The 226,628-nt window shown below is 38.1% G+C and overlaps 1 protein-coding gene across 5 annotated transcripts; it reads left to right on the forward strand.

The window, feature by feature from the left end:
• Positions 1-66,301: 66,301 nt before the first annotated feature.
• cadm2b (cell adhesion molecule 2b) lies at positions 66,302-220,232 on the forward strand. 5 transcript variants are annotated; one of them, XM_055195986.2, is made up of 12 exons: positions 66,303-66,428; positions 110,863-110,889; positions 133,532-133,681; positions 160,843-160,995; positions 161,627-161,764; positions 172,944-173,105; positions 189,567-189,657; positions 190,469-190,647; positions 200,135-200,161; positions 216,144-216,266; positions 216,392-216,497; positions 216,952-220,232. In XM_055195986.2, exons 1-12 carry the CDS (start codon positions 66,416-66,418, stop codon positions 217,055-217,057), a joined length of 1,275 nt encoding a protein of 424 aa, XP_055051961.2. In that variant the 5' UTR covers positions 66,303-66,415; the 3' UTR covers positions 217,058-220,232. The 5 variants fall into 5 exon arrangements, with proteins under 5 accessions (XP_073718757.1, XP_055051961.2, XP_073718755.1 ...); XM_073862656.1 differs by lacking the exon at positions 216,392-216,497 and having other exon boundaries at positions 66,302-66,428; XM_073862654.1 differs by lacking the exon at positions 200,135-200,161 and having other exon boundaries at positions 66,305-66,428.
• Positions 220,233-226,628: the final 6,396 nt, after the last annotated feature.

Here is a 226,628-nt window from a genome sequence, read left to right on the forward strand (position 1 = left end):
ATTTATACTAACTATGATAAAATATTAAAAAATATTTTATATATGTTATATTTTTATGATACTATGATAGTTTCATAATTGTATTATTATATTAACAATTTTGCTATTTATTTTATTTAAATTAACTCAACTTGACTCCCTTAGCGATGTTTGGGAATCCTACAGTATCTTGAGGTCATATTTCTTTGCCAACACTTTGCATTCATGGCTGATTCAAAACAACAGCACTTAGCTTGACCGATCTGCGAGCAGGATATACTTTATTTCAAAATGATCACAGAATTAAAGAACCAGGCACGCTACAGCACTTATAATAACAAAGAGCCAACAACCACAGTGACAAAAATCGAACAGTTTTGCTATTAAAACCAACGTCTAGGGTCAAATAGAAGCTCCACACTGCATCGTTCTTGATAGGATGGCGTGTGCTGCGCAGCTGAAATTTGTGTCGGCACACATTAGAAGTTCCCCTTTGTACCCTCGGCATGTTCTGGAGCCAGCCGGCATGGAGCGGTAGGGTGCGGAGGGAAGGGCAGGGGAGTGTGGCTTGCCTGAACCCTGTCAGTTTGATAGAGTGAATACATTGTGAGAGATAATGGAAACTTTCTATTCAATGAGGAGCAGAATAAAGAAAGCCTTCCCTCTCATTCATCACCATTGATTACCGTAGGCACCGAGCGCCGACGTTTGAGAGGGTGAGATGGGCGGCGCGGTACGCAGAGCTTCGGCTGCATCACGTTAAACAAAATAAAAGTGGGTGAGCAGATGACTCAAGGATAGCGCACATGCAGAAGAAAAGCCACTTCAACGCTGGTGTCTTTATGAATTGTTTTTATGGAGGATGTGAATAGGACGTGAAGGTCACAGGATTTTAATAAAGCACTCAGGGCTCTGTTACACGCCCCGGGTGTTAGAGGAGACATAATTAAATCCAGCATATGGCCTATTGGCCTATTAATGATATCACTTAGGGCCACAGGAATAGTTTTGAGTCCTGTGCAGGTGTTGATGGGTTTAAAGGGCACCTATTATGCCCATATTTACAACATGTAATATAAGTCTCAGATGTGCCCAAAATGTGTCTGTGAGGTTTTAGCTTAAAATACCCCACAGATCATTTGCAATAGCATGTCCAAAATGCTCCTTACAGACTTGGGTAAGAGCAAAAAAAAAACGCAGTTTTTATGTGTGTGCCTTTAAATGCAAATGAGCTACAGCTCCTCATTCCCTTACAAGCAGACAGTGCGTGTTTTTGGTTAAAAATAGATATGGTTACTGAGAAAATAGTATTTCACTGCATTAGTGCTACAACATGCTAACATACAAATTTAGAAAAGCTTTTGGGTCAAATTAAGCTTAGTCAGTGGCCATGGGCGGGGCTTTATCAGTGTGACATCACATTAACAAGAGATATGTGATAACTTGATATAATGTTTGTTCCTTTACTTATTTACCCTTAACGCCATTCCAGCATCTATGGCTATATTCATGGGGAGAACCCATCCACAAGTTGATACACACACACACACACACACACATTGCGGGAGAGGCAATTTGGCATCTCCAGTTCACCTAACCTGCATGTTTTTGGCCTGTGGAGGGAAACCGGATTACCCGGAGTAAACCCACACTGACAAAGGGAGAACATGCAAGCTCCACATATGGCGCTTTTTCATTGCATAGTACCCCACGGTTTGGGTAGGGTCAGCTAACTTTTAGGGGCTTTTCCACTGGGTGGAGTACGTAGTACCCGATACTTTTTTTAGTACCACCTCGGTTGGGGTTCCAAGGGAGCCGAGCTGATACCAAAACGTGATGCGAAAACATTGTAGATCAATGATTGGTCTGAGAGAATCGTATCTGAAGTTACCCTGTACATTATTACAACACAAACGTCCTAAGCATGTACATAGTTATTTACTGAAAGTTGTACATTTTAGTTTTTAACCAGTTATTATACATTCATCTTTATTACAGTATCAGATCAGCAGACAGACCGCAGCATATTTGGTATTAATGACAAACATGCTCATTGTGAAATCTAAATAAATAATCATGCTTTGTACCATATGTGCATGCAATAATTTGCTGGTTTTATGTTATCTAAACTTACAAGTTACCTCAACTTATTTAGAGAAATAACACTGACCGTGTAGCTGAATGTCAAAAAAAAACTTTATTTATACCCGTGTCATTAAAAGAACGCAGCAGACACACTCACCTTAACGTTTTTTTTATAAATCCATTTTCCTGCCCAATTAAAACATGAACATTGCAAATAACACCAGAAATAACAGTTAATTTACGTACACATATCCTAAAAATAATCTTGCGTGACTGATACGCTGTAAAGCGGGTGAATTTAAAACATGGTTTTGAATGGAAGTCAATAGTCCCTTTCACACATACAGTCTTTACTGGTAATTTACTGGTAAATTGCAGTTAACATGTCATGTGTGAACAGAACCTTTCCGGTAAATCAGTGCTCCCAATTTACCAGTAAGACAGGTTGTAAGATTAACGGTAATTTGCCGGTAAGCGCTGTGTGTGAACGAAAAATATAGCATTACCGGCATTTAGATGACGTCAGACCGCGCTGACAGATCGGGCGGGCCAATCAGAAAGTTTTTTATACAGGTGACGCGGTTCCCCCAGACTGTTTACGGACGTTTCCACACACATGTTGCTTAAAAGTCAAGCACACCTGAAGTTAACATCCACATTTCTTCACCAAAGTTGTTTAAAACAGCTTACCATCTAATTGCCAAATTGCCGACGTCCTTAGCACACCATCTGTGAAGCCTAATGTGCAAACGCGCAGGTTCCGTTAAACGCCGCCTAACGCAATGTTGTTTGGTCACGAGCAACTTCGCGACCGTTTGCCACAGATGTGAAAACAACAAAATACGGACCGTGGATATTAAGTCATAACCCACCGTTTACAAATACGACACGGACGGAGCTCGCCGGCCGCGCCCCACAGGTAACTTCCGCTTTCTCTCCGAGTTTACCGGTATTTTGATACTGATGTGTGAATGATGTCTTACTGGTAAAAAGACGGAACGTCACTGCATGTGTGAACAGCACATTTTTGTATTTACTGGTAAATTCATTCTGGTAAATTCATGGTAATTTACCAGAATTACTGTGTGAAAGAGGCTAATGACGCCATCTGCCGGTTGGGTATACCAAGATGGCCGCTCGAATTCTGCGCTGGCTTCACCTCACGCTGTTACGTTAAGCGTTCTATGCGCAATCCAGTCATTTATATAGATCAGTGACTGTAACCTTTCGAAGTTTCAGTTATTGCAAACTACTGCAATATGCACATTTGTGATATTTCTATCATTTCGATATATTGTGCTGTCCTAGTTAATATCTTAACATAAATAGTTTTGATTGTGAAGTCTCTGCAAACCCTCAAACGAAAATAGCTAGGAGTTGAAGGAGAAATAAAAAGGAAATATATGTTTAATTATTATAATTTTTGTAAAACTTAATCCTTTTTTTTTTAACCTAGCAAATGAGTCTTTGGCCTTTATTCCACATATAGCACAGAATTATTTAATATTCACAGTATACTTTTTTTAAGGCCTAAAAGAGCAAGAAAAGTCCTATGTGGGTCTTTCTACGTTTTTTTTATTCATTTCCTGGTCATGCAGTTTAAAACACACAGACAAATTATCGAAAAGTTTCAGGGGTGCTGCCGCAGTTCACACAATATTTCAGTGAAGGTCACTGTAGAGAGCAGGAGCAAATTGTTCTCCATGGAAACCTGTGGTCCAATTAGATCTGCTCTCTGCCTGCCTAGCTTAGCAACTCTAGATTATGTGTCGGCTATGTCCTTTTAGCTCCACACATTAGCTCCAGCAGTCATCTTGGGGTAAGCGGTCACAAGACTTGGCCTAACGTCATCCATGTGGGTTAGCTTTGTACTACACAATACATGTGTGTGAAACATGTACAGACTCGGACTGACCTGTGGCCTCGGTTTGGCCAGAATCTAAGGTAGCTTCACATGTGTGCATCATGGATTAAACAATCCCAGAATGCTTGCGAGATTCTTATCAGTGAGAAGAAAATGCAAGGTGGTGAATAAAGGAAGAAATGTAAATATACTTATTTATTTCAATACTGAAAAGTATTGATTTTAAATTATCTGAAATACTTCCATAGCCTACTTCCATGCTAAATAGTATGTGAAAATAAGTAGTATACCTAAAAACAAAAAGAAAGTACCCAATTGAATTCAGTACTTAGTGGACTTTGGACGCAGTGATGATTTCATGTTTGTAGGAAAACCGTGTTGTTAGCTTAGCAACATGCGCTAATCAGCAAAGTCAGTGAAACTATTGAATTCAATTGTAATAAAGTATAGCGCCTATTTAGAAAGCAAGGCAGCTCTTTGGATTTGAAAGACGTGATGCAGTTAGACACCCCGTGTCCTTTATGTTCTCTCCGTCGGCCTGGTCTTTCTTCCTATGGAGCGCAGAAATAAATGGCTGTCAGATGCAAACTGCTATCACAAGAAGCAGCGATGCATATTTGTTTACTGCTGACTTTGTTTTCTCTCTTTTATGCTCTCGTTTAACAAATGAAGGCAAATTGCATGCTCAATTTAAAGAGAACTTGTGTAGGCTGCAGTTTCTAACAAAACCTGCTTTTAAGACGTAGTCCCTTTAAGATGCCACGAGACGCCTCAGCAGGCTGGTGTTGCCATCCGGACAGCAGTTATCTCAACATGTGCGCCTTAAAGCATGTTTTTAAAGCTGGCAGACAGACTCAGTAGTGAAGACACTGGCCATAATCATTATAACGTAAAGAGTTAAACCCAGCTTTGGGTCAAAAAGTGACGAACCCAGGGATGGACCCAACCCATTAGGTTGTAATTTATTTTCATATTTCAATCTAATATATGTAACATAGTCATCACATATATTTCTAAGGACAAATTAAAATTGCTTTATTCCTAATGTATCAGTTAGATCAGAGGTCTTCAACCCTTTCAGGCTAAGAAATCTTGATCAATAGATAGAAACCGGGACCCTTGGTGCATATTGTTTAAAATTAAATATTTTAAGTTTTGAATTTGCGTGTTGCACATGAAGAAGTTTGCATACTTTGTTAGGATACTTCAACTATACTTCAACTATACTTCAATTGGTAACAGTTTTGGGGAAAGTTACTTTTAAAAGTAATGCATTACAATATTAATCAAAAATTGTTGTTGTCCTCAAAAAAGTAACTAATTGCGTTACTTAGTTACTTTTCGTGGAAAGTAATGCTTACGTTGTTTTTAAGTTACTCTTGCATTACTTTTTCTTACTTGGCTGAGGCTTGATCTCTTTCAGGCCTTGCAGCTATTTTTTATGATCGCAAAAATGTCAAGTTCTGGCCTGCCATCTCCGTTTCTGACTCAAACTGTTCAGGCGCACAGAGTGCGTAATTCTACATTAATATGTTCAGTTTAATTCAGTACATTATTTTATTTAAAATTGAATTAATTAAACTGAAATTAAAGGTAGGGTAACAGATTTGATCCTGAAAATTTTTTGTTATGCTGGTTAAAAGTCTCCTCACATCCTGATAGCAATCACTGTGTTAAGTTGTTTAAATGTATTTGTAGAAATTTATGTCATCTGTGAAAGTCGTAGGACCAAAAAATGTTCAACAAATCATAGATTTGGGTCCGAACGGACGTTTCCATTTTTGTCCCTCATACGTAAGCGTAATTTGAATGCCCACCGCACAGCGAGTCCACGCAGACACCATACGTCATCGGCGCATTCACATGCGCTCACCTCCTGTCTGTAAACAGCGAGAACAGCAAACTTTTCTGCTGAATTGACAACCTACACAGGAGGCACACAACGAAAGACATCTTTTATAACAACAACAGCAAAAACTGCCTGGATCAGCAAGAGCAAAAACCCAAATTAACATCGGTAACTTTACTGCTTTACCACGAGATGCAAACATCTGCAGGAGGCAAAGGGTCTGATGGGTCGTTGCACTGTTTAGGTAGGTAAGATAGGTACGCGATATGCTTGTATTGAGATGGATTCAGATATTTTACTTTGATGAAACATGTTGCTTATGAAATTTGTGTTCGTTTACGGATTAGGGTAACGAAGTTAGTTACTACGTCTACACAACCGAACGTGTGCTTAAACTAATTCTGATGTAAACCAGTTGTTTGGTTATTTTGGAAGAGTTATTCAACTTTGTACTGCAAAGTTTTCTCACTGCTGAATGAGACATGAGATGTGACAGTCTGATCTGTGCGTGTTCATGTGTTTTGAAAGAGGCGTGACTTTGGATGGCGATTTGACTTGAGGGTGGGATCGGGATTTCATTGCTAGGCGGCTACCGTTAGCATTTTTCAAAATGTGTTTCCCTACCTTTAACTTGCATTACTTTTTTAAAAAGTAACTCAAATGTTAATGTGTACATTTATAAAGTAATGCGTTACTTTACTCGTTACTTCAGAAAACTAATATTATTACGTAATGTGCGTTACTTGTAATGCGTTACCCCCAACACTGATTGGTAACACCTAAAAAATTTTAGAATTTTTTAATATAGATTTTTCACTTAAAGTACTTAATTCACTTAATTTTTTTACTTAAATTTTTAAGGTGTTACCAATTTAAGTCATTTTTAAATTAATACAACTTTCACTTTCCACATAGCTATTGATGAATAGATTTTAATGTGACAACTTCAGGCTCTTCATTTTAAATCTGTTTTCATATTTAAGCTTTTTTTCAATGCTTAAAAATGTATCATAAAATATTTTGATATCAAATTAGAAGACCAAGAAAGACACTTTCTTCAGCAAGCCACTCAATTCCTGGGACTTAATGCTGGTAGAGAATGGAGAGAAGATTACATTTTTACATAAAGGTATGGAGAAAGCAGCACCTGAAAATAGTCCCCTTGGAACTTTCAATAGCACGGGACTATTTTCAGGCGCTGCGTAATATCATTGCGCATCCTGCAGTCATGTTACTGCAGCAAAGTCCTTGATTATTACGCCAGAATGAGAGTATAGTCCTAGCCATATCGGCCTAGAAAATCACAATTGTTAATTTTTCATTAGTCTTACTACACGATGTAACTACAGAAGAGTCAAGTTATAAATAGGAAAAATATCGAAACTCTAATTTTTTTGCGTGATGCTAATGGTCTAATCAGATTCAATGGATTATGCTAGACTATGCTAAAAGTGCTAGTGCCAGATCCGAAGATCAGCTGAATGGATTCCAAAACGGTAAAAGTCAAATGTTTAACTACAGCGGAGCTGGAAAGTTAACATATGAAAAAAAGTGGAGTATCCCTTTAAAAATGGCCATATATGAGTCTTGTATAGGCATACACGCTTTTGTGTTATTATTTGTATGTGTATGTTTTTATAATTGCACTGTATTTTGCCTGAGCGATTTCTTTTATCCAACGATGTTGTTGGTAAACACCACCTGCCTAATGCCCGACCTCATAATCATGTTAGATGCAATTGAGTCATCATGTTTATTGGATCAACGTCCTTGCTTGTGCACAAAGTCACGTTTGCGAAATGCATCACTAATTCACGACATAGTTATGTGGAAAAGTGAGACGAAACGCGCCTTCAGTTTGCACGCACACGCTCAGTCTCTCATCATAGAGTTAGTCTGTGACAAACCCATTTAAAGAGCTCACCAGAGATCCTTATGCTTGCCATGAGAGTAATAACAAAACAAAAATAAGTATTTATTCTGTAAAAACAGCTTTGATGGGTCCCGAATGATCAATTAATACCAATATCAACAAAACCCTAAAAGAGGATAATCATAATGAATTGTCCATGGAGCACTTTGGAAGTGATTATTGGATGTAGCGCTCTTGTTTTTGAATTTATATCTGGAGTGTGTGTTATATCTAACCCTGCTGATGTTTACTAGTTGCCAGTGTGTCGCAGAGATACATTTTTGCTTGTATTTTATAAATGTAATATTTTCTTTGATATATTGCTTAGTGCTGGTTTTTCAGACCTTGTGCAACCCTGCGCTAGGGGAGAGGGTATTGACTTGAAAGTACCGTTGGAATGTTATGGATTCTGCCAAATGTTCCCACGACATGAATTGACAGCTGTCAGCTCCTGACATTATGAATGACTCTCGAAGGGATTTTCGATATAGGTCCAATAAACGCTCCCTGTCATGTTTACAGGCCCTTCATTCACGATATCTATTACAATATAGCACTCCTTTATTGATAGCTACTCCTACACATCTGATACTGAGATGTCATCACATGCTAATCTTATTAACCGGAGACTAAAGGAGGTTATAAAATTGTGTAACTGTAAATAACTTATTTTTAATCTTCAGGCAATGATATATGTTACTGTTCTATAAGTTCTTCTAAAGCTGCAATATATAACTTTTGCCTCTATATCGCCATCTCTGTTTGAAACATAAAAGTGCAGGTGACTTTACGTACAGTATCTTTATGTATGTGGGTAAACTGACAATGCTAGCAATGGTAACAATTCTAAATTGGCTAAATTGGCTAGTTACAGCCCCCCCCCCCCCAAAAAAAGGCGGTTATGTACAGTATACTTATACAACATTACTCTTGCTTTTTGTAAAAAGCATTGGTACAACTAACAGTCTTATTGTCCAATTGTCCCTAGTGTCCTGATGCATCAATATATGCTTGCATGAAGAGGTGATGGTTGAGTCGAATCAATGAATAAGAAAGCTGCATTTTAGTCAATGAAATTAATTTCTAATTAATCACTAATTTCAGTGTCTTGTTTGCGTGCCATCTCAGTGGTCTGGTGCCAAACACTTACTTGCATTTTATCGCATTTTATTTTTTATTAAAATTTTTGTCATTACCGGTATTGACGTTTGATTGATCTGGACACATGCCGATAATTTTTACAGCAAGTGTTTACCCACCTCGAGTCATCAGTGGATGTGTTAAACGTATCTGTCAGCGATGTGTTTGGATCGAAGCTCCATTACCAATGCACTGAATTTTCTTTCTGGTTTGTGAACAAATCGTCTGCGCCTCCATCTGTTGTTTCATCACACTGTATTGGTGAACTGCACAGACACATTCATCTGGAATTGTAATGCTACATTTCAGAATTACATGGAGTTGCCCATTGCCACTTGAAAGAATGTAACTGCACACATCTCAGATTTTAATACTATACTCGTATTGTATTATGACGATAATGCTATTTAAAGCATTATGTTTAAAATGTTCTGTAGTTTACCGGTGAAACAGTGAGGGAAAATGTATTGTCTGTGACGTTAACAGATGTTATAAAGAGATTCCTGATTTATTCGGCGTATGCGTTGTCACCTGTAAGATGCTAATTTGCATTTAACAGATGTTATTCAGATGTTTGTGTTCCTGTAGCTCAATAGATAATACATTGCGTACAAGTTTATGGATCCATTTTGCAAGATCACACAAACTGATTAAACAAAAAAATTATAGATTAGAACCTGAAGAAACGTCATTTTGCAAGAACAAAGAATTTGCATGTTTCGGCCTCCATCAGTGCAATTTAAGTACATTTCACATATTTACAGGAAGATAACCAACATAAAAACACTACCCTACTGAAAAATCCAGCTAAGGTCAGCATAAGCTGGTGAGCTGGTTTTAGCTGGTCCCCAGCTTGGTTCTAGCTGGTTTTGCTGGTATAGGAAGCTGGTTTTGCTGGTGTTGCAAGCTGGTCTAACTGTGTTTTGGTCACATTTTAAGCTGGTCTAGCTGGACTTAGCTGGTCATGCTGGAATACCAGCTGGCCCACAAGCATGACCAGCTTTGTCAGGCTGGGAGGACCAGCGTAAACCACCTTAAACCAGCTAAAACCAGCTACCAGCTTATACTGGTTTTAGCTGGATTTTTTAGTAGGGTATATACGCGTAGAGAATATTAACAGTGTTATGTAGAATTATATAGAAGTAAACCATGTAATGTATGAAATTGCAAGGTGCAAATGTGCAGGTACAGGTAGACTAGAATATAATTGTGTAATATTAAGTAATATAATAGATAAAGTTGCCAGATTGAATGCATTTTCGCTTTGGATTAAAGTGTCAGTCAAATGCATACAATTTTAGCTCTACAGTTGTCATCAGATGTTTGTACAGAAATATGCCAACTTAACATGTGTCAGTTGGCTAATCCTTGAAAAAGATGGCAAAAATGCATTTTTGAGCAGGAGGTCTCTGCAGAACAAAAAGGGGCATTTCCCAATTTTGGGGCGTTTTCAAACTGAAAGTATGATGTATGGCTTTTCACTTTTTTGATTAGATGGTCAAAAACGCCTAATCCCAGTTTGAAAACGCCCCAAAATTGGGAAACGCCCTTTTTTTGTTCCGCAGAGACCTATACTTAAATTAATGCGCATGTTCCCTCTTACGTCACTCCTCCCAGGGATTCCCCAGGGTCTTAAAGTTTGTATATCTGCGCACATGCATAGTTTTCAAATGCAGTGCTTTAATTCTGTTTACAAACTAAAAAACGTAAAATAAAATTTGTATTTATTTACAATGATGGATATAGAATACACTACATGCTTTTTGCTTATTTTGTTCAAAAGCATGATCAACGTCAGTCTACATATTATAATAACAAGAAACTATGCTTCTAACAACAGGTGAAGAGCTGTCGTTCAAACCACACACGTTTGCGATGCAGCTTGTGAATGTTCATTTGAACTATGACTTCGGAAAACACCAAATCAATTAACTTTGTCAGTAACGACGAAACTTACGACAGTAGTTGACTAGCGATGCTTTTGGGAAACGCACTCCTGAGCAATATTCGAACCGCTTCGGTCTAGCATGAGAGTCGGACGTGCTAACAAGGGGCATAAAGGCCATGAGCTTTAACGCTTATCGTGAGGTTAATTTTTAGTATACAGCCCTCACTGACTAGCAGGCCTTTGTTACAGAAACTTAATAAAACAATCATAGAACCTGATAATATTATCATATTATCAATATTATATTATTTTTTGCTTTCCTGTGTCATCCTGCAAGTTCCCCTTGATTCTTACAATATTAGATTCTGTTGTATCATTCTCAATAGTACTATTTCTTGGATTTGTTTTGTGATGTTCCTGTAAAATATGATGATATGCTGCTTGGAATTCTTTTCATTTATTATTTGTTTGTTTTCGCTGTGATTGGCGACATTTGGAAAATCCGGACATGAATTTAAAGGATCATGACATAACCTAGATGCGCTGTCACCTAATGTTATTGTCACAGGAGCGGAATCGCTGACAGTAATACTCCATTCCTGTTTTTACTGTTGTTTGCAGTATTGCGTGGCAGCGTTTTTACTTATATGACCATTTATATGGTTATTTGATGACCATTAGTCATGGTATGAGTATAAAGCCAGGATAATTCCCCCATTCCCACCCAACAAATCGCACCCTGAGTATATGTACAGTGTATTGTCAGGTTTTTTTAGTCAGGCCAATAAGAAAAAGTGACATCTCTCTCTGTAGTGCTTTAAACCGGGAATCATTTAACTGAATGTGCAGTGCACAGCAATGGTTGCATTTAGTGTAGACAGCATCATTGATTGTAGTCAGATTGATTGACTCTTGACGTGTTTGTGTCTGGTGTTGAGACGATGTAAAATGGATAGTTCAGACACCGAATTCTGGTTTGGCACACTGCAAAAAATTGATTTCTTACTTAGTATTTTTGTCTTGATTTCCAGTATAAATGTCTTAAAATCTTAACTCATTCCCCGCCAGCCATTTTTGGAAAAGTTGCCCGCCAGCATTTTTTTGTAATTTTCACAAAAGTTTCACAAAATGCCTTTCAGGAAAATTTCCTTCTAAAAATATATAACCATACAAATATATCAAAAAACCAATAAACAAACAAACAAAACAGGAAAAATGCTCAATCATATCTATATTTTTTTTCTGCTTATGAACTCTTAAATATGGATATTTTTCTTAAAAAAAAAAAAAAAAGAAAATATATATATATATATATATAAATAACCATACAAATATATCAAAAAAACCAATAAACAAACAAACAAAACAGGAAAAATGCTATATAATATATATATTTTTTAAAGAGTTCATAAGCAGAGAAAAAAAATATATATATATACCAATAAATACCAATACCAATATATATATTTGCAAAAATCTGAAATAATTGCATTTTTGTAAAGGAATTTGGTTAGAGATCAGATTCTGAATGATTATCAATACACAAGGTTAGTAAAGATTCAGAAAATAACGTTTTTTGCTTCAGTTTTTTCATAAATTGGGTAAGTGCGGATAATCGCAGGATTGCAGATAAACATAAAAATTAATTAGGAACACGTTTGTTTATGCAAATGTTTTGTCTTAATTTATGAGAAAACTCGTTAATGGCGGGGAAAGAGTTAAAGGAGCTGTATGTATAGTGGTTGTACTTGGTAACGCAGTCTAAATTCAAAATATTGGAGACTTTTTTCCCTACCTCCCTCTCGGGTTGCCAGAACCGTAAGAAGTGCAACTGATAGCACACGTTTATCTGCTCATTAAGTTAAAGTATCCTGATTTATTGTTTTTTTTATATTTGTACTAGAAAACAAAGGTAAATACTAAAAAAATTTTTGCAGTGCATGAGCCGTATTCAAGACACAAATAAACACACACCTGAAATTGCACACAATGAATTATTCAAATTGCACTATATCTTAATCCACAAACAACAGTAAACAGTCTTTAGTTAAAACTGTGTCCTTTACAATATTGCTGTGACCGCTTTGTGTCGTGCTGCATCCCTTACCCGCCATAAAATCGCTTTAAATCATGTTTCCCTATAGCTTTCATAAATTTTTAACTCAAAAACTCTAAGGGGCCGTTTCCAGGACAGGGATTAGCTTAAGCCAGGCCTAGGCCTTAGTTACATTAGGATATTTAAGCCTTTTTTAAAAGCATAATTTATAAATAAACATTACTGTGTGCATCTTTAGACGACAACACTCGCACTGATATATTTTAAGATATGACAGAGCAAGTTGTTTTCAGTCAAGAAAACAATGACATTTAAGTTAGGCTTAGGCCCTGTCTCGGAAACCGCACAATTTGCAAGATGTTCTAACTGCATAGGCAAAAGCTGTTTATTAAAGTAAAACCCTTAAAAGAAAAGATCGAACCGTACCTCAAAAAGCTCATTAACCATAATGTTTTTAACAGCCTCTGGAACAACAGTCACTACTCAGCACTCAAAGCTCCTGTAATAGATGGATTTACCCTAACCCCATTTCCCATGCACAATGCATCTCCTTTCTCATACATGCACTGATTGGCATCCTCTAAATGCCAGCGATGTTTCAGTAGGCGAACATGAGCTTGTGATGGAGGGATGCGGAGAAAAGACAAATGTGTCTTTCACAGAAGACTAGATTCTGATTATCTGGCTCCCCGCAAAGCGGGCCATCGGAGCTGCGGTAACCGGCGGGGGACTCGGAGGGAACCGGGCAAACAATGAGGCGCGGAGCGGGGCAGGGACACGGCTTGGCAGGCGATGGATAGTCGGGGAAGGCGGGTGGACAGATAAGAAGAGCCAGAGTGAGATGGCAGTCTTTTTGCCCTGCTCAAGCTGCTTGGTTTGATTAATCCCTCTCTCTCCGACTACAACCTCACACACTCTTGATCTGTGCGCCGTGTGTGTGTGTGAGTTGGGAATGAGAGGGAATGTGGAAACAGATATTGCATGCCTTTGTATGTCGGTGTATGTGTGCGACTGTGTCAGCAAAAGAGATAAAATGTGTGTCTTATGTGCCTGCATACAAATGAAGGTTGTAGTTATCGCCAGTGTGTGGGTGAGAAGCTGAAGACGGCCCAGAAAATTAATGTGTTAAGACAGAATAAGAGACACGATGAGTGAAGCTGTGGCATTACTGGGATATGATCCTGAGGAGGGCATTTGGAGGTGTGAGGTGGGCAATAATGATAATGTAAGAATTAAAACGTTTGATTTAAATGTTGCTATCTTAAATGAACAACATGCCGCCACAAGTCTATTTGACTTCTGGATGGACATGTCCCACTGGGTTTAGCTTTAACCCTAATAAAATGCATGAATAAGGTGATCTTCACAAACTTGAACAATTAAAATCTTTGCCCTGCATTGCCAAATACTGTAGATCCCACGTTGGTTTACATGGGCATCCCATTGGCATCACACATGCTTACAAATAACATTTAAAAATTGAGGCTACAGTCACACTATAGTGTGTTTTATTATCAACAGAGTTTTTAAAGGAAAATTATCCTTGTCTATACTGCCGTTCCCAATGTGTTTCTGACTTGGACATCTCTGTCCACACTACACACTATTTAAACCGCATCATGCCCATTCATTCAAATGGGATGCACATAGCTGTGTAAAAGAGCCAATTGCTTGCCTTGGTGCATTTAGGTAGCTGCACTTTTACTTTACACTGACTGATAAAATGCACAACAAAATCAGCAAAGCCTGCAGGTCCATCTCTATGTTGTTGTTTAGATGGTGGACCATTGTCTTTCAGCTTAATGGTCAGATGATAGACCCTTTTACTGTTTGTACACAATGATGACGTGGCAGCGTATGGGCGTGCATTTTGGCAATGGAAGTATAGCAAGAATCAGCAGTGAAGCAACACAGACAGATAAAGTTATTTTAAAAAGTTGACTTTTTCAACTTTTTCAACACAGTTACCAGATCCGTGAACTATAGTGGAGTGGATAGAAGACGTTAGCAGATGGCCAAATATAAAGTGGCCAGATACATATACACGTATATTAGTATATTATATTAGTTCAGCCAAACGTAACAACCAGACATTTTGATTTGACTTTCTGAGTTGCTAACGTTAGAACCACTGGGGAATAACACTACTTACGTTGCCAAAATGCGCGCAGGCTACTTGATCACATGGGCTGTAAGAGGGTCTATAGGGTCTTGACGAATCAGGTTAGGATACCCAATGATCCAGTAAGGGAGCGAATGTGGGCAGCCCCGCATTTGTTTTTCATAAGTTTCCGTTTTGGTCCATTCACACTGAAACCCAACCCCAGAGTTTTTAAACTAAAACACGGTCTGCAGCGTTTCCAAAAGTCTCTGTTTCAAGGGTCGAAAACTCTGGAGTAGCCAGGTACAATCATACACTGTAAAAAAATCTTGTTGCACTTAAATTTTTAAGTCCTCTTGATTAACAAAGCAATAAGCCCCACGAAGCAGTGGGTTACCAGTGCATTTTATAACAGCTAAGGAGCGTTGTTAGGCACGACGCGAATGCACTGTAACACCACTGCTTCGCGGGGCTTATTGCGTTTATAAAACGGTTACTTCATATGCATAGCAAAATTTCATAAAATGAAACACAAATAAGTTGTAATTATATTAGTACAAATATTACTCTTCCGCCACTTCTACTCTTTAAGTTGCCACCCAGTTTTAGTTTAATGCTTTAAGAAAAATGATCTTCTTTAAATAAACATAAAATATCAAATGAAAGAACAGACAAACGCCAAAGTAAACGATGACGCAAGTAATCGTCTCCAGCGTAAATCTCTTTTCTTGGACTACAACAAACACACAGATTGTAGGCAACAGTTTACTTTTTGGGATTGGTGATGTAGGAAAGACCGACATTATCATAATTCCTCTCACTTGGACTGATTCAGGACAGTCACAACTTACAGATTAGCTGGCCAATCAGGGACAAAGAGCTTTTCAAATCCATGCATTTCAGGAAGAGAGTGAAATCTGGAACTACAAAAATGTACAGTATGTGGAAAATGTGTTTTTTTACCATAAACCATGCGAACACATTGTATTATACCAAAAACACGATTCGAGTATCTCATGCTAACAATTTCAGAGAATTTAACACTTTATCTGGTTATTTGCGAATAACAAATAATGCAAACTAAAGCTTGACGACTTTATTTTTTGGTTGTAAAAATAAATAACATCTCTATAAATGTTATTTTAGTGTTTAATTACAGTACATTTAAAAAATATGTATCTCCATTGACAGCTTGAATACTCAGGTACATGTATGGAAACCATTGGTCTTGGGTATGTGTGTTTGTTTGTTTGTTTGTTTGTTTGTTTGTAAAGCGCTAAACCTAGTATGTGGAAGTAATTTGAGTTTATGTTTTCAATACTTGTGATTATCGTCCCATGCCACTGTTCATCTACATTAGACCATCTGGCATGAGAAATGTTCTTCATTCAAACATAAGTTGTCCTTATTGATTAGTCTCTGTCTCTCCTCACCGCAGAACGGTTTATGTATTCTGAACACTTTGCATCTTCATTGTCTTTCCACTCTCACACTACGCCAGTCGCAGTAAACCGTACAGTTTGTAGCACTATAAAATGGATAGAAATTGTTTTAGAGGAAATTGCAAAACACAGCCAGTTTACATTTCGGGTCGAATTGGTACAAGTTTACTTCTGTGATGTATAAATACTTCATGATTAAAGGGGACATATCATGAAAATCTGACTTTTTTAAATGCTATAATTTGGTATGCATTGTTGGTATCAACCTAGAAAATGTGAGAAAGATCAACCCAGTAACTGAGTTTTGGTAAACCATTCTCTGCAAGTATGTGAAAAAATTGGTCATTGGAATTTGGCTCCCCTTGTGATGTCAGAAGCGGATAATAATACCGCCCCTTAATCTGCACTATCCAACCACAGCACTGCCATTTAATGCAGAGATCAGCTCATTTGCATTTAAAAGGACAGCACATTTTTGCTCACACCTACACAGTGACAATATTAACATGTTATAATAAATTATCTATATGCTATTTTGAGCTAGAACTTCGCATGCGTACTCTGGGGACACCAAAGATTGATTTGACATCTTAAAAAAGTCTTGTCCCCTTTAAATAATATAATTTTTTATTGATTCATAAGTCATTTAATTTCTCATAAAAACATTACTTATTCTTTCTTTGTGACATACGGTCCTTACGTTATTGAAAAGTTTCACAAGATTAACCTGAACGTGAATCTTCAAACCAGAAGCAGTGTTTTTGCAAGACAAAAAATCGATAAAAAGACAGAAAGCAATGAAAGTTATTACTTGTTAAGCGATAAATCTATTAAGCACATTTTTAACAGATTGGTTTTCATTTCAATCAGCATGATTCGAGTGTTCATGCCTGGATACGGTCCACGGGCTTTGTAGCTTTGAGTGGTGTTGAATTTGATTGGTTGTGATTGCTCTGATGGATGTTGAAATATCTGACTGCCAGTAGTGACTTTGACTTCGTGTTTGGCATCATCGATGTCCACGTCCCTCAGGCGGACCCTCTCCTAGCTCATATAACATGCAGGGGCCATGGCTCTTTGAGTCACAACAAGGTAAACCTGAGCTAAATGGATAGATACGTCAATTGTTTCAAGGTTTGCATTTGGTCGCCTCAATTAAAGCAATTGAAATGCAAGACTCGAATCTGTAATGTCCTTTTCTTTGGCAGGCATTAATAGAGGTCACAAATAGAGCAGTATTTATTTGATTTTAAGTTTAAAGGCTCAGTTTTTCCTTTTTAAACATATATTTTGTCCAATAAAATAATGAGAAGATCAGGTAGTTTAGGCTATGTTTACGTTAATGCGTTTACCTTTTAAAACGCATTATTTTTGCCACGTTTACGCCTTTCATTTACACTACGCCACCGTTTTCGACCCTCATAAACAGAGTCGTTCGTAAACGCTAAAGACCCTGTTTAAGTTTGAGAACTCAGACGTTGTAAGAGTGAGTGTAAATGAACGTAGAAGGAGTCTTATGTAAATGAACAGCTGATGTTAACGTGACAGCGCATCATTTTCAAAGTAAAAATTATTTTTATTCAGGTAAATGGAGATTTGCAACGGAGGTTTTACCAAAAATAGTAAACATCTACCAACCACCTATTATAAACGCTATATCAGATTGTTTTATCCTTATAGATAATGTCTGTTTTATATTTATGTTTGAGTATTGTTGGGTTTAATGTGTTTATGTTTTGTTTAAATTTAGTTAGCTTATTACGAAAGATAGACTGTAATTTTAAACGCCATATAGGGCGTTGTAAAGGCCAATATGAAGGGAAAATTGTAATGAGTCAGACATTATTTTCGAGTTTAATTTAAGTTTGGTTTGCTACTTTAAAATTAATTTCTTTTCATATAATTTGTCTCTTAATTTTAATCGATGTTTTGTTGATAAGTTTTGTGAATATAAATTAATAAAAACAATAAACAATATTTCTGTGTTGCTAGCGGAGGACGTGCATGGACCTCGCACACTTTTAAAAATTAACGTCATATTCATTTTTAATACTTTAGCCGGCCACGCTTTTTTTGTCGAAGAACGCGTGTGAGGGAACACACACACGCACTGAACAGCGACAGGTAAAGGAAGATAAGTTATTTGGTGTTTTTCTGAAGAATACAGTCAGTTCGTACGAAAATCTTCAAAGATCATAAATATGAACTGCGAACAATGAACAATGAATTGTTGCCAGAAATTGACTCGCCTAAAAAACAACTTGCCCCTTTTCTATACCCAAATGGTTATGAACTCCCACCTGGTCCGTAGGTCCCTCGCTCCCCACCTCCTTTCCTTCTCCTCCATTTGTGCCGTGCCGGTGAGGAGGAACAAATTCAGTGATTAGAGAGGCGGGCTGGTTTATCCTGGTGGCAACCTGCACTCCCCAGATAGGCGCATTAGCGTTGCGCACAATGGCTAATGGTGTTTATCATTAGAGACAGAGCCGAGCAGAAGCGAAGCGGAGCTAGAGAGATGCTTTCGTGCCAGCCCGTGCAGCTGATGAGCCTCTCTCGTATACAGTCTCAGGTAATGACAAAGCTCATTCGGCACCCCCCTCCCCCCACCCATTTGTAGATCACTCTGCAGGTAGCTGCGAAATCTCCTCTCCGAGCCACTTTAGCACGGATTTAGCCGGAGGACGTGTTAGTTAATGGTGACACTGGTGGCGGAGAATCAGGCCTCATAATTGGAGGTTGTTTGCAGGTGGCAAGCGATGGGTTTGTTTCCTTTCCTCACAGTGTGAAGTTTGGTTACAGATGGATAGGGAGCGTGCTCAGGTTGTCTGAATTTATTAGGTTAAATGTGCTGTATTAGAGAAATTAAAAAGCTTTTTCAATTACACTGTTTTAATAACACCATTAGAAACATAATATAAATATATAAATACACTTATGACAATGCAAATGCAAAAAAATATAAAATAAATTAAAGCTTGCTCGTTGTGCTTATTGACTGAAAACAGAAGGTCATGTTTACTAAAATTGAAACCTTTAGATTTTCAAAAAAAAAAAAAACTACAGGTATGTGCATTTGGCTACTAATTTTTATAAAGTCACCAGCCAGAACAATTTTTTTTAAGAAATCAGATTAAAAAAGTGACATATTTATTATTCAATTTTATTATAAATCATTAAATGGCTTTTCACTTTACAACCATCTATCAATGTTTGCAAATACAAAAAAATGAAAGCAGCTTTTTCCCTGCTAAGAACAGTATTTTGTGTATTTGGTATAATACAATGTGTTTGCGTGGTTTATGGTTAAAAAACACATTATTTTCCACATACCTTAAATTTTTGTTGCTCCAGATATCCCTGTCTTTCTCAAACGCTCTGATTTTGTACAAAGCATCAAACTAAAAAAACGTTGTGTCCCGGATTGGCCAGCTAACCAGAACGTTGTGACAGCCTGAATGCGTCATGACGTCAGCCGGAAATGGGATGCTTATTACCATGTTTTGAAGATTAGCTCACAATGTTGACTTAATATCATCTTTAAAATAAAATAAAATAAAATAAAATAAAATAAAATAAAATAAAATAAAATAAAATAAAATAAAATAAAATAAAATAAAATAAAATAAAATAAAATAAAAATTAAAACAATTATTGTTATTATTGTATTATATTTTCTACAGTACATTTATATTTTTGTAGAATTGTTATTATCTTCTTACTATCTAAATTAGGTTTTTTGTTTTGACATCCAAATATAAAACTGAAGTAAACTGTACTGAAGTATTCATTGAAATCCTTTCAAGAAAGCCAACCCCTTTTCGGTCCAGTATTGAAAATCCTATCCCAAAATGTCATGTCATCATGACAAATATACTGGCATATCATTGCTGATGATATAATTCCCATGCTCTTTGTCTCAGTACAGGTGTAACGCTTAATTATGTGAAAACTTTTTAGGTGTTACCAATTGAAGTAATTTTTATGATAAGCTTTTGCCCCTGCGACGTTGGGGTTAGGGGTTTCATTATTGTTTTTGTTTTTTATGATAATCATATGTTTTTGTACAATTCACTTGTTATGAATTCATATTAATTATCCAAATACATATGAATTTTCGTGAGATCAACCTGCTAATGCTGCGTTAACACCAGCCGCGGTAAAGGCGTCAAGCGCGAGTGATTTCAATGTTAAGTCAAAGTAAAGATGCGTTGACGCGCGTCTGGAGGTCTCGCGGCGCGATTGAGGCGTTTCGAGGGGTAGACGGGATTTGGCCTCATTCGCGCGTCTAGTTCGTCTAGAGTTAAAAAATCTGAACTTTGGCGGAAAACGTGACACGTTCACCAATCAGAAGCTTGCTCTAGTAGTGATGTGATTACAGGAAGCGACCAGAGTCGCAGAAGCCCCTCCCATGGCATGAATTTTTGCGTGAATGTCTTGATGACTAGAATTTCACCCGCGAATGAAGCTAGTACATTTAAAATGTTCAAGCGTCCAACTATGAACGGTAGACACATATTTGACGCCTCAAATGCGTCTGGTGTGAACCCACAGTACAATATAATGCATAGTTTAAACGCTTAAAAGTGCCAAAAAATGCATTAAAATAACATGTTCAATTGTTTTCTGATATCTAGAAGGTATGTGGCTTCATTAAATGCAAAAATTATTCAGAGACGGGTTTTACATGTCCATTTACAACTCTATGATTTGCAGTAAGAATGAAATGGTCTATTATGACCTTATTTGAAAGGGTCATGAATAATAATGTGGAGCTCTGCTCTGATTGGCTGTTTCTCAGAGCAGCTCCTTTCAGTAGCTCTGTGTGTGTGTGTAAACAGACCTTATGTCGGAGTCTGTTTCAGACAAAGATACGAAATTTGAGGAATAATCAATTGTTTGAGATTGTTAATGGAGTGGTAAGTTTGTGTTTTTTTTCAGTATGGACCTGCAATACGTAACTGTAACGTCAATAGTAGAACTTCAGCTTAAACATTAGCATATAGCATTAACTAGCATATAGCGGTAACTCAGCAGACACAACTTTGTTTTTAGCATTGTAGCAACATTAATTTAATGTGTAATTTAATATTGAGGGCGTACATCATGACTGTAACATCACAGTTGGTGTTATGTTGAGATTGGCCTGATTTCCAGCGGTTTTACTTTCTATGGCACCTTTAATGTCATATCGTATTCATATCACATTCTTATACATTCTGGGAGTTCTTGCCCCTGTGACATTAATCTGAAGCACCTCCGGAAATAGCGCTGTTAGACTTTTGGTTGGGAGAGAAAGACAGATTTTGATCTGGAGAGGAACTGTAGTTGTGATTAACCCAGGAGTCATGGGTAATGTGTAATCTGTAAGAGGGAGAGTTGAGTCCCACTGGGCGCTTAATGAGCAGTTCACACAGATCTGTCTCAATAAATCCAACCACTTCACAGCATATTTAATCTCCACCAGCAAGCAGCAGTTTTAATGTTCCTCACATGCGGATGGTCTAAAGAAACGGCTGACCTCAGCCGGGGCGGATATCCAGTTTTCTCAATTCTGTTCGTTTTTGCCAGATATTGTATCCCCATAGGAAAATGATATTGCTGAAGGTTACTCTTTCATAGCTAAGGAGATCTGATAGTGTTTCGGTTGTGTTTTATTTAAACATCAAATTAGTCTCAGATGTTTCTTCCAGTGGCGGCTCATGACTGCTCATCCCAGGGGGGAGAATTCAAAATGAGTGTCATGTGTGTTGCTTGTGTTTTCAAAATATGTGTTTGTTGCGTCATGTGAACCATGTGCATCATGTGTTTTGTCAAAATAAGTGCCTGCTGCACACGAGTCAAAACCGTTTATGATAAAAGAGATGCTGAATGTACGCAAGACACTCCCTTAACAGTAAACTCTGATTACGCATGAGATTATGCGAGCATCTCTTTTATCATAAACCCTTTAGACGCGTCTGCAGCAGCCACTTATTTTGACAAGACATGTGATACACACAGGTTCACTCGAAGCGCAGAACACATATTTTAAAAAGACGAACCACACACATGACGGGCTACATGCATGTTGTGACGAACTTCGCATTGTGCGCCCTCAAAAAAGAAGTCACCAGCCGCCACTGGTTTCTTCTGAAATTGCTTAGGAGAAATAAAAAGAAATTTTCTGAAACTCTAATAGAGACATTTGTGAGATTTTTGGGTCTTTTTCTTATGAGAAATATTTGAAACACAGGAGACTAGCAACAATTCAAGACTCCTCTGAAACAAGTGCCATAAAAAATATGTTGACTGCATCCAAAGTTATAGGCGTGTAAAATATGCGTCCAACCACCAGGTGGCGCTGCGGCGAAACTGTGCAGGCATCATCTAGTCCTGACTGCCATCACAATTAACAAGTACCGTGTCATTACGCATAGGGTTTGGCGAAGATACAACTTAAATACATTAACAATGTAAGTAAATTTTGGTTTTTCGCAATTTTCTGCCATTTCTGATGGAAATTTTAATGTAACGTCAATAGAGTTTTTTGTTCAGAAGTTATTGCATTGTTCTTCCTATGTTGTTTTCGAATCGATAGTAGTTACGGTTATGAAGATATTAGTGATATCGTAACTCGAAACCTGACATGCTTGGTATCGTAGGATTCGAAAACAATTTAGGATCATATAAAAGCAACTCCCATGAAAATTTGTTGATCACAGATAAAGTTATAGGCTTCTAAAAGTGTAACCGTTGCATATTCGCAGTATTTATTGCCATCTTCCTCGTTATAGTGCCACCTATGTTCCGATCGGCAAGCTTTTTATATCACGTCCTCAGACCGATGGCCTTCACATATTATTCAAGCCCCGTGATGATATCTCAATCCCCTCTCGAGTTATGGCTGTTTAAATGTTGTAAGCTCCGCCCATTTACGTTTTTGGCCACTCCTTTCGTGTATAAATACAAATTAGATTTTTTTTTATAATTATTTATCGTCAAACTCCACAGACCCCAAGGACTTATAGTGGACAGCAAAAACAGCTGCAAAGATTATGCTACACATATTTAATGTCCTCCTGAATTGTGTTTTGGTAACCCCAGGACATAAGGCAAAACCTGCCATGTTTGCTATCGTTGGAGCAATTGTTTGCATTTGATGTCCATTTCATGTCATTGATATATATAAAGAGATTTCATCTGTGAATTCCCAAACCACCAACAAGACCAATGAGTAAATTTGCTGGGTTTTTTTGATAATGCAGTTTATACAAAGACAGCGCTAGCTTCATTTTCAAGTACTGTATTGAAATAAATTCAGGAGCTCAGAAACAATGCATCGAGACATTAAATAATATGACAGGAACAAGTTTATTTGTGGTTTTCAAGCTTGTAATTCATAAGGAAACTTTTCAAACAAACTATGACTGACATCAGCTAGAATAATGATCACATGTTTTTTGTTTTAAAGAAACTAGACTAGTCCTTCATTTTGAGCATGTCTTAAGATATGCGAGCTACACGAGTGATTTGATTCATATTTCAAAAGATTCAGACTAGTGCCTGAATTGAAAGCGGGCTGGTGGCAGAAAACTTATAGAACAAACATCACAAAATAATGGAAAGTTCAGGAACATACAGTGCTATGGGGATGTGTGCTTCATTTCCAGGATGAAGGATTGCTTGTACCTTTACAAATGAAATAGTATGTTTTTGGCCACAGTTTAACCCTTTCAAAACATTATGGAGTTTGTTTTGTTACACATCTAAATCTCTATCAGTTTAAAATATTATTAGACTCTTGGCAAAATCTTACTAGTATCTGCATAATGTCCACTTAGCATCTGGCCAATGACAGTCAGCTTGGACGGTTAGAGGACAGCATGACTTGTAAACATATCAGTAAAACATTGATATCACTACAGCAGACTGGCATTGGAAAATAAAGTCTTGATCCACACGTAATGAAAAATGTATGTACACGGTGTTGATCAGAATATATTTGTCATTTTAGGAATAGAAAACAAAGGAAAATGTTGCTGGAGGATATCTAGTTAATATGCAAATACTAAACACTTAATCTTTCACATTTTCATACCACAGACATAAAAGTAATACATTTGCGTATACCTTAAAAGTCACATTTAGCAATTTAGTACCTACAGGACTTTGTTTTTAAGCAAAATAAGAAAACCCACTGCAAAGTCTTGCTATTTAGCACTTATTTTTGTTTGACATACATACGCGTGTGGTCTGATGAAATCTTTTCCAGTTGCAAACACTCATATTGCATCTTTATTGTTTCATCGGGCACATGATTCAGTCATCCATCGTGTTGTTTTCTATTGTTTGTCCTGCAACAATTTGCAATGTAAAGGCCAATTAGCCTGTGATTCAGTGAGGATTGACTGTCAGAGGTCAATACACCTCTATCAGCTCTGATGGCTTCATTTAACCAGACCGTGAGGATTTGTGTATGTCATAGGTTGATGGAACAGATGGCTTAATATGAAGCCAATTAAAACGATTGGCCATAATACGATTTTGACTTTGCTGTTTTAGTGTTTGACAACATGACACCGGATTTGCAATACATGTAACTTGTGTTGACTGGCATATTTCGCAGTGACAAGGAACATTTAGGGTCAGATTACCGCCAGCGCAAACCCTCACTGGCTATGTTTACATGCTCAAAATTTTGTCAATCCGATTGAATTTAATACGATTGAAGATTATGACGATACAGTTTACATGCACCCTAACGATTGCAATCTGATTAAAACGTTCGTTTATATGTACATTATATAGAATCCGAACCGAACGTCTGCCGTAAGTGTACAGCCAGGGTTGCCAGATTCGTGTATCAGAACCATCCCAAATGGACAATCAAAACTAGCCAAAAAGCATCCCAATGACTATTCACAGTCCAAATACCAATAACTAATGAACGAAATATTTTTATCTTTATCCCGCAGAAAAAAAACAACAACTGGTGGAAACAGTTTAAACAGTAGCTCAAATCTAAACTCGAAGGACTTGGCAACGCCTCGCTACGGACAGCATCTCTCGTCAAGTTCAGGCTTTATCTCTGGATTCAAGTCAAAACGGAGTTGGAGAAAGTTGTTCTTAAGAAGTTTTCAGATATAGGTGATAAAAACACACTTTTCAAGAGTCACAACGTAATTTATTGCTTTAAGTAGCCTAATGTTTTAAAAGTACACATAAACGCGGCAGAATGTACATTGCGTGACCCCAGTAAACTTACCTTAATAATGCGTGATGCAATAGCCTTGCCGAGAATCATGTGATTTAAGAGTTTAATATATAACGTGAGCTTGGAGCACAAATGTTCTGCGCATGTGCACAATGTATTTTTGCATCCGATACTACGATTCATGCGCTTACATGCATACTGTTCTACTGTGGATCGGATCACAGATCGGAGTACACCACCCCCTTCAAAATGATCCAAATTTGCATCTGATCGTCTTCAATCGTATCTGCAAAATGCAATAAATAAATATATTTTTTTTCTTTCAAAATGCTATAAATCTATTGAATCAATATATAAATGTGCATTCATCTTTGCCTTGTTATATTCATTTAGTTGACTAGTGGTATACACTGATAATAAACCTTAACGGCATTAATCAAAACACTTACTTATTAAGAAAACTGTCATTGCTGCTGTCATCCTTGGGATGTCGTCGCTGAACTTTTTTGTCAGTGATCAGCTGTAAAATGCTTTGGTTCTGCTCGATTTTCGTTGACTTCAAGTAAAATAATGGAAAGTTTTTCAATGTGTTAGCATGACAGAAGCTTGATGCTGTCGTGTGAAAACAAGCAACAGCTGACATTTTTTCCATCTCCCGAGTGCCTCTCGTGTAAATTATTCCTCATCTAAGTATTATTTTGCTTTTGATTGTTTGTTGATCACGTAGTACAAAGTAGATGAGGAAAACTAGGATTCTGTGTGTATTCAAAGTGCCGCCATTGTTGTTTACAATGCGAGGAATGGTGCGCTGTGATTGGTTAAGAGGATTTATTGCATTCTGCAGAGAAGGAGGCCTGCCGTTTATCGCGTTTTGGGGAAAAGGGAGAAAAGATGACAGAATAACACGGCAGATATCAGATTTTGCGTAAAATTAAGAATTTACATTTTTATACAGACCTGATACAATACTGATTTTGACTATTTTTCTTTTAAATGGTTTTTATCGAGTTTTGGAACCAAACTCTTCATATATTAAGGTGAATAAGGCCATTTCTTTAAAGTTTGTAGGTATATCATTTTTGTTGCAGAAATATGCTTTGTTTTAATTTTATAAAAAAGAATTGTATATTTTAGTTTGTTTTTATTTAAGGTTAACTATATATTTTTATGAATATTTTTAACATAAGAGCATGAAAATACATATACAGTATATCACTTCATATACAGCTTTTTTATTCTGCACTGTCAAAAAATGGCCACAAAATTGTCCCAAGCAGTTACTGGGGGGTCCTAATACAGTATGTACCATATAGGTACATAAATGTGTTCATTTGGTACCAATATGTACTTTTGAGGTAAAATTATGCATTTTTTGGTACAGTACCAAAATGCACCTCTGAGGTACTAATATAAACTCTCCAGGTGCAAGTCCAAGTGTCCTAAACCGTTTTTTTTTGCTGCATAAAGGGAAAGTTCACCCAAAAATGAAAATTCTGTCATCATTTACTTACTCTGATGTTGTTACAAACCTGCATACATTTATTTGTTTTCTTTCTTTCTTTGTAAAATAATATATTTTGAGAAATGTTTGTAACCAAGCTGTTTGTGGATCATATTCACTTCCAAAGTAGGAAAAAGGAATCCTATGAAAGTGTCCACAAATGGTTTTGTTACAAAATATCTTCTTTTATGTTCATCAGAACAAAGAAATTTATACAGTCTTGTAACAACATGAGAGTGAATGATGACAGAATTTTCGTTTTTGGGTCAACTATCCCTTTAAGCTGGTATAGCAGGGTGGTTTAAGAAGGGTTTTGGCCACTTTGTAGCTGATCTAAGCTGATCAGGCTGGGAAACCAGCTGACCCACCAGCTTTGACCAGGCTGAAAGACCAGCTTGTCCAGCTTAGACCAGCTAAAACAGCCTGCTACACCATCTTAAGCAGCCAAAACAAGGCTGGGAGACTAGCTAAAACCAGCCAATGGGTTTAGGCTGGTTTTAGTTGGTCTTTTCAGTAGGAAAGGTGTGCTGCCCTAGTGATTGCTATGGAAAAAAAATTCTGACATATGTGTATAACCTATTAAAATATTGAAAAAAGGTGGCATGCAAATTGGCTAATAATCTGATGCAAAATTAACATAAAAGACACTTTTATTTTAAAATTTCTTCTGCACTACACAAACATTCCTGAGAATCACACAGCCCTTGAGCTCAATACATATTGCTAACATATTAAAACCTAGTACAGTTTGTTGCTTAAAAAAGCAAACCAGACATGAAAAAAGCTTGGAGTCTGAAAGCTCTTCATTTAAAGTAGACATCTGTGCTCCTTAGCCTTTGCTACCCTGTAGATCATTCTGAATGTTTCTAATAAGCAAAGTTGACAAGGCAAACCACCCACCTGCATTGATGAAAGATCATGTAAACATGTAACCGGTTCTTTATTAAGCTTTCACTTAAACCTTCATTGACCTTAATGTACTGAGGGTATGTGAAAACTCTCTGAAGTCAATTTAGTACAGACAGCAGAACCATTAAAAAGATCTTCATAAATCAGTCAGAGGAAAAAATAAAATATACACACCTAAAAGTACAAGTTACCACTAATTTTGTACAAACTTTAGCCTTTAGTCAGACAAACTGCATGTTCACTTTACGAAAGCTTCCTTTATATGTTTGTCATAGAGATATATATTCTGGATAGCAAAAGGTTATGATTATTAATTATTATTTGACTCATTATTATTATTACTATTATTATTTTGCTAATTTACCAACACATAACACTGCTAAAGGGATAGATACATTCCAAATCTATGAAACATTTTCTTAATAAAAGCATATTTTACCAAAATGACCAAATTTTTTATCCCTATTGTCCAATACAATAATTGTTGTCGTAATGTCATATTCTGTTTGTCATAATGTAATATCAAGTGTTTCTTACATTAGAAATGGTCAGGATATTTCAAGTAATTCTGACTAAATGATTAAGTCTGACAATAATAGATTTTCATATGCCATTCTGCTTGTCTCAGTGGTAGATGTTTTAATAGAAGCTGAGACCTTATCAACTCATTAGCCAGATGGGCCCGAGCAACTCAATCTCCAAACAAGACTCCTAATGGAGACTGTGGCCTAATTACATCCATTCAGGACAGTGAAAGATCAGAAATGAAGAAATTACCATTGTGATACTCCTCGTAGATATCACTTCCCAAAAAAGGGCAGTTTTCTTTTCTGGTAATGCTGTCAAAATGAGGTACCAAAAGGTAACCCCTTTAATGGTCATGAAAATCCAGTTGCAATGAAGAAAACTCTTAATAGTCCTGGAAACATTGTCATTTTGTCATTTGTATTGTAAAAAGTTTTTATATTGGGGTGCAGAGTGACCTTGACATGTTTTTGTAACATCCATCTGTGTCCCATGCACACCTACAGCTAAAGAATTATTAGGAACACCACACTAATACTGTGTTTGACCCCCTTTCGCCTTCAGAACTGCCTTAATTCTATGTGGCATTGATTTAACAAGGTGCTGAAAGCATTCTTTAGAAATGTTAGCCCATATTAATAGGATAGCATCTTGCAGTTGATGGAGATTTGTGGGATGCACATCCAGGGCACGAAGCTCCCGTTCCACCACATCCCAAAGATGCTCTATTGGGTTGAGATCTGGTGACTGTGGGGGCCATTTTAGGACAGTGAACTCATTGTCATGTTCAGAAACCAATTTGAAATGATTCGAGCTTTGTGACATGGTGCATTATCCTGCTGGAAGTAGCCATCAGAGGATGAGTATATGGTGATCATAAAGGGATGGACATGGTCAGAAACAATGCTCAGGTAGGCCGTGGCATTTAAACGATGCCCAATTGACACTAAGGGGCCTAAATTGTGTCAAAAAAAAACCATCCCCCACACCATTACACCACCAGCAGCAGCCTGCACAGTGGTAACAAGGCATGATGGATCCATGTTCTCATTCTGTTTACGCCAAATTCTGATTCTACCATCTGAATGTCTCAACAGAAATCGAGACTCATCAGACCAGGCAACATTTTTCTAGTCTTCAACTGTCCAATTTTGGTGATCTCGTGCAAATTGTAGCCTCTTTTTTTCTATTTGTAGTGGAGATGAGTGGTACCCGGTGGGGTTTTCTGCTGTTGTACCCCATCCGCATCAAGGTTGTGCGTGTTGTGGCTTCACAAATGCTTTGCTGCATACCTCGGTTGTAACGAGTGGTTATTTCAGTCAAAGTTGCTCTTCTTTTAGCTTCAATTAATTAGAAAAAGGCATTTCTGTATTTCTAATATAATATAATAGTCCACAGTTCATAAATTAGTATTGGACATTAATGCTGTGGTTTCTTTAAGCATTCACTTTCATTAAAAAATATAGTGTCTGTTGCAAAACAGTTTCCTTTTTGGTTTCTCAAAGGGCCTTGGCAACAGAGAAATGAATTGCTTAGCAGTTTGACAGAAGCACACTGTTATCTGTGCTTCCTAATTCCACTTTTCACCAATAAAGTAAACCATACAAGCAGCAGACATTAGTTGAGAGATTAATTTGGTGATAAACTCTGTCCTGCCATCACAGCCTGTCTGCTTCTGGTAATATATCTGCACTCTTTGTTATGGATTTGATTTTCCGTGCATTTGCAAAGTTTGTTGATTTATTTATTTCCCAATGAGAGCCATTTGTTTTGACAGATGCTTGTTCTGGGGCACCAGCCAAGGTTTGTCTGATTTTCTGGATATTCGTATTAGACGACGGGTTTATACTTTGTTGTTTCGACACACAATACTGTACAGTTGCCAGTTTCAGGATAATTATGTCGGTACAGACATATTCAAGGTGAGCTGAATTCAAAGTATGGAAGGAGGAAGATTCTGATATTGGAGCAAGTTAATTGCGAGGGAATTTCGGTCACAAATAAACAGATCCCTGCTTCTAAACACACTCATGGGAAATTTGTGTTGTAAGTTTGTATTCTCCGGATTCTTCCGTCTCTCATCATGACCTCTCTAAAGGTCATAAATTAATGAGAAACATTCATTGTTAGCAAAGAAAAACAGTCAGCCTATCAAAATTGTTGAGAAGGTTTTTTCCCCAAGCCTGAACGTACCACAAAAATATTCTTGAAATGAAATCCGATTTTTGTTGACACCAAAATTGTGTCACATCTCTTTAATGAAAAGAAGCTCTGAGCTTTAAGGGACAATTCATGTTTGTAAAAGCGTGTAAGGCCTTTTTAGTTTGTAAGTGCGAGGGAATAATATAAAAACTTTAGCTGTGCTTGACATATTGGGCATCACTAACGATCATGTTTCTGCATGATTCTGGACAAAAGTGCTTGTCATGTCAATGTCTAGAGCCATTTTACGGTCCAAGCAAGTTTGTTTACAACGAACAGAGCCAAATATGTGGTAGAAGTGTCAGGCAGCAACATTCGCAATATAATGATGATCACAGCAAATCAAAGAGAGACAAAATTTTAATTTGTCTCTCACTGAATGGATAACAACATTTGTAAAGAGTACCCCATGTGGCGAGGGACAAAGCCATTACTATATTGGGAATAGATTAGAAATACACAGTGCAAATTAATTCTGTAACTGTTAATTAAATCCAAACATACTTTGAGATTCAATCTTTGCTGTGTCAAATTAAATTCTCATTCTGATAATGAAACTTCTTAAAGGGATAGTTCACCTAAAAATGAAAGGTTTGTCATTATTTAAGTGATTTTTATAATTTATAATTTAATTTGCAAATGCCTTTTTTTTGAGGCATGAATAGGAAGCCCATATAATGCCGTGTTCCAGGCATTGCTTGTAACCTGTTTTTTAAAACCTTCTACACGTGAAAGTGCAGTGTAACAGCACTCAAACCCGTGATTTCCCACCCGTGAACTCGTATTTGATCGATGTTCTGCCAGTTCCAAGCTTTGACGTCACAAAACCAAACAAAACAACAATGGCAGCCCCTACGGATGCTGTGTTTTTGCAAGTGGCACACGATGAGAATACACTTTAGGACAATATAATGTTGCAGTCAAATTAATAATAATATTATAATAATAATAAATAATACACACAGGATTATGTATTACAATGTTAAGTGTCTGAAACAATAAGAATGCCGTAAAAGTATATCGCCGCATGGAAATGTTAAGGTGACATAAATTCCTTGCGCTCAGAGGCGTCATGCCCATTCAAACTGAGGGGGCACCTGCCCCCTTGGTTTTTTTGAGCCAATGGATTTTGCATCCAACCTCAAAATCAAATAAGCGTCCATTAATCTGTTATTTGACTTTTAATCTGTTTAATATGCACAATATTATACATTTTGTGCTGCATCCTTGTCACTTTTCGGAGATTTTCGCCGTTTTGATAGTGTTTTGATCATGTTACATTACTTTTATTCTGGCGGCAGCTGGAGCTGCAGTCAGTGCAGTCGCAGACGTCATCAGTGTCTGTGCGCGCTCACGAGCTCTCTGCTGTTGCTGGCTTGCTGCTGCATTTGGCTATCTGAGGAATTAAAACGTGTTAGAAATGCTCACAACATTTCCAAACCCCAGTACGGTAATGTGCAGTTAACCTCCTCTGTGTAGAAAATGTATGGTTTTAAATGTGACCGTCTCAACGTTATATAGTAGAGATTCATCTTCTTGGCACAACGCCAAAGTTCGCCAAAGTTCACGCGGGCGCGGAATCTCACATGCTCACATGAGGTAAAATTTTATGCAAAAATCCGTTCCTCTAATAATTTTATCTAAACATATTTTTAAAAATCATTATTGGACATTAAAATCAATCACGTGGCTATAGCTTATGCATTTTCGTTGTTTATATATTTTATGGATTTAAAATTACATTAATTTTATATGATAATGTAGTTGTTGTGCAAAATGCATTAATGACACAATTAAACAAGCCATTAAGACTTAAATAAAACATGCCGTTTCAGATGTAAATATGATGCAAATGTGTCATTATTCCGATTAAATAGTATTTGATATTAAAGTTAGTCAACACTTTTAATTTTGGAGGTTTTTGCATGAAAGCAGGGGTTTTCAGATTGTTCGAAATGTAAGTGCCATGGAAAAGACTGAAAGCTCTATAATATCGTTTGATGTCTGTGTATGCACAAATTTCTGTGAGCTGTTGACACTGTGCCCCCTTAAAAAAAATGGTGCATGACGCCCCTGCTTGCGCTCATGTAGTTCGGCGTGACTTGCCTGGAATGCTACAAAGTCGTGAGTCGTGATTTACGGGCTCAAAAACCTGCCTGCAACGCAGCATTAGTTTTTACTGTATATAAAAAACAGAAAGGATTTTAAGTTGACTCGTTATTTACTAAAAATCATTACCTACCAAGTTGACACGATGCAGCATGTTATATACGAAGCAAATTCTTAATTTGTTATCATTGACCAAATCGCAAAGTGTTTTCTTGCACCATACCTAAAACTATGGTTGACAGGAACATTATTAGTTTATACAAAATATACAGAAGTTAAAGCAAGTTAGAGCAAGAACCAGGTTTGCTAAGTTTTGTTGGTCTGATTATTCGGACTTGTTGTTTCCGGACGGTTTCAGCGCATGATATATGTCACGACCACACGTTAGCGATCGCCTATGGCAGATCCTGAGTGACTTTGGGCAGATCCAATAGTTTTAAACTTCAACAGAGGACCCTCCTATTGGAAGTAACGCTTTGCAATGGAGCGTGGCCAGACTCTCTGTACAAATTAAATGAACGTACGAGAGTCTGGTTGGACCAGGCTACCAAGACCTACCATACGTCCGAAATCCCAAGACATAGTGAATTAGATGAAGTACCTACTCATCGATCATTAAAACAGAATATGGGTAGTGTGAATGAAATTTGGATGTACTACATCTGCCATGTCGATACATCAAGTGATGTCATCATAACAACAAGTGAGTCGTCAACTTGGATGCTGTTAAACAAGCGCAATTTATCCACAAGGAACCAATGTATTTACATTTGAACATGACAAGCCTCTCTTACTTTTTCTTCGTTGGATAAGTCCTCTCCCGGGGGCTCATGGATAGTAAAGTGTACATCGAATGTACACTTCAAAATCTTGATGGAAGTAGTAAGTCATCTGAGAAGTTTTCACCTGTTTTTTTTTAGCTATGAATTCGGACATACTCTGAAAAACGTTCCTTGTGGCGATTCTTCTTTAATGAGATCAGCAAACAATAAAATTATTAACTCTTTCCCCGTCAGCGTTTTTAAAAAAGGTTGCCAGCCAGCGGTAGCATTTTTATGATTTTTACAAAAGTGTAACGGCTTCCAGAACATGTTCTTTTTTTTAAATATGTAAACATAAAATATCAAATGAAAGAACAGACCCTCTGCTTTCAAAAAAAAAAAAAACGTTTCATCCTACCTTCATTAGTTCTCTTGTAATCACCTCTCAAACATGGGTAGTTTTCTTCAAAAACACCCAGTTTTGAGCAAAAAGCTGAGATAATTCCATTTTTGCGAAGGACTTTCATAGAGATCAGATGCAGAGCGATCTTTAAAACATACACGGAGTTCTTTTCATGTGAGGCGCTACTTCCGGGTTGTATAAATAGCGGTATTGCGGAAAGACGGAAAATCTTGTCATTGGCGGGGGAAGCGTTTTCTCTTAATTGACGAGATATCTCGTCAATTAATATAACCCTTAATATAATATAATCTTAATATAACCCTCCAATGCATAGTTAAGGCCCTTTTGGTAACACTCAAGATAATATATAGTCTTTCTGTCTCCAAAAATGAACTGCCATAGCGACTATCACCGAATGTTGATTGTTTGTCCGAGTGAGTGGAGGGGGCGTGGCTTAGCCATAGCTCAATTACAAAGATTATCGCAGAAATATAAAACTGTAAGGGGTGACATGGTATAACTCTTATCTAACCATAGTATAGGTTTCAGGTTGAATTTTGATGAGAGTTGGTGCAGTATTTGAGCCAGCAAAAAGATGACCTCGCATTTTTATCATTTCTGACTATTTGGATGCTCCCCCCCCCCCCAGCCTGGATTATATGAAGGCAGGTATAGTGAGGAGACAAGTGGGTAATTAGCGGCTGAAAATGTCGTACCTCCGGCGAAAATTTGCATATATTGATAACAGCCCTTCAAATTTGAGCCGCGCTGGGATTTTCACGCCGGGATGTTTTGAGGGGTGCTTGAAATGCCTCTTCCCAACTCTGACCTTGAAGTGCACTTGAATAGGTATTCATTTTTAGAGCAAGATTACCAGTAACAAAGACACTTCTGTGCGCCTGCTGTGTGATCGTGGGTGATCCGCGGAAGAAAGACGACGAGAGCAAAGAATGCTGAGCTTTATTTGGCAGATCTGCGGCGTGGGTGTTAATTAATGATGTTCCCTTTGAGATTCTTTGCGTAGCTTGGAGACGAACGCTTCGGCGGCGTTCCTACCCACATTCATATACCAAAATTGCTCCATTACATAGAAACAAGAAAAACAGCTTACTTCGTCAATCAAAGCAGTGGTGGATTTGAATGCGTAATGTGCACAGAAACGTATAGTGCTCATTAGATGTTTCAGACTAAACAGGCTATCTTTGGGGCAAAAAGTTTACAAGCAAACTAAAACAAAACCTAAACCTTCACTACTCAACTTCAAAACCAGCATTTCTTTTTTCTTGATTTTTAACAGCATCCATTACATTAAACAGGATGCTTTATTCTTACGAATAAATGCAAGGCTGATAGTTTGACTCTGTATTCATCATCATGCGTTTTAAGCCCCACACCTCATTTCCTTCAGATACCCTTGAACTATAGCGTCTGGACTCGAGCGTCTATACGTGAGACACGGGTTTCTAGAAATGTCCTCACAGAACCTGCCACTTAAACCGCACCAGAGCGATAAAAGGTCTCGGATGTAATCCAACCATCTCAGGGGTTGGTTGCGCTCGTGGTGTTCTTATGATAATATCCTATTTGTCATTTAGTCTTAGGGGATGGAATAAATTAAGATGTTCGGATCAAGCAATCTGGCAGGATTAAAGCTAATCCGCTCTTTCTGCCCCTGACTGAGCAAAGTACCGGGCCGATAGGGACCACAGATCTCATTAGGACTCCATGATAATTGTTCATGATAATTCAGTTGAGCCGAGATCTTTTCTTTTCTGAGTCACAGCAGTTTAAGTCGATGAGACTCTTTTGGGAGGTTTTACTTTGGTGAAAGCCAATTCAGGCACATAGAAGAGAACAGGAACTCAAGTACTACTTATAGGTCCTTTCTAATGTGATTTGTTTGTTATTGTTTATGGTACATTTTATATGTGAGTGACAATGATCTGCAATGTGAGGTTACGAATACCATGTTTTACATCGTCACCGTGTGTATATTTCAAAAACATAGTGTATCAAATATGCAAAGTCAACTGTAGGTGAGCCATTTATAGTTTGATTCCTGCTGTGGTGTCTTTAAAAAAAGTGCACATAGGTTGTGTTAAACATATAGGCTGTGTAATAGGAATATCCTATAGGAATAGCATGCGGTATGCAACAATAAATGTTTGTGCATGCTTCAATAACTTTACTACTGTATGTGATATGTATAATTCATCAATTGGCCTCAGGTTATACTCTTGTAAATTGATGTGGTACATTTTCATTATAGTTTTGTGTGTAAATGCCTTTTGGCAGTCAAATTCAATTGCGACTCAAGAATGAGAATATTACTTTGCTGTGTTTTATACAGCACACTCTGGTTGTATACAATGTGATATACATCCTACCAAATGTAGTGGGTCAGTAGTAGGACACTAGGGTATGTATGATATCAGACTTTCACTACATGATTATCAGGACTTGTTTATTTTGTTTCTGTTTTTTGTCTGATAATTAAATAATATGTAAAAGTCAAGAGTAAGGAGTGTGTTGCTAACTTTACCCAATACCCTGTCCTGGCATAACATCCCCTAAATTTAATGTGTTAGCATTTAGCCTAGCCCCATTAATTCCTTAGGATCCAAACAGGGATGAATTTAGAAGCCACCAAACACTTCCATGTTTTCACTATTTAAAGACTGTTACATGAGTAGTTACACGAGTAAGTATAGTGGCACAAAATAAAACGTGGCAATTTTGAACTATATTGTATGGCGGAAGAGCACTTAGTTTGCAGCACTTCGACCTCGGCACGCAGTAACATCATCACTCCTGGTTACTCCCCCTCTCTCTTAGGGGCCAGTCACACCAAAAGTGCTTTAAACGCTTGCAAACGCAAGGCGCGACGCACTGCCTATTTTTAAAAAAGAGCAGTGCGACGCGGCTTTTCATATTGCTAAGCAACCACAGAGTCAGCTGTCTTGTCAATCAAATATTGAAGCGTGAGCGCTCTTTTGCTGTTAACTGTCATATTAGCAGAAACTTTAAAAAGAGGGCGCTTCCTCTGACCTTGTTTGAAGACGAGAGGTGCACAAACACGCAGGAGAGAGTGAGCGAGTGGAGTCCGGTTCTCCAAAGCAACTGTAAACTTCCCTCACCACAACGTAAGGCCCGCCTCTCCCCTCATTCGATTGGACAATGGAAAGACGCGAATGACGTCGGGCGCTTCTCCGCTCTCTGTGCTCCTTCAAAAACGCGTGCGCGGCAGGCGGCAAAAAACCCCAAGGCGCTCTGCGCGCATAAACAGCGCACGAACGCGCCCTGCCCATAGAATATCATTCAAAAAAGGCGCCTGCAACTGCCATAAACGCTTTTGGTGTGACTGGCCCCTTAAACTTCTGTCAATATAACTGCGCCCGAGGTCGAAGTGCTGCAAACTAAGTGCTCTTCCGCCATACAATATAGTTCTCATTTTTATCCACTTAAAAAAAATGTTTTGCCACCATACTTACTCATGTAACAGTCTCTAAATATGGAAGTGTTTGGTGGCTTCTAAATTCATCCCTGTTTGGATCCTAAGGAATGAATGGGGCTAGGCTAAATGCTAACACATTCATGACATGCCGTACAAAGATTAAGTGCACGCAATGAATAAAGATAGGTATTAGTGATGCGCGGGTTGGTGCGGGCAAAGAAATTGTAACTTTAATGCGGGCCCGGTTGGGGCGGGTCATTAAAAACAAAATTAAAAAACTGCATGTTGCATCTAATTCCCTGTAGCATATATATTAAATATTTGGGAATATATTTTTACATTTTATTACGTTCTTTGATAAGGTTAAATTACGTAGGCCTATGTGGCAACGTAACTTCCGCAACGTAACTTGCGCAACGTAACTTGATATCCCCAAACCTTTGGTGTCATGTCACGGAAGCGCCAAGTAGCTCCCGCTGCCAGCCACAACAACACAACAAACGGAGAATTAAAAGATAAAAGACGATCTGCAGGAGAAATTAAGGTAGGGAATTTGTAAATAGATAATACAAATGCTGCTTTTTTGTGTGGTGATCTACTTTTAAAATGATAAAGCCGACAAGTTCTACATGCTAAAAACACTTTAAATGCGTGCATATACCTCTACATTGGATTTAGGGCTGTCACCATTACTCTATTTTCTTGAGGAGTTAAAAAAAATCCTGGAGCACATGTCTGTTTAAAATAGCGGAGATTTAGTGAAACAAACTAGAAAGAAAATTACAATAGTAGCATATATCAGCACAACGCTGCCTCTCTCTCTCCCTCGTTCGCTCGCTCTCGCGTGCTTTAGCTCGGGCATGAAAGCAAGAATGCGATGCGATTGCATGCGTGTAAATTTCGGAAGTTTACACGACTGAGCTGCAGCGGGCAGGCATAAGATTTATAAAAACACATATGAGAAGAAAGGCACAGCAACTCAAAAAGACTTACAGTGTAAGTGTTTCACAATTACTCATGCCAATTTTCCCATGGAGGCATGGAGCAGCATAAGAATACACTGTGCGATCTACCGGCATTGCCTTTGCGATCGATGTATTGGACACCCCTGGTTTATCATTATCCTATCCCTATATTAATATGACCATGCTGGTTTCTATGGCTCATTGGTGTATGTTGTTGCCAGTTTACAGGGCGATGTAATCTAATGGCTGTTTGTTTCCAAGCACTCTTTTAGGGTGAAATAAAGCATCTTTTTATTAACATTACAAATGCCTAGTATGTCTATTTTAATGGTCGCGGGGCGGGTTGTAAAAATAAATACAGTGTTGCAGGGGCGGGTGGGGGCGGGCCAAATATTTCATAAAAGCGGGACCCGCGCTTCACTAATAGGTATGTATTACTTCTTCTAAGATTAGGTAAAAACATAGTAAAAAATTTAAAAAACTGTGTTGTTTTCCTTTAACACTCTATCGATAATAAATTGTTTTTTAATATCAGTTATTGTCAATACCAGCATATTGACACCCCTAGTACATATATGTACTAATAAAATCAACCGTGTAGTACAACTGTGTAGTATAACAGTACTGTACTGTAATTCCTTTAGCTCAACTACATCACCTCAACTGCCTTTCTGCCTTTGCTTAACTAACAGAATGTGGCACTTTCAACACCAAGGTTACTGGTATGTTTCTTAGAGGAAAGCTTGTATAGCTTTTATACATTGAAATGCACTGTAAGTCGCTTTGAATAAAAGCGTATGCCAAACGGATAAAATATTGTAGATGTGTCCACAAAAATAATAGCAGCAGTCCTTGATTTTATTGGAACTCGGCATACTCTTTTGCAATGGATATGCAGATTTTGCCATTTCATAGGTGATTAAAGGGGATTGTGAGATTGATTTTTGCCCGTCATTGATGGGATTTTATTTCAGGTGCTTAGAGTGGGTTTTAAGCGATAAGAACATTGCACATACTCTTATTTGTAATTGAGAATATGTCCTTGCACTTTACTCTTGTAAATCTGAGGCAAAAAATTATAACTAAAGAACAGCTTTTCGAAAAAGAATAAGTTTTGAAGGTTCCTGTCCTTCTTCTCTCCTTTACTAGTATAAAACTCCCCAATCCGCACCCACCTCAACAAACGTGTTTCTTTACAATCTTACAATATTCATTCAGTGGACTGTAACCTTTACAGGGAGACGCTCATTCATCTGCGCTCTGGTTTTGACATTTTGTTATTGTTTATGCATCCCAATTAAGTTGGCACATATCGTCTCTCCTTCCAAAGACATTGTGAGACAAACACAGCGCAGGTCACAGATATATGACAGCAGAGATCTCTTCTGTCTCTTGATGGAGGTAGGCTAGCTAAGGGATCGGCACAATTTGCTCTTTCAGCACAAATTGTCCCCGAACCCCTGAATACATTTTGTGATCTACGACCCCAAAAGGAGCCATAATAGGATGTCCTGTCGAGAGAACTATGCAGCATAGCCAGTTTATAGATTGGTGCAGTTAATTTTGTGTAGCCTGCATGATGGGAAAAATATCTATATATGGTATTTTAAACGGGAGTGTTTTTTTCTTCTGCTCAGCAAGATTTTATCACTTGCAATAAGATTACTCTTAGGATTGTTGGATGAATGATTTTTCATCATGACCAGCAAATGTTGTATTGGGTGGGTGTTTGGATTAGAAATGCTTATAGGTGGCATAGGCATTTGTCCGCTAAACTTGATTGATATTTGTTTTAATAATTTATTTTGCGACTAGCTTGTAGGCCACTAACCAGCAACAAGCAGTCCTAGATCGCAGAGCCTCCTAATCACACAGTGTGCGTGCAACTGAGACACGACTTGACAAGTTGCAGAAGCTATTTGACAGATTTCAAACCAGCTTGATATCTAGACATCATGTCATCAGGCAAGCAACACGTCATGCTGTTTTTAATTCTCAACAACTTTCATGTTGCTATGAGCGCGTGAGCAAAAAATGCCCTTAGAACGATTGATTCTGACTGAAATCAGACTGCAATGGAAATATGCATTTAATGCATGTAAATAGACATATTCACACACATTTGATAAGACATCTGATAATGTAGGGTAAGACTTGATTTTACAATTGGCAGACACTTTTATACAAAATATGTTTTTATTAGTAAATGTGTTTAGGAATCGAATCCACCCAAACGGGAAAAAAAACAATAAATTTCTCTGGCAAAAAATATGTTTTAATTATATACTAAATACATTTTCTAGAAAGTGAAGCTTAATTAAATGTATTTTTGAACTATATTTAGTTGTAACATTCATATATCAACATATAGACGGTTTTAGCAGTAACAACATAAAGAAGCGGCTGTCGCGGTCCGCACGTAACTTCCGGTAAACTCCGCTAAGAATAAATAACAACAAAGTTCTTTAAACTTAGTTTATTTATACAACAAGCAACACATAGATTATCTAGGAAACCAACACATTTGTTATTTTCGACGAGGCATTTATTCAAGAGATCAGTTTAGGAACTAGTCAGACCATTAAAAAAAACGAAACCGGAAGTAAAGTTCGGATCCAGACGTGTATCGCATCAGCGCACGTGCGTCCGATGAAACCGTCTAAATTTCAAAATGTATTTCAGAGGCAACAAATACATTTACACTTTTACAACCCATATGGCAAAAAATATATTTTCCTGGCCAAAATATAAAACTTTATAAAGTATATTTTTGCAGTTGAAAACTATTTAACTTTAACCATTTTAAACCTGTTATGTTTACAGGTTATGACATAAATAAAGATTTTCTTTCAATGCGACGTGAATATAAATGCATTAAAATATATTTATTTTTAAAATATATTTCCAAATATATAAAAAATGGCCAAAAAATAAGGTGACATTGGAGTAAAAAAAATCGGAACTTTAGTTTCATGTGCTCACGTGAAACTTTCATGTGCTCACGTGAAACCTTCATGTGTAGAATTGTTTAAAAAAAGTTTAGTTTCAAGTGCGCACGTAAAACTTTCTAGTGCACACGTGAAACTTTCGCTTTGACGTGCACATGCGATAGTTTCACGTGCGCACGCGAAACTAAACGCAATAGTTTCACGTGTGCACGCGATGGTTTCACGTGTGCACGCGATAGTTTCACTAAACTTTATTTATATTTTGCTCCATGTTCCCTTAGGGGCTCCTTAAAAATATATTGGTGAAAACATTTTTTTGTAAACATATTTCAAAATATTTTTCAGCAAATATATTTTTGAGCCATTTTTTGTATATTTTGAAATATATTTAAAATGTTTTTTTTTTGCCATATGGGCATGACTAGCTGTGTTTCCATTACCCTTCACATTGCGCAAACTGAAATAGTGACATGCGAAAAAATTTGTACACTCGGCTGAGGTGGTTTATCCGGCAATTAAAAAATATATATATATTGCAAAACTGCAATTACATTATTGCAAAACTACAATTCGCATTTACAGGTCACCTGACGTGTGTAAAAGTCACATGATTATTCTTTAAATATGGCACGTTATATTTGGTTGGTGGACAAGACAGAAGAGGTGTGGCATTCCAAGAAATGCATGACATCAAAATACAGCGAGAGCGATTTGGGAGTTAACTCCTTTGTACGCTTGGAGTATTTTAAATGTCATTCGCATGTCAGTGTGTACGGTGGCGTATGAAGTCGAACACACCTATCGCCATAGTTTTTGGAATGACTTATCGCGAGACAACAAAATTATGTTTAGTTGCATTCGCATAACATTGGTTAATGGAAATGCCATCATTTCCAGTGTTGGGGAAAGTTACTTGTAAAAGTAATGCATTACAATATTAAGTTACTCCGCAAAAAAGTAACTAATTGTGTTACTTAGTTACTTTTCATGGAAAGTAATGCTTACGTTACTTTATAGTTACTTTTGCGTTACTTTTTCTTGGCCGAAGCTTGATCTCTTTCAGGGCTTGCAGGTGTTTTTATGACTAACAAGTTCTGCATTCAGAAATTGCATATTTCATTACAAAAATGTCGAGCTCTGGTCAATTTCTAACTCAAACTGTTGCCACACAGGCGCGTACGCATAGAGTGCATAATGTGACTACGTTTAGTTTAATTCAGTACATATTTTTTTTATCGAATTAATAAATTAAAAAAGTAACTTGCATTACTTTTTTTAAAAAGTAACTCAAATATTAATGTGTAAATTTAAAAAGTAATGTGTTACTTTACTCACTACTTCAGAAAATTAATAATATTACGTAATGCACGTTACTTGTAATGCGTTACCCCCTACACATAATAGAGGGTATGCACGTGACGTCACCTTCGGCGAAAGTGACTGCGTTTACACCCATTGAGTGGCAAAAGACAGAGCGGCAGAATTTGTGAAAAACACGGGGCAAAAAACACGGGAAAAAAATCCGTCTAAATGGGAAAAAGCTGTTGTGCGATAGACTGTACTACCAGATTAACAAGAATTCTGAGCTGTCGTTTTACAGACTGTCAAGAAACACCGAAAAGAGAAGTAAATTGATCGTTCATGCCAATGTCCACTGAATACAAGTGGGTTGACAAGTTGCTAAGGTCACTATCAAATGCAACTAAATTAAATTTTTGCTGATAAATTTTCAGTTATACTGACATTTTTGCGGCCGCCGCTAAAACAGCCAGCCATTTTGTTGAATGTTTTGCCACTCAACAGTGCAAGCTCCGGCGTGGTCACGTAGAAAAGTGAGGTCAATGCATACCCTGTATAGTTTTTCGATGACGTTACGCCAAAGTTTGCGCAAATTTTTCTTTGGAAACGCAGCTACTTTTGCACTGCTAGGACATAAGACGGTTTGATGATATCATCTGAATATAGAAGTCATTTAAGAAACTGAGCTAATTTTATTGCGAAAAGATTATTTGAGAGGGGGTTGTTAAAAATAATCTGCACTGATTACTCCGAAAAACAGGAATATTTACCGACAAAGTTAATCATGTCAATTTTAACTTTGTTTCAAGAAAATGACATTTACTGTATCAGGTATACGATGTTTTATCAGGAGGCAGCTACAGAAGCTCATTTGTGTTGTGTCGAGTGCTGTGTCTATTTAACACAGGGAGTGTAATTAACTCTTCTACATTCACAACCGTCAAATCAGACTCACAGTCTCGGCTGGGGATAAATAGGGAGGATTGGAGTTTGTGCCAACAATCGTTCTTTATAATTAGCGCTGTCTGGAAACTCTGCGCCTGCTTTCTTCTTTCTTAACTTCTCTAACACCGGAGAGACGAGCAGAAAGTCGTGTCAATTGTAACTCAACTGCACAGATCGCTTTCTTTATATAAGGCGCTATGTGTGTACAGAGTGTGCCGTGCAGTCTAGCAGACTTTAAAAGCACTGCTCATCAAAATATTAAGTGTGTGCGGCGTATGTGTGATCGGCAGAAGTGTGTTCGCTTAGAAATGACAACTCAATTTTCAGCGAACAATTAGCTCAGCAAACACATTCTTCTCCTTGTAGTGAGAAAAGGCTCAAGAGGGCCAGTTCTCGCTCTTCAGCCGTCGATCTGTTTGTCCAATTCGTTCACTTCAGAATAACACCTGTCTATATTCCCCCATTAATCACAAGGCGAGCAAATTTGCATTGGATTTCATCAATATTTGAAGTCACAGAGATTTGAATTTTTTCCTTATTTTTCTAGACTGTGATCTGAAGTTTAATGAGTTATCTACATTGTATTGCTTTAAAAGTTATTTTGAAAGGACTACAGCTTTGTACACATACACAATAGGATATTATCTGTTACGTCGTTCATGTTGTATGTTATGTTTGTGCTAAAACATGGCTGACTATTACTATTGCTCATTCTTGTGGTTGGTTAAATAAGTATAAAGTCTATGTAAGGGTGCAGACACAGATGTGCATGCTCGGCCAGCATATTGCATGGATGTGGGTCACCTAATTTGCATTGTTGTGGCAATATCAAACTTCTGTTCTCAAGGGGGCGATAAAGCTACCTCATGAAGGTACGTCTAATTAAACCCTCAGTTTTATTCAGGTCACTCCGTATAAACGTGTTCGTAAGATCTGCGGGCTCAGCAAGAACTTCGCATTTGCATTATGAATTGCACTGACACGTTTTGGTGATAAGTTGTAAGGTCACCATAACAGCCACAAAGAAATGTCCCGGCATCCACCAGGGACACCCTGATAACCGCATAGCAACATGCTGAAACCACACAAAATAGCAAGTACATGCCCTCCGAGAGAGTGTTAATTTTGTCAGCTAATTTTAATATTGGGGGGCGTTTACCTAACACAGTTTTTAAAAAAGGGAAAACTTTTATTTTGTTTTGGCTGATCATTCGCATGACATCTGCGTCTTAGGGGCTGAGAATGCAAACTTTTAAAAAAAATAGTGATTTGCTGATTTTTACTTGCATTTGGTGCTAACATAGTCGTCGTTAGTGTAGTTAAAGTAGATGATGTGGGCATCATCTCATCTTAGTCGTAGAAATAAAGTCATCTATATACTGTATATATTTATTCATATTTTTATCATAGTTTTTGAACACTAGAATGGAGAAGGAGAGAGAAAGAGAGTCAAGTACCCAACCCAGAGTTTAACATCATGGCTAGTTCTGACTCAGAACGGGCAGATAGTCTATCAATGGCATAGATGAAACATGCATGCAGCCTGGCCACAGCAGCCATCTCCTGGGCTCTCACATACACTTAACCCCTGGCAGCTCTGGCAGCGTGACATACATGCTGACAGTGGCACGACAGCCTTCCGGAAATTATTTGAGTTCAGCTGTGTCCTGTTGCCTTTTGTGTTTAACCTGCCTCTGGTGTCTCATGCACAGGTGTGAGCATTAAATAAATTGTGGGATTCATTAAACGGTTAAAAGATGGTAGATGGTTTATCCGGTCCTACGATGCTGTGAATGGTTGCTATGCAAATGTTAAGATGTTCCTAAAGGCTAATTCACACTTATCCGACAAATGCCAACAAACTTGCCTATTCTAAATATAACAGCAACTTAGAATGTTTCTTAGTGTGTTGCTAGGCAGTTGCTATGGTGTTCTGAATGTTTCTAGTGTGTTGCTATGCAGTTGTTACGGTGTTCTGAATGTTTCTAGTGTGTTGCTATGCAGTTGTTACAGTGTTCTGAATGTTTCTTAGTGTGTTGCAATGCAGTTGTTACAGTGTTCTGAATGTTTCTAGTGTGTTGCTATGCAGTTGTTACGGTGTTCTGAATGTTTCTAGTGTGTTGCTATGCAGTTGTTACAGTGTTCTGAATGTTTCTTAGTGTGTTGCTATGCAGTTGTTATGGTGTTCTGAATGTTTCCTAGTGTGTTGCTATGCAGTTGTTACAGTGTTCTGAATGTTTCTAGTGTGTTGCTATGCAGTTGTTATGGTGTTCTGAATGTTTCTTAGTGTGTTGCTATGCAGTTGTTATGGTGTTCTGAATGTTTCTTAGTGTGTTGCTATGCAGTTGCTAAAATGCTCTGAATGTTGCTTAGTGTGTTGCTATGCAGTTGCTAAGATGCTTTGAATGTTTCTAGGCAGTTGTTATGGTGTTCTGAATGTGTCTTAGTGTGTTGCTAGGCAGTTGCTGATATGTTCTGAATGTTTCTAGGCAGTTGCTATGCAGTTGTTACGGTGTTCTGAATGTTTCTAGTGTGTTGCTATGCAGTTGTTACGGTGTTCTGAATGTTTCTAGTGTGTTGCTATGCAGTTGTTACGGTGTTCTGAATGTTTCTAGTGTGCTGCTATGCAGTTGTTATGGTGTTCTGAATGTTTCTAGTGTGTTGCTATGCAGTTGTTACAGTGTTCTGAATGTTTCTTTTGTGTTGCTATGCAGTTGTTATGGTGTTCTGAATGCTTCTTAGTGTGTTGCTATGCAATTGCTGAGATGTTCTGAATGTTTTTTAGTGTGTTGCTAGGCAGTTGCTAAGATGCTCTGAATGTTTCTAGGCAGTTGTTATGGTGTTCTGAATGCTTCTTAGTGTGTTGCTATGCAGTTGCTGAGATGTTCTGAATGTTTCTAGTGTGTTGCTATGCAGATGTTATGGTGTTTTGAATGTTTCTTAGTGTGTTGCCATGCAGTTGTTACAGTGTTCTGAATGTTTGTAGTGTGTTGCTATGCAGTTGTTATGGTGTTTTGAATGTTTCTTAGTGTGTTGCCACGCAGTTGTTACAGTGTTCTGAATGTTTGTAGTGTGTTGCTATGCAGTTGTTATGGTGTTTTGAATGTTTCTTAGTGTGTTGCCACGCAGTTGTTACAGTGTTCTGAATGTTTCTAGTGTGTCGCTATGCAGTTGTTATGGTGTTCTGAATTTTTCGGACAAAAACGCACTATTCGCGCGTAGTTGGACACTTGAACATTTGAGATTACTCGCTTCATTCACGTGTGCAAGCCGCACCTGAAATTCTAGTCATTCGAGACATTCACACGGAAATTCGAGTCATGGGAGGGGCTACTGCGACTCTGCTGAGACTCCACTCACTTCCTGTAATCACGTTACTACTACAGGAAGGTCCTGATAGGTTAACGTGCTGTGGAAATCCGCCGAAGTTCAGATTTTTCAACTTGTGCGTTTCACGCGGCAACGCCCAATTTGTGCGGAATGCACCACAGGATGCCTAATCGCGTCTTTGCATTGACTTAACATGTAAATCACCCGTGCTTGCCGCCTCTACCGCGGCCGTTGTAAACGCAGCATTAGTGTGTTGCTATGCAGTTGTTACAGTGTTCTGAATGTTTTTAGTGTGTTGCTATGCAGTTGTTATGGTGTTCTGAATGTTTCTTAGTGTGTTGCTATGCAGTTGTTATGGCTTTCTGAATGTTTCATAGTGTGTTGCTATGCAGTTACTACAGTGTCTCAATCTGCTCCCTAGCTCCCAAAGTAGTGAATCAGTATATCGTGTATGCAGGTTCGGGCACTGGTAAGGACCCTTGATCACTTCACATTGGGACACTGTTCACTTATTGTCCTGTGACGTGGCTGCTTAAGCGGGTTGTGATAATTCACAGTTGTTATTCATCAACAACCAGCAAAACAACATCTTTCTGTCTTAATTTTTAAACACGTGTTAAAGTATATTGTGAAAAACTTTCATTATTCTCTTACTTTCCCATGCATCTATTTGGACGAATATTACATTTAAATATTACGCACAGCTGATTAAGACAAAGCCAATGTTTCTTAGTGTGTTGTAATGCAGTTGCTATGGTTTTCTGAATGTTACATAGTGTGTTGCTATGCAGTTACTACAGTGTTCTGAACGTTTGTTCGTTTCTATGCCGTTGCTACAATGTTCTAAATGTTTCTTAGTGTGTTTCTACACGGTTGTTAAGGTGCTCTGAATGTTACTTGGTGTGTTGCTATGCGGTTGGTAAGGTGCTTTGAATGTTTCTTGTTGTGTTGCTATGCGGTTGGTAAGGTGCTTTGAATGTTTCTTGGTGTGTTGCTATAGAGTTGCTAAGGTCCATAGATCTGAGTCAAAGAGAAATTTCACGTCAAAAACGGCACACTTTTATAAGTATACACAACAATGTAGCATACATTAAGTAAGAGAATACCTAATCTTAAATATGTGAGCAATAGTAATTGTAATGCCTGCCTTATTAGAATTTTGTAATGTTGTTTTTGAAATGTTTCATTGTATTATGCAACATTAAAAACATAGTTCCCATGTCATGTACTTTACCTATTTTTATTGAGGTGACTCACTAGGTAATAAAAAAATTCAATTCTTAAGTTTGACGGCATCACATATATATCCTTAAACAGTTCCGAGATTGAAATTACATAAAAGAGACTGAGATGGTTCTTCCCGCCGTCAGACTCACCACCGTTTCACCTCTATTCATCTCCATTCATATGCTAGACATGCAGAGATAGGGAAAAGTGAAAAGTTTTAGCAGACAGGTCTGCGCTCTTATACCGATATTAAATCCATTTGATTCTCTTCCGCCCTCTTTGAACTCGACGCTCGTTCAATACACCCTTCTGAGCAGAAGTTTAAATGTGCCTACCAGGCAGGAGTGTGTATGCAAAGCTACGGAGAGAGAGAGGTCGTCTGCGTTCGGCAAGCAGAGAAATTAGGAGTCAGAGGGCAGTGGGAAATATTGAGCACCTTATTCTCCTTGTAATTGTTCTGTGTCGTAAGATAATGGTGCTTGATATGAAGGCAGAAATTAGGAGATGTCTCGGACTGGGTTGACAGAGTGCCACCCTTGGGGTCTGATATTCTGTACTGGCGTAGCCCAGATTCAGAGGTAGAGAAACCGAAGCAAAAATAGCCCACGGTTTGTCTACCGGGACGTATCCGTATACCCTACAAAATTAGACCTACAAATGAGAGAAATATTGCAGAAACTGATACACCTACAGCGTGACGCTTGGGACTGGCTTTTTTATTAATTAGACATGAAAGAACAGCAGGCTTGGCCGGTAGCGAATAACCTTGTTTGGTTTTGTTGCAATTACGCGTATTTAAATTTGAAGAAGACATTTGTTGTTTGCTTCATACGCTGGAGGCTTTACCAGTCATCCACTTTGTCTGTTTGGAGAGTTTAGCTTGTGGTATTTAGATGGTCTGTTATGGTTGAGATGAAAAGGTAGCCATTAAGCTTTAATGGAGAATGGCTTTTGATTCTTTTGCTTCACAAAGTGTAATGGTCCATTTATAATAACAGATCACAGTCTTCCCAAGTAATGATTGGGGCCATCTGTGAATCTCATAGTCGTTTTGTATTAGCAGACAGGGAGGAAAAACAATTCAGTGATCTGTGTTAAAGTGTGTTATATACGTGTAGTATATTTTAAGCCCTATTTTAATGATGTAAGCGCATGGTGCAGGAACACAGGGAGTGTCCGAATCAATCCACTTTTTCTATTTGAGCCACAGACAAACGATCGGCGTGCCAGCCGCATGGTCCGAAAGGAAGGCAACCTACTGTATTCCCTTAACGGGTCATGGGTGTTTTTTGGGCGGAACGTGCAATAAACCAATCAGAGTCTCATCTCCCATTCCCTTTAAAAGTCAGTTGCACTTGCACCATGGTGCATTTGTGAAGTACATGGAGCAAAGACTGAACGCTTTTCCAGAGAGGAAACTTCTGCATTCGCCATTACTGAAAATAGCTAACATGAAAATGATTATCTAACATTTTTATCTGTATGTACAAAAAAATTATCTTTTTAATTGTAATATATAATATTTGGCATGTTTGTGAGCGGCTGTGCATGCCTGTGTGTGTAAGAAGCAGAGTGTACGTGCGTTTTGCACCTGCCTATAGGCTCATATTAGTAACGCATAAATAAATACTGCATATATACCTAATAAATACCGACTTTAGACCAGGTTTTAGTTGGTTAATGGTGCCATAATTTTTAGTTGCCTCAAAATAGCAACGTGCCAATAATGCACCTGAACACACCTCAGTTTCAGACAAGCACGCCTATGGACGGACAGATGGGCGCAAGTGCATTTGCTATTTAAACAACTGAAGCGTTGGACATAAAAATGATAACCAAAAAAAAAAAAAAAAAAAAAAAAACACTTAACAAAAACGTTGCGCCTGCAGTCGCATTGCGTCGGTTTTATGATAGGCCACTGTCTGTCTGCCTATCTATCACATGGGTCATCAACAGGGGGTCCAGTGCCCCTTGGGAATCTATGATGGTATCACCTGGGGTCCGCCAAGTATTGTTTGAATTAATTAATTTTTTTTGAAAAATGAAATTAGACATCAAACAAAAATGCAATTATAGGCTAATAATAGGTTAATAATAAACATTGGGCATCAACAGGGGGTCCGGAGCCCCTTGGGGATCCATGGTGGTTTCACCTGGGGTCCTCCAAGTATTGTATGAATTAATTTTTTTGTTTTAGAAAAATTAAATTAGACATCAAACAATAATGCAATAATAGGCCAATAATAAACATGGGGCATCGACAAGGGGTACGGAGCCCCTTAGGGATCCATGATGGTTTCACCTGGTGTCCCCCAAGTATTGTTAAAATTATTATTATTTTAGAAAAAATTAAATTAGACAACAAACAATAATGCAATAACAGGCTAATAAAAAGAATAATAAAATGATATGAATTTGATACATGTACTGGGGGTTTTACTTGTCCTCTCTATCCTTTAATGGGTCCTTGGCCTGAAAAAGGTTGAAGACCTCTGATTTCGGGCTGGCCGGTACAGTATATATTGTGCAATGGTGAATATGGTATATTAAATTGTGTTACATTCCTAATGCAAATATATAATTGCACTTATATATAATTCTGTATTAAAACAGAGGTGTGGCTACAACTTTGCCTATATCAGGAATTTTACAACAGTGACTAGGCCTGGTGACAGCTAGGGACCAGTTATTACCTATTCTTATTGACAGGGTACAGCGGTTAATAATCATATTTTTTTCCAATCAAGTTCCAAAAAAAAACAAAAATTATTTAGTTTACTAGATTGTCCAAAACAGGTGATACCATATGGTTATTGAATACAGTATTAATATTTTTTCTTTGATTTTCCAGCCAAACTATACTGTGTGATGTATATTTCTAGGATATAAATTTACTTATATGTTGATAAATGTCATAGAGCCCACATCATTTCAAGGGCACAAATATATATATATACATGTGCCCTTGTAATGATATATATATATACACACTATAAATAAGTTTCAAGCATACATGCATATAAGCATGTAGACATAGACAGAGATGAAACATTCAGCTGCTTTTGAAAGCCAATGGGACAGAGATCTTGTAGTTGTGCATTTCAATTAAAACCCAAAACACAATAAAAAGCCGGCCCCATTAACCCAATAATTGAATCCACTGACCTTATTTTAAAAGCGATGAACTATAGTAGAAAACGTCTCGGTTACGGATGTAACCCTCGTTCCCTGAAGGAGGGAACGGAGACGTCACGTCGTGACCGACGAATTGGGAGCTCGCTTAGAGAGACCAATCTGCTTCGAATACTACTAAAACGCCAATGAACTTGGCATTGAGATATTTGCATAATGCTGGCGCCGCCCCGCCAGGTGCGTATATAAGGCGCACGTGCAAATAGGGAAATCAGCTTCTGTTCGCTGAGAAAGCCGGAAGGTGACCGGCCTAAACAGCAGGTGGCAGCACCTGTGGCGACGGGACGTGACGTCTCCGTTCCCTCCTTCAGGGAACGAGGGTTACATCCGTAACCGAGACGTTCCCTTTCAGTCGGTCACTACGACGTCACGTCGTGACCGACGAATTGGGAAACCCTACTAAAACGCCACTAGGGGCTGACCTCTTCCAGTGTCTGCATAAAGCCCTCCGGTTCCACTTAAGGATAGGAGAATTAGGTTTTAAGGCAGAAGGCCGGGCACTAGATGTTCCTTTAACCCACAGTAGTGCCAGCGACTGGGAAGCGCCCTATCTGAGCGGTATAGGGACGCTGCGGAAGCCACCGCCCCGTTAAGGGCTATTGGTGGGCGAAAGTCAACCGTAGTTGAGGTAAATGACAGCCGTGGCTGTGTAAGCAAAGCAGTGCTCTGCGAAGGGAAACGTGGGCTGGTAGGATTAACCCCACGGAATAATACTCACAAAGGAACCCGTTGGGACACAATGTGGGGCCCTGGCCAAACACGTAGGTTCGTAAGAATACAGCTAGTGAAAGGCTGACAGCCAATGCTCCGCAACAAAGGCTGTCAAGGCAGTGGAGAGAGAGCAAATCAAACCATTACGCATTTTTGCTCTGTTAGCCTTCCATACTGAAACTCAATTTGGAGCCTCAGTCGGAGGCTGCAAGCCGACTTGCGAGTCTGCTCTCCGTGTCCTCCCTGGTGAGGACAGAACACGAGAGGATACAGGCTCGATACGAACATTGTAGAATCTAATGAACGTATTAGGTGTCGCCCAACCAGCAGCTCTACAGATGTCTGTTAGCGAGGAACCACGAGCTAATGCCCAAGATGAGGCAACACTCCGAGTGGAGTGCGCTCTCAAATTAAAGGGGCAAGGAATGCCCTGCAATTTGTAAGCCAGGGCGATAGTATCAACTATCCAATGAGACATCCTCTGCTTAGTGACAGCTTTCCCTTTCTGCTGGCCACCATAACAAACAAAGAGCTGGTCTGAGGTCCTGAAGCTTTGCGTGCGGACCACGTAGAATCGCAGTGCGCGTACGGGGCACAACAAAGCCTCGGTTGGGTTTGCCTGCTCCAAAGGCAACGCTTGCAAGCTCACCACCTTATCTCTGAAGGGAGTGGTGGGAACTTTGGGCACGTAGCCTGGTCTGGGTCTTCAGTGAGACAGCAGGACCAAACTAAAGCACGAATCGTCAACAGAGAATGCATGTAAATCTCCTACTCTCTTCATGGAGGCCAATGCTAGCAGGGTCAGAGCTTTCATTGATAAAAACTTCAGACTCGCAAACTGCAAAGGCTAAATCGGAGACCTAAAGGCTTCAGCACCATGGACAGGTCTCAGGAAAAAAGAGGGAGGGCGCGAGGGTTTTAGCCTGCGAGCGCCTCTTTAAAATGTAATAATTAAATCATACTGGCCAACTGATCTGCCGTAGATAAGTGAGTGATGAGCAGAAATAGCGGCGATATCAATTTAATGGCGGAGGGACAGCCTACCATCTAACCCATGTTAAAGATATAAAGCATAATGTTAAAGGGCATTCTCTGGGGTCCTCGCGTTGCGAAGAACACCGGGTGACGAAAAGGTTTCATTAAGCGCGTAAGCCCGTCCTGTGGACGGTGCTCGAACCGCGTCGATGGTGTTAGATACCGCTTGCGATAAATCACCTAAACCTTGCGCGCGCTCAACGACCGTACATGGATATCCACAGGTCGGGGCGCGAGTGCCAAATGTGCCCCTTCCTAAGAAAGAAAGTCCTTCCTCAGGGGAATCGGCCAGGGAGGGCTGTCGCGAGGAGCATTAACTATGAAACCAATTCTTGGTCGTCCAGTACGGACGATTAATAAAAGGCTCTCCTCGTCCTGCCTGACTTTGCACAGTGTCTGCGCAATAAAGCTCACTGGAAGGAATGCGTATTTACGCACCCCCCGCGGTCAGCTGTGTGCCAACGCATCCACGCCGAGGCTGCCCTCGGTTAGTGAATAAAAAAGGCGACAGTGGGTATCGTCCGGCGACGCAAACAGATCTATCTACGCACAACCGAACTTCTTCCAAATTAGCTGGACCGTCTGGGGGTGGAGTCGCTATTCGCCGGGGGCGCAGCTCGGAAGCGCGTACCGCTGTATTGAGCGATCCCGGGATGTAAATGGCACGAAGGGACCTCAGATGCTTCTGACTCCAAATGAGGAGATGACGAGCGAGATGCGACAGGTGACGAAAGCGCAAAACCGCCTTAACGGTAAATAACGCAACAGTCGCAAAGTTATCGGTGTCGACAAATACATCCTTCCCTCGCATCTCCATAGCGGTGCGTACAAGTCCCAGATATACAGCGCACCGCTCGCGGCAGTTGGGGTGCTATGCACACCCCAGACTGCAGGCCCGTCATACGTGGCTGAACATCCCGTGCTTAGGGCATCGCATGCTACAGAATGCCAGGAGACCCCTCAGAGGCATATCTTGTTCTATCAGAAATGCTGGGTCTACTACGGGGAAATTTAAATGACACGCAGGTGTAGTGTTTACACAATGTATGCCGGTGCGCCACGCTCTCCTCGAGACTCGATCGTAAAGCCAAACTGAAGCGGTCTCATATGACGCAGCTCGAACAGTGTCACGGCTGCAGCATGCTGTCATATGTCCAGGAGCTTCTGAAATTGTATCAGAGGGACCGCGTACTTCCCTCGAATTAAACCGAGGCAAGTCAGAACTGACTAGTTGCGCGCTCTTGTAAAACACGCCAATTAGTTGATCGAGTCTAATTCCATACTGAGAAAAAGGATCCTCTGCACGGGGCAAAGTTGCTCTTTCCCAGTCGACCTGATGACTTAAACGAGCGAGATGCCGAAGCATTAACTCTCTGTGTTCGCGCACGTCTGCCAAGAACGGGCTATTATAAGTCAACGTAAATAAAGCAGAATGCGAACAACGCTCTCTCTCTCTGATATTTTAATGCCGTGACTACCACTTTCATGGAGACACGGAGAGAGAGAGACAGCTCGAATGGTGTACTTAATATTAATATGCCCACCCCACGACGCAGAGCGAAAAAACGGTCTAAGGCGAGGGGAGATGGACACAAAAGTACACGTCTTACAGGTCTAAAGCTGCAACCGATCTGAATATTGAAATACGAGCCTCGGCGTTATCATCCAAAAAAGACCACCTCCGTAGAGCCGGGCGTAAATCAAATCGATCGTAACCCACCGCGTTTTTTCGGGTACTATGAGATAAAGGCTGGAAAAACCTATCATCATATCATCATCTCGGTAAGAGGGACCGGCTCGATAATCCTTCGCCAGCAGGACATCGACTTATGCACGCAGTACATGTGCATCGGATACTTTCACTATAGTGAAACGAAAGCCCGAGAATTTCGGGGTTGTGCCGGTAATTGTATTTCGTAACCGAGGCGGATCGTGCGTAAAACCCAACGAAACGGCTGGGTACTGAAGCCAAGCACCCAGGCACCGTACGAGGAGAATTAACGACACTACCAAAGTACCCGCGGTGGGGCAGCGAAGCGAGACAGGTGAGACTGCCGGTGCGTCTGCCGTGACAGCATAAGCATCACAGTATGTGTGTGTGTGACACTGACCTGAGCCCGCTGAGGGAAACGGTCGTCCGGTCTCCTCAGCTGAGGACGCAGACACCGAAGGGGTTGCTGGTGGTCCGGTCTCCTGAGTGGAGGGCTCGGACTCCTCAGAACACCCGCTGGCGATAGAGGAGAGGTAGGGTGAGCTGGTGTGTGCCCGCTCACGGCTCTCTCGATCCTCTGGAGACCTGGAGAGGGAAGAGGAATGCACTCTGTGTGTGGTTAGTGGGCACCGGCTAAACAGCCGGTGGAACATATGCAAACCAAGAATTTTCCACCCGACCCTCTATCGGGGGAAGGAGCGAATCACCGTCTCCTGAAGAGTGATCCTCTGCCAATCCAGGTCGCCCGCTTACTGGCCACTTAAACTCCCGATCTCACGGGAAGCGGCTAAGCGGGCGGGGCGAGCTGCTGACGACCGGTTCCCCCGCGCTGCCGAGATGGGGTCCGAAGAGGGGAACGGAGGTGGTCGCCGCAGGACGCCGACGGCGAGAGGCAGACTGAGGAACCGGCGTGGTGGTTTTTACCAAGGGCAGCTCTCCTTCGCCGGGGCATGACCACAGAGATCGCCTCAGTCTGCGCAGCGGAGCTGTACGACTCCACGGCCTCGCCGAAGAGGCCGGTCTGTGAGACAGGAGCATTCAAGAAGTTGTTCTCGCCTGCGTCCGTCACCCAGACACAGCCAAAGGTGGCGATCTTGAACCACTGTCGTGAACATCGCACGACTGCAGGTCGCGGCTTCCCTCGTAAATCCTTGGTGAACCCGTAGCAACGTTAATGCGTGCAGGGCTGAAGCCGCCTCTCCGCATGCCTGACGGACAGCGCCCGTAACCGGACGACTATCTACAAACACGGGAGGGAAGGGTTGGGTGGTCCCTCCAGGAACGCAGCTGCATCGCAACCCCCCGCTCCACTGGAGGGTCCCTGCCCTTAGCGGCTCCATTGGTGAGGGATGTGAGGGGTGAAAGCTGAAGCTGAACGGCCGGATGGCCGCAAACCACGTAGCTCTTCGTGCCGTCGGAAAGAAAGGCACAGGAGCAGAGGACCGAGAGGCCCGAGCAGCTCCGAAATACCAATCACGTGGGCGGTACGGTTCGGGCGGAGAGGGGTTAACCCCTCCAACTCTACCGTTACCGCCGCTCGAGCGGGCACGGCCGCCATCTCCGGAACGACTCCACTTCGGAGGAAAAAATGGACACCCCTCTGATGCTGCAGAAGTGAACGGGACCAGAAGGAGGTCCAATGGATTCGGCAGACATCGTAGAACACGACTCTGCCGTCTCCACCGGAACCTCAACCGGCTGAGGATGAAAGGCCGGTAGGTGGAGGACGCATCCTCCGTCCTCCTCAGCGTAGTGATGCGAAGAGCGTCATGCGAGCGCTTGACAGCCGCACCATGGCGGTGTCAGCACTGCAAAGACGCGGACAGCATTCCCGTAGAAACGTCAGTCGTCTCCGCAATCCAAGAGGGTTATGCTCTCACAGAGAGAACAAAAACTCTCCACGAGCGCAGCCTCAGAGTGCTTGATGCCCAAGCATGAAGACAGCGCTCGTGACCGTAACTGGAACCCTTATACCTCTCACATCCAAGATCGCACGGACGAAAAGCAATCCTGAAAAGGACGCTGATCTCCGAATATACGAGAGAGTGGCTGTCTTTAAAAAGACACAGAGCTCTCACGTATCACTCTTTTAGGGAAATCACTCTTTAGGTGCTCAGCTGATGATGCGCACAGGGAAAGGCAACGCACACACTAAACTCAAAACAAAAAATATGCAGAGCAGTGGAATACTGCGAGCGTCCGCTGTGTTAGTACTGCTTGTCAATCAACTTCAGCAACCGTTCCCAGAAGAGCAGATAGTAGCTTCTCAGTCAGATAAAGCCGGCTTTCGAAGCGAAAAAAGCTGATTTCCCTATTTGCACGTGCGCCTTATATACGCACCTGGCGGGGCGGCGCCAGCATTATGCAAATATCTCAATGCCAAGTTCATTGGCGTTTTAGTAGTATTCGAAGCAGATTGGTCTCTCTAAGCGAGCTCCCAATTCGTCGGTCACGACGTGACGTCGTAGTGACCGACTGAAAGGGAACTCCTTCCATTTCCTGTTCATTGGATCTATGCTTCCTTCTATTCATCCATATTCTCAAGGTAAGACTGATGCCATTAGCGGATGAAAAGCAGGCCTATTCTCTCATTTCAGTATATAGAGCGCTCCATTAAAGGAATTTAATTCCCGACACGGCTGTCAAAAGAACCATTCCCATGCACCGGTGCCTCGGTATCAGGCCTGTTCCCAACACGATAAAGATGGATGAGAGGCTTGTCAACCACTGGACCGCCCACTTTTTAATATTCGTGCCCGGGGCAACTTGAGGTCCCACGTCCTAACTCTCGGTGCACATGAGTCAATGGGCAGCATCAGGTAGAGCTGATGAGAGTTTCTGGGGTGTAATGGCCGCGTTCTCCTTCACCGGGGCTCAGGAGGAGAGCCGCAGGCCATTGGTGAGGGAAAAACAGATTGGCACTTGTCACAGTCTCTGATTAAAAATCACTCTGGGAGCCAAAGCCACAAGCCAGGGACCCCGCAGACGAGAGGGAGATGCAAAGTCATCTATTTCAATCCGCTCTTACCAGCGTTAAATCTTAGGAGCACTTCTGCTCTTACACTCCTGACTGTATCTTTCCACAGCAGGTGGCTGCAGAGGTCAAATAGACAAGGTCATGTGATCGCTTTCATCCTGGTGCATGTTTATGCAAGTGGAAAGTTTGTTAAAGTCATGGACAATGCTTGTGCTTTCATATAAACACATCTTGACATGTAAGCAAGGCTGCTGAAATCACAACCAAAGGATGGCAATGTTAGAAAATAGTCCCCTAGCTGTACTTGGGGCAGTACCCTTTAAAAAGTACATCTTTGTACCTAAAGAGTTGATATTAGTACTTCTAAGGAACATGTTGGTACCAAGGAGTGCATATTAATATCTAATATCTGTAACTAAATGGTATGTATGAACATCCCAATGACATCTTGGGACCATTTTTTGATCATTTTCTCACAACCTTTTCTTCTGTCACCCATCGAATTCTCTATATTTGTATCAGTTAAAGGGATATTCCACTTTTTTTGAAATATGACTGTTTTCCAGCTCCCCTAGAGTTAAACTTTTGATTTTTACGATTTTGGAGTCCATTCAGCTGATCTCCTTTTAGCATAGCTTAGCATAATCCATTGAATCTGATTAGACCATTAGCATTGCGCTAAAAAATAACCAAAGAGTTTGGATATTTTTCCTATTTAAAACTTGACTCTTCTGTAGTTACTAAGACAGACGGAAAATAGCTGCGTAATAGCTATTTTACGGACTATTTTCGGGCACTGCGTAATATTATTGCACCTCCTGCAGCCAAGTTACAGCAGCAAAGTCTTTGATTATTACGCCAGAATGAGAGTATAGTTCTGTAACGTGGTTGCTTTAAACAAAGCAAAAAAGAGTTGAATCCATGTGCAAAAGAGGTTTATTAAGTAAATCCCAAAAGGGCAAGCAAACACATCCAAAAGGGGCAATCCAAAACATAATCCAATAACAGGCAATAGGTCAGGGCAGGCACCAAAACAAACAATATCCAAATGAACAGGCACGGGTCAAAAAACTGCCAGACAAGGAAAAAAATGCAGGATAAGAGATAACGGGTAGCCTATAATACAGACAGGCTATGTAACAGGCAATGTAATAATTAGCAGTGACATGAATAAAAGGAAGTGGCTTTATACTCAACAAACAGCAAGTGGGAAGTGAAACATGGCATGATGATATTTCAAAATTAAAGCCGGAACAGAACGGGGTGTCAAAATAAAAGTACAAAACACAAGACAAAACCCTTACAAGTTCCTAGTCATATCTGCCTAGAAAAATGCAACTTTTAATTTTCTGTCGGTCTTAGTACACAATGTAACTACAGAAGAGTCAAGTTTTAAATAGGAAAAATATCCAAACTCTTTGGTTATTTTTTGTGTGATGCCAATGGTCCAAACAGATTCAATGGACTGTGCCAAGCCACGCCAAAAGTGCTAGCGCCAGACACAGAGACCACCCGAATGGATTCCAAAACTGCAAAAATCAAACGCTTAACTCCAGGGGAGCTGGAAAATGAGCATATTTACAAAAAAAAGTGGAGTGTCCCTTTAAACAAACCACAGTAAATAAATGTTTCACCCAAGGCCTGGCTAAATTGAACAAGGCCAGAGGTTCAAGGCAGCAGTGCCTCTAAAACACATTGTCTTGCTTATAATGGATTGGAAAGGCCAGGGACATAAGCCATGCACAAATTTCATAGTAGTCATAAAAGATTTTTATGTACAGTCAAAATGATGTAATCAATATTTAATTGGACATTCAAAGAAGAGTTATTTGTCTATAAATTTTATGTAGGCACAAAACAGAAATGTGGCAATTGATCTTTTTTTAAATGCCACAGAGCAAAGTTGACTCTTTTTGCTTTACAAACCAAAGTTTTCAAGAATGAAATACGCCTGAAGTGTCATATTTAAGAGCTACGTCTTCCCTAACGCTGTAAATTTATATGAGAAAAATAGGTTTGGGTGGAGTGATGCAGAACCACATGAAATAACACCTCCGGCTCTCCTCAGTTGGCTTCTCAGTTAAAACCCCATGGTGCTGTAGACCAGATCTGAAATTATTGCTCCGGCAGGGGCAGGAGCTCCAATGTGATATTGAAAAATGCCCTCTGCATGGTAAGATATCACAATATCTGGCTGTCTTTTTTGGAAATGAGACTTTCACCGGCCAAAATATGGGCCAAACATTCTGCATTTGACAGCAAATCTGCATTTATGCATTTGGTAGCTACGTCATTTTGGAATCACTTCATGACCTTGGTATTGCCAGCACCACACACCTTCATTTGGGGGTACAGAAAAGCTATAGCATCATTCTTTGGTTTCTCGGCCCACGACTAGGTCCAGCAAATGTTTTTATGTATTATATACATTTCTTCTGAGAATACCATATAAAGGAAGAGTTGCAACCAGATATGAACTTGTGTGTTTGTAAAGGTACAAACTTCATTATTCGGAGATTAATGTTTGACTTTGCTGTTAGCTTTAGTATGAAGTGAAACTTTAGGGGTTTGCCTTGCTAGTGTGCCTTTGTCAGACTAAGAGGAAAAGCTAAGACAAAGAGTTGCAATTGTGTGGATGAAGGATTGCAGAGGGCTCTGGAGGTTTGACCCCGGGCTTCATAAAGGCACAGGATATGAGAAATGTTGGAGGGTCAAGAGAAAGAGCAGAATGTGTAAGAGACTAGAATACTCCATTTTATTTCACGACTTCAATTTTCTTCCCAAATGGAAGTGGGATTGTGTGAACATTCCTGCAGCATACGGGATACAAATGGCAGCATGTTTGGAGGTTAATTATTGGCCGTCGAGTATCATCTGTGAAAGTGTGATTTTACTGCACAACATATACAGTATACCTGAATGTGTATAAGCCTGAAAACTGTGGGGGCCATTTTAGTACAGTGAACTTATTGTTATGTTCAAGAAACCAGCTTTATGACATGGTGCATTATCCTGCTAGAAGTAGCCATCAGAGGATGAGTACATGGTGGTCATAAAGGGATGGACATGATCAGAAACAATGCTCAGGTAGGCCGTGGCATTTAAACGATGCCCAATTGGCACTAAGGGGCCTAAAATGTGCCAAGAAAACATCCCCCACATCATTACACCACCAGCCTGCACAGTGGTAACAAGGCATGATGGATCCATGTTCTCATTTTGTTAACGCCAAATTCTGGCTCTACCATCTGAATGACTCAACAGAAATTGAGACTTATCAGACCAGGCAACATTTTTCCAGTCTTCAACTGTCCAATTTTGCTGACCTCGTGCAAATTGTATTTGTAGTGGAGATGAGTGGTACCCGGTGGGGTCTTCTGCTGTTGTAGCCCATCTGCCGGTTGGGCTACAATCTCAAGGTTGTGTGTGTTGTGGCTTCACAAATGCTTTGCTGCATACCTCGGTTGTAACGAGTGGTTATTTCAGTCAAAGTCGCTCTTCTATCAGCTTGAATCAGTCGGCTCATTCTCCTCTGACCTCTAGCATCAACAAGGCATTTTCGCCCACAGGACTGCCGCATACTGGATGTTTTTTCGTTTACACACCATTCTTTGTAAACATTAGAAATGGTTGTGCGTGAAAATCCCAGAAACTGAGCAGATTGTGAAATACTCAGAACGGCCCGTCTGGCACCAATAACCATGTCACACTTAAAATTGCTTAAATCACCTTTCTTTCCCATTCTGACATTCAGTATGGAGTTCAGGAGATTGTCTTGACCAGGACCACACCCCTAAATGCATTGAAGGGTTAGGTTAGCATAATCATTATTGTTTGTACTACAGTACATATTCATGAAAATTATATATTTATATGTAATACATTGTCAAAGAAACCAAATGGGCCTGTTTTTTTATTTGGTTTGATATTTGACCCAGCATTGTTCTAGGACTGATAAAAGTTTGATCAAATACTATGCTTTGAAATAGAGAGCATGTATAATTTAGATGATAGGTTATGGCATATCAGTATAGTACTCACCAGGCTCAAGAACACAAATAGTATGAATCAAGGGGGGAAAGTTTTTCTCTTGTAGTCCTCCCTTAGCCCAGAACTCTGACAAGCTGTGATGAATTACCTCATTATTCTAGCTCAGTTGTTCATTTCTCCGCTTTTGTAATTTCCCAGATTGATCCCCACACGCCTGTGCCTACAGTACTTCTGTTCTATTCATACCAAAGCTGCTCTCCCGTGCACACAATACCTCTGTCTTCTAGCTTTACGAATGACGGCGGTGGGTGCGGATCTGAAGAGGCAGCGTATGCATCGCTTACTCCAAAATTAACCAGGTTAAAGTGGCAGAGGCCAAATTGACTTCTACACTCTGTCAAAACTGGAGTAAGCTCTCATCACCGCTATCACAGCCAATAGAAATATACTATACGGTTCAAGGTTGCGCAATGCACCTAGCGCTCCAGTAGGCCAGTTAATTTACCATTCTGATTTGTTAAGCCCTGTGATTTGAGGCGGCATGCGTTGTCAGATCATCTTTGGGGTTTTTTGGGGCAAAAAGTTAAAGTTCAGTCCAATAAAACCAAATTAGGTTCCATCACACAGTTTTGCCCATTCCAATTGATCTTTACAATTGAACTGTGGTCAATGGGAAGAGATATAAATGATGTCGCAGCGTTCTCTTCTCTTCTGCAGGCTGCACTAAATAAATAAATGGAAGCTACATACTGTGTAAGCACTGAATACTTCAGCAGTGTAACCCTGAAAATAATGTGGAGCGTACAGGTGTGCTTGAAATTTGCACATTAAGCAAATTTAATGCAAACTTACAGACACAATCCTGGGTAATTTTAGTATTGCTAAACTTTAAAAAAATAAAATGACATGAGAGTTTTCTAACTATAGTAAAAACTTTATTATATAAAAAAAACCTTTTGTAACAGCCTGGAATCTTCTAAACACCCAAACACCTGGTGAATTAAAAATATGCGTGTGCATTAAATTTCAGAAAATCGAAATGGTCAAAATCATTTTGAATAATTTTTTATATGTATTTTTTAATTCTCATTACTATTATTATTAGTATAGTATAATTTTATAAATGAAATACTGTATATTAGTAATAATTCTTATAGAAGACATTTTTATTTAGGGTTAGGATAATAATTATTGTTTTTACTACAGTACATTATGATAATGAAAACTATTACAATTTGAAACTAACATATTCATGAAAATTCATTAAAATGATATAAAATATAATATGCCTGTGCATTGAATTTCAAAAAATCTAATGGGTCAAAATTCATGATTTTTTTTACCCTTACTACACTCTAAAAATGTTGACCTATTTCCAGCGTTAGGTGTTACTCATTGTGTTGTAATTTAACACATGCTGGGTTGTTTTAATCCCAAATGCTGTGTTGTTTTAACCCATGATTGGGTCAGATATAAACATTTTCTGGGTTAATTTAATCCAATGGCTGGGTTTGTCCCTTTCGAAAAGCATTTTTTAAATAACATTTACACCACTTTTACGGTGTTTCATTTACATAATATTTCAATATTTCATCAATAGATTATCACATTTGCCACAGTAGGATGTTGCAATCCTGTTTGCAATCTTTTACCAGGTGCTAAATAGGAACTGAGCATTTAAATTTAAATAATTATCTTTTTTTCAACATAATCATTCCTACTTTTAATGTAAATTGGGCTAGTTCAATAAAAAAAGATTTGTTGTTTCAACTTAAAAAAGTAAGTGTTCGTGCTGCCTTAAAATTTTAAGTTATTCAATCTAAAAATATTAGTTTAATTAGATTAGCTAAGTATCATTTCTTAGAAAAATGTAATTAAAAGACATTAAATAAAAGACAGAGATATATTTTTGCTGTGGTCAATAACTCACACGTGCGGTCTATCAATACCAGTAGGAATTTTATACAAATGTAAAACCACTTCAGTATAATTTCACTTTGAACATAGGTAGCGCATTGCAGGGAAGTCATGCACCATCTTTTTTAAGGGGGCACAGTGTGCACAGCTCACATAAATTTGTGTATACACAGACATCAAACGAAATATTATAGAGCTTTCAGGCTTTTCCATGGCACCAACATTTCTAACAATCTGAGCGCCTTCATGCAAAAACCTCCAAAATAAAAGTGTTGACAAACTTTCATATCAAATACTATTCAATTAGAATAATGACATATTTGCATCAAATTTACATCTGAAACGGCATGTTTTGTTTATTTACGTTTTGTTTAATGGTGTCATTAATGCATTTTGCACAACAACTGCATTATCCTATGAAATTAATGTAATTTTAAATCCAAAGTATATAAACAACAAAAAGGACATACGCTATAGCCACGTGATTGAGTTTAATGTTCAATAATGATTTAAAAAATATGTTTAGATAAAATTACTAGAGGAATGGATTTTTGCATTACATTTTGCGTCATATGTGAGTATGTGTGATTCCGCACCCCGTGAACTGGCGAACTTTGGCGTTGTACCAAGAAGATGAATCTAGAAATCTCTACTAATTTAACGTCTAGATGGTCACATTTTAAACCATACATTTTCTACACAGAGGAGGTTAACTGCACATTACCGTACTGGGGTTTGAAAATGTTGTGAGCATTTCTTACATGTTTTAATTCCTCAGATAGCAAAATGCAGCAGCAAGAGTAAAGAGCTTGTGAGGGCGCTCAGACACTGATGACATCACGTCTGCGCCTGCCGCCAGAATAAAGTAATGTTACACGATCAAAATGGCAAAAATCTCTAAAAAGTGACAAGGATGCAGCACAGAATTGATAATATTGTGCATATTAAACAGATTAAAAGAAAGTAACAGAATAATGGACGCTTCTTTGATTTTGAGGTTGCATGCAAAATCCATTTGGCTCAAAAAACCCTCAGTTTGAATAGGCATGACGCTTCTGGCGCATTGTTACTTTTTGTAATTGTTGTAACACAACAGAACAAGTTTTTTCGAATTTTGTGTTACACTTGTTTTTAGTAAATATACATGACTTTGACCTTGTTAATATGTAACTGCAAACATATTTTGTCATTTATCTTTGCAAAAAAAATTACATTTTCATTTTAAATTTCAGTTTAAATTTAAGTTTCATTAAATGTTTTGAAAGCAACCCGACAGAACAAACTTGAATTGTTGAGAATAAAACATTTTTCAACAGTATAAACAGTATTATGAAAATAAAATCAGAATGATATCAATTTGTAACACAATGCAACAGTATTAGCAGCGGGATAAAAGTAACAAGTGTTACTTTCATCCCGACAGGAACTCCTGATATTTAAACACGACTTACTTTTATTTTGAAAAACTCTGTGAAGTGAAACTTTAGGATGTGTTAGAGCACAAAATAAACGGTAGATTGATCCGTACCGTAACACAAGAAACAAGAAACACAATGCGTTATAAGAAAAAAATGACTGCTTGCGGGATTTACTTTTCGAGGTTGATAAAAGCTTTCTGGATCAAAACGCGCAAAACGGTGACAAAATAACGCAATATTTGTCAGCTTGGTCAAGGGTTGCGTGCTAAAGATGCTATCATAGTTTAGAATGCAGATGTAATCAGGGCTCAGAGAAAATCGCTTTGTTACTTTCATCCGTGTTACTTTCGCCCCGGTTCTCCCCTACTTTTTTAAGTTAAAACAACACATTTTAGCAGTGTAGTAGCATTTTCCCCACACTATTATATTTCCCTGCAGAATGCATGTTTATTTACTTTTTTTCACCATGGCAGTGGTAATTCTTCAAATGACGAACCATAAGCATAAGGGGAATTATCACCACATATATAACCAAAACATACAATTAATTTAGGCTAATTCTAATCTAGGCTAATGGTTACAGTTATAAGAAATATAACAGACTTACAGCACATAAAGTAATGTAATGCTTATGTACAATATACAGGCTCTGAAGATTTGTAAGTGTGCTACCATATGCATCTTATGATTGTTGGTGATAATGGATTTGTCTTGAAACAAGCATGACAACTTGCATCGTATTTAAACCGAGACACAGATTTGATATAATTTTACGCTTTGTCATTGTAATTATGCTCTGATCTATAATACTTTCATTTCCTCTCTGCTGTTGATGAGCATGATAAGCGTGCATACCGCTTATTTATGTACAGCTTTCAGGCCGCATGTTTGTAATTGATCATTATGCAAAGATGCCATATGGTGAGTGTGTGTCCAAATGCGATGTGTGAAGTAATGCTGGCGCCACGTAGCGTCACATTCCAACACAGACACAGTCGATCCCTTTTGTAAATCTACGGTAATTATTAAATGCTCTCCCTGTCTTTATCGGTGTCCGCCGGCTATCGTTCATCTTTAATCGTAGAAGTTTTTATTTTAAAGAAATGCGGTTCTAGCCAAAAATGTTGATGTTAAAAGCTTTGCTCAGTTGGCTGTATAGAAACGCTGCTGTTTTATCAACCATTAGTTACTAACAAACTGTGTGTGCGTGCGTGTGTTCTGTATTCTCAAAATATGCATCACAACCTGGATTGTGTCTCATATTCATTTCTTTTGTCTCCACAGGTAAGCCAGTTTCCTGTATCTAGTGGACTTCATGTTGAGAGTAGGTCTGTGTCTCTGCTGGGAAAGATGCATCCTTGTTCTGTGCTCTGAATAATGAAAGCAGAAGGTAACGCAGTTTCACTGAAAAATGCAAAGTGCTTCTGGAGGTTCCCAGTTAGGATAACACTTCAGCACTTCAATCTATTTCCATGGCTAATGCAAGGAATGTGTACATGTTACTCTATTAACATTTGTTTTTGGCATTTTGGCGTGCCACAGTGGGGGATATTCCTCATAAATAAACGGACAGGGGAAATGTCATCCGTATTGTTAAAAAGCACATTCCACAAATATGGTACACTTTGGGATCCTATTTGTTTTAAAAGGATTAAAGGCGCAAATGCCATACAGTATATGAATGTTTTGTTTTGCCTCAAGAACTTTTTGTATTGCCCATATATATTACCATATATGCCAAGAGATACAAAGCTACATATAGCTCATATTGGTACTAAATGTATGCATATCTGTACCATATAAGGGTCCTTTTTAAAAGGTAATATGGGACACTGTTTTGACCATAGGGCATAAAACAAGTTTGGGAGGGGATTTTTGGTGGTAATGAAAAAAGTTTGGGAGGGCAGTAAGCACAAAAAAAAAACTTTACTATTTTATAACTCTTGATCATTTTTGTCAGCATTAATATCATTTAGGGGCAGTTTCCCAGACAGTGTCTGGATTAAGCCAGGACTACACTCTTAGAAAGGATTTTTACACATCTTTGTGCGTTAAGCTTTTAACACATTATGTGTAATTTTAACACATTATGTGTCATTTTGTGTTGATTTTATGTTAAAATATAACACAAGTTGTGTTAAAAGTAACACAAAATGTGTTGTTTCAATAATAACACAGAGATAGGTCGATTCTGGGACAATGCATTTAGTGTGTTGTCCCAGAATCAACACTAATGTGTTGTTTTTAACACATTCATTCTAAGAGTGTTGTGTGTAACATAACTTACACAAACAACACAAAAAATTGATTCTTCGCTGATGTAATCTTTCAACATTTGTTTTTAATTGTCAGACATCACAATATATTATTAAATTATTGCCCACAGGTGTGTGGACACATTTACAGATATAGTGTGAAGTTTTTTGTCATGAATGAAAGTGTTTTGACAACTAATTTAACATTTTTTTCATGCACTAAACAAATCATTACAGTTTTTCTCAGTCGCTTTGGAGCATTTCTCAGATCAAAACACTTTGTTTTACCTTCACATCATCAAGTCAGTTGTGCACAACAAATTCTCATTGTTTTGGACAAATTGCAAAGCTTTTTTAAATATAATATACTTGTTTCTGTTGAATAGTTTACACCTCAAGACATTTAGAAATGAGATCATCGCATAAAGGGCCGTTCACATTATAACATTAACAATAACGATAACTATATTAACGTCCAGACCACCGGACGGTAACGCCAATTTTATGCTAACTCGTTCACGCGTCGCATACACGCGCAAATCACTTAAAGGCAGGGTATCTCATTTGATCCAAAAAAAAAAATTTTTATGCTGATTAAAAGTCTCCTCACATCCTGATTGCAATCACTATGTTAAGTTGTTTAAATGTATTTGTAGGAATTAATGTCATCTGTGAAAGGCGTAGGACCAAAAAATGTTTAAAGCGTAACTAATCCCCTGGTCAGAGTCTGACTCCACCCACTGGCAATATTTGAAAAATGCAAGAAAAGTGGGCAGATCCCAAGGAGATAGAGGGGACGTCACGAGTCATTTTTTGGACCCAACATCCAATAGTAATTCAACTGCAGTAGCCACCGTTCAACCTGAAGAGGTTAGACGTTTTTACACCATGTAGTATTGAAACACTTTATATCCAAATGTCAAAAAAACTTACTAAAATCAATGAACAGCACTAATAAAGCCCCATTCTTACAGATCATTAACTAAAAAAAGTTAGTTTAGGGTTTAGTTACGCTTTAACCAATCATAGATCTCGGTCCGAACGGACATTGACTTTTTTGTCCCTCATCCGTAAGCGTAATTTGAATGCCACTGTGCAGCTTGTTCACACAGACACTATACGTCATATGTCATGCGGGTATAACCAGTAGATGTCCTCAACATGCTGCTTTTCGCGTAACTCTAAACAGTGAATCTAACGTTAGTAGTTTGTGTAATCTAATATCTTACCTTTTGGTGTCGTCAATGTAGTAGAATATAAAGCATTACGTAGTGAATTTCACAGAAACTGTATCAGCGCTTGTATACCTGAGGTAATTTTATGTTATGGACCTCATAAGCTTCTCAACAATGCCAGCTGTTATTTCAAATGCGCGTGCACTTGAAGTTGAAATAGATTTGATTGGCTGTCAATGGTTTATCGTTCATCAGTTGGGAAAAAAATCACTATCCGAATAATATTGTTCATTGTATCTTTATTGTTATAGTTGTGGTGTGAACTCCGCTATTCTCTTTAATATAAAACAATTTTTAAAACTTTATATTTTTTATAGTTAATAGTTATCGTTGATTCGTTATAATGTGAACAACCCTTAAGTCATGACATACAGAATGGTTGACCTTTTTGACATAATCTGTTTTTCCATTTTGTTTTTTAACTCTTTCCCCGCCATTGACGAGTTATCTCGTCAATTAAGAGAAAACATTTGATGAATTTTTATGTTAATTTGCAATGCCGCGATTATTCACTTACCCAATTTATGAAAAAAATCTGAAGCCACAACGTTATTTATTAATTTTAAACTCCGTGTATGTTTTGATAATCGTTCTGAATCTGATCTCTAACAAAATTCCTTCACAAAAATGCTATTATTTCAGCTTTTTGCTAAAAATTATTAAAAAATAATAATAATAATTTTAGAAAAAATATAGATAGGATGAAAGTTTTTTCCCTTTTTGTTTGTTTGTTTTTGTTTGTTTTAAAGCAGAGGGTCTGTTCTTTCATTTGATATATTTGTATGTTTATATATTTGTAGAAGAAAATTTTCCTGAAAGGCATTTTGTGAAAATCACAAAACATGCTGGCAGGCAACTTTTCAAAAAATGGCTGGCGGGGAATGATTTAATGTTGTAGACTTTTGTAAATGTGAACTGAATTGATAAATGGCTGAAATAAATATGTGAAGTGTTAGATCACTGTATAACTGTACGCTCATACCACCACCGACGAAAGCGTCAAAAACGCTATGGCTGCTCTGCCAACGACGCTTATAAAAAAAGTGGATGCTCTGATGCTCGAATGCATTCTCTGGAATCCTTTTCCCCCTTCTGATTGATTGCCGCCGAATCGTGTCATAGCTCATTATCATAAAGTTGACCTGGGCTGCGTTCAGCCCCGACAAAATGTTGCACAACATTTTTTTAAACATAGACGGTGGTGCGTCGAACACCCTGTTCTGATGACGCAAGAGTTGCAACTACGGTAGCTGAGAAAGCCATTCTTTTTAAAATGTTTCCGGAGCCTGATAAAATCGTTATAAATATTATAGGTGTTTAATACTGTAAAATACGTTCGATGTTACAGTCACTGCCCTTGCCATCCAGAATGAAAGAGAACATTTTAACTTGGACCCAATGTGCGAGCTCTCTCTTTAGTATGGTTTGGTTTATTTACATGTTGCTGCTGATTGGACTGCAGTTCTGACACACCCACCAAACAAGAGAAAATGTATCTCAAACCCTGTTGCACACCGTGTACACCTTTTCCAGGAAAAATGTTGTTCAACCCAGAAACCATAGCAAAATGTTGTGCACCGGTTTGAACTTGAACAAACTGATGTTGTTAAGTGTATGTGATGTTGTTAAGCTGATGTTATGTCGCGTTGACGCGTGTCTGGAGGTCTTGCGGCGCGAATGAGGCGTTTAGTGCGGCGAACACGCGAGTTAAAAAAATGTGACCTTTGGTGGAAAAACACGGCACGTTAACCAATCAGAAGCTTGCTCTAGTAGTGACGTGATTACAGGAAGCGAGCGGAGTCGCAGAAGCCCCTCCCATGACGCAAATTTCCATGTGAATGTCTCGATGACTAGAATTTCATGCGCAGCTTTCACGTGCGAATAAAGCGAGTGAACTCAAAATGTTCAAGCGGCAAACTAGACGCAGTAGACGACTGATCGAGTTTATCAAGACTTGAGAAAAGGTTAGCATAATTGTTTCCCCCACACACGCGCGCATTCTCTCCCTCTCTATCATTCATGCTGTATATGCCCGCGCCGCACACGTGTTTTGTAGTAACTCTGTGTAACAGTAACAGTGTATGCTGTCATATTTTTGAATTTGCACCGAATTGTCTGTGCTAGTAGGCTACGCAATATGCGATATACAATAAAACTCACACTTGAAATACAAAAGCTTATAACACCACAAGACATGATGAGAAAAGCAACAGCAGTAAGGCTTCAATGTAAATGTATGGTGATTTTGTCAGACAATTATAAATCGCGTTAATATATTTTAGGAGTTAAAGGGACAGCTAGTTGGATTAAACACGAGGTGTGACGGGGCCATCCAATCTACAGCGTGTGTGTGCATTTGTCCTCAGGGTTTTCCCCACACAACAGGATATCTGCTCGTAAATGTTAAATATTTAGGATTCGCGATCGGAGCGGCCCCTACGTGCTTCCAAGTAGATTCAGACGCTCTTAACGCACTGCACACCACAGGAAAATCTGTTAAGATAATCGGTGTAGATGGTCAGAACTTTACCTAGGATTGTTGTAAGGGGGAAAATTGGCACAAATTCAGCCTGAATATCTTGTGGCGTGTACAATGTGAGTGATTATTTGCTATGTTGCAAGAAAATATATCTGTTGTGATGTGGATGCGAATCTGCCTGACAGCCTGGGACACCAGGATGTCCATCGTAGGAAAATTCGTATTTCCACTGTAAAATATGATTTATTTAGTACCACATTGTGTGTAAATGCGAATTCTGTCCAATCTCTGCAATCAATTTTGTCACACACACCATTGAGTAACTTCACATCAAAAAATACTGACACCTATAATTGTGTACTCTTTATATTGACAACATGGCTAAACATTTTGACTGTCTTGTTCATGAACAATCACACAAGGATTTGCCATTTTGATGGGACTGAAATGCTCACTGACGTAAAAATTTACGTATTTTAAAAGTATGTTAAACAAGTTACAGGCCAAGATGCAGGACATTCATGATGTTGTGCAGTTTATACAAATTGTTTTGAGAAATACACGCATTATTTTGCAAATTTTAAGAATGATTTGAGAAATGCTCCAAAGTGACTGTCTTCCATAACAATAAGATCGAAAAATTCAAGATGAATCAAATTCACCACCACTTGATCAGAATATACGATCACAAGCAGGTCAGACAGCTTTAGATTAGCTTGTTTGTAGTTGTTTAGTTGTTTGGTTCAAGTTGTATTTTTCATTAAAGCAGCTTTCTAATTCCTGAAAAGAAATGTGCCTTCAAGTCTATAACCAAAATTTCATCCTTATTGAGTCATAAACTTTCCTATTTCCCTTCACCAGCCTTCATGCAACATTCAGACAGAGAGTTTTGTCCTTGCGTTTGTTTTCTTGTGTTTCTTTATTAATGCTAGTGTGACAGGACTCTTTAGAGCCAAAGTTTTTTACAACCCAGAGGTAACCTTACCCGTGTCTCAGTGTAAATTATTAAAGACGAATATGAAAAAAGGCAGCAATGACTTTACAGGTCTGTTGGCACGGTTCTGAAATGTTGTTAGGTATGTGAAAAAAAACATCTCTTCGATGGCACTGCTCATCATTAGAATAATTTAGGATAATTACTCAGTCTTTATAATTGTATAAACAGGCACAGCGTCCCAATACTTCCTCTGTTTACCCAGCTGAAAAGACACTGTGTATTTACTGCAACATCGCAAACTCGGTTGTGTATCTGACTTTGCATTGCTCTGAAAGATTTCTAACAAGAGCCTTGGACCGTTTCCAGACAGTCGATCTGCCATGTTTGCATATATACAAGGTCATGCACTGTAAATAGTCTATTATAAAAAGCTTACCAAGACCAAACCCACAGTCCTACGGCAACAGCTGAATATTTACATATTCATTATTGAATTAGAGAGGTAATTAGGAGGAAGTCGTATCTTAGGCCCTTGTGAGGAAAGATTTATGTGGATTCAAGTGCTGTTGCGTGTATTTCATGTTTATTTATTCTGAATAAGAAAACTAGTCATTCTTAATCCATATGGCCGGATTCATCTTATACAAACATTTGAATGACATGCATTGAATTCCTGATATACATCCCTCATGTATGATTCATTGTGTATTTTCCAGAGATTCCTAGATTTTGTAGATCTTTTCCAATTATAACTTCCATCGAACAAGCAGAAAGCAGTGTATTCATCTAATCGTATAGGGTGGCTTTTTTGTCATAAAAAGCTGTTTATTACACAGCTTGTTGAAACGTTTGCTTCTGATTGTTATTCCCAGATAAAAAGCAGTGTAATAAGCAGGATAATGTACAGGCAGCCGGTTGTTGTTGCGAAATAAGACCCTTACATTAATGTAGCTGCATTATCCCTTACATAAAATATCAAAGTTGAACCCTCTGGGGTCCGACCATTTTGAGACACTGGCAGAGGTTGTGACATGTTCTTACATTTGGTCTTTTTTCAGTTGCTTTAAACATATTAATGTTATTAATTAACTGGGCTACAATATTATATGAGCTACATGTATGTACATGTATTTTTGATTTTGTATTTGTATGTTTATGCGTGGTTTTTAAAAAAGCAAAATCTTTAAGTTATGGATAAGCTGTCCATTCTTATGCTGCATTCAGACCAGCCGTGGTAGTGGCGTCAAACGCGAGTGATTTGAATGTTAAGTCAATTGACGCACGTCTGGAGGTCTTGCAGCGCAAATGAGGTGTTTAGCGCGGCGCGGTAGACGTGATTCCGCCTTATTCGCGCGTGTAGTTTGCGCGAATTGAACGTTTCCGTGGGAAACATGGAGTTGAAAAATTTGAATTTTGCCGGAAAAACACACCGCGTTAACCAATCAGGAGCTTGCTCTAGTAGTGACGTGATTACAGGAAGCGAGCAGAATCGCAGAAGCCCCTCCCATGACGCAAATTTCCGTGTGAATGTATCGAATGACTAGAATTTTACGTGCAGCTTTCACACGCAAATGACGTGAGTAAACTCAAAATGTTCAAGCGGCAAACTACACGCGGTAGACGCGAATTTGACGCCACACACGCGTCTAGTGTGAACCAGAGCATGTGAGCGAAGCAGAGTGGTGTGATGCTCCGCTAAATATTCCGCTCTGCTGTTCAAGCGCTCCACTCAGTCGCTCACCGCCCAAGCAAGCACTCCGTTAACTTTCCGCTCACGCTTGCAAATAAACCAATTCCCACTCAGATCCCGCTCTGACATTAAAAAAAATGTAGTAAGCCTAATTGTTTTTTTGTACTGATGTTCTTGGATAATTGCATTTAATTAAAGTATTAGCTGATAAATCGCAGTTATGTACAGTTGTGTGTTGGCTATTAGACCTAGTTTAACTAATAAGGAGCTCCAGATATAATTCAAATTAACAATTTGTTTCCACAACATCCACATGTTTTACTAATTCACAATTTTAAGTAATAATAAATGTAATAAGTAATTACGAAATATTATAATAATTCATTCCACGTTGGAGTAAAAATATAAGGAACGAACTGTTGAATCGTGGAAACGAATTCTTAATTTATGGCCATACTTTAGACTAAATAAGAAAATTATAATGTAAAGATAACTTCTAAATTTGTGGCCATGATTTTGCATCATCATGATCGGATTTGGGGCTCCATTCACCACGAGAATCTTATCTTACCTATTCATGTATTCATTTATCATCGAATGTAACTAACTAGCTCACCTTTTGATGCACTACCATGTGCATAGCACATCCTCGTGCTTTCTGGCTATTTGCCGCTTCAGATTCCAGTTTGAATCTTTGCTAACCCTCACAGTCTCTCCATACTCCCTTTCAATTTCTTCTCCCTGATCATTCTTAACTTTTATTTTAACTTTACATTTATATATAAGGCTGGCGACTCATTAAAACAATATTTGAACTCCATAACTTATTGCTAGCCGTTTTTACAGATTCTCGAACTAGCAAATTACCAAAGGGCATTCTGGGATGAGCGAGCGGTGCTGAGCGTATTGAGCGAGCGAAGCGGAATTTTCGGAAATGCGCTCTGCGCTCTGATGGAAATATTACCACACCGCTCAATAAGTAAGTGCTTCATGAAGGGTTTTGCTTATATAGAGGCTTTTATAACTTATGGCATATTGCCTCGAACACATAAGAATGTGATAAAGACACTTAAAAACTTGCAAGAAGTCTGTCTACGCCGGAAACCCTGCAGTGCAGACTTGTGTGATGGACCCTAACTGTCCCTGCCTATGTAAAGCGAAGCAGAAACGGTTGCCTTGAGGAATTCAAGCCCTTAAGTACCGTGACCTGCGAGTCAGATAAACACGGACCTCCATTCCTCTCTCATTCTATCATAACTGAAGTTACAGCCTTGCAAATGTCAAAGTTAAGTGCTTTTGTCTGGCTCTGATCTGTCACCAGCCACTGCCCTCTACGTGGTCAGACAGATTTGAACTTTTTTATACCTCTTTATAACGTAGGACATTAAAGGAGACTATCAAGCTTAAATTGCACATATGGCCGTACTTCACGAGTTATAACCCATCATGTAAGAATTTTTTGAGAATTTCACCGGTCAGTAGGTATTACTCCGGGCCCTATCTCCAACAGTGAGAGTTTATTTGTTTTGGGTTGGATAGGAAGGGTTTTGGTTTAGGCAGGCTGATGCTTCACAAAGATCATTTCAGGCGTTTTGGGGAAGCCACAAAGCTTAATCTCTCCCGACAGCCAACTCCAGGCAATCAATCTCTGAGGAGAATCAGTCGACATACTGTCCATCTCTCCTGCTGTCTGATGGAGGGCTGAAGATGAGGCTTTTCTGGACACCTCTGCATCTCTGTCTCCCATCTTTTCACTCCACTGTGGGTCTTTAATATTGTAGGTCTATAGTTATGTAATATTATCTTGCTGGTAGTGGTAGTGTTTTAGAATATAAAAATTCTTGTTTTATTATTTAAATTACTGGGTGAATTGCATGAAACTATGTCCTGGTTACATTTTTCATTAAAAAGCAATATGTATTTTTAAAACTATCAGGATACACTGTCTTGCATTTTTTCTATCACAAGTGTGTGTGTATGCATTGCACATGTTGTGGGCCCTATTTTAACGATCTAAGCGCATGGTCTAAAGTGCTAATGCACTTAGGGCGTGTCCAAATCCACTTTAACGACTGGAAAATGGTTTGTGCGCCTGGCGCACAGTCTAAAAGGGTTGGTCCTATTCTTGTAATGAGTAATGGGTGTGTTTTGGGCATAACGTGCAATAAACCAATGAGAGTCTCAGCTCTCATTCCCTTTAAAAGTCAGTTATGCTCGTGCCATGCCAATTTTTCTATTTATATTTATGCATTTGGCAAATGCTTTTATCCAAAGCAACTTAAAGCGCATGCGCATTACAAGCTATATATTTTTTGATGTATAGATGGTGGAATTTGTAATTGAAAACTAAGCAGAGGAAGAAGAAAATTGCGTTGTTTAAAAAGTTACGTTGTTTTTATTTATTTATATTGAAATTTTTGTTTTTTGTATGCAACCCTTTGGTTCTCTTTAAAAGTTGTTTTCTTTCAGTCATGGAAGTAAAATCAGCAGGCTTTTAATTGCTGTAAATAGGGATGCACTGAATATTCGGCCACCGAAAAGTTTAGGTCGAAAATGGCCCAAAAATGGCATTTCCGGTTTTCGGGCGAAAGACTTTTATCACCGAAACAACACGGCCGAAATGTTGTGATGACATGCTTGTCTGAAGCAACATGTCTGCGGTGTGGATGTATTTAACCGCAAAAAGGCGCTAAAGTGAGCAGCTTTCTATGCCCTTCAAAGATCAGAACTCTTGCTGTGTAAACTATAGAGAGAGTTGCGCTATTGTGTCTCATACTGTAGTCCATTAACATACATTTGGCGAATAGAGAAACAAAAAACAACGTAACATTTGTATGTGGAGCGACTGTTTATGCTGTTTGGGATTCGCCCTCGGTCTCTTGTTTAAGGGCACTTAGTAGTGCATAAATGGAGACACGAACATTAAAACTTTCTGTTCTTAACAGGGCACATATAAACAAAATGATCTCCACAGTATTCTTTTTTTAATAAAAACATTTGATTATGTCTTAAGTGTATGTATAGATTACAGTCAGAAACCACTCTCTGCTTATTTAAAGAGACAGTAACCTCAATTAACCTACTTAAGTCTGTGTCATTAATGTTAATCAAACAACCCAAGACAAAGATAAAATCACTTCTGTAGCTCTAAAAAATAATAATATATTTAATTTATACAATAAAGACAGTGTTATGATTCATTTAATTTGATTTCTGTACCTAATGTTAATCTCATAAATGTATTAATGTAACTTTGTTCTTTTTTATAAATGTTTGCAATTTTTTATTTGTTATCTGATTTTTCCCACCCCTTTTGCTTTTCCGAAAAATTATCCGACGCGTGACTCATAAACTGTAATGTGATCCAAACGGTGAGTTTTGTGATCCGTCACACCCCTAGTAAAGTCAGTACACAGTGATAGCCATAAATGCAATGCTACTAATAATTGGCATAATAATTTATTTCGGTGTTTCGGTTTTCCTCTTTTTCGGTTTCGGCCAAGAATTTGCAATTTAATCCTTTCATTTTTCATATTTAAAAATTTGTATGTACTGCTGTGTGTGTGTTATATGCAAAGTGCACGCACGTTATCGTCCCGCATATTTCTAACGCGCTCTTTTAATAACAAAAACAATATTGCGCCATAGTCTATTTTAGTTGCCTCAAAATAGCAACGCACCAACAATGCACCTGAACACTCGTTTTCAGACGTGCACACCCATGGGTGCACATGCATTTGTTATTTAAATAACATGGCGCTGAATGTGAAAATGATAACTGCGCCAGGCTGAAACTAGCAAAAACACCTGGCGCAACATTGCGCTGGAGTTGAAGCCCTCAACTGATGTTTATGTTGTAATTTTGTGTATTGGCCACCAGTTGTGTTATTGCAGTACCAGTTTTAGCCACAAGTTTTGTGATTGCAATACCAGTTTTGGCCACAATCCTACATACTGTTCCTTTAATGCTAAATCGTAAATGGTATATTAGACAAGGATTTTTACTGCATGTTTGTTTTTACATCTTTTAAATATTAATTGGGGTAGTTTCCCGGACAGGGTTTAGATTAATCCAGAACTAGGCCTAAGTTATATTAGCACATTTAAGTCGTTTTTACAAACATACCTTACGATACTGGTGTGTATCTTCACACAAAACAATGGCACTATATGTTCTTCTTCTTTATACCATTCCAGTATCTATGGCTATATTCATGGCAAGAATCAGTTAATCCATACACATGGTATCTCGCAGTTCACCTAACTATCATGTTTTTTGCCCTGTGGGAGGAAACCAGAGAAACTCACACTGACACAGAGAGAACATCCAAACACCACACAGAAAGGCCACCTGACCTAGCCGGGGCTCGAACCGGGGACCTTCTTGCTGTGAAGCAACCCACTGAGCCACTGTTTTAGAATGTAATCTTAACGTTTGGAACTGTAGCATGATTTCAGATATACATTTAGGGCTGTTTAGTGGAGTCTGAGGGTCTTAATGAAACACGACTGGGCCCGTAGCACGCATGCACCCGTTTTCCCCCAGCATGGATCATGAACAAATCTGATGATTGTTGGTCTTGAGAGGCGAAGAGGCTGCCACAGGCATCAGTCCGGACAGCTAGAAATTACACGTTTTAAAGCGTGTGAGAGACGAGTGAAAGAGACACTAGTTTAGAGAGAAAATACGCTGGGCTGAAACGCCAAGGAATGGGGTAGAGTCGCTAATGTGAGTTCGCTGGTGGAATCAAGCGCAGTTAAGAGCCATATTTCCTTTTGACAGGAGCGAGAAAAGCAGTAAATACACGATCGAACTGGGAGAAATAAGTCTATTGTAAACAACATGCCCAAGGAGACCTATTAGTTTGATTGATCATAAACAAATGCAGACAGGTCCTCCTCTCGCACGGGCTCTCTCTGAAACACTCAACCTGGCAGTACTGATAGATGTGGCTGGTGGATACATGAATGCATGAGTAAACCTTGAACTTCACTGACAGATTACAGCTCTTCAAATGTGGTGTATGGCGGTCAAATACAGTAGACAAAAGAAGAGCATCACACAAATGCGTTACAGTTAACCAATTTTTTACACCTGCCACACATAAATGACTGACATACATCTAAACAGCCTGGTTTGTTTCAATACATGGTTAAGTAAAATATGGTCAACAGTTTGATTTGTGTGCCAAGATCAGATCTTTGGATTAGCTGTCTCAATAATTCAAGCTTAATGGCTACTTGTTTGTCTCTGTCAATAAGTAGTTTCTGTCTTTTCAATTGCTGTGTCATCCCTAAAAATGCTTTGACTTATGCTACCAAAAGAGCATGCACGGTCTCAAGCTCTTCACTAGACAGAATTTCATTTTGTGCTTTCCAAAAAGCCTTCAAAATAATTGGCCACTGCCGAAACATCTACATTTGTGAAATACAGTATTAATTTTGTAAGAACATGAGACTACTTTTCAATGTCCATCAATGGAGAAAAGGGCTTTTTGATATCAGAATGGGACCATGATAACCAGAAAAACACTGAAACTCTGATCTAAAACTTTAAGTGGAGATTGAAATGCATTAGAGGTTAATGCATTTTCTTTTTAGTGCCAGCACAGTAGTCCAGTTTCAATTTCTTTTTTTTTTTTGGAAATGCAAATGACCAAATAACTCAAGTGCCATGGTGTTCTCTACTAAGAAGGTGTCATTTTAATATCTAGATGTGCTTATATATGTGTGTGTGCGTGCGTGTGTTTCAAAGTCCACCCAAATTCATTTCCTGTGGTTTATATCAGGTGGTTGATGTTGATATTGTACTGATATTTTCTGAGTCCTGCGGTCATATCATGAGGTCGAGAGAGTGAGAGGCTGTTTGCTGAGGCAAAGCCTTTGTGACAGATGGGATGTTTGTTCTTGGCACCGGATATCGCCTAAAATCTGAGCGAAAGCGACAGGTTACCTGTGATGAATGAAGATGGTTTGCACGACTGCCACGGCCATTGCATCACGCGGCCCGGTGATAACTGGAAAAAAGTCTTTGTTTTAGCAGCGTTGTACTTATTTTCTCAGTAGCGTCTCAATGCAGTACATCTCCAAAATGCATTGTGTGTCCCGGGTATATTTGCAAGTGGCGTGTGTTAAGTATCTAATTAAGTAACGGGACTTGTAACCCTAGAGGGGTTGGGTGCGAAATTGCAACATTCGTCTTAATTTGTATGCGTTTTGTTTTCGTTTATTGGATAAATGTGCAATGTATTTTTCCATTGTGTGCTTCACTAGGTCTCGGATGTATAGTGGTTAATCTTTGGAGACAAGGAAAAACAATATTTTCCTGCAATGTTCTCGTAACTACAATTCTGTCTATGTCTTGACATCAGCAAATTTTAGCTTGGCACATGCAGTCTCAGATTTTTTCAGATCTAGAGTATATGAATGATGGTGTTTTTATTCTTAAACTGTGCTTTTGTTAATTTATGCACAACAATGCACACTACAAGCCATAATTTTCTCGTGCTTAGAAAACCTTTTAAAGCCATATAGCAACTCGATTATATGTGTACATATGAAAAGCTCAGAAGCAAAACCATCTAAGTGCGTTTTCTTGTAAATAAGTGTATTTATCAGGTGCATAATGGATTCTGCCAACAAACCAGTATTTATGAATGACGTGAGGCTGGGATTAAGCGTATTTAAAGCAAAGGTATTTGATGAATCTATTATGGGGTGGTTTCCCGGACAGGGATTAGCTTAAACCAGGACTAGCCCTTAGTTTAATTAGGAAATATGGCTAGTTTGAAGAAACATACCTTACTAAAAACATTACTTGGGTGCATTTTGAGGCAAAACAAACTGATGTATTTTAAGATGTCAGTGCAAGTGGTTTTCAGTTTGGACAGCTCTTACATTTATTTTAGTCTGGGACTAGCCTAATCCCTCTCCGGGAAACCGCCCCAATATGTGCCGAGAGCATTCGGTTAATATCATTATCTCACTTTTAATGGAGGTGGCATTTAGATCTGAGCTCAATAATATTTTTATCTCTGATTGAAACATAAAATTGTAGGTTACTTACATATTTCACCCATTACACGTCATCGATCCAGAATGCACCTAGCCTCTATAGGTTAAAATGAGTATAAGTAGTCCAGGTTATCCCTATTGCTTGTACACTTTTTTCTACCACATCTTTTCCTTCCCTTCGTCTCTCTATTAGTGTACTTGGACACAGAGCTCTGTGAACATCCAGCCTCTTTTGCAATAACTTTTTGTGTCTTGCCCTCCTTGTGCAAGGTGGCAATGGTCGTCTTCGGACAACTGTCAAGTCAGCATTTTTTCCCCATGATTGTGCAGCCTACAGAACTAGACTGAGAGACCATTTAAAGGCCTTTGCAGGTGTTTTGACTAAATTAGCTGATTAGAGTGTGGCACCAGGTGTCTTCAGTATTAAACCTTTTCACAATATTCAAAGTTTCTGAGATACTGAATTTGGGATTTTCCTAGGGCGACCAGAAGTCCCGAAAAATTCGTGACAGTCTCAAAATCGAAGCTGCTGTCCTGAATCCCGAATCCTGCTTTAATTGTCCCGAAAATTATGCTGAAGCTGGTGCTGGACACACCAAAGCTTTTACGCCTGCGGCCAGCGCATGTTTTCAATTGATTCCAATGGCGCTCGGGGTTCAAAAATATTAAACTTTGAGTAAAAAGCTCCGCTCGTCAATGTCAGTTCTCACAGGGCCGTCCAATTACAGTGGAGGGGGGCGGGTCATTACCACAGAAACCAGCCGGCTCACAGCTGAAGTATCACAGCTACCAAAGCGCTCGGCTGAAAAACAGCTGGCATTCGGCGTCCTCAAGTCTTTTTCAGCCACGTTTAAAAGCGTTGATGTCTCCAGCCCCTTAATCTTAATCCCACTCAGTTAAAGCCTCCGCGAAATATGCTGACATTGTATTGTTTCTATTAATTTATCTAATTCATCTATATGCATCTAAAGACAATAGGACCTTTTTGTTTTATAGAGTAGATTAAGAGAGCGAAAGTTGCAGCAGCCGCGAGGACAGAAAGTGCTGGCAATGACAGTCAGTCGCGTGAAGGAGTCAGATTGGTGGCAAGGCACTGTGTTAAAAAATACTTCTATACGTATTATATTAATATGATTGGTTCTGTGTGAAATTCATTATCTTTTATTATTAAATAAAATAAATAAATAAATAAAACTATTATTGGATGAACCCCCCATCCCAGAGTAGGTCATTGAAATTTGGCTCCCTTTGTGATGTCATAAGTGGATCTTATTATAATAATACCGCCCCTTAATCTGCACTAACCACAACACTGCCATTTAGTGCAGAGATCAGCTCATTTGCATTTAAAAGGACACACCCAAAGCGGCACATTTAACAGTGGCAAATTTAACATGTTATAATAAATTATCTATGGGGTGTTTTGTGCTACACACTTCATATATGTACGCCAACCCAGTCTCACCCCATGGCGTCAATGTTTGACGACACTTGACCATGCGTCGGTGTGTTGACGCGGAGGGTGTGCCTTTCGCGTCATTTTTTGACGAACTGGGGACTTCAATACTATTAAGTCCGTTGCATTCTCTTTCCTATTTTCTTACCATTTTCTACCATTTTCGCGTCGGTTTAGGGTTAGATTTACATAATGACATCCCTACCCAAACCTTACCCTAACCCCAATGCCAGGCGACAACTGTTTAATTTCGCGTACCTAATAGTATTGAAGTCCCCAGCCAGTCAAAAAATGACGCGAAAGGTACACCCTCCGCGTCAACATATTGACGCATGGTCAAGTGTCGTCAAATATTGACGCCATGGGTGTGAGACTGTGTTATGTACGCTGGGGACCCAAAAGATTTATTTTACATCTTAAAAAAGTCTTGTGAAATGTCCCCTTCTAAGCAAATAAGTCTTCCTTAACTCATTTGCTGTTTAAATGCCATTTAGAATTTTTATTTGTAAATAAATGAATAGAGCAGACTCTAAAAAACGTCTCTTTTGGCAACCAAAGACACCACAAAATGACGAAACAGTTGAATGCATTTGTACGTACGTGGGAAGTATATTTGAGAAGATGGAGACTGGCTCTTTTCCAAGACTGTTTATGGATCTAAATTAGGCGGTAATTATGGGATGGTGCATTGGCATTGTCAGCATTTTAGATGCGTCTCATTTCAGAGTCTGGCTGTTTGGAACATACTGCTGGAATCAGCTCTTCCCAAAGCCAATGAGCTCTCATGAGTGATCAGACTCAACTGTCAGTCTATACAATGTGCAGTCACAGCGCATCAGATCACTGTCAGCCTCCACAACTCATGATATCTGTCTGCGGTCTGATGTTTAGAGACACGTTACGAGAGATCCTAGTCTGAGCGGTCCAATTTTATCCCAATCTTCATATTAGACATATTTGGGTCTTTGAGGATTTGCGGTTGATAGCGTAAGCCAGAAATGAAAATGATGCAATATGCAAAAACTTCCTGCTATAGGAAAGTATCACTGCAAAACACATCAGTTTTTGGAAAAGGTGACTGCATTTGCTGCCATTAGTCTCTTCTTCTCTTCACTGATCAGACAAATGAAGCAAGAAGTCTCGATGCCGCCCATCCTGCACCCTGATCATAACATGTAATGGTTTGGCCAGGTGCTGGGGTGGCATTAGACCTGCCGGACAGGTGGCTAAAGGAAGGAGGATGGCTTCAAGCTCCAATAATGAGAGCTGTGCCAACTGGACTCCCATCTGCTGCCATGCTAAGCGCTCTGAGCCATTAAAATCAGCCTCTTCTTATTCAGATGGAGAAGAAGGGCTTTGGTGAGTGGGTTTCTCCCTCAGGGCACTCACACAGTGAAGAAGAGTTTGTGAACGACTTCACTGGCGATGAGTGTGATGGGTCCCTGGTTAAGGGATGATATGGAGGTGAGATACACACATAAGTATTCAAAATGCATAGAAAATTGAAAAAGCAAAAAAGTAGTTTTGTATCTCCAATACTGTGTTGAATCTTTTATATAACTGATTTAACGGTTTTATTTGGACAGCATCAAATCTGCATTCATGTAATAATTTTTTAAATCATTTTTAAAGTGACACTCTGTAGTTTTTCAACCTTCATAATATATTTTCTAGACCCTTGTGATGGTACATCGACTTAAAATAGGTTGAATGACATGTCTACCATAGCCTGACGGGGTCTGTATCGCTTTTACTCGTACTTTTAAACTTTGCGTTGCGGGTAGTAACGCGAGCACAAAAACAACTACAAAAATCTGCTTTAGGGCATACGTCACTTCCTCAAATTCGGACGTGAGAGCGCAACTATTTATTTTCCTGATGTTTTTGTCGTGGCCGAAGCAGCAACTAAAAAAAAGAAACCCATGGTTTTGTCGGAGGAGACCAGAAAGAGAAAACGGGAGAGTGACAGAATAAAAGGAAGGACAAGGATCAATATTGGGCCAGAGTTCGCTCGCTGGCGTGAATTAAAGGAGGAGAAGGGGTTCTTGACCGATGCTGACATGGCCGTCATGCTTTTGGACTAGTAAGTAATGTTATATTGCTTGCATATATAAGTCCTGTCTGGCGCCCGAACACTTTTATTTATTGTTTAAACGTGAATTTTACTGGAGGCTACTTGGGGAGTGTAGAGAGAGGCTTATAATCACTTGACACTGTAACGCCGTGGTAGCTTTATGGACCTATAACACGGGCAACCCTGGGTTCAATATAATAATATAAACTTTAACCAAGCGACCACAGTTACAACTGGCTTGTAAACGTGAGCTACGCAATCTTTTGGCGTTTGAAAAAAATAAAACCCATGAAATTATATTCATATGACATGCTGGAAGGCACACTTTTTGACCTAAAGAGTTGTCTTCTTTTCCTTTGTGACAGTGCTGCAATTTTACCGTGGGTTCACCCCAGCCGTGTTTGAGGCATCAAAATTGCGTCTACCGTGTCTAGTTTGCCACGTGAACATTTTGAATGCATTCGCGTGTCTAGAGCGAAGTACACGCGTGGAAAAAGCAAGCATTTTACGCGCGTCAGAGGCGAAATCCACTTGTTGTGGGAGGGGCAATATTTTGACCATCGTATCTGGTACCTATCCACGTGCTCATTTGTGCAGTCAGTGATTTACACAAACTTGTGTACAAATCCGATCAACAAAAGGTAAAACAGTACAAAATAAAAAGCAGCAAAACAATCACATAACACTGTGGATTCAAACCTCCTGTGTGTTTAAAACAAAAACTTAGGAAAGAGATCATTATTTGAAATGGTGTTATGCTGGTGAATTTGCATAGCGTTTCTGTAGCTCAACTGGCTGTGGGCTTGAATCCCAGGGAACACACCAGTGGATAAAATGTATAGCAGGAATGCATTGTAAGTCGCTCTGGATTAAAGCATCTGCCAAATGCATAAATGAACTGTAAATGAAATGTAAACAAATTTGGTATGCTGGTGTGCCTAACAGGCCTTCTTAACAAGACAGCTTTGATGTGTAATGTGATCATTTTTCGGAGGATCTTAGGACAGAAATGCAATATAATATACATAACTATATTATATTGTTATACAGTAGCCCGAAATAGACAAACTTCTTTATTGAGTGCATTTTGACACTATGGGCCCTATTTTAACGATCTGAAACGCAAGTGCAAAGCGCAAGTGACTTTGTGGGCGGATCTTGGGCGCTGTTGCTATATTTCAGGCGGGAGAAATAACTCTTGCGCCAGGTGCAAATCAATAAGGGGTTGGTCTGAAGTAGGTTTATTATTCATAGGTGTGGTTTGGGCGTAACATCAAATAAACCAATCAGAACGCTATCCAACATTCCCTTTAAACGCAAGGGCGCAAGTTCCATGGCAGGTTACTATTATTATGACGGATTTACCAGGCACACCAGGAGCGGTTCACAGCCGAGGAGACCCACGTTCTTGTAAGAGCAGTCAAAGACAGAGAAGTTGTTTTGTATGGGGATAGGAGAAACCTGCCCAAATCAGCATCGGTTAAACAGACGTGAGACGAAATAGCCACAATTGTCTCATCAGCTGGCATCCCCATCGTTGCGGCAAGCGCTACAATGATGTCAGGAAACGGGGGAATCCCAAGCTTGCCAGCATAAATCGGGAACGCCGTGTAACGGGAGGTGGATCTGCCTCTACACATGACCTGACGGCAGCAGAGGACATCACTGCGTCCACCCTCACCGCTGAAAGGGTTGAAGGGTTTGGGGGCTTTGAAATCGGACCCAAAAAATGCAAGCAGTCCAACCCCAAAATACACTTACAAATCAAGTTCACATACATTTAGGTTTCTTATGAAAACATTTTAATTATTATTTACATAAAATAAACGTAATACAGCCACACAACAAACTTACGAAAATATTTTAATCGTTATTTGCATGAGAATTTTTTAACGCAGTCACACAATAAATAAAAACTATCACCACAATGCTCACTACAATGATTTCCCTTATCTCATGTGTTAATATTTTTTATTGTAACAATTTATGATTTGCAAAAATAATTGTTGCATCTGTGTAGAATAGATAAGCAAAGTGTGTGCGCGTTGTGCACGCTATACATTATGGTCAAGCATGCGCCCTTAAAATAGCATAATGAACCACGCGCAACGCGCCACTGCCTTTAGACTAGTTTTTTTTGGGTCAGGGACGCAATTGTTTTTTGAAACTGCAAAATAGCATCAGGGATGGTTTGCGCCGGAACACGCCTACTTTTTTGCGCTGAACTGCCCAGGGAGCGCAAGTTCATTCCCTAGTTTGCCGACTTGAGTCTGTGGAGGGAAAAACCAGCTGTGCGACGCTGAAAAATACTAATGATACATGCGTCAATGACAAGGTCAATTGCGCTGGTTGCCAGATAGGGCCCTATATTGTTTTGGACGATCATAGCTTTCCTATGCGTTTCAAAAGGGAGGGATGAACGGTGGACTGAGCCATTGGTTGCAATTCACAACCTCGGCGCTAAATTCTACACAGTGCACCTTTAACCAAATTGATTTCCTTGGTCAATAAGCGAGCAATGTAAACCAGTTACATTTCTTATCTCGACCAGCATTGCAGTCAGAAACAAGCATGGAAATTAAAACATTTATTTTAAAATGTAGCAGAAGAAATATGGTAGACATTCAGAAATTTGATTTTATATTTTCATGCAAAGAATTCATCAGTCTTATTTGTGATGAACTCAATGAAGTGAATGTGTTACAAATGCCCTGTTACAATTCCACTCCATAACCTTTCCCTTCCCACACAGACAAATATAATGTGACAATCCACTTTTCCTTTATTTTATGGAGAGCAAGCCAATTTTGGTTTGCGTTTGTCACGCTGACTGACGTGGCTTGACGCGTCGCAGTATTAGTTGCATGTGGGATGTAATTGTTAGCTGTCAGCATGCGTCCCTTGTGTGCCACTATGAGGGTAACTGCACAGCACGGGTTTTTATTGACCTTGAATCTATAGCCTCGCAGTCTTACATTCATTCTGCAATTTATCCTGAGATTGTTATTGATGACCGCAACTGCTTGGTTATAAGAGTCTACTGAAATCTGTAATAACCCATGCCGTTAAGAACGTGTGCGGGACGTCCAAATGACAAATGCTTTCGTTTGGGAGGGGCGCTTGAGTTTAGCTCTCTCTGCGGATTCGGATCGAGTTTGCACATGTACAAAACAAGCGCTCGAGATCCTTGCTTTTAAGAACCTTGTGTAATTTAGCGGCACCGATCCCGAAGGACATTCATAAATATTCACACTAACAAATAAAGCAGCCTATGTAAACAAAAAGTTGTCAGTCCTTGTTTGCCCGATATATCTGCTGTTTTGAGCACAGGAGGCACAGGGGACCGCGAGTAAATTACTGGGCCGGAAATTGAGTTATTGGGAATCGTCCTGTCAACAAGGGTGTTAGCGAGGCGTGCAGTTGCCTTGGATTCCCAGGGCCCAGTTAAGTGGTTGCTATGCGTCGGAGCCCATTGGCCGCTGAGACCCAGTCTCCACACGCAGGGCCAAATAATAACGCTTGTTATCAGATGGTATGTTTGTTGGCTCACTCACAGACGGATCCGCTGGTACTCTACGGGGTCTGGCCATTAAACGTGAGACCTTGAGACTCACCTAACTGTCCTCTCGGTTTTTGCCGCCCGCAAGACAATTGAGACCACAAGCTGATGTCATTTTTGGAGTAAAGCATCACATTGACCTTGTTTGAGTTAAACGTGATGAGTTTCTTGAACTTGTGCTCTTTCAATTTCAGAATCAACTTGATGAGTTTCTTTTTCTGGAAGTTTCTTTTTGTCTTTGCTAGTGTTTGATGCTTTGCTCTTCTATACCCATTGGCTCTCTGGAGACCTGGAGAACAAATCTTGGTAACACATTACAATAAGGTTGTGTTTGCTAACATTAGTAGTTAATGCAGTAGCTAAAATGATCTATCAATAAACAATACTTCTACAGCATTTATTATTACTAATAGATTTTTTAAATCAAAAGTTGTATCTGTAACATTAGTTAGTGCCCTATGAACTAACATAAATGGGTGATTCTCACGAAACCATTGAAACACCACGGCACTAATGATTTTAGCTTTAAAATGTGTAATATAGTAACATTAAAAAGCATCAGAATTAACACAATACTGTGTTCTACCTTGCACAATGTGTGATTTCAACATAAGAATTTATAATTGTAAAATTTATCTCATTTTCTGCTGAAATTCTCATTACCGCAATGTGTCCGGCTGTGTTTGAACATGTGTTATGTTGTGATTTAATCAAATTAACACAAAAATATTAAGAAAAAAAATTGATGTTTTGCTAGACTACTTTAGATGACAGAAAAAAAATATTTACTGAATATTCATGTATAATAATAATGAAGAAAAATGAGGAAAATGATGTGTCCATGCCTGATGTTCTCATCCTTCGCAACACTTTTTGAGAACAGTTTAAGCACACATACAGAATTTAATAAAGTTTGATTTTGAGTGACCAAGCACATGAACCAGTTACTTCAAGATGGCTACCAGGTAAGATCATTTTTTTTTACAGTTAATTTGAAATATTGTCTTGTCAGAATGCTTACACGACATTTTGATTATCATTACCGCAACAGATGCTTATTAAATGTTAATTTAATTAATAGAAGCATAATACTTTGATTTTAAATGCATGTGCAGAATCTCCAAATTATGTTCTTTCAGGTTTGTCATGTCATTTTGAAAATATGTCAGTGTTCATGTTTTCTGACTGTTGCGGTAATGAGATTTTTTAGGACTAATTTCTTAAATTATGTTACAAAAAGTGTTAAATGATAAGTAAAAGTTTTTAAATTAATGTTCCCATTTACTCCAGACTTTGTTTTTCAATGTATGGTGGGAAAAAAAGTAAATTTAAGCAATTTTTACATTTTCATGCTTGACATTTTTAAAACCAAGTTTTCGTGAGAATCACCCAAATCATTGTATTGGCATTAAGAAACATTTACGAATGCAGAAAATCTGTATTTCTTATTGTTGCTTCATGTTAACTAATGCATTTATTAATGTTAACAAATACAACTTTGTTGTTAAGAGTTAACGAAATAATAAATGACTGGCATATATACAACTGGTCATGATTTTCCCCAGTGAAACAATAAACAATATACAAATCTTGAATTACATCAAAGATATGGGATATAACAAGATTGAGCACTCCAGTGCTATGAACTGGGGCTAATACAAGGCTCAATATGGCTGCTCTGGTGACGGAAGCCCCACCTTTCAGTTAAAACAACCAATCATCAATCAATACAGGTTGATGATTCTCTCGGGGAGGAAACATGTGAGGCGCTTGCCAATTTGTGTGCATGTTAAAAAAGTTTTTTTTTTTATTTGCCTGCCAGCATTCTTTGTGATTTTCACAAAAGTGTCACAAATGCATTCCAGGAAAATGTTCTATAAATATATAAAAATACAATATACTGTATCAAATGAAAGAATAGATCATCTGCTTTCAAACAAACAAACAAACAAACAAAATGGGGGAAAATACTTTTTTCACATCTTCATTTGTTCTCTTTTATAATCTTTTAAATATGAGTAGGTGTCTTCAAAAATACAAAATTTTGAGCATAAAGCTGAAATGACTGCATTTTTGTAAAGGAATTTTTTAGAGATCAGATTCAAAACGATTATCAAAACATACACAGAGTTTAAAATGTGGTTAAATTAGTTTTTGCTTCAGTTTTTTTATAAATTGGGTAAGAGCGACATCTAGTGGATAGTAGCGGAATTACAGATTACCATAAAAACCTGTCAGGAAAGCGTCATTGGCAGGGAAATGTTTTCTCGTAACTCTTTACCCACCATTAAAAAAAAGTTGCCAGCCAGCGCCAGCATTTTTATAATTTTCACAAAAGTTTAATGCCTTCCAGAAAATGTTCTTCTTTAAATATATAAACATACAATATATCAAATGAAAGAACAGATCATCTGCTTTCAAACAAAGAAAAATAATAAGTTGGGGAGCCACCCGGTGGATAATAGCAGTGTTACGGATTGCCGGAAAAACTCGTCGTTGGCAGGGAAGCGTTTCACTTAATAGATGAGTTAATTCATCAACTGCGGGGAAATCGTTAAAAAAATTACCTGGTTGTCAGTCATAGGGTGTTTCTCAATTTCAAGGATACTTCTTTGGCAGGACTGGTCCTTCCAAGTCACTTTCCTTCAGAGGCTAGGTGAGGCTCCTGTTAAGCATTCAGAGAACTCGTAAATGGAACAGGCTAGACAGTGCATGTCATTGCGTCATTACGTCAGTGAAAAGGTCTGCTTTAGGATTGTGGGTGATTTGAGAGGGTGAAGGCTACACATATGCATCATTTTCTGTATATGGGATATATGCGATCTGTATATGGGATATTTTTCATTTTCTGTAGTTTTCGAAGATGCTTTCCAAAAGGTTTTATCGTAGTTTTTGTCCAACTCCATTGACTTGGCAAAGGTGGATTATCGCCACCAACTGGGCTGGAGTGTTTATTCAAGCTCTCAACGGAAGTATATACGGCTGTGAGGCATTTGGAAAAATAGGTCCACAAGTTAACAACGAATGGTAAAACACCTGTTGGAAAGCATCTTTTGCAGCGATTTTTGTGTGAGCATATCAGTAAACACCCCGTTTGTAAACGAAAGATTAATGCATTTTAGGAAGGATTGTTCCAGTGCACCTATGCAGCCATTGTAGAGGTGGGGGCTGATACAACAAACACTCAAAAATTCTCGGGCCAGCATCATATGTTCAAATTTCAGTCAAAACCGTTCAATTTCATCATAAACAATCTGAAAACAGGGCTTTAAGTGTAAAACACCGAACTTGTCCTGTAAAGGCTTTATCTAATGCATGTCTGTATTGTTAAAGTCGCAATGAAATTTAAATGAAAAAAAATTTATTTGTTTTGGAATATTGTGGTATTTATTACAAATGACTTATCTGTGAGCTTATTTCATTTTTAAAAATTCATGTGCCCTTTTTAATCAAAATCGCAAATCTCCTCTCCTCTGTCTCTCTTTACTTCCGGTCATATGGTATTGCAGGTGGGCAGAGTCTGGGAAAAGATTGCAGCGAATAGAGGGTATGCACGTGACGAAAGTGACTGCGGTTACGCCCACTGAGTGGCAAAAGACAGAGCGGTAGCATTTGAGTACAGCGAAAACACGGTGAAAATGCGTCTAAATAGAAAAAAGCTGTACTAGGTCACGTGGAAAGGTGACGTCAATGCATACCGTCTATAGCAAATACCAACATTACCCAACTTCAAACAATCCAATAATTTCTCAATGGACGAGTTCAAGACCAACAATTACTTTTTTTCATTTCAGAAGCCGTTTCACTCACCATGGGAAAAAAAGACTTTTTACTACTGTAAATAATTTTTGTAGTGTATAGTGGGTGATCAGGTAAAAAAAAAGAATATACTGTGTTTCATAGATATGAATGTATCACAAACACGTGATTTTACCTACAAACCTCATAAAATTGTTTATTTTTATTTGAGCTTTTATTCTCAGCATCAAAAGGAGCAGAAGTTTAGCCAAGTACTTTCATCCCTATAGGGCATTTATGTAAGCTTTTGAAAGTTTCTATACATAGCTTCCATTTTCTTCTGTACCTAAAATAAATCACCTCCACAATGAAAAAGAAAACATCAGAAAACGACTTGGAAAAAATGCTTACACCTGAATTTGGACGTAGCCCAACTCACTTCGCCCGAACGCCCAACACCTCTGTCTCAGTGGAATCAACACCGGTTGCCTTTCAGCGTGTTTGCCGCCTGCAGCGCATGCCAAAAGTACATAGTAGATGTGTGCTCACAGAAGCATGACATAAGAAATTGTTTGTCTGGAAACCCCACAGGGAACAGAGCCGGTCCGCTCCACACGTCCACGTCAGTGCATGAACTTCAGAGTGGTGCTTTCTCAGACATAGATTAATCTTAGTCCTGGATTAAATTACGCTGTCAATAGTCTTTCTACAATGAATCTGCTGCTTACACGAGTACTTGGTTTAATCTGTTTCGAGAAAACTGACCTATGTGTGTTTTGACCGGTTTTCTGATTTTGTCTCTTGGAGGAAAATTAAACGAGAGATTTATGGTCGACTCCGTATCAAAGCATAAGCGCCGAATGTGAGTGATGGACTGCTGAGGCACATCTGGAATCTGATATACTGTAGGAACTCCGAGTCGTATTATGAGGTTTTGGCATGAAACAACATTTTTGTTGATCTAAACGCCACCACAACAAGGAAACAGAATACTAAGCAGATGTTGTAGTAACTATCATTGTGTATTGTGTACCTGTAGATTTATTGTAAATGTAACTTTGATCAGCACTATAGCTAAAGGTGCCCACGGGTGCGTATAATTATGGGTGTTGTAAAGGACCAGGGGCCTCATTTATAAAGCTTGCGTACGCACAAAACGGGGCTCGAAACATGCGTACGCCAGTTTCCACGCAAAGTTTGTGATCTATAAAAAACAATCTTAATGAAAGAGTGGGTTGCAGGGTGGGATCTGAGGATGATTCATGTACGCACACTTGCATGTGATCTGTGATTTTTATAAAGGGAACATTGCTTTGTTTTATAAGTCTTATTATTTTTTGGGGTATGCCATTTTCGGCATTTGTGCGTACGTAGACTTTTAGTAAAAATGAGACCCCAGGGCATTATATTCAATTCAATTCAATTTTATTTATATAGCGCTGTTCACAATTGTTAATTGTTTCAAAGCAGCTTTACATTAATAGATGTATGAAACCAAGAAAAACGAGCATAGTAATAATGTAACGTATACAGTAAAGTAGTAAGTTAAGCCAAAGGTGGCAGACTCTCCAGGGGATGAAAAAAACCCCTAGGAGAAAAACCCTCCTGGCTAGTCCAGGGGGAAAACTCCTAGGAGGGAAAAAACCCTTGAGATACATATATATTTATATATATAAATACTATCAGGGTATGTGAACAGTGGCGGAACTAGAATTTTTTTAATGGGGTGGCCAGGGATTGGCCAAAGGTACTTTAGGGGGTCCATATAGTCCATAAAAGAAAATGACGTGTAATCATGTATCAAGAAAGCATAAATTAATATTTTTATTGCATTATATGTAAACATAATAAGGGTGAATTTGAAATCTTTCTACTGTATTTTTTACATCTGATTTACTGTCTGTTAAAGGGATTCGCCCAAAAATTTAAATTCTGTCATCATTTACTCACCCTTGGTCGTAACCTGTATTTTATTTTAATAAACACAAAAGAAGATATTTTGATATATGATGGTAAGCACAAAATCCACTGAATCCCATCATGTTGTTTTTATTCCTACTATAGAAAGTCAATGGTTAACAGCTGTGTGCATACCATCAAAATATCTTCTTTTGTGTTCATAAGAAAAAAGAAATTCGTACAGGTCCAGAACAACACAAGGATGTAAAAATGATGACACAATTCCCATTTTGTGAAGTATCCCTTTAATGAAACCAAAGTTTAGGAAATCTAAACTCCATGATAAACCTTAAACTTACTTCAAATAGAAGTGCTCAACACAAACGATGTTTCGATTAATCTTTATTTACGAAGATACAGAAGATGCAAAAGTTTTCTTTTTTCTTTTGATATTTAATTAACTTTAATGCAGATTTCGACACGTTAGGATAAGACCGAATGCAATAACATGTTTATTCGTTTAAGACGTACAGTAACCAAATGTTTAGTATGAAAATCACCAAAATAGCTATTTTGACATATGAGCATTTGTCCGTTTAAGCAAAAAAGACGCGAACATGAAGTCGTTTAAGCTCTGGCTGTGCACGCGCATTATCGGATGCGGATATGCGCGTCGCGCTTTCAAGTTCAATGTGGCAATCCAGTCGAATTAACAATCATACAGTAGCCTATAAAGATCAGGTCAAGAATGAAATCATGGTGCTGGGATTTGTTGTAAAAAGAATTGGCAATCTTAGAGTTTATTCAGTCCACAAGAAAATTACCACACTTCCAGCATATACGGTGAAATCATGTAGTATTAGCAATGTACAACTTCACTTACATAATGTTAAAGAGATTCCAAGCATTATGTAGACATGACATTTATCTTCTGATGGTATGAAAAGTATTCGTTACAGTAATCGTTTCGTGAAGTTTTATTTATTGTTTTCTCATTTGTTTTCTGTTTTTTTTTTTACCATTTTCGCTTGGGTTTAGGGTTAGAACAACTTTTTATTATATAAAAATGACATCCTAACCCAAACCCCAACTCTAACTCCAAGCGACCATGGTTTACATATAGATAAAAACATAGAGAAACCTGTATATTGAATAACCTGCTTAAACAAATGTGAAATCTAACCCTAAACCCGAGAGAAAATGGTTTAAAAAACAGAAAACAAATGAGAAAACAATAAATAAAACGTCACGAAACGATTCGCCATATAAGTGAATGGGAAGGACCTGCGCATCACATGCACGCAAAATCGGAATTTGGCGCATCCACCGCACGACAAACACACTGCGTGTCATTCGCACGCATCCTGGTGAGAACTGGTAGCATGGAGAGATAACAGAACGCGCATTATGTATATTTTCTTAATTTTGTGAAAAGCACAACATTCAGTTTTTTATAGACACACAAAAAATGACACTTTAACGTTTTAAATGATGTATAAATCATATCTGCATGTCCAAAATCAGCAAAGTAATCCAAGTCTCTTTGCGCCGCGACCGCAGGGAATTAATATTCATAGTGTTTGTTTTTAACAATGTGCTGCGCTGCTGCACGTCGAAAATAAACATAGCGATTAAGTGAAGTAGCGCATTAAATTTGGGGTGGCACACGGGGTGGCCACCCTGGACACCCCTCTGGCTCCGCCACTGTATGTGAACGGCTAAGCGAATTAAACTGGTTCCGCCGTTGGTCGCTGGTCAGGCATCGGCTTGGCGTCTCGTAGAAGGACGGTCTTATACAAGATTTTTTTACGAATCAAATAGACCCCTTCAAGGTTTGTAAACATTGAATGACTATCGGGTGCGCGCACAGCATGGGGTCAAACTGTTCATACCATCCAGGCATCTAACAGGGCTAAAAAATGACGAATTACCTCAAATGAAGTGAGCACTACAAACACAAGCCTCTTTGATATTTGCATTGTTCCAGTCTGCACGTTAATTGCTTGCAGCCGCAGATGTTGTATTTTTTGTTTTTGAGATTCTGCATGAATTGCGATTTTCAAAGCCCACGACGCAAGTAGGCATTTTTGACGATACCGAATAATACGCAACTCAATCTGCTGTAATGGCTTTTCTGACTCCGACATGCGCAGTGGGAACCCCCTGTGACGTGAACCGTGAAGGGGTCTATAAGTTATTTAAAAAAACACAATTTAATGCAGTTTATGCAGACAGTGGCTTAAATACAACTCTTTAATCCTTTAATTATCAGTTTGTTTAGACATCATGCTAATTTAATTTATTATTATTTTACAAATTTTTTTAGCCAAATGAATTTTGCATGCAACCTCCAAATCAAAGAAACATCACTTAATCTGTTACTTGTCTTTTTATCTGTTTAGTATGCATGATATTATCAGTTCTGTGCAGCAACCTTGTCACTTTTCAGAAATTTGCGCCATTGTGATAGGGTTTTGATTGTATTACATGTCACTTTATTCATAAGGAAGGCACTGTAGGCGCAACAGCGCAGTCGCAGACGTCATCAGCATCTGAGCGCGCTCGTGGGTTTTTTGCTGCTGCATTTTGCAATCTGAAGAATTAGGACGTTGTCAAAAATGCTCACAACATTTTCAAACCCCTATACGGTAATGTGCAATTAACCTCCACTGTGTAGAAAATGTATATGGTTCAAAATGTGACGTCTCGATGTTATAACGCCAGAGTTCGATAGAGTTCACGGGGGCGCAGAATCACATGCTCAGATTCACATATGAGGTCAAATTTTGTGCAAAAATGTGTTCCTCTAATAATTTTATATGAACAGTTTTTTTTAAGTTTTTAATATTTGCAAATCAAATAAAAAGTTGAAAATGAACAAAAAGTGTTACAGCATTATTGCTTTTTCAGCATTGAGCATTAAAATCAATCACGTGACTGTTGTCTTTTTCATTGTTTATATACTTTATGAATGTAAAATTACATTAATTTTATAACATAATGCAGTTGTTGTGCAAATGCATTAATGGCACACTTAAACAAGTCATTCAGATGTTAATGCAAATATGGCAAATGAATTGATATAAGCATTTGACGTAAACGTTAGTCAACACATTTATTTGGTGGTTTCCCAATGAAGGCAGGCTCAGATTGTTAGAAATGTAAGTCGGAGTGCCAAGGAAAAGACTGAACGCTCTATAATATTTCTTTTAATGTCTATTTATGCACAAATTTCTGTGAGCTGTGTACACTGTGTCCCCTTAAAAGAAATTGGTGCATGACGCCCCTGTCTATCAGTTAAATGTGTATTTGTGTATTAAATATTTGTGTATTTAAGGTGTATCCTCTATCAAAGCCGCAGTGGGACTCATTTTCAGCCCTTGAGTTTGAAGCCTTAGACCGGCCCACTTTAGTTCACGACTGACTATATTAAAATAATATCATTAAATCCTCAGTAGTATAAGTCTGCAATAGTGCACTATTCTCTGTAGCCTTGCAATTCATTTAATTGGAAATGATATATTTGAAAAATACAATGCAAATACAGTAGCCTGAACACTTATGATTTTTGCCAAAATCATGCAGCCCTACCATAAGACATTTTAATATTATTCAAATAAACTTATTCAAAAACTATTAAAAGGGAACAAATGTGTTTGTCTGTCCCCCTATATTTCTATTTTGTGGGTCTTGAGATTACCTGTTGGCAGTGATGGGCAGTAACGCGTTAGAAGTAAGTTAACGCGTTACTGTAATCCGATTACTTTTTTCAAGTAACGAGTAAAGTAAGGGATTACAATTGCAAAACCAGTAATTAGATTACTGTTACTTCCCCGTTAGCAGGCTGCGTTACTGCGTTATTTTTTTTTAATCTTGATTTTGTTTCGTGAGACTCTCTCGTGTCGTGACGCGAGTCGAGTGACAATGACGTATGAGCGCCGCGCCCTCAGTCAGTGTGTATTGTTGAACGTGAGAAGACAACATGGAGCGCGGAAGAGAACAAGACTATGCAGCGTTTAATGCTTGGAAGTACCGACATTACTTTGAGTTTAACCCAGTTAACGGTGACAAAAACATCAGCGTCCGCTGTACACTCTGCGTGGGAATACAACTTTTATCTACAGCGAAAGATTCCACCTCAAATCTAAGCAAACACCTAGCAAGCCGGCTCAGTAATGTGAAACTTACTGAAAATATCCCTGAACCCCCAGCTGACATGACCGCTGCGGCTCCATCTCATACACGTTCACGCGAAATCTGATGTAAAACAACGGACTATATATCTGTATTTCATGGATTATACGCATTTGTGGACAAGCTGACGTGACCGCTGCGGCTCCATCTCATACATGTTCACGCGAAATCTGATGTAAACAACAGACTATATTTCATGGATTATACGCATTTGTGGACAAAAGTTGTCATTTGATGAATTTTATGGGTTATTCACACATCTGAAACAGACCGGATTCAACTCGCGATCGTTATAAGGTAAGAAGTCCAGTTTATATTTTGCATGTTGTCATCTGGACTTCTGTAACAAAATAACTTACTACATGATATGATATGTATCTCAAAACAGAGACCATACACTGATGCTAAACCCGTAGACATTTTAAACGATGTATATTAATGTTGATATTAATATTATTAATGTTAGCAGGCTTAAAAAAACGAATAAGTGCGTGTCGAGAGGTTAAAACAGAGAATGTTTAATTTGATTCAATTTTAGATGATGGATGCAGAAAGAATAGAATTATGCAGAAAGGTCTTGGCCCGGTTGCATAAAGCACCTTAAGTATGACACTTAAGGGGTAAATTCCCTTTACCTACAGTAAGATAATAATTTAAAGGTGTTGCATACAGTATAATCCCTGAAATGGTTCTCTTAGGAAAGGGTAATCGTTAAATGTTTCACGACAGCGACCCAGGTTTATAAAATACTATTGTTGCCATGGAGATGCAACAGAAAAAGCTTAAGGTTTTTTTTTGCAACCTTAAGTTTAAATGAAATATAAGGGTGAATTTAAGGGAACATTACACTTAAGGTGCTTTATGCAACCGGGCCCTATTGCTTTATACTGTGTAGCATATTCAGGTCGTGCATCATGTTTTTGAAAAGTAATTAGTAAAGTAACTAGTAAAGTAACTAATTACTTTTGAAAATAAGTAATCAGTAAAGTAACGGGATTACTTTCTTAGGGAAGTAATCAGTAATCAGTAACTAATTACTTTTTCCAAGTAACTTGACCAACACTGCCTGTTGGCTTGAAAAAGATATACAAAACACAAGCAAGATTTATCAAGTATCAGGGGAAACAGATGGAAAAAGAAAAATCCTTATCTTCATTTTTTAGTACTTATCGTGTTGCAAAAAATTTTTACTTGAGAAAACATCATATTCATCTGAAACTTACTTTTGTCCCAATAAACTAATGAGTTTTGCATCAAATAGATTTTTGTTACTCTTGCAATAGATGATGAATAATGACTAGATATTCATAGACAATTCATTGTTACATCTACAATGATTCTTTTCTCTGTTAAGGCCGTTCGTATCAAGTCACGCTCAGTTTATTTTAAATGTAGATGCACGGCAAGCATGCTCAAAAATAGAAACAAATCTGAAACAAAACTCGTGTTCACAGGCAAGCGCTTTGAAAAGCAGAAGAAAACAGTGTGTTCTGCGTTTTCCATGCGTTTCAGATGTTAATGGACCCTAATGCAAGAATTCTTCCAATAAGTGGTCGGGACCTGGGAGTTAACTTGGTCATAAAGTGGTGGGGACATCTTCCACCCGCAAGTTACGCGAGTGGGGCTGGATAATATTGTGAGTGCTGGCAGTCTAGGGTTAGCAATCTTCAACTGTGTGGCATGACAACACCGGCCCTCGTGGCCAAAAAAAGAGACCAGCCCACCGGGAATTCTCCCGGTCCTCCCAAATGGCCAACTCGGGCCTGCCATTATAACATTGTTGTTTTTGAGTTATTGAATCAAAACCAAAATGAACAGAAGGTCTGCTGGTCTGCACATTTTGTGTGTACCTCTCACCTGACCCACTGGGTGCTTTTCAATGTGCTTCCTCGCTACATCCCACGACCTGGAAACCGATCGAGCTCTGCCATCTAGAAGATCTCCTCCCCATCTTAACTTTTTTCTAAGCATATATTTAAACATGAATAAGTGTTAGTATTAATCATTAAATTATTGTAAATGTAGACTCATTTTAGACAAGTTGGCGCATGAACATAAAGAAATGAAGTCCCTTTTGTTTTATTCTTCGTAATATGACATCACAGTTGTTATTTTATGTTCTGCAGAGATGCCATTAGCATCAATCTAATCCGTTATCCTATAATTGTTCTCTGTGCTTTGCTAATTGCGATATTTATGGATTTGTTTAAAAAAAAAACCATCCACTTCCTTCCTTAATGATTACACTGATTGACTGTTTTCCCGGTGTGCTGTATTAAACAAATCAATCTGTTTATTTGGTTCAGACATCTGAACGGTGTCATATTGTATCATAATCTGTTCAGTGCATAAACTGCAGGGATTTGTGTTTTTTAATATAGATTTGTCTATATACAACATATAATATAATATACTGTATTCCTTCGCTATCGATCTTATCTGTCTATCTGTGCCTTAAAAAAAATCCATCATGTATAGATTTTAATTTGATTTCTTTTTGTGAAATATCCATCCTAATTTAGTTTTTTTATCAGTTTATTTTTCATTCCCACTGTCCTTTAAACAAAGAGAGCAAAACTAATAGCTTCTAAAATGAGACCAGCGGTTCACTCAGGCACTTGTGCCATCATATCATCGCATCATGGCATGAGGTGTCATAACACCCTTCTCCGTTTATTGAGCTGAATTTCAGAAGGTTGAATAAACAAATGCCATGGAGCGCCTTCGAGGGTGCGAATGAGTTTGGCTGATCTCTGAAGCATTAGCTCTCCGTCAGACTGTGGTTTTGAGACAGGTGGTGGAGCTGTATGGTGCTGTAGGTAAGGCTAAAAGCCTCCAAGCTGGAAAGGTCACAGCGTACATGGATGAAAACCGATTTAGGGCACTGACTTTGAGAAGGTCACTATGACATGAGATGACTCGAAACAGGAAAACAGATGGATTGGATTTGCCATTCCTGCGACCAAAAGACCACATGTCTGCTACATGTGGGTCATTTTATGTTCTGTGGGTTCTTGAAAATACAATTTCACAAATAATCTTAGTGTGATTACTTTGACTTTAATGCGCATGAAGGAAATGACTCCGCAAGTAACCTGCAATTTCAGGTTTCTAACAGAGATGGCGATAAAGTTACATATCGCAGCTTTAAAGCAGCACGGCTCCAGCCTCAGCCGATCAGCAGTTCTGAACACGGTTTACTTGTGTATGTACACACGACAGCAAATGTCATCAGTGTTGTAGACACAAGTCGGAGGTGAACGGTAGATGCAGTGCTGACAGGCCGTCAGTCCTCTAGGGAGGTGTCAGATAAGGACTGCAGAAGGTTGAATACTCCATTACCTGCAGGCTCTCTTTTATCTGCATGCTGTGTGCTTCAGGGATGCATGCAAAGGGAGCTTAATGTCAAAGCTGCTGATGCTCCAACCATGTGTCGAATAAAAGCCAGGGTCTTCAAAACTTGTGTTGTGTTTGGAGGTGGAGCCAGATATGGGGCCATAGCTACTGGAGTGAAAAGTGGGAGTAGTTTTAATATTTTATTCGGTGATTCTCAAACTCTTAATTAAATAACCTTTAAAACGTTTTCTCTTTTAACACTGTCGCAATATACAGTATGACACTGATGATGTGCGATATATTACACTAATGATAAAACACAAAAGATTGAAAGTTAGAAATGACAAGGTTTAAGGACAGTGTTTCCCAACACTGGCCGCCGCGAATAGATTTTCCGTGATTCCTATTTACATTTATATTTTACTGTTTAAGACGGCTTAACAGTCCACACGCGACTCCCTTCTCTCCGCCCATTTATCTAATCTGAGGTACTGAGCACAATGTTTTACGTCTTTTCTGACTTCTGGCGCAAACACACGGTCAACAGCGCTATTTGTAGCCTTTCATTGATAAAACTAAAGCGGCTGATCTCCGCAGTTTCATTTTGCAAGCGTGTGAAAGTTGCGCGATCTTATTTCATCAATTGCGCTGAAAATTCTTAGAAAGCTCAAACATATACATGTACAAAAACGCTGTGCGGCATGTTAACTTACAACACAAGCAGTGGAATCTGACATAATATTAGTTCGCGTCCATATAAACTCATCATTACTCCCGCTCGCATTTAAATGACAGGAGAGGGACTCACCCACCGTCTCACAGACCACCCCCTCACAGTATTCAGGACAGAATCTGTCAAAAGTGGACAAAAGAGACGGATTTAAATACCAGGTGTAAACGTAATGTGTCTCTCTCGTCCACTTGTGATCCGATTGATGAAAACACATCTTAATACCAAGTGTAAACAGCCCCTTATTTCAGGTGCCAAAACTCGATGAAACGCAAACACGTGATGACGTCACATATATATATATTCTAAATAGGAAACTTAAGCTGTGGATACAACGGCAAATAAACTAAATTACATTATATAGTTAGGACTAGTGAACAAGATGTAGACACACTAAGGACGTTTTTACAATGGGCTCGTTTGCTGCCGTCTGAGCCAGGGTGCGAATGTTGTTGGACCCATACAATAGGATGTAATTCACAACGCGACTTAACATATTTTTCACTTTTTTTTACTTTTTCCCCGCCATTGATAAATCTATTAAGAGAAAAAAATGCATAAAAAACATGTTCCTGATGAATTTTTATGGTAATCTGCAATACCACACTTACCCAATTTATGAAAAAACTAAAGCCAAAACGTTAATTACTAATTTTAAACTCTGTGTATGTTTTGATAATTGTTCTGAATCTGATCTCTAACAAAATTCCTTCCCAAAAATGAACTTATTTCAGCTTTTTGCTAAAAATATATATTTGATATATTTGTATGTTTATATATTTTTAGAAGAAAATTGTCCTGGAAGGCATTTTGTGAAACTTTTGTGAAAATCACAAAAAATGCTGACGGGCAACTTTTCAAAAAATGGCTGGCGGGGAATGAGATAATATGTTGTTGTTATCATACACGGCAGAGAAACCTGTGCATATGTGTTTTGGAATGCAGAATTCTTCATGGTCATGGTAATCGTGCATTGTGGAAACAAATGATCAATATCATTGGCTAAAACTCATGCGCAGATGTGCACTCAAGTGCGATTCACGCGAACCGTGCCACAGCTCCATTACCACCGAGCTCAGACCACCTCCTTCAAGGGATAGTTTGGCCAAAAATTAAACCCATGATTTACTCACCCCAAGCTGTCCGAGATGCATATGTCCATCGAATTTGTCATTCGTCACTAAGAAAAGTGCGTACACTACGCTGATATTCTCTCCTGAATACAGAGGAGTGTAAGATGGTGGCATTACCGGAAGCTAGTTATTTTTGTTTATAAAGTTTTAAATGTGCATATTTCTACAACAAAACGTGCAGATTACCCTCAGAAGACCTTTGCTTATCATCGTGGAGCCGTTTGGATTTCTTTTGTGAAGGATGGATGCACATTTTTTGGACATGAAGGAGTGGACCCTGTAACTTTACATTTGATTAACTGAAAGATCTAAGACATTTTCTAAAACAACTGAAAATATGTTAGTCTTGGGGGTGAGTAAATCATGGGTTTAATATCATTTTTGGCCGAACTATCCCTTTCGGGTAGTCCTGGGTTCGGTACCACGGTACACTCCCAGCTTTGCACGACAGCTTTCACATTACAAGTTTTTCATGCAAGCTGTGCCTGGTATCGCAGTAATCTGCCAGTGTGAAAATAGCCTTAATGTTATCTGAATGAACCAGAGAAGCGATTTAATCCACACAAATCAGGCAATCATTAATGCTAACAGAGGTGTCCAAACAGATTTAATGGTCACATTTGTTTACCCTGCTGAAAAAACAGCATAGACCATCATAATTCCCATGCTGGTCCATGCTGGTTTGGTGCTGGTTTAGCTGGTGGTTATCAGCATACCAGCACCAAAACACAACATATGCTGGTCTTGCTGGTATGACCAGCATGGGATGCTGGTATGCTGATGACCACCAGCTAAACCAGCACCAAACCAGCATAGACCAGCATAATTCCCATGGTGGTCACCAGCAAACCAGCACCCAAACACAACATATGCTGGTCTCGTTGGTATGCTGTTTTTTCCAGCAGGGTACGCTGAACTGAGAACAGTGAATGGGCAACCATTACAAACTGACCACAACTATCACCCTTGCATGACTAATTTTGAGGCAAACCAGTTTCTATGCTATAATTCAGTAATTCTCAAAGTGTGGTCCGCGGACCACTAGTGGTCCGCCAAACCCCCCCCCCCAGTGGTCCGCCAAAAGAAGACCTAAACTAGGCAAGTGTTTATACAATCATCACTTATTTAAGTAGATTTTTAATGCACTTGGAAAACTGTGATATCAGTTCTTGCCATTCTGTTTTAATAACGTAAAAATGGATCGGTGGCTAAACCAAAGAGGAGTCAAAAGAAGGATCAAGCGTCAACTGAAAGCAGCTAAAATCCACAGATCTATTAGTTTTGTAATGTACTCGTTTTTGTTTCATCTGTAAAATCCCTGTAATTTCAGTGATTTTGGATATTAAGGGGAACATTTTTTTAGCATTTTACTGTTACCATTGTTACAACCATAAACTTCATATACCCACCACCTCAGTTTTAAACTAATGGCTCTTTGGAATGACATTAAGTGGAACCTCGGCTGTTATAGTATGTTTAATTGCAGTTTTTTTCACATGTGCAGTTTGTTGTTTATATTAAGCTGCAACTCATTTCACATTTACTTTTTCAAATGAAATAAAATTCATATAATAATTTCTGAACATAGCATTGCATTTGTGTTTAAAACATTAGTTTTTGACTTGAAAGTTGCATATTAAACTTAAATTTAGCTAATCCTTCCTTGTTGTTTTTGGGGGATGTGTTAGAGTGGGATTCTGTTAGGTGGTCCTCAGAAAAAAATTGGAAGATAAAGTGGTCCTTGGGCTGAAAAAGTTTGAGAAACACTGCTATAATTGACACTGTGAACTAGCATAGCAATTAGCAATTGTTTACATTGTCAACTAACATAGCCCTATGGAAAAATATCCTTTCGAATGCTATAGGTACCAACGTTTGACATTTTTTGCCAGTTTGATATTTCGCAGATTTCATCAGGAACAATTGTATTTTCAAATAATGCTTTCTATCGCACTGTTTTTCCCACATTCGTCATTGGCTTTTGCTTCAGTTTTAAATATTACTTTTACTTACTGAAAAAGACTTCCTGGAAATGTTCTACTAGTATGTGACTGTCCTTTCATTGTGACTCGCAGGCACATAATTTAGCTGTAACCTTTACCAATTCATTCATTTCAATCTGGCCTTTAAGCGCAACTCTAGCAATGATAATGCGGGAAATAAAAAGCGGCAAACGTGCGGGGCGTTAAGCGTTCCCGTGGGAGCCGGCGAGGTATTTGTATGAGGTTTCTCCGGCTCTTGGAATTGTGTTCGCCGTTGTCACTGTAAATGGCCTTGGGCATCGGCCATTACTTACAGCTCATTCTTCATTAATAATACAGAGATGTTGAATTATTCACATGCCGTTGGCCACAGGTGAGGAGGACAGCATGGGGTGACATTGAGCAGACTGTCACATCACGTAGTCGAGGATGTTGTGGGTTGAAAACTGCTGCTCTGCTTGACATCGGTTCTGGGCAAGCTTATAATATCAGCTGACTTTTCCCCTGGGGTAACAATAAGGACAGAAATAGCATGTTGTTAGTGTCGCTTGCTATGAATCGCTATTAATATTGCTTATATTTATGGATTCGATAAGCTTTTTAACCCTTAGTGTTAAACATGAGTACTATAGTAGTGACACTTAGCATACTTGCAGCCAGAAAATGGAAAAATCTTTGTTACTGTTTGAATACTAGTCATTAAAATGTGTTTGGAACAAGATATGATGTGAGTTTTATGAGGTGGTTTTGCTGCCGGAAAATGTACTGATACATAAACATCACACTCATATTCAGGGATCTGTAATGTCCTAATATGAAACACATTGAGATTTTCTATCTTCTCTGCTCCAGACTCTCTATGTTATCAAGGCTGAGAGGATCTCCTAAAGTGGACACCGGCCGACTGCTGATTTCTGTTACTCTAGCAGGTCGTGTCTCCAGGGAAAGCTCCAAAATCCTGCAACATTGCAAAAAGTTTGAGGAACAGCAACCTATGTTTAGTTTTTTTTACATGCGGTCTCTAGCCAGCTTTATTTGCGAATACTGCACCAGGGATCCGCATTGTTTTTTACGCCAGCATCATCGACATCTTGTAGGAATTAAATACCAAAACCTGTTAAGCAATTTCTGCACAAAAAGCTTTTCTGCGCTTCCCTGATAGATTCTTGTTTTACCCCTTTGGCTCGGGAATGATGGGTTACTTTTTGACGTGGGGTCAGTTGCAGCCAAAGAGCCCAGGGGACTCTGAGTGTTTCGCAATGTGAGGTATGAATCCACAGCTCGCCCGGTGAGCTCACTGGAGGGCGAGTCTATAGAGTGCCTCTTTCTCTTTGCTTTGGAGGACAAACCCTTTCTCATGGTTGGTTAGACTAATCACCGTGGGGACCGACTCCCTCCCCCCCTTCTCCTCGCGTCGCCCGCAGGCAGGTATCAGAAATAGGCCCTGCCAGGAGAAGCACTGGAGAGAAACAGAGAGATGAATGCACGAGAAGGGATTTCAGTCTCCAAGAACATGGGATGGAGAGATGGTGAAAGAGATACTGTGGTTAACAGAGCCCACCGCAGCGCACCAGAGGAACATCCAGAAGTGGAGTCCTGCTAATTGCCATTGTACACTCATTTGAATACTTTTCTGTTGTGTGGTAGAGTCTCACGATCACATTACACATCTATACAAAAAGACAAAAAGAAATCTCCAATTATTTTTTTGCATTTAGGGAAATAAAGCGTATTTTTAGGACTATTAACATTTTGTGCATTGTGAATTTTATTAGTGACAATTAAGCGTATGTTTCTTCACAGTTCTTGTAATTGGCGCAGTATGCATTTGGATACCAATGAGTTACTTTCGTTTATTAAAAAACAAAAATACATTGTTACAGTTATTTTAATTAAAAGCAACTTTAATTAAAATACAGCAATACTACCCTAAAGTAAACTACTTTTAGGTTTTAAATAATAATTCAGGTTTTTATTTGAACTAAAGTCAAGACATTGGGTCTCATTCATTAAGCATGCGTACGCACAAATTTGTGCGTGAGATGTACGTATGTTTTCAAACAAATCATGATTTAACAAAAACGTTCGTATTAAAATTTCTTCGAAATGTACGCAAAAATTCAAGAAAACCTAAAACCATTCTTACGCAATAATCACGTATGCTATAATAAAATCAAAAAGGTTATAATTATAATGTTTATAATAATCTTGATATATAAAATTTACATGATTATATTTTATATTATAATATTTTCTGTATTATATATTATTATACATAATCTACATTGTTATTATATACGTTATATTATACATTATTATAGCCTACTTATTTTTTCTACACATATGCACGTAATGACAAATCTTCACGCTTTCCTTCCTCACTTTTTAAATCTCTATGAAAGCGTCTGCTCAATTTCTAATGTAAACGTCATTTAAATGTAATGATCACTTGATCTCCTGTCTGTTTTATTTTAGATACAAATGTGCATCTCTGTCATATTAATTAAATGTCATATTTGTTAACGCATCCAATACTTATTTGATATTCCACTGGTCGGTGGACAGCACTGGCTTCCTCCAGCGACAGCAAAACCTACCAAATAAAAAATGCTAAGCAAATTGAGACTTTACCGATAATAAATACGATCATGGATTTCTTTTTTCGAGCTCTTCAAACTGCTCTAAAATTTTTCGTGGACTAGCGCTGCGGAAAACCCTTATATGGGGCTGGTTTGGGTGTGTTTTATGCAAATTACCAACCTTGTGCACGTGGCCGCTCATGTTGAACACTCGTACGTAAGAACAAGTATAACTGTGGGTTCACACCAGACGCGAGTTCAACGATTTTCGCGAGTAGATTACAAACAAAGTCAATGCAAAGACGCAATCAGACGCGTCCTCGCGAGGGGTGACGCGAATGATGCAATATGGGCGGCGCGTTTGCCGTGAAAACACACGCTATTCGCCTCAAACCCGTCTTTGACCAAGTTGAAAATATTGAACTTGAGCGAAAAATTCGAATGACACGAAGTTAAATCCCACAAGTAATCTAGAGCGAGGAGCGCTATGCCCCATATTTGGTGTGTATGCAGAATAAGAACAAACTCATGTGTTTTGTGAATTAGGCGAAAGTTTTCGCGAGAAGTTCAAGTGTGCCTATAAATACAAAAACATACGCAATTATTAATGAATTTCCAATATATTTCCAAATCATGTTGCAATTCCAAAAATCTCCTGATTTACAGTATAAAGGGTCAAATATGAATATTGAAACCTTCCTCATGAGATATAGTACAAAAAAGGTTTGGTTATGGGGCATATTGTGCAATAAATCTTTAAAAGAAATAAAAGGGTTTTTATTGGCTGCTGTCACTTTAAGACCTATTGCATGACTCCAATAAATCCGATTTCTTTCCTGGTTTTCATCGACTGTGTTTACAAGAATACTTGTTGAGACTGTGGTATATCAGTAAATATTAAAATGGAAGAAAGGGCTCACTAGGTACAGAGATCGACAGTTTAAGGAAAATATCATTTTATTCCTTTTGTCTTTGTGATAAAATATGACCTAGATATTTCTTGAAGGATGAGCTTTATCCAGACAGCGTGTGACACGGAGGAATTTCCCAAAGCAAATCTAACGTAAACCGTGAAAAAGCAATTGCTATTTCACATGGAAAAAATCCAATAAAGCGTAATTAGCTAATTCATGTTTCTTTGATTAAGGTGATGTGTCAAGCACGACTATTAATAATTCACAGACAGCCTTGGGAATCTGTCTTTGTACCACGCAGCATTGATCCTCTTTATGGCTTTGTCATTTATCGAGTTCTCTTTCTTCGTCGCTCACACTAATTCCCATACTCGAAATTCCAAAATCGGATCAAGTAGTATTCGATCAGGGACATTCATTGGTATTCCTCACTGGACGTGGCAAACGTTATCCACGTACAGCGAGGAGAATCTTATCATGAAGTCTGACTTCGTCAACACTATTAGATTTCGACACTGTGTGGAGACTCACAGATTAATAACTTCCATGTCCGCAGGGGGGTTTGGGGGGCTGGCTAAAGCGAAAGAATGAGAGAGATTAATGAGTTTGAAAATCAGTGACTCCTTCGTTAAACTCTAGACCAATGTGCCAATTCACAGTGGGTTGAGCAATGCGGGGGGGTTCGGGAACGAGAGCCGTGATTTGTGCTGGGTCAAGAGTATTTAACTGCCAGTGTGGGTGTAACTCTTTAACAGATATACAAGCTTTTTTAACCGATAGGACATCCAAGTACATAAAAAATTGGTTGCAGTGTTCTCCAAATAACTGTTTGGAGAATTAAATGACAATACACAGTGTAATACATAGCAACATATTTCTGGCTTTCCCAGCGGTGCTGCTTCGGTTTTGCTTTGGCACGTAAGGGGCTTCAAGGTTATTTAAAAAAAGTCATTTAAGATGTATTGCTTTTGTATAGTAGTTTTGTGGGAAGCTATTCACAACTTTTTGAGATCACTTTGAGATCAAGTTCATTTGCTGAGATAGCAATGAGATTCGTTGGACAACAAATAGATTTGCTTAGGTAGGTGCCAGGCCGTTACCATATCTTAAACATTGGGGGACCAAAAGATTTAGGGCTATATGTATGTATATTTTAAAAAAATCAAATATTGGGGGGTCAATTGGGCTGTTTCTGATTTTTAGAGGGGTGGCAGGGCCCCCTATATTTACTTAAATATATTAAGTTAATGCCCTGCTTTTAAACAAAAGGACAGAGGAGTCGGTTTCTTGAGCTACTGTATGCAAAAGCAAATTTTAAGCAATAAAACTTTCTTCTGGAAGGTACATTGTGTATATTTTTATTTGAGGTAGCTAAACTAAACTCTTCTCACTGTTTGCCAACTAACTTTTAAAAAACTTCATTCAATTTGTGCAGAGTCCTTCTTTTACTTTAGCGTCGTTGTGTCACATGCAAATAAACTGCACTTTTTACCCTACATTTGACTGTATGTTGTCAAAGTTGGGAAAAGTTGTCAAGAAGCGTTCCCGGTAAATTATTCATGAACTGGAATATATTGCCTGGAAGTAGAAAAATGCAGAAGCATTTATGGGGGATTTTTCTGTCATTTTCCATCGCGTAACTAAAATTGTTTCAGTGTCATTTCAGTTCTTAGTCTCACCTCACGACGCTTATGTTCCATATTCATGCTGACAATGAAGGGTTGTATACGATTATTATTCAGCTGGGTCTGTAAAGAAGTCTATACAGATGGTGCATGCTATAAAATTGTCTTTTACGCTCCTCATCAAGGCGATGTTTATGGCAGGCTGCTTGCAAAGCAGAAGGTCAGGCATAATGAAAGTATTAAGCTTATGCATTCAAACATGAGCAAACTTTAAAAGAGAGGACAACATATTACATTTGGAAAAAGCACTACGCTTTAACCGCGGCTGGCAGTCAATTAAATAGTTTCAGTTAAATGCATAATGAATGATTGCTTATTCATTCAATTAATGCAATTAATCACAATCTAATTAAAGTTAATATGCTGTATATATATATATATATATATATATATATATATATATATATATATATATATATATATATATATATACAGTACACACTCACCTAAAGGATTATTAGGAACACCATACTAATACTGTGTTTGACCTTTTTTTCTAAATGTTGGTCCATATTGATAGGATAGCATCTTGCAGTTGATGGAGATTTGTGGGATGCACATCCAGGGCACGAAGCTAAATTATATGAGAAAAATATGAGATTTTCAGGAAAAAAAATGTACAACTTGCAACTTCTTATTCTCAACACAGCATTGGGTCAAAAAAGGACAAACCCAGCCGTTGGGTCAAATTAACCCAGAAAATGTTTATATTTGACCCGACAGTGGGTTTAGACAACCCAGCATGGGTTAAATTGCAACCCAGCAGGTCGGCTTCCTCCCTTTTTGACCCAACCCAGCATTTTTTTAACTTTGCTGCTTCATGTTGTAATGCCTTAAGACCCGTTTAATCACTTTATTAATCTCTCTTTTTCTTTCTCTCCCTCTTTCCTCATCCTTGTTTCTCATCTTCACACTTCTCCATTTTATGCTCTCAGATGCCGCAACGAAAAACAAAGTGAAAGGTGAGTTATCTTCTCTGTCTTTGTGGCCGGATGATTTATGTTGAACACAACTCCCAATAAACAATGTGCCGTCCGGCCCCCTCTTATCTCCCAAAGGAGCTTGGGATGCATTTACATAGCCTCTGCCTGTGAGAAAGCAAACTTGGATCTTTTGATAAATTGGTCCAAGGAATATCCATTATGAGCTGAATCCGCTTTACATGCATCCTGAGTTTATAACAAACCTGGACAAAACGGTGAGGAGGCAGATGCCGATGTTGGATTTTGTGCAGGGTTTGGTCACTATTGTTGATGCATTATAACACTTTCAGTTGGAAATGTTGTTTCCCTGTAGCGAACAACAAACAGACCACCCATAAGAAATAAAAATAAGATCTCTTTAATATCTCAGTTGTTTCTCTTGGACAACAATGAGATGAAGTAGAAAGAAAATGAAGGCTTTTGCTTACAGTAAGTCTCCTTCATCTCAAATGTTTCTGCTGATAAAAAGGATCACATTAATGGGGTATGAAATTATATATGCAAGGAATAATTGATGACGGGCCGTTGAATTATACGAAAATAATGCACATCCAAGGTGGTAATGTATTGGGATCTGTGTACAGTGTCACAACCAGATTTTTATTACCGTGCAAACATTGGTGTACACAGACGACTCAAATGAACTGTGCTTTGCAAGGCTGTGCGTTCGACTGTGCATGTCCACTTGCGTACACTTTCTCAGGTTTGTATAACTCACTATACTCCAGGCTTTAACAAATACATTTAGCAAATAATTCATAGTTATATGCTATCATATAATGGATAACTAATGAAAGTTTGTTAGCATTAAATATCCCAGAACTGCTGGCAGGCAAACACAGAAAGAGTTGCAGAAGTCAAGCGGTGAAATGACTTTGCCCTAAATGAGCAGCTAAGCAGAAAGGTGGTAGAGAAAGGGTTTTATTTTTCCTGAAATGGAATGGCATGAAGCCCGGGACAGCTGGTGATCTGGGATGACAGCAAACTGCTTCACCTTCAGCTGAGATTTGAGACCGTGAGGGATTTGGTGAGAAAAGTCAGGAAAGTATTAACTTGGAGGAAGGAAAAAGAGGAATTTGGGGTTGTGTGGGTGGACGTGGTTTGATGTGTCAAGTGGCACACAAAGATTCGTAGATTGTTGGCAGATGAAAAACAGACTGCACCCGTGTAACTGGGGAGGTAAACGGGTGTCCACATTGACAGCAACTTACAGCGACAAAATAACCGGAAGTTTCATTTTCGACGGGAGTTGGTGATTTAAGATGAAATGAGCAACACAGACTACTGGTGATTTGACAAAGTTGAGAGTTCAACTTTTTATGGAAGAGAAAGGCATTTGGTTACTATTGTACCAACGGGAGTGCAGACAATGAAGCTCACATCATCTGCCACCCGATAAAATTGGATACGGGAGTCGAGTAACAACACCTACTACAAGGATCAAACTGTACAGCGACGTGTTTATGCCCTTTATAGAGATTGTTCAACTACCTCATTCCAAACCCGTATGACATACTTTCCCCTGTGGAACACAAAAGGTGAATATTATTATGGAAATACCTGGCTGCACATTTAATGATGCTTTTTGCTTGGAGCTTGACAGCCACAGCCCTCATTTACTTTCATTATATAGAAGAGAGCGCAGGATTTTCTTCAGGAAAAGTCTCTTTTTGTGTTCCATGGGAGAAAGTCATTCGGTTTAGCAGTGACATGAAGGTCAGTAAATGATGACTGAAGTTTCATTTTTGGATGAATTGTCCCTTTAAATGGATACTTCTGAAAATATCAAAATTACCCCATGGTTTTCTCCCCCAAGCAATCCAAGATACATATATCCACCATCTTTCAGACAAACACATTTGGAGTTATTTTAGTAAATGTCCTTGCTCTTCCAAGCTTAATGGTAGAAAACAGGAATCAGGGAACAACTTCTGACTTTAAACCCCAAAAAGGTCCACTTATAAAGGTCTTTTGGGGGTAATCGGTGTGATATTGTAAGAAAAATTTTCATATTTTGTTCATATAACTGTAATAACTAGCTTGCGGTAATGTTGCCAACCGCATTCTACAACCGAATGAACAACCGCAAAATCCAGGTAGTGACAACCGCATTTACAGAAACTCTGTGTGTAACCAAACTGAGCAACTAGTAGTTAATAAAGTGTTTAAACGTGTATCATGGACATTACAGTTCTTTCTTCTGAAAAAATAGAAGGGGAAAAGTCTTCTGTATGTGAAGTGTTGAAAATGACAGAGGCACAAGCGTTTGCTAGTGTTGCCAGATCTTGAACAAGAAAAATCCAATAATAAACCGAAATATATCCAAATGCTTTTCCTCAAAGATCAAAATATTCGTGCGGGCATGTTCACACTTTAATAACACCAAAAACTTGAGCGCTTCATTAGCCAAAAGCCATAAGCGGTTAAGTGCCAAAATGGTAGTTGAGTACAAAAAAGACGAGGACCTGGCAACACTGCAAGACAGCACCAGCCGCGGTAGAGGCATCAAGCACGAGTGATTTCAATGTTAAGTCAATCTTAAGACGCGTTGACGCGCATCTGGAGGTCTTGCGCGCGAATGAGGCGTTTAGCGCGGCATAGTAGATGTGATTCCATCTCATTTGTGCGTCTAGTTCGTGCGAATTGAGGGTTTCCGCGGCAATCGCGCGTGTTGAAAAATTTGAACTTTGGTGGAAAAACGTGCCGCGTTAACCAATCAGGAGCTTGCGAGCGGAGTCGCAGAAGCCCCTCCCATGACGCGAATTTCCATGTGAATGTCTCGATGACTAGAATTTCATGTGTTGCTTTTACACGCAAATGAAGCGAGTAAACTCAAAATGTTCAAGTGGCAAACTAGACGCGGTAGACGCGAATTTGACGCCTAAAACGCAGCTGGTGTGAACCCATGGTTACAAATGCGTGCAATTCACAATGCCAAGATGGAGGTTTATTGCAAAACATAACGCTGTTAAATTATTTTGGTCAAAGCTGTGAGTGATAAGCACACGAGACGGCAGAATGTTGCTATTGTTATCTCTTTGTACGAGGCCTTAAGCTACATACACACCAAATGCGTAGCATCCCGTTGCTCGCTCTAGATTACTCTCGTGATTTAACTTTGTGTCATCCAAATTTTTCGCTTGAGTTGAATATTTTCAACTTGCACAAAGTCGCGTTTGAGGCGAATAGTGTGTGTGTTCGCGGCAATCGCCCCGCCCCAATTCGCGTCATTCGCATCGCCCTGGGAGAAGATGCGTCTGATCACGTCTTTGCATTGATTTTGTATGTAATCTACTTGCGCAAATCTGTGAATTTGCTTTGGTGTGCATGCCCCATTATGCTCTGAACACACCAAACGCGGGGAATCGCGTTACTCGCTCTAAATTACTTGCAGGATTTAGCTTCGTGTCATGCGAATTTTTTGCTCAAGTTAAATATTTTCAACTTGGGCAAAGGCGCATTTGAGGCGAATAGTGCGCATCGCCCCACGCGAAGACGCGTCTGATCGTGTCTTTGCATTGACATTGTATGTAATCTATTCACACAAATCGTTGAACTTGCATCTGTGTGAACACACAGTTAGTGTACCGACCGTTGGTTACCATTGGTACGTCGCGCAGTGACTTTTGTGAATCACGTCCAAGATGCCGTCATTAATGGGAGCTAGTTATTATAGTTTATAAAGTGTAAAATATGGAAATTTTTTCTTACAATATTGCATCGATTACCCCCCAAAAGACCTTTATTAACCCACTGGAGCTGTGTGGATTACTTCTGTGAAGGATGGATGCACTTTTTTGGGCTTCAAGGTCAGAATTTGTTCCCGGATCCCTGTTTTCTACCACTATAAAGCTTGGAAGAGCAAGGACATTTACTAAAATAACTCCAAATGTGTTCGTCTGAAAGATGGTGGACATATGTATCTCAGAGTTCTTGAAGGTGAGTACATCATAGGGGGGTTATGAAATTTCGCTGTATCGATTTAAAGATATAGTTCACCCAAAAATAAAAAGTTTTGTCCTTATTTACTCACTCTCATGTATTAAATTTTTTTTTTATACATTTCTGATGAACACAAAGGAAGATATTTTGAGGAAAGTTTGTAACCAAACCGATCAGAGGCCCCATTGACTTCCATAGTATTCTTTTATCCTACTATATAAATCAATGGGCCCTCTGACCATTTAATCCATACCATTTCTTCAGAATGTCTGTCTGGAAATCAAACATATGCCTTTGATGTGTTAACTCAATGTTTTAAAATGTTGACATTTGGTTGAATATAGCATGAGCCTTAGTCAAAACCTGTGTTTGTAATGCAAGCAGAGGATCTAAAAAGCGTGATTCTGCAATAACAGGCCTACCAGAACTGCAGGTGAATCCAAAAGAACAACTGTGGGTTTAACCCAAAAAGTCTGGCATATTCACTCATTTCACACTGCTGTGAGATGTTATAAGCAAACCTATTAGCATTCTGAGCTGCTTTCTGATCTTGATGTATTTTGGGCTCACGTCTATGCTGTCTCTTTAAGAAAGAGAAAGGCACTTTAAAGCTTTTAAACCTAGAGAGGGAAAATCCATTTTCTCTTCTGCTGCATGCTGCATACCTCGCACCCCATGGCGATAATTCACTAGCAGGGATGGTACACAACCCTAACATTAAAAGTGGTCGTGTGTGTGTGTGTGTGTGTGTGTGTGTGCGTGCGTGCGTGTGCGTGTGTGAGTGCGTGTGTGAGTGTGTGTGTGAGCGCACACACGAACCGGCTGCATCACATTTCTTTTGTTGCTCAGCAGTAATTGCAGCAGGGTTTACCCACCCATCCAGTTTCAAACTATTAATGCACAAGCAAACAATGTTCTCAGAAGCTCCTGGTTATTTTTTATCCCCCGACTTCTGGTGAGATCAAAACCAACACACCCCGCACTTACCCTGTCTGTCTGCCGCACTTCGCTATGAATAAAAATAGCAGTACGGTATTCGAAATGGTGACGGTATTTAACATTTATTTGTAATGTTTCTTAGCACACGTTTCCCAGATGATGGCAATGATGTCACGCATAACACATTGCGAAAAATCTATTTGTAATACATCGTATTTTTGTCAGACTAAAGCGTAATCCACAAGTAAACTTTACTCGCATAGCGTCTGATAGCCTCCGCAAATGTAAAAAGCACTTTTTGGCTGTTGTTACACATGTTGTGACTGTAAATATAATGTTAACCAATAGCTAAACAGACAATGCAGTCTTTCTTATCCTTTACCAATATTTATAGCATTTGTTTTACTGTTCACCTGAAATGTATATGACTTTGATTCAATCACAATCCCTCAGTTTTTGTGGCTCGCTATACCTTTTTGTTTATCAAGATTGAAACTGCAGTAACATTTCTGAATGTGTTTGTCTTACAAAATCTATTATGCCTTATAAATATATTTCTACGCCTCAGTGTTTTATGAACAGAAGTGGCACACTATTTGTAGACACACAGTAAATGTGACGTCTTTGTCATTCTGTACATGTAGACTCTATTTCGAAACCTGCAATGAATCAGGTCTATATCTGACAAATCATGAACCAGGATTGATTCACTCGCAGTAATCATAGGCAACAGTAATCCAGTCTCCGCTCTTATGATAATTACCTATGGATTTTCTAATATCTGCTCAAATTGAATTTCAGAAGGCTATCAAAATAAGAAATATAGCAAACAAGGGACACAATGAGATTATGTGTGAAGTGTTTTTTAATGCAAACCGAGTTTCAGTATACAGCGCTTTATATGAAGAATTCATCATGTGTAACTAAGTAATGAATTGTAAATAAGCGATAACACTTTACTATACAGTATAAGGCTGCATTTGTTTACATTAGTTAATGCATTAGCTAGTTAGTAAACTAACAATGCACAATACTTCTATCGCATTTATTGATCTTAGTTTGTGTCATTTCAGCATTTACTAAACAAAAGTAACTCTTAACCAAAATATTGGACAGAACACATATGTTGGTTTATAAATAAACATATGCTGGGTTGTTTCAATGCAATGCTGGGTTGTTTTAACTCATGTTTGGGTTAACAACAACCCAGCATATGATTATTTATAACCAAACATGTATATTTATATATGTATATTATATTTACCCAAATAACACAACAGAATTTTGAGTGTTGGTTGGTGTGGTATTTGTCCCGGCCTTTGATTGATAGGACTAAATAAACCTCTTATTCTCATCGTATTTTAAACATTTCCAGATTTGGCAAGGTGTATGTACACAACCATGATATTATGCTAAAGACTAAAACTATACTAAAACTAAATAAAAACTAAAAGTAATGATTTTTGAAAAATAGAAACGAAATCAAAACTATTTATGCACCACTAAAAAGAACTAAAACTAAACTGAAATAAAATAACACATTACAAAACAAAATAAAAATAAAAACTAATATTTTTTTAAACTATACTAAACCTGTTCTTGAGTAGTGGGGGTGGTTATAAATGGTTGCTACAGGTATAAGTTGAAATTAATTGTAAATTCAAATTGATTAAACTAAAACCTTTTAGTGCAAGTGTAGAATGTATATGTGTGTTCAAGTTCATGCAGTGCTGCGCAGACTGATGGTCGAGAATTGCCGCTTGCATTCGAGGGAGGAGTTGAAGACGGGGCTGTCAAGTCGGACACCTGCTGCTTGCCGAAGTGACGTGTGTTTACTTTTTTTATCACAAATAAAGTAAAAATAGATTTCGAATAAACTTTTTAATAAAAAGTTGCAACCAAAAACACTTTATATCTTATATTTTATTTGCTGCTTATACTGTATGGACGAAAAAAACAGGAAACATAAGCCTACATTATTAAAATACCAATAGAGTTTGGTATTTTGCTTATTTTTATTTTATTACATGACACAATACATATTCAGGTATATTAACGAGTTTTACCTGTTATAAAAACATGAATTTATAATGTTTATTAGTGCAACTGAAGGCTGGATTAAACATGAAACGCACATGAACGTTACCATAAGTGAGGCGACCAATCACAAAAAGGTGTGTCGTCATCAGAACTCTGTGCACCTGCTCTGGAGAGGCGGCGCCGGCTGAGCTAGCCGGCTACTCTCGAAATGTTTTTGCAGTACTTTTTAACCATACGTCACAGTCATATGCTTTAAGCGCCAACTCGAGTTGTAAAAAATTTCTAACCGGCATGCACTGATTCAAGTCAGCCGCCGATCGGTCTGCGCAGTCGAACACACCTTATATCTAGATGCCATCTTGCCATTTTATTTTGCACTGTGAAAAATTATTTGGTCAAGATAAATAAATAAAGTTGAAATGACAAAAAAGCAGCAAAGTTTTTTTACAATGTGTGTTACTAGGTGTTGTGTTTTAATTCCAATAAAATTGTAAAAAATCTATATCCTCTATAGAATCAGCTATGTCTGGCTCTCTCCCAAGGGTTTTTTCCCTCCTAGGACTTTTCCCACAGGGTTTTTCTCCTAGGGTTTTTTTTCAACCCCTGGGAAGTCAGCTGACATTTGCTTAACTTAGCCCCCTTCTTATAAACGTTACATCATTACTACGCTTGCTAGTACGGTTCATCTTGGCCGCTTTATTCTGCTGCTTATGTTTATGATTTATCTGTGTTTTCTTCTACATATATTAATGTAATGCTGCTTTGAAACATTTGAACAATTGTGAAAGTGCTATATAAATAAAATTTAATTGAATTTATCTAGAAACTCAGCAATGTTTATGGTACTCCAATTTATTTACTTCAGGATTTTACTGTGATGACTTAGCATGATATCAAAATTGCTAATGTTATTAAAGAAACATTTCTTGAAAATTAAATGTTGAAATTTGCTAATATTACAGTTAACTTTGCAACAATATGCTAAATTAATTAATATGAGATGATCTTGTAAGATGAGCATTTTAATCAAAAACTAAAATTGATTAAAAAAAATTGGAAGCCATATCGATCATTGGATTTTGGCCTTTATGGAGCTTGCCACCCTTTAGTCTGTTGTTGTATTGTATGGCAAGAGCTGCAGATCCTTTCAAAAATCGTATGGGTTACAAAATAAAACTGCTTACAGGTTTGGAGCGACACAAGGGTGGATAATGATCGAATGTTTATTTTTAGGTAAACAATTAAACCTCTTCCTGAGTTGTGAACTCAAGGCTCTTTTGTAGCAAGCAACAGTGAATTTTAATGAGGCCATAATACATCCATTGAAAAGTTATAGACTGAAAACTAGAGCTTCCCCAGAGAAACAGCCAGCTCAGCGTTAACATGTTCTTTCCAATTTAACTAAAAATTCACCGTTGTTCGTGAAAGATTGGCCTGAAAAATTACACCAGCTCTTCTTCTCCTGGGATTCGACTAGACCCTTCGATCCCATTGTAGACCGGCACAACAAAAGCCTCCAGTCCTAATTAAATATATTCATCTTCAGCCTACACTATAAGCCTTACTCCCCAAACATCTTGGCAAATAGGCCACGGTTACTTTCATGGTCAGGCAATTAATTAAAATATGTGATGTTGCTGTATTTTCAGTGATTAATAATTAGGTTGTCAACTTGGTCATCTGTATCCCTGTAGATTCGATGTCCTTTTCGTCTTTATCTCTTCTTGCTGGACGTGATCTAGACCAGGAATGTCAGAAGTTTTAAAACTTGGTGCTGAGTTGGTATTAAAGTAATGTAACGAAATCTTCGGTAGTAGCAAAGTACTGTCTCAATTCGGTTGGATTTTGTAACACTCGCTACATGTACACTGTTTTTGCAGGTGCTCTGTTTGTTGGAGACTGTCCTCCAAAAAATAACGACCTCATAGGTTGTTTGTGCAAGCACCTTATTATGACGTAAAGTGACGTATTTAGGCATTAATGTCCTCTAGTGGCAGTAGCTTATAAATACAACCTGTTGTTACGTTTTTCCTCAATTTTTTGACCTCGGTACACTTGGAATATTTTAAGTACATTTTTAAAAAGTTGTGACTCTTTTGTATGCTGTGTTTATATCATATAATAAATAAATGGGTATGCTATTTGACCTAAATGCCTGAGTAGCGTAATGTGTAATAAAATACAATTAATCCTGTTGATTTAAATTGAAAATTGTATCCCAGTACATGTCACCAGAGCAAAATTATACCCCAAAATATCATTTTATACCCTAATATATTAAGTTTCACCTGCTGCCGGTAGAGGCGCTAATTTAGTAAATGCATCTATTGGTCGTTTTGGTGAAATGGACAAACGACCAAAGCAATTGTATGGGTTGGAGGATATGTTGCAATGCTCCACCACTGAGCTATACAGGAGCAAGAAGTACTAAGGGCGCACTCACATTATCCAAACCAAACCATGCCCCAGCGCGATTGTCACCCCTCCCTACTCCCCTGGGTGCACGCACTCACACTGTACTTTTTATCGATCCGAGTCCGGGCACGCTTTCGTCATTAAGATGCGATTGTTTTGAAAAAAGCAGGAAGTAAAGCTCTCTCTTAACACTGGAACCCACCGTAATGTTAAGTCTGTGTTTTTTATTCGAAGTCGTTTGGTGCGCGATTACAGACAGCCCTCTCACATGCCATCATATTGTTTAGTTGATCTGTCACGTGCGCAGCGCGGACATTCACGTAACCCCGCTGCGCGCATCAAAAGGTTTGTACGAAGGCAGATGAAGGTGAGTGGTCGCGCAACTGACGTCTTCACCTTTTGAATCGCACTCAGGCGCGATTGCGCTCACACCACAGCCTTCCGCGCCTGAGCCCAAGTGAACTGCGCTCCGGCCCACCTCTGCAACCCGGCCGCGGCGCGATTAACCAATCCGCACTCGGGCGCGGAACAGAGCGATCACACTAGTCAAACAAACCAGGCTTTGGGGGTCAAACGCGCCCGAGCGCGGTTTGGTTTGGATAGTGTGAGTGCGCCCTAAAAGAAAGTGTACTTTTTGAAAAGGTCCCCACCCAGTTACAGCTTTTGTACTGTACTTCTTTCTGAGAATGTGTGGCAAGGTTTTGAAATGGTAATATTCATTTAATTTATTTATTATTTAAACAGGGACAGTGTAAAATCTCACGAATCTCAGCCCAGTCTCACGAAATTTCTTTACACTGCAAAAAATGACTTTCAAGAAAAAAATTTACTTAGTATTTTTGTCTTGCTTTCAGTAAAAATATCTAAAAAAAAATTAAATTAAGATGTATTTTCTTGATGAGCAAAATGACCCAAGAAAATAAATCTAGTTTATAGACCAAAAATGTCAAGTTTAAGTGATTTTGTGCATAAAACTAGCAAAAAAAAAAAAAAATCTGCCAATGGGGTAAGCAAATTTTTCTTGAATTTAGGGTTTAATAAAAATGGCAGATATTTTTGCTTGTTTTATGCACAAAATCACTTAAATTTCATATTTTTGGTCTTAAAACTAGACTTATTTTCTTAGGTCATTTTGCTCATCAAGAAAAGGCTTCTTAATCTAAGAATTTTAAGATATTTTTACTAAAAAACAAGACATTTTTTGCAGTGTATATAGTCATGTAAATTTTTTATGATTTTTTCGTGATATTATCACGAATTTCTGCATTTTCCGTGATCGTATAATGAATTCCTGTTTTCGTGTGATTATTATATATTGGTTACTCAACTGTTTTGTCCTACCCAGTCTCCTGAGGATGCGTATAATAGCACGAAGTGTAAAACTCGTGCAATACATACGCCAAATTCCACTTTGGCATGCATATGATACGCAAGTCCTTCCCATTCACTTGAACGGGGCATCTTTTTTTGTCGTTTTGTTTATTGGTTTCTCAGTTTTTTTCTGTTTTTTAAGCCATTTTCGCTTGGGTTTAGGGTTAGATTTTAGATTTGCTTAATGAGGTTATTTAATATACAGGTTTCTCAATGTTTTTGTCCATATTTAAGCCATGGTCGCTTGGAGTTGGGGTTAGAGATAGGGTTTGGGTTAGGATGTCATTTTTATATAACAAGAAGTTGTTCTAACCCTAAACCCAAGCGAAAATGGTAAAAAAATAGCAAAAAAATTGAGAAACCAATAAATAAAACGACAAAAAAAGATGCCCCGTTTAAGTGAATGGGAAGGACTTGCGTATCATATGCACGGCAAAGTGGAATTTGGCGTATGTATTGCACGAGTTTTACACTTCGTGCTATTTATACGCATTTTCAGGAGACTGGGCTCGTTTTGTCCTATTTTCTTACCATTGTCGCTTCGATTTAGGGTTAGATTTACATAAAATGACATCCCTACCCAAACCCAACTCTAACCCTAACGCCAGGCAACATATAAAAAATAAATCAGAATAAATGTATTTAAATATAAACCAATATATAACCAATATATTAGTATAAACCAATATATAAAGTGACATTCTAATGCAAGCACCAAATCTAACCCTAAACCGAAGCGACAATGGTTTAAAAATAGGAAAAAACAGTTGAGTACACTGTAAAAAACAAATCTATAGAAATTACAATGTTATTGCAGCTGGGTTGCCGGCTACTTACTGTAGATTTAAATGTATGTTATTTACTGGCAAGAGTTTGTTCCAAGTTAAATAAATTTTAAAGTCTTTATCTTTACAGAATAAAACTATACAATAACAGCCTCATGCAAAGCATTCTGGGAACCAGAAATCATCATCAACCTTTTTCTGTTTTTAGCTTCAGATTTTGTTTCCCAGAATGTTTTGTTTGATGCTGTTTTTTTAGTTTTACTCTGTAAAGACAAAGACTTGAAAATGTTTAATGTTTATTTAACTTTGAACAAAATGTTGCCAGTAAATAACATAAATTAAAATCTACGTTAAGTTACCGGCAACCCAGCTGCAATAACACTGTAATTTTTACTGATTTTTTTTACAGTGTAACCAATACGTGATAATCACACGAAAACAGGAATTCGTTATACGATCACGGAAAAAACACGGAAATTTGTGATAATATCACGAAAAAAGAATCAAAAAATTACGTGACTATATCACAAAACCCTGTGAGACTGCGTAGAAAATATACATTAATAGGTATTGTATTACAATATTTATTAAAGTTGCAATTAAAAATGCGACTATAATTACATTCTCATCATGTTTCACGTTCTTAACCAGTGAATTGGGATGTTTTTGGTACATTTAGACCATTTGATCAACTTCTGTGGATGTGTGTGTGCAGGCAGGCGCACGTGAATTAATACCAAAATGAAGCCTTGCATGAAAGCTAATTCATCCTCACACTCATTACCTCAGCATGGGGGCTCTTTCACAAGTAATGAATTTTAATTTTCCCATGCCTAGCAAAGGCTGACAGACATACCAATCACATAGCATTCAAAATGATATTACCTCTCGCATTAGCTCTCATTTAATCTTCTGCCAGCTTAAAGCCACAGACTCACTGTGAAAGGGAAATTGATCAGATAAGCATGTCTTTCATGCCTCAGGCTCTAATCATAAGTGTACACTGAAAAAAACTGAATAAATGAAAGTAACAGTCGCAGAAGCTACTGTAGATAGATCTATAGCTCCATTAGATAATAATTCACATACTGTAGTAATGACTTATGAACAACATTCTCCATATTACATTTATTGACCACAGAAAATAAAAGAGGTTCTTGGTACTCAGATGTTTCTACCAAGCAAAAGATTTCAGTAATTTCAATAATATTTTCCTCTGGGTCACTGAGAAGCGAAACGCAGCAGCCGGAAAGAGATTCAGCCGGCGGTTTGGACAGATTCCTGTTCTGGAACATTTCTGCAAATGCTTCTGCTGGCTTTAACGGGAGAAGATTAAGGCGGACATATGAGTCTATATTTATAATGGGAGGATGTTATTGCTGTGTAATGAATTGAGATGGTCGTTCCTCTGGTTGATTTGGGGGTTATTTGTTAGCTCTTTGCTGGTTGTAATGGCGTACGGTGTATTCTGCATTGGCGTGCTCCTCTGCTTTCTGGTCATTTATCAAGGACTGATTTCCATTATGTGGTGCAGTCAGCTGAAACAGAAAAAAGCTTTTTTGGATGTGCCGTACATTCATTTATTGCCCCGTCCTGCTCCGCTTAAGCGCAGGTGTTTATGAGATGTCGCCACTTACTTTCCTCCTACAGAATTGACTCCGTGTTTATTTAATAAGAAATACACCTCACATGGTTATTTAAGGATATCATGTGCCATAAAAACTTACAGGTGCGAATACACTGTGCATTTACTGAATACTGAATTTCCAATGTTGAAAAAAGTAACCAGCATGGGATGCAAGTGTGCTGGCTTCTTAACTCTTTCACCACCAGCATTTTTTTAAAAAGTTGCCAGCCAGCGCCAGCGTTTTTCATGATTTTCACAAAAGTTTAATGCCTTCCAGAAAATGTTCTTCTTCAAATATATAAACCTACAATAGACCAAATGAAAGAACAGCCCCTCTGCTTTCAAACAAAAAAAAAACGTTTCATCCTACCTTCTAGTAGTTCTTTTGTAATCAGCTTTTGAATATGGGTAGGTTTCTGCAAAAACACCACATTTTGAGCAAAAATCAGAGATAATTACATTTTTGTGACGGACTTTTCATAGAGATCCCATTCAGAGCAATCTTTAAAACAGACACAGACATGCAGCAGCTTGCCATAGGGCAATACTTAAATTTTGTTATAATTTTTTTCACCCTCAGGTTATTACAAACCTGTAAAAATGTATTAGTTCTGCGGAAAACAAATGAAGATATTTTAAAAGGTAATAACCAATTAAAAACTAAACAAATATGGGGCACCATTCACTTCCATAGTATTAAAGGGACACTCCACTTTTTTTTGAAAATATGCTCATTTTCCAGCTCCCCTAGAGTTAAACATTTGATTTTTACAGTTTTTAAATCCATTCAGCTGATCTCCAGGTCTGGCGCTAGCACTTTTAGCATAGCTTAGCACAATTCATTGAATCTAATTAGACCATTAGCATTGCGCTAAAAACATAACCAAAGAGTTTTGATATTTTTAAAACGTAACTCTTCATCTTAGTACACGATGTAACTACAGAAGAGTCGAGTTTTAAATAGAAAAAATATGGAAACTCTTTGGTTATTTTTGAGCGTGATGCTAATGGTCTAATTAGATTCAATGAATTGTGCTAAGCTATGCTAAAAGTGGTACTGTCAGACCCAGAGATCAGCTGAATGGATTCCAAAACACTAAAAATTAACTATGTACTCAAGGGAAGCTGGAAAATGAGAATATTTTCAAAAAAGTGGAGGTTCCCTTTAAGTTTTCCTACTATGGAAGTCTATGGTGCCCCAGATCTGTTTGATTACAAACATTCATCAAAATCCTTATTTGTATTCAGCAGAACGACTCGAGGGTGAGTAAATGATGACTGAATTTAAATTTTTCAGTGAACATCCCTTTAACTACTCTAAGTTAACCAGCATTTTTCGGTCTCCTTTAAACAGAATGAACACACTGTTTGACCAGTGTTTTTTGCAGGTTCACCGGACAGGCAATATACCTACAAAAGATTTAACTAATGATCAAGCGTTGCCCTGTTGTAATAAGGGACAAAGCTGATCAGGGATCTGCAGGGTAAAACTTGTAAACTGCAAACCCATCATGCACCGATATCATACTCTACAAGTAGCTTTTTTTGCATTTTGAGCATTAGAGGAGCATTAAAACAGTTCTGGAGTGTTTATATGAAAGTTGCCAGGGACATAGTGACACATACAACTTGCAAATGTTTTATACACTTTACATATTCTTCTGTTGATGCAAGAATTGCTTTTTTATAAAACTGGGAAGTTCACATTTCACTGAGGGATATTTATTGCATTGTCACAGCACTTCAAGCTAGTCGCGGGTCTCATTTGGGAAGAAAAATAATAAATCATTATTCTGCTTTCAGTTGTACTTTACTGATGCAATTTTTCCAGACGATGAAGAACTGTAGGCATATTGTACTCACAGGCTGAGACAACACACCTACAGAGTCTACCCACGGTCTGTTTACTCCATCACTATTCGCTGATGCATACTGAACACAAGCCACTGATTGGCTGAATTTTCTAAACTTCCAAGAGTTATGGTACTGTATGCAGTTTGGGATAATCACTGAATTTGAGTTACTGGCTTAAATCATATTCATTCATTATGGAGAGTTTTGTTTAAGCAGGTAGTACTGTAGCAAGAAAACAAGATGTTTTTAAATGTTATAATCAAATCAATGCTACGTAAAAATACAATTTATTGGCCAACTGTGGTTGGTGACTTTACATGTCAGTCAAAAAATCCTGTTTAAGTGCACCAGAAATTTTTGCTTAGTTAAATTAAAATAAATCAAAATGTTACAGTTTAGTTTGGTTAACAACTAATATTTGTCTTCTTTCTTACCTTAACTCTTTCACCGCAAGCGTTTTTAAAAAAAAAGTTGCCAGCCAGCGCCAGCGTTTTTCATGATTTTCACAAAAGTTGAATGCCTTCCAGAAAATGTTCTTCTTCAAATATATAAACATACAATATACCAAATGAAAGAACATACCCTCTGCTTTCAAACAAAAAAAAAAACGTTTCATCCTACCTTCAGCAGTTCTTTTGTAATCAGCTTTTGAATATGGGTAGGTTTCTGCAAAAACACATTTTGAGCAAAAAGCAGAGATAATTCCATTTTGGTGACGGACTTTTCATAGAGATCCCATTCAGAGCGATCTTTAAAACAGACACGGACATGCAGCAGCTTGTCATAGGGCAATACTTCCGGGTTTAAAAAGTTGCGGACCTAGTGGATAATAGCGGTATTGCGGAAACACGGAAATACTCGTCATTGGCGGGGAAGTGTTTTCTCTTGATTGACGAGATATCTCGTCAATGGCGGGGAAAGAGTTAAATTTATTCTTAAGTACTTGTTTCCTAAACATTCCCCAAAGTGCACTTGGTCAGTTAAGCAGATTGCCCCACCCCATACTGACACCAGTGCTTCATGCATTGTTGGTACGGTATGTCAGACTAGTTGTAAGCTCACTTAGTCTACGAGTCCGTAAGGTGTCCCATCTGTCATCTTTATGCCCTGAAGTGTGCTCATCAGCGCCCCCTTTTCACCGTTGAAGCGGTCTTTGGCGAAGCCCGCACTTCTGCAGGCCTCACGCACTTTCCCAACCTAGTTGTCATTGCAAAAGAGCAATCAGATGACGGATGGGAGGAGTTCACACTGATGGGAAACTTCTCTTCCGATTTCCGGCGTGACACTCGAGTCTGTCCCAAAATACGACTTTGGTGCGCCCTCGTGGACTCGCCCTTGTGGTCAAGGGCCCCTAAGGTCTGCCAATACATGATGTCATCAAAGTGTGGACTCTGAGAAAGTCCACAAGTCCAGAGTGTGCCATTTGGGACAGGGCCCAAGTCGGACGAAATTTATAACCATCATGCATTGCTTCAAGCCAGCCGCCGATCTGTCTGCACAGCGCCGTATGAAGCCGAACACACCTAATAAAAGGACGCAGCCTTCGAAATGAGACACAGCTAGAGTGCTGCAGGGATATCGTACTTTTGTAGGCCAACCCCAGAAGTTAGCGGGACATGGGTTCGCTCATTAAAAAGCCCTTTTTTTTCCCATAGACTTTTGGATTTTCAAAAAAATAATAATAAGATCTGTGTTTAGTTAATCTGAACACACTTGTATGAATTTTGAAGTCAAAATCCGGCTTTTCTATTTCTAGTAAACACATTTACACTTTTTAGCAAGGTAACCCATGTCCCGCTAACTTCTGGCACTCAATGGCGATGTCTCATTTCGAAAGATGCATCCTTCAGAGAACATATTTGTTGGCCACATACTCCATCAAGGTTTATTATTTCAGAAAAGCGAACATTACATTTCAAAGTAAGAATGAAACTACAACAGTTATGACTTACTTGGAAAACATGTTAATTTTATAATTTTTTTATCTGAAATTAGAGAATCACAATGGCAGACCACCCAAAAAAGCAACCTTGGAAGGACACAGCCTTGAAAATGAGATGGAGCTAATGTTTTGATGCTGCCACAAAGTCAGATTTAATTCAAAGTGACTTGCAATGCACTCGAACCCACGACCTTTGCGTTGCTAGCAAAATTCTTTTCTAATTGATCCGCATGAATTTTTACCATTGAAGCCAGTGACCCATGTCCTTTATTCCCTCTAATCACTTCATTTATCAGTCAGCATCACTGTTTAACATTAACTCACCATGTCTGTTTCAACTACACCTCGTGCGCTCACGTTGTTCTGGAATAATGAAGAAGGCGGTCAACACGGCGGTAGGTACAACACACTCATAGCATGCGGGCCTAGAATGAGACAGATCCCAATGTCACCTTCATGAGAACTCAGCAGTGCCCGGCGCTTTTAGGAAGCACACACAGTGATCTCCTACCGCCACGAGACAGAGTATTAGCTCGTGAATAATTTCATGCAGGCTAACACGTTGATTTACGAGCCTCTGAAATCCTAAAATTGCATAAAATGGGTTTTAGGTTAGAGATTAGATATATTTGGTTATATTTATTGTACATGTACAATTGTTTTGTTTAATGTGATTATATAGTAATATACACTCACCTAAAGGATTATTAGGAACACCATACTAATACTGTGTTTGACCCCCTTTCGCCTTCAGAACTGCCTTAATTCTACATGGCATTGATTCAACAAGGTGCTGAAAGCATTTTTTAGAAATGTTGGCCCATTTTGATAGGATAGCATTTTGCAGTGGATGGAGATTTGTGGGATGCACTTTCAGGGCACAAAGCTCCCGTTCCACCACATCCCAAAGATGCTCTATTGGGTTGAGTTCTGGTGACTGCGGGGGGCATTTTAGTACAGTGAACTCATTGTCATGTTCAAGAAACCAATTTGAAATGATTCAAGCTTTGTGACATGGTGCATTATCCTGCTGGAAGTAGCCATCAGAGGATGGGTACATGGTGGTCATAAAAGGATAGACATGGTCAGAAACAAGGCTCAGGTAGGCCGTGGCATTTAAACGATCCCCAAGGGGCCTAAAGTGTGCCAAGAAAACATCCCCACACCATTACTCCATTGCATTAATGAGAAATTGAACAGGCGTTCCTAATAATCCTTTAGGTGTGTGTAGATTAATATTATACTAATTGATTGTTATATAGTAAAATTATTTTTATTTAATTATTTTTTAAATTATATAAAATAAATCCACATTGATCCACAAGAAATCTAAACAGAAATTAAGTTGTATAATATTATGGTCTTAAAGGGACAGTTCACCCAAAAATGAAAATTACCCCATGATTTACTCAACCTCAAGCCATCCAGGATATATGTGACAATTATCTTTCAGACGAACACAATCGAAGTTATATTAGAAAATGGTCTGTCTCTTCCAAGGTTTATGATGGTAGTGAATGGTGCTTCTGATTTGAAGCCAAAAAAAGTCCATCCATTCCTCACAAAAGTTAAGTTTGGGGTGAACTATCTTTTTAAAACTGTAGTTCAAAATTATGATCTTCTGAAGCTTCTTAAACAAATCTGATATAATTTTCTTGTAAAATAAGTATATAAATTTACATTTAGTAAATTATCATTTACGCTTCTCAATATTCAATAAAAATTATAGTTATTATGTGCACTTTGAGACAAAAAATAATTATCTTTAAAGGGATAGTTTACCATTTTATCCAGCTTTGTGTTGTGCCAAACCCATAACTTTCTTTTATTTCCTGGAAAACAGTGTTAACCAAGTTACAGCCTCATTCAGCATTCGCTTTCATTTCGAAAGCAAAAAAATAATGGCACGATTTCGCAAAGGCACGATAACAAAATTAAGATATCTGGGTGAAGCGCAGCTTCAGGGGGAAGCTTTAGCCTCGCGGTACCTGCATTATTCGATTATCACGTTTTAATAAGCAGAGAATTGCACAACTCAATTTTTCCTCTACCGGGCCACCTGCGATATTGGCAAGAAAGATTTCCTCTGAAGTCACATGAGTCTAAAAAGAGCGAAATATGAGTTGAGATGCAGACTGAATGCAATTAGAAGTCAAAAACAAATTCGGTATAAGACTGAGCTGAATCCACAGAGGTCAGGTGATTAGTCTTGGTTTGGATGTCCCCTATGCCTTACAAGAACACAGACGCTCCGCCCCCTTTCTCAGACTAGACACGAGACGGTCGCTAACTCGGATCGAAGCACCGCTGTAGTCAGGATTATGTGTCAATTTGCCACCCAGCTGCCGGAGCAGTATGTCCCTTGCCGAGCATGACTAGCTCTAATTAGGCCATGCTACCAATTACTGCTGATCCCAAGTCAGAACGAGAAGAGAGGAAGAGAGAGAAAGAGGAGGACGTCGTGCAAAGAATTACATCTTTGCGTTTCTCTGTTTTGTGCACCCAAATGTTAAATGTGTGTCAAATCCATTTTATTTCTTTCTTGTTTTCTTCTTCACGCCATCTATAGCTATATTCATGGCGAGAACTGGTTAATCCATACACAAGTTGAACCACACAAGTTAATCCATACACAGGTTGGGGGAGGGGCAGTTTGGTATCTTCAATCCAACTTAAGCTGAGATACACTGTAGGAATTTTTGCCGTCCTATAAGATCATGACCTTATCACACTGTGCGACATGGATTGTTTAAACTTGGGTACGACAAGCATGTAGACTGTATGATGATGACATAGAGGCTTCAACGGCTACTTCACACGTTAGCGCAACGTCACCAGCATGTGCTAGTGGTAACCAAATACCGGTACGCAGGTCGTAGCAGCAAGCACACAAAACATCGATCATGCTGAATTTCAGAAAACTATCGTAGGCTATCTTTGGACGCAAGACCGGGAAAACGGCCGTCTTTGAACCTCTCCCATTGTACGACATAGGACTACAGATGAAGAGCCACAATTACAATGATTGTTTCACCATGACAATCTTTCACCTGGGACAGCCAAAAATCGTGGCTTTACTTGCATGTTTTTGGCTTGTGTATAAACCGTTTCATCGGGCGCATGTGTGGTGATGCGAAGCGGAGTGCCTAAGACCCCCTTAGCTGTTATAAAATGCACTGTAACACCACTGCTTCGCGGGGCTTATTGCGTTTATAAAACGGTTACTTCATATGCATAGCAGAATTTCATAAAATGAAACACAAATAAGTTGTAATTATATTAGTACAAATATTACTCTTCCACATAACAAAGTAGTTCCTCAGAATCAAGTGTGGCTGAAACAGAGCGCAGTTCCCAACCAACATAGACGCAGCAAAGACACAATGAAAATATGATTAAAGACTGTGGTGTTTATTTTTATAAATCAGTACGCAGCAACAGTGGGACAGTGATACTTATGTAATGCGGTCTGAACCGTGAGTTTACCGGGGTATTGTATCACGGCTTAGAACGCTTTTCAACCAATCAGAATGGAGAACCAGAACTGCCCGTTTTATAATATTATTTTGAATACAAAGATATTGAAGAAGACACTGTGCAAACCTCACATAGCTATTTCCATACAGAATTTTGAGTCATAGTTTATTGGACTCGTACGTGTACACAGACGTTCGACGCATACGCATTAAGACAAATTGCAAAACCTTTCGTGGCCTACATAGTATATACTCTTGTACGTGAATGGGCGTCCTACGCGTACATTGTTCACAAGGTTTCAAAATTTATCGGTACGCGCACTGTACGTGGACGCTCACATACGGGTAAAAACGGGACTATACTTTTAGCCTTAGCCATGACTTAAAGGCAGGGTCCATGATCTTTGAAAGCCAATGTTGACAATAGTGGCAGCCGGTGACTTCTTTTTTCGAGGGCGCTCAATGCGACGTTTGTCACAACATGTATGTAGCTTGTCGCGTGTGGTTCGTCATTTCAAAATATGTGTTCTGCGCATCGAGTGATCCTATGTGCATCAGGTGTTTTGTCAAAATAAGTACCTGCTGCAGACACGTCTAAAGGGTTTATGATAAAAGAGACGCTCACGTTTGCCAGATACTCGCATAATCTCATGCGAAATCAGAGTTTATTGTTAAGGAAGTGTCTTGCATGTATTTTGTGAACGTGAGCATCTCTTTTATCATAAACCCTTTAGACGCGTCTGCAGCAGGCACTTATTTTGAATTTACACCCCTCGGATGAGCAGTCACAAGCCGCCACTGGTTGACATTTGAAATCACCTAAACATACACGCCCCTACCCCAATAGAATCTGGACCACCTTTTCATAGACCCGCCCCACACATACGCAACCCAGGCAACAATGTTGTTTAGTAGACACGCACCTTACTGCTGATTGGCTATAAGTGTGTTTTGGTAGTCGGCCTGACTCCATTTCCCAAAGTGTTTTTCAGAAACCATGCACTCCGCCTTTAAGGCCAAATTATGGTCAAATTGTACGCATACGCAAGGCTCTGGGTACAGCGCGCATGACACAGTTTTTGTCATCAAAAGAGTGCATGCATACTGTATGTGCACCAACAGATTTTTGAAACCTCGCATGCATTGTACACGAGTATGAGTAAAACTTATTGCTTTAATAAAACAGTTAACACACCATGCAAATTTTTAAGCATAAAAATGTAGCAGCACAACTTTCATGAAGTTAAATCACTAAAAGCTTCCCTTCCGCTGGAAAAAATAGTCCCTGACCCACTATGACCAGCAACAGAAAGTTTCATCCGTTAATATTGCTAAGGGTGCTGTGATACACAGAATTGTTGGGTGCAGCAGTCCCGGCTGTGTTTATCATATATAAAAGATGCACAGCTATTGACCAATCAGAACCAAGGACTGGAACAAACCGTTTTATAAGCCAGTATAAACCCACTCAGGGTGAACAACAATCTGGGGGAGTTCACTGTACCGCATGTATTACATGACTACTTGAAACATAAGTAGGCAGCTGACCACAAAATATTGATTTAGGACTATTTTATTAGTTATTTTATTACTAGAAACACTTTAGTAGCGCTGGTAAGTGATCTGATATCATTTAATCCTTGGATACATGCCAGTAAAACAATGTCAGGCCATAGGGTGGTATGACCAATTAGAATCGAGTATTCGAAAGAGCAGCCCAATAATCTTTCTCTTTGTCAAAGCTCTACAATAATACGTTTTAAAAGATTGCACTCTTGTAAAAATACATAAAGCACAACTCACTTAGTTTGTTTTGTTTTTGTAGATGCATAACGATGAATCGCGATCAATCTATAGCAGAATAAAAGTTTTTGTTTACATCATATATGTGTGTGAACTGTGTATAATAACTTTTTATAGATAAATGCACACACATGCATGTACATATTTAAGAAATGTTTACATGTGTATACATTTGTATATTTATGTATCATTTATAATATATATAAATACTTAATATAAAAATATATATATTTTTCTTAAAATTATACATGGATGTGTGCATATTTATATATACATAATTATTATACACAGTTCACACCCATATATGATGTAAACAAAAACTTTTATTCTGCTATAAATTAATCGCGATTAATCGTTATGCATCCCACACACATAACTGTGAATTGTTTATAAGCCTGTCTCTCTTTCCCTATGTGTCTCTCTGCAGGCAGCCAAGCTCAGTTTCCCATAACCCAGAATGTCACGGTGGTGGAGGGCAGCACGGCCAACATGACCTGCCGAGTGGATTATAATGATAACACCTCCCTCCAGTGGTCAAACCCAGCACAACAGACCCTCTTCTTCGGGAACAAGAAAGGTGGGTGGGTGCCAGGACGTGCAGTAAATCTGTCTGGGATACTAGGTCGGGTCGAGAGCAAATGTGCTGTGTAAGGACGACCGCGGGTGCAGGGTGGACGTTGACTAATGAGACTAAATCTGTCCCGCTCTCTCTCTCAGACGGGCATACAAACACACCAATCAATTCTCCGATCCATAGCATTCACATAAACGCTGCAGTTACAAAAGCAATTTACCATTATTAATCGTGCATCGATGGAAAATTATGAAGTGTTGCATTTAAAGTCATCCAAGATAAGCACTCGTTTAGTCTCGAAGCTGCTGTAAAGTTACACCTGTGGGAATGTTCTGTATATAAGTTACAATGTGACTAATCATGTCAAAAAAAAGTTCTCATACAGAAGCAAAATCGAGTTAGACTTGATGTAATCCATTTGGCATTGATGGAAAAGTGATTACAGTGCATTTCGAAGAAAGATCACAAAGACAATAATTTTGTCCTTCGCAATAACGAGTGCAGACGAATCATTCGCAGCAGAACCGGGCCACGCAATGAAGAAAGTAAATATGGTCAATTTTGATTTCCCATTGACTCTTATCAGAACATAGGCAGGAGATGAAAGTAGATTTGCTTTGTTATTTGAGGTTGGTAACAGCAGGGCTTTTGTCTGAGGTGCAGACAGAACGTTTGTCTGATAATAAGTCGCTTCATTAGTCTGCAGTAGCGAGTGGTACCTTCAATGACATTTAAGACTTACAGCAGGTGTGCGTTTGTGTGTGTGTGTTCATGTGCGAGACAGAATCTATTAAAGCTCTATACATTCAGGAATATTCTCTGTTTTTCCTTGAAGGAAATAATCTTGTTGCGTATATTTTTGTTACTCTCTTTATTCTGTTCTTACGGGTCTGAGAAGTGTCCTTGTGTTTTGTAGTGTTATTGACGGCATAATGATCTTGTATAAGAAGTATAAATTATGTTTGATTATATTACAGGAGCTCCAGCAAATAAGCAGACCAAATAAGCAGTTCAGCTATTTCTTTTTTTTTTACTACCTGTTATGTAGCATTAGCCTCTTGTAAAGAGCTCGTGCCTGGTGTGATGTCATCAATTTTATTGATGTAAGGGCTTTTGTCTTTTATTTTGACATTGTTTTGTCATTTTGAAGTTCATGTCCATGGTCTATGCGTCCAAAAAGTCTACTTCCATACTATATGGTAGGCAAAAAGCTGTAGGCGAGGCAAGTATGTTCGAATTCATAGGTTGTATCCGAAAGCTCTAAAAGGCTCTAAAAGGACGGCACGTCCGAATCCATAGATCCATAGATTTACTTCCTGCCTCCTGAGATCTCTTCATTGTCTTGTCCCACAACATGAACGGGGAATGTGATTGATATAATTTGTCATACCACTGTATGTTGGTGACCACCAGCTAAACCAGCATGGACCAGCGTAGGAATTATGCTGGTCTATGCTGTTTTGTTCAGCAGGGTCATCAAAGTAATCCTAAAACAAGAACGGGTATTGTTCAAAAAACAAGGAGATACATTTTATGAAAGGTTTTGCTCTACTTCAAAAGTTGACTAGTATATGAAGGTTAAAACTAAATATATTTACAAATTTAAAAATATATTAAATTTAGCATAACATTCTATTTAGCATGTATTCATTTAAAATCTAATTTAATTAATACGGATTGATACAGGGCCCTATTTTAACGATCTACAGTAAGCACATTGTCTAAATGGGCGTCCGATGCCACTTTTGCTAATTTAAGGCCGAGCGCACTGTCGAAAAGGGTTGTTCCTATTCTCCTAATGAGTAATGGATGTTTTTGGGCGTAACGTGCAATAAACCAATGAGAGTCTTATCTCTCATCCCAGCCAGTTGCACTGGCGCTGTCTAATCCCTATTTAGATGACAGACTTTGTAAACTGAAAAACTAAGCGGAGGAAGAAGACCACCACTTTAAGATTGATGTTAAAAAAAATGTGTTGTTTTCATTTTTATTGAAATTTTAATTTTTTGGATTAAAACCTTTAAAAGCCACTTTCTTTCAGTCATATAATACCAAATAGCAGGCTTATAATTGCTGTAAATGTATTGATATCCTACATAATCAATGTAATCTCATAAAATAATTTGCAAATATGCAAGATAAGCTTTGTACTCTAAAAATACGAATAAGAGATAATTAATTTACAAATGTGCGGGGATCCGAAGCGTTTCAGCACTCGGACAGCACCATGGGATTTTTAAAAAGCATTACTTAAAATGTTTCTCATCTCAGCATATCCACAGGTACAGAGTCATTATATACAATAAATCTGTAGGGTAGCATTTAAAAAAACATTTAAAAACAGATGCTTAAATGTTTAAAGCAAAGCATTTATTTACTTACCAGGCTACAGGTGAAGCAGCTCTTTACGCCTTCAAACGTCTCATAATCGGTCCTCATTTATGTCCAAGAGACTCAATAATAATCTTTTACATTTTAATCCTTTAATTTTTCATTTTTAAGAGCGTTTTTGTGCTGCGCATTCATGTATGTGATAAGCAAACCCGCGTGTCGTCCTGTTTATAGGCGCGTAATTTACTGCGCTCTTTAAACAACAAAAAACATATTGCGTATAGTTTATTTTAGTTGCCTGAACACACCTCGTTTTCAGACCAGAACGCCGGTAAACAACGTGGCGCTAAACGTGAAAATGATAATTGCGCCAGGTTGAAACTAGCAAAAGACACTTGCGTCACGCATTGCGCTGCATTGTGCCAGGTGTATGAAAGAGCCCCCAATGTTTACATGGCCCAATGTTGAAACCTAAAGGGTGAAGCTGATTGGTTGGTTCTTATCACATGACCTGCGGCATTCTGAAAAGTTGCAATAATTTCGCCTCGATGCGACGCACCTAGTAAAAACTGCGTGTCACCCAGCTTGTGCTTCATGACTGTGTCACTTTCTATTTGAGTGTGCTTGCCGCACAGCTACATTAAAAACTTACACTTACTCGAATTGCCCTTTGATTTAAAAAATACCAGAATAATAAACCAGATTCGGAGAGAAAACAAGACTCCATCAGCAAAGTTATGCGCTGATTGTCTTGGCAGCAAGAAGCTTTTTCTTGCACAAGCCGCACCAAAACCATCCGTTTTTATAGTTCATGTTTTCGTTTTGCATCTCCCAAGCGAACTGCATTTGTTTTTTGGCAAGCCGCACTAACTGCACGGAATAGGAGTATAAGGCCTGTTTCTCTCCGTGTTTGCAAACACTCCAGTTCCGAAGTCTGGCACGGTCACGGCAATAGCCATGAGGGACAGACAAGCCGGTCTAGGGGGTTTAACGTGACGCTGACACAGATTGGACGAAGTGAGCAAGCTCCGAAGATCTGCCAACATTCTGCCAGCGCCAGCCAACATAATGCCCCTTTGGAAACGCTCTTTCACTATCCCTTTCTCTTCGAGTGGACAGATGTGCTGCTGTTGAGGGCGAAGTAACAGTGGTTATTTTGTAGTGGGAACTGGCTTGGTTAAAACTGTACATGAACTACGCCAGATGTTAATTAAGATAATTGTTTGGAGTGTTATGGTAATGGAATGGGAGGCTTGTGAGTTTAGTGACCTGTAGGAGAAGTAATTGTATTTTCTGGAAGAGGAATCGTATATGGTGTGCTGGCAACCATCGATTGCCTTTAGGGAACAGACATGGGATATTTTGTGGTTGTCGTAGCTAAGGAGCATGAATACACACAGGGAAACAGAGAAACCGCTAAGCGCAGTGTTTTGTCACTGTAAGATAAGCTAAAATTATTTCTGTTTTGTTATTGATATCTAACTACAGCTCCTTTTACACATACAGCCTTTACTGGTAAATAACTGAAAGGTGATTGTGTGAGCAAGATATTTTCAAAAATATAACCTATATAATCGAAAAAGGTCATGTCAAAGAATGAAATCAATGACTGAAATTAAAAATTGGCCATCAGACTTTAGCCTGGATTTTACAGACAGGGTCACATATAGGTTTGTCTGCTTTGGGACAATCATAAAGCTCTGATGGCGATGATGCAATTTTTAGTACAAATAATAAAACCTGCTCTAGATGACCTTTGATCATTGACCATTGTGTCTTACCTTGGAGTTTTATCATCTGATGATCGAGACCCTGGTTGTGCCCGAAGTAGCCCCCTATATCCTCATTCCCTACATTAGTCCACTTGAATGAGTGACTGAAAATAAGTGAGGGAATTTGGACCCTAAAGATTAAAGCATGGTCCATTTTTTAAATGTACACGAGGGTACAATACGCATGATACAATTTTTGTTATCAGAAGAGTGCACGAATACTGTATGTGCACTGCCAAATTTTTTACACCTTGCATACATTGTACGTGTAGGTTACGCATACCCGAACAGGAGTACGGTATTTTCCTGACTAAAGAAAAGTTTCCCCGGTAAAATAGGCGGGCCGCCATTAGCCTTTCAGTCTGCCAAGCACTTCCGGTTAGCGAGTTTGTTTTCACCACGAGTTGTTGCAACCGCGAACAGCACAATATGTCCCGGAGCCGTGTCGGCATGTAACACCATCCATAGTTTACTTTTTCTGCACGCTAACCAAAGACAGTAAAAGACGCTAACCGAAAGTGCTTGGCAGACACAACCGTAAGTCGTTGGCAGACCCGGGAAACTTGTCTATAAGTCACTCCGGAGTATAAGTCGCATCAATTAAAAAATGTGGCATGAAGACGAAAAAACGTATATAAGTCGCAATGAAATAAACGTCGCATTTATTTAGAAAATTATTTCACAAAATCCAAGCCGAAGAACAGACATTTAATCTGGAAAGGCAAGTTATTCAACTTAACTATAGCACACAGAACAGCAGGCTGAATAGATGTCCGTACGTTAACGTAACAAGCATCAAAGTCGAAGGCACGTCTTCCACATCACTGAATTCATTGAATTACATAAATACAGGAGGAGCATAAAGCAGACTCTCACAGCTGTAGACGGAAATGTTGTCTCTTGCCCCATAAATGTAAAAATTCTTCATACTGACTTACAATTCACACCTGACTAGAAGTCGCAGGATCAGCCAAACTTTGAAAAAAGTGTGATTTATAGTCCAGATATATATACAGTATGTACTGTAGTATGTAGGCCATGAGAGGAATTGCAATTTGTCCCAATGCGCATGTGTCAAGCGCACATGTATGAGTCAAATGAACTATGAACCCTCGCAGATGTGTAAAAAAATCAGACAATACCTAGGACTTAAGCAGCAGAAGCGTTTTGGGCAACATCTTGTGTCAAAATGTGGGAGTTCATTTGGCACGCGCCTCATAGTAAAGGGGTAACGGCTAGCAGTTGAGTGTACATCAGTTGTACACATACTGTATTATTGCGGTGAATTATGCTATTGAATAAGCGCACTCGATAATGTTCACTATTATTTCGGACACCACTACAAAATGGTTGTCCGCTTAAATACTGCACTATTTAAGGTATAGGGAGCTATTTTTGTGTTTTAGAGCAGCCGTGTTCAGTGTGATCATGCCCTTAGACCTGTCACTCAGAAATCAAAAACATACTGCGATTGGGACAATAAAACCACTTCTTTTTGATGACTAACAGCACATAATTTCACAGATACTTTGGTGCTGTTGGGTGAAAGGGATAGCTCAACCAAAATGAAAATTCTGTCAAATTCAGCATTTTTTGGAGTGTAGGGGTGCGCGGGGCAAAAACTAACGCAGGGTTAGTTGTAACACGGAACATTGTTGCACAAGGTTGAGCGTTTTGTTTTACAGTATTTTTTCACACTGCAAATTATTGGAAATGTATAATGTTTTTTCCAGAGAGTTATTGATGAACGAGTTTGTAAGATACCAATCCAATGTTAATCAGTGTCTTTTTGAATAAAACACAGCATCGTTTGCTAGCAACTTTTTTGGTGGGCTTGAAAATATTTTGACCCAGCGGGGTTAATTGTAACGCTGTGTTACAACTAACCCCTCAGTACTAACGATATGAAAATCGCTAACGTTAGCATAATTCTTGCCGTTGTTTTAAATAGGTTACACACGAATGATTGCTTGCTGCCAACAAAATAAATGCGCCTGTTTTATCAAAAATCATGTCAAATTTATTTTTGTTCATATCTTTAATATTGATTGAATAAGGTCACGTCAAAGGTTGAAATTATAATGAAATTAATGGCTGAAATCAGATTTTAATGCTCACTATCATTTGATTTTGAAACTGTAGTATGGTTATTACAGACTGGGTCACATATAAAAAAAATTGTCATAATTGTGCTGCTTTTTGTCACATTTAGACATTTGTATCCATTTATAATTGAACTATTGTTAGAAAAGGGCTGGCTGAATGAATACAGTGTGGATACCTGTCTATTAAAGACAGATATATAAACAATATCCACTTCAAGTATATAGACAAAATAGTATTGAAACAATTGCCTGCAACCTTAATTTTTAGTAAGTGTTACAACTAACCCCCTGCCTGTTAAAATTAACCCCACCTATGGGGTAAGTTGTAACGTTTGTACTTCTGTCATGTTTGGTGTAATTGTCCAAGAATGGTAGAAACAAACTTTAAATGTTCATTTGTAGCAGAGATGTGTGTGTTGCTTGTGTAAAAATATAATTAATTAAACTCAAATATTTAATGCAGGCAATCTGTATCAAGTGATTTACTATACATGTCATTTGAAAGTAAACAAAAAATTAGAAAGCAGTGAGAAATGAAACTTTGATGTTTGTAATCTTGCATTTCAACATAAAAATGAAAGCATAAAAAACCCTAAGCTTTTTTATGCCTGAAGTTAGAGACAGGTGTGATTTCTCAAGACGTCTGTTTCAGTCATAGCTGCCAGGTTGTAGAAACATGTTTCAAATTACTTGTAACACCTTTAAGTGAAGCAACAATCGACTCTTGAAAGCATCAGACAGTATTTCCCCCGTGTGTGATTCCTTTGAGCTGCCTTTTATGCCTCATTAAAAAGTGTGTAAACTTTTTTTGCGATGATAAACTGGCACCTATGGTACGGTAGTCGTCTCGGAGATCTTTCTGTGTATCGTCACCGTCTGTCACAGTAATAACCGTATGAGGTGTGGTGGTGTGTATCTGTTATTGACACTTCATTTGACAGGTATGTAGTGAAAAGTGGACAGGAGGAGATTGGGTAGAGAGATTTTCAGCTTGATTTAAACCCACACAAACACCAAGGCTCAATGTGGAGATGCTGTGCCACAGCTCTGGCCAATATAGTTGATTTTTTACGTTTTCATATTACAGACAAAAATGCAAAGACAGTACTTGTTAGAGACCCATACAGCATATCATTTTAATTATATTTCAAAATACAAAAAAGGCCCAAAAATGTATTTGCTGAAACATATTTTAAAATATGTTTACAAAAAAATACAAAGATATTTTTTGGGGAATTCTTTGTGTATTTTAAAGCTCACGTAACACACGCTGTTTCTGCATTTCTGATGTTAATCTGGAGTACCTATAGAGTAGTATGACATCCTTTATATCTCTGAAGAGTCTTTAGTTTAATCAGATTTATAAAAGAAAGATTAGCTTTACCGAATCTTTCTGATAACGTACAAAAAAATGAAGAAGGAGGAGTTACTACCGCAGGAGGAGCGAGTACGAGTCATGCAACACTGTACAACACTGTTTTAACTTATGATTCACTACATGTTCGTGTCATTTATATAATATACACGCGCCTATTTCCAACATCAGACAGAAGTCTTACTTACCACGTGTAACTCGTCATGACCCGGTTCTGAAAATCCACAGCATCAAACACACACGCAAAACTTTAAAATATATTTTAAAGGGGACATTTCACAAGACTTTTTAAGATGTTAAATAAATCTTTGGTGTATTAATAAATGTTAAATATTATATTTGGTTAAATAAATATAATTTATTATAGCATGCTAAAATTGCCACTTTGTAGGTGTGAGAAAAATGTGCCGTTTCTGTGTGTGTCCTTTTATATGCAAATGAGCTGACCTCTCCCTTCTGACATCACAAGGGGAGCCAACTTTTAAAGACCGATTTTTTCACATGCTTGCAGAGAATGGTTTACCAAAACTAAAGTACTGGGTTGCTCTTTATCACATTTACTAGGTTGACAGAAGCACTAGAGACCCAATTATAGCACTTAAACATGGAAAAGTATGATTTTCATGATATGTCCCCTTTAAAATAAATATAAATAATACATAAATAAGCATTTATATTTGCGTCACATTAGAAGAAAAACTTTATATGTTAAAATTAAATATATTTTTTACTTATATATTATATATTATTTTTATATTTCTACATACTTACAAACTTTAATATTTTGGGCCAGGACTGCTGTATGATTTGTAAAATAAAGCAATGAGCCCCAAGAAGCAGTGGGTTACCAGTGCATTTTATAACAGCTAATGGGCGTTGTTAGGCACGACGCGAAGCGGGATGCCTAAAACCCTCTTAGCTGTTATAAAATTCACTGTAACACCACTGCTTCACGGAGCTTATTGCATATATAAAACGGTTACTTCATATGCACTGTGTTTTTAGTGTTTAATGAATGCGTCAGTGTTTAAGTTGGGTAAGATCACCACCCAGTGGTTAATAGAAGAGAAGCGTTTTCTCTTTATTGAGGAGATGACAATATTTATTGACATTTATTGTTATCTGGATATCGCCATTAATTGTACAATTGTAGAAAAATATTATATCATAAATCAGTACGTAGGTACATTGGCACAGTGATACATTTGTAATGCGGTCTGATCCGTGGGGTTACCGTGGTATTTTATCATGGCTTAGAACGCGTTTCAACCAATCAGAATGAAGGACGAGAATGGGCCGTTTTATAATAAGAAATATAATATATTTTGAAATACGTTAATATATGGTTTAAACTAAATATATTTCATTTAAATTCAAAAATATATTTAATTAAGCTTTACTTTCTACAAAATGTATCAAGCATATATTTAAAACATATTTTTTTTGCCACAGAAATGTATTTTTGCCATATGGGGAGAATGAAGTTTGTGTGAACATGAATACCCACAGAAGCGTTTATTTTCCAGTGTTTACTTTCTGAAAAACAAACTTCTTTCTTTTTTTAAAAAAAAAACACATTTAAATTAATATTACTTGTGTTGATATTACAGAATAAATATGTACTCTTCTTACTGTACGTTCACACTGCTACCAACAAGAGCATAAAAAACGTTCTGGCTGCCCTGCCAATGACGCTATAAAAAAATTGTTGGACACTTTGACGATTTAATGCATCTTCTGGAATCCTCTTAAGAGGAAGACTTTTGTTTGTTTCCGCCTTCCGACTGGTTGCCGCCGAACCACGTTATAGCTCATTACCATAAAGTTGACCAGATTTCAACTCTCCTCAATGCTCACACTGACCATCGGTGCTCGCCGCCGACTCTCATTGAAAGCAGTAATGGTGTGAATCCAAGCCTTCAAATGATGTTGCATATACTATTTCCTAACTTACATATGTTTTTAAAAAGTTTTTTAAAGGTTTCTGTACCTCATTTTGGGGGAAAAATATTGCAGAGCAAGACTTGTAAAGTAAACGTTTGATGTAAATCATTTTAACAAAAAGGCCTCCCGATGGACTCCCGATGAAAGTGTTATTGTGGTTGGTGGCGTGAGAGGTCAGGTGTGGCATCACAAGATTTCAAGGCAGTAGTGTGAATAATGTAAGAGAGTTTACAACGGAAAGGTTGAAGAGAGGGGAAATTGGCTGCGGTCACAATTAGGTCTGTGAACCGAGACTGAAGGATTGTCAATCTCAAGAGGAAATGAATGGGCACTTCTCAGGTGACCGGAGACTCTTTTTGCGCTTTCAGTATTAAAGGACTAGGGCAGGACTTAATGACAAACTCAGCACCTCTAGCTCTTTTTGGGTGGATCTCTCACCTTGTATTCATCCAGTGTATTTTATGCTGTGACTGGTGTTTAAAGAAAACCCAGGTGTGTTTATAATAATTTGGTACGTCCTATTTTAAGGTGTTAGGGATATAAAGGGATGTAAAAACTCTTATGGTGAAATTGTGTGCTGTAATGAATCAGACAGAGTTGGTCAGTTAACTTGCACTATATTTGTGTAAAGGTAATATTTAAATAGTCAACCACCACCAAACAGTCACTCAAATGAATATTTACATTATAAATATAAAGGAAAAAACACACGCTGTTTCTGCATTTCTGATGTTAATCTGGAGTACCTATAAAGTAGTTATATCTTTGAAGAGTCTTTAGTTTAATCAGATTTATAAAAGAAAGATTAGCTTTACTGAATCTTTCCGATAACGTACAAAAAATGAAAAAGGAGGAGTTACTACCGCGGGAGGAGCGAGTACGAGTCATGCAACACTATACAACACTGTTTTAACTTATGACTCACTACATGTTCGTGTCATTTATATAATATACACGCGCCTATTTCCAACATAACACAGAAGTCTTACTTACCGCGTGCAACTCGCCATGACCCGGTTGGGAAAATCCAGCGCCTCAAACACACACGCAAAACTCCGCTGCTACCCCGGATAATAAACTATATCCATTGTTTTCATGAGGCTGTCTTTCTTCTCCTTACATCCAAAAACACACTTCATCTTTCGTGCCATTGTTGAGTTTTGAAATTAAACAAAGCTGTGTGGCGTGATAAGATGTTTGCAAGTTAGCGTCTCCGGCTGATTGACGGGTGGGCGGGGATTTCCGGGGGAAGTGCCCATATAAAGAAGTGATACGTATAGAAACCCCTGAAACGTCAGTTGGACCTGTAATCGAAAAAAACTTTCCGAAACTTGTACGAACCCTGGCGAAGTGCATTTGGCACAGAAATACTCTGTAACACGTCCAACTGCTTTTTTGACACTTTGCTTACGTTTAGCACAAGGAAACAACTCTATAACTGTGTTAATAAGTCAGAATGCTTGAAATACCATTGAACCCCCCCTTTAACACAACGTGTGTTATATTTTAACACAAAATCAACACAAAATGACATATAATGTGTTAAAATTACACATAATGTGTTAAAAGCTTAACTCACAAAGATGTGTAAAAAGTAAAACATCCTTTCTAAGAGTGTATGTTGCAGTGTAATATTTTGACATTTTTATTCACAGACAGCATGCTTGACAGCAAAATGATCTTATTTACACATGCAAGCAGAGTTGTCAGGTCTGCAAAACAAAATCAGTCCACTGGCCAATCAAAACTAGCCCATTGAACTTAGGCCAAATGGCAAGAATCAAAACAGGCCACTCCCATACCTAAAATTCATAACAATCACTGTAAGTAATTATAAAAACAGTCTGATTTAATAAATTAGATCATCATGCCTAAAGATGGACAACAGATGAACAAAATCCTTTTACCTTCAACCAGTGGACAAAAACAACCCATGGCAAAAGTTTAAAAGTAGCCCAACTTTGCAGGAAAATCGCAGACCTGGCAACACCGCATGCAAGTTATTAATAAACTTGACATCACTGTAAAAACTCTGTAGCAGTTGGTGCACCTGTTGTACATAATCTACACTGTAAGCAAGTGTCATATCACAACAAAAGCAGACCACTTCATTAATACTCACCAAGCAATTTTGCAATTTTGCATTTAAAAAACATCTAACAGCTGACCTAATACAGTCCAGAAATCTAGGCTAAAACAATGCTGTCATTGAAAATTTAATAGAGGTCTAACCATAGCCCAAAAATCAATTAAATAAATTAATTTAACCGAACACCATATTGCTGTTGACTTTGCTTACATGATGGAATATCAGAAATATTTTAAGTTATTTTGGCAAAAAAGACATATATGCTTGTTGCTTGTTGGGCTTGTTGCTTGCAAATAAGGATCCATGCCCACCCTGGATCCATCATCAAATCTGGAACACCAGATATAAAAAAATAAACTTTGGATGTTCGTGTTAATGTTTATCATTCACTGCACTATGGCAAGTGATTTACATGGCACAGACTGTCAATTTCTTAGTTAAACATTTCATTTGATCTGATACTGTATTATAATTGCATTAGGTTGCATTGTTATGTATTAGAGAATGCATTTACCCCGACCTGCCCGTTATCCAAATATTTATAGACCCCTTTATTGTAACGCAACCTGGCAGCTCTGTATTTACTTTAATATTTGGGCTGAATAGAGAAAGGACAGTCACCGAACCATCGTTTGGAAAATGGCTTTAATCCTCAATCGAGCACAATGACAGCTAGATGCGAATTTAGATTATGAGGTGCATGAGGTATATATTTTCACTGATGTGCCTAGGTATAGTTCATTATATTTGAATTCTGGACCACTGGAATGAAGAAATGGAAAATAAGATTGCCTGTGGGTGCTCGCGCTGAATTTTAAAGAGATTGAAGAGAATTATGGGAAGCATGCTGTTGGACTCGTGCACATTCTCTTAGAAAAGATGATAAAAAGTGGGAATATGCGAGGATCTGCGTGTTGTGAAAAATACAATATCTATTGTAAAACTTCCTCAATTTAGTGAACTGGCAGCAACATAAATGTTTTATTTTTGTAAAACAAAGCTGGGTCATTTCAACCCATTTTTAAATTTTAAACCCAACAGTTAAATTTAAATGAATGTAAATATGTCCATATTTGACCCCACCATAAAAATCCTTATTGCACTTAAATTTATAAGTTTAATCAACTTGAATATACAATTAATTGTTTGTATAGTGCTAAATAAATAAATAAACATTTATATTTGCGTCACATTGGAAGAAAATCTTTGTATGTTACAAACCTGTAAACATAACATAACATAACTTTTTTGACTAAAGTAAGGAGTTGCTATTAATTATATAAATAAAGTTGAATTAGCTTAAGTTATTCCAACTTTATTTTTTATAATTTATAGCAACACTCCATTAATGTGAAAGGTAATCATTTTATTTAATAAATCTCACTTTAAATGAAACATTTAAGGTAAAAATTATACTTTTAATTTTTTTTTAAATTACTTTAACTCATTCCCTGCCAGCCTTTTTTTTTAAGTTGCCCACCAGCATTTTTGTGATTTTCACAAAAGTTTCACAAAATGCCTTCCAGGAAAATTTTGTGAAGGAATTTGGTTAAATATCAGATTTAGAATGATTATCAAAAACATACACAATGTAAAATTAATTAAAACAATTTTTTTATAGTTTTTTTATAAATTGGGTAATCTAGTGCCACTGTGGATAATCACGGGATTACACATTACCATAAAAACTCATCAGGAACACGTGTTTTTCATGCAAATGTTTTCTCTTAATTGACGAGATAACTTGTCAATGGCGGGAAAAGAGTTAAGTGAAAAAATGTAGTATAAAAAATATTTAAATATTTTAAGTCTTACCAATTAAAGATTTTTTTATTAATGTTTTCACCTTAAATTTAACAAAGTGAGATTTTTTTAATCTAACTTTACATTTTTATAATGTTGTCAAGAAAGTTGGGAATTAAATTGAATTAAACTTAAAAATTTAAGTGCAACAAGAAATGTTTACAGTGTACCAGGTTGAAACAACTCACCATTTTGGGTTGAAACATCCCAACATATAAGATCATTTAAAGGAACAGTATGTAGGATTGTGGCCAAAACTGGTATTGCAATCACAAAACTTGTGGCTAAAACTGGTACTGCAATCATACAACTGGTGGCCAATACACAAAATGACAACATAAACATCAGTTGAGGGCTGCAACTCCACTTTTTAAATGACAATATCCTGCCCAGACCACTGTTGTCAAGTATTTGAAATGAAAATGATTTCTTAATGTCTAGTGACATATCAGGTCATTTTATGATTAATTAATATAAATTTCTTACATACTGTTCCTTTAAACCCAGTGGTTGGGTTTGTCCATATTTTACCCAACCATGAGTTTAAAAATCATGAGTACCAACTTTAAAGGAGCATTTCACCCGTAGAAACATTAATCTTTATTGAAAGTGCGTCATATTTGTAGTCCAAATGTAACATACATTTGTAATTTGGTGCCTATTTGACCGAGAAAAGGGGTGTTTATAGTATCACCCCCTCAACAAAGATTGGACTTCCTGCTTTCAATGATGCAAAATGATGATTTTTGCATTATTGAAAGAAGGAAGTGCAACACTGAAATCTGTATTTCTCCTGCGGGAGGAAATGATGCACGAACATTCAATAACATGACTGGGGTTCTAACTATACAAAGCTTAATGCAAATGGGTGAAGTGTCCCTTTAACCACCTTTGCACCTGCTTATAAAAACGTTATAAACCACACAAAATATATTTGCAAAAACCTTATAGTTTTCCAGCATCGTGACAATGAATTTTTCGTAGGCAATCAAAGCTCAATAATTCGTTTGCGAAAACTCTTGTGATTATTTGCATAAACTTTTAGCACAGGAGCACGATGACAGTCACCATGCCTGGAACGACGCTAATTATATTGTTGTTTCTTACACAGTATCAGCATTCACACCAAGAGATAAATGGCAGGGTCGAGAGAGTTCACTCCCCTCCTCTGCATCGCACCCTTAACAAGTGAGGAGTCTTTAGCTCCCAGCATGCAACAAGCCAGTGGGCGGCCAATAGGCTCACAGATGGAGTGACAATCTAGTTCTTCAGTGTGCAAATGACTACAGAAACAACCTGTAAATCTTACTCTTTACTATATCTGAAGAGAGAGATGCTCTCATTCATGGCCATTTGCCCTCATCAACACTGTTTAGTAACACAGCCCACATTACAGAGGGGCAGTAGTGGCCTGGATCGCAGGGAGGGGTGCGCATACAGAATTCACTGTGAGTGATTTTGGGAAAACGTGTGTGTATGGATTAACCAGTTCTTGCCATAATTATACATTCTGTAGATGCTGGAATGAATAAAGAAAGAAATGGAAAGTGAAATGGCTGATAATAATATATACTGTAGTTGAAAGGTTGATAATATATAATGGAAAAAAAACATATAGTGTTGATAAAGTTTAAATCGGGTAAGCATCTGATGCGGTCCGCCAGGCGTACATTGTTGCCGCAAGAACTTGCGTATCCATTTTAGCTCAAGACCATTAGCAGGGAAGCGCCACAATGATGAGTCGCCACCACTGGAAAATCGATAAGCACCATATGTCTCCCTTATCTGCGCACTATTAATGCAATCCCGGCGTATGATTCATCATTGTACAGCAGGATAAATTAAAGCGTATACATGCTTCACTGTAGCATGATGTTAAGACCCAGCCTATGGGAAAACAACACCTGCAGAAGGTATTTATTTTGCACTCCGTAATGAGAGATCTAACTACTGCTAGATCTATTTTCTGTGAAGTGAAAACTCACAGATCATGAACAATTAATAGCGGCTCTATTGATGATGTGTTTGGGATTGCAGATGAATTGTGTCCTCGGTCGCATTCTGCAGCTGTCGGCATGCAAAGTAGAGCCGTAACAACAACGGTCATTTATGATGTCTAAGGTTATTGATGTTGGTTCTTGTCGTTTCTGAGCTATGAAAATACACACAGTTTTTTGCTGCAGGTCCATCAATTCTGACCTTTACTGGGGATGTTTAGCTTCAATTGTATATCAGTCCCTCCAGAAAAACGCGATTATGAGATGATCGCATAATTTAATGCATAATCAGCCAAAGTCTGCATATTTATGCAGGGGCCGCATTTTTTCAAATACGCCGCACTTACGTCGCATAAATTGCAGATTTCCACACGCAAAATATGCGGGGCTTGCATGGTTTCATAATCCCCGCATTTCCGTAGCAAAAAGTCATATATATCCATGCACGTAATTTGTACGGGGGTCAGGACCCACCAAAAATCAAATCCAGATTAAAAACATCATTCAGATTAAAATAAATATGAAATATTCTGAATCTTTATTAATTTTATTTGCCAGCAAGAAAGATAGTATTATATTTTAAATAATCTGTAATGTACCGCCCACCGACTACTTGGTATTACCCAACCCCCTTTCTCTACCAAGTTTGTTCACTATTTTGCGCATGCGCAGTCGCTGGGATAAATGGTTGGAGAAAGCTGACGGATGGTGCATGATGAAAAGGACACTGAAAGGCAGCCAATCGAGCCAGACAACGATTATTCATTATAGTTAGTGTGGGGCGCGGCCCACTGTTGGGGAATAGAGACATAACAAGTGGGGCGCGACAAACAGGTTTTGTGCCCATCTTTTTAATTCCTTTATTTATTGACCATACACTCAAAACAAAACAAAGACACATTTAAATGTAAGCCGTACTTAACTTTTTCACACTTAAGATTAAACATTTTTTTTAAGTTTTTAAAAAGTTTTTCAAGGCGACCGTTATTGATCGTAGTATCACTTTATGGTTATGGTTCATTCACACCGCGCTGAATGACTGATGATCTGCTTTTATTTCCTTTTTTTTATTCAAAATTTCACAAATTTGTTAGCTATTAGGATATATCTGATATTCCGATTGTCAAATATGTGCAACTTGTGCAAGTGGATGTGTTTTGTTGTTCAAACAACTTATAACGATCGCGTTAGTTGAGCTGTATGTGCAACGTATTTTGTGCAAAATGTCTTCTTTGACGTAAACAGGTGTTTGGTGCTTTTATCTGAATGATATGTGTGTTAAGTTGCAGCCAAATATGTTGTAACATGTTGTGATTTACAGATAGGCCTTCTTTTGTATTTACATGCTTTTGTTTAGATTTTGTTAGTGGATGGTGAGTGTTGGTGATGCCCACCAATATGTGAAATCTGTTCTAAATAAGGTGCAAGCTGCACTCCAGTGTGCCATCCTGTATTGTGTATTTGTTGCATGTAGGTGCCAATACAGTGATTCAATGGATTCATCTTTAAGTTCTTGTTTCTTTTTTCATAAAATATTGAACACACACAAAAAATCAATTAAGTGGAAGCTGCCACTGCTGGCTAGTGCTTAAACACTTAAGTTAACTACTGTGTCATTATGGCATAAATAGTCAAGTGAACAGCTGCATTTACGTTAAGTGGTCTAAATCAGTAAAAGTATCACAATGTATTTCAAACACAGGAACGGCAAATTAACATTTTACCTTTTACACAAGAAAATGATTCAATAAAGAAATAAATATGCCGCGAGTTTAACCCCCCCAATGGTAGACCCAAAGTTACGCCTTGCATATATCTTATCTGAAAGTTGAAAAATGTTGCATTTACTTCACACAAGCGCAGCCATGTCCGCTGTTGCTATGGGAACATTATGAACTGGTGTAATTACACGACGTAAACATCATTTAAAACCCCAACCGCAGTTTTTGCAAGTTCTCACAATTTTTGCAAGTTCCTGCAATTTCATCACATAAAATTGCATAAATATCCCACATATTCTAACGCATTTTTTACGAAAACATGCCGCAAGATCAAGAATTTTTGCCCGCATCAATCACCAAAAACTCAGCATTTTTAATGGAAGGACTGTGTATTACTGCATAGATGGACTTCTTAAATCTGTCATTAGATAAAAGATATAAAAGCAGAGCAGAAGTTGAGAAAACCTCAAGTTTTATTTGCACACGCTGTAAAAAATGATATCTTATCAACATATATTTTATGTTACTTTAACTCAACAAATTAAGTTAAACAAGGTCAACTTGTTTTTCTACGTTATATCAACTTATCGCAAGTCAAAACTTTAAAAAGTAGGTTGAATTTACTAATTTTGTAACATAATAGTGCTGCAGGGATGACGTACTTTTGTAAGCTAACCCGGAAGTTACACTGTAAAAAAAATGCAGCATGAACACTGAAAAAAAATTATTCATTGAATTTAATCAATTTTTTTAAGGTAAGTGGTTGCAATCAATTTATTTAAGCTACATTTAAACAAAAGTTTTATATTTTATTTTACTTTACTAATCTTTTTTGTTTAAATGTAGCTTAAATAGATTGATTGCAACCACTTACCTTAAAGGATTGATTGAATTCAATGAATCATTTTTTTCAGTGAAGTTAAAACTAATTTGTTTTGTCAATTCAATCTACTATTTTAAGTTTTGGCTTAAAAAAGTTGACATAACTTATAAATTCAAGTTGAAATGGTTTAACTTAATTTTTTAAGCTAAAGTACCATAAAAATAGATGTTGATTTGACAAAACTGTTGCATTTCGCCGATGACATTATTTTCACAATAAAAGTCTGAATACTGTACTATATTGTGAAATGTCACAATTAAAGCCTGTGACATGCTTATAATGTAATTTACTGTGAAATATCGCAGTTACATCTTGTGAAATCCAAGAAATTTTTTACAGTGTAGCGGGATGAATAAAAGCCTATTAATTTTTTCCTATAGACTTAAGCTCCGTGTTTAACAAGAGCTATGACACTTACACGTTTCGTCCAAAAAGAGAATCTTCACAAATGAACACAACTTTTATGAATTCAGAAACTAAAATTTGGCTTTTAATATATCTAATTAAAGACAAAACGTGTCATAAACTTTTGTTGAACACAGATCTTTTTTTTTGCGATAATCCAAAAGTCCATTAATGATAAGTTGTGTTAACTTCATGCAGCACATTTCTTTCAGTGCAGATGTGCATTGTGACATGGAATACTCATCCTGTTATGTTTCAATATGGTATCACTATGTTTCTTTGAGTTTTTTAAGGGTTAATCTAATATTTCTGTCTGATGTGCATTTTTAGGTCGTATTGTATCAGCACTTTTCCTCTGTCGATTCGAGCTCTTCCCTAATGTACACTGGAAGCCATCATGATTAATATTAGTATTCACTGCTGCAGGCCAATAAATGTAAGAAATCACGCTGTGATAATTCCATAGAGCAAATTCCTATTCAGTAGTAAGAAAAAGTGGAAAAGTCCTTAACACATTATATACAAAACAGTTGACTAAGCTACTATTAGTTTGTCAACTTTTATAAAAATGAAATCCATCATCTACTTCAGTGGTTCCCAACTTTTTTTACTTCAAGGCCCCCTAGTTGCCCACAACATTTGAAGGCCCCTCACAATTTTTTGCTTGGAATGACTAGACAGATGTATATGTATTACTAAAATGGCCAAAAAATAAGAAACATCTTAATTTTTGCTTGTTTTAGCTTATTTCAATGCTTGTTTTGTCCAATTGTAAGTCATCATAAGCCCCCCTTGGAAATCTGCTGAGGCCCACTGGTTGGGAAACACTGATCTACAGTAGCCTATAGTAAATTATACTGTACGCCTTTGAACCTCTAAATAAAAATTAAAACGTTTTTTGCACATGAGCTTATAATGATGTGTGAAATCAGTTTAACAGCTATAGCGATGGCATAGTGATTAACCATGCAGGGGTGTAGCCAGAATTTTGCAACTGTTCAGCCAGCGTTGCAGGTTGTTTGCATCATAGATTCAAAAACTTTATTCAAAGTCAGACACAAACTGCTTTGCACAACAGGAATGGCCAACCTGGCCACCATGTAGCTCCGCCCCTAAACATATGTAACCCTACAGATAAAGAGCTGTAGTGGGGAATGTAGATTAAAATCCACATTGCAACATCTCCCTGACACGTGAATTGTTAAATAAATAAAAAACTAGTAAAAAAAGGCTGAAATGTACCTCACGTCACTTAAGTGTTCCTCAAAACTTCGCACTACCATTTTTTTTGCCTTTACCAAGCTTTTGACACCAACTGGAAGCCAAGTAAAACAACTCATTCCAATCTAACATTTCCACACTTAGTTAAATGTCACTTTTTAACACTCAACACCTCACATAGAACCAAATGGGCATCTAATGGGCTCCTATCATTATAGCATTATCAGTCGATAAATGAAATGTTAAGTGCTGTGTGACATTTTAGAAAGTCTTTATTTGTAGCATAGCATTAAAGGTACTGTTAGGCAAAGACAAGGGGTGGTCTCTACTATGACTGCATTACAGTAAGTTTAATAGGGTCTTACATCTATGTTGTTGATGAAAATGGTCAAAGGTTGATTGCGTTTGTTAGTATGGTTGGTTGTTAACTAATGACTTTTGGGTTTTTTACAGACTGGATGATCATTGGTTAAACACTTTGGGCACACAGGGCTTATCCTAGTCTCAGACTAAAATGCATGATTGAGCTGCATTTAGATATTGACATATCTTAAAGGGATAGTTTACCCAAAAATGAAAATAATATCATTAATGACTCGTTCATCTTCGGAACACAGTTTAAGATGTTTTATAGACGGTTATAAACAAGCAGCTGTCGTGGTCCGCACGTAACTTCTGGTAAACTCCGCTAAGAATAAATAACAACAAAGTTCTTTAAACATAGTTTATTTATATAACAAGCAAAAAAACAACACATAGATTATCTAGGAAACCAATCATTTGTTATTTTCTACGAGGCATTTGTTCAAAAGATCAGTTTAGCAACTAGTCAGACCATTAAAAAAACAAAACCGGAAGTAAAGTTTGACGTGACTGCAGTGACGCGGATGAGTATGACGCAGCTGACGTAGGGTTGCCGCGGTGACGTAATTTTCCCACCGGTTAATCGGCGCGTCACAAACTTGGTGATCCCGGTATCACCGGGTGGGAGGGGCTTATAAATGCGCATGCAGACGTGCACATTTTACTTTCATTTTTGAATTACGCAACTGTTTAAATGCAGCGCTTGCGTAAGCTGCGTTAAATCGCGTATGAATTTGCGTGTAATGCCAGTGCAACAGCTGGTTTAATTAAGTGCTTGAGTCAATGTGCGCAGGTAATTCTCACATAACCCGCAAGTCCCAAGCAGAGCAACCGGCTACTTCTCCATAAAAGCGCTGCTTGAATGATGGGTTTATTATTTTTCTTGATGAAAAACACAACAACAAAACGATCTCGCTTATATTAAACATCATATATGTATATTATAACAAAAACGAGTAAGCACGCGGATTCTGTCATCATCAGTCAGCTCGCCTCGCAAACTCTGACAGAAATAAATGAAATCTGACACCTGCTGCTGTGACGTGACGCGAGTTCAGCTCCGCTAAATTCAGTCAGCAGACACATTCAGTTCTTAGTGTTTGCTCTCTCTAACGAAACTAAATGAATTAATTACACAAAAATATCAAAATGACGGTGAACGGTGTCGCGGTGGGCAAGTGATCTAACCGGTGAGAGGCTGAAGCACCGGTTATCACCGTTTCACCGACTATCGCGGCAAGCCTAAGCTGACGTGTTATCTGGTGCGCCCCAGCTGTTTTTTTTTGTGCGCCCGGGCTTCGTTTACAGTCTGAGGGAGACGCATGCTGTAAGTTTGAAAAAAAAAAACTCTGCAAACATGTCTGAAGATAAAACGTCATCTGCGTCACTCCAGTCACGTGACTTTAGTCTCGCAAATGCGCTTCACAACAGACGCGGAAGAGAAGACGATGCTGAATAAAGTCGTAATTTTTTATATTTTTGGACCAAAATGTATTTTGGATGCTTCAACACATTCTAACTGAACCACTGATGTCACATGGACTACTTTGATGATGTTTTAATTACCTTTCTGGACATGGACAGTATACCGTGCGTAGATTTTCAATGAAGGCTCAACAAGCTCTCAGACTAAATATAAAACATCTTAAACTGTGCTGTGAAGATGAACGAGTTTGGAACAACATGAGGGTGAGTCATTAATGACATTATTTTCATTTTTGGGTGAACTATCCCTTTAACATAGACCAGTGCTGTTGTTTTGTCTCAAGAGGCACACCTGTTTTTGTAAGATTTGCTTGTAAACTACTTAAATGTCCTAATATAACTAAGGCCTAGTCTTGGATTAATCTAAACTAGGGGTGTGACGGTTATTATATAACCGTGAGACCGACGGTTATAGTTGAACACCGTCATTAGAACTCTATAACCGACAAAACCGTGTTATTAAATTATTAAATATATATATCATAAAGAATGTTTAAATACTAATTAAAAACAATTGTCAACAGTCTGTGTTACACGCCCCACCATGTTATCACGTCACGCAATGAAAAATATAGAGCGGAGCAGACACTGACAACGCGCTGACATACAGGAGAGACCAGGGCACTTTTTGGTTACTTTTGAGATTATATAGCAAAAAAATTGACTGCACGCTCACTTGCAAAATAATTTTATTTAAACCATACTTTTGAGATTAAACATATTAAACAAAGTCTCACCTTTCAAATCATCTCTTCCTTCTAGTTAATTTATAGAATCAAATAAACATGAATGACCATAAGATGTTTTAACCGCGGAAAGGCTCCGCCCCGCTTTTCAAGTTCAAATCCTATCTACTAACTCTCCTGAAAGCACATTCACTGCCAGTTGTCTTGCTGTTAATTTTAAATTAACGTAGAGCAAGTAGCTAATCAGTGTCTAGTTTATTCAAACGCTGGTTTCACATCGCAAGCATGAGCACTGAGCAGCGCGTATGCGGAGAGCGTTTGCTGCGCGTGGCCATTGTGCTTTTACATGGCGCAGTTTAATAACAGTATAACAATCTCAAGTTCACATTACTTTATTTTACATGCATTTATGAGCAAAACCTCTTCAAGACGCTTTTTAATCCACATTGTTTTCGTGCTGTTCTGGTCCGTGTAATGACAGATATAGACAAACAGTCAATCTTATTGGATTAAACGAAACCCTAAACATGTGTTTGCATACTCCATGCACAATAGCTGTAATCTAATCTGTAGGTATTCTACGTCTGCATCTCAAATTCATGTGCACCCTGTGAAATACAGCTCACATGAAAGCGCTGTGTTTTTTGGCTGACCCCAAAATATCTTGTCTTGTGTTTTGATATAGCAACAAGCTCGATGAACAAAGGCGAACGTTGTGTGATGCAGCATGAGAAACGAAACCTTAGAGATTCGACAAAGAGAATTACATTTAGCTTAGCTGTTTTCTATGCAGTAGTTGTTTTCTCGGAATGCCTGATGTAAAATTTGACCTTATTCGACTCCAAATGTAGCGTCGACTGCCTCTAATCATCCCACAACATCCACCCGAGTCTCTAAGTGTCACCACAAAGTTGTTGCCCGGTTTATCCTCCTGCACCTGGTCTCTAAGATCTGTTTTAACCTCTGATCATTGACCACCTGCAGCAGAGTGTTTTCTTGGATCGTGTAAGCCGCTAGGAATTAACTTCCTGTCTGCAGTGGTGTAACAGCCTCACATCCCTGCAATAATCACAGCTTGTCCAGATAGTGACCAATCACAGCTGCCCGTTCAAGTGGTCTAATTGTAGAGTGTGGGACTTTTGGCTTCTCTGAACGTGTCAATGCCAAAATCGGTGTACCAGCTGCAGGATGGGCACAGCCGCGGGGCCTGTCACTTTCTCTCCTATTCGTCAGATTTAGTGTTCCGATTATGTCAGAGTAAAAGCTCGGCTCCAGAGTTGGATGTTCACTGTGGTATTGAGTGTCTCTCGAAGCGTACCGCCAAATGATTGTTCACAAGTAAGGTGCGAAGGCATTTTGTCAGCTGTGCTTTTCATTCCAAGAACAACAACACCAAATATATCCAAACACGCTGAGCGCCCGAACAATATTTTCCAACCACGCCCGCACTTACGACCTTGAAAATAACAGTCGTAATCTGCTCCATTATCCCCCGCTGGTGCCTTCTTCGATTTGGCTGCGGATCCACTCGCCAAGTTTTTATTTGTGACTCATAAAGAGCCTTGGCTAAAATCGATGCGACTGTAAAATGCAGTTAAATGTAAAATCAGCAGCCGTTGCAGAGGAGCATCGGCTAAACGTGTTAAACAGCGCCCCGGGGTCATCAGATTGCTCCATCCCAAGGGAATGCTGGGATGTCAGTCAAACCAGCCACAAGTCTTGCGGGGTTGTCCATGCAGAGATAACTTACATCTTTTTTCTTTTCCTAAAGAGTTGGAATAAACCCATGTCGAGGGTTTTTTGGAAACCAACCATTTCATCATGTTGACTTCTTTAAGCTGTAGAAAAAAGAGCTTTGTCAGGCGCTGGCATTTCACGGAGGTTGTGACAGATTGAAGCTAACTCTGGGCATCTGGCAGGATTTCGTAGCTTTTTTGGGAAGTGTGGGTGCAGAGTGTTTGCCAGCCCCTGTTGGCCTGCGTTGAATTGATAATAGTCGTCTGAAGGGTTATTCAAACCTTTGTGCACTTGTTTATGTCAATGGATTTGGGATAACGGCGTAAGCTTGACACCATTGTGTCAGAATAAGACGTACCATAAAGTCCCGGTGTAAGTTAAAAGAAATAACACATCTCGGGTTGTATTGAGCTCTCTCTGAGAATGCTTTCACCTCTTCATTTGACCCCGACAAATTCGACCACTGTGGTAAATCTATTTTATCCTCTGTGTGGGTGAATCTTTTTAACACTCAATGTCTTTCTTCTCTTTTTGGCGTTCTTTTTAACACCCACATCACTATACGTTATCATTGTACGACTTGAATGGCGTTTCAGAGTCTGTGCACTGTACCATCGGCTGCGGTACAAAAAGCGACTGGCAGCTAATCCTCACCTTTGTGATGTTCGTTTTACGAGTGTTTATGCGTTTGCCTTTTCTGCTAGCAACAAGGCATGCACTTTTTACTTCCATTCTTCCCCTCTGTGTGTGAGGAAGATATGGGCTTGTGGAAATGTGTCGTCTTCCCCTAAGCTTTGATGGCTTTTTGTTTTTTAAAAAGGGGGGTCTCTCAGCAGGCCCATGTGTAGAGTGATTCCATACCTGATTACCTTTCCCTCAATCCACTCCCCACAGGCATTTGCATCTGCATAAAGCCTCTGTTTATTCTCTATTCATCACTCGGATTCTGAAACAATATCTAAACACGGTTGAGTCATCCTATAAAACGATGCTGTCTTGGAAATCTTATTGTACGAAGATGCATAGATGTTTTTACGTTAATGCGCATTTGAAAGGAACGAAAGACGGTGCTATTGTCTCTGTTGACATGTCAGTAAATCCATTTTCCGATTTGACATGTCATTGTTTGCATGTAACAAAGTTCCCAAAAAGACGCAAGCGTTTCCGAGCATATTCGCTGAGACTGAAGTGTGAATGGTTTTGTGTCGGGACACCCAGTACAATTTCATAACACAATGTCCTAACGGGGCGTTTGTTAATATCTAAAGACCTGCTGGGAATGTCTGTATGTCTGTATCTCAAAAGGTGTACAAGGTGTTAAATGAAGAGCTCAGTCTCTCTTGCTTTTACTGAGCGATGGACTACGAGGTGATTGTGCGTTTCGATTGGAGTGAGGTGATGTGTTTAAGAAAACCTTTCTGTTGATCATTCTCTCAGCTGAAGAAAGCCCTTCTTGGAAATTGCAAACATAATGGATGAATGGCTGCCTGTGGCAGCTAGAAAATGCCTACAACTCTAAAGAAAAATAAAGTTTGTTTTCTGTAACAAATGGATAGCGCTTTCTGGAAATGGCGATTGTCAATATCAACCTAAATTTTGTATGAGCTGTGATCTATGAAGTTTGCGATTTTAGCAGCAACCCCCCCCCAAAAAAAAAAAAACCTGTTGCAGGTAACAGTTTTGAAGAATTATGAAATATTATTGAGGCACAACCTTCCGATCTCTCTGATGAAGGCAATACGGAAGTGAAACTGCATTTCATCGACTGGCCACTAGAGGCTGGCCCCAAAAGAGAGTCAATTCCCATAGACCCCCATGTTTAAATGCCCAACTTTACAGTAGAAGGTAATGTGTTTACAGCCTGGTACAAAAAGTGAGGGGGTGAATTTAAAATTTTAATTGGTTTAAATTATATTAATCTATAAAGTTCTGCATAATTAAGGGCGTGGCCACTTGAGTGACGGGTGAACTGCCACTGCTGTCACTACCGTAAAGCTAGGCGGGCGTAGTTTACCAACCAGCCACCTCAGCTTCACCCAGGTCCCGCCTCTTTACCCATTTTTGGTTATCATCGGCGAGTGATGCATGGTGACGCGTGGCCAAGATGGCAACGGCAGGCTCCGCCATCTATTGGCTTAAAAAAACTCTTCACATATCCATATTTTTACCGGCTATTAGATATTTATTTACTAGTTATTACATTAAACTATATAAATGTCAGTCTGTCACTCAGTATGGGCAAACGTTATTTGTATTTAATAAAAAAACATAAAATAAATAATATGGTAAAAAACTTAATTAGAAAAAAATATTTAAATTATTTAACACTTTCCTCGCCATTGACGAGTTATCTCGTCAATTAAGCGAAAACATTTGCATTGAAAAACGTGTTCCTGATTAGTTTTTATGTTATCTGTAATACCGCAATTATCCTGTATATGGTGCACTTACCCATTTAAAAAAACTCAAGCAAAAAATTATTTACTAATTTTACAATTAACTTGTAATTGTTTTGATAATTGTTCTGAATCTGATCTCTAACAAAATTCCTTCACAAAAATGTATTTATTTCAGCTTTTTGCTATTATTTTTTTTTAAGAAAAATACCCATATTTCTACCGAGCCCCTAAGGTGACATTGGAGTAAAAAAATTTAAAGTTAAGTTTCATGTGCTCACGTGAAACTTTCGCATGCTCACGTGAAACTTGCATGCTCACATGAAACCTTCATGTGCTCATGCGAAATCTTCATGTGCAGAATTTTTTAAAAAAGTTTAGTTTCACGTGCGCACGTGAAAGCAAAAGTTTCATGTGCGCAAGCGAAAGTTTCACGTGCGCACGCGATAGTATGTTCTTTCATTTGGCATATTTGTTTGTTTATATATTTTTAGAAACGTTTTTCCTGGATGGCATTTTATGAAACTTTTCAAAAAAAGACCATAATTTTAAGGATATTTTGTAGAAGGAATCAAGATAAAAAATTTTGTGTGTAAAATGTGGGACGTTCAAAAGATAATACAAACTATTTAATACATTTTTGTAATAAGTTAATAGTAAATACACTCAGTGTTGGGTCAAAAAGGGACAAACCCAACTATTTCGTTAAATTAATAAAAAATCATAACTTTTTTATAATAATTGTTTGTACTACAATGGATTAAATATCGGTTCAGTGAGCTGGTTGTGATTTAAATAGACTGATGTTTTCTGGTGATTGATAATTAATGATACACACCTTTCTATCTTAGCGTTAAGGGACAACCGGATTGAACTGGTTCAAGCCTCTTGGAAGGAGCTGACCATCAGTATCAACGACGTCACGCTATCAGATGAAGGTCAATACACATGCTCGCTCTTCACCATGCCTGTCAAAACTTCCAAGGCCTACCTCACAGTGCTAGGTAAGATCTACCATTGATCAGTCTGAGGTCAATGTGTTCCTTCACGGGTTCTTGTTCTCTCATTGCACTTCGGCAGTGTAGGAACTGATGGAAATGAGGGAATTTAACATCTGCTAAAGGAGCGTTAGTTGTGTCGCTGTCACTCTGTGATTTAGTGTATGGTGGTACCTTCAGAAAAACACTGGAGTCGGCATATTTAAGAACATTTGTAGGCTATGTTTTTCTTGACCTAAAAATGTAGAAACTAAACTACTTCTGCAATGTTATACACATAAAAAAGTAAAAACAAAACTTATTTTTAAATTAAAATGGCCGTGCATAATGATTAAAAGCAGGAAGGAAGTGGTTTCAGAATGAGAAGTTGATAGTTAAATGGTTAAAGGGATCAAAACATATTAATAACTTGAAAATTAACACCAAAATATCAAAATTAACTCATAATTTAAAGACTTTACTTCATGTTCATGCTATCCCAGATGTATATGTATTTGAACACAAACATTGGTTAATATAGGAATCCAAATTTCATGTACAGTAATGCACGCACAAACACGCAGCTCATTTTATAAACGTCCAAATGCTGAATATCACAGTTTATCATCATAATCCTCATTCTCTGGTCGTATCTCAGGTGTCCCAGCAAAACCAGAAATCACAGGCCTATCGAGACCAGCAGCTGAGGGAGAGGACGTCACACTGACATGCACCACATCTGGCAGCAAGCCTGCAGCTGACATCCGATGGTTCAGGAACGACAGGGAGGTGCAAGGTAAACAAATCCCCCCGGATCGCCACAAGCTGATCGTGCATGATGAACAGCAGCATGTTTCCTTTAGTATGGATGTGGTACGCGGATGCCCTTAATGTGCTTCTTTATAAAAAAATCCACAGTGTCCCGTACACACATTCCTAAAGTGTAGGGGACAGAAAAGGAAGCACCTATATAGTTAGAATAAAGGTTCCTAAAAGGTTCTTTGTTGGGCTGAATGGTCCCTTTTTTGTAGTGGAAGAAGATACAGACTATAAAAAGTAATTAAAGAAATTATTCTTTTGAGAACCTTAATAGTCAAAGACTTTGCTGCCGTAACATGGCTGGAGGAGATGCAATGATTTCCAAAAATAGTCCCCTACTATTTTAATTTTCTGTCGAAACGGCAGACCGATGAGATCAACCCTGATGTGCTTAGAGGTAAGGGGGAAGGTGACCAATCAGAAAGCAGCTTTGAAAAATTGCATTGTGTATGATTGCAAAAATAGCGAGACACCTGCGATAGGCTTCCTGTAGAAATTTTTGCAATTTTGTGACACCGGCACTACCATGGACTGTAAAAAAGATAAACGACGTGACGTCGCCTCCATTGTATGGAATTGAAACCAAAAATGTCCGACCATGGTCACCGCCATGTTTTGTAAAAGGACGCATGCGCTAACTACACGGGAGAGCATCATTGTAAAAACATTATTATACTGTAGGTGTTACATGCAATACATGCAGCCCATGCACGCTGCGCGAACCAATCGGTTTATGACATTTTAACTCTTTCCCCGCCAGCGTTTTTAAAAAAAGTTGCCAGCCAGCGCCAGCGTTTTTCATGATTTTCACAAAAGTTTAATGCCTTCCAGAAAATGCTTTTCTTCAAATATATAAATATACAATATACCAAATGAAAGAACAGACCCTCTGCTTTCAAAAAAAAAATAAACGTTTAATCCTATCTTCAGTAGTTCTTTTGTAATCAGCTTTTGAATATGGGTAGGTTTCTGCAAAAACACCACATTTTGAGCAAAAAGCAGAGATAATTCCATTTTTGTGACGGACTTTTCATAGAGATCCCATTCAGAGCGATCTTTAAAACAGACACGGACATGCAGCAGCTTGTCATAGGGCAATACTTCCGGGTTTAAAAAGTTGCGGACCTAGTGGATAATAGCGGTATTGCAAAAAAGACGGAAATACTCGTCATTGGCGGGGAAGCATTTTCTCTTGATTGACGAGATATCTCGTCAATGGCGGGGAAAGAGTTAATTGCTAGAGAGTTTTAAAACTCTAAAAAAGCAGTCGCTATCGTGTTTTTTAATGTCATACGCCAAACAATCTGCGCAGTGCCAAATAAACTCATAATTATAAAGAACTCCTTCGTGCACATTGTCTTTTAATTACATAAGCGTACTCGGGTATAGCGTTTCATAAATTGTAGTGTGAGTGCAGACCGGGTCAGGTCGCTTAAGTATAATATGAGTGCGCCCTTAGGATCTGTCTGTGTAGAATAACATTCAGTTTATTTAAACTTAAACCAACATCACCACAGAAAAAAATAAATATAATTCAGTCTCAGAGGGCTGAGGTCTGCAAGTGTCAGACAGAGGACTCAGTCGCCTGATGATTCACCGGTAACGATTGATGGAGGGACGGGCGTTCATGCAACCCAAACTTAAAGGCCGGTGACACGGTTGAACGCAGCATCACAGCCGGGCTGCCTGTCACTCACTTCCATATAAAAGAATCTCAGTCTGTGATCTGTTCTCATGAGGAGCATCGCCTCTGCTCCTGGAGTCCAGCGTACAGACCCAAACAGAATATCTAACACTGACAGATACCACTCACTTTTGCAGAGTCAGACAGACATGAATATTGCGGATTGGGTCATGGTGATGGATAGCTGACAGAACTTTCAGTGCAGACTGTGCTTGCTAGTAAAACTCAAGCACTGATCCAGGATCTCAGAAAAGCTTAACGTACTTTCTGGACTATAATACGCACCGGCGTATAAGTCGCATATTTCAAAAGTGTGTCATTAATATGAAACATTTATAAGTCACAGTGGACTATACGTCGCGTTTATTTAGAAAATTATTTCACAAAATCCAAGCCGAAGAACAGACATTTACTCTGGAAAGGCAAGTTATTCAACTAAACAATAGCAGACAGAACAGCAGGTTGAATAGATGTCTGTACGTTAAAGTAATATTATCAGTTATTTAAACGATAAAACATAGATTAAATTAACTGAACAAGCCAACAAGCGTGAAGTTCGCAGACTCGTCATTCCACATTACTGAATCCATGAATTACATAAATACAAAAGCAGCATATAGTGGACTCTCGCGACTGTAGACGGTAATGATGTCTCTTGCTTAATAAATGTCAAAATTAATTCATACTGACTTAGAAGGCGCACCTGACTATAAGACGCAGCACCAGCCAAGATATGAAAAAACGCGGCTTATAGACCGGAAAATACAGTATTTACCAAGGATAATAGCCAACGCTTTTAACTCATTCCCCGCCAGCCTTTTTTTTTCTTTTTTTTTTTTGAAAAGTTGCCCGCCAGCATTTTCTGTGATTTTCACAAAAGTTTAACAAAATGCCTTCCAGGAAAATGTTCTTCTATACATATATAAACATACAAATATATCAACTAAATAAACATCAAATAAAAAACATTTTCAAGAATTGTCTGTTTTCAAGCAAACAACAAACAAACAAAAAGGGAAAAATGTTTCATCTTATCTATATTTTTCTCTGCTTATAAACTCTTAAATATGGGTATTTTTCTTTAAATATATATATATATATATATATATATATATATATATATATATATATATATATATATATATATATATATATATATATATATATTAGCAAAAAGCTGAAATAATTGCATTTTTAAGGAATTTTGTTAGAGATCCGATTCAGAATGATTATAAAACCGTACACAGAGTTTATAATTAGTATTTTATTTATTTAATTATTTATTTATTTTCTTCAGTTTTTTATAAATTGGGTAAGTGCGGTATTACAGATTAACATAAAAACTCATAAGGAACACATTTTTTTTAAATGCAAATGTTTTTTCTTAATTGACGAGATTACTCAATGGTGGGGAAAGAGTTAAAGTTGAATTACTATACAAAATATACTCCACTAATTTCCTATAGGTTTGTGGTCTTTTATTCTGTTTGTATGTTTGCACATAGACAGAGACATAAGTCTTTGGCCATTGCCTCACATCTCACTTTATAGTCTCTTAAATCTGACTATAAAGTGCTTCTATCAACATAGAAAATGTGAAAAAGAACAACCAATTAACTTTGTTTTGATAAACCGTTCTCTGCAAGCATGTAAAAAATTAGGTTATTCAGATTTCGCCTCTTTTGTGACATAAAAAGCAAGTCTTGTTACAATATTCTTAATAAGCATTATCCAACCACGGCACTGCCAAATAATTGACAACACAATTGAGTTTCAATTTCAACAAACCACCATCATGGCGATCAGTGTTTTTTATTCAGCTCATTTGCATTTAAAGGCAAGATTTTGCTCGCACCTACACATTTTAACTCTTAACCCGCCATTGACGAGTTAACTTGTCAATTAAGAGAAAACGCTTCCCTGCCAATGACGAGTATTTCGGCAATCGGCAATACCGCTGTTATCCACCAGGTTAGCACTCTTCCGCAACTTATAAAACTTATAAAAAAGTATCACCCTAGGGCAAACAGCTGTATGTCCGTGTAAGTTTTGAGGATCGCTTTGAATCTGATCTCTATCAAAAGTCCTTCACAAAAATGCAATTATCTCAGCTTTTTGCTAAAAATGTTATGTTTTTGAAGAAACCTACCCATATTTGGGAGGTGATAAAAAGAGAAGTAATGAAGGTAGGATGTAAAAAAAATTTAAAGGAAAGGGTCTGTTCTTTCATTTGAAATGTTGTATGTTTATATATTTAAAGAAGAACATTTTCTGAAAGGCATTAAACTTTTATGAAAATAATAAATTAATTAAACTATAATAAATTATATGTGGGGTATTTTGAGCTCAAACTTCACATACGCCCTCTGGGGACATCAAAAGCTTATTTTACATATTAAATAATGTCATAATATGACCCCTTGAACTCCCTGGGGTCGACCCTCTTTATTTTTTAAATTATTATTTTTTACTTTTTAAGAGCCTTGGATTGCTCTGCTGATTTTGGACATACAGATATGATTTATACATTATTTAAAACGTTAAAGTGTCTAGTTTGTTTTTGTGTCAACTCCCAATAAAAACAGAATGTTGTGCTTTTCGCAAAATTAAAAAACAAACAATGCGCGTTCTGTTCTCTTTCCCTCAGTAAAGTCCTTTCAGAAACGCGTGGGTTCCAATCCCAGAAAATAAGAAAGATGCTCTGAATACCGCTTTGGGTTATTGCCAAATACATAACTGATCGTATTGTTGTTATCAAATGCATAGTAAAAATACTATATTTGAATAAGAGAGGTTTCTTATATATCAGATTGTTTTCTATTTGGAAATAGGCATTTTGCAACATTTCTTTAGAGTCAAGCTCATCTTAAAAGAGGTGATCAATCTTCCGGAAGCATCAGATGATAGCGTGCATGCAAAAGAGTACGTCGGCGCTGCAGGCAATGCTAAGAGAGTGTTTGACTGACGCTACTGTCTATATTTCTGGAAAGGATCAAGCCACGCAGAGAGAGAAAGAGGGACGGGGGTGTGTTTTCAGACGCCTGAGTGCTCATAATGTTTAGCTTTCTGACCAGATATCACGCTGCATGCTCATCCCCCAGCAATTAGCATTCACACTTTTTTTAATTAATCACCAGATGCTGAATATGAAATTACATAGCGGGCTTTTCCTCATATTGAGCACCGGCAGGGGCCTGGATTCTTGCAGAAACTCATAAATCTTACATATTTTTAATAACAGTGTGTTTATTCATTATATCAGCTAGCAGAAATGTACCAGAAAGTACCAAAGTATTACCATGGGAATCGACAGGGTAAAATATGAGTTTTTAGATTAAGAAAAAATGGTCCTAGGTCTCACTGGGGTAGAATTTTAGTACAATGAACTCATTGTCATGTTCAAGAAACCAATTTGAAATGATTCGAGCTTTGTGACATGGTGCATTATCCTGCTGGAAGTAGCCATCAGAGGATGAGTACATGGTGGTCATAAAGGGATGGACATGGTAAGAAACAATGCTCAGGTAGGCCGTGGCATTTAAACGATGCCCAATTAGCACTAAGGGGCCTAAATTGTGCCCCCACACCATTACACCACCACCACCAGCCTACACAGTGATAACAAGGCATGATGGATCCATGTTCTCATTCTGTTTACACCAAATCTGAATGTCTTAACAGAAATTGAGACTTATCAGACCAGGCAACATTTTTCCAGTCTTCAACTGTCCAATTTTGGAGAGCTCGTGCAAATTGTATCCTCTTTTTTCTATTTGTAGTGGAGATGAGTGGTACCCGGTGGGGTCTTCTGCTGTTGTAGCCCATCCGCCTCAAGGTTGTGTGTGTTGTGGCGTTTTTTAGGTACAATGGTGCAATTTTTGAAAGGGTAATGTTCCAGTGACAGCTATAAGGACCATTTTTGACCATTTTTTCTGACAGTGTACCAAATGCCATGATGTGTAGTATGATAATCATTCAGTATACCATAATTGTAAATGTTATGGTAGTCAACAGTACTTTCAACGTTTTTCAAAAGGTCATCATAAATAAGACATAAATGTCATTTGAAGTCAATGCGAAATCATATTTGACATTCATTTTTGTAAAAAAAAAAAAGCTATCCTGGTCTTACTGTCAAGAACTGCTTTTTGTCTGACATCCTTCTGTGCTATTCATCAATGCATTACAGGAATAAAATTGGGTTGTAAACCAGGTTGGTTTGGTTGATAGCCGATCAATAAAATCACACTTTAAACTAACCAATCAGAGAGCACGCACTACCCTGCAAGATAAAAACACAAAATCAATGCTTTGAATGGAAAACCTGTTGGTTTGGATGACAAAACCCAAGGACAGCAAAGGCTTTATAAATGTGTTTATGGATAATAGGACAGACAGATCATTCTTCACTTTATCTGGTCAGGTCATGCATGTATAAGTTTATTTGAGAAGAATTTTTTTTTTTAAATTGACATTTTCGGTTGGCCGTTTATTGTTTTATTGATTCAGGGCTTTCACAGCACAAACATGGCTTTATGTGGTATTGTTAGTGATAGCTGAGTCTTACTGTATTGGTGATCTCTCTGACAGACATTATCCTTTAAGGATTCTCAAAAGAGGTATTCTTATAAATTCAATGATTTTTTTTAGACTGGTTGGCAGCACAGAGATCATAGATTCGATTTATAGAAAACACATACTGATCAAATGTATGGCACTGTAAAAGCGAGGTTCACATTTCGCCTCTTAAACCGTGGAAAACGCGACCAGTCCGCTTTCCTCCTTTCTTCCAACATGCTTGGCTGGTTGTGCTCCGGTAGTATGTGCCGTTGCTAAACAACATTGAGCCGCACTCCCTATTGATTCAGTAATGTGTGTCTCCATACATTGTTTCTTCTATTTGTGTCAAAATAATAACCGCTTGAAAGTGTATCCCTGTACAGCTATGATCAGCTGTTCCTCCATCTTGAGTTAATACAGAATGATTCAATGTTTACATGGCCCTATGTTGATAAGGAAAGGATGAAACTGATTTTGAAAAAAAATTCAACTCGGACCGCGTCACTCTCTATTTAAGCTCTCTTGCAGCACAGCTACATTGAAAATAACGTATTTGTGCGCAAAATGTGAACTGCCCTTAAGTTTTGCCAACCTGTGCGAAATAAATGTTTTTCAGCGCAATTTGAAAATGGTACAAATGGTATAAAATTGTACAGTTGATGTCAGATTTGATTGATGTTTATAAATTTGTTGTTTGATTGTGATTTTAGCATGCAAATTGTTAGTAGATAGAACTTAAGTATTGCATCACTGAAATCGCATGGCCGAAATCAAAGGTACATATTTGTGGCAAATGTAATTAGGACTAGGGCTGTCAAAATTAACGAGTTAACATAAATTTATTTTAATGACGCTAAATTTATTAACATGCGATTAACGCAGCGTGTAATTTCTGGATTTTTGGATAAATTATGATGCAGTTTTAGACGGTAAATACATCATCAAACATCTAAAATTATGTTTATTTGTACGTTTTCTGAGAGGTGTACCATCCTAAAAGCTTAATTACAAATAATGTATGCCCATCCACTTGCGTGTCTAAGGTTTTGGTTTTAAAACATGCAGGAATTAGAAAATAAAGTGCAGGACTTCCTTGATGTTAAAGTAGTTATTAATAGGGATAAAGTTTGTTTCCTGATTGATGTTAAAGAGTTATTAAGAGCGACAAGACTGGAAAACGATGTTCCTCACGCTGACTGACACATCTGAAGTGCGTGCACAAAGACGCACCAATATTGTATATACACACATACAAAGAATTACAGTTTTAAATATATCTGTTTTGACAAGAATTCACGCAGATATATAATTCACGCAAAAGTAAATGTTTGATTAACTGTTAGGGAAAAATATCTGATGTGTAACATTATATTAGATTCTTGCATTACAGTAGATCTTAAAGGCAGGATAGGCAGGAATTATCTAAAAAACTTTTTTACAAATTTGTTTAAACTGTCTTTATATACAAATACATAATTAAAGTATAAAACTCGAGTGTCTGTAGACCTCTCACGACTGTTTTAAACACAGCTCATTATTTCCATTCGGGACGAAACAAATGATTGGCTTGCGCAACTATCACTCTCTCTCACGCCCATGGCACCACCCCTGTTGCTACGGGATCTACCCAGACATGCGCACAGTTGATTGATTTGACTCTAGGAAGGCACTCTAGGAAGAGCAAAAGTACGGCAGAGAAAGAGCATTCAGAACTCACAGTACCTGCATATTGTCAGGGTTTTAGTTCTGTTTAGTTTGTTTTCATTATTGTTCATCATTACTGCTTGTGTTTTGTTACCTTTAATTAGAATCACCTGTGTTTGTTAATTATCATCATTAGTTACAGCTGTTTGTCATTATCACTCACCCTTTATAGTTTGCCCTCATGTTCCTGTCCATGGTCTGATCTCGTCTGCATGTACCGTTGTCATCGTGTTTGCTGTCTATCGTCATTAAAGTCCTGTACGTTTTTGTAATTCCTGCCTTTGTCATCATTTAGTTAAGAGAACTGTGACAGAAGATCAGACCAAACGTTTGTGGCGTGTTAGTGTTCCCTTCCGTGTTTCAAGTTAGAGTTTTTTGTTTTTCGAAAAATCAGTTTCGTTTTTAGCTTTATTTATGGATTTTTCGTTTAAACAAGCACTCGGTTTAGAGCAGGGAGACCGTCCGATCACTTCGGACGGTCCAACGGACCATCGCCAACCCCAGAGACCAGACGGAACTCACCCTACCCGGAACTCCTGCCCACCGCAGGTGGAGAACCCGGCAGTGCGACCTGTGAGCCAGAGCTACCCTCGGAGCCCAGCGTCGCCGAAACCCCGGATGTTCCCCCTGACCAGGTTGCGTGACCAGAGTTTCCGGGGTGCCGCCGCGGGAGCTGCAAATGACGTCAGGGAGGACGTCCATCTCCCCGCAGCTGAGGGTTAGCCAATAACGGTCCCTGGGGTTTATAACATCTGCTCGGATTGTGCTTTGGACATTTCCCACCCCTCATCGTCACCACTGGTTCCGTCCAGCCCGCCCCTCGTAAGTCGCTGTTGGTCAGCGCTGCCGGTCCCGTCCGGTTTCCCTTTTGGATTTCCCGCACCAGCCAATCCGAAGCTACGTCAGCGGACACAGCGTCACACCTCAGCTCATCCTCAGCGCGTCACCGGCGCTGGTTCGTCGGAGCCGAGGTGTGGCTCTCTGCCCACTGTCTCGGAGTTTCTCCAGTTCTCCTCCCCCGCTCCCTGAGACCTAGAGGTCGCCTCGGCTTGTCGGACCAGCAGCCTCGCTTCGGGTCTCTCCTCCCTCCTCTCCGTCAGCTCCCGTCCCCACTACGACGTCACCAGGCTTCGGTCACCCCTCTGGTTCCGCCCCTGGTCAGTCGTCGTCCTGCCCTCACCTCTGGGTTTTCCTCATTCCCCTGTGTGTCTCTCACTCCACCCTTCCGGCTTGTTGGGCTCCTCCTTTCCGAAGACGTCACCACGGGACTCCCTAGCTCTGGCTCCGCCTCGTGGCGCCGGAATCCTCCTACATCTCGGTCGGGAGACCCACCAGCTCCGCCCCGTCCCTCCGGATCCTCGGCTTCCCCCGGGTTCTCCGCTCGCGTGGCCCCGCCCTGGATCCTCCCTCCGTTGTCCGCGCTGTCGTCTGTCCCCAGGGTGGGACTAGGACTTCCATCACCCTGGCGCCCTCCGCCAGCTTCTCCACCCTGGGGCTTTGTCTCGTCTGGTCTTTGGGTCCTGCTCTAGACCTTCCTCACCTTTCATAACAGTTTTTTGGACACTTTCTTTTTTGTTTGTTGCTCCCTCCCACTCGCCCCTTTTGTTGTTTATCTACGGCGCGAGGTCGCGCCTACCGGGAGGGTGCGTACTGTCAGGGTTTTAGTTCTGTTTTCATTATTGTTCATCATTACTGCTTGTGTTTTGTTACCTTTAATTAGAATCACCTGTGTTTGTTAATTATCATCATTAGTTACAGCTGTTTGTCATTATCACTCACCCTTTATAGTTTGCCCTCATGTTCCTGTCCATTGTCTGATCTCGTCTTAATGTACCGTTGTCATCGTGGTTGCTGTCTATTGTGATTAAAGTCCTGTAAGTTTCTGTAATTCCTGCCTTTGTCATCTTTAAGTTAAGAGAACTGTGACACATATGCAGTCAGTGAAGGCAAACGAGGCAAAAAAAAGGAATAAACGAAGAAATCAAACGAGAGTAAATATCGCGTAGCTTTTCCTCGAGTCGACGACACCTGTTATGAATCTTCCACGAAATTCACCTTCATCACAGTGTAACTGATGGTAATGAAAAAATGTGTATCAATGCAATCTGTGTTTAGCTTTGTCTTATAAATATAACTAGCTCGTTTGTTACCGAATCAAACAAAATATATTTTAATCTTTACCAGTATCGATATGCTAGCTTAATAGTGAGTACTTAAAGCTATCCTATTTGTTTATATTCATAGTGATAAAGTTAGGTGTATTATTACATGTGATTGTGACATGATGTTACTACATGCACCGCGCTCCTTCTTCTCCGCTCGTCTGAGGTAAATGCTTCTCCCAGCAGAGCCGGTCAGCGTCGCCCGTTCATGTGTTTTGAGGGCGTGGCTTTAGAAGGAACCCAGAAGGGAGGTGGTGTAGTAAATGGAAAAATGAGCTGTTTAAAACAGGTGAGAGGTCTACAGACACTCGATTTTTGTGCTCTCTTTTTCAGAGTACTTACATTTTACTTATGTATTGGTATATGGGGACAGTTTAGACAAATTTGTAGAAAAGGGTTTTTTTGGATGATTCCTGCATATCCTGCCTTTAAAACTGTCCATCTCAATGTCAATCAAATAATAAAAGAAAGAAAAAAGTTTAACATGCATTTTCTTATAGATATTGTTTTTGACTTTGTGTGTGTCAAATCTATAGTTTTACCAGTAATATATGGATGCTGTGATTTTTTATCCTTAAAAAATCTTTAAAAGATAATTTTGCTGACTCTTTCACTAACAATAAACATACATTTGCAGAAAGCATCCATATTCGTCAATGCCTATGTTGATTAGAGTATTAAAAACTTGAAAAGCGTTAAATTAAAGGAAATATAGAATAGATAAAAATGTGTGATTAAGTTGCGATTAATCACAAGTTAACTCATGCAATTAATCTAGATTAAAAATTTTAATCTATTGACAGCCCTAATTAGGACCTTTTAAATGATATTGCCTTGGGAGCATTTTTACCATGTTTTCTGACAGTGTGCTAATCTGTGATATTAAATAATGCATTTCATTTTTCAGTACAAATTACCCACACACATATGGAATGTGGGAATTTAATGTCGATTCCAAATAAGTATTTTTTTACTTTACGCATGCATGTGTGTATGTTTATGATGTGCACTGGTCTGATGGGTTTCCTGTGACTCTTCTGGGGCAGGTCAGAAGGAAGTCAACGCAACTGGCAGGTCATTCACGGTCAGAAGTTCTGTACATCTCAAGGTGGACAGGAAAGATGATGGAGCCGCCTACACCTGCGTGGTGGACCACATAGCTCTGGGCTCCATGCCTTACCAGGTCACAGAGGTGCTGGAGGTTCACTGTAAGTCGTGATTTTGGATATTTTATCCTGCAAGATTTGAATTATCTAACCCATGAAAACTCAAGTTTGAACACCCATTGCGAGTCTAAACTTAAAGGGATAGTTCATCTTAAAATTATTTTTTTATGTTTATCAGCTCACCCCCAGATGTAGGTAACTTTGTTTCTTCAGTTGAACACAAATGCAGCTTTTTAACTCCAATCGTTTCAGTCTGTCAGCCGTATAATGCAAGTGGATGGTAGCAAAATCTGATCTGATCAAAATCTAAAAAAAAGGCACAGACAAATCCAAATTAAATCCTGCGGCTCGTGACGACACATCAATGTCCTAAGGCACAAAACGCTCAGAAACCGAACAGTATTAATATTTTTTTACCTCTAATACAACACTATCCCCATAGCAATATGCGCGTTCACACCACATTCTTCTTCTTGTAGTGTTTAATGGCGTGTTGCGAAATAACTTCATAGGTGCATACTGCCACCTGCTGTATCGGATGCATGGCATGAGGGCGCATATACACTATACGGGGCAACCCGCCATTAAACATTACAAGAATAATACGGTGCTGTGTACGCATCTATATAAAGGTGTTTCTGTCTATAAAGGGGTTTCTGTTTTTTATTAGTTTGTACTTCGTGTTACTGGTGAGATTTTTTTATTCAGAAAATAAGGTAGCGAATGAGGGTTACAATATGGCTCAATAATTTTGATACTGTATTAACTTAAACATTTTAAAAAATTAATTCAGGGCTGAATTCATTTCTGTAAATCAATTCAGAATGTCCATCTCAATGAATCAATCCTGAGCTGTGAAACCTTGAACACTGCTTCACTTTTTCCTTTACTTCATCACTCAGAAATATTCATTAAATGTAACTGCTACTGCATGACTTCTTTCATGTTTAAAATGTTGTGTAAATGACAAATCACAGCCATATTAAAGTGGGGTAGGATATTGGACCAGTGGGATTGTACTGAAACCATGCAATCAAAAAAATACTTCCCATTGGGGATTTCGTTGATTAAATAACTGAAGGTCACCTACCGACTGCACTGTTAGATGCTAGTAGGCATTTTTTTATTAACTGCAGCATCCTGCTGTAATCACAGAAACTTGGTTGTCTGTAGTCGTCTCCTATTGGTAGATGCCGCATTGTGTAGCTTGCACGTTTATGTGAGTCTGCTCAACTTTGTTGCCTCAAATCACCTCCCCTCATTGAAATGATTTATGGTCACTGTCAGATCACTGTCAGTGTGAATACCCCTGAAAAGACTGAATTTCTCTCTTGTGGCTTTATCGTGCCCTTCATGGTTAGGACAAAGTGTGATGAATCAGTACTTGACAATATTGTGATTGTACATGTTTCATATATGTGTATACATACATACAGAGAGAGAGAGAGAGAGAGAGAGAGAGAGAGGATAGACAAGGAAAAGAAAAGAAAAATTAATTTATATATAATATATATGTTTCACTATCTTTCCCTTTTATTTCTTTTCCTTGTCTTTCCTCTTTCCCCTCCCTTATTTTCTTTCCACTTCCTTTCTTTCCTCTTCCCCTCCTTTCATTTTCCTTTCCTGTCCTTTCTTTTCCCCACTTTACTTTTTCTCACCCTTTATTTTCTGATAAACCTCTTCTTTCATCTTCCTTTTTTCTTTTGATTCCCGCTTCATTTTTCCCTTATATTTCTTTCTTTCCTTTCCGGTTTTCCACTTACATTCACTTCCTTTCCTTTTCATTTGCTTCCTTTTTTCTCCTCTTTCTTAACTCTTTTCTTCTTTCTTTCCATTTCCTTTTTCCTTTCCATCAATTCCCTGTCCCTTATTTTCCCATACTTTTCTTTCTTTTCCACTTCCTTTCTTTTATCTTTACCGGTCCTTTCATTTCTCATACTCCCTCTTCTTTCATCTTCCTTTCTTTCTTTTATTTTGAGTCCCACTTTCTTTAGTTTCCCTTCATTTTCTTTCCATGTCACTTCTTTTCCTCATGTTTTCCTTATTTCCACTTCCTATCTTTTCCCTTCCTTTCATTTCCTTAACGGTCCTTTCATTTCTCATACTCCCTCTTCTTTCATCTTCCTTTCTTTCTTTTATTTTGAGTCCCACTTTCTTTAGTTTCCCTTCATTTTCTTTCCATGTCACTTCTTTTCCTCGTGTTTTCCTTATTTCCACTTCCTTCCTTTTCCCTTCCTTTCATTTTCTTACCGGTCCTTTCATTTCTCATACTCCCTCTTCTTTCATCTTCCTTTCTTTCTTTTATTTTGAGTCCCACTTTATTTAGTTTCCCTTCATTTTCTTTCCATGTCACTTCTTTTCCTCATGTTTTCCTTATTTCCACTTCCTATCTTTTCCCTTGCTTTAATTTCCTTACCGGTCCTTTCATTTCTCATACTCCCTCTTCTTTCATCTTCCTTTCTTTCTTTTATTTTGAGTCCCACTTTATTTCGTTTCCCTTCATTTTCTTTCCACGTCACTTCTTTTCCTTGTGTTTTCCTTATTTCCACTTCCTATATTTTCCCTTTCTTTCATTTTCTTACCGGTCCTTTCATTTCTCATACTCCCTCTTCTTTCATCTTCCTTTCTATCTTTTATTTTGAGTCCCACTTTATTTCGTTTCCCTTCATTTTCTTTCCACGTCACTTCTTTTCCTCGTGTTTTCCTTATTTCCACTTCCTATCTTTTCCCTTGCTTTAATTTCCTTACCGGTCCTTTCATTTCTCATACTCCCTCTTCTTTCATCTTCCTTTCTTTCTTTTATTTTGAGTCCCACTTTATTTCGTTTCCCTTCATTTTCTTTCCACTTCCCTTCTTTTCCTCTCGTTTTCCTTATTTCCACTTCCTTCCTTTTCCCTTCCTTTCATTTCCATACCGGTCCTTTCATTTCTCATACTCCCTCTTCTTTCATCTTCCTTTCTTTCTTTTATTTTGAGTCCCACTTTCTTTCGTTTCCCTTCATTTTCTTTCCACTTCCCTTCTTTTCCTCGCGCTTTCCTTATTTCCACTTCCTTCCTTTTCCTTTCCTTTCATTTCCTTACCGCTCCTTTCATTTCTCATACTCCCTCTTCTTTCATCTTCCTTTCTTTCTTTTATTTTGAGTCCCACTTTATTTCGTTTCCCTTCATTTTCTTTCCACGTCACTTCTTTTCCTCGTGTTTTCCTTATTTCCACTTCCTATCTTTTCCCTTCTTTTCATTTCCTTACCGCTCCTTTCATTTCTCATACTCCCTCTTCTTTCATCTTCCTTTCTTTCTTTTATTTTGAGTCCCACTTTATTTCGTTTCCCTTCATTTTCTTTCCACTTCCCTTCTTTTCCTCTCGCTTTCCTTATTTCCACTTCCTTCCTTTTCCCTTCCTTTCATTTCCATACCGGTCCTTTCATTTCTCATACTCCCTCTTCTTTCATCTTCCTTTCTTTCTTTTATTTTGAGTCCCACTTTCTTTCGTTTCCCTTCATTTTCTTTCCACGTCACTTCTTTTCCTTGTGTTTTCCTTATTTCCACTTCCTATCTTTTCCCTTCCTTTCATTTCCTTACCGGTCATTTCATTTCTCATACTCCCTCTACTTTCGTCTTCCTTTCTTTCTTTTATTTTGAGTCCCACTTTATTTCGTTTCCCTTCATTTTCTTTCCACTTCCCTTCTTTTCCTCTCGTTTTCCTTATTTCCACTTCCTTCCTTTTCCCTTCCTTTCATTTTCTTACCGTTCCTTTCATTTCTCATACTCCCTCTTCTTTCATCTTCCTTTCTATCTTTTATTTTGAGTCCCACTTTCTTTAGTTTCCCTTCATTTTCTTTCCATGTCACTTCTTTTTCTCATGTTTTCCTTATTTCCACTTCCTATCTTTTCCCTTCCTTTCATTTCCTTAACGGTCCTTTCATTTCTCATACTCCCTCTTCTTTCATCTTCCTTTCTTTCTTTTATTTTGAGTCCCACTTTATTTCGTTTCCCTTCATTTTCTTTCCACTTACCTTCTTTTCCTTGTGTTTTCCTTATTTCCACTTCCTTCCTTTTCCCTTCCTTTCATTTTCTTACCGGTCCTTTCATTTCTCATACTCCCTCTTCTTTCATCTTCCTTTCTTTCTTTTATTTTGAGTCCCACTTTATTTCGTTTCCCTTCATTTTCTTTCCACTTACCTTCTTTTCCTTGTGTTTTCCTTATTTCCACTTCCTTCCTTTTCCCTTCCTTTCATTTCCTTAACGGTCCTTTCATTTCTCATACTCCCTCTTCTTTCATCTTCCTTTCTTTCTTTTATTTTGAGTCCCACTTTATTTCGTTTCCCTTCATTTTCTTTCCACTTACCTTCTTTTCCTTGTGTTTTCCTTATTTCCACTTCCTTCCTTTTCCCTTCCTTTCATTTTCTTACCGTTCCTTTCATTTCTCATACTCCCTCTTCTTTCATCTTCCTTTCTATCTTTTATTTTGAGTCCCACTTTCTTTAGTTTCCCTTCATTTTCTTTCCATGTCACTTCTTTTTCTCATGTTTTCCTTATTTCCACTTCCTATCTTTTCCCTTCCTTTCATTTCCTTAACGGTCCTTTCATTTCTCATACTCCCTCTTCTTTCATCTTCCTTTCTTTCTTTTATTTTGAGTCCCACTTTATTTCGTTTCCCTTCATTTTCTTTCCACTTACCTTCTTTTCCTTGTGTTTTCCTTATTTCCACTTCCTTCCTTTTCCCTTCCTTTCATTTTCTTACCGGTCCTTTCATTTCTCATACTCCCTCTTCTTTCATCTTCCTTTCTTTCTTTTATTTTGAGTCCCACTTTATTTCGTTTCCCTTCATTTTCTTTCCACGTCACTTCTTTTCCTCGTGTTTTCCTTATTTCCACTTCCTATCTTTTCCCTTCTTTTCATTTCCTTACCGCTCCTTTCATTTCTCATACTCCCTCTTCTTTCATCTTCCTTTCTTTCTTTTATTTTGAGTCCCACTTTATTTCGTTTCCCTTCATTTTCTTTCCACTTCCCTTCTTTTCCTCTCGCTTTCCTTATTTCCACTTCCTTCCTTTTCCCTTCCTTTCATTTCCATACCGGTCCTTTCATTTCTCATACTCCCTCTTCTTTCATCTTCCTTTCTTTCTTTTATTTTGAGTCCCACTTTCTTTCGTTTCCCTTCATTTTCTTTCCACGTCACTTCTTTTCCTTGTGTTTTCCTTATTTCCACTTCCTATCTTTTCCCTTCCTTTCATTTCCTTACCGGTCATTTCATTTCTCATACTCCCTCTACTTTCGTCTTCCTTTCTTTCTTTTATTTTGAGTCCCACTTTATTTCGTTTCCCTTCATTTTCTTTCCACTTCCCTTCTTTTCCTCTCGTTTTCCTTATTTCCACTTCCTTCCTTTTCCCTTCCTTTCATTTTCTTACCGTTCCTTTCATTTCTCATACTCCCTCTTCTTTCATCTTCCTTTCTATCTTTTATTTTGAGTCCCACTTTCTTTAGTTTCCCTTCATTTTCTTTCCATGTCACTTCTTTTTCTCATGTTTTCCTTATTTCCACTTCCTATCTTTTCCCTTCCTTTCATTTCCTTAACGGTCCTTTCATTTCTCATACTCCCTCTTCTTTCATCTTCCTTTCTTTCTTTTATTTTGAGTCCCACTTTATTTCGTTTCCCTTCATTTTCTTTCCACTTACCTTCTTTTCCTTGTGTTTTCCTTATTTCCACTTCCTTCCTTTTCCCTTCCTTTCATTTTCTTACCGCTCCTTTCATTTCTCATACTCCCTCTTCTTTCATCTTCCTTTCTATCTTTTATTTTGAGTCCCACTTTATTTCGTTTCCCTTCATTTTCTTTCCACTTCCCTTCTTTTCCTCTCGCTTTCCTTATTTCCACTTCCTTCCTTTTCCCTTCCTTTCATTTCCATACCGGTCCTTTCATTTCTCATACTCCCTCTTCTTTCATCTTCCTTTCTTTCTTTTATTTTGAGTCCCACTTTCTTTCGTTTCCCTTCATTTTCTTTCCACGTCACTTCTTTTCCTTGTGTTTTCCTTATTTCCACTTCCTATCTTTTCCCTTCCTTTCATTTCCTTACCGGTCATTTCATTTCTCATACTCCCTCTACTTTCGTCTTCCTTTCTTTCTTTTATTTTGAGTCCCACTTTATTTCGTTTCCCTTCATTTTCTTTCCACTTCCCTTCTTTTCCTCTCGTTTTCCTTATTTCCACTTCCTTCCTTTTCCCTTCCTTTCATTTTCTTACCGTTCCTTTCATTTCTCATACTCCCTCTTCTTTCATCTTCCTTTCTATCTTTTATTTTGAGTCCCACTTTCTTTAGTTTCCCTTCATTTTCTTTCCATGTCACTTCTTTTTCTCATGTTTTCCTTATTTCCACTTCCTATCTTTTCCCTTCCTTTCATTTCCTTAACGGTCCTTTCATTTCTCATACTCCCTCTTCTTTCATCTTCCTTTCTTTCTTTTATTTTGAGTCCCACTTTATTTCGTTTCCCTTCATTTTCTTTCCACTTACCTTCTTTTCCTTGTGTTTTCCTTATTTCCACTTCCTTCCTTTTCCCTTCCTTTCATTTTCTTACCGGTCCTTTCATTTCTCATACTCCCTCTTCTTTCATCTTCCTTTCTTTCTTTTATTTTGAGTCCCACTTTATTTCGTTTCCCTTCATTTTCTTTCCACTTACCTTCTTTTCCTTGTGTTTTCCTTATTTCCACTTCCTATATTTTCCCTTTCTTTCATTTTCTTACCGGTCCTTTCATTTCTCATACTCCCTCTTCTTTCATCTTCCTTTCTATCTTTTATTTTGAGTCCCACTTTATTTCGTTTCCCTTCATTTTCTTTCCACTTCCCTTCTTTTCCTCTCGTTTTCCTTATTTCCACTTCCTTCCTTTTCCCTTCCTTTCATTTTCTTACCGTTCCTTTCATTTCTCATACTCCCTCTTCTTTCATCTTCCTTTCTATCTTTTATTTTGAGTCCCACTTTCTTTAGTTTCCCTTCATTTTCTTTCCACGTCACTTCTTTTTCTCATGTTTTCCTTATTTCCACTGCCTATCTTTTCCCTTCCTTTCATTTCCTTACCGGTCCTTTCATTTCTCATATTCCCTCTTCTTTCATCTTCCTTTCTTTCTTTTATTTTGAGTCCCACTTTATTTCGTTTCCCTTCATTTTCTTTCCACTTACCTTCTTTTCCTTGTGTTTTCCTTATTTCCACTTCCTTCCTTTTCCCTTCCTTTCATTTTCTTACCGCTCCTTTCATTTCTCATACTCCCTCTTCTTTCATCTTCCTTTCTATCTTTTATTTTGAGTCCCACTTTATTTCGTTTCCCTTCATTTTCTTTCCACTTCCCTTCTTTTCCTCTCGCTTTCCTTATTTCCACTTCCTTCCTTTTCCCTTCCTTTCATTTCCATACCGGTCCTTTCATTTCTCATACTCCCTCTTCTTTCATCTTCCTTTCTTTCTTTTATTTTGAGTCCCACTTTCTTTCGTTTCCCTTCATTTTCTTTCCACGTCACTTCTTTTCCTCGTGTTTTCCTTATTTCCACTTCCTATCTTTTCCCTTCCTTTCATTTCCTTACCGGTCCTTTCATTTCTCATACTCCCTCTACTTTCGTCTTCCTTTCTTTCTTTTATTTTGAGTCCCACTTTATTTCGTTTCCCTTCATTTTCTTTCCACTTCCCTTCTTTTCCTCTCGTTTTCCTTATTTCCACTTCCTTCCTTTTCCCTTCCTTTCATTTTCTTACCGTTCCTTTCATTTCTCATACTCCCTCTTCTTTCATCTTCCTTTCTATCTTTTATTTTGAGTCCCACTTTCTTTAGTTTCCCTTCATTTTCTTTCCATGTCACTTCTTTTTCTCATGTTTTCCTTATTTCCACTTCCTATCTTTTCCCTTCCTTTCATTTCCTTAACGGTCCTTTCATTTCTCATACTCCCTCTTCTTTCATCTTCCTTTCTTTCTTTTATTTTGAGTCCCACTTTATTTCGTTTCCCTTCATTTTCTTTCCACTTACCTTCTTTTCCTTGTGTTTTCCTTATTTCCACTTCCTTCCTTTTCCCTTCCTTTCATTTTCTTACCGCTCCTTTCATTTCTCATACTCCCTCTTCTTTCATCTTCCTTTCTATCTTTTATTTTGAGTCCCACTTTATTTCGTTTCCCTTCATTTTCTTTCCACTTCCCTTCTTTTCCTCTCGCTTTCCTTATTTCCACTTCCTTCCTTTTCCCTTCCTTTCATTTCCATACCGGTCCTTTCATTTCTCATACTCCCTCTTCTTTCATCTTCCTTTCTTTCTTTTATTTTGAGTCCCACTTTCTTTCGTTTCCCTTCATTTTCTTTCCACGTCACTTCTTTTCCTTGTGTTTTCCTTATTTCCACTTCCTATCTTTTCCCTTCCTTTCATTTCCTTACCGGTCATTTCATTTCTCATACTCCCTCTACTTTCGTCTTCCTTTCTTTCTTTTATTTTGAGTCCCACTTTATTTCGTTTCCCTTCATTTTCTTTCCACTTCCCTTCTTTTCCTCTCGTTTTCCTTATTTCCACTTCCTTCCTTTTCCCTTCCTTTCATTTTCTTACCGTTCCTTTCATTTCTCATACTCCCTCTTCTTTCATCTTCCTTTCTATCTTTTATTTTGAGTCCCACTTTATTTCATTTCCCTTCATTTTCTTTCCACTTCCCTTCTTTTCCTCTCGTTTTCCTTATTTCCACTTCCTTCCTTTTCCCTTCCTTTCATTTTCTTACCGGTCCTTTCATTTCTCATACTCCCTCTTCTTTCATCTTCCTTTCTATCTTTTATTTTGAGTCCCACTTTCTTTAGTTTCCCTTCATTTTCTTTCCATGTCACTTCTTTTTCTCATGTTTTCCTTATTTCCACTTCCTATCTTTTCCCTTCCTTTCATTTCCTTATTGGTCCTTTCATTTCTCATACTCCCTCTTCTTTCATCTTCCTTTCTTTCTTTTATTTTGAGTCCCACTTTATTTCGTTTCCCTTCATTTTCTTTCCACTTACCTTCTTTTCCTTGTGTTTTCCTTATTTCCACTTCCTTCCTTTTCCCTTCCTTTCATTTTCTTACCGCTCCTTTCATTTCTCATACTCCCTCTTCTTTCATCTTCCTTTCTATCTTTTATTTTGAGTCCCACTTTATTTCGTTTCCCTTCATTTTCTTTCCACTTCCCTTCTTTTCCTCTCGCTTTCCTTATTTCCACTTCCTTCCTTTTCCCTTCCTTTCATTTCCATACCGGTCCTTTCATTTCTCATACTCCCTCTTCTTTCATCTTCCTTTCTTTCTTTTATTTTGAGTCCCACTTTCTTTCGTTTCCCTTCATTTTCTTTCCACGTCACTTCTTTTCCTTGTGTTTTCCTTATTTCCACTTCCTATCTTTTCCCTTCCTTTCATTTCCTTACCGGTCATTTCATTTCTCATACTCCCTCTACTTTCGTCTTCCTTTCTTTCTTTTATTTTGAGTCCCACTTTATTTCGTTTCCCTTCATTTTCTTTCCACTTCCCTTCTTTTCCTCTCGTTTTCCTTATTTCCACTTCCTTCCTTTTCCCTTCCTTTCATTTTCTTACCGTTCCTTTCATTTCTCATACTCCCTCTTCTTTCATCTTCCTTTCTATCTTTTATTTTGAGTCCCACTTTCTTTAGTTTCCCTTCATTTTCTTTCCATGTCACTTCTTTTTCTCATGTTTTCCTTATTTCCACTTCCTATCTTTTCCCTTCCTTTCATTTCCTTAACGGTCCTTTCATTTCTCATACTCCCTCTTCTTTCATCTTCCTTTCTATCTTTTATTTTGAGTCCCACTTTATTTCGTTTCCCTTCATTTTCTTTCCACTTACCTTCTTTTCCTTGTGTTTTCCTTATTTCCACTTCCTTCCTTTTCCCTTCCTTTCATTTTCTTACCGGTCCTTTCATTTCTCATACTCCCTCTTCTTTCATCTTCCTTTCTTTCTTTTATTTTGAGTCCCACTTTATTTCGTTTCCCTTCATTTTCTTTCCACTTACCTTCTTTTCCTTGTGTTTTCCTTATTTCCACTTCCTATATTTTCCCTTTCTTTCATTTTCTTACCGGTCCTTTCATTTCTCATACTCCCTCTTCTTTCATCTTCCTTTCTATCTTTTATTTTGAGTCCCACTTTATTTCATTTCCCTTCATTTTCTTTCCACTTCCCTTCTTTTCCTCTCGTTTTCCTTATTTCCACTTCCTTCCTTTTCCCTTCCTTTCATTTTCTTACCGGTCCTTTCATTTCTCATACTCCCTCTTCTTTCATCTTCCTTTCTTTCTTTTATTTTGAGTCCCACTTTCTTTAGTTTCCCTTCATTTTCTTTCCACTTCCCTTCTTTTCCTCTCGTTTTCCTTATTTCCACTTCCCTCCTTTTCCCTTCCTTTCATTTCCTTACCGGTCCTTTCATTTCTCATACTCCCTCTTCTTTCATCTTCCTTTCTATCTTTTATTTTGAGTCCCACTTTATTTTGTTTCCCTTCATTTTCTTTCCACTTCCCTTCTTTTCCTCTCGTTTTCCTTATTTCCACTTCCTTCCTTTTCCCTTCCTTTCATTTTCTTACCGGTCCTTTCATTTCTCATACTCCCTCTTCTTTCATCTTCCTTTCTTTCTTTTATTTTGAGTCCCACTTTCTTTAGTTTCCCTTCATTTTCTTTCCACTTCCCTTCTTTTCCTCTCGTTTTCCTTATTTCCACTTCCCTCCTTTTCCCTTCCTTTCATTTCCTTACCGGTCCTTTCATTTCTCATACTCCCTCTTCTTTCATCTTCCTTTCTATCTTTTATTTTGAGTCCCACTTTATTTTGTTTCCCTTCATTTTCTTTCCACTTCCCTTCTTTTCCTCTCGTTTTCCTTATTTCCACTTCCTTCCTTTTCCCTTCCTTTCATTTTCTTACCGGTCCTTTCATTTCTCACACTCCCTCTTCTTTCATCTTCCTTTCTTTCTTTTATTTTGAGTCCCACTTTCTTTAGTTTCCCTTCATTTTCTTTCCATGTCACTTCTTTTTCTCATGTTTTCCTTATTTCCACTTCCTATCTTTTCCCTTCCTTTCATTTCCTTAACGGTCCTTTCATTTCTCATACTCCCTCTTCTTTCATCTTCCTTTCTTTCTTTTATTTTGAGTCCCACTTTATTTCGTTTCCCTTCATTTTCTTTCCACGTCACTTCTTTTCCTTGTGTTTTCCTTATTTCCACTTCCTATATTTTCCCTTTCTTTCATTTTCTTACCGGTCCTTTCATTTCTCATACTCCCTCTTCTTTCATCTTCCTTTCTATCTTTTATTTTGAGTCCCACTTTATTTCGTTTCCCTTCATTTTCTTTCCACTTCCCTTCTTTTCCTCTCGTTTTCCTTATTTCCACTTCCTTCCTTTTCCCTTCCTTTCATTTTCTTACCGGTCCTTTCATTTCTCATACTCCCTCTTCTTTCATCTTCCTTTCTTTCTTTTATTTTGAGTCCCACTTTATTTCGTTTCCCTTCATTTTCTTTCCACTTACCTTCTTTTCCTTGTGTTTTCCTTATTTCCACTTCCTATATTTTCCCTTTCTTTCATTTTCTTACCGGTACTTTCATTTCTCATACTCCCTCTTCTTTCATCTTCCTTTCTTTCTTTTATTTTGAGTCCCACATTCTTTCCTTTCCCTTCATTTTCTTTCCACTTCCCTTCTTTTCCTCTCGTTTTCCTTATTTCCACTTCCTTCCTTTTCCCTTCCTTTCATTTCCTTACCGGTCCTTTCATTTCTCATACTCCCTCTTCTTTCATCTTCCTTTCTTTCTTTTATTTTGAGTCCCACTTTATTTCGTTTCCCTTCATTTTCTGTCCACTTCCCTTCTTTTCCTCTCGCTTTCCTTATTTCCACTTCCTTCCTTTTCCCTTCCTTTCATTTCCATACCGCTCCTTTCATTTCTCATACTCCCTCTTCTTTCATCTTCCTTTCTTTCTTTTATTTTGAGTCCCACTTTCTTTCGTTTCCCTTCATTTTCTTTCCACTTCCCTTCTTTTCCTCGCGCTTTCCTTATTTCCACTTCCTTCCTTTTCCTTTCCTTTCATTTCCTTACCGCTCCTTTCATTTCTCATACTCCCTCTTCTTTCATCTTCCTTTCTTTCTTTTATTTTGAGTCCCACTTTATTTCGTTTCCCTTCATTTTCTTTCCACGTCACTTCTTTTCCTCGTGTTTTCCTTATTTCCACTTCCTATCTTTTCCCTTCTTTTCATTTCCTTACCGCTCCTTTCATTTCTCATACTCCCTCTTCTTTCATCTTCCTTTCTTTCTTTTATTTTGAGTCCCACTTTATTTCGTTTCCCTTCATTTTCTTTCCACTTCCCTTCTTTTCCTCTCGCTTTCCTTATTTCCACTTCCTTCCTTTTCCCTTCCTTTCATTTCCATACCGGTCCTTTCATTTCTCATACTCCCTCTTCTTTCATCTTCCTTTCTTGTTTTATTTTGAGTCCCACTTTCTTTCGTTTCCCTTCATTTTCTTTCCACGTCACTTCTTTTCCTCGTGTTTTCCTTATTCCCACTTTCTTTCGTTTCCCTTCCTTTCATTTCCTTACCGGTCATTTCATTTCTCATACTCCCTCTACTTTCGTCTTCCTTTCTTTCTTTTATTTTGAGTCCCACTTTATTTCGTTTCCCTTCATTTTCTTTCCACTTCCCTTCTTTTCCTCTCGTTTTCCTTATTTCCACTTCCTTCCTTTTCCCTTCCTTTCATTTTCTTACCGTTCCTTTCATTTCTCATACTCCCTCTTCTTTCATCTTCCTTTCTATCTTTTATTTTGAGTCCCACTTTCTTTAGTTTCCCTTCATTTTCTTTCCATGTCACTTCTTTTTCTCATGTTTTCCTTATTTCCACTTCCTATCTTTTCCCTTCCTTTCATTTCCTTAACGGTCCTTTCATTTCTCATACTCCCTCTTCTTTCATCTTCCTTTCTTTCTTTTATTTTGAGTCCCACTTTATTTCGTTTCCCTTCATTTTCTTTCCACTTACCTTCTTTTCCTTGTGTTTTCCTTATTTCCACTTCCTTCCTTTTCCCTTCCTTTCATTTTCTTACCGGTCCTTTCATTTCTCATACTCCCTCTTCTTTCATCTTCCTTTCTTTCTTTTATTTTGAGTCCCACTTTATTTCGTTTCCCTTCATTTTCTTTCCACTTACCTTCTTTTCCTTGTGTTTTCCTTATTTCCACTTCCTATATTTTCCCTTTCTTTCATTTTCTTACCGGTCCTTTCATTTCTCCTACTCCCTCTTCTTTCATCTTCCTTTCTATCTTTTATTTTGAGTCCCACTTTATTTCATTTCCCTTCATTTTCTTTCCACTTCCCTTCTTTTCCTCTCGTTTTCCTTATTTCCACTTCCTTCCTTTTCCCTTCCTTTCATTTTCTTACCGGTCCTTTCATTTCTCATACTCCCTCTTCTTTCATCTTCCTTTCTTTCTTTTATTTTGAGTCCCACTTTCTTTAGTTTCCCTTCATTTTCTTTCCACTTCCCTTCTTTTCCTCTCGTTTTCCTTATTTCCACTTCCCTCCTTTTCCCTTCCTTTCATTTCCTTACCGGTCCTTTCATTTCTCATACTCCCTCTTCTTTCATCTTCCTTTCTATCTTTTATTTTGAGTCCCACTTTATTTTGTTTCCCTTCATTTTCTTTCCACTTCCCTTCTTTTCCTCTCGTTTTCCTTATTTCCACTTCCTTCCTTTTCCCTTCCTTTCATTTTCTTACCGGTCCTTTCATTTCTCATACTCCCTCTTCTTTCATCTTCCTTTCTTTCTTTTATTTTGAGTCCCACTTTCTTTAGTTTCCCTTCATTTTCTTTCCACTTCCCTTCTTTTCCTCTCGTTTTCCTTATTTCCACTTCCCTCCTTTTCCCTTCCTTTCATTTCCTTACCGGTCCTTTCATTTCTCATACTCCCTCTTCTTTCATCTTCCTTTCTATCTTTTATTTTGAGTCCCACTTTATTTTGTTTCCCTTCATTTTCTTTCCACTTCCCTTCTTTTCCTCTCGTTTTCCTTATTTCCACTTCCTTCCTTTTCCCTTCCTTTCATTTTCTTACCGGTCCTTTCATTTCTCACACTCCCTCTTCTTTCATCTTCCTTTCTTTCTTTTATTTTGAGTCCCACTTTCTTTAGTTTCCCTTCATTTTCTTTCCATGTCACTTCTTTTTCTCATGTTTTCCTTATTTCCACTTCCTATCTTTTCCCTTCCTTTCATTTCCTTAACGGTCCTTTCATTTCTCATACTCCCTCTTCTTTCATCTTCCTTTCTTTCTTTTATTTTGAGTCCCACTTTATTTCGTTTCCCTTCATTTTCTTTCCACGTCACTTCTTTTCCTTGTGTTTTCCTTATTTCCACTTCCTATATTTTCCCTTTCTTTCATTTTCTTACCGGTCCTTTCATTTCTCATACTCCCTCTTCTTTCATCTTCCTTTCTATCTTTTATTTTGAGTCCCACTTTATTTCGTTTCCCTTCATTTTCTTTCCACTTCCCTTCTTTTCCTCTCGTTTTCCTTATTTCCACTTCCTTCCTTTTCCCTTCCTTTCATTTTCTTACCGGTCCTTTCATTTCTCATACTCCCTCTTCTTTCATCTTCCTTTCTTTCTTTTATTTTGAGTCCCACTTTATTTCGTTTCCCTTCATTTTCTTTCCACTTACCTTCTTTTCCTTGTGTTTTCCTTATTTCCACTTCCTATATTTTCCCTTTCTTTCATTTTCTTACCGGTCCTTTCATTTCTCATACTCCCTCTTCTTTCATCTTCCTTTCTATCTTTTATTTTGAGTCCCACTTTATTTCATTTCCCTTCATTTTCTTTCCACTTCCCTTCTTTTCCTCTCGTTTTCCTTATTTCCACTTCCTTCCTTTTCCCTTCCTTTCATTTTCTTACCGGTCCTTTCATTTCTCATACTCCCTCTTCTTTCATCTTCCTTTCTTTCTTTTATTTTGAGTCCCACTTTCTTTAGTTTCCCTTCATTTTCTTTCCATGTCACTTCTTTTTCTCATGTTTTCCTTATTTCCACTTCCTATCTTTTACCTTCCTTTCATTTCCTTAACGGTCCTTTCATTTCTCATACTCCCTCTTCTTTCATCTTCCTTTCTTTCTTTTATTTTGAGTCCCACTTTATTTCGTTTCCCTTCATTTTCTTTCCACTTACCTTCTTTTCCTTGTGTTTTCCTTATTTCCACTTCCTATATTTTCCCTTTCTTTCATTTTCTTACCGGTCCTTTCATTTCTCATACTCCCTCTTCTTTCATCTTCCTTTCTATCTTTTATTTTGAGTCCCACTTTATTTCATTTCCCTTCATTTTCTTTCCACTTCCCTTCTTTTCCTCTCGTTTTCCTTATTTCCACTTCCTTCCTTTTCCCTTCCTTTCATTTTCTTACCGGTCATTTCATTTCTCATACTCCCTCTACTTTCGTCTTCCTTTTTTTCTTTTATTTTGAGTCCCACTTTCTTTCGTTTCCCTTCATTTTCTTTCCACTTCCCTTCTTTTCCTCTCGTTTTCCTTATTTCCATTTCCTTCCTTTTTCCTTTCTTTCATTTCCTTTACCGCTCCTTTCATTTCTCATACTCCCTCTTCTTTCATCTTCCTTTCTTTCTTTTATTTTGAGTCCCACTTTATTTCGTTTCCCTTCATTTTCTTTCCACTTCCCTTCTTTTCCTCTCGTTTTCCTTATTTCCACTTCCTTCCTTTTCCCTTCCTTTCATTTCCTTACCGGTCCTTTCATTTCTCATACTCCCTCTTCTTTCATCTTCCTTTCTTGTTTTATTTTGAGTCCCACTTTCTTTCGTTTCCCTTCATTTTCTTTTCACTTCCTTTCTTTTCCTTGTTCTTTCCTTTCCTTTCTTTCCATTTACCTTTATTTCCTTACCTTTTCATTCACTTCCTTTTCCTCCCCTTTCTTTTCACTTTTCCAATCATTTTCTTTCTTTTCTTTCCTTTCCTCTTGCCCTCCTATCATTTCCTTTACTGTCCTTTTTTCTCCTAGTTTCATGTCTTTCCACATTCTTTCTTTCTTTCTTTTCCCATCTTGTCATTTCTTTCCTCATACTTCTTTTATCTTCCTTACTTGCCTTTCTTTTGATTCCACTTCCTTTATTTTCTTTTCTGTCTTTCCACTTATCTTCCTTTCCTTTTTATTCACTTCCTTTTTCCTCCCCTTTTACTTTTTCCTCTCCTTTTTTTCTTTCCACTTCCCTTTTCCCCTTCCCCTCCTTTCATTTCATTTCCTTTCTTTTCTCTTACATTCATTTCTTTCCGCTTTCTTTCTTTTTCCATCACTTCCTTTTTTCTCATACTTTTTACTTATTCTTTAATTTATTTTAAATTCCACCTTCTTTATTTTCCTTTTCTGTCTTTCACTTACCTTCACTTCCTTTCTTTTTCATTCACTTCCCGTTTCATCCTCTTTTTTACTATTTTCCTTTCTTTTCCCTTCCCTCCATTCTTTTCCCTTTCTTTCTTACTTTTCTCCTACTTTACTTTTCCCCTTTCTGATCTTGTTCTATCCCTTCCTTTCCAGATGCTCCTCAAGTAGAAATTGTGCACTCAGTAATAGTACCACAGGAAGGACAGTACTTCAAACTGGAGTGTGTGTCCAAGGGCAACCCACTGTGAGTCCGGCTTTCCTTTAATTATGTTGTTCCAATATTTTTGTCTTATGATGTTGAAGGTGCAGAATCGTCACGTCTCAAGGGGGACCTTATCTGCATACCGAGAGCAAAAAGGCAATAATACTAAATCAGATCTTGATATTTCAGTGAGATTTAGTGTGTCATATAATGGTTGGAAGACGGTTGTAACTCTTTTTTTATGTGACCTTTCTGAGGTAGAGGACAAAACTGTAAGAAGTTCTCTCAATAGAAAAAAATATTTTACACAAATCTCACTAAATGTAACCCGCTGTACAGCCCAAACAAATAAAAGTATTTGACGATAAAGTTCAACCAGAAATAAAGTTTGTCATCATTTACTGTGTAAATGTAAATGCATAAGACTTTCTTCCACAGAATACAAACTCGGATGTATAAGATTTAAGGGCCACAAATAAATAAAGGACTTCTAGTTTTATGGCTATTGAAAACTTTGAAAATAGCATTTAAATCAAATAAACCTTTATGGTGCTTTGAGCGCTTAACAGCCCTGGTTACTATTTCTGTGCATTGTTTGTGCAACAATATCAAATGTGCATATAAATGTGAGGAGTTTACAACACAGGGAAGAATGCATTGCATCTTTATCAGTGAATGTCAGACATGCTGAACAGCATGCATTTAACTCTTCATTTAATTTACATAGAGAAGTAAACTACTATAATGACAAATAAACATGCAATAGTTGTTATGCAAAGACAAATACAGTGACTATCACTAGAAATATCTGAAAAGCCATAACAGCCTTGAGCTAAACCGCTATCGTTTTTAGGCCAGAGCCGGTGTTTTGGACAAAAGATGGCGGAGAGCTTCCTGATGTTGAACGAATGATCGTGGAGGGCAGAGATCTCATCATCACAACGTTAAACAAAACAGACAACGGCACGTATCGCTGTGAGGCCACTAACCACCTCGGGACTAACAGCGATGAATTTATCCTGTATGTGTACGGTAAGTGCGTCTGGTTCACACTAACCTCAAGAGGATAATAAATCCATAACTTTATCTTGTATTCTCATATGTTCATTGTTTATTTTATTTAAGTTTACGTTATTATCCATCACAATCAGTATCAAAACACACACACACGGTAAACTCCTCTGCCCTAGTTTACAAGACGAGAAGATGCTGGAGAAACTGCTGGTGGCTGCAGTATTTCCCACAAAAGTGAAACGGAGCCAAGAATGATAAGTTGGTTCTCCGAAACAGGAAGTGTAGAAAGAGAACAACAGACAACCAAGGGTCCACCGCCAATGCGGACAACATCCGCCAGGCCAAAATTGGAAGGAAAATACGGAGCAACGGGGACAGAGACGAACCCGCAGCACAGCTTCCAACAGACCCAACAGGAATCCCAGAGAAAAATCATTTGGAAGGTTCAAATAACTTATTTGTAATAAAGAGAAATATGTGAGATTTGTCAAACTATTTGTGGGACTACACGCTTTTTAGCGTGTTTGCACCACATGAACTAGGGATGATTTAAGTACCAAGACCGTCTTTTTGGAAATTAAATTAGCTCCCACTCTGGATTAGGGCACAAGTGTATGTTTATTGGCCAAAAGCATGCCAAACAAAACACTGGCAGTGACATTTAAAAAAATCCCAGTTTATACTTACTCTACGAAAATGTAGACATAAACAAACACACTGCACATAAACATGTAACTTTCTGTCGTGACCATTAACATGACGATGTGGCGACAATATGCAGGTATTTGCAAATGTGTATTATAGGGACAAAAGCTTATTGTTTGGGGCAGATTGCTGTCTGGATGCTTTCTGCATCGCCCATCACTGCGTGAATGCTGCTGTCATTTGCGCTGATTTCAGATCGGCCATCTGTACGAATAGTTTGTAACTTTAAGGCCAAATTATAGAGGGTATGCACATGACATCACCTTCGGCGAAAGTGACTGCGGTTACGCCCACTGAGTGGCAAAAGACAGAGTGGCAGCATTTGTGTACAGTGTGACATCAGCGAAAACACGGGGAAAACGCGCCGAAATGGGAAAAAGCTGTTGTGCGATAAACTGTACTAACAGATTAACAAGAATTCGGAGCTATCGTTTTACAAACTGCCAAAAAACACAGAAAGGAGACATAAATTGATCATTCATGCCAACATCCACAGACCACAGGTGGGTTGATAAGTTGCTAGGGTCAATATCAAGCAGAGGTTTTACTTTCTACTTAAAAGTATTTATTCAAGTATTTGTATTTTATCCGTGTTTTTTTTTTTTTTTTTTTGGAAAACATACATTCCAAAGCGTATTATAATAATTTTTAATCTATTAAATTTCATAAATACAAGTTTTTGTTTTACATTTAAAAGTAAAAGTACACAATTTAAATGTAATTAGGTAATAAATCAATGTTAATATGCAATATTAAAGAATACACAGTATGATTCCATGCTTTAAAATATAGTGAAGTAAAATTTTTCCCAATACAAACACTCTAATAAAGCACACATGCTTGGAAAATGTAACTAATGTAACTAAGTATTGTCCACCTCTGCTATCAAGTCCAACTAAATTCAATTTAAGCTGATAATAGTCAGTTTTACTGGCATTTTCGCAGCAGTAGCTATGAAAACCAGCCATTTTGTTGAATCATATGCCACTCAACAGGGCGACTTCCGGCGTGGTCACGTGGAAATGCATACCCTCTATAGTTAATTTTTTGTACAGTGCGCATGACGCAATTTTTGTCATTAGAAAAGTGCGCATATGGCACGTGCACCGCCGGATTTTTGAAACCTGGGGTACATTGTATGTGTAGGTCGTGCATGCACCCACAGGAGAATGTAGTATGTAGCCCAGGAGATGCGTTGCATTTTGTCGCAATGCACATGCGTTGAACGTCTGCATACATGTACGAGTCAAATAAACTATGCTTTGCAAGGCTGTGTGTTCGACCATGCGCATACGTTTGCGAATATGTAAAAAACAGACTGTACTCCGGGCTTTAGAGTCCCGACTGGCAGTGCGAATGCAATAAAATGTAGTTCTCAAGTATTCACCCCAGTACTTGTTCCGGTAACTTAGTACTAGAACTATTGACTCGCAAAGAGACTTTAGTGTTAGGCCTTTCACTTAAACTATCCACTATAAACATTGCAGGTTTTATATTATGACACTTTTCCATCAAATTCTGAAAGAAAAAAATCTTTTACCTTACTATGGTGTAGTTACAGCATCTACCAGCAGGATAACTTATAATTCAGTTCATCCAAAGCCTGAACCGCCTAGTAAAATGAATGAGAATGTGTGAAGAGAGACTCATTCACATGACTCATTAGCTCTGGTTCTAATTCATCTAGATGTCTGACTTCAGCCGAGTGATATTTATTAAGCCCTTCCTCTCAGGATGAGTTGTCCGACTCGGCTCTCGGATGAACCTAATTTGCTAATGGTACGACTGCCAAGTGGCAATAAATGTCAGTTGAAATCACATAGCCTCTACTTATCACCATTTACCGTTTTAATTTCCATTTATTAATGTGTCTGCTGAAAGGTTCACTTTTCTCTGGAGACAGAAAGAAATGGGAATATTTGGTCTTTAGACAAGACGATAAATATAATGTACGATGCGTCGGTTGTGTTATATTAGTATTCAAGGCAGAATTGGGACATTTATATTTGTTTTATTGTTTATCATTAGTAATTGGGAATTGTAACATTTTGTCCTCTTACTGTATGTTCAAAACCTGCCAACGATGTTATAGATAAAGCTTTCTCTGTAAACTAAGAATTTCTTCTCTTTATTTACATTGAACCGGTAAGTACAAGGAGGCTTCCATATCGTTCCACTGTATTGATAAACTATAATAGCCGAGAGGGACAAAAAGCACTAGCCTACCAATGCGTTTCGACTACCGTAGTTGCAACACGCATTTGGAAAACCGAGGCGCTAGAGAGCACCGCTAGATGGGGGTAAATCCTACTTATTGTTCCTGTAAAGGGATAGTCCACCCAAAAATGAAAATTCTGTCATTATTTACTCACCTTCAACTTGTTACAAACCTGTATAAATTTCTTTGTTCTACTGAACATAAAGGAAAATATTTGTAATCAAACAGGAAGCAGGATCACCATTGACTTCCATAGTGGGGAAGAAAAATTGTGTAGTAATAGGTACTATTAAGTTATGGTGCTCAAAAACTGTTTGGTTACAAACATTCCTAAACAATCTGTCTTTGAATCAATACAGGTTTATAACCACTTGAGGGTGAGTAAATAAAGGCAGAAATTTATTTTTTGGAGGGAGCTATCCTGTTAAAGGATTACTCAATTTTCTTTAAAAAAAAAAATCCAGATAATTTACTCACCCCCCATGTCATCCAAAATGTTGATGTCTTTCGAGAAGAAATACATTTTTTTTTTTAAAAACATTCCAGGATTTTTCTCAAAGGGCTCTACACAATCCCAAACGAGGTATAAGGGTTTTATCTAGCAAAACGATTGTCATCTTTGACAAGAAATATACAAAATATACAATATAACCACTTCTTGGCTTGCACCGGCCGTGTGACGCGCCAGAGCGACCTCATGTAATGCGTCATCACCAGAGGTGGAAAGTAACGAATTACATTTACTCACGTTACTGTAATTGAGTTGTTTTTTGTTTACTTTTACTTTTTTGAGTAGTTTTTAAAATCTGTACTTTTACTTTTACTTAAGTATGTTTTGTTTAAAGTATTGTACTTCGCTACATTTTAAAATCATATCCGTTACTGAGTAAAAAAATATTTTTAAAAAAAAGCAAGGTGATAAAGACGCGCAACGGATGATTGATGGGCGGGGGAACGCGCAAAAAGAACCATGGAGACGGACGAGACAGGCGTGCATTAATGCAGACCCACCTCAGTTCAAATCTTATGAAAGAAACCCCTGGTCATATTTAAGCGACCACTTTCTACTGACGGCAAACGAGTGTTTCATTCCTATGAAAGGTAGGATTCATGCTCTTGAGTACGAAATTGCCGACCGGGTTTTTACCGCTCATTTGCATGACGCGTTTTTAATACCATGCGCATTATCTTTCTAGGTCTAGCAGCTTTTTTCAAGTCAAACACAACTTAAGAATGTCCTCGAGAATGCGCAGGTCATTAGACATTGCAGAGAGAGAGAGAGAGAGAGAGAGAGAGAGAGAGAGAGAGAGAAGAATAAAGGTCATCAGGTCCCCAGATCAGGGAAGTAAGAATATAATAAACGTGTCAAATGTATATAGACATGGCACTCATCTCATTATATGCTCATTTAAACTAGATATATAGTTTAATAAAATAATGTATGTTACCAGCAATACATCAATTACAACCTTACTATAGTGATTGTATTTACTAGCTGCTGACCACCTTCAAAAGTGCATAACTCACATGTAAAAATCATTAAACAATTTCATAAATGTTTCTTAGTTTAAAAAAAGCTTTTTATTTTATTAACTTTTTGTTATTGCACTTTAATTGTAAAGATGTTCCTATAATTAAAAACAACTAGTTTGAGATTTATATTCCCTTGTCATTTTTTAACTATACTAGAATCCTCCACCTCTTCCCGCTGTAAAACTCTGAGTAAAGTTAAAATGACTTACTTTTTACTTTTACTTGAGTAAATTTTTATGGCAAGTAATTTTATTTTTACTTAAGTAAAATATTATTAAAGTAACTTTACTTTTACTTGAGTACAATATTTCAATACTCTTTCCACATCTGGTCATCACGTCAAGAAACTTCCGCCCCAGTGTATGAAAAAGTTTGGAAAATAATACGAACTAATGTCTTTGTGTCAGTTTATTGTTTTAAATGGTCTGCAAATGTGCGTTTCATGTAACGTGTGACCTTTCGACGTGCTTACGCAATTACGTGAGGTCGCGCTGGCGCATCACACGGCTAGTGCAAGAAGATAAGTTGTGGTTTAAAAGTGCTTTTTTGTATTTTCTTGTAAAAAATGACAATCGTTTTACTAGATAAGACCCTTATGCCTCGTTTGGGTTCGTTTAGTGCCCTTTGAAACTGCATTGAAACTGTAAACTGTTGAGGTCTACTAAAATGAGAAAAATCCTGGAATGTTTTCCTTAAAAAAAACATAATTTTTTCTCGACTGAACAAAGAAAGACATCAACATTTTGGATGACATGGAGGTGAGTAAATTATCTGGATTTTTTTAAGAAAGTGGAGTAATCCTTTAACAAGAATTATTAATAGAACCAATAACAGGTCCAAACCTTATTCTCTACATTCATTATCCAGTCAATACTCCCGTAAAAAAAACTCCTTTTATTCACTAGACATTAGCGCAGAACTACCAAAAGGACAAACGTAGATTAGCAAACAGCATTATTGATAGAGCAAAGGCCACATTTTTTCAGCCCTGTCCATAGCCAATGCAATTGTTTTGCTAAATGCGAAAATCTATGTATTGTGCTCCGGTGTGGGTTATGTAGAGCTGGTGCGAGACCTTTGACATATCTGCTGCAGGTGTAATGTATAGTGTAATTGTATTTAGCAGTAGGTCCGTGCATATGAGATTCCCTCTGGCTATCCTGACTTGTAAATGAGCATCAGCAGTTAGCTTGTCTCATGGGTTTAATCCAGCCCAATAGTTGCTTGGAATGGTCAAATATTTATTACTCACTTCCCATAATCAGCATCTATCCTTTACCACCCCCCTCTTAATTAAACACAGAAGAAAGACTTTCATTTACTTGCCCGGAATACCACGCAAACATCCATAACACTGACGTCTTATCGCAAGAGATGAAAAGCTTTGCGAGCCACTCCCGAGCCAGTTTGACCCTAAACTAAATCCTTGCCAAATATCTCTAAACTGCTGAGTTGTATTTATGGCTCTTTTTAACTTTTTCATTTTCCCTTGGGTCTTAAGTCTTTTAGAAACAGCTAATTATGTATCTGCAGACAGTTTAGCAGACATGTAAAAAAAGTGTGCATGAGACCCGCTTCATACAGAGAGTGTTCAAAACAACCTGCTTTTGAAGTCCAGGCTGAGGAAATTAGCAAACATTCATGTTTCTGATGTAGACGCTTTAAGCATTAGGGAGTGAGAAGAGTGCTACAATGAGAAAAACATAAAAAAAAAAAACATTTGACCAAAGCAGGGGTGCCCAAACTCAGTCCTGGTGGGCCGGAGTCCTCCAACCCTAATCAAGCACACCTGAAGCAGCTAATTAAGGTCTTACTACAAAGATCCAGGCAGGTGTGCTGAGGCAACTTTAAGCTAAACTCTGCAGGACACCGGCCCGCCGGGACTACATTTATTATTATAGTTTGGGTGAAATGATCTGTAGTTTAAAACCAAATGCACAACGGATGAATAACAAGAAAACATGTCAGTGTATAAATTAAAAATGTAATTATTAATCATTCAATGAAAATAAATCACATTACAGTAATACATCAAAATAAATACACATTGCAATATTTTTGCATGAAAGTTTGTAGGCAAATGAGATTAATTGTAATGAAAATAATGTAATAATGCAAAAAACATATTGTTCTTAAAACCAAAAGTTATTATATTATATTTAAAGGTGCCAAAGAATGCATTGTAATAATATGCTAAATTGTTCTCTGATATCTACATAGGTATGTGGCTTTATTAGGTGCAAAATTGATCCAGGATTAGGATTTGTCCCCATAAGAAATGGTCTGTTATTACCTTATTTGAAAGGATAATGATGTTGAGCTCTGCTCTGATTGGCTGTTTCTAAGAGCAGGTCCTTTCGGTAGCTCTGTTTGTGTGCAAACAGACCTTATGTTTAAAGGAACACGCCCACATTTTGTGAATTTAGCTTTTTTACCGAAAATGGTTATTTTGTCACTTATTGGGAGCAGTTTGCTAGCTGGAGCCATTCACTTCCAGTCTTTGTGCTAAGCTAAGCTAGCGCGGGCTGCATCAGACGGAGTTACCACATGCACAGAGATGAGAAAGGTATGTGTGGACTTATCTAACTCTGGGGGATACGGTGAATTAGCTAAATCCTCAAAATGTGGGCGTGTTCCTTTAAGTCTGTATCAAAAGAAGATATGGAATTTGAGGATTAGTCAATTGCTTAGAGATTGTTAATGGACGTTTCTGAGTGGTAAGTTTGTGTTAAATGTAACTGTATCGTCAATAGTACAACTCAGTAAAACCTAAACATTAGCCTATAGCATGGACTAGCATATAGCTGTAACTCGGCAGTCACAACTTTGTTTTTAGCCCCTTCCCCTCTCCGTGATGCACGTTGCACGCAGCAGCCAGACTTTCTTTACGGTGAACAGCAGCGATAATTAATACTTTTTTCACTGAGCGGAAATATTAAGCTTGAGGTCCGACCCGACTCATTTGCTTATATTTTTGACCCGACCCGAGCCTTTGAGAACTCTAGTCAGTGCAGCGCGCCATGGGATTTTTTCTGGCCCCCCTCCTTCCCCAGCACCACCTGCCTAGATCTGGTACAGAGGTTCTCCATACTTCCTTGTTGCCACGTCTTGTACAGTAGTCTATTGTCTGTAATTAAACTAATGTTAATCCCCTCACTCATGTCAAAAGCAGGAGCAGCGTATAGGCTTGCAAAACAAAGCTTATGTACATTCATTCCCCATTAAAATCAATAAAATACATTTTGAGAGTTGAAATGGACATTATAAGGACCGTGTCTGTTGCGTGTCGTTGCAACACATTCTCACTTCCCAAGGCGTCAAAATCTGAAGCATGTTCAAACGTCTTCAGCGTCAGTATGAAGACGCGAAGAGTGCCCCTATGCGTCACTATATCGACGAAATGGGAACTCCTTTGCTTTCATGCTAATCTTTTAGCGTCGGATATAGACGAAAGGGAATCCCGGAAGGTGATGCCGTCACGTTGTGCGGCGATTGGCGGGATCATGCCGCTTCTGGATGGTGGCGACTCATTTTTTTTCCAATTTTTAAACCATTGTCGCTTGGGGTTTGGATGTCAGTTTGTTTATACTTTTTGTCTTCTGATTTTTAAGCCACTGTTGCTTGGGGTTAGAGTTCGGGTTAGGATGTCTGTATTGGTTTATACTTTTTGTCTTCTGATTTTTAAACCATTGTCGCTTGGGGTTAGAGTTAGAGTTGGGTTTGGGTAAGTATGTAATTTTATGTAACAGAAAGTCGTTCTAACCCCAACCCCAAGCGACAATGGTAAAAAATTTGGAACAAAAATTGAGTAGTTACCGTCCAGAAGCGGCATGATCCTGCCGATCGTCGCATAACGTGACGGGATCACCTTCCGGGATTCCCATTTCGTCTATATAGTGACGCATATGGGCACCCTTCGCGTCTTCATACTGACGCTGAAGGCGTTTGAACATGCTTCAGATTTTGACGCCTTGGGAAGTGAGAATGGGTTGGTCTTTCGCATGGCAGCTGCGTGGCGTTTTCCATGCCCTTGCTTACCAGAAGCGTTTCTGACGCAGCACTGCTGCTGCTAGCCTGTGCATGTTTCCTATTCATAAACTGACCTGACGCTTCCAAGACGCTTGCGTGTGGCGTCAAAAATAGGCGTCTGCCCTATTCCTAGCATGCACGCGCGTGTCATGCAGGCGGTGTGCACGGTCAAACCTGCTAACATGGGAGCCTAAATAAAAACGGACACGCCACGCAGCTGAGACGCTCACGCCACACAGTTGGTGTGAATCGGCCCTAAGGTTTGGGAGAAATACAGAAATGGACCAGTAACACTATTGACCTTAAGTGGGATCTCTCTCTCTCTCTCTCTCTCTCTCTCTCTCTCTCTCTCTCTCTCTATCTCTCTCTCTCTCTCTCTCTCTCTCTCTCTCTCTCTCTCTCTCTCTCTCTTTCTTTCTCTCTCGCTCGCTCGCTCTTTCTCACTGCCCCTTCACATCATCTCCACCTTTTCCCATCAGCCAATTTTTTTTTCCAATTGGACTAAAAGGTTTTCAGTTCCAGTGTTCAGGGATAAAAGCGGCAGCAACAGCTGAAATTCTGGCTGTCAGTGTGTCAAAGAAGGTGAGAGATAAAAGGTATTTCTAATCCGACACTTTGCTCTGTTTCAGCAAACCAAAGGGCAGATATAACAGTCCTGTGTGGACAAACACGCACATTCAGAATCACTCTGTGGTCATTCGGTCATCCCTATTTTTCATGCCTGTCTAGCTGTGAAAGTAAATCAAATGATTAACTCAAATGACAATTTCTTAACTTCAACAGTTAACTAAGTAAAATCAGTACCGTCGGATATATTATGTTATGTCCAAATGTATGTGTACATTGTTGTTGTACATCATTATGTCTCAGTCTTCCATGTGCACAGCTCTGACTGCAGGTTTATGCGGTCAGTAAGTTTGGTTTTGAGTTGTGTGTTTTCTTTCTTTTAATTCTCTCCCCTTGTGATGTCCCTTGTTTTTTTCCCTTACTGCCTTTTTCTGTCTGCGTCCATGGCAACAGCTAAAGATTTCCCAGGTACAACCACAGGTAAATATTTCTTTGCTGGAGTGCTGACATCATCATCGCGAGACAGGGCATCGCAGTGTGGCTTGCGAAGTGGCGGGTCGGGTTAGCATGAGCTGGGGTCCATTGCCTTGCATGGGAGCCCTGCTGATCTTGTGAAATGTGATGGTGCTCTATGATGCTGTCATTCACCCCCGAGCTGCTTGAAAACTTTCGGTCCACTTGCTAAATTTAAAATAAATTAACGGATGGCGATTAAAGCTGTACGAGACCTAAGATCAAGCATTTGAAAGTATAGTAAAAACGCATGTTGTAAGTTCTTAGACACGTAGAATATTTATGAGTTTTATATATATATATATATATATATATTTGAAAGCAAAGTACATTATTTATTTACACTTTTAATGATTTAAACCTTTTTATAAGGTTTAACCTCACGATGGTTACCACCTTGACATTTTTTAATTGATAGAATATAAGGAAAAAATAAATCCACTACAAATAAAAGTGTTATGTGATTGACCCTGAGATGCAGGAGTTAATTTACGATGAAATCAAATCTGCTTTTAAACAAGTGCTTCTTATTAAGTTAAGTCAAAATGCAGACAGAATTAAAAAAGAAACTAGATGAATTATTGAGGATAGCTCATCGACATAATGCAAAGCAATAAAAACCTATCCAGCTCGAATCGAGTTTCAATGACTGTTCGATCACTAGCACAAAACATGTGATGATGTCCTCAGTGTATGTGCATGGTATTTTTAACATTTTTTTCTTTTGGTATGTGTCATTCATGTCCTGTTTTTGTGATTTCATTGTCTTGTTTTGCTTCGGTCTTTGTGCTGTGTGTTCCACTTCGGTGTGCTTTAATTATTTGCTTTAGGTCAGTTTTCCGCCAGCCCGCTCTCCCGAGAGAAAAGCGATTTTAATAATTAGCATCCGTAATTTGTTTTTAAAAATCTAATCAGATTTTGTGCCACCCACACCATATTCCACTGAGATGCATGAGCTGAACATGAGTGTGTGGAGATTACAGTAATTATATACGACATGATAAGAATGAATCTTTAAAGCAATATTTATTTAAACCAATGTTTCCACTTAAGTTCTATCAACGATTTCCACGATTTAACAGTTTATAAATCGTGTTTACAGTAGTGCAACAACACACCTTAATCCCAGCCCATTCACCATATATACATATTGTTTATTATAAGTACTCTGTATTATTACACTGACAAAAACCAAACGCAGACAGATGATGAACACACAAGGACTTTATTTATAACAGAAGTGAAAAACAAAAACCCACGAGGGGGTAAAGCAAGCCAAGAACAATTACAATAAACGGACTAGACAGGACTGACACTTAACTTGACAGGAACTTGACTTTTTAACAATAAACTGCACAATAAACTACTTGACTAACAGCGCATTCACACGTAAAGCACAAAACGAACCAGCACAAGACAGCAAACACAAGGGCATAAAATAGGGATGCAAATCAAGGGGAAACAGGTGTACTGAAACAATAACAAGATGAGGAGACAAGTGGGCGCGGTTAGGAGACGAGACAGCGAAAGCACATGGCCTGACAAAACAAAGCCATGTGCTTTTACACGCAACACGTGGGCCAGTCATGATCCTGTCACAAATAGCTAAAAAAAATGTGACATGAAGACAGAATTATGACAGTGTTACTGTGACTCTATATAGAAAAATCAAGTGTAACCAAATTTTCACTTTATGGTAAACTACTGTATTATATTAATGAGCAGCTATTGCATTGCTTAAACCGTTATTTTGTGTATTTAGTATAATACGAAGTGTTTGCATGGTTTATGGTTAAAAAACACATTATTTTCCACATTTTTGTAGCTCCAGATTTCACTCTCTTCCTGAAACGCACGGTTTTGAAAAGCTTTGTGGTCCTGATTTGCCAGCTAATCTGTACGTTGTGATTGGTCTGAAAGCCTCTTGTCGTCAGCCGGAAATGTAATGCTCCTTACCATGTTTGAACGATTCGGTTGCTAACAGGAGTTAACTTACGGTATATTCACACGGGGCGTAAGCGGTAACGCTTGACGGAAGGCTTGTCTGAAGCGTGGCCAACAGCCAATCACAGTGGCCGCAACACATTCTCCGGTCTTCCATAAACGTAATTGGCTGGCTCTGTCTAGGTTTGCATACGGCGATCTGATTGGCTGACGCACACATTGCCGCTTGAAAAGTTGAGAAATGTTCAACTTCTGCCGTGAGCAACAGCACTGACGCGGCGCCGACGGATCCACAATTTAGTTCGGCAACACATGACATCACCTATTGAAAGTGAATGAAAAGCGTTACGGCGCATTCACACGGGGCGTAAGCGTTAATGCTTAACGGAAGGCTTGTCTGAAGCATGGCCAACAGCCAATCACAGTGGCCGCTACACATGCTCCGTTCTTCCATAAACGTAATTGGCTGGCTCTGTCTAGGTCATTTGCATAAGGCGATCTGATTGGCTGACGCACGCGTTGCCGCTTGAAAAGTTGAGAAATGTTCAACTTCTGCCGCGAGCAACGGCACTGACGCGGCGCCGACGGATCCACAATTCAGTTCGGCAACGCATGACGTCACCCATTAAAAGTGAATGGGAAGCGTTAACGCTGACGCCCTGTGTGAATGCGCCGTTAACGCTTACGCCCCGTGTGATTGTACTGTTACATGCTGTGAGTCAGAAGTGGGAGGAATTATGATAATGTCGGTCTTGTCTACATCACCAATCTCAAGAGGTAAACTGTTGCCTACAATCCGTGTGTTTGTTGTAGTCCAAGAAAAGAGATTTACGTTGGAGAATATAACTCGTGTCATTGTTTACTTTGGGGTTTATATTGTTAACATGTACTAATAGACACTTGCGCACCAAAGAAAATGTTAAATTGTGAATTGGACCATTGGTGCTCTTTAAGTTCCCTAGAATGCATTTACACATACACTGTAAAAAAATTATTGGTTCAACTTAAAAAAGTAAGTTACCTGGTTGCCTTAAAAAAAATTAAATTCAACTCAGTTAGTTGACAATATATTTTATATAACTTTTTGAGTCACTTTATTTTATTTTAACATATTTATTTTACATATTTTTAAGTAAAATCAACTCAACAGTTTAAAGCAACCAGGTAACTTACTTTTTATAAGTTGAACCCACAAATAATTTTTTTACAGTGTAGACTTCAAGCGCATCAACGTTAAATAAATATTTTTTTTTTTTTAAATAAATTAAGCCTCAAAACAATTGTGGTAATAGACAGCATGCGTTGTATTCGTCGTTGTTTTGGAGCATTTGTTTTATAAATGAAGAGTTTTGTTGCAAAACGAGATAACTACGTTTTTTTAATTGTTCAGAAATCTTGTTTTTTTGGTTGTGCATTCCAATTAATGTCAATTCAACTGCAGTTGGTTTGTTTTAAACCTTCATAACTTAGAAAATACAGCTAAGTAGCACCATAAAACAAAATAATAACATGATAACATAATAATAAACATGTTTTGACAAAAATGTTAAAAAATGGAGTTATCTCGTTTTGTAACAAAACTCTTCAAATGCTGTGAATTAAAAGCACACAATCTATACATTTACTAAATACATTTTCTATAGATTTTAGACTCAAGCTGCAACTATACTGTGGATTGTTATCTCCAAAGACACTTTTACACACAGTTTTACACAAATTGTAAAGCAAGAAATGAATTCCACAGCAGTTTATTTACAATAAATGACAATGTTAAGTCATTTTAATGAGGTATGTGTGCCATTAAACACATCCATTCCTGCCCCTGGCCTTTTACATCTTAATGGGATTCATTAACGCTCAAGCAAGATGCTATACATGTTTGGCCTCATGTCACTTGCCATCACTGAATGAGACTAATGGCTTGTAATGAAATTTCTATTCAGGAGAGTTCTACCTCCATCAACTTCATTCTACCTCCTTATGTCATTTACTTGTCTGAGGAGTACAGTTTGTCTTGTGTTGTCTTTACACCATCGACAGGAAAATTTCATGTGCTGTTATATCTCATCAGAGAAACAGTCACTTTTGTAGCTGAGATATTATTAGCTGCTATTACAATGAACTGACTCGATATGCAAATTAATGTTGGATTTTTAACATAAAAATCGTGTGATGAATGTATGATAAACATTCATTTCAGATTGAATCGTTCTCCAAAGAATGGACTAAATTCAGCCTAAAGTCTCATAATCTAATAATAAGATTAGGAGCATACAATTTTACTCAGTCAATATTCAAGATCAAGGTAATATTAACACATGGTTTTAAGTAATTCACACAAAAAAAAACTATAGATAGGTTTTCACAGGCAGGGTAACATTTGTGTCCAACAATACATTGTATGGGTCAAAATTATAGATTTTTTATGCCAGAAATTATGGGGTATAAAGTAAAGATCGTGTTTCATAAAAATATTTTCTTACTGTAATTATTAAAAAATGTGTTTATCATTAGTAATATGTGGTGCTAAGTACTTCATTTGGACAACTTTAAAGGCGATTTTCTCAATATTTACATTTTTTGCACCCTCAGATTTCGACCACTTCATAAATATTATTAATTTCAGGGAACCCAAGCATTGTGAGTTGTGAACTCAAATAGTTGAACATTTTACAATTCAGGGCAGGGGCGCGGGAAGTGGGGGTGCTGGGGGTGCTGCAGCACCCCCTGGTGGCAGAGATTTAAAACTGCGATGACAGTAAAATTATATCTTATATCTCTTGATTTTGGTTTGTTTTTGTACAAAGACATTTTGTATGCCATGTTTTGGGTGTGTGATGAAGAGAGGGATAATTTTAGTAATTTAAAATTATTTAATTTATTTCAGTGTGTATTAGCCAGATTCGTTCAGATTCTGTCTTGAAGACGTGATTGCATTCAGCCGATATGCTGTAATAGGCATAAGCATAACACACAAGCACGCACACTCACAGCCACATACTGAACGCCGAATGAGTTTATCTATCAGCTTCGCAATGTCTCAAAAGATAATTTTGGATTTTTTTCAATCACACAAAGCAAAATTCCCGAGGACTAGTTATTAAGGCATGTATTGCTAATACATTTTTACAATGATTCGCATTGAATTACAATGGTCGCACTATATAAATAACATTTTAGTTGAATAACGGGTAGATGAAACACATATAAAACGAACAAGAATGAACTGTGGAGTGTGGTTGGCCTATATGAGAAGGTCTACTACTCTTAAAATAATTTAGCATGGTTTTAGAATATATTTTAATCAAAATATGTTGGCCCATTTTTATATTTTAAACACATTCCGATGGAAAAATGCGTCCAAGCTAAGCTAGGTTCAGTAAACGATTTTGTAGTTCGTCATCTTTCAAAAATATTTAAAAATATAGCCAAATTGTTTTGCGGTGTTTAACGCACTTGTAAATGTTACAGAACATGTGCTTTATTGAATGAAATTATAAACGGTTGAATTAAATTATTAAAACGACGTAAAAGGAACTAAATTATATATGTACAATAAGGAACATGCGAAATTTAAAAGGTATTTCAAAAAAATTATATAAATTATTCCCATGCATCGATTTTAATGTTAAACGTCTATAAATTCAAATGAATCCATTTGGAATATACTCCGACAATTTAGGACATGATTTTGGAATTTTAAAGTCGAAAAATGTCTTATTTTTACACCGCAGGACGCATGGCAAAGTGAAACAAAACTTAAAGACACAAATATTACATTTACGTGTAAAAATAGAATTAAATGAAACCCGTGAATTGAAAGGTCCACTATAATCGCCTTAACTCGAGTAATGTCAATAAAGTTATTATGTTAGAGTTTAGAAATATTAAAAACTTAACCAAAGGACAACAAAAAGGCGTACTACCAGCGAGAATGCATATGTGTACATAAACTGGTTCCATACCTCCGACTTTTCTCCAAACTTGCTCAAAGTTAATTCTCCTGTTTTTCTTTTTTCTTTACATCTTCAAACTCCATGTTGCACTTAAGCTCCATACCACACAGCATGCCCGGTGCGTGATGCGTGCCAGAGGAGACTCCGCACCTGACTCGCGTTGCATTTTGTAACTTTTACAAATCATTTTGTAATTTGTAATTTGTGTAACTTTTTGGAGACATTTGTTACTTTGGCCTAAATATAGTCTATATATAATATTTCTGATTATGGCATAGCTTTTTCCCCAATTGGGCTAATAAAGTAATGATTAAAAATATGCTTATATCGGCCCGGCCCAAGGATAGTAGCGGAAAATAACGTCCTGGGCAGAGAATCTCTACTATGTTGCAATAGGCTATATAGTTTGTATGCCCCGTCAGCTCAGCTGTAGGCTATGGATGGGAGGGGCGAGTGATTTTTTAAAAGAAGACATAGGTAGAGTGGTCTGCAGAATACAGAGCTTGTGAACAACATTAGAATTCCGGGACCCCCTACCGAAAATATCTTCCCGCGCCTCTGATTCAGGGGCAAATCCAGCGTGTTTATTACATAGGAATAAAATAGCAGTTTATTATTTATTTTCTATTTTATTTAAAATTAGCTTAAGGAATTGCACTGAAAAAATGATTCATTCAATTTACTCAATTTTCTCAAGGTAAGTGGTCGCAATCAATTTATTTAAACTACATTTAAACAAAAAATTAGAAAAACCAAACAAAAAACTTTTGTTTAAACGTACCTTAAATACATTGATTGCCACCACTTACCCTAAAATATTGAGTAAATTGAATGAATCTATTTTTTCAGTGTGTAAACATTTATGCAGCTCAAAAAGTTGATTTATTTTTTTCCTTTTCTTTTAAAAACTTTGTATAGCATACATTGCTTTTTTATTCCTCGGTCTTATTCTGGAGATAGTGTGGTTATTCAGATTTACACAAGCACAGACATTGATCACTTTAATTGTTTTTAACAAGGTCCTTTAAAAGGGGTCATACAACACAATTTCCCTCTGGGGGCCACTTATGTGTTTGTAAAACAGTCTATTCTGTTGTTTCGTGACCATTTACCACTCCTTCTCTGACCCTTAAAATAAATGGTCCGTCTTTTGCTGCCGCGCCTTTAAGAAATGCTCTGTTGGCGGGTAAAAAGAGCAAGGCGATTGTTAAGCTGTGGTGGTTATACACACTTCAGTTTATTTTTTTAACTGCCCCATCCATTAACAACAACCTTTTTGCAAACTCCGCTTTACAAAGGGAGATGTTCACAAAAGTATCTGCTGAAACCTGCCATTTAAACTGCTAAGATCAGATGAAATAAAATAAACTTCAGCCTGCCCTTTCTAACACTAGGAGGACAGGTGATACACACATCAAAAAAATACATCTTTCCCACGTTTTTATTTTTTATTAATATTTATTTATAAAAACATCAACTCTTATAACAGCATTGAAAATTTGATATTAATTTTGATATTATGAAATAAATTATTCAGCAATATGTGACAAGACATACATTTACTGTATAATGAGTAAAGAGAAAAGAATAAGGCATTAACATGGAACCCTATCCAAAATAAATTGTAATACATTTCTATATTAATGGTCTTTTAACAGTGTTAAGTTTGTTATAACACAAAACCACAAAAATAGCAAATAAATACCAACATTTTGGTACATATATGTACCTTTGATGTGCTAATATGCACTCTTTGGTATCAAAATGCACCTCTTTAGGTGCAAATGTGTACTTTTGAAAGGGTACTGCCCCAGTGACAGCTAGGGACAATTTTCTGACTATTTTTTGTTAAAATAACCCAGAAAATGTTTAGATTTGACTCATTCGGGGTTAAAGCAATCCAGCAGAGGTTAAATTACAACCTAATAGGTTCACTTAATCCCTTTTTGACCCAACACTGGGTTGAAAAAAACAAGCATTTTGTGTACCTTTACACTTCATAGCCAGTTAAATATGATCTGAATATTTGGGTGCAAAACTTATTGGGAGGCGACAGGCCCAAGGCTCTCAACATTATAGTGCTGCAAATATACAGTATACTAGAGTATTAAATGGCCTCGGCACGTATAAATTGTATTGTAGTCCTTTATTTTCATGCCCCAAAACAAATCGCACTGTTAATTTAAGTAAATGGGATAAATTATTTGATAGAAATGACTCCTCATAAGTCCCTGTTCTGCACATCTCCCAGGGTCACTTTGCCAAGCGCGGCACAAGCGAGGGCCATTCATCACCCTGAGCTAATGAGAGAAGGTTCGAAGAGCAATAAAGACACATAGTTAAAGTTTACACCCTCATAGAAGCACTGAGATGGTGTGCAAAACAGGACTAAAGGTGCTGTGTAAGGACAATATAACTCCAGGTCAAACAAGAGACAGTAGCCTGTATGCAGGGATAAAGCATTTATGTAAGAAAGCAGCAGCTGTCTAGCATATAAGCTGTCTGCAGTGGAGGCTTAATGATGAGTTTTACTCAAATATGTGACCCAGTCTGTGAATACCCATCAAAAGTTTTTGTGATTTACTGTTTCCTTAAATCATCCTACGTATGGTAAAGAACATTCAGTGAAAATATAACCTTGATATATTTAATATTGTCTAAGTAAGGTCATGTCAAAAATTGAAATCAATGTTGAGGAAGCCAACTTCTGGTATGTTTTATGTAAATATTAATGCTGGGCAAAGATTAATCGCGATTAATCGCATACCAAATAAAAGTGCTTTTTTGTTGCATGATATATGTGTGTGTGTGTGTGTGTGTGTGTGCTGTGTGTAATTATTATGTATATTTAACAACACACATACATATATTCATTTCAGAAATAAACAAATAGATATGTAAATGTTTCTTAAATACATACATGAATATGTGTGTATTTATATATACATAAAATTACACACAGCACAGCATATATGTATTATGCAAAAAATTACTTTTATTTTGTATGCTATTAATCGGGATTCATTTTTGCCTAGCACTTAAATAAAACATTGTGTCAATAAAATCATTAATTTCAGTATTATGTAAATTTGAGTGGGACTGTATCTTGAAATCTACAGTTTACCAGTGGTGGCCGGTGACTTCTTTTTTCGAGGGCGCACGATGCGAAGTTTGTCACAACGTGTATGTAGCCCATCATTTGTGTGGTTCGTAATTTCAAAATATGTGGTCGCTGCGTCGAGTGATCATTTAACCCTTTATCCTAAAGTTTATCATAAACCCTTTAGACCAGTGTTCTTCAACCCTGGTCCTGGAGGACCCCCTTTAAGAATGTTTAGATGTCTCCTTATTTAAAACACCTGAACCAATTCATCAGCCTCCTTCCAGAATGTCTCCCTAACAAGCTAATAAGTTAAAACAGGTGTGTTGATTAAGGAGACATCTAAAACATTCTGGAAGGACCAGGGTTGAAGAACACTGCTTTAGACGCATCTGCAGCAGGCACTTATTTTGCCAAAACACATGATGCACATGGTTCACATGACTCAACAAACACATATTTTGAAAACACAAGCAACACCCATGACACTCCGAACACATATTTAGAATTTGCACCCCTCAAAAGAGCACTTACCACTGCAGTTTACAACAACAGAAGTTACATATTTTTGTCATTTTTATGGCTATATGAATACTTTCAAGCCTGGATTTTACAGACTCTGTTACATAGAGCAAGACAAACGACAGAGGCATGAAATATGTAACCTCTGTTCCCTGAGAAGGGAACGAGACACTGTGTCCAGCGTACCTGTACACCTGCTTCGGCATTTGCTAGATAAAGTGGCCGTTCATTTTCGTCCTTTTATGCTCTCTGGCGTCTGCCTGTGACATCACGCTCAACCATTGGTCAAATTTGATAAACATACTCAGATGCCATCACGCTGTAGGCATTCCCAAAGCATCGGTTAGGATAGGACAATATTTGGCCGAGATACAACTATTTGAATATCTGTATATTTAGGGTGGAAAATATTGAGGAAAATCGCCTTTGAAGATTTCCAAGTTAAGTCCTAGCAACACATACGACTAATGATAAATAATAATAAAAAATAGATTTTTATGGTAATTTACTAAATTTTAATAAATATGAAAAAATATATATTTACAAAAATAACCTAAACATTATATAAACATAACATCCTAATAAATATTTGGGGCATAAAGGGCTTATTTCAACCCCAATGTATTGTTGACTATTTCTACAAATATACCTGATTTTGTGGTCCAGGGTCACATTTGTGGAGGATAAATTATGCTTTTTGTCTCTGTTCCTGTAGCTCAAGCACAAAGGTCATGTGTTTGATTCCTAGGGATGATACAAGCTCATGTATTGTACACCTTGAATGCCCTGTAAATTGCTTTGGATTAAACTGTTTGCCAATGTCAAAGGATCATTTAAAAAATAGATTAGTGCAGGGGTTTTCAAACTTATTTGTCAGCCGAGCCCCTTTGATCTAAACTATTTACGAAGTACCCCTATTTACAAAGTACCCCTATTTACCCTATTTAAACTATATATGTATATATATGTATATAAAATATATATATATTTTTTTTTACATAAAACGTAGGGTTTTGTTTTGGTCACACGACATGATTTTTTACATAAAATGTAGGGTTTTGTATTGGTCACATGACATGATTAAACAAATAAAATATATCTTTTGTGTAAGAAAGTTTTAGATTCTTTATATAATTTATTATTATTATTATTATTTACATTTTATCATCATTTAAATGTAATTAATTGAATTTTCAACAACTCATGAACCCCCTGCAATTTCCTCGTGAACTACCAGGGTTCGGGAAACCCTGAACTACAGAAGTTGGAAAATGGAATGGAAGTGTGGCAATTCTTATCTATTTTATGAGGTGGTTAATTCATATTAGGGGTGGGGCTTTGTTTTTTATGCTAATCATACGTTTTTGTACGATTAACTCCGTATGAATTTATAGGAATTAGCCACCTTGAAAATTCATACAAATTCTTGTGAGATCAGGCTTAGTTGAAAATGAACGGACGCAAATGTTTGGTTGAATTTATTCAGTGACTCACGCGTTTACCATGATGTGCGCTCACTCACTCAAAGTTAAAGCCTGGAGACAAATCGGCCTGCCACAACCCCTGCTGTTTTCAAACTTGTATATCACCCAGGGCTGAGTCACTGTGGTTTTCTCAGTGCTGTGCGAGATGTGACAAGGCTTTGGTAGCTATTTAGAATTTATTTGTAATGATAAATCCCCACCACCCCTACTGACTTTTACTGCCTGTTGAAAGTCAGTAAAGAAAGTTGGCTTTGAACCGTTGTTGCTCTGGCTATAAAAAAGCGGCGTGTCATACTGCGAATGGTTGTGTGATTTGACATGGGATACATACAATTGTCAGTCCCTGAATTCATTTCATCCGGATGTCACAGTGGTGACCTAAAATTCAGTTGCTCTGGAAAATACAGCACTCCGAAATGTTTTGGTTTTTCATTCATTATGCTAAGCCTCATGCTAACGCAATGTGTTGGTGGGAAATTTTTTTTTACAAACCTTATACAAAGATCAGAAAATGGTTCTGAATTTGTACTCTGCAGTTGTAATATTATTAAAATGTTATACACATAAAGAAATTTGTGTTATTTTAAATTAACTAGCCTAATTTCACTTTGGGATGGGTCGCCTCATGCTGAAATTGCATGACTAGCGGAATGCTAATCGCTTTACCTTAATAATCCCAAGTTAAACATCAGCAACAAAAAAAAAACATTGCTTTTGCAAAATAGTTTAAAGGGATGCATCATAAATTGCATGGTGGCTTATTGAGACAAAGTAGCACCATTAGCTGTTGGGCTTTTAACCTATTTTGAATATCATATGTATATGCATGATTCATAGTTATGTCTATTTTCTGACATAAATGTAAGTGATATCTGTCCAATAACTTTGCAAAAGTAATTCTGTGTGGTTTCTAGGTGACTGCTGTTAATATGGCTCAGGCCCTTTCTTTACTCTTTCCCCACCATTGATGAGTTAACTAGTCAATTAAAAGAAAATGCTTCCCTGCCAATGATGAGTATTTACGGCAATCCGTAATACCGCTATTATCCACCAGGTTGTGCTCTTCCGAAACTTATAAAACCCGAATATATCGCTCTAGGGCAGACAGCTGTATGTCCATGTTTTGAGGATCGCTCTGAATCTGATCTCTATCAAAAGTCTTTCACAAAAATTGAATTATTTCAGCTGTTTGCTCAATTTTGTTTTTTAAGAAACCTACCCATATTTGAGAGGTGATAGAAAGAGAACTAATAAAGGTAGGATGAAGTGGGGTTTTTTAAGCAGAGGGTCTGTTCTTCATTTGATAATTGGTATGTTTATATATTTTAAGAAAAACATTTTCTGGAAAGCATAGAACAAATCATGAAAAATGCTGCCGCTGGCTTGCAACTTTTTTTAAAAAAACGCTGGCGGGGAAAGAGTTAATATGTGTCTGTGGGATTTATTTCGCTTATTTTATCATCCAATATGCAATCAAAGAATAAGCATATGCATATCCAAACAAAGTGGGATTGAAAATGAATTAAAGCTGTAGAAATACACTGTAAAATGTGTTGGTTCAACTTAAAAAAGTAATTTACTTGTTTACCTTAAAAGGTTTAGTCCATTTTCTAAAAAAAATACAGATAATTTACTCACCACCATGTCATCCAAAATGTTGATGTCTTTCTTTGTTCAGTCGAGAAGAAATTATGTTTTTTGAGGAAAACATTCAGGATTTTTTCATTTTAAGGGACTTTAATGGACCCCAACACGTAACAGTTTTAATGCAGTTTAAAATTGCAGTTTCAAAGGACTTTAAATGATCTCAAACGAGGCATAAGGGTCTTATCTAATGAAATGATTGTCATTTTTGGCAAGGAAAATAAAAAATATGCACTTTTAAACCACAACAACTTCTGGCTGTGTGACGAGCTAGCGCGACCTCATGTAATTGCCTAATGCCGTGGAAAGGCAAGGTGACCTCTTGACGTGATGACGTATTACGTGAGGTCGCGCTGGCGCGTCACAGGACCGGAGGAAGAAGAGAAGTTGTGGTTTAAAAGTGCATATTTTTTATTTTTCTTGCCAAAAATGACAATCGTTTCGCTAGATAAAACCCTTATGAGTCGTTTGAGATCGTTTAGAGTCCTTTGAAACTGCAATTTTAAACTGCATTAAAACTGTTAAAGGATAATTCCAGTATTTAACAATTTGAGTCTCATTCTGGATTGTTATGGATGAACTACAGTGATGGACACTGAAATTTTGACATGGGTCGTGTCTTGACTTTTTGACTTTGCTTAAGAATGGAAGTCAAGGGCCATGCACAAACATGTCATTAAAACAACACTTAACGTTCATTTTCAAAACTGTGGTTCGTGGTGTTCGTTGATGATTAAAAACAAATATATTGGCGCAATGTATGATTTCATATTATTTGCTATAGTGGAACTATTTTTTCAGATACCTCACAATCGCGTATATACTTCTGCTCTATATTTGAGTCTGAAGCATTAGCACACTCCCGACCACTTGATGGCGACAAACACTTTGCCGTACAAGGACGCTGAACGGAACTCGGTGTCTAGCGTATAGACAGTCACAATCGAGCTCAACTTCAAACCTAAGGCTGGTCACTGAGCCATCAAATATGGGAAAAATTTCTTCTAAGAGAAACCGAGCAAAAAAAAAAAAACATGTAAACAGAACCCTTTTCCGTTTCGGGCGGCGGAGTGATATATCAGCAAGCAATGAGTCTTCTAACGCCCCATTCAGACAGCCAACGACAAGCAGTAGCAGAGCGACGCGATCTCATTCATTTCAATGGAAACCTGGCGACTTCCGGCAACACGAGCGAAAGTGACTGTTGGCGACCGTATGGGCATGTCCAGCGACGCGAGAAAGTTAAGAAAAGTTTAACTTTATGCTAATGTCGAGCGACTTTCGGGAGCGACCACCAATGAGAACAAAGCAGTGGAGTTCACGTCATCCTTCTCTCGTCAGTTACTGGCGTGGATGGTACTCATTTGTTTATGACAAGCAGATTTAGAAACGCCTCATTGAAAGAGACAAGCGACACACAGCGATAACGTCGCTGGCTGTCTGAACGAGGGGTAAGAGAAGTCAATGGAATTTTACAAAATGCCAAATAAAACACGACAGAACCTGTATTTCGCTACACTACTTGTTTTTTAATCATCAACGAACACCGCGGACCACTCGGTGAGTAGCGCAGTTTTGAAGGTGAACGTTGAGTGTTGTTTTGGTGACATGTTTGTGCATGGCTATTGACTTCCATTCTGAAGCAGTCAAGAGAGGCTTCTAAATGAGTCAAAAAGTCAAGAAACGTCCCATTGTCAAAATTTCAGTGTCCATCACTGTAGTTCATCCAAAACAAACCAGAAATGAAACTCAAATTGTTAAATACCGGAATTATCCTTTAAGTGTTGGGGTCCATTAAAGTCCATTAAAATCCTGGAATGTTTTCCTCAGGAGGCATGTTTTCTCGACTGGGCAAGGAGGGACATCGACATTTTGGATGACATGGTGGTGAGTAAATTTTCTGTTTCTTTTAAATTCCTTTAAATTTAACTCAAAAATATTAGTTGACACAACTATTTTTGTACAAACTTTTTGAGTTAATTCAACTTGCCATAACATGTCATTAAAACAACACGTAACGTTCATTTTCAAAGCTGTGCTACTCACCGAGTGCTTCGTGGTGTTTGTTGATGATTAAAAAACAAGCTTAAGTAACTTAACTTCAGGTAACTTATTTTTATAAGTTAAACCAACTTTATTTTGATTCCTGATTAAATTAAAGCTGCAATCCATAACTTTTGTGTTAAAAAATAAAAAAACAGCTTATTGTTTTGAAATAGTAAAGTTTATAATAATTATTATGGCTGTTAGTTGAGTCATTTTTAATACATGAAAAGCACTTAAAGTAACCTGGAATTTTGTGTTTCAAACAGAGGTGGCGATAGAGAGGAAAACATTATGGTTTGCTGCCTTAAAGCAACACCAAAGAGGGGTTTTTTTTACCTTAAAATAACGTTTCCAAAAAAGTTTCAGTGGTTCATCCACTCGAAACAGGGTGAACGGCACTTTCACATTCGCTTTGCAGCCCCATATTGGCCAAAACCGCACTAAAAAAGTTTCCAGCCGTCGGGTCGCGGTCCTGTAGTTCGAGTGAAAACTACAAAAACTTGCTTTATGGCAGACCTACAATCCAATCAGAGCCAGCTATGCTGCAGTATTTACGACAGTGGTAATGGACAATTACGCTTCTAACCTGTAGGGGGAGCAAAGAGCAAAAACTCTTTAGTGTTGCTTTAAATAACTTTATCTGTAGGCTAAATGTTATAAACTTAAAAAAAAAAAAAAATTAAAACAAAATCATGTTTTCAACGCAATCTCATCATTACTTCACTCTTAAAAATAAAGGTGCTATAAAATATTCTTCACACCGATGATAGAAGAACACATTTTAGTGCGATATCATGGCAGTGGCTTAACTGGTACACTTGAAATGGAGGTCTAGTCTTCATGTTAACTGTTATACAAGATCTAAATGTCAGAATATATATTTCACATAAAACAACTTTAGGGATTAGGGATTCCCAATACAACTTTTTTACCGATACTGATATTCGATTGCTTAAAATGACATTGCCAGATACGTTAGATATTGTTAGTTTTGCTTTTTACTCCTTGTTTTATTTAAGTATTATGTTGTGAAATCCTAGTCTAATCTGCCCTGGTCATCGGCTGTTTTCAAACAATTGGCTAATATTGCCAATACCGATATATCGGTGCAATACTTAGTTAAATTGTGTTATATAAATGATCAAAGCTAAAATGCTTACCACTGTATTTAGTTGCAGACTTGACATTTAAACAACAAATGAAAAGCTGTCACCTTTCCTCATTCAGCTCATAACAAACCCCTCCTCTTCCAGATCCCAACGCCCTGGCCCAGCACGGCCCCGACCACGCGCTGATCGGCGGAGTGGTTGCCGTCGTGGTCTTCATCACCCTGTGCTTCATCATCGTCCTGGGCCGCTATCTGGCCAGGCACAAAGGTACGGCCTCTCTCCGCTCTCTCGCCCCCCCTCACCTATAGTGTAGAGTGTGCAAAATGCTTGAACATGTCCACTGTTGTACCTTTGTGTCTATGTGACCTATGTGGGACTGTGTGGACATACAGGGACATACTTAACCAATGAGGCCAAAGGAGCAGAGGACGCCCCTGACGCAGACACGGCCATCATCAATGCGGAGGGGAACCACGCACATGCAGAGGAAAAGAAAGAGTACTTTATTTAGCACCTCTGTCTTTATCTGTTTAATATTGTCACGACAACGACGCCAGCCGGCCAGCAGAGAAGGCGTTAGAGCATCAGTCTGGTCTGGCTTTCTGTCTCCATGACTCGTATAGGGGGTGTTTTGAAACCTCTTTAAGGCCCAATTCGACATGGCACGTGCTGCGAAGGATCTTTTGCATTTTTTATAAATAAAAACAAGCAAATAAAAAAGCTGTTGAGTTTGTAACTGTAACACCAGGTCCATTTAGGCCAAAAAAATAAAAAAATAAAAAATAAATACCAATCCCAATTATTCCAAAATCCCCCTTTATAATTTGCCAAGTGCCAAAATATACAGACATCTGTTTGTCGTGTTTGTTGCTGTGTTTATTCAACTTTATTTCCCAGTGAATATATGATTTCTCTACCACCCTCACTGTGCCTGTTATATACCTTTTTACAGATATTACCAGGGAGCGGCAAGAAATGTGGTTCATCTCAAGTCGGAAAACCTTGGCTTTGCCAATAATTACGCTTTAAGACAAGAATACGTGAGATGTATAATGTAAATATCCTGTTTTGTCTATTCTTTGTGTGTGTGTGTGTGTGTGTGTGTGTGTGTGTGTGTGTGTGTGTGTGTCGTTTTTCATTGTAAAAATGGGTGGTTTTTTGAAGTACGCCCTGTAATGAAAAATGTGTCGAAATGCAAACAGATACAAGCAATTATGTAATATATGGACACCATAAACAAACCGATGGATGAAAAGTAATGAAGCACAATTTGGTGCGTTGCCATTAGAAACAAGATTATTTTCTATTTCCATCATTACCCGTCTGTATATTCTTGCACTGTTGATATTTGCCCCCGAGGTTTTATTTCAAATGTATCAAACATAAGCACAAAGTCATTGTAAGACGTCACTGGTTTAGGCCGTCTCAGGATGAAAAGAGGAGCATAATTAAATTAGTCATTTATTGAATGGATTCTTTGTGAACATTTCGATCCGAACAGTCATTTGTTGGACGTTTGAATGGAACATAAGCGTCGTTTCAATTAGAGAAAAGAAACTTTTGGTATTTATTTCACTGACGATCCTTGTTAATATTGCTGTATATTACTTTGCTAAAGTGATTATTGGTGGAATATTGCTAAACTATAGGATCCCTATATATATATATATACATAAAAAAATGATAAAATATCTATTTCAAGTGTCCCATAGTTTTACATTTACCGAAGACGATTGTTTGGGATTGTAAATATTGTGTATATTTCTGCATTTTTATTTCATTGAACTTTAAATTCTTTTTGATCATTTACATGTGATTTTATGTTAGCGTCTTGATACAAAGTATGTCCAATATTTACCATTAATATTAATTTATTGATAAATGTGATGAACAATACAATTATTATTATTATTATTATTGTTTTTTTATAAAGTTGTGAACAGAATTGTTCATGAAAAGGTCAGATCAAATATCACCATTATTGCCTTTGTGTTTGCAACAAAACATATGACATCTGGTTAAGCATAACCTTGTACATTTTTACAAAACATGATTCCAGTTTTCATATTTTATTTCACTCCTTATAATATTAGATAGGTCTTAGACATTTGCTTTATTGTTTTTGCTGTTTGGGAAAATGTGTGAGGTTGCTTTACATTAAATATCCAACTTTTTCAAACTATGCCTCTGTACGTAAAGACAAAAACTCGGAGAATACGGAGTAAAATGTGCACAAACTCAGAATTGTGTTTTCTTCTTCATAGAGACACATGTAACCTCCGTTTATGCTTCTTTTCAATACTATTTTGTAACTTGGGAATTCCTCTGTGAGCCAAATACCATCCATTTAGATTTTCCATGTTTATGTTTAACGGTGTATGATGCAACCATTTATAATTGTACAAAAATGTAAATATGAGTAGATAGATGTCACAAATTGGTGTTATGATTTATTTCATAATTTTGCAGTGGTCAGTAGTATTAGAATGGGATACACCCTATTAAAGACATATGGGAGTTTTACACTGTAAAGAAAATGCAGCATGAAGTTAAAACAACTTGGTTTTGCAAGTCAATTCAACGTACTATTTTAAGTTTTGGCTGTAATGAAAAAAATTAAGACAATTTCAACTTGAATGTATAAGTTAAAGTAACACAAAAATATGTGTTGATTCGACAAAAATGCTGCATATTTTTACAGTGTAGTTAAAACGTATACTGTATTTAATAATACAGTAAATAAACGTAATTACTGTATTATCTTTTTTTAATTTTATACAAACATTGTAAAGACAGTTTATATTATACTGCATAAAAATTGTGAAGTGTAACAGGACATTTTATGGATATTCATTTGATATTTAAGTTATATATAAAGTAGTGCCCTAACTGCTGTGTGCGCACCGCACTTGTGTGCGCAATACGTCGACTTGATAGCGTTTTTTCAATTATCGGCGACCGGTTAATATGGAGAAACAAGTCCTGAGGGTAACTCATTCGAAGCGTTTTTCAGTTTGGTTCGTTTAGGCATATATGAACATGGCAATCGTGCCAAAAAAACTGGTCAGAAAACGCCTGAACAAGGTGGGCTCTTTCCAAACCGGATGTAAATGAAGGTTGTTATGTTGTTGTAGATGTACCAGCACAGAATAAAACTGGCATATGCAAGCTTTTTATGTTTCTCGACTTCATGCCGGTTGCTTGACTTCATGCGGCGCATCGCGGACCGTTTGGCACATGACATCAGAGTACCACAAGAGAATCACTTTGTGGTACTTTGATGTCATGTTCTGATCTGTCTGCGCAGTGCTGCATAAAGTCGAGCAACGCCCTTCATTGCTATGCAAAGTGCAGATAAAAATGATAAAATAATTTAAGGACAGCTATAAACAAAGCCTTTACATCCTGACAGATGACCGCTATGAGTATAAGTGGGTAAACTCTGACCAATGAGAGTACACTTTACTCTCATGTGACAAATATTTTGCCATGTGAAAGCCAAATGAACAATGTAATGTTTCAAAAGAGTGAAAAAGTAGTACAAAGCAAATGGTTTATAGGTCTGTGAACACCCTATAATAAAATTAAACCTGCAATTTGAAACTTTGGTCTTTCTACTGCCGTCTCTGTTTAAAAAAAACATAAAATATTGAGATTGAGCTGTAGTGAATAGTAATACTTGATTTTGATTGGTTAGTGGCAACATTCCAATGTATGTTTTTTTTATCAACTAACAAACAATTAGTAAACCGATAACACACCGCTCATCCGGTGATACGGGTACTACTTTTATTTTAATGTATCATGCCAGGTTCGAATTTGTTATTAAAATATTTGAAAGCAACATTTTTTGTTCATGTACAGTATTTATAGGCTTATTCATCTACATTATAGGATATACAGTATGTATTACCTTCAGGTCTCATATAGCTCAATGGTAAAGCATTGCGTTAGCAGCACAAAAGGTCATGGGTTCGCAGGGAACACAAATACTGATAAAAATGTAAAGTCAAATTACTCATTTCAAGTACGAGAGCTCTGAATTTTTAGTGTAAACCTGATTTGTGACCAAGAGTAGTACAAATGTATGAACTTTTTCATCATTTACTGCATAATGTATTATTTTATTTGAGGTTTAATGAAATCCCAGGTTTGTCTTATAATAAAGCTCACAGACAGTGTTCATAAATGTATTTGCCCATTTCATACCTGAATAAATTACATACTGTCTCATTTTTGCATTAAAATGTATTTTAAGTACTGACTGAATGAATGAATCAGGTTGTTGAGCTATAATATTTGGTTGTCCTTTATACTGAATTATGCTTGTATTGTAAAATACATGGCGACTTGCTGCCCCCTAAAGGTTGAACCTGTCAAAGCACCTGAGCATACAAACAAATGTGTTACCTTATCTCAGAGATTTTGTATTTTGTTTCCGATCTTCAGATCCTTCAAAATCCTTTTAAAGTGCCACCACGGTGACTGTTTTATGTACTGTAATCCACAGAGCAAGTTGGCAGGGAAATTGAAGGAAATGATTTAAGCAGATCTGAAAATGCTAAGAGTAATGCAGTTTATTTAACACAGTCTCACACCCATGGCGTCAATATTTGACGACACTTGACCATGCGTCAATATGTTGACGCGGAGGGTATACCTTTCGCGTCATTTTTTGACGAACTGGGGACTTCAATACTATTACGTCCGTTGAATTCTCTTTTCCTATTTTCAAACCATTTTCGCGTCGGTTTAGGGTTAGATTACGCAAAATTAAACAGTGTACGCGAAATTAAACAGTTGTCACCTGGCGTTGGGGTTAGAGTTAAGTACGCGAAATTAAACAATTGTCACCTGGCGTTGGGGTTAGAGTTAGGTTTGGGTAGGGATGTCATTATGTAAATCTAACCCTAAACCGACGCGAAAATGGTAAGAAAATAGGAAAAGAGAATGCAACGGACGTAATAGTATTGAAGTCCCCAGTTCGTCAAAAAATGACGCGAAAGGTATACCCTCCGCGTCAACATATTGACGCATGGTCAAGTGTCGTCAAATATTGACGCCATGGGGTGAGACTGTTTATTCATCCCCAAATCTAGACTTACTTACATGTCTGTGCTCATGAAGACTTTTGTGCTCATGAAATCTAGACTTACTTACATGTCTGTGCTCATGAAGACTTTTGTGCTCATGAAAATTTACTTTTTTTGGTATTACTGGATTAACTTGATGAAATCAGTTTTTAAAACTTGATGTTATTAAAAAAAACAAAGACATGAATCTCATGATTTGCAATATTATAGTTGATAATAATAAAAACTATTAATAATATTACACTATTACTAAAAATATGGTAACACTTTACAATGAGAACATAACCCACAATGTAATTCTTTAACGTTTTAATTCTTGGTAATGGTATTTAAAGGCAGTTCATGGTGCATTAATTAATGTTAACAGGTGCATTGCATTTTTTATGTATTAGTAAATGTTGATATTAACATGAACTAAGATTAATAAATGAGCTAATGCATTAACTAATTGATAACAAATACGACATTATTGTTAAGTGTTAATAATATTTATCATCCTTATGTAAGGAATAATTGACTCCGGTCCTTTGAATTATTTGAAAATAATGCACACCCAAGGTGCAATGCGGCACAATGCGGGTGTACATTATTTTCAAATAATTCAAGGGACCGGAGTCAATTATTTCTCTTATACAGTACCACGGTTACCACAAACATTGCTCTGGTGCCTATTTTTAAGACATTTAACAAGTTAGGTGTGCGGTTATCAGAAATTAATGCATACCCCACAGAACATTTCTCAGCCAATCAGAATACAGCATTCAACAGACCCGTGGTATAAAATTAAAATAATGCTTTCTTTTCCATTTTTTCAAAAGACTTAATCTTCATCATCTGTCCTTAGATAATAACTACATAAATCATGTTATTTGGATCATTTGCAGGGGTGACGGGGCTAGTTGTCACATAGATAAATTGTAACCAGGCTTAAAGCTCATAAGCTGTAAGTTTTAAAATCAAATATCTAAAGGTCAACTATATAATACAGGCAGATTTAACACAAATATAACACAAAAGGTGAACTGCGTTCTTAAAACAGATGTATTTTAGTTGGGGCAAGGTTAAGTATGTTTAAACATTGCATTTTAAATTGAGTTTATTGTTACCCTTATTTTCTTCTGTTTCATTGATTGTTTGAATTTTAAAATTTTTCTAAATAGTTATTACATATAATCTATTGGGATATTTCACCCTACACATCCTATGTATTGTGAGATCAAGAAACACTTAATAGGCCTATTGAGTCTCTTTCTATATTTTTCTGTCTTTTCTTCTAGGTAATAACTGTGGTCAATGATTAAAAGCTTTAAATGTTTATAGTATAAAAACACAAAAATTGACTAACAACTTGGCCCTATACAGTCTTCCCTGCGTTACCTTTATTTTTAATGCTTTGCAATTTCATCTCTTGCTTGCTGTCATGTGAAAAACAATTCCCCAAGAAACTCAATTTAGGACTGAGAGAGAATTTTTGCTGTTTCTGTAGCTCAATTGGTAGAGCATTGCATGAAAAAAATGGAAAGGTCATAGGTTTGAATCCCAGGGAATACACATACAGAGTTATACCTTGTAAGTATACATGTGAGTTGCTTTGGATGAAAGCATCTAAATGCATAAATTTTTTTTTTGATTGGACAATGCATATTAATAAACGTACAATCAAAGTTGACGTAAATACACCGGATTTAGCACAATGCTAATTTCCATCCGTATTCCCAGACATACAAATAAAAACAAACAACATAAAAAAAATTAAAGTACCTAAACAATGTAAAATACTAATAGTAATACTCTTAAATAAGGTACGTAAATGTCTGTACATATACATGGTATTATATAAAAATAAAATTAATCTACCTATCGGTCTACCTTTTTACTCAATGTTCACATTTTTTTTTATTCAGCCATCTTTGGTAACTACTAACTGTCTTTTGTTTCTCATTGCATTGTATAAATATTTAATTTACGTCCTCTGTGATCACTATGCAGTGGATAATCCCTACCAGTGACTCTATGGCATTCTGGATTATCTCGAGGTGCAAACTTCATTAAAGACTTCAAAAAGAAAAAACAAACAAAAAGTTATTTGGAGATTTTAGTATGCATGGATGAGGTAAACGAATGAGATCACCTTGAAAATACAATTAAAACAAAGCTAAAAATCTGTATACGGCCACACAGACTAATTACGTCTTAACAGATACATGATTGAGTTTATAATGCTCTTCTCAATTAGATTCAACATAAATTAGGAACGATCGATACGCTAAGAAGACAAACAAAAGGTCCAAATTGGCATCATTTAGGTTCAGTGAGGGCTGCTGAAACGGCAATGACCTTGAGACGACATATAAAGTAAATAGGTTTTCCTATTGATTAAAACCAGTGTTCCCTAGACACAGAGGATTACTTCAATTCAGTGCTGGAGGGAAAGTGCAACTTTGTTGTGGAAGAGCCTTCAAAAAAGTTTACGAGCAGGGAAATATGATGTAATTCCTGTCTTTATGAAACTTTATAACTCTCAATTATTTGCATCATCACTTCAATAGAAGCCTAGACAGAAAAACTAATATAAGAAACAATATAAGTAAAGAACACACTGCCAACAACCACAAATGTTTTTAAGATGCACCCTCAGTCATTGTTTTAAGTATAAAGTGTAGTATTACAAATAATGCGCGACTTTCAGGAGCGACTACCAATGAGAGCAAAGCAGTGGAGTTACGTCATCCGTCTCTTGTCAAGTTACTGAAGTGGTGATATTAATTTGTTTATGACAACAAGATTAAAGAAACGCCTCCTAACAACCTCGTTGAAAGAGATGGCCGACAAACAGCGAGAAAGTCGTTGCTAGTCTGAATGGAGCTGTAGGCTACTGGATTGAGGAGTTATACCGTGAAACAGTTTTTTTGCGTTCAGGAATATTTGGGCGGAGATAATACGTTGGCTCGATGACGCACTACAGCCAGACCCCTAACAAAATTGCAAGCATCCAAGGTCCTCTCCCAAATGGCACACTGTGGACTTGTGGACCTCCTCAGAGTCCACACTTTGATGACATCATGTAGTGCAGACCTTAGGGACCCTTGACGCGAGTCCAAGTGGTCGTATTTTGGGACAGACTCGAGCATCACGTCGGAAATAGGAAGAGAAGTTGCCCATTAGTGTGAACTCCTCCCTTCTGTCGTCTGATTGGTCTGATTGCCTTTCGCAAGGACTTCTGGGTTGGTAAAGTGCGTGAAGCCTGCAGTAGTGCGGGCTTCGCTGATGAGGACACTTCGGAGTGTAAAATGACAGATGGGACACCCTACAGACTTGTAGACTAATGCGGCTTTCACATAGGACGCAGTGTGCGCTACGCTCGCCGCTGGGTTCAGCGCAGCCAAGCGATTTGTGGTCTGATGGCCAGACCAAAGTAGGCGGGGTTTTCAATAAATTACTACAGTGTTTATATTTGCGTTACATAGTCGATGAGGAATACAGAGACTGATGTTGCCCATCTCCATTTCACGTAAATATAAGCTGCCTACCTACAACAAGCTACTTGATTTAAAACACACCTGACATGCCAACTTAAATTGCTACGTGTTTCCATGACACAACTTTCTTTGTGATGTCTCTGTAGGAGCATAAACTTGTATTATAATTCCGAGTATAAGCTTTTCGTCCATTTTGCTTGTTTGGATGCCAGTTTATTGGCCGCGCGGGTAATCGTCACAGAGCGCAACGCAAAAGTCAAACTATTTTGAACTTTGAGTGCTCGACGCAACAAAAACGCCCTCACGCGGCGCAAACCATTGAAATGAATGGGTTTTATTGTGCAGTGCACACAGCGTCCTATGTGAAAGCCGCATAAGCGAGCGCGTGCAATTTAAAGCAACACTAAGAATTTTTGCTCTCTGCTCCCCCATCAGGTTGGAAGCGGAATTGTCCATTAGCACTGTTGTAAATAATTTAGCCTACTGCAGCATAGCTGGATCTGATTGGATTGTAGGTCTGCGTAAAGCAAGTTTTTGTAGTTTTCACTCGAACTACAGGAACGCGACCCGTCGGTTGTAAACTTCTTTAGTGCGGTTTTGGCCAATAGAGGGCTGCAAAGCGAATGTGAAAGTGCCGTTCACCCTGTTTCGATAGGATGAATGACTGAAACTTTTTTGGAAACGTTATTTTAAGGTAAAAAAAACTCTTTAGTGTTGCCTTAAGGCCCCAAGACTGAAAGTCCACATGAAGTGTGCCATTTGGGACAGGCCCAAGACGGTTTTGAGCAGTAACAACATAAACGGCTTTAGTGGAACAAAGGTAACTTCCGTTAAACTCTGCAAAGAACCAATGACAACAGTCCTTTAAGAGTATATTTCAGATAACAAGCTAAATAAACAACAAGTACCTTAGTTCAGCTAAAAAGTATCAAAAACGTCACTGAGCTAACCTTACTGTGTGAAATGTGTACAATGTTAACTACTGTTAGGCTGCCAAACCTCCCTTCACATAGCGTTGATCCATGATCGCAGTCTCCCCTCATCTTTAGGCAGAGGCGGACAGAGTACACAGCTTCATTAATTGAGTAAAAGTACAGATACCCCTTGCTAAATTTTACTCAAGAACAAGTAAAAGTACTGCAGTCAGATGTCTACTTAAAGGTGCAGTGTGTAATTTTTAGAAGGGTCTCTTGACAGAAATCCAAAATAATATACAAAACTATATTATCAGGGGTGTATAAAGACTTTTCAAAATGAACCGTTACTAATTATTACCTTATAATGAGACGTTTTTATCTACATACACTGAGGGTCCCCTTACATGGAAGACGCCATTTTGGGCCGCCATGTTTCTACAGAAGCCCTTAACGGACAAACTTTTTTACTAAGTAGTCTCCAACGATGACATGTTTGTCCGGTGGCGGCTACCATAGCTTCTCTGTGTTTCAAAAGCGAGAGGTGAGCAGTGGAGACTGAGCCGTTGGTTGCAATTTGTAACCTCACCACTAGATGCCGCTAAAATTTACACACTGCACCTTTAAGGAAAAGTACTGAAGTACTTGTTTTTAAAAGTACTTGAGTATCAAGAGCACAGCTCTGTTCGCAATTTGAGCTCTTCAGATCGCAAAATGAATAGAAATGTTATTCTGTATGACTAAATATTTTACTAACATGTGATAATTAATCATTATTTTTTCAAATATGCGCACCATTGTACTAATAGCCCTGGCGGATTCTGTATATTTTGTGTATTTGAACTCAAACCGGAGAAGAAGAGAATAAATGTTTTATGAGTGATGATTTCTATTTAAAATAACGAACGTTACAGATTATTATTTTGCACTCCTGGCAAAATTAAGAAATGAATGTCACTGGAAACCAGTTTAATCATAAACAGTGGTCAAATATCGAAGCTTGAATCTTAAACCTTTCTTGTGATGCTGAGTTTGTCCAGATCAATTAAGAGTTTGATGTTTTGACGAGTTATTCGTTTTGAACAACAATATTCCAGGCTCACCAGTGATCCCTGCCACTAAAGGGGTTGAATTTTTGTAGGC

Source organism: Misgurnus anguillicaudatus, chromosome 24 (genome assembly GCF_027580225.2).
Source record: "Misgurnus anguillicaudatus chromosome 24, ASM2758022v2, whole genome shotgun sequence".
In the NCBI taxonomy this organism is placed as follows: Eukaryota; Metazoa; Chordata; class Actinopteri; order Cypriniformes; family Cobitidae; genus Misgurnus; species Misgurnus anguillicaudatus.

What these genes read in the sequence shown, in the direction of transcription:
- cadm2b (XM_055195986.2), top strand. An exon ending in CTTCTTCGGGAACAAGAAAG is followed by an intron (nt 133,682 to 160,842) that starts GTGGGTGGGTGC and finishes TTTCTATCTTAG; the next exon opens with CGTTAAGGGACAACCGGATT. An exon ending in GAACGACAGGGAGGTGCAAG is followed by an intron (nt 161,765 to 172,943) that starts GTAAACAAATCC and finishes CTTCTGGGGCAG; the next exon opens with GTCAGAAGGAAGTCAACGCA.